This window comes from Poecilia reticulata, chromosome 8, assembly GCF_904066995.2.
Source record: "Poecilia reticulata chromosome 8, P_reticulata-male-v2, whole genome shotgun sequence".
NCBI lineage: Eukaryota > Metazoa > Chordata > Actinopteri > Cyprinodontiformes > Poeciliidae > Poecilia > Poecilia reticulata.
The window spans coordinates 10,357,784-10,633,618 of NC_088837.1; the positions used below are offsets into that span (position 1 = coordinate 10,357,784).

General features: G+C 40.1%; 26 protein-coding genes and 4 long non-coding RNA genes across 65 annotated transcripts in view; 15 read left to right on the forward strand and 15 right to left on the reverse strand.

Moving 5' to 3' along the window:
• Nucleotides 1-13,173, forward strand: part of nherf1b (NHERF family PDZ scaffold protein 1b) — a 27,828-nt gene extending 14,655 nt beyond the window's left edge. The window contains exons 2-6 of the mRNA XM_081609845.1: nt 4,167-4,337; nt 7,146-7,299; nt 9,693-9,736; nt 11,284-11,403; nt 11,511-13,173. Of these exons, the coding sequence (XP_081465971.1) occupies nt 4,167-4,337; nt 7,146-7,299; nt 9,693-9,736; nt 11,284-11,403; nt 11,511-11,648 (627 nt within the window). The 3' untranslated portion in view covers nt 11,649-13,173. The remainder of the gene's footprint in view (nt 1-4,166; nt 4,338-7,145; nt 7,300-9,692; nt 9,737-11,283; nt 11,404-11,510) is intronic.
• LOC145552503 (uncharacterized) lies at nt 9,655-21,762 on the reverse strand. The gene is made up of 2 exons (XR_014088572.1): nt 21,679-21,762; nt 9,655-9,895 (listed from the first exon to the last, which is right to left on the reverse strand). It is a non-coding gene; the product is annotated as an uncharacterized LOC145552503 (long non-coding RNA).
• Nucleotides 21,763-21,936: 174 nt separating this feature from the next.
• On the forward strand, nt 21,937-24,381 carry LOC145552502 (uncharacterized). Its single transcript, XR_014088570.1, has 3 exons — nt 21,937-22,003; nt 23,890-24,213; nt 24,296-24,381. It is a non-coding gene; the product is annotated as an uncharacterized LOC145552502 (long non-coding RNA).
• A 6,576-nt stretch (nt 24,382-30,957) lies between these two features.
• atp2a1 (ATPase sarcoplasmic/endoplasmic reticulum Ca2+ transporting 1) lies at nt 30,958-49,172 on the forward strand. 2 transcript variants are annotated; one of them, XM_081609843.1, is made up of 26 exons: nt 30,958-31,086; nt 31,191-31,328; nt 31,939-31,956; nt 32,422-32,504; nt 37,500-37,604; nt 38,772-38,910; nt 39,853-39,933; nt 40,026-40,111; nt 41,077-41,232; nt 41,360-41,501; nt 42,332-42,498; nt 42,580-42,668; nt 42,751-42,853; nt 42,961-43,092; nt 43,541-43,666; nt 43,827-44,045; nt 44,132-44,243; nt 44,339-44,562; nt 44,650-44,870; nt 45,438-45,640; nt 45,765-45,850; nt 45,963-46,096; nt 47,021-47,138; nt 47,312-47,429; nt 47,634-47,679; nt 48,858-49,172. In XM_081609843.1, exons 2-25 carry the CDS (start codon nt 31,211-31,213, stop codon nt 47,636-47,638), a joined length of 2,985 nt encoding a protein of 994 aa, XP_081465969.1. In that variant the 5' UTR covers nt 30,958-31,086; nt 31,191-31,210; the 3' UTR covers nt 47,639-47,679; nt 48,858-49,172. The 2 variants fall into 2 exon arrangements, with proteins under 2 accessions (XP_081465969.1, XP_008414849.1); XM_008416627.2 differs by lacking the exon at nt 47,634-47,679.
• Nucleotides 31,374-34,937, reverse strand: LOC103469115 (uncharacterized). Of its 2 annotated transcripts, XR_014088571.1 has the most exons (4): nt 34,662-34,937; nt 34,170-34,269; nt 31,975-32,061; nt 31,374-31,878 (listed from the first exon to the last, which is right to left on the reverse strand). It is a non-coding gene; the product is annotated as an uncharacterized LOC103469115 (long non-coding RNA). The 2 variants fall into 2 exon arrangements; XR_534303.2 differs by having other exon boundaries at nt 31,374-32,061.
• A 158-nt stretch (nt 49,173-49,330) lies between the features above and the next one.
• On the reverse strand, nt 49,331-57,181 carry rabep2 (rabaptin, RAB GTPase binding effector protein 2). The gene is made up of 12 exons (XM_008416625.3): nt 56,946-57,181; nt 54,077-54,232; nt 53,175-53,257; nt 52,728-53,105; nt 52,555-52,650; nt 52,108-52,206; nt 51,394-51,507; nt 51,192-51,270; nt 51,059-51,070; nt 50,749-50,903; nt 50,095-50,211; nt 49,331-49,981 (listed from the first exon to the last, which is right to left on the reverse strand). The coding sequence occupies exons 1-12, from the start codon at nt 56,968-56,970 to the stop codon at nt 49,877-49,879; spliced, it is 1,419 nt and encodes a 472-aa protein (XP_008414847.1). The 5' UTR covers nt 56,971-57,181; the 3' UTR covers nt 49,331-49,876.
• Nucleotides 57,182-60,526: 3,345 nt separating this feature from the next.
• Nucleotides 60,527-68,004, reverse strand: LOC103469113 (uncharacterized). 2 transcript variants are annotated; one of them, XM_081609851.1, is made up of 12 exons: nt 67,701-68,004; nt 67,172-67,283; nt 66,445-66,538; nt 66,240-66,294; nt 64,183-64,323; nt 62,929-63,089; nt 62,582-62,680; nt 62,349-62,494; nt 61,862-62,033; nt 61,661-61,773; nt 61,255-61,339; nt 60,527-61,177 (listed from the first exon to the last, which is right to left on the reverse strand). In XM_081609851.1, exons 1-12 carry the CDS (start codon nt 67,816-67,818, stop codon nt 61,118-61,120), a joined length of 1,356 nt encoding a protein of 451 aa, XP_081465977.1. In that variant the 5' UTR covers nt 67,819-68,004; the 3' UTR covers nt 60,527-61,117. The 2 variants fall into 2 exon arrangements, with proteins under 2 accessions (XP_081465977.1, XP_081465978.1); XM_081609852.1 differs by lacking the exon at nt 67,701-68,004 and adding an exon at nt 67,445-67,599.
• Nucleotides 68,005-68,671: 667 nt separating this feature from the next.
• On the reverse strand, nt 68,672-76,284 carry nudt9 (nudix (nucleoside diphosphate linked moiety X)-type motif 9). 2 transcript variants are annotated; one of them, XM_008416623.3, is made up of 8 exons: nt 75,359-76,284; nt 74,956-75,198; nt 74,130-74,219; nt 73,765-73,851; nt 72,514-72,625; nt 71,173-71,319; nt 70,772-70,856; nt 68,672-70,688 (listed from the first exon to the last, which is right to left on the reverse strand). In XM_008416623.3, the coding sequence occupies exons 1-8, from the start codon at nt 75,454-75,456 to the stop codon at nt 70,543-70,545; spliced, it is 1,008 nt and encodes a 335-aa protein (XP_008414845.1). In that variant the 5' UTR covers nt 75,457-76,284; the 3' UTR covers nt 68,672-70,542. The 2 variants fall into 2 exon arrangements, with proteins under 2 accessions (XP_008414845.1, XP_008414844.1); XM_008416622.3 differs by having other exon boundaries at nt 74,956-75,234.
• A 147-nt stretch (nt 76,285-76,431) lies between these two features.
• Nucleotides 76,432-90,015, forward strand: mapk3 (mitogen-activated protein kinase 3). The gene is made up of 9 exons (XM_008416621.3): nt 76,432-77,212; nt 78,695-78,877; nt 82,031-82,220; nt 84,168-84,284; nt 84,390-84,504; nt 84,601-84,732; nt 85,569-85,678; nt 87,021-87,138; nt 87,364-90,015. The coding sequence occupies exons 1-8, from the start codon at nt 76,623-76,625 to the stop codon at nt 87,129-87,131; spliced, it is 1,548 nt and encodes a 515-aa protein (XP_008414843.1). The 5' UTR covers nt 76,432-76,622; the 3' UTR covers nt 87,132-87,138; nt 87,364-90,015.
• Nucleotides 90,016-90,118: 103 nt separating this feature from the next.
• gdpd3a (glycerophosphodiester phosphodiesterase domain containing 3a) lies at nt 90,119-99,741 on the forward strand. Of its 5 annotated transcripts, none has more exons than XM_008416620.3 (10): nt 90,119-92,607; nt 92,837-92,879; nt 94,507-94,642; nt 96,100-96,145; nt 96,275-96,396; nt 97,173-97,262; nt 97,464-97,597; nt 97,858-97,920; nt 98,065-98,116; nt 98,409-99,741. In XM_008416620.3, the coding sequence occupies exons 1-10, from the start codon at nt 92,457-92,459 to the stop codon at nt 98,652-98,654; spliced, it is 1,083 nt and encodes a 360-aa protein (XP_008414842.2). In that variant the 5' UTR covers nt 90,119-92,456; the 3' UTR covers nt 98,655-99,741. The 5 variants fall into 5 exon arrangements, with proteins under 5 accessions (XP_008414842.2, XP_081465982.1, XP_081465981.1 ...); XM_081609855.1 differs by lacking the exon at nt 90,119-92,607 and adding an exon at nt 92,679-92,717; XM_081609853.1 differs by lacking the exon at nt 90,119-92,607 and adding an exon at nt 92,700-92,717 and having other exon boundaries at nt 92,815-92,879.
• Nucleotides 99,742-101,916: 2,175 nt separating this feature from the next.
• On the forward strand, nt 101,917-107,176 carry ypel3 (yippee-like 3). Its single transcript, XM_008416619.3, has 5 exons — nt 101,917-102,297; nt 103,735-103,853; nt 104,015-104,058; nt 104,614-104,722; nt 106,001-107,176. The coding sequence occupies exons 2-5, from the start codon at nt 103,737-103,739 to the stop codon at nt 106,088-106,090; spliced, it is 360 nt and encodes a 119-aa protein (XP_008414841.1). The 5' UTR covers nt 101,917-102,297; nt 103,735-103,736; the 3' UTR covers nt 106,091-107,176.
• Nucleotides 107,177-110,120: 2,944 nt separating this feature from the next.
• On the forward strand, nt 110,121-117,162 carry atp6v0ca (ATPase H+ transporting V0 subunit ca). The gene is made up of 3 exons (XM_008416617.3): nt 110,121-110,361; nt 113,880-114,063; nt 116,017-117,162. The coding sequence occupies exons 1-3, from the start codon at nt 110,286-110,288 to the stop codon at nt 116,219-116,221; spliced, it is 465 nt and encodes a 154-aa protein (XP_008414839.1). The 5' UTR covers nt 110,121-110,285; the 3' UTR covers nt 116,222-117,162.
• A 1,129-nt stretch (nt 117,163-118,291) lies between these two features.
• On the forward strand, nt 118,292-129,691 carry mrps34 (mitochondrial ribosomal protein S34). Of its 3 annotated transcripts, none has more exons than XM_081609857.1 (4): nt 118,292-118,454; nt 127,557-127,910; nt 128,614-128,656; nt 129,261-129,691. In XM_081609857.1, exons 2-4 carry the CDS (start codon nt 127,593-127,595, stop codon nt 129,557-129,559), a joined length of 660 nt encoding a protein of 219 aa, XP_081465983.1. In that variant the 5' UTR covers nt 118,292-118,454; nt 127,557-127,592; the 3' UTR covers nt 129,560-129,691. The 3 variants fall into 3 exon arrangements, with proteins under 3 accessions (XP_081465983.1, XP_008414837.1, XP_017161664.1); XM_008416615.3 differs by lacking the exon at nt 118,292-118,454 and adding an exon at nt 127,280-127,437; XM_017306175.2 differs by lacking the exon at nt 118,292-118,454 and adding an exon at nt 127,286-127,394.
• spsb3a (splA/ryanodine receptor domain and SOCS box containing 3a) lies at nt 120,206-125,866 on the reverse strand. Its single transcript, XM_008416616.3, has 7 exons — nt 125,636-125,866; nt 123,621-123,831; nt 123,297-123,477; nt 122,866-123,053; nt 122,673-122,775; nt 122,468-122,593; nt 120,206-121,645 (listed from the first exon to the last, which is right to left on the reverse strand). The coding sequence occupies exons 2-7, from the start codon at nt 123,744-123,746 to the stop codon at nt 121,254-121,256; spliced, it is 1,116 nt and encodes a 371-aa protein (XP_008414838.1). The 5' UTR covers nt 123,747-123,831; nt 125,636-125,866; the 3' UTR covers nt 120,206-121,253.
• A 671-nt stretch (nt 129,692-130,362) lies between the features above and the next one.
• nme3 (NME/NM23 nucleoside diphosphate kinase 3) lies at nt 130,363-134,014 on the forward strand. 4 transcript variants are annotated; one of them, XM_081609859.1, is made up of 6 exons: nt 130,409-130,506; nt 130,586-130,650; nt 132,076-132,206; nt 132,302-132,403; nt 132,477-132,589; nt 132,873-134,014. In XM_081609859.1, the coding sequence occupies exons 4-6, from the start codon at nt 132,377-132,379 to the stop codon at nt 132,985-132,987; spliced, it is 255 nt and encodes an 84-aa protein (XP_081465985.1). In that variant the 5' UTR covers nt 130,409-130,506; nt 130,586-130,650; nt 132,076-132,206; nt 132,302-132,376; the 3' UTR covers nt 132,988-134,014. The 4 variants fall into 4 exon arrangements, with proteins under 4 accessions (XP_008414820.1, XP_081465985.1, XP_008414819.1 ...); XM_008416598.3 differs by lacking the exon at nt 130,586-130,650 and having other exon boundaries at nt 130,363-130,506; XM_008416597.3 differs by lacking the exons at nt 130,409-130,506; nt 130,586-130,650 and adding an exon at nt 130,684-131,038.
• A 90-nt stretch (nt 134,015-134,104) lies between these two features.
• On the reverse strand, nt 134,105-163,827 carry mapk8ip3 (mitogen-activated protein kinase 8 interacting protein 3). 16 transcript variants are annotated; one of them, XM_008416610.3, is made up of 34 exons: nt 162,822-163,826; nt 157,201-157,321; nt 156,910-156,980; nt 156,104-156,195; nt 155,385-155,408; nt 153,374-153,425; nt 151,946-152,177; nt 151,748-151,850; nt 150,768-150,886; nt 150,152-150,163; nt 149,740-149,757; nt 148,879-148,936; nt 147,878-148,030; nt 146,800-146,848; nt 146,420-146,571; nt 146,191-146,247; nt 145,932-146,099; nt 145,388-145,514; nt 143,475-143,525; nt 142,606-142,692; nt 141,969-142,118; nt 141,689-141,854; nt 141,378-141,575; nt 140,514-140,691; nt 140,296-140,415; nt 139,936-140,016; nt 139,742-139,809; nt 139,496-139,644; nt 139,191-139,362; nt 138,981-139,094; nt 137,828-137,866; nt 137,270-137,434; nt 136,402-136,548; nt 134,105-135,800 (listed from the first exon to the last, which is right to left on the reverse strand). In XM_008416610.3, the coding sequence occupies exons 1-34, from the start codon at nt 163,119-163,121 to the stop codon at nt 135,673-135,675; spliced, it is 3,921 nt and encodes a 1,306-aa protein (XP_008414832.1). In that variant the 5' UTR covers nt 163,122-163,826; the 3' UTR covers nt 134,105-135,672. The 16 variants fall into 16 exon arrangements, with proteins under 16 accessions (XP_008414832.1, XP_008414828.1, XP_008414821.1 ...); XM_008416606.3 differs by having other exon boundaries at nt 145,388-145,547; XM_008416599.3 differs by having other exon boundaries at nt 145,388-145,547; nt 153,320-153,425.
• Nucleotides 163,828-165,577: 1,750 nt separating this feature from the next.
• jpt2 (Jupiter microtubule associated homolog 2) lies at nt 165,578-171,814 on the reverse strand. 2 transcript variants are annotated; one of them, XM_008416596.3, is made up of 5 exons: nt 171,633-171,814; nt 169,411-169,562; nt 168,785-168,900; nt 167,527-167,563; nt 165,578-166,975 (listed from the first exon to the last, which is right to left on the reverse strand). In XM_008416596.3, the coding sequence occupies exons 1-5, from the start codon at nt 171,686-171,688 to the stop codon at nt 166,716-166,718; spliced, it is 621 nt and encodes a 206-aa protein (XP_008414818.1). In that variant the 5' UTR covers nt 171,689-171,814; the 3' UTR covers nt 165,578-166,715. The 2 variants fall into 2 exon arrangements, with proteins under 2 accessions (XP_008414818.1, XP_008414817.1); XM_008416595.2 differs by having other exon boundaries at nt 168,749-168,900; nt 171,633-171,812.
• A 1,690-nt stretch (nt 171,815-173,504) lies between these two features.
• cramp1 (cramped chromatin regulator 1) lies at nt 173,505-188,803 on the forward strand. 2 transcript variants are annotated; one of them, XM_008416593.3, is made up of 20 exons: nt 173,505-173,614; nt 175,422-175,798; nt 178,078-178,277; nt 178,362-178,515; nt 178,966-179,049; nt 179,513-179,561; nt 179,657-179,742; nt 179,975-180,098; nt 181,098-181,179; nt 181,330-182,211; nt 183,247-183,430; nt 183,553-183,719; nt 183,817-183,891; nt 184,001-184,082; nt 184,264-184,374; nt 184,513-184,679; nt 185,397-185,583; nt 185,741-185,908; nt 186,219-186,364; nt 186,936-188,803. In XM_008416593.3, the coding sequence occupies exons 2-20, from the start codon at nt 175,423-175,425 to the stop codon at nt 187,047-187,049; spliced, it is 3,438 nt and encodes a 1,145-aa protein (XP_008414815.1). In that variant the 5' UTR covers nt 173,505-173,614; nt 175,422; the 3' UTR covers nt 187,050-188,803. The 2 variants fall into 2 exon arrangements, with proteins under 2 accessions (XP_008414815.1, XP_008414814.1); XM_008416592.3 differs by lacking the exon at nt 173,505-173,614 and adding an exon at nt 174,786-175,034.
• Nucleotides 188,804-189,270: 467 nt separating this feature from the next.
• On the reverse strand, nt 189,271-192,812 carry dhrs7b (dehydrogenase/reductase (SDR family) member 7B). Of its 2 annotated transcripts, none has more exons than XM_008416594.3 (7): nt 192,678-192,812; nt 191,570-191,741; nt 191,364-191,482; nt 190,955-191,165; nt 190,150-190,242; nt 189,911-190,063; nt 189,271-189,776 (listed from the first exon to the last, which is right to left on the reverse strand). In XM_008416594.3, exons 2-7 carry the CDS (start codon nt 191,709-191,711, stop codon nt 189,571-189,573), a joined length of 924 nt encoding a protein of 307 aa, XP_008414816.2. In that variant the 5' UTR covers nt 191,712-191,741; nt 192,678-192,812; the 3' UTR covers nt 189,271-189,570. The 2 variants fall into 2 exon arrangements, with proteins under 2 accessions (XP_008414816.2, XP_081465988.1); XM_081609862.1 differs by lacking the exon at nt 192,678-192,812 and adding an exon at nt 191,893-192,648.
• Nucleotides 192,813-194,397: 1,585 nt separating this feature from the next.
• Nucleotides 194,398-198,501, reverse strand: tmem11 (transmembrane protein 11). 2 transcript variants are annotated; one of them, XM_008416591.3, is made up of 2 exons: nt 198,367-198,501; nt 194,398-195,377 (listed from the first exon to the last, which is right to left on the reverse strand). In XM_008416591.3, the coding sequence occupies exon 2, from the start codon at nt 195,368-195,370 to the stop codon at nt 194,861-194,863; it is 510 nt and encodes a 169-aa protein (XP_008414813.1). In that variant the 5' UTR covers nt 195,371-195,377; nt 198,367-198,501; the 3' UTR covers nt 194,398-194,860. The 2 variants fall into 2 exon arrangements, with proteins under 2 accessions (XP_008414813.1, XP_008414812.1); XM_008416590.2 differs by lacking the exon at nt 198,367-198,501 and adding an exon at nt 197,910-198,049.
• Nucleotides 198,502-199,549: 1,048 nt separating this feature from the next.
• On the reverse strand, nt 199,550-203,087 carry natd1 (protein NATD1). Its single transcript, XM_081609863.1, has 3 exons — nt 202,811-203,087; nt 201,398-201,516; nt 199,550-200,872 (listed from the first exon to the last, which is right to left on the reverse strand). Exons 1-3 carry the CDS (start codon nt 202,995-202,997, stop codon nt 200,756-200,758), a joined length of 423 nt encoding a protein of 140 aa, XP_081465989.1. The 5' UTR covers nt 202,998-203,087; the 3' UTR covers nt 199,550-200,755.
• A 1,372-nt stretch (nt 203,088-204,459) lies between these two features.
• LOC103469148 (uncharacterized) lies at nt 204,460-215,992 on the forward strand. 2 transcript variants are annotated; one of them, XM_081609860.1, is made up of 18 exons: nt 204,460-204,552; nt 204,844-204,907; nt 205,669-205,954; nt 206,088-206,193; nt 206,305-206,389; nt 206,965-207,074; nt 207,257-207,483; nt 208,064-208,311; nt 208,480-208,590; nt 209,186-212,071; nt 213,195-213,342; nt 213,457-213,562; nt 213,807-213,963; nt 214,047-214,112; nt 214,793-214,879; nt 215,022-215,130; nt 215,242-215,324; nt 215,640-215,992. In XM_081609860.1, exons 1-18 carry the CDS (start codon nt 204,533-204,535, stop codon nt 215,694-215,696), a joined length of 4,956 nt encoding a protein of 1,651 aa, XP_081465986.1. In that variant the 5' UTR covers nt 204,460-204,532; the 3' UTR covers nt 215,697-215,992. The 2 variants fall into 2 exon arrangements, with proteins under 2 accessions (XP_081465986.1, XP_081465987.1); XM_081609861.1 differs by having other exon boundaries at nt 206,308-206,389.
• LOC145552504 (uncharacterized) lies at nt 207,371-218,114 on the reverse strand. The gene is made up of 3 exons (XR_014088574.1): nt 217,384-218,114; nt 207,792-208,001; nt 207,371-207,462 (listed from the first exon to the last, which is right to left on the reverse strand). It is a non-coding gene; the product is annotated as an uncharacterized LOC145552504 (long non-coding RNA).
• A 4,101-nt stretch (nt 218,115-222,215) lies between these two features.
• kcnj12b (potassium inwardly rectifying channel subfamily J member 12b) lies at nt 222,216-230,753 on the forward strand. 2 transcript variants are annotated; one of them, XM_008416587.3, is made up of 2 exons: nt 222,216-222,908; nt 227,015-230,753. In XM_008416587.3, the coding sequence occupies exon 2, from the start codon at nt 227,134-227,136 to the stop codon at nt 228,406-228,408; it is 1,275 nt and encodes a 424-aa protein (XP_008414809.1). In that variant the 5' UTR covers nt 222,216-222,908; nt 227,015-227,133; the 3' UTR covers nt 228,409-230,753. The 2 variants fall into 2 exon arrangements, with proteins under 2 accessions (XP_008414809.1, XP_008414810.1); XM_008416588.3 differs by having other exon boundaries at nt 227,018-230,753.
• A 6,054-nt stretch (nt 230,754-236,807) lies between these two features.
• tufm (Tu translation elongation factor, mitochondrial) lies at nt 236,808-241,474 on the reverse strand. Its single transcript, XM_008416586.2, has 10 exons — nt 241,395-241,474; nt 240,110-240,156; nt 239,886-240,024; nt 239,632-239,798; nt 239,182-239,451; nt 238,927-239,059; nt 238,718-238,822; nt 238,013-238,164; nt 237,330-237,449; nt 236,808-237,229 (listed from the first exon to the last, which is right to left on the reverse strand). The coding sequence occupies exons 1-10, from the start codon at nt 241,429-241,431 to the stop codon at nt 237,059-237,061; spliced, it is 1,341 nt and encodes a 446-aa protein (XP_008414808.1). The 5' UTR covers nt 241,432-241,474; the 3' UTR covers nt 236,808-237,058.
• Nucleotides 241,475-242,093: 619 nt separating this feature from the next.
• On the forward strand, nt 242,094-245,410 carry hspbp1 (HSPA (heat shock 70kDa) binding protein, cytoplasmic cochaperone 1). The gene is made up of 8 exons (XM_008416585.3): nt 242,094-242,248; nt 242,593-242,723; nt 243,016-243,232; nt 243,314-243,538; nt 243,654-243,809; nt 244,384-244,480; nt 244,617-244,728; nt 245,131-245,410. The coding sequence occupies exons 2-8, from the start codon at nt 242,604-242,606 to the stop codon at nt 245,209-245,211; spliced, it is 1,008 nt and encodes a 335-aa protein (XP_008414807.1). The 5' UTR covers nt 242,094-242,248; nt 242,593-242,603; the 3' UTR covers nt 245,212-245,410.
• Nucleotides 245,411-245,583: 173 nt separating this feature from the next.
• Nucleotides 245,584-247,910, reverse strand: tmem86b (transmembrane protein 86B). The gene is made up of 3 exons (XM_008416581.2): nt 247,387-247,910; nt 246,997-247,240; nt 245,584-246,871 (listed from the first exon to the last, which is right to left on the reverse strand). Exons 1-3 carry the CDS (start codon nt 247,435-247,437, stop codon nt 246,411-246,413), a joined length of 756 nt encoding a protein of 251 aa, XP_008414803.1. The 5' UTR covers nt 247,438-247,910; the 3' UTR covers nt 245,584-246,410.
• Nucleotides 247,911-247,928: 18 nt separating this feature from the next.
• On the forward strand, nt 247,929-252,605 carry aspdh (aspartate dehydrogenase domain containing). Of its 2 annotated transcripts, none has more exons than XM_008416582.2 (8): nt 247,929-248,160; nt 248,275-248,332; nt 248,415-248,559; nt 250,234-250,318; nt 250,636-250,785; nt 251,006-251,229; nt 251,316-251,455; nt 252,359-252,605. In XM_008416582.2, the coding sequence occupies exons 1-8, from the start codon at nt 248,035-248,037 to the stop codon at nt 252,394-252,396; spliced, it is 966 nt and encodes a 321-aa protein (XP_008414804.1). In that variant the 5' UTR covers nt 247,929-248,034; the 3' UTR covers nt 252,397-252,605. The 2 variants fall into 2 exon arrangements, with proteins under 2 accessions (XP_008414804.1, XP_008414805.2); XM_008416583.2 differs by having other exon boundaries at nt 248,044-248,160; nt 250,678-250,785.
• gys1 (glycogen synthase 1 (muscle)) lies at nt 252,595-263,093 on the reverse strand. The gene is made up of 16 exons (XM_008416584.3): nt 262,935-263,093; nt 261,048-261,166; nt 260,754-260,935; nt 258,914-259,105; nt 257,351-257,536; nt 257,049-257,193; nt 256,835-256,952; nt 256,277-256,397; nt 256,094-256,200; nt 255,952-256,011; nt 255,466-255,658; nt 254,598-254,724; nt 254,419-254,514; nt 254,167-254,330; nt 254,008-254,088; nt 252,595-253,760 (listed from the first exon to the last, which is right to left on the reverse strand). The coding sequence occupies exons 2-16, from the start codon at nt 261,163-261,165 to the stop codon at nt 253,521-253,523; spliced, it is 2,130 nt and encodes a 709-aa protein (XP_008414806.2). The 5' UTR covers nt 261,166; nt 262,935-263,093; the 3' UTR covers nt 252,595-253,520.
• A 1,863-nt stretch (nt 263,094-264,956) lies between these two features.
• pold1 (polymerase (DNA directed), delta 1, catalytic subunit) lies at nt 264,957-275,745 on the forward strand. The gene is made up of 27 exons (XM_008416580.3): nt 264,957-265,139; nt 266,261-266,449; nt 266,533-266,646; nt 266,775-266,915; nt 267,112-267,237; nt 267,455-267,623; nt 268,230-268,344; nt 268,479-268,608; nt 268,726-268,892; nt 269,012-269,116; nt 269,576-269,716; nt 269,813-269,923; nt 270,028-270,219; nt 270,617-270,705; nt 270,805-270,921; nt 271,561-271,674; nt 271,891-272,038; nt 272,440-272,535; nt 272,643-272,780; nt 273,753-273,928; nt 274,048-274,200; nt 274,301-274,403; nt 274,480-274,612; nt 274,958-275,071; nt 275,171-275,223; nt 275,311-275,408; nt 275,511-275,745. The coding sequence occupies exons 1-27, from the start codon at nt 264,986-264,988 to the stop codon at nt 275,596-275,598; spliced, it is 3,474 nt and encodes a 1,157-aa protein (XP_008414802.3). The 5' UTR covers nt 264,957-264,985; the 3' UTR covers nt 275,599-275,745.
• Nucleotides 275,746-275,835: the final 90 nt, after the last annotated feature.

Sequence of the window (275,835 nt, forward strand, 5' to 3'; positions counted from 1 at the left end):
CTTTGTAGAATCTTAAAATGATAAAAAGCAAAGCCTATTGTAACTGTCTGACATTGTATACAAATGTTTTCCTTTTGCAAAAGAGCAAAAATAGAAGCTAATCCTCCCTTTCAGTTTCAGGCGCTGTTATGTCAAACCAAACTGTGATGTTTCCTTGTTATCAGAGCTTGAGGGAAGCCAGAACAGATCTGGAACACGATCACATCCAGCTGTGAAGTGAATCTTAAAAACAAAGCAGGAGCTAAAGCTCAAGATTTATTTCTACAAAAGTGTCACACACCTAAGGCAGAATATTTAAAACATGTAAAAATACAGTTCAAAAGGATCCAAAACCAGAAACGGATTCTTTGACTAAGAAAAATAAAAATAAAAAAGTGGTATTTTGAGGGTTTAAAATTTGCCAATTACAATGGAAAACCTTTGATGCCAAAACTGAATTATTTTAAACACCATCTTGCATCTCTGATCTGCCTTCAAAACGGAACAAAACCCAGAATAGCTCACCCATCTCCAGTTTGTAGCAACTTTCAAACTGAAGAGTTTTAATGGGAGTGCTAGTTGGAAACGATTAAGCATGATGCATTGCACTGATCTCCGATGGGAAGAAAAAAAAAAGTCCTAAATTGTACGTGATGTGTGATTATATTAATCTCACTTAGACATTAGATATGCTAATCTGCATGAAGACAAGTGGAAAGAGAAAGACGAAGCGTTTCAGGCATGCCACTGGACTCCTCGGCGCTCGGTGGGCGCCCCCAGCTGACGTTGGGCATCCCTGCGACTTGGGACGGGACGCAGCTCAGCCTGGCAGGGACAACTGAGGACGGTCTGTGTCACGCAGGAGCGGAGGGTCGAGGAATCTCCACACGGCTCGGCAATCTGTGGAATCTGCTGAGCACATGCAACCCGGGACGGGAATTCAAGACGCTAACAAATGTGATTGTGCTTCAGCTGCTCGGTGCTTTAACGGTGCAACCACACTATGTCCAATATGGCAAAATGTTTCAGAGGAAACTAGTTTAAAAAGAAGTGTTTAATCTATCATGAAGGACTTTCTTCCCAGAACATAAATCATGCGAAAGAATATGATGAGGAAGGAAAAAGGACTGAATCCTCGACTTGTGTTACTTGCTCAGTTTGTTTGTTTGCCGCAAAGCCTACAGAGAGGCTGTGAAAATCCCTAATTTCCTTTTGTAGCATGACGCATGATAATCCAGCATCATCTCACAAGCGTGAAGCTCTTGATCTCTTGAGGAAGCTTAAAAAAATAATCCTCACCATCTTGTCCCGCTTATCGATATTTGCCGCAGTTTTACGAAAGATCAAAGTCAAATGGCGTCTTTATTAGAGATTGCGAAACGTTCCTTCCGGAAATGGGAAAAAAATAAAAATAAATGTTTATTGAAATGAACGCACGTTCAGGGACTCAAACTTTCCCTTTGGCAAGAGAGGAAGTGAAGAACAGGAACTGTTGACACATCTTTCCTCAATATGCTTCCGTCTGATGGCTCAACTTCCTAACATGAAAGAGAAATCAGCACAAAAACAAGCAGGAGCTTTGAAACCCAAACTGTACGCACACCGTCACGAGCAGACAGGGTTTCGCTGATTAGCACGTGCGGCTTGAGATGTCACTAGACTGTGAATCAAAGGAGTTTTTAACGTTGCACAAGAGATGGTGCTTTTCTGAGTTAAACATAGCTTGAAAATGGTGCAAAGTGCTCCTGCAGCATTGGGGGAATGGCAATAAGAGAGGAAACGATCCACTAATTTAGACCCACTGACGCAAAATAAAGCATAAAAAGCAGACTCCACCTTTTTGTCCCCTCTGTAATTTTACTTGCATCTTTGCAATTTAGAGCTCTCATAAGGCAATGCATGTTTGTTTGTTTTTTATGCAGCATTTAGTATATGCTAAGGTCTTTACACAAAATCCAAGGAAAGAGATTAAAATTAAGATGATTTATATGATCATTTAAAAGTCAACATTTTGGCCACTCATCACAAAGTAGCTCATTAATAAGACCCTGATATTACCAATATTTTTAGCCCCAATTTAAAGAAACTCCACATCATAGAAGTGTAATAAATCTGCTTACACGTTTTACTTCTGTATGCAAATCTTGGAAAAATCAACATTGAGTTAGGAATATATTTATTTTGTCATTAGGAAACACATTCAGGGATAAGATTCAGAATTATGCATCATTTTTGTTTAAAACCTGATTTATTTTCATCAATTCTTCCTTAGCTTGTGTCAAACAGATATTAAAGAAGAAAGCAAATGTGAAGAGATTCTCAACATGATTTTAGTAAATAGGAAAAAAAAAATGCTGACACTGATGGAATGCAATGCAATTCTATCACATTATCCATCTACCCTTCTGCAAATTATATTTGTTACGCTTGTTGTCACTGATGCAAAAACATCCAGGGTGTACAAAACTATCTTTAGCATATTAGGAAGTAGTCCTGTTGGCATGAGTAGCAGTATTAAAACAGAGTTTGTATTTCCTTTTCCTAACTCTGAATTTCTGAATGGGTTTCTTTTCAACATCTTTGTATTTCATGTTGTCAGACGGGTCTTAATTTAAAAAGTATTGATTTTACAGGTATGGCTTAGGTGAGGTTGGTGAAACTAAACCAAAAATGCTCACAGTTAATTTATGATTTAACATTGAGGGCAGCCACATTTTCACCCAGATAGTTTGGAGAGCTTTTTACCGAAATCATCATTTTTGAAACTTTTGTATTTACTCAGGTTATTCAAATATTTTGTGTGACATAAAAGCAAAAAGAGAAGAAATGGTGAAACCGCATTTTCACTGCACAGCGCAACAGTATGAAATACTGCTTTGTCGCTGCGATGTTGCGTTGGCAGAGACTACAGTGACGATCATAATGCCATGTAGTTTAATTTCAGTTCTCATTTCCGAGGCGACTTTTTTCTTAAATTAAGTCAATCTAACCTCAGAGGTTACGTTTCCAGTTTCTATCAGATGCTGGGTTCCTACAAAGGGTCACAGACGTTGCGACTCATTAATCACAAGAGTGGTGTGGCCTCTTTTTTTCCTCTGCAACGTGACTTATAAGAAATTAATTTCTCAGTTTAGCATCCTCTGGTGTAGAAACTGTGACATATATCGGTTTATATATATTCTAACTGTTCCAGTTTATTCTTATGGTTTCTCTTTCTGCCAACACAGATCTTCCTCTAAACATTTTGACTTCTGTTAAACCTGGACATGAATTTCTCACTTTAGGCACTTTCTTCTGCAAAACCCCAGCAGTTTGGTGTAGGTTGTTGGGTAAGAACAGCTGGCTTACGTAACAGCGAAGTGACAAACAATCATTGCGAGATAAATTGTTGAGCCAGGCTGCATCAGGTGTTGAAATAAGTAAAGTTAATGGTTTTATGTGCTTTTAGTCGGGCATTGATTTCTCTTGAAAGCGTTTAATTGACTAAGGGAGGGAGCGTCAGGTCAGGTGTGACCACGGTGACAAAGGTCGCCTTGACTCTAGGATTTCGCTCGTTATTTTAGACCCGTCCTCTTTGATGACAAAACCATTCAACCCTCCCGGTTCTAAACTTAGAACCCGTTTCATCCCACCAGCGGAAGGGAGGCTCTGGGATCAGGCTGGAGGTTTTTTCCTGGATGACAATACAACTCCGACTCTCCCTGCCATCCCGGAGCAGGATTGGTCGAGACGGGGATGGGAGAGGCGTTCAGAGGTCAACACCCAGCTCCCATTGTCCTCCTCGGAGCCGCTCCGGAACCGGTCCCTTTTCCTCAGAGCCCACTTCGCAAATACTCCAGAAACCTTCCCAACAGACCTCCAATCAACAGACCCCCCTTTCCTTCCTGGCGAGCACTCGGAATCACGTGGGCCGAAAAAAAGCGCCGCTGAAGTTTACCCCTGATTGTTGAAAACACGGCACACAACACTGCAGCATGCCGGAGCAGCAGACACCTGCATGTTCGCCCTCGGCTTTATATTCATGGTAAACGAGTCACAGGAGCTCTCCGTCATCTTCGTGCCCCTTGTCCTCTCTGAACCGACACCCATGGTGGAGGTATTTAGTTGTTTTTTTTCCTCCCTAAGGGGCTGACCCGCCGCTTCGCTCCTGCCGCTCAGATCACTAACATGTGTGTTTTGTCCTGCAGGAAGAGCGCGCCGAGCTGCGGCCACGTCTCTGCGTGATCCAACGGGGGTCTAACGGATATGGCTTCAACCTGCACAGCGAGCGGGCGCGGCCGGGCCAGTACATCAGAGCGGTGGATGACGACTCTCCAGCTGAGGGGGCCGGCCTGCAGCCGAAGGACAGGATAGTAGAGGTAACGTTAAAGAGCTGGAGTCCTTTGAAGATCACACAGGACGGGAAAAGAGCACAGAGACACCATTAAAGCTCAGTCTAACTGGATCGGTCCTGTTACATTCATATAGAAATGAGCTCTTAAGAGCCACCTGCCAGAAAACATTCCCACAGGCGCATCCTGATTAGCCTTGCACACTTCCGCTGTCGTCAGCTCAGGGTTTCTTGGACGAAAATAGAGAAGAATGGCGCGTTGTGTAACCAGGCCTCACCTACAGTGTGGTTTAAGACTGAAAGCCTTTTATGTTCGCTGTTCTGGGCTTTTCTGTGATCCGCCGGCTTCACGTTTCAGGTATCAAGAGCGTAAGGACATGAATTCATGTTTGTTTGTTTGAACCAGTTTCAGTCGTTCTTGACTGCAGCCAAGATGAGCTTATTTTTAAAGATTTCATTTGGAAATTTGAACGGGGTTTGCCAATATTGTAATGTGGAGCAGTGAGACGGAGGCTAATCTTCCTCAGTCACTGTTCAAAATGGGGGGGAAACATGAGAACATGCATTTAAAAAGGGCATAAACAGGTGAAATCATGTTTATAAAACCTGTATAAAGACACATGTCCTCTATGTTAGATTTGATTTTGGTCACAATAGGCAAAAGGATTTCCAAGTTCTAAATGTCAAAAATATTGTGGCTTCTATTTAAAGTCTTTCTTCAAATTCCAGAGTCAAAAATGTGTGATAGTCCAGATGAAGTTGTGACAGATTTGGCAATATATTTGAGTTAATTAGAGACGCATGTCCTGAACGTGGCTTCTTTGTTTTTATGGACATAAATAAATAAATAAGTCAGACAAGACATCAGGGAGAAAACTGTAGACTTCACCCCATGTGGCATTTTTTTTAAATTGCTCCCATTCATTTGTTGTGTGTCGCAGAGAGGAACATGTTTAGGTGTAAAATATAAACAAAAAGCAGAAGACCGTGTAAAGATGCTGATTGATGCTGGTAATTTAGTGCATTATCTACAGTAAAATAAATTCTGTATGAGCCTGGACTGAAAGGCCACTTGGCACAGTAGAATCAATTACTAAAAAGATTGTCACTCCAAAGACCAACGCCTTAATTTTCAGAGATCCGTTCTGGTAAAACTATAATGAAAGCGTTTCAGTGGCAGACGTTAAAGCACGTTTAGAGCAATCTTTGCTAAACCCTGATCTCAGCCCCATTGGAAATGTTTGTGCCGAGTTGAAAAGGAGAGCGTGGAACACAGCCTAAAAAAACGTTCCCAGTTCCACCAGTTCTGTCAGGAGGAATGGGCCTGCAGTCTTGCAAACTAGTTTGAGAGGTGTGTGGGAGGATTCACAAAATGTTTGCCGACCAAATACCGTTTATAAACTTCAAACATTTTACAAAAACAAAAAAAAAACAACAAAAAAACAAAGCAATAAAAGGTTTCTCTTTATGTTTAACAAAGACATAATTCAGGTAATCTTAAATGACCAACATGAGGGAATGTTTAGTCTGATTTAATGTCAGCCAATAAAAATGAAAATAATATTTTAGGTGTAGATATTAGGCTAATATCTAATGTACAAGTTTTAGACAACTGGAGGCATGACGGACGATGCTGGGCAAGGGGAGGTCAGAATAAAACGCACCGACGGAGAACTGCCACAACCTTTTCAAAATGAGATTAAGGTGTTTTTAGTGTTTCTTTAACCAGGACCAATAAATGCGGCTCTGTGGATGTGGTTCGCAGAAATTTGCATCTATAAGTCAATCTACGACCAAGATATCAGATACCCAACCGCAGTTTGCAAAAAATATTTACTAGTAACTAGAAATAGCATTTTCAAACTGCATCTGCAGATGTAATGAAAAAATACAGTTTCCAAAACTAAGCAAATAAACTGCTCACCATAAGAATGATATGAAATTGTGGACGCTGAGAATCCGGAGTCAGACTAATAAATAACGACTGTAATGGAAATGTTGGAGAAAAAAAACAAAACCTTCCTTTACGTCATGCATAAGAAACTTCCGGGCAAAGCAACATAGAAACCAAATTTCATAACAAATCAGATGGCAGGAAAAGGGCCGGCTTGAGCTACAAGTTACAATACTGCAACAAAAACAATGTGGCCGTAGCTGCAGTACTTTAGCTGGAGCATAGTCTGGTGCACTCCTCTTTGCAAAAAAATAAAAAATAAATAAGCAACAGTACAATTAAAGGTAATGAAAGGAAGAAGAGGGGGATGAAGCAGACTGCAGGATGTGCTTCAGTCTCGAGTTGGGTCTCCACTCCCTGAGAGGGCCCCAGACGGCTACGCCACCCACTGAGGACGGAGCGGACAGCCATTGTTGCTGCAGTTACTGGCCGAGCTGCTATTGTCCAGCTTCCTCTGTAAGGATTGGGCTTAAGTCTTGGAGGTCCACCCAGTGACCTAAACACACTCAAGCGCGCGCGCGCGCGCGCACACACACACACACACACACACACACACACACACACACACACACACACAGATGGCTTGAGACATTTCTCACATGCTTTCCCATGGAGATTTAAACAGAAAAATAATCATTTGATCTGAAAGCTGGCCCATGATGGATCGAGCCGTTCTTAAGGGACGATAGTCTCTGAAAAGACTGTAAATACATGGAAGAATGTGCACCATCTTTTTTTGTGTATGTTTGTGTGGACACAGGACTTCCTGTTTGATACTGTTGAGAAAAGAAGACAGCGATAAACCACATGCCAGCAAACATACAGGGAAAAAAATCTATGCCTGGTTAAAGTAAAAGGATTTTTTTTTATCATCTTCTTCAGGTGAACAGCGTCTCCGTGGAGGGGAAGACGCATTCAGAGGTGGTCGGCGCCATCAAAGCGGGCGGAGACGTGACCCGGCTGCTCGTGGTGGACCCCGACACCGACGCCTTCTTCAAGAGATGCAGGGTGACCCCCACCTCCGAGCACTTAACTGGTGAGAAGACTGCTTCACCACCACCACCATTACTCCCATCAGCAGCAATTGTGAGGCAGTGATTGATTGAATGACTGCAATTATCTCGTAATGTTTCTCTCCAGGTTCATCGTCAGTCACCGGCTGTATTTATAGCCACTTCACTGCCTCCCCTGTTGTTCCTTGGCTCTCTTCTGCTATATATTTTTTTATTTTCTTTACAAGCCTCGCTCTCTCTCCCTATATCTCTCTCTCTCTCTTTCTCTTTCTCTTTCTCTTTGTTGAGGATCACAGACACTAAACCACTTCCTGCCCCCACCACCTAATGTTGTTGCCCTGCAGGGAAAGTTAATCTTTTCAGCATAAATACATCAGAACAGACGGATCAGAGAGGAGCCGGCTTGTTTACTTTTGAGGGCAAAGAGATTTTCTGAAATTGAGCCTAACGGTGCAAATAAACACCAAAATACATATATGTATAAAACAAAAACTACATTTGAATAATCTCACAGAATTTTCTCAAATGTGATTATTTTAATCTGAGGATGCATCTCAGAGTGCAGGTGAAGGTCACAAACCACTTCATTTTACTTTGCCCTTTTTATCTCAAGAAGAGGTTTGTTGTGAGTTGTTGTTTTTTTCTAATAAAGCCACTAGAGGGAGCTGTAGTAAAGTTCTTTTTTCTGACAAAAGCCTCTCCCAGAAAACACAAGATTGCTCCTTAGACAGTCAACACTGTCTAAGACAGTCAACACTGTCTAAGACAGTCAACACTGTGGCCTTCAGTTTTTAATAAGGACCTTGAGAACCATTTTGCCAAAAGGTTACTTTCATAAACATGAGCGTCTCTGCACCCAGGCAGAGACGTTTAAATAGGAAAAAAAAGGCAACAGTAGAGGAACTCTGTGTCTCAACTCAAGGCTTTTATTTTGCATCCAAAACAAGTTTTCATTTTAGTCTCCTTATATCAAACGTATAAGGTTACTTGGTCCAGTGATTCCTCAGTCAATGATAAGTCAGGTAAATTGAGTCGGCAGAGAAATTGCATAGTTTGATCAGTTTGAGCCTCAGCTAAGCCTCTTGGGACTTTGAGGATTAATATTTAGAACCAGACAGGTTCCTTTTAATTTTTTCTGTGTTTGTGGGTCTACTTTTATTGGCCAAAGTCAGACAAATTGTACAAATTATGGGATATTTTACCACAGAAGCACAACATTGTGCGGACTTAGTATGGTACACAAGTTGTGTGGTTTCCTGCGGGTTTTAGATGTAGGGCACCTGAATGGAGCGAATGGTTTGTTATCAGGCCTCTGCAGAGCTAAAGTGACATCCTGAGGAGATAATCAGTCTGTCTGAATGAGGTGTGTTGAAGCAAGGACACATTGTAAACCTCGGGGACTGGAGCTGTAACCTAAAACTGAAAAAAAAGTGTCAGATTTTTTTGTATGGTCTATTTTCTTGTTCCTGACATGTTTTTATGGTTGTTTGCTGTTAAACTCGTGAACCTTCAGGCTGTCAAAGATACAATTTAGTGGTGCTGTGCAATGACAATAAAGTATAAAGTTATGTAGCATTGCCCCTCCCTCACCTATTGCTGCAAACTGCTGATCAGATGGCTGAAAAAAGACTAAATAGCCTGTTTGGGAATATTTCAGGCTCTGGAAGCTGGTGTGCCAAGCAGCCAGTAGCAGCATTGCTATCAGAGCAGATAGCCCCACTAATTACCCATGTTGTCGAACTTATTCTACTCAAAGTGCAGAACGGTAAAAAGATGTTGGCTTAAAACTAATTAAAAAAACAACAACTTCTACCTGCATCCCATCAATTTGTTGTATTTTAATCAATTTACTTCTACTTTCTATACTTCCGTGACGGATTATATTGCTCAGTCCAGAATTAGAAATAATAACCCTCTTTGCAAGGGAAAGATTTCAGCGAGGTGTTTCCCAGGTAACTGCCAGCTCTCCACACGCTGCCCACTCACTCAGCAAACCGACACACACCGCTGCACGTCTCCAAGCAGCCTTCACTGCTCAGCACTTTGTCCGGTTTCCACAAAGTCCAGTACAAAACTGCCACTCGTGCCAGGGCTACGTTGAGGCTTGTTTTAAGATTACAGGTCACAGAGGTACACAGGCCATAAGGATTAGAAGATTTAAATCTAAAATTATTCTTAAATAGACAGATTTTTTGTTTTGTCTCTTATAAGAAGTCATCTGTTCAGGCAGTACGGGAGTTAATAGGATGGAAGGTAACGCTAAAGCTTCGACTTTTCAATATGTGGTTGAAAAGAAAAGAACTCCTGCATGTTTTTTTTATTGTTTTTTTTATAAAAATTAGCTGAATTACTGAGACAGATTGAGACATTTACCTGGCTAACTGCAGTGATTTTTTTTATTTTATTTTTTCTGCAGGTCCACTTCCAGAGCCAGTCGTTAATGGAGAAACAGAAGAGAAGGTAAGATTATCCAGCAGTAACGGACTTATCTCTGAGATTTCAGAGATTTTTTTTTTTTTTATGAGCTGGTTTTGAAACAAAAACTTAGTGTGAGATTTGAACTTTGAAGTGTGGAAAGATGACCAGTCTCCCACAGAGGCGACTTCCCTCTTCTTCTTCCTGCCAACAGAAAAAGGACAAGAATAGTTTTCTGCTTCAAGATCTCCTTGAAACCAAGGATGTTCGAAAGCAAAATATAACTTTGTATATATATATATATATATATTTTATTTTTTTTTTGTTGTTTTTTTTGTTTTTTTTTTGTTTTTTTTGTTAAAGTGGCGTGCTACTTTGGAAAATTGAAACACTGATGAATTTACTTATTAATCAAAGACGTTTACAGAACAGCCTTTCCTGTTATTGTCTTAAAACTCTGGTCTTTATTGTGTGGAGATCTGCTAAAGGCTCCGCCCCACTGGTTCTCCAAAAGCTTTGGATGATTTGTGTGCTTCATAGACTGTATATGGAAAAAAACAAAAACCTCTTTTTCTAGGAACAGTTTTGTCCAGATTTAACAAGATTTATAAAACTTTTATACAGCAAAGCCGGTTTGTTTTTCTCCTGCTTTCGTTAGCGACCGGGGGTACAGCCAGACTCTGAATCCCTGTTTACCTTTCCACTAACTTTCCCAGTTGCCAAACATTTTCTTTGAAATCAGGTATTGCATATACAAACAAAACCTCATAACCTTGCACTCGTGTTTGTTGTTTCAATGTCATTTGCATCACAAGTGCCAGATATCTAGGACATCTCATCTCTGTGTAAATACACTTATAACGACATGTAAGTGATATTGTTTTAGGTGAATTCGCCCACACAGAGAATTAAGAGAAACTGCTTTGTTTTTTTTTTATGCTGACCAATTTGACTCTGGCTTTGGGCCAGATATGCAGAGTGAAACCTGAGCGGCACTTCCTGTTACTCAGGAACGTTATGTGCAACAGCGGTCACACTTCTTCCGTGCATTGTTGCGTAACGCGCGTCGATGAGCAGCAAAGGGAGGAGATGAACCTGAAGGTCAGGTGAAACGCTGGATTACTGGTGGATAAAAGTGTTTAACAAGTCCATGATCCAAACGAGCCGGAAAGGTTTTTACTGATACAGCATCAAAGTTAAGATTCATTTTCTTAATTTTTATTTTTTTTTTGTCTACCAGCTTTTCATTTTTTTTTTTAAAATGAAATTCCTACAATTTATTTTCCAAAATAAATGTGGCGATTTTATAATGCTAAAAAATACATTAATATGCTATTAAAGATTTAGAGCAAAATTTTTAGATGAGAATGTTTTGCCCTGTTTTTATTTTATTTTATTTTATTTATTTGTTGCTATGTGGCACTTTATATTATTAAAGTGAGTCGGGTCTGAAATACTTCAAATCCAACTCTGCCCCCATGTGGCGAAATCGGATACTACAACAAAGCTTGACTTCCTGCTGTCTTGCTCTTAATATTTGCATAAATTCTTTGACTTTTTGAAGGAATGCCGATAAATGTTTGTCTGATTAGGTGAATGGCAGAATACCCAAAGCGAGAGAGAGGAACTCCAAGCTCTCCGTCAGCCCTTCCCCGTCCAACGCATCGTCCAACGCCTCATTCACAACCCCGTCTGCACACACCCCACCCGAGGTACGTCGCGGGAAATAATCAACCTCCTCGTATATGATTTGGTTCTTGAAGTAGAGCCTTTTTAAATAGGTGAGTTTAAAAAAATGTTGTTTTGTTTTCTTCCTCAGGGTCTGGTCACAAATGCCATCCCAGCTCTCAACCTCACGCTGCAGCAGGTCAAAGAGCTCACCCACCAGAAACGCTCCAACAAGAGAGCCCCACCCATGGACTGGACCAAGAAAAACGAGCTCTTCAGCAACCTATAGGACGCCTGCGTTCACGCGAAGCCCAGTTTTAATTTTAGGAAATCCTTCCTAGAGATGTCAGAGAGAGGTATTTTATTATGACGATGTTCTAAAGATACATCATGGAAAGTTAATGCTGTTCTGTAAAATATAGCATTCCTCTAGGTATTATTCCTCACATTATTATAAACCGTATATAATACTGTATATTTTTTATGTGCTTCTAACCAGAAGAAATATATGTATGCCAAATGAAACAGAGATCCATACTGTGGTCAGGTTGGAGTAGACGGTTTTCTCCTTCTGTGTGTGACTGACCAAACGTGTGTGTTAGGCACATGGGGAAATGTGAAGGAGTTGCAGATTTTAACACTGAACTTTTTATTGTCAAAACAACCACATAGCGACCGCCTGACAATCAGTCAATTAATATAAAGTTTTTTTTTCCAAGTTCCCCAAAAGATGGATTCCCAAAAACAAACAAAAAATCACTGAAAGAGTTTCTTGTTTCCCCCTAGAATCTATTTTCTAACTGTGTGTCCTTTTTACGCTTAAACCCTTTTTGATATTTTAGTGATGATTAAATCACCTCTCTGACCAACTTCCACATCCCTACTGAAGAAAAGCCCAGCATGATGCTGCCACCATGTTTTTATGTGTTGCGTGTAAAATTCAAAACCTTAGAAACATGCTCTCTAACACAAGATACAGTCATTTTGTATTGACTCATCTGGAGTCGATAGAAAATTAACATTTTATTTTCACCTGCTTCTCAGGGTTTCCATAGTTTGTCCTTCTTGTCATCTTTGAGTTTATATAGCATTTTAACCTAAATCCCTATTAGATATCCTTAATTATTCAATAAGATAAACATAGCTGCTTTGTTATAAAATTGTTTTAAATGTGATCCAGTTTTTTTTTTTTGGGTGGGGACCACTGAAAACTGGAAATAACTATATTTTAATTTGCATTATTGTTTAATATATGTATGTATATATTTCTTTTCTTATATATGTTTCTAGGCTTATGACTGAAATTCCACTGATTTTTATCCAGCCATAACAAATGCGTACTTTACTGAGCGTGTGAGCCATGTTGGAAACCTTTACCGTCCCCTTGTGGCCATCGCTGTAACTGCTTGTGGCTCAAATAAATGTTATCAGAGGTTTTTATAACTTCGGGAGAAATGAAAATGTGAGGTGTGTGTGTTAAAAACTGTCATTCAGAACATCAAATGGGCTTTCTGTGCCTCAGTAGATTTCATCAGTAGTAGTAACTACTGTCAAGAAGAGCGGAGACAAAAACCGACTCTGTGGAAAGCTTTTTTTGTACTTTGTGGAAGCAATAAGGATTTTCAGATCTGTGGTGTGTCTGTCATAACAATATTGTGTTATCTGAGGATAAATAAAAGAAATATTCTCAAATCTATGTTTTGAGAATTTTCTGAACCCCATAGAGTTTTTAAACTTGCAATGTCACATTTCAACACTAAGTACAGCATATTTATGTTTCACTGTCATTTTTCCAAATAAAAACCTGAAAAGTGTGGCTGGTGTATGTTTGAATGATCAGTAGAGGAACTTTTTCATTTTGTGCATTACATTAAAGCTGTATTTTACACCACTATCACCAATATGATATTTGAAAATGCTTCAGCAGCTCCAGCTTTTGGCTTAGTTTCCTTCGTTGATTTTCCTGTTTTCAGCTCCGTCCATATTCGCATGAACTCGCAGCCCCGGAAAAAGAAAAGCCTCCCTTCGCCATGATGCTGCCGCCGCCATTTCTCAAAGTGGAGATGGCGTGTTTAGTGATGTGAGGTTTTTTGAAACACTCTTTGAGTGCGAACTCTTGCAGTGTTCGCTTTTCCAAGTTTAGAGAAATTACATTTTACCCATCATAAAACCCCAATAAAACATAAGCTTTGCGATTGTATCAAAATAAAATGTGGAAAAAAAAAAAGCAGGAGGATATGAATACTTCTGCTCTGACTGGATATTTTTCAAAAAGAAAATATTTTTCCACTCTAGAACTCATAACATGCTTGGTCTTTTTTTATTAGAATGTTTTGTTTTGTTTTTCTCCAGATGCCTCTGTCACCTCAGTGTTCAAGTCCAAATTGATGCCAACATGCTTTTACGCAATCCATTTTCCTGTACCTGGTCACTAAATGTCACATTCAACAAGCACAAATTTAAGGTTGGCCTTAATTAATGCAACTATACCACTTATTGCCATATTGTATCCTCCAGTTCTCACTATTTTCCCCCTCAGACTGCGTGGATATCTACTCATCCTCCAACATGTCTCTCCAGCTCTCTCTAATAGCATTGACATTTCTGCTCCAACACTCTCCTCCCGTCATTACCGCGGCTCTCTGTCACTCTGTGAGCCGCTCTCCGTCCCTCTCTGGGGGGGATAATGAACTTAATTGGACTTCATGACATTGTGGGACATCAGGGTACAATCTGGTAAATTGGAAATGTTGTAATAAGATAGTCCAACAATGTGGATTATAGTGATTGTTATAATTGCTTATGGGCGCGCTGGCAAAGCATCAGCACTAGAGATAATATCGTTACGAAAGGGACTGCCAGAGCTCTGCTTTTTAATTGAGTTTTCTGAAAATATTGAGGAATATTTTTCAAAAAGACAATCTTGGATCTCTTGTGGTGTGTGGACTTTCCATCTGGCTGAAAGCTGTAAGCAGCAAATGCAACATTATCAGGATTATTCCAAACTGTATCAGAGCTGCTGTGTAAATGACAGGTTTATATACAGCTCTGGAAAAAAAATAGCCCACTGCACTGAAAACCTCACAGTTATTCCACCAAATATTGATCTCTGAACTCTTCCTGAGTTAAAACATTAGTTTTGTTGTTTCTAAATGAACATGAACTTGTTTTCTTTACATTATTTGAGGTCTGAAAGCTCCACATCTTCTTCACTATTCTGACCATTTCTCATTTTTGTGCAAATAAATACAAAATCTTTGCTTTGAATTTCAGAGACATGTCAGTAGTTCGTAGAATAAAAGAACAACGTTCATTTTATGCAAACATGCACTTATAAAAAGTAAAATCAGAGAAACCAACAATTTTCAGCGGTCTCTTAAATTTCACCAAATCAATATTGAACCTTAAATGATGCATTTCAATTGTTTTCTTTGTGTGTGTGCGCGTGTGTGCGTGCGTGTGTGTGGAGGGGTGCGCGTGCGTGTGTGTGTGGGAAAGCAAAGTAAAAGACTATCTCAAATGTCAAAATGCTGTTTTCGTATCCGGTCCATTTTAATCTCCCAGTAAAACCAGCATGACTTCGACGTCCTCCTGGTTAGTAAAAGGATTCTGAATGTGTGTGATTCGGAGATGTGGTATTTTAGCGCCATCTCTCCACTGTACATCAGCAAACAAATCGGTGTTGTAAACGTGTGGCTATAGCCCGGATCTTTATATTCAGACCTCCAACTATTTCAGCTCTTATCAGTTTGTCCACAGGGTTTATAGTTTCTGCGGTGAATAAAATCCATAAGTATCGAGACGACTTGAGCGGGACGGCGCGCAGTGGCGCTGACGATTAGGACGACGAAGGGCAGGTGGGCGTCGTGCGCCGGACCTTCACAGCTTAGGTGCAAACACTGCCGGTTGCTAAGTGATTGTGCGCTCCAAGGGGGTCCATGTAAGGCATGCGGCCGGGGGTAAGACAAGGAGTCATCAGAGTTTTACCTTAAAACCTCGCACTGGGTTATAAATAGACCGGGGATGTGTGTGTGTGTGTGTGTGTCAGTGGTGAAAATTACAGACAAACTCAAAGCTACATGGAATGTGTGACATTAAGTGCATGAAGGGGGAGACGGAGGACAAGGTTTGAGGGGAGCGATATAAGCCGGCAGGTCTGACGCATGAGCCGAGCCGCGTCTGCTGCTGTAATAGGATCTTCTTCCTGTCTTCTCTGAGAAATCCTCATCCTTTTCTGCTTTGCACACGCACGCATACACACACACACACACACACACACACACACACACACACACACACACACACACACACACACACACACACACACACACACACACACACACACACACACACACACACACTCTCTCTCTCTCTCTCTCTCTTTCTCTCTCGCTAACACACACACACACCTTTTATAAAAATACCCAAGGACAATCCTCACTATTAATAGAAGTGTTGTCAACCGGCTCTGGAGGAGTGGGACCTTCTGTTCAGCTAACTATTTTTGCAGCCCCTTTCTACTTCTGACCCCTCACACTGTCAATTACATCTTACTGGGACAACCAAGTCAGCCGGCCCCGCTACTTCCAGTGAGATTTCACCATAACGGTGCCAAGCTGTTAAAACAAGAAGTCATTTCCTGTTCCTTCGCCCTGCCATGCATTGATGCAGTGGCCATTGTTCTCCGCGGCACTATCAGCGCACACAGATCGCTCTACAGCAGCCCTGATGGACTCCGTTTGGCTGATATTTCAACACTGGGCTCTTGTGGTTCCAGCTCTGGTGTGGTAATCAAACGCCACGCATACTGCGGGTGATTTATACGCCTTGAGGCCGCCATTACAGCCGTGCTGGCATCAGCTCTCTCTCCCCCCCCACGAGTCTGAACGCAGAAATAAACTTCAAGTTATCGCTGGTATCCACTTTTAATGAGAGGAACTTTTTTTTTGAGTCGGCGCGTTAACCCAGTGCATCGAGCTATTTAGGAATCACTCAGGAAGTTCGCGCCATACTGCCGCATGCAGAGGTTTGGGAGAAGGAATATTGACTCTTTTTCTTGAGCAAGAAGTTTAAAGACGGTGTCGTACTGTTTGTAGACAGGAACAGTTGCATTTCCTAGGAAAATGCTGTAAGCAGGGCTAAAAAGGAGGATTAGATTGGGAATCCTTAGAGCTACCGGGCCAATGTTTTTTTTTTTTTTTTAAGAATATAAAAAGCGTAATACCAGCACAACCTTGAAGAGGGATTTTATGAAAACTGTAAGAAAAAAGAAGAAAATAGTTAAATAAGCGCACAACGAAGTAGTTGAAGGATAAAACTACAGTTTTAGGTTTTAGTGGCATAAATGTGTTGAAGTTAAAGAGCTCATCATAACTTTTCAGAAATGTTCCTTTCATTTCAATGGGGCCCACGATGATCACAAAAAGTTTCATATTTTATAAACCATAGAATTTGTCAATACCAAAAAGCTGGTAATATCCTGAATGAGCAGAACATGGGGAAAGTTTAAAAAGCACAAAGTCTGCAGAAGAAGTCAAGTGGCAAAAAGTGTACAGAAAAAAAAAGTGGAGGAACTCAAGGGTGTGAATGCACACAGCAGTCACTCTGATAAAATAAGCATCTCCATCCAGACGTTGTTCCTGTTTAGATAAAAGTTAGAATAAGCAGTGCAGCTGGCTGCTGCAGAAAGCCTGAGTTTAAAACTCCCATTCGCCTTCACTAGTTCATAGCAATCATCTCCTAGTTGATCTTTCCATGTAAAAACAGCTGTCTTGCATTCATGGGCAGAGGCACAAAATGGTTGCTAAATGTTTGCACTTTTGTTCGGCACGTTTCTAGTTCTAAAAATTCGACCCAAGAGCAGATCTTCTTTGAGTTGAGTCACTCTGTGCTGACAGAAACCCCTTTCAGATCATAGTTTTGGTAAAAAAATAAAATAAAATAAAATAATAATAATATATTCCAAGTTGATCCAGTGATATTTCGGGCCTTTTGAGGATCCAAGAACTTGTTGGTTTATTCCTACGTCTGCATTAGTGGCTTGATGTCTAAAACGTCAAATCCCGTTCCATGTCGGAACCAGTTGCTTGATTACAAAGTGGAATAAACAACAAAAGGTTTATCTGATGAGAGTTATAGTTTGTTGATAGTTGAATAATGTACTATGCATGCACTTAGGGGAAACTGCAGTCATGTTTATGTATGTTACAGATTGTGGCAAAAAAATAAAAAAATAAATAAATAAAATAAAAGCTGGAAAAAATTGTGGTAATTTTACCACAAGAAAAAAAGAATAAGAGAAAAATGAACAGGACAAAACTAGATGACGGTTTAAAGAAGCTTAAAATGAACATTTTATTAAAGTATCCATTACCTTGTTTCATTAAAATTACTATTCGTAAATTCAGTTTGTCTTGAGTTGATGATACGCGCATTTAGAGAATAGAAATAAAATTCCCACTAATGTTTCTGTACAATATCCCACAGTCTTATCACGGTACACACCTGCGGACCTCCCGGTTCTGATGGAGGAGCTTCATCATGGGCGTAGCAGCAAGCAGTCACTCGGATCTTAAAACTTGGCGCCGCTTGTGTGTGTGTGTGTGTGTGTGTGTGTGTGTGTGTGTGTGTGTGTGTGTGCGCGTGTGTGTGTGCGAGCATCTGTGTTCACCAGGAATAGGGCTCGGGTTGGGAAAACACTTACAGCTTAACACCGTTCCTGCAAAACACCTGTCACCAACCCACACACACACACACACACACACACACACAAACACACACACACGCACAAACGCTCATCTGATGCATGCCATACACTGTCTGACTGCTTCTCTGTTTGTCTCACTCTCTCCTGAACACACGGTGACATGCTTAAAAATGTTTACACTTGTGTCTGCAAGGTCACATTGATTTATTCCCTCACATGGCTGCCATTACTGTCTTCTGATTACAGCGTGCATCCATCCTGATCATTACTCCTGTCAAACTCTGCTCAATGGTGTGTGTGTGTGTGTGTGCATGTGTTGTTGTTTTTTCCTTCAAAAAGTCACAGAAACTTAGTTTGTATTCTGTGATTTCCTTTATGAGTCTGACTGAGGACATAAAATTAAATCAAGTCAATAAAAAACAAAACAGCGGCAGCGCTCTTTTGCCTTCTTTCGGCTGCTTTCCCTCCATCTTGTTCACAAAGCCCATCCATCCATCACCCCATCATCGCCGCCGCTTCTCCAACCTCTGCCGCGCACTCTGGCTCCGCACGCTCAGCTCCGTATATGGAGGGGCCATCCAGCAGGGGAGCCACAGGGTTAAATATACTCTGAGAATGCCAGACTACTCCAGTTAAACCACCGAAGGGTGTTGCACCGAGGCCCAGAGGGCCACGCATCGTGGGCGTTTGTTCACCATCTCATTAACATATAAGCATTTTAGTCAGATTGCTGTGGCGTGAACTGAAAAGACATTTGTCTTTTTAAGAGTTTTATTGCCAAATTTTCAGATATTTAAAACGGGTGGGTGCTAAGGGAGAAATACCAGAACAGTTTAAATTAAAGTGTCATGACTTCTGCATCCATTCAGGAAGTACCCCACCTCTTGGAAAGAAAAGGCGATGGACGATAATTAAACGGTAATTAAAACAGCTTGTGATGTCATGGTGGATTCCCAGGTCGAATGGACAAGAAACAGGCCTACAGCATCACCAATTCTCTACATAACAGTGAGCATCAGATACTTTTTCACATCTTGTGTTTCATGCCAAAATCCAAAAAAGGACAGTTTCTTAACTCAAACTTTGTTTTGTCTGATGAAAGCACATATGTCTAGTTAAAGTCCCTATAGGCCGGAGATAGGAAGCTCCAGTCCTCACAGGCTGGTGACCCTCAGTATTTTCTTGAACAACTGGTTGGCCTTTGTCAAATGACTCTGGTGGAAACTCTTTTACCCCAATATGTCACTCTTTGCTGCACTGAAAATTTATATTTGGAGATATTTTAACCTCATATAGAACCTTATATAGGTCCCTTTACATACTTTTTAATTCCAGAAATATTTATCTGCTTTAAAAAGAGCCAAATTCATACACAATGGAAAGCAGAAGTCATGACTAATCAAACATTTTTGGACATTGTGACCGAGTTCTCCTGTAAACATGCCATCAAACCCCATTAAAGATGCTACGGTGTCGTGCTGACATGCATGTTTGTCTCGGGTCCTACTGGGTTTGGTTTAACGCAGAGTCCAAGCATGTCGTCGAAAGAGGAAAAGCCTCTTCGATAATTTACGATATCTCCTTGGAACGGAGAGGAAGGATGAGCCGGAGCTCTCCGCGAGATCTGGTGACATAACAAGGCAACACGAGAGCCTGGAGCGTTTCCTCAGTTTATGTTGACAGAGACACACTTCCTTCAGACTCCGTCTCCTCCTGGTTCGGCTCCAAGAGAAGATTTTCAGAGCTCGTTGTGGGAAAACCGATGAACCCTGCTGCACAACGAGGCGACTCCTGAAGGTTGATGAAACTCGTGATAGATTCATCACGTCAGCCTAGATTTTTAGGACGACACGAAGAAACGCCAACGCGGGGAAAATGGACGCTGCAGCGTCAGTTTTTGTGGTTTGTAGATCAGAACTAAGAGCTGCCAAAAGGTTTGTGTTTACACCACATCTGATGGAAGTGTGGAGCAGACAAAGGTGTTTATGGTCAAGTAAGTACACCGTGGAGAGACTACTGAAATACACTGGTGTTTATGACTTGGCTGGAAGGAGAAAAACCCAGTGCTCTCCAACAAGAACACCACCAGCTGTCTGATGTTTACTACAGATTGGGCCAAAATCCAGAAGCACAGTGGAATATTAGAGGAGCAGTCAGAAAAGCAAACTTTAAATAAAAAAATAAAAAACAGCCTTCATTAGGGTGTCATGGAGTCATTCCCACAAAGACTGTAAAAGTTCTGAATGAATGAGTGTTTACATATGTGAATGTGGAAGTATAAAGTATAAATTTTGATCATCAAATAGTTTGTCCAACACGGTGGTGGTAGTGTCATGCTTTGGGCCTGCGTGGCAACATCTGGATCTGATCGAAGATGATGAGAAAAGAAGAGCAAATAAAGTCAAAAACATGAGTTTAAGAGAGAAGCTCAGCTGACCCACGTTAACAAACTGAGCGGCGTCCAAGGGCGTAGGAACAAGTTTATCATTGGGGTGGACACAAATCGGAAACTTGAAACATCCGTAAATAGCTTGAGCAAAAATGTCAAACAATGGTGTCATCAATGTGTTACTCTAATCTGACCCCTTGTAATGAGTAATCTAACGTGTTACTATTTACAATCCAATAATCAGATTAAAAGTACGTATCCAAATTACGTATTTGTGATTATTTTTAGAAAACACATATTGTTGCTTTCTTTTTCCTTGGGGAGATACGTTTCATATGTAACACCAGTGACACAAACGTAAACGATGGAGGGAAAAGAGATGCACATTTTCTAGCTGATGGATGAATTTTTCATTGAGTGATCAAATTACTCTTTCAAAGTAACTATGCCATCCATGGCAGTAAACTAACTGCACTATATATCATATGTGTGTAAACCTGTCACAATAACAAATTTTGATTTTTGATAAACAATATTATTGTTGTTTTTAGACCATTTTTAAGTAATAAATGTTAATGGAAAAATTATAATGCAAGAACACAATCTGAAAGATCAGTAAACTTTAAATTATAACGAACATTTAACACTGCAAATATTCTTTCAAATTTATTATTTATTTATTGACTTTCAAATATCCACAATAAATAAACAAAACGACAAATAAAATGAATTTTGAAGTCTTTGTAAATAAAATGTTCCTTCAAAAAAAGGTTTAGCTGAGACCAAAGCACCAACCTGAAAGCTTTTATCATACAGTTTTTTGTTGAAAGAAAGAGAAATTAAAAGAGAAGTGATAAATCATGCCAATGGAAATTATTGAATTTGTTTTAATTTATCATGAGCTCGGTTCATTGTGCGCGTTGAAGCGGACACGTAGCGGCACGAGCTGACGCCGGCGCATGCGCAGCATGTCGCAGCGCCTCGTGCATCTCTGGATCTTTGCAACTCGGTGCGGATCACGCGCGCCGCTCTCCCAGGCGGCTCCAATGCAAACATTAACTATAAACGCCATACCGCTATCTTGGCTCAAAAACGCGAACTGTTACAACCGCGACTATAACTCAGCCTTCAGGAGAGTCAAAAGGAGATGAAAGCTTGGCGGCTGGGCTGGTACAGTTTATAATCAGTTAACTCACACATTGTGATTAATATTAGAGTTGCTACCTGTAACTATCCTGGCTCCCTGGCTGGGCTGGCAGTTTTGGCGGGTCTGAATCGCTGCCAACAAAAACTCCGCTTCATCTTCAAGACGACGAACAAAATATGTGTCCAGTTTTTGGCTTTTCCTTGCTCTCTTTTTTCCATCCATCTCACTTTGCCGCACCACTCCATTTCAAAAGAGCAGAAGAAATCCGATGTTTTTTGAACAATAACAATTTTTGTTGCTAATCTGTTGCTAAGAGATGAGTGTGTTTACTGGTAACCAAGTGAACTTCAGATTTTTACTTTTGCGAAATTTGCCAACGGTAAATGTCTTGTATCTAATCAGGTAAGCGTTATTTCGAAAGAGCTTTTGTTTTATAAACTACTTGTTATTAATTTGGTTTTAAGAGATAAGTAGGTTTGGTAACAAACTGTCACTAAGTATAAATCGAAATGTTTACTTTTGTGTTGAATGTGTGTTTAAAATATTTGCCACTAATGACAAAAAAAAACTTTTCCGCAAAATTCACCAACTGCACAATTCTTGTTAGTGTAAAATAAATGGTATTTCAAAAGAACGGAAGAAACATTATATTTTTTATCAATAATAATTTTTGTTGCTACGCTGTTAATCTGTTGCTCAGAGATGATCGCGTTTTCTGGTAACCAAGGTACATAAAGTAAACATCTGAGAGAGCAGAAGAAATCCTATGCTTTTTGAACAATAACAATTTTTGTTGCTAATCTGTTGCTAAGAGATGAGTGTGTTTACTGGTAACCAAGTGCCACGAAGTGAACTTCAGATTTTTACTTTTGCGAAATTTGCCAATGGTAAATGTCTTGTATCTAAGCTGATAAGCAGTATTTTGAAAGAGCTTATGTTTTATAAACTATTATTATTAATTTGATGTTAAGAGATAAGTAGGTTTTTTTCTGGTAACGAACTGCCACGAAGTATAAATCGAGATTTTTACTTTTGTGTTGAATTTGTGTTTTATAATATATCTATCTACCATTAATGACAAAAAGAACTACATTTTCTGAAAAATTCACCAACTACACAATTGTTAACAAGTATAAAATAAGTGGTATTTCAAAAGAGCAGAAGAAATATGTTTTTTGAACAAAAACAATATTTGTTATTAATCTGTTAAGAGATGAGTGTGTTTACTGGTAACCAAGTGCCACGAAGTGAACTTCAGATTTTTACTTTTGCAAAAGTAAAAATCAAAAAGCAGAGCACAAACATTTCTAATGTAACTATTGCCCACATTAAAAGTAGGCTTTTTCCTAAAATAAGCTTTTTAGCTATTTTGTTTATTTATTAACCATGTTTAGCACACTGAATGGAGGAAGTCAATGTAAGACAACATGCTAGTTATAGCCCACATGCCACTGGCTGCATTTAGGCTAATATTACCATTATTCGATCTCGATATTGCCTAATGTTTTGTGATACCAAGTATAGGCTACAGAACAAAGACAGAAATATTTACAGAAAGAGATGTTTAAGCAGAATCATTGCAAAGGCAGAAATGAGAAAAAAACACCATTTATCTTAAACTCCTAGAACTGGCTTTAATTCTTGAGTTAAAGGAATTCTATTAAAAAACAGAAACACCTGCTTTAAAAGCAGACTTAAAATGTTCCGTTCTGTGAGCACCCTATGTATCATCTGATATTGTTCGGACAGGTTCGGATCTGATATCACTTGCCTTGTTAAATTTCCTTTTCCCAAGTTCTCTGACGAGGCCCAGAAATTTGATAACGAGTCAGATTTCTACGTTTTAAAATGTTATCAGAAAGGTAGAAAGTTTGCAAATTATTTTTCTTACACTTTACAGTTATGCAGCACTTTGTATTGATCTGAAGTAATCATCTTTGTTGTAAAATATCTTGGAATTTGTGGCTGCAGCATTGCAAATGCTAGAAATTGTTATGGGATGTGAGCACTTCTGCACATCATGGTGCTTGTTAGAGAGCCCTAAATTTTGTATGTTTATGTTATTTCCCTCAGTTACTCAACATATACTGTTACAGAAACTGACAGTTTCAGTGTTGGGGTCACATTGTATTTGGGAAATGTTTGATAGTTGTGCACATAAGAAAAAAATAATGTAGTTTACTGCTAGGTGAAATGCTAGTTAAAATCAAACCTACTTGGAGATACTCAGACAATGTGTATATTTATTTATTTATATTTATATAAATTCCCTTCTCACCCTTCCACAGGTGGACTCTTTCATCCTCTGAGCTCGGGTCATCTACCAGAGGCCTGGGAGCTTGAGGGTTCTGCGCAGTATCTTGGCTGTTCCTAGAACCTGACATTTCCAGACTGAGATGTCTGATGCTGTTCCTGGGATTTGTTTTAGCCACTGCTCCAGTTTGGGGGTGACTGCCCCGAGGGCCCCGATGACCACAGGCACAACCTCAGGTCCCTGCGCTCCTAGGCCCTGTAGACGCAGGGTGAATCCTGGCAACCTGCGGCCTCTTTGCCGGGAGCACCAGACGCCACCTGATGTTGTAGACCTGCCGATTTCTGCCAGGATCGGTTTGGTAAGTGCCAGGTTGCTGACAAATAAAACTTTCGTCATTAGGGATTTCTTTTCCTGTTATTGATTGGATGTTTTATTAACAGAATCATGGACAAGTGGTTTGGTGACTCCAGCATTTTTAATGAACTTGTACCGCGGAACTGCGGCTATTTTAATGCTCCAAAGATGTAAGGGTCCTGGGGAAGAATAGTGACTGTTTTTAAAAGCAGTTTTACTTGTAAACAGTTGCCTCTGGCCTCGTTTAGTAGCTTTGAGATCAGCCTATTTGAACTCGATAGCTCTCACACTGTGCTGTGTGCGGCGGTCTATTGGCCACCGAAGTACAACAAAAACTTTATAAATGACTTTTCTGATTTCCTGGCTGATATCATGCCAAGGTATGACCGAGTTCTCATTGTTGGTGATTTTAATATTCATGTCTGTCGTCCTACTTCACCTATGGCTCAGTCATTTCTTAATATTATCGATACTTTTAATTTTGTGCAGTCTGTGACTGGTGCTACCCATGAGCATGGTCACAGTCTTGATCTGGTTTTATCTTATGGTTTACCAGTTTGTAATTTAGTAATTGGTGACTCATTATTTTCAGACCATATGCCTGTTTTATTTGAGATAACGCTGTCCTGTGCTAAAGCTAAAGCATGCGCTGCAGCTCGGTTCTATCGTGTTCTTAACCCTTCTGCTGCTGGTCAGTTTTCTTCTGTTTTTAATAAATTTATTGGTGTATAAAGTGCTTCATAAATAAAGTTGGTATGGGATGTTATGGTACTGTGGTCTTCATCTTCCAGGCCTTTTCCAGTTCCTCTCTGAGGCCCTGGTATTTCTCAATTTTCTCGTGCTCCTTTTTCCTGATGTTGTAATCACTTGGTTTTGCTACATCCACCGCAACGGCTTTCCTCTGTTGTTTATCCACCACCACAATGTCCGGTTGGTTCGTCATTACCATTTTGTCTGTCTGGATCTGGAAGTCCCACAGGATCTTAGCTCAGTTATTCTCCACCACCTTTGGGGGTGTTCCCCACTTTGATCTTCCAGTCCATATTCTGCAGATGTTTCTGTACACTATGCCCGCCACTTGGTTATGTCGTTCCATGTAAGCTTTCCCTGCCAGCATCTTGCACCCTGCTGTTATGTGCTGGACTGTCTCAAGGGCCTCCTTGAACAACCTACACCTTGGGTCTTCTCTGGTGTGGTAGATCTGAGCCTCTATTGCTCTGGTGTTTAGGGCCTCTTCCTGTGCAGCCAATATGAGAGCCTCTGTGCTGTCCTTGAGTCCAGCTTTTTCCAGCCATTGGTAGGATTTCCTGATATCATCCACTTCAGTTATTTGTCGATGGTTCATCCCATGAAGGGCCTGGCCTCCCATGATGATACCTCCAGCACCTGATCCTCTGTCAGCTAATTATTTATTTATGTATTTATTTTTATTTCTAAGAGACAGAAAAGACAATCAAGAAAGAAAAAAATTAAATAGAATGAAACAGACTACAGAAATAAGAGGTAAAACAAATTATTACGCCCAAGTGACATGCAAATTATATATTTTCTGTTGGCAAAGGAGCAGGATGTAATAGATGTAATATCTTATAATGTCCTGCCCCTTTCATACATCAAAACGAGACAACTTGTTTCCATTTTACATGACATTTAAAGATGTCCCATTATTTAAAATGTATTTATATCACCAATAGTATTTACAGACTTTAAAACAGTCATCTTATAGAACATATTTTGCAATAAGCTCCTTTTTAAGCTGGTTTATATTTCTACTTTTTTGAACTCATCATTTAATCCATTCTATACATCTACTCCACACACCAATAAACAAAAACTCTGCATGGTTGTTCTAATACATTGTTTTTTAAAATGTCCTTCACCTCTTAAATTATAACCACCCTCTCTGTCACAATTTCTGACCTTAAACATGAATTGTACAGTTTTAATATTTCAGTATTCTGGGACTTTGTTGCTCAGCTGGGGTTCCCCAAGGTTCAGTTATATATAATTAATATAATTAATTAATATAATTTTTTATATCTTCACACTCTGAAACTCCACCTGGCTCTCCTATGCCTGATCTTCTCATAATAAAATAATTTAGCTTATTTAAAAATTAAAAACAGTTCATTCATATTTCAATAAACTAAATGATGACCTCACCAGAGCTTCTTCACCTTTCTTCAACATCATTCTAGCACTGCTGTTCTCCTAAATATCTAAATAATATAATATAATATAATATAATATAATATAATATAATATAATATAATATAATATAATATAATATAATATAATATATAAATACACGTTAAGTGGTCAAGTATGATCAGGTGTTGCTCACTTTAAATAATAAAAAGGCTAATTTCGCTGCTTTTTCAGTCTCATTCTAAATCATTGTGACTAGACTAGCTAACTAAAATTTTGGACATGTGACTATTCCAGAATTGAAACAGCTTAACCAAAAAAATTTTGTTCTATATTTGAAAATAAACTGACAACAAGATGTCATAAACGAGCGATATTCATGGCAAACTTCCTGACAGATCGTTTACCTCATTCAAACGGAGTTTCTCTGACTCCGTCTGCTGCTGCCTTTACTCTGAGCCGTTCAGAGGGGAGGAAGCACTCTTCTAATGCGCTGTTGTGCGCCTTCAAAATAAAAGCATGCGAGTGGAAGATTTTAAAATTCGTCGCAAGTGAGGTGAAATTATTGGGGGGGACGAATGTGACTCTCTCCAATATTGGGGGGGACATGTTCCCCCCGTCCCGTTCCCCCCGCTTCCTACGCCTATGGCGGCGTCCGTCGTTTATCGACCCCAGTGACCTTTTCTGATTCTTAGAAAGGAAACCAAAGTACGCAGGAAGAAAGTCAACAAATGCTTTTCTTATTCATGAAAAGATTAGAGATGATAGCTGGGGATTAGTGCGACTGCGACAGCACGAGCATATCTGCACCTTGATGTAACCTTCGAGCGTCAGAGCAACGTCTGCAGTGTTCCTCTCCAGCATGGTGTCACATTCTCAAAGCTTCCCAAAAGAACACTGAAGTTCTGCCGTTGTGTCATAGCTGCCTGCCCACATGCCCGCCACACTATTTATACCAGAGGAGCACAACTGCTACTATAGGTACAGTTACAGTGAGGCACTTCATGCTGCAGCTGCCTGGCCTCAGCTAATTATACAGTACAATGCGCACACTGTATGCAACACACACCTTAACTGATTCTCACAGCGATATTGCTGTTGGCTCTCGTTCCGTATCGATCGCACAAATCGACCGGACCTCCCACACCAACCGAACCGTCAGCGAGCCGGTTCTCTTATCGGCTGCGTCAGGAACGAGACGGACTAATTCCTGTCAGAAATCAGTGCGGAAATAACAATTTCATGGTACGAAGGAGTGGAAAGATGACAAACAGAAGACAAACAACGAGGCTAATGTGGAGCAGAAACATTACCCATTTATTTTAATAATCATTATTTCAGGTGATTTTAGCCTAGTTTTATTCAGAAGTTTGGACTAATAACCATGTCTCTGTGTTAATTGTTATCTAATGATATTTTTGCTCCATCTTCAATTTAAGCATGATTACTAAATATTTTTGGCAGCAATCATTTCTTTATACCATGCAAATTGAAATCTGTACCATAATGATTTGGCGTTTTTGTTTTGCTTACTTGTGGTTCAGGTGAGAGCAAATAAATTACATATTATCTTAAAACATGAGTGAATGATTTTTATAGTTTGCCGGGGACATTGTTGTTGTTTTTTTCTATTTAAAGGTAAATTAAATATCTATTGTCCGTCAGTGAGGAAATTTACAATATCTATTTGTTTTTTTTTTTTTTAGACAAGATAATTTAACGATTACAGTAAAAACGACAAAAGCACAGTGGTAAAGAAACCATAAAATTCTCCATAAGCAGCAATCCTTTATCTGTAATAATACTCCTTGACCTTTTGTGATGCTGATGTGTGGATAACTTAAATTTAAATAATTTTTCTTGTAATATGTCACACTGATGATCTTAGTAAAAGACAGCCATCATTTTGACAACATTAATTCTCAAAATAAGTAAATCCCCCCTTCCCTAAAAATTCCTGAAAACTGAAAAAATCTTATCTTTTAACTCATATTTTAGTTTTTACATTGATCAGAGTGTTTAGCAGCCTCTAATTGTTAATCCGTAACTGTTGTGCGGTGGTAACCTTCAGTACAACAGTTACTGAAGGTTACACAGTAACCTTCAGTAACTGTGAGTAACATAGAGACCCCTATGTTTGTTAGCTCCTCTTTAAAATGGAGATCGCCATGACAACATGCCATTCAAGTAAACGTCAGTAAAGAAAATAACAAATCACTAAAACTTACTGATTAGGTTGATCGTTTCACCAAGGAACCTTTTACATCCTATGACTTCCTGTTTCTGTAGGGTATAAATATGATGCGACCCAGAGCCCAGTTTCCTTTAGCCAGTCTTCAAAATGGGAAAGACATGCAAACATATGAAATGTTTGTTGATTTCCATAAGCTAGGAAATGGAGCTACTCACTCTAATGTGCCCATGTCTGTAGTTGCAGAGGCAATAATTCCTTAAACACCTGAACTTAAAACACAAACAAAACTTTAAAATATTTTTAATGCAAAATTTTGAAATTAAATTAAAGATCTATAATTTTGAGACTTTGATGTTATCATTATTTCACCTTAAAAGTAAAGTGTAGTCTGTACTGATTGGCATCATAGTTGCACTTTGTGAGAAATTAAGATATTTTCTCTATTTTGGGGTATTTTGTTAAATAAAATAATTAGCTAATCAAGTAAAGACACCATGAATATTTTTTTTCTTTTTTTTCTATATATATATATATATATATATATATATATATATATATATATATATATATATATATATATATATATATATATGGGTAAGAAAGGCATACAAATTAACAAGCTCAAGCAATATTCACATCTGACCTTTGAATTAAATGTTATGAAAGTCATTATGGGGTCAAATCTTAGTTGCAGATGACAAAGGTCAATTCCTGAGTACATTTGAAGTCAGTCATGTTAACCCAATTACAACTTAATAAAGGGACTTATTGGCTCTTTTATTCTGCGTAAAGGTTCCAACCCTTTTTCATTCTTTCTTAGTAATCATTCCAAACTTTGTTTCAGGAACTGCCATCTGCCTGTATGCAAGTTCCAGTGGGTGGATGTGTGTGCGTGTGTGTGTGTGTGTGGGGGGGGGGGGTAGTGTGTGTAACGGGGCATGGCATTATCACTGCTTTGCTTTATTAGCATTAGAGCTCAGGCCTCAGGATGAGCTGCAGCAACCCGATCTCTGCAGTGGATTGAGCGAAATGTCAGTGAGCCACCTTCATTTGTGCCATCCAGCGACGGTGGACCGCCATAGAACAATGGCTCAGAAAACGAAGCAGATCCAATGTGATCATAAAACATGCAGTTATGGCCGAGGTTTCACTTTTTATGGTTTAGTGTCGTTGATCGCTTGTAGCAGAACGTTGTCTTCATTCTCAGCCAGAAAGTGAACTAACATTTCTTTTCTTGTCTCTCGTCCGGTGTGTTAGCATATCCACAGAGTTTTGATCATAAACTTCAATTCATTTTATTGGGATTTTATGTGACAGTGTCTCAAAGCATCATTTTGAAGTTGAGGAAAAGAGAAACAAGGTGCACCGTCTCCTCCAGGTTTGGACATTTAGAGACTCAAATGGTGCTGCTTTTTGCAGAAAAGCTCATATTCAGTCAGAATGGATGGAGGCTGTCTGTGAACATCAGTTCCTGACAACTAATTAGGACGAGACTTTGACTGGGCCACTCTAGTAAATGACTAACCTTTGATCTAAATCATTTCACTCAACAACTCAAGTTCCTGTTGTCCTGCTGGGGGGAGAATCTTTCTCTTGAACAGGTGTTTGGGGTGTTAGGTCAAAAAGTTAAATTTTTTTGAGTAACTACTTCCACACGCTTCCTACTGGCCTTGTGGCAAGTAGCCAACAAGACTTATCATGGCTTTCTTTTAGCAGCAGATGGCTATTTGGGACGACCTACAGCTATCCTGTCTAGCTTTTTGTTTCCCAGCTGAGCTGTGGACATCTGCACCGTAGGTGTCCCTCTCATGCAAATTTTTACTTATGTTCTCTAGCAAACCTTAGCAGAAGAGCTGTATTTTTTAATGGCTTTAAATTACACACAGAGGCTGAACAAATCACTGTCAAACCTCAGATTTTTCTTAATGTTTTCACTTCTACTTCACAAGTGTGGAAGTGATACGTCATGTGAATGTCCCAGGGCTACTCACACATTCCCAATAAGAACCATTGAAGTTTGTGATTGCAAAACAACAAATTGTAAAAAAAAAAAAAAAAAGAGAGAAAGTTTAGGGAGTATGAATGACTGTAAACCTTCTCGCCGGGCGTCCGTTCATTTGTTAGCCCGGTGTCTCTGCTGACACGTGAGCCCACATGTGCCCATCAGTGTCCCTTCCTCTCGTCTTTGTTCTAACCGTGCAACCTCTCTTCATCACATCTTATTTCCAGCCCGCCGGGTCGTGGACCCCTCTGCAGTTGTTGCCCTCGCCCACCCTGTCCACCTCCCCTCTGCCTATTCTTTGCCACTGGGCAATCCCTTCCCACCTATTGAGGACGTTCCCATCCAATGAGCAGAGAGAGCGTGTGGAAGGAGCACCAATGGGGCCAGTTTTTCATCTGTATAAAACTTTTTAAGAAAGTTTGCCAGGTTGCACTTTCTGTCAGTCCGGGAGGAGAGGAACAGCCCAGAGAGAGAGAGAGCAGCACAGGGGGGGGTCTCCGGTTGATAATCCCAGTCCCACACTCAAGAAAGTGGTGGGTGAATCAACTTTTTATCATTATTTTTATTTTTTTTTCCTTAGTCGTCTCCCAGTTGAGCCAGTCGGGTTGATGTGAGTGTTTCTGTTTTTCTCCCGAAGCCTCTCTGTTTCTGCCAAGGATGGAGAACGCGCACATCAAAGAGTCGGCCGACGTTCTGGCCTACTTTGGAGTCACAGAAGAGACGGGCCTGCCGCCCGAGCAGGTGAAGAAGAACCTGGAGAAGTATGGCTTCAACGGTGAGGGAGAGAAAGAAACAGGAGGCCGGGACAAAGAGGCAGTGAATGATGAGATTTTTTTATTTTTTTTATTTTTATCATTTATTCAATATCTTTCAAATATTTGTCATGGAGGATGATTTGTCGTGGTGGATGAGCATCACACGAGCAGAGATGGAGGGATGAAAAAACAGAGGAAGACGGAGAAGTGTTTAAGGACTGACAAATACACCAGCTGTGTGTGTGTGTGTGTGTGTGTGTATGTGTGTATGTGACAAACGCTGGGTGGTTACGTTGATGGAGCAGGCCCGTTTTGGTGTCACGTTTCTCAGCTCGATTACTGGCTGTAAACTGTTGGGAATGCCATGAAATTGTGTCAGTCAAGTTTACACCGTTTTCAGATCCGTCTCTGCAGACGCCGAGAAACTCATTCTGAATTCAAAACCAAAATTTTCCACCAAAGAACATTTTAGCTGCACGTGCGTGCACGATTAAAGGAAGTCAATTGTTGAGCTGAGCATCTGTGTATCTGTGTAGAACATCCTCTCGCTGCCATTTAATCCCTCTGAATCTGTGGAGACAATAAATGCACGGCTTTCATTCATATTTTCTGTTCTGTTCTTACCTGCAGAGCTGCCAGCAGAGGAGGGTGAGTCCACCTACACACCTCTTACTCTCTCATCCGTGTCTGGATCGCATGCTCTGTCCATCAAAGCGCATCCCTCGCCGTGAAGCCACCTGTCCCGCTCACGTCCTGTGATGACAGCTAATGTGGTCATTTTGCTTAACACCTATCTCTTGGCTTCTCGCTGCTCTTCATTGTGCCGCAGACGTGGCGCGTCCCCACACTGCTAATAATACGCCATTACCACACATTGTTGCAGGAGATGTCCCCTGCTGGGTGCACGGATCGCATATTTGCTGCGCTTAACATAAGCAAGCGCTGATAGACGGATATGACTTTTAAACAAGGCTGTGCAGCTTTACATGGCCTTCTTAAAGTGTATTCCCTCATCGGTTTTGCATGTGCAAGCACCCTAATTGGTATAGTTTAAGCACATGAACACAGTCTGTACCAGTGCATATTAAAATCAGTGTGTTTTTTGTTTATCAGGAAAGAGTATCTGGGAGTTGGTGGTGGAGCAGTTTGAGGACCTGTTGGTCAGAATCCTCCTTCTGGCTGCATGCATCTCCTTTGTGAGTTCTTACATGTTTTTTGTTGTTGTTTTTTTTGCTGACATCCCATGATGCATCTGTATCCGTTTGTTTTCATTTGGGCGGTAGCGTCACTCTTAATATCGTGTCAAACCCAAGGCTTTTTATAACGGAGGAGGAGATTTATGACAAAGTTTAAAACATACCTAAGATCTCCAAATGTTTCATGAAAAATCATTGAGCTTCATCCATTTGTTTGACTTATTTAGTTTAGCTCCTTTCTTTTTTGCCAGCAGCATACACTGTATCCCGCAGGCTTACTCTGTGCCAAGCTAGCGTTAGCTTTGGTTACATTTACACCACAGGAAAATGCATGACAGTCTAAATGTCCCAATTCTGATCTTTTCACCCGCCCAAAAAAAAAAAAAAAAAAACTGATTTGTGCCACTATCTTATGTGGTACTAAACTGGATTTGCATCCAATTGTTTCCAAAGCATTTGTGGTCAGAACAGTCATGTTGCATTTAATCTGATTTTTATGTTATTGATGTGAGATGTGTGTCATAATTCAGCACCGGCAGAATCCAGACGTAAATCAGGATGCAAACAATGTCTGAAAATTATAATTATGAACTTATTACAGATGTATGTGTGAGTTACACAGCTGCAGCAGTCAGTGCAGTTGCTTTTTCACTGTAAAAGTTATTGTAATGTGAGGAAAACTTTAATTTGTTGGATAAACCAAATAGCCAAGCAGTGCCGTGTTTAGTAGTATCCTGCAAGATGTATGTGTAATGACGATAGACTGATTGTTGGGCATGCACTAAGGGGTAAAGGGTTTTAAGGCTTGTTCATTTAATTTATTTTTTTTAATAAACATAGCACAGTCTGTAGGAATATTTTTTTTCATAATGTGCTTGACCTTATTAAAAATGGAGATGTTACTGGATTGGGGTGCAGCTCGCTGATATCAGGTGTTGAGTTCAGTGAGGAACTTACCGATTTCTTAAACATGTTTTCTAGACTCTTCAGGCTCCGATCAGGACGTCTCTATTTGGCAACTTTTGGACCAAACAACTTGTCCTGAAGGAGCCTTACTAATTTTAGGCTTTAAAAAAATTTCCTCTGTTTGCTAAAAGAGATTTTGACTTTGAAGATTTACAAAGGCTGTCACAGTATTAGGTGGAATTTTGTTGTAATTTGTATGACATGGGTCGTGGGTTTTGATCGTCCTTCCTCAAGCTTGTCTCAGTTGTTTGCTGTAACTTTGGCTCAATCCTCCTAACACAGCTGTGGTAACTGGGGGAGGTTTGTAAATCACCTTCCTTTTCAGCTCTGCCCACAAATTTCTTTTAAGGACTAAAACATTAGCATCAGTGTCTTTAAACAACATTTTAAATATTTGAACTGTATCCGTTTTTCCCCAGCTTTAACTTCTTAAGATGTTGCATACATCTATCTGCATTATGTTCCTCACTTATAATGTCATATATTTTACAAAGTGCACCAGTCTCTCCTGCATAAGAATATGCTAACAATGTAATCCTGCTTCCCCTGCACTTCACAATGGGGAAGGAGTTCTCAGGTCTACATGGTTTTCCTTATTTCCTCTAAATATGGCCACCAATAATCTTTGTAGCCAGACACTAAATTATCTGAGTAACTTTACACTCAAAGCAGCTACAATACTAATTTTACTAAACATACCAGCTTCATCCAGCTCCACAATTCTCATCTTGACATCTTGCCTGAGTTCTTTGATTTTCCCATGATGTCACTCAAGGAAGCGGCGCATCTGAGGTTTTACCTTTAAACAGATCTCCAGTTCACTCAAATGTTGTAAACAGACATTGAGCAGCAGCTTATATAACCCTTCTCTAATTGTTCAAAAGAACTGCAATCTTGATATATGAAAACTTTATACGATGAAGAAATAATTCAAAGTTAAGTATCATTATTCGGGCACTCAGTAAATCCTAACAGACCTAAAGCAAGAGCAGTGCGACTACTCGAGACAGCGACAATAAAAGGAACGTTTTCTACATAGTGTGTGTAAATATCTGATTTCCGCTGCAAAGACGCATGATTAATCTTAGTAGGTTACTCAAACAAATCTTTGAGATGGATAACACCTTATAAAACATGGTGATGAAAACTAATTATAAAACCGAGGTGCAGTTCTGAGCACTCAGCTCTCACCTGTTATCTCTGTGGTGAAGACAAACACACACTCAGGCGGCCAAATACAGCATGTACATCACCGAGATATTAAATTACTTTTGGATACACTCTCATTTACACAAGGAATCCCTCTCTCCCTCTCTGCTGCTGCTCTCTCTGCTATGGTTTTATTAAGGACAGCGCGTTGCACACATTGTCTTAATCCTCAGTCTCTGCCCTCCGGCCTCCCTTACAGCTGTCGCTGTGGCCCTAGAAGGCCTGACGGCTGTGTGTGGAACAAAAAAAAAAAAACAAAAAGAGAAAGAGCGAGAGAGAGCAAGATAAAGAGGAAGACAGAAAGTGAGTGGCAGTGTGTTCTAGTACATTTGCATGGCACAGGCTTTATTTTAAGAAAGTCTCAAGCCAGGACGAGAAACAGTATCCTTGGACAAAGGTCAAGGATGGTCGGAACGAGGGATGGCTTGCAGCAGGAGAGACGAACAGACAGAGAGGAGGGCGCAGAAGGAGGGGTGGCTGGGGATTGGGTTGCACAATGGCATTGTTTGGTACGATGACAAATGATAGCAATTGATTGAGAGTCATATACAGTTTCTAAAAAAGAGAACACTAAATACTGCAGATACATGCTCATCCTATTCATACACACAGGAATGTTATGTCACTGCAACGTGCTGACAGGCGCTGACGCGCGCTCTGGAGATCCATTGTGTGTTTGAAGAGAAGCGCCGTGAAGACAGACTGCAGGGAGGGAGCAATAAGGGGCTATTTTCAAATAAGAGAGGTGAGAAAAGATGGGAGAGGAAGGAGGTACAGCAAGTGGAAACGAGGCAAATTAGGATGCGGAGGGAAAAACTGAGCGTTATCGTCAAGGTTCGGCCCGTGCTCCGCTGGCCTGCAACTAATCTGTGTCAATGTCAACATGGAGCCTTTCCGAAACAGGCCTGCCTTTGTAAGGTGGGTGTCCCGCTCACAGAGGGACGGCCACGTGTTAAGCTATACATTACAAAATGAGTCACGTGGTTCTTGTGGCGAGACATTTCACACATTGGATGACATAAGAGACAACTATCATTTGATCCACCAAAGGTTCTTTACTGAGATAAATTACTGCCTTTGCTCAGTTAGCAAAACTACAAGTACCACTTTACAATAAGGTTGCGCTATAATCGCTTTTAAAATCTGCAGCCTCATACAGTTTACAAGCTATTATAAACAGGTATAGTCCATTAGTTAACAGCAAGACATGTCACATTGGGTTTCTTGCCCAATATTAGGCTTTCTACAACAGGTCAAAAGTGTAGTAACTTTTGACCTGTAATTTTTATAATCATCAGTTTTAGACTTTCTCTGGAAATCCTTGTATCTTCCAGATATACAAACTGATGTGTATCCAAATTATTGTGTGAAAGGCTTACTACACTTTACTTTACACTTGACATTAAAGTGTCATGTCACTTTAAAAGAATCAGTGACATTACACACACTCTGTAGCACTGATGGTTTGTTTCAACATCAAAATAAGAAAGCCGAAATAAACAACAGAACTCCAAATTGTAGGATTTAGGCTAAATGTCAGCAGTGCATGATAGTGATAGATCTTGTGTTTCGAGACGCTGCAATATTAAAATTGTATTTCTTATTCAAGTAAATTTTGACTCCAAAGGCACTACGCTTTGTTCTCTTATGTATAAATAATATGTCTTAGCTATAGGCTATATTGTGTCATTGGGTAAGCCAACAGTACTTGCTTATAAAAGGACTTGCTCTCATTTTCAATAATTTTTTGTGTCCATGTATTTGGTTGAAGAAGAAATGGTGAAAAAGAGGAAGACAAGAAACAAACTATTTAAAAGATCTATGAGAAAACTCCAGCTAGCTAATTGTTACCACTAACAACAATAAAGTTAGCATCTGCTTCTGCATCTTCCTAGCTGCGCTAAGCTAAAATCCTACTTCACAGTTTTAAATGTGTCTGTTTATTTGTATGTTAAAATCTAAACTATCATTTGTAAAAACACAAATGAAGTAGATAAAACACTACTATTAACATCAGAACCACCTTAGGATTAGAAAAGCATAAAATCAAAGGGCCTGCTCAAAACATAACTTGAACATTCAACACTGGATATAGATTATCTTAAAATAAAAGACTACAGAATAACAGGTAAAATATGACAATTTTGGGAAACTGTAAACTTTGTGACAAAAGCATGAATGGCTAATTATTAGCCGCTAACATTAGCAAGTTTAGCATCGACAGCTGTACTTACTATTGGTTTGAAGCTAAAGTGCTACTTCCCGTTTTTAATTTAGTCATCTGAATATAAAGTAGAATTTGTGAAAACAAAAAGGGTTGAATTTTTTTTGGCTTGTGTGCATTTTTTTTTCTCCATATTTTTTAGAAATTTCAAAGCACAGTAAAGTCAAAACTCAAGACTTGACGTTTGTGTTTGGAATGAGTTTAAGTCAAAGTGTGAGATTATGCTCCCATTTGAGTTTTTGACACAACTTTGAAAATGGTGGCAATGAATGAACATGAGGTTTTAATTTAACTTTAACCTTTTTCCACCAGAGTCAGCTCAATTTTGCAATACATCATTGAAGAGAACTGTATATTTTTCTACATATTGATACAGAAACAGTAGAGATCGAACTTAAAGTACATAAATTTAAGATCAATCATTCAGGTTGATTATTTTTCATCTAAAATGTCAAATACTGTATTTTAACTGTTAATATCTAATCTGTCCCTGAGATTTGTTGCTTTCAGAATAGCAGAATTTAAAATGATATGGAGTCATTTTTTTAAACCTAATATTCTAACATGCACTAACCCTTTGCATCTGCGTGACACAGGTGCTGGCTTGGTTTGAGGAAGGTGAAGAAACAGTCACTGCCTTCGTCGAGCCTTTCGTCATCCTCCTCATCCTCATTGCCAATGCCATCGTAGGGGTGTGGCAGGTCAGTCGGAGAGCGCGCACACACAAACACAAACACACACACAGTGAGATAATCACAGTCTGGAGGATGAAGGGCACGTGGCTTCCCCTGCACACTGTGTTTCACACACACCTAAATAGACTCTCAAACTTAGCAACAGTCACGCACAATAAATCACACACATTGTCGACCCGTTCCGGCCTTGTGTCCTTTACGGACATCGCACTGCTCTACCAAAGAGTTCAAGGGAAGCCAGAAAGAGAGGTGTGACGTCAGCAAGAGGTCAAGAGGCTGAAGGTCAGAACAACAGGGTGATGACCTGCAGCCCCAGCTGCTTGGAAGGTCTAAACAGATGTTGTTTTTTCCTCAGTTCATAGTAACAATACAGGTTTGAAGTGGGCATTTGGTTTAGTGGGAGTGCATTACAACCCTGCATCAGTCATTTGGAAACTATGCACAAGGGTTCACACATGGAGGGTATGGAGAGGGAAGACAGCTGGCATAAGTTGAGCTTTACACGTTGAGGCGGTTGGGGGTAGCCTTGGAAGAAAACCACAGACTGAGCCGAACATCAGCCCAGTCTGTTCAATCACAGGCTGATGCAGTGTTCACTGCTCTTCTCCGCAGTACGCTGGACGTCAAACAAAATGTGCTTCAGATTCCACTTCAGTTTAGTGTTAAACTTAAACGTATGGCTACAGGGATTTCATGTGACGCGCCAACACAGGTTAGCTCGTTATTTGGAAGCGAAATATACATTTTGCATGCTTCTTAATCGTTTTTCCAAAAAATACATATCTGGAAAGAAGTGTGCAATGCGAAATAAACTCCAGTGCAGCCCACTCTCCAGAAGACGTCTGATCACTTCCTAAAGTCCAGATATGTGTAATTCAATCTCAATATAAATGTTATTCAACATCTGCGCATCAACCCGAGTACATCATCCGCACAGTGAGATACAGAGGAACCAATTGCACCAGGTTGCACAACTTTTTTAGGTTTTATTTAAAATGAACTGTGTGAAAGTGTCTTTCCACTTTCACACAACAATACACTTATGTGTTAAACTCTCAAAGAAATACACGTCCCAATAAACTTTACACTGCATATTCGTCCGTTTTCTATATGACTGGACAAGTGGCTGACGAAGGAAGTCGCTGTTGTAATTAATGTGAATTTCTGCTTCAGGAGCGGAATGCAGAGAGCGCCATCGAGGCGCTGAAGGAGTACGAACCTGAGATGGGAAAAGTTTACAGGGCTGACAGGAAGAGTGTGCAGAGGATCAAGGCCAGGGAGATAGTTCCTGGGGATGTGGTGGAGGTTTCTGGTAAGTCCTACGTTTATTAAAAACAATGCCGTGTTGCTGTGACCCTGCTAACAGATGTCAACAGAAACAACTTCTAGTGCAGGAGCAGCTGTCGTCCAGATGAGCTGCATTTTCTTTGTCTTTTTCTGAAAGTTGATTTATTTTTTATTGTGAAGTTCAAACAAGGGTATCTGAGACTCACTCTGTTGCCAGTAGATGCTAGTTTTGTTCAGAAAAAAGTTTATAAGAAATGGTAAATCTCATCAAAAGAAAAAAAGGCCAATGTACATGTCATTCTTGTGTAGCTTGTTGTAAAAATTTTGGTTTGTTCTTAGGGCAAAAATACTCATACGCATAAAAAAATTGGACGTTGTCAGACATTTGTACAAAAAAAACATAATAAATCGCAGTGACTCTTCTTGGACTTGCATGAAATGAGTTTTTCAGTTCCAGTACAGATCAGGCCATTTGATTTGAGCAATCAGAACAAGGCTCTTTGTTAAGCTGCAAACCTCTTAAACGTTGCTGCTTAGCTTTTAGCCGGTGGTTCCATCTATAAAGAAATTACACCCTCCTTTTAAGGTAAGCACAAAGAAAAAGGGGTGGAGAAGCTCGACTATGAAAGCACTTGATATTGACCCAGTCCTCTGTCTCTCCCCGTCCACCTGTTCTTTTCCTGTCATGATCTCCCCAAGGTCTCGCTCTCCCTCTGACTCTCACAGTGGTATCGGTTTTCAACAACAACACTATTCATCCAAAGTGCTAAGACCAGTCAATCACCCCTGCCCCCCTTCATCCTGCATGCTGCTGTCAGATTGTTACCGAGCTTTGCGCTGCAAATCTCCACAGCCAATCGAGCAAATTAAAAGGAGCCCAACGTTATCTAACCGGCCCATACGTTTTAACGTAAACCAAGTGTTTTGCCTTCCTGTCTTTGCCTGTTGTCGACTGTGCGGACGATAGTTGGTGACAAAGTTCCAGCAGACATCAGGATCATCTCCATCAAGTCCACCACTCTGCGTGTGGACCAGTCCATCCTCACTGGTATGCCCATCATCAAAAATAGACGACAAAAGAAAAAAAACTTGCTTCTGATGTCTTCACTGATCGCTCTCTGACTTGTTGTTGTGCTTCAGGAGAGTCTGTGAGCGTGATAAAGCACACTGAGGCTGTTCCGGACCCCCGGGCTGTGAACCAGGACAAGAAGAACATGCTGTTCTCTGTAAGTCTCTTCTTTACCCTCCCTAGAGATGTACACAGCTTTCGCCACATTTTACAACCCCAGCTAGTGTTTTACAAATCATTCAAATCAATACCATCTTTTAGAAAACCCAACCATATTTTGCCAGTGTGACACCACTGACTGAAGATGATGCTCATACTACCCAATCTAACGAGGCGACCAGGAGGTCTCAGATTTTTCCCATTTTGAAGAATGGGCCCAAGTCATATGTGTCCCTCAAGGAAACAGGAAGTCACGATGATGGGTTCAAAGTTCACATTCTGATCAACTTTTGAAAGCAGATCATGAATTTAAAAAATGGTTTCTTTTAATTCACTTTATAGCAATTAGTTGGGTGCCAGTAGTGATGGCATACTACTTTATAAAACTAAAAATAAAAACATAAAAAAAAAAAATCATTTCTTAATATGTTTTGCCCTGTTATTTAACACGTTTTTCATTATGGTATTTTGTTACAGCAATAAAACGGGAACCTTTTAGGCTTTTTAATCATCTTCACTTCACGTCTCAACAAAGTAGTGCAGTTTGTATTTCTTTAAGATCTGATAACGTAGCTTCATATTTTCTTTTTAGTTACCCCCTCATGTTACACTCCTTGCTCTACCTAATAACTATTGAAGACGGTGGCAATTGTTTGAAACCATAGTAGTGAAAATCAATGCATTTAGTAGACAGACTTATACTGACTCTTTATCACTCCATGTTCATTTATTGTCAGTTTTCACTACTATTCCCTAATTGCTATTTGTTGAAGATATTTTCCTGCCAACTTTTCAGGGAAAGCAGCGTTACGGTAGTACAATCGTGCTGTTGTTTTTGGTTCCTCCACTGAACACCAGGTTAAAAGAAAACACCTAAAAACTTAATAAAACTCTAAATGACCTGAAATAATCTGACAACTGCTAAGATAATGCAGCTTCTAAACTTGTCTGCAACTCCTGCAGGGCACCAACATCGCTGCCGGGAAGGCCACTGGCATCGCAGTTGCCACTGGTGTCTCCACTGAGATCGGTAAGATTCGTGACCAGATGGCGGCCACCGAGCAGGAGAGGACGCCTCTGCAACAGAAACTGGATGAGTTTGGAGAGCAGCTCTCCAAGGTGGGTAAGACTGGCGAACATGATCTGATGTATCCTGCACTTGTTGCTGGCCTTTTCAATATTATTTCAAAATATTATGCTTTGACTTAAATCTCCTGCCGTGTCCTTTGCTTGCCTCTCCCTTCAGGTCATCTCCCTCATTTGTGTGGCCGTGTGGATTATCAACATTGGTCATTTCAATGACCCCGTCCATGGGGGATCCTGGATCCGTGGTGCCATCTACTATTTCAAGATTGCTGTGGCTTTGGCTGTGGCTGCCATTCCCGAAGGTAAACCCCAGAGATTAGCCTCAGTTTCACTCAGCCAGAGGGTTATTTAACTGCTGGTTGTACGGTGCCAGAATCTTGACTTAAATGAAAGAGAGAGCTGAGTTTTTTGGTGAGCCACCGGATTTGCCTGGTCTGCTTTTTTTAATGCCACCTCCAAGTAGTTCATAGTTTTAACGTGCAAATGTTTTCCCCGTTTAGTCTGCAATCCCTACAAAAAAATAATCAGGGCCTTCAGAAGTCACCCAGTTAGTAAAGATAGGTCTTCTAAAACTGCAAATAACCCAGAATACACCATCAAAGTAGGAAAACATGGTGGTAGCTCCAGTATGCTGTGGTGATGTTTGTGTTCAGCATGGATATGTCATTTGATGGGAAGGTGAATGGAGTTAAATCAAAGTCCCTCTTGGGAGAAAACTTGTTAAAGACTGGGAAAACCTGAAACTAGGGCAGCAGATCACTTTTCAACATAAAAACAACCATAAACATACATCCAGTGCTTGATGATGTTAATACATTGGATGGCCTAGTCAAAGTCGAGAAGAATCTGAGACAAGACTTCAAAAATCATTCACAAACCTAAAAGTTTAGCTATGAAGGTGGTCCTACAATGTACTGACATAGAGGAGGTGAGTGAAATGTATGTTCAAAAACCATGTTTTACTTTTCTACACCTTCACAATTCTGATCGATGTTAAAATGGCACTACAGTCAGTCATGTGGTTGAAACTGAAGAGAGATTTCTTAACATCAGTTCTTTGTCTTCATGTACCCTCTGTCAATAAACCATTTTTTAGTGTCTGATAGATTCTGTGCCCTCATTCCCATCACAGGACTGCCGGCTGTCATCACCACTTGTCTGGCGTTGGGAACGCGTCGTATGGCCAAGAAGAACGCCATCGTCAGAAGCCTTCCCTCTGTGGAGACTCTGGGCTGCACCTCGGTCATCTGCTCCGACAAGACAGGCACGCTCACAACCAACCAGATGTGTGTCACCAAGGTCGGTTCATGTCCACCAACACAGTTTTATTTTCATAATTTTTAAATGTGCAGGACGTGTTTTAAACCTTTTTCATTGCAGATGTTCGTCATCGATAAAGTTGAAGGTGACAGCGTTACCCTTGGACAGTTTGACATTTCCGGCTCAAAGTACACCCCTGAAGGAGAAGTGTAAGTGAAAGACTAAATGAGAGATTCACAATCTTGGACCACAGTTGCGCTGGAAAACAATTTGTTCCACCTTTTTCTCCAGCACGAAGAACAACGCACTTGTGAAATGCGGACAGTATGACGGACTAGTCGAGCTGGCAACCATCTGTGCCCTGTGCAATGACTCATCTCTGGACTACAACGAGGTCAGTGGAGCATTTGCAACTACGGATACATTGCACCGATGTTTACGTGCTGCAAGAAAAAGTGAAAATGCTTTGACTCTGATTCCTTCCCTCGCTCCACGGTGCAGTCCAAGGGCATTTATGAGAAAGTAGGCGAGGCCACAGAGACCGCCCTGTGCTGTTTGGTGGAGAAGATGAACGTGTTCAACACCGAAGTGCGCGGTCTGTCAAAGGTCGAGAGGGCAAACGCTTGCTGTTCGGTAAGTCCATGACAGCTCTCATTCAGGCTGCAGTAAGTTGCAACATTATCAACATTTTCCAATAAGTAAAATTAAATTTAGAGAATGCCTAACAAAGAGGTTCTTCACAGTTGCATTTTATGCACATTAAAGCCCTGGATTCTTATTTTGTCTGTTGATATTTGAAGTAACGCTTTGCGTTGTCTCTAGTGAGAACCTGCTTTGGTCATCAGTTTCAAACTCTCAATACAGCAGGGATTAGTCAGCAAAAATCCTGCCAAAAGTTAATTAATTTACAATGAAATCCTTCTCAGCACCAAGACGCAAACACACAAAAGCAGCTGCTGAGAAGCAGCGGAAACTTTTTCATGGACAGATAGCAGCTTAGCTAATTAAAACTGTCCTGATCTTTAATCTTTTAGAGGTAACCTTCATTTGTATTTCCATTTGTCTGTCCACTTCCAATCAGGTCATCAAGCAGCTGATGAGGAAGGAATTCACCCTGGAGTTCTCCAGAGACAGGAAGTCCATGTCAGTGTACTGCTCACCCGCAAAATCCGCCAAAGCTCCCGTGGGGAACAAGATGTTTGTCAAAGTGAGTGATGGCACCTCTATGCAACTGTGACACCTAAAACAAGAATTTGGATCTACAGAAATCAAAATATCTCAGTAATATATGGAGATTGCTTACAAAAGAGTTTTAAGATTATTGGCATAACGTAAACCTAAAGACTGTGTCTCTATGTCATCGTCAGGGTGCTCCAGAAGGTGTGATTGATCGCTGTGCTTATGTTCGCGTGGGCACCAACCGCGTACCGCTGACTGGTCCAGTCAAAGACCAGATCATGTCAGTCATCAAAGAGTGGGGAACCGGACGCGATACCCTCCGCTGTTTGGCGCTCGCTACCTGCGACTCGCCACTGAGAAAGGAAGAGATGAACCTGGAGGACTCAACGAAGTTTGCAGACTACGAGGTGGATCGTCTGAACAAAAAGGAACTACAGAAACATATCTGTCATGGCAGAATGCAGTGGATCATGTTTTCCTTCCTTTTCTCTAGACTGACTTGACCTTCGTTGGCTGTGTTGGCATGCTTGACCCTCCTCGCAAAGAGGTCATGAGCTCCATTGAGCTGTGCAAGGCTGCTGGCATCCGTGTCATCATGATCACTGGTCAGTCTGAGCAGCAGACCAATCTATTCGAGAAGAGACTTGAGCAAAGATTGGTAAGAGATGACGAAACTCTCATTACTACTCTTCTCTTTCAGGTGACAATAAGGGTACGGCCGTGGCAATCTGCAGACGCATTGGCATCTTCTCTGAGGAGGAGGACGTCACTGGTAAGGCCTTCACAGGCCGTGAGTTTGATGACCTCAGTCCGTACGATCAGAAGAAAGCAGTCCGAAAGGCTTGCTGCTTTGCCAGAGTGGAGCCATCCCACAAGTCCAAGATTGTTGAATTCCTGCAGGGCTTTGATGAGATTACAGCCATGGTTAGGAGAAATATGCTTCCATTCTGATAAAGCAGATCAGGTAAATCTGGCCAAACTAACTCTTCCCCCTTCCTTCTCTTCACCAAGACCGGTGACGGAGTGAACGATGCTCCCGCCTTGAAGAAGGCGGAGATTGGCATCGCCATGGGCTCTGGCACTGCCGTTGCCAAGTCTGCCTCTGAGATGGTCCTGGCCGACGACAACTTCTCTTCTATTGTGTCTGCTGTTGAGGAGGGCAGAGCCATTTACAACAACATGAAGCAGTTTATCCGCTACCTCATCTCCTCCAATGTTGGCGAGGTCGTCTGGTGAGCACGTAGTTTTGTTTTATTTTTATTTTGAATTATAGCAATATTAACTGCATCAGAGATGAGGAATCGAATGCGAGACTCTTGCGAGACGTAGTTTATTTGTACAAATTGTCTCGTCTTGACTTTTAACTCACACTCTAAAGACTGGACTGAATAAAAGTGAAAAGACTCTAAACACTAAATGTGACTGAATTAGACTTTTGCAATTCTGAATTTGTCTTAGACTTAACTCTAGAACTGACTTAAACTAATTTTCTAAAGATTTGACTCTGATTCCAATATTTTTTTTTCTTGCTGATAAACTAAATACCATTAAACATCCATTGCTGGCTTAAAAAAAAATAAAAGCACTTCCTTTTACATTATTTTAAAAGTTAAAATTTTGGGGCCATGTGTAGAGTAGTGGTAAAGTGTCCCATAGAGGCTAATAATCTCAGCCATTTGGAGCTCAATATGCAAAAATGCATCATTCTCAACTTAGACTAAACAAATAACTTGTGAAAGTCTCCGTTTTATAATATTGAGAAAATAACTAAGACAGTTGTTTAATTCTCCCTTTCTCAGTATCTTCCTGACCGCTGCCTTGGGTCTGCCAGAGGCGCTGATCCCTGTCCAGCTTCTTTGGGTCAACCTGGTGACTGATGGTCTACCAGCCACTGCTCTGGGCTTCAATCCCCCTGACTTGGACATCATGGGCAAAGCCCCCCGCTCCCCTAAAGAGCCCCTTATCTCAGGCTGGCTCTTCTTCAGATATCTTGCCATAGGAGGTAGATTGTTGAACAAAGATTGGCTTACAGCCACTAAAAAAAATTTGCTTGGTTAAACTAGTAAACAGCCCTTATCCAGACTCTCTTTATTTACTAATCCCAGTTTTGATGCCTGTTCTTCCAGGTTATGTTGGTGCAGCAACAGTGGCTGCAGCAGCTTGGTGGTTCCTGTACTGTGATGAGGGCCCAATGGTCACCTTCTACCAGCTGGTACGCAACGAAAAAAATCATTATACTGAACGAGTCCTTAAAGTACAAGCACTTCATTATGAGAACATTCAAACTTTGAAAGACTGATACTTATCTTAAATCTTCCCGCCAGTCGCACTTTATGCAATGCAGTGAGGAAAACGAGGACTTTGATGGCATCCACTGTGAAGTATTCGAGTCTGCGCCGCCAATGACGATGGCTCTGTCTGTGCTGGTCACCATCGAGATGTGCAACGCTCTGAACAGGTGTGGCGCACAATGACTTCCACAAGCTTAGCATGAAAACATACAAATAGGGTTGCACAAACTAGCAACAGCTTACTATCAACAAATCAAACATGAACATGTTCTTTAGAAATGAACACAAAATGTAGCGTTTAGTGATTACTGTTGAGTTATTCAACGCCCTTCATGACAAGCGTCGTATGATCAACTGCAAAGCCAGGCACTATTTCTAATTAGCCTTAGCCCGTACTGTGGACACTAAAATCTAAATGTCTGCTGCCATCAACTCTTGCTGCTGGTCTTCTGCAGTCAGTCAAGAGTTTTCACCGCCTACCAGTCATAACTTCACGAGTCAACGGAAGATTTACAATAGCATTCTGCTTTATAAGAGTTTCATCTCAGGCACGCCTGATGCAAATCAAGCACCTAAATAGTTGCAACAGCTGGGCTGCTGTCGACTTTTAAATCTCTCACAAAGAATTACAGATTGGGAGGTGAATTATTTTGAGTTTGATGGTTGTCATCGGATTTTAGCTTTCTTTCCATTTCAGCAGTTTTTGTGTAAATGGTTTAGTCGTTCTTTTTCTTTTAGACAATAAACTCAGTTCGCAGCAGTGCTTGCACAATCGAATTGCAACTTTATGAATAATTTAGAGTATTCAGATAAAGCTGTCGTTTTCTGTCTACTTCAAATCATTTTTCGAAAAAGGATTTTGTAATTTAGGATTGAATGTCTAAGCCGATTAAAGATTTAACCTTACGGTTTTCTTGATTTCTCCCTGGAGTTTTAAAGGAAGAGCTCACAATTCAGTTTTGATAGTGATTTTGGCATTTTTGAAGATTTCTGAAAATCGTGTATATTCATTTTTTGTCAACATTGTTCATTTGTGTTGGTCTAATAACGCATTGAGGTTTGCTCGTTTGCCTCCTCCTAAAACCACCCAGCTTGTCGGAGAACCAGTCTCTGGTGCGGATGCCTCCCTGGAGCAACCTCTGGCTGATGGGCGCCATGAGCCTCTCCATGTCCCTCCACTTCATGATCATCTACGTCGACCCCCTGCCTGTAAGTCGCCTCCTCGGCTCAGCCGTAACACTAGGAAGGCTTTTCTTTTTTTTTTTTGTGCTCTGCCACAGTAAACTGAGAAATAAGAGAAACTTGACCATCCCTCGTCATTTCGGTGTTGAATTTTCTGGGTCGACCGCTGAAGTGTTTTTTTCCACGCTGCTGATCCACAGATGATCTTCAAGCTCACTCATCTGAATGTGGAGCAGTGGTTGATGGTGCTGAAGCTTTCCTTCCCAGTCATCCTTCTCGACGAGCTTTTGAAGTTTGTGGCTCGAACGTATCTGGAAGGTGAGCAGGTTCGGCAACTGTTGCCACAGTTTTGTTTTATTCAATGTCTTATCAGGGTGCAGCTTTAACATCTCCCCTTTATTTATTAAAGTTTTAATGTCCTGCCACCTTCTTTCCTCTAATCTGTTTTCTCTGATAAGTCTAATTTTCCTCTTCCCTTCCTGGACGCTCCACTTCCTCATTCCTTTTTTTCTGACAATGCAGTCTAAACCCTGTCCCCCCCCTCTTCATCCCCCTGTAACAAAACAAGGTATTCTCCTTCTGACTCAAAGCCGAGCGTTTTCTTTGCACCGTGCGACGATCTGCCCGTGTCCCAAGTGTTGACTGGATCTCTTGTAAAGCTTTTAAAAGTCTACTAAACTTTCTAGATATCTGGTGTGTAGAGATTGAAGTGAGAGAATGTTATCCTAGTAACACTTTCTTTGTCATAAAAATACCACTGACATGCACATGTAGCAGCTCGTGCATTTTTGACCTATTTTACAGTAACTAAAACTAATCCTGCTGCTTCAAGGTGAGTTTTGTCAGAACATTTCTGGAGTATGCCGGTTCATTTATTTCCCAAAGCTTTGTTTGCTGTGTTTTAATTTTTGCAAGCACTAAAAAAAGTAAAGATGAATCTTTACTTTCATATGGATTTTCCACTTTTGCAAGACAGAGTTTAGGCTTCTGATAATAAAGCAAGAGGTTTCTTTTCCAACAGGCAGACTCACTTGAAGAGTGTGATAATGTGCCAAAGTCTGGGAACACAAACTTCTTTCACATTCACTGTTTTCAATGAGGGACCTTATAGTTTCTAATTTCATGTATTTGCTCTGTTCAGAAAGCAGACACTTTTTACTTTTTATATAATATTTAAACCAAACTTTACATTTTTATTTACAAATGAACAAAAGACTGCTATTAAATGTACCAAACAGAACCACAACAGAGACAGAAGGAAACTCTGTAACCAAATGAACGCAGGTTGAGTTTTTGGTAAGATTCTCTCCAAAGATAGGCCGAAATGCTGAATATAAAGAGATGCATGGATTATGGACAAAAGTTTATCTAGCTTTTAGATAAAGGAAATACAAATATGCATCCATTCTTTATTTTCCTCTCCACATTTATCCAGACCTGGAAAATGAAATCGACTTCCAAACGTCCCCAAACTGCGTAGGAACCCCTCGGTGTTTGTTGGATTATTTCTTGGCTCCAACACACTTAGCAACAAACTGTGTGTGTCCGTACGAAGACACACACCCCCCCTCACATCAGCAACACGTCGTCTATTTGGTGCGGCGCATCTCGTTTATGGAGCAAAGCTAATTACTAGTCTGACATCGAGTCCCGTTTTTCTGACGTCAGCGCAGTATTCAGTCAGACCCCGTAAGGAAAGCCTTTGTACTTTTGTAAGAATAGATTTTCTTTGCTTTGTTCATTCAGGAAAAGTTTAAAAGGAAGCATGGAAGAGTGAGCATCTGAAGCAGAGGGAGCTGCGGCAAAACAGAGGATGGAGAGATAAAAACAGCACAATGCTGCAAACGAATGGAAAAACTCGCCGAGTCACTTGATCTAAACGTCGAGTTGTGTGAAATCAACAGGAGGCACAAAAGGCATCTGACAATACACCGAAAAGCTGCAAAAGTATTGTTTTTTTTCTTTCTGTGTATGTTCCAAAAAAATAATATATAGTTACGCTATTTTAAAGTTATTCTGTTTATTTTATTCTTAAAGAATAAAGATGTGTACTGAGGATAACGGGATTTGTAACTCTTAATCTGTCTGCATGTACAGTCAAACTGCAAAGAGCTCTGAGCCGCAGAACTTTATTATACTTGTTTGACCTTAATGCTTGAGCGACATAATGTGACAACTTGTTTTTCATCTTCAGTGTGTAATAAAAACAAACAAACAAAAAAAGATGGTACACATTTATATCCCTCTACTAATACAACGCATTCGTTTTCTAATCTCAGTTCTCAAATTTAAAAGGTACGGGGTCTACGACTACTCGCCCAATAAGTGACAACAAGTAGATTATTAATTACATATAAAAACAAAATACATTAAAAAATCTTCTATGTTGCATTGCTTTATACATCCTTATTGCACCGAGCTGCATACAGGTCCTTCTTCACTGAGAAATATTGCTTAAATATGTAGAATCACTGCAGAGTCGAGTGTTGCGCAGACGAGTGTCAGTTTCATGAACAAAATTATGTTCAGGTTAGAGTTAGGAATGTGTTACTAGAAGTAAATATAAAAATGGTTCTCGATCAACCGTTTCATTAAGCTAGTGGAAAGCAGACGATACAGTCTGTGAGAGGTTCCTGTGTCTTAATGCGAAAAAGGAAATCAGTGTTGCATTATCTGGCCTGTCAGTTCGGCGCGTGGACCGTCTCGGTCCGGGCGATATGTTTGACGTTGTACTTTGGTTTCCTGAGCTTTTCCTCCGCCGACGCTCACGAGGCTTCGGCCGGCTGAGACTCCGCTTCGCCGACGCTCTCCCCCAGGATCTCCTTGACCTGTTCCAGGCTCTCCGCCTGCCGGATCAACTCCAGTTTCACCTGGAGAGCGGAGAGAGAGACAGAGAGACGGAGGATGAGATGTCAGCGGGGGCACATGCGAGGGCGGTTCTGATAGCTTACACCTCATCGCTGGGCGTCGTTTCGTACCGCACCTGAAGTGACTGCGAGAGCTCGACGAAGTCCCTCTGCACGGTCTGGCTGGTGTCCACCTGAGAGCGGAGACTGATCACTTGGCTTCGGAGCTCCAGACACTGTTGGTGAAGAACGGCCTGAGAGCCAAAGAAATAGAGAAACAGAGTTTTACAAAAAAAAAAAACTCACTTTCTAGGCGGACAACGACCCAAAACATACAGCCTGAGCTGTACGAATGGAAGATTTTGGATCAGTTGTCTCAAACTGCAGAGCTGGGATCCCGATTTCAACAAGTAGGTCATTAGCTGGACTCTCTAGAACTCGATTTCCTGCTGAGGAGGTAATTCAGACAATTACATTAAGTGTGTTATCTAAAAGTTGCAGGACGTGAGCCCTCAGGGATAAAGTTTGAGACCCCACATTTAAATCAAAGCACATGCATCCATCAGAATGGCCTATTTAAAGTCCCTACAGCCTACCATCGTCAGCTCCTCAACAGATTTCACTAGTGTGACTAAATAGATTAGATTAGATAAACCTTATTGTCCCTAAGGGGCAATTGCAGATAAATACATTACAAATGTAGTACACCACGACATCCATGTAGCACACAGTACTATCTCAAATAGCTGAAACCGCATCAAAATAAGAGTTTGTGATCAAGTTTTATTTACTTTATCATGAGTGAGGCCTTTGTTTGAGCTCTGCAAATGAGTGAGCGCCACCCGCAGGGCGTCCAGTTCACTGCGGCAGGAAAGCAGCTGAGCCTGCTGCTGGTCCCTCTCAGCCTGGATCTTCTCCGTCTCCGTACTCAGAGTGGACAGTTGCACTGCGGAGGAAATCACAAGCGCAGCTCTGTAACTTTACAGCCGTGAGACTTATTACTGGACAGATAGTTAACCAAAGGCGTTTGAAATGAAACATTATCCTTCAGGGGAGGTTAATTTGTGAGCAGTGTGATGATAAACCATGATGTTCACTCACCTTCCAAAACATCTGATGACAGTCGTCGTAATCAGCAGCGGCCACGAAGGGAGTGGAAGAAATTATTTCAGCAATGCGAAAGTTAGCAGGATAATCACAGATTAGGAAAAAAATAAATAAACTGTCCACAGACCGTTCTCCTCCGTCCGGCTGTCCAGCTGCTCCCTCAGATTGACGATCTCAATGCGAAGCCGCTCCTCACAGTGCGCCCCCTACAGGAATACAGTAAACTATAAAATATGTTTGAATTGATTTTTTTTAAATAAAAACCAAATTGGACAGCTCCTCTGAGTGAGGTGTTCTGTAAGAGAGTGTTTTAAAAATGGTGGATTTACATGCTGTGCGCTCGAGAGGGACGACATGGAGTCTAGTAAGCTCTCGTCAACCTCTTCTCCCTTCAGCCTGGACAACTCACAACACATTTTCCGCTGAGACAGGGACAGCTCTGCCTGCACAGGAGAAAAGAGCGAGGTCGGTTTCAGGCATTTAGAAGCGCACTTTATTTTAATTCTGCATTCCCTTAAAAAAAAAAAAAGAAAAAGAAAGAAAAGATGCCCTTTATGTCCAAGGAGAAAATAATGCTCATGATTGAGGCTTCCAATTCTAGTTAAAGGGCTATTTCACATTTTTTTAATTGATCTAAATGCATTTGATCGCCCCTATGACAATTTAAATAGCTTAAAACCCAAAATGTCAAAACCCGTGTTTAAAAACTCCAATTTGAGGTTTATGAAACGCTTACTTTATTTGCAAAAAATGCTATTTTTTAAAATAGTTTATTTTAAAATATATATCGCTAAACATATTATTTATATAGTTCCTGATGCACGCTTCTGATATGTCACATAATATGAAAGTTACACACGTGCAGAATCTGTTTTGAAAGGCGAACAGGCGTGTTTAGGTTCTGTCTGGTCCAGTAAGTGGAGGAGGATGCAGACAGCTATTATTATATGACGATAATAAATATGTAAATATATAATAATAAACATTCCTTTTTGCAACACTTTCATTAGACACATTTTTCAGATCAGTGTTGTTATACTCACCAGTCGGCTCTGCACAGCGCTCTGCGATTGGCTGAAAGATTTCTGTAAATCTTGCAGGAGAGTCTCTGACGCCTGGACCTGAGACTGGAGCAGTGAGACCTGAACACCAACAAACAACTTTTATTCAAATGTGCAGATGACTCCTGACTCCTCCAGAGTTAATCAGCTTATTCAGAAAACGCATTAATAAAAAAACATCCAATTTTCAGTTTTCTTTTTTTTTTTATAAATTCAGCAACAATATGTAAAATATGCTGTTCTTAATTGAGGCCACACTTTAGAATCACACAGAAAATTAAGCAATTTTTACTTTATTACATATCATCTCTTGTTTATGCATAAATCAGGATGCCAAAATAATACGCTTTAAAAAAACAGGAGCACAAAAAATATGATTACACATCATATCATCGACTCTTATCAGCCAATCAGAGCAGCGTGTCCCACCTGTTTGTGGGTTTGGTGGGTGTGTGTATCCAGTTCTCTCTCCAGCTCCTCCTTCTCCGCCTGCAGCCGGTTCACTTCCCCTCGCAGCTCCGACAGCTGTCAAACACAGCACAGGTTTACTAAAACCCTCTGACCTTCTGCCGCCCGATAGCCGAACGCTGCCGTGTCCGGACCTGCGCGTTCATGGCGTCCCAGTCGCTGTGCGTTACGAGGCGGTGTCCGGCTGGCGGCAGGTAGATGGCTTCGGGAACCAGCGTTCCCGTGGAAACCAGCGAATCCGTGTCGTCCTGAGCGAGGAGCTTTCTGGGCAGAGACGGCGTGTCCAGGGAGAACGAGGACAGCGACGCTGAGTCGCAGTTCTGTAGTGAGAAATAACCCTCGGCTGAGAGAGGCGAGCCTTCTCCTTCTGCCGCTGCCTCCAACTCTGCGGGTCGACTTCGCGTTTGGTCCGCCGGCGAAGCCGCTTCATCCTCTTTCGAGCTGTTGACAGCCGACGTTGGAGAGTCATTAGTGGAGACGTCGGCGTCGCCCCGGCCCTTCCTGTTGCTGGTCTAACAGACGGAAAACAATCGATAAGATTCAGTCTGAAATACTTAAAATATTAAAAGAAGCAAACTGACCGCGTTGTGTCCACCGGTTCTCCTCCAGTCCACAGGCTGGGACTGCAGCACCGCTATCCTGGCTTCATACTGAGCTGCAGTCTCTGATGATGTAGAATAAACCAAAGATATTTACTCTTAAATTAAAGATTATGAGGTCAAATCAGCTAACGTTTATCGCTAAAAATCAAGAATTGCTATTTTTATTGATCATCTACTAATATTTATTAGTAAAAAACAATTAAGCAAATGAAAAGCAGATAAAAATGTACTAACCCTGTTCTACTCTGAGAACAAATTAGAAGGTTTAGTTTAAATAAGAGATTAGTTTCAAAATATTAATTTAACTGTTGAATGAATATATTATTTAGATATGAGACATTGAAAGCCTCAATTTGACTTTCAATGTCTAACTTTAATTTAAGGTGAGAAAAACTAAACTAAAACTTAGAAATAATGTGTGGGATGCTGCGGTGGTGCAGGGGCAACGCACAACCCATGTATTGAGGCCTTAGTCCTCATGCCGGTGGTCGCAGGTTCGATTCCCACCCTGGTGACATTTGCTGCATGTGTCCCCTCTTTCCTGTCAAACTACTTTTAAATAAAGGCCACTAGAGCCAACAAAAAAAAAACTTTAAAAGAAAAAAGAAATGACATGTGGACAATGCAAACTAAAACATTTATCAAATCTAATTTCTATTCATAGGTGATAGTTGGACTGATCATCCAATCAGAAACAAGTTTGGGGTAATAAAAAAAATCTAATGTCCTATTAGGCAACTAATGAAAATAATTTTCTGTTATGCTTTTCTAAATCCCTTTTAGATCAACAGGGTCCAAAAATGTCAACAAGATATAACTTTAGCTGTGTAAACTTTTAGAGCAATGTAACCCACATAGTGCGAACACACACAGCTCCTGACCTCTGAGCGCCTCCTGCAGAGACTGTATCTCTTCATCACATTGTTTCTGCAGCTCGGCCAGTTCCTCCTGTTTGCTCAGCTCGCAGATGGTCGCCACGCCCTGCCAGTGCTCGGCCTGGGCCCGGTACTCAGCTAGCTGGGCCTGCAGGCTCACCACTGAAAACCACACACAGCGTTATCGTTTATCACACTTCCCCACAGGAAATCTGATACGCAGTAATGTCCACATGTTGACACTCCTGGGAGAATTCGGGAAATGTATGAATCTGTTACCTTGGTTGCATAATTTCACACAGAAAATGTTATTTTCTATTATTTGAATGTGGTTGCTCTCCGTCATTTCCACGGCTTATAGTTCGCACTCCTGACCACTTTACGCACAGAGTGCATGGCGGAGGTAACTACATCTGTTTAAAAACAAATACTGACAGCTGACAGTGTGGCGACTGTAATTGCAGTCCGACAGCAAAGTGCAGATTTATCTGCTTGATGATCCTAATAATAATGTTTGGCTTATTTTTGAGCGAATAAAAACAACATTGCACAACAAAATATTTCTTGTGTTTTTATTTATTTATTTTTTATACTCGGATCCAATTTGACAATTTTGGCCACAAGGCAAAGACCCCAATACTTTAGACCAAAATAAAAACATTAAAATAAAGAAATGAATGAAAGAAAAAGTCTTACTAGCCTGAAAGCAGACAAAAAAACATGTTCAAATTCTAGCATTATGGGTGTGCTGTGGTGGCGCAGGGGTTAAGCGCAGCCCATGTATGGAGGCCTTGGCTCTTGGGCCGTCGCAGGATCGATTCCCAGCCTGGTGACCTTTGCCGCATGTCTTTTCCCATCTCTCATTGCCAACTTTCCTGTCAAATAAAGGCCACTAGAGCCAACAAAACCTTTAAAAAAAAATTCTAGCATTATGTTTTAAATGCTGAATTGTTGAATTTATGCTAAGATCTAAATATAAAGTTAATACAAACCAGGATGCTATTAAATGATAATGTGCTACAAACCCCAAATTTCAGCTATCACACATGATTAAAGACAAAAACTTTACATGTAGCTCATTAAAACCAATATTTTATTTAGTGGAAATAAAGTCTCAGCAGAACTGAGACAAATCTGCACATGCTGGCAAATTATTACAACGTGTTTTGTTTTTCTCTTTAATTATCACCTACTTAATAAATTCAAAATCTTTTGATTTAATTATACACAAACTGGTATTTCAATAAGAAATTAAGAAGTCAAACTCTTATTTTGAGCCCTTAAAAATCTATATATTGAAAATAATTTGATGACAAGTGCACCACTATCATTGCAGAATGCATATTTCTTTCTAAATTAATGTCGTTTATGTCAAAACTCGATCATATAAGACTTCTTAAATAAACCTCACAGATAAAATTACTTTTAGAGTAAAATGTTACTTTTTAGACGAGAGAGTAAGATTGCTCTTTAAGGGAAACTGCACTTGGTGAAATGTCTCCATAATTTGACATGCAGATGAAGCTTGGTGTCTTTTGGAAAGCCTAATACAGGATTACAAATCTAAACAATAGAAAAAGAAAAGTGCAAGCAGGTTTAACTTCAATATTTACCCAGCTATTTTCTATAAACATTACAACTCAACTAGGATATTAAAAAAAGAGACCAAACACTAACTGCAGCCACAGTTCACTCTTTGTTGTCCTGCTGAATGACCTTCAAATCCTCTCAAAGCTGTGCTTATCCCTGTGCTGCTTTTATCACTTTTTCCTTCCACAAAATTTTCCATCACAATGCTTAAATACAGTATTCTGCCAAGAACCAGATTCTTTAGCAATGACTGTTTGTGACTTCCACTCCATGTGAAAGACTGTTTGGCAGACAGCTGTCAAGTCAGCGCTCTCCATGAGTATAGGCCATACCATAACTATTTTCTAAAAAAAAAAACAAATGTCAACTTTTAATTAGTTATAACCCAAAATGATAAATATAAAAAAATTATAGCACTTGTATAAGTAACATATTTCTGAACTGAACAACAGAAATTATATTGGATAATATTCTCATTCCCTGAGATGCACCTGTATATGTCACATCAAATATGACGAACACAATTTAAATCTATTTTTTCATTTACAATTAGAAACAAGTACTTTATCCATTTGTGACAACAGATTTCAGGTGGACAGCTTTGTAAAAAGGGAAAAATATAATCACTGTTTATCTTTTAACAAAACTACTAAAATACAAACTGCAAAAGACTTTTATTTTAAGGCATATTTTAAGACACCTAAACAAGCATTTGAGGAATTTTTCCTTTACTTCATTATACGCAACAGGTAATCTTGACTTGACTTTCAAAATAGCACAGCTTGTAAAAGAAGATGTAAAAAGAACCAAACTTTACACAGAAAGGTTTCACATTTCTAAAACTTCATTTAATGCATCAGTAACCATTCAAAAACATGCAATTATAGGCATTTTCGCTTCCACTTCTCATTATTTACTTTCGGAATCGCTTCTCTTTTTTTGTCAGGTGTGGGTAACTGGTTTAAAAACTAATATTTAACGTTACTTTGCATCATTACTAACTCTTATAGTTAGTAATAATGCAAATATTTTATAAAATTGTCTTCCAACGTATCAATTTTGTTAGCTGGATGTGTTAGCTGCTGCCTAGCCGCTGCAGTTAATTTCAGTGGTCAATCATGCTAACAGGCCGTTTATCTGTTAACGTAAGCAAGCTAAAGCTTTAACCCGACACTAGAAACAAGCCAACATTTAAAAAAAATAAAACTCAAGCTTTAAATCTAATTGCACTGTCTCGCAGCTGTTTGTGAGAGCAGATTAGAGTTAAACCTGTTGCTTTTAGTACCTGTGTCTTCCTTCTCCGAACTCATCTTCTCATCAGACAGCTCAGTAACAGGCAGGACATGGGCGAGAAATAAAAAAAAATTAAAAAACGAAGAAAAACACGAGTATTAACAGTTCCTAAAGTCCGCTTCAGTCATTTTGTAGGAGGGCGAGGGTTTGGTGTGGAAAGCATTAGTTCAGGAAACAACTTTCCCCGGTCTGAGCCTGCGGAAAACACGTCAACCTCCTTCCTGTTCACAAAGTCCTGACCCTGGATGCCATTCAAGCAGTAACAAGCCAGGAAAAGTGTTTATTTCACTGTATCTATGAGATATTAAATATGTAAGAGTTTTATTGCGGGAGTTACTTTTAAATACTCTAAATTTTACTTGGAGAAAATTTTGTAAATGTATATTTTTAGCAGTTTCTGTAGAGTAAGCAGGCAAAATATACAGTACAGTTACTAAACATTTTTCAAATTAAAAGCTTGCATTTTAAGCCACACCCAATCCCTCTTTTAAAATCATGAGTTAACTGATTAATCACTTTCCCTTGATTTTTTTTTTTTTTTTTTGCCAGCCACACCCAGGGCCTGATTAGTGCCAGATTCAAGAAGTCATATAAATAGAATCTGCCTGACAACACCAATATTATGCTTTTGCAAATAACTTTATTTGCTAAATGGCAGAATAATAGGAGCTTTTTAGGACTTAATTAGTTCCTTACTCTAGAATAGTTTGCTGAAATTCTGGCCCATTCCTCCTGTCAGAATTGCTTTGAGTCACTTTTGTAGGCTGCTTCACTGACATTTTCAACCCAGTTAACCAGTTTTCAGTGGTGCTGAGGTCAGTGTGTCATAGCCACTCCAAAACACTGACTTTGTCATTAAGCCACTTTGCAACTAATTTGGAAGTATGCTTCGGTTTATCATCCAGTTTGAAAACTCATCAAGCTGTCTTTTAAACATTTCCACATCGTATGAGTAGTTTTCCATGACGCGATTCATTTTGTGAAGCTCACCAGTCCCTCCTGCAGCAAAACACTCACCCCATTCCAACATCCATCCATCCATCCATTTTCTTTACACCTTTATCCCTTGGTGGGGTTGGGAGGGTTGCTGGTGCCTATCTCCAGCTAACGTTCCAGGCGAGAGGTGGGGTCACCCTGGACAGGTCACCAGTCTGTCACAGGGCAACACAGAGACACACAGGACAAACAACCATGCACACACACACACACACATTCACACCTAGGGGCAATTTGGAGAGGCCAATTAACCTAACAGTCATGTTTTGGACTGTGGGGGTACCCGGAGAGAGCCCACGCATGCACAGGGAGGGCTCCATGCAGGAGGACCGGGGCCAGGAATCGAGCCCAGAGCCTTCTTGCTGCAAGGCAACAGCTCTACCAACTGCGCCACTGTGCAGCCCCCCACCCCCCATTCCAACAGAAAGTTGCAAATCAAAGATATATGCTGGATTTTTAGAAATTGTGAGACTAATTTTAATGGCAACTTATTACTGCTTTAAGTTAGGTAAATTACCCCCTAAAAAGTCTAATTTAATCTAGTTCCAACTATGCTTTTACAAACAAATTTTACCTCCAGAAACTTTCATTGCCATTTGAGTCTGTCATTTTTTTTTTTACGTTTTATAAGGTGACCACATAACTACAGCCTCTGAAAACGGTAACACCATCAAGTTTTTATAGGTGCTAAAAATGGAAACCCTTCTTAAAAGAATGGAGGGAACAAGATTACCTGCTTGTTTCACACCTGAATTAGTCAATCCCAGACTTTCCAGTCCTCGTTTATCTTGAATGTCTTATATTTTTTAACTCATGATCTTAGGAATTAGCTCCAGATGCACACGTTTTTTCACCGCTTTATTACGGAACTACATGAATCAAGAATAAAACTGGAGCATGACACATTGGGACCTCAGGTGGGTTTAGGAAAACCGCAAAAATACCTCAAGGATGTTTCACTCCAAAAATGGCTTGAGTCTGCTCATGTGATTTTTTAAATAAAATTCTTTGAAGGCTTTTATAGCTTTATTCTTTACAGTACAGTCATGGCCAAAAGTTTTGAGAATGACACAAATATATTTTCACATGATCTGCTGCCCTCTGGTTTTCATGTGTGTATGTCAGATGTTTTCATCACATACAGAAATACAATTGCAATCATAATATGAGTAACAAAAGCTTTTATTGACAGAATGAGTTAATGCAGCAAGTCAATATTTGCAGTATTGACCCCTCTTCTTCAGGACCTCTGCAATTCTCCCTGGCATGCTCTCAATCAACTTCTGGACCAAATCCTGACTGATAGCAGTCCATTCTTGCACAATCAATGCTTGCATTTTCAGAATTCCTAGGTTTTTGTTTGTCCACCCGTCTCTTGATGATTGACCACAAGTTTTCAATGGGATTAAGATCTGGGGAGTTTCCAGGCCATGGACCCAAAATCTCTCTGTTTTGTTCCCTGAGCCAGTTAGTTATCACCTTTGCTTTATGGCAAGGTGCTCCATCATGCTGGAAAAGGCATTGTTCATCACCAAACTGCTCTTGGGCGGTTGGGAGAAGTTGCTCTCGGAGGACATTCTGGTACCATTCTTTATTCATGGCTGTGTTTTTAGGCAAGACTGTGAGAGAGCCAACTCCCTTGGCTGAGAAGCAACCCCACACATGGTTTCAGGATGCTTTACAGTTGGCATGAGACAAGACTGGTGGTAGCGCTCACCTCGTCTTCTCCGAACAAGCTGTTTTCCAGATGTCCCAAACAATCGGAAAGGGGATTCATCAGAGAAAATGACTTTACCCCAGTCCTCAGCAGTCCACTCTCTGTACCTTTTGCAGAATATCAGTCTGTCCCTGATGTTTTTCCTGGAGAGAAGTGGCTTCTTTGCTGCCCTCCTTGAGACCAGGCCTTGCTCCAAGAGTCTCTGCCTCACAGTGCGTGCAGATGCACTCACACCTGCCTGCTGCCGTTCCTGAGCATGCTCTGCACTGTGGTAGCCCGATCCCGCAGCTGAAACACTTTTAAGAGACGGTCCTGGCGCTTGCTGATCTTTCTTGGGCACCCTGGAGCCTTTTTGGCAACAATGGTTCACAGAAGAGAAACAATGATGCCAAGCACCAGCCTCTTTTCAAAGTGTCCAGTGGTGTCATTCTTACTTAATCATGACAGATTGATCTCCAGGCCTGTCCTCAACACCCACACCTGTGTTAATGGAGCAATCACTGAAACGATGCTAGCTGGTCCTTTTAAGGCAGGGCTGCAATGAAGTTGAAATGTGTTTTGGGGGATAAAGTTCATTTTCTAGGCAAATATTGACTTTGCAATTAATTGCTGTTAAGCTGATCACTCTTTATAACGTTCTGGAGTATATGCAAATTGCCATTATAGAAACTGAAGCAGTAGACTTTGTAAAAATTAACATTTGAATCCTTCTCTAAACTTTTGGCCATGACTGTATGTGGTCTTTAATATTTCTGGTCTCCTTTATTAAATCATTAAACAGTGTAACCCAACTTAAGTACAGAATAAATAATGATAAAAGCCCTTAAGGTGGTGCGTATGAATACACATTTTCTCCCAGATCCTTCTTGATTGAACCGTTTATTTAGTTATTTAAATCACGACAAGGTGGAGAGTAAATTAAAAAGTTGAAATGCAATCCTATGCAATTTCATGACTGCTGGCAAACAATCAGAACTGCAGAAGTTTTAATTGATTATTCTACTTACTAAACCACATATATTTTTAGGGATTATACAAATGTGTGACATCTTGATGAAAAAATATTGTATAAAATTCTGGGTAACACCCTCAAAGTTGAAAATGTTTACAAAGAGACTCAATTCAGTGCTATATGTTGTTATAAATAGCTTCAACGTCTTTATGTTACAGAGTGGTCTACACCTAAATTACCTGGAAAGAGACAGAGGCACAGGACTCAGAAAGGAAATGCTCAGAAGAAATAAGATCAGTAACAAGTTCATGTCATGTACAGGTAGAATAGTGTCACAGTTCATGTAAAAGGCTGTACCCAAGTCAAAGCACCAGATCATGGAGGGGTTTTTCGTTGAATGCCACGTATATTTGGAATAAAAAGAAAGACACATATTTGAGCTGGTGTGGAATCTTGGCAAGTTGGTCCCAAGTCATTGCGAGGAACTTTTTTTTTCTCTTTACAAGTCCATGTCATGATCACTAACACTCTGGCGCAGATATTCCTCGTAGAGATTTTTCTAGAGGGAGAAAACAAAACGTTAAAACCCAAACCCATCATTCCTCGCCATGACCAGGTCAGAGTGGATCAAGATACCTTTTTGGTCTTTACCACCTCCTGAATGTATTCGAGCTTCTCCTGAAGCTGCCGTTTCTGTTTGCCTGACAGAGTCGGCCGAGTTCTGCAGACAGTCAAGAAAAAAAGTCCCCAATAGTTCACTTCCTTCCACTTTAAATTTAAATACTTCTTTGTATTGGTTTATCACATAAAATAAAAATTTAAAAAATCTGTTGTTTGATTTGATGTTTTTTCAATTTGGCTCCTATTTGAATGTTTTTTTTATTTTACAATAACCAAACTTAGCACAAAAGGTTATACAAGCAAGAAGAAAAAAAAACATACTTGCATATTTCTTGGGGAAAAGAAGAAAGAACAAACACTCGACAGTGACCGAGTTATATTTGATCAAACTGAAGGCACAGATGGTTCTGATGCCTCCTACCTGAGGGCAAAGCGAGCAACAATGAGCAGGAGGAAGGAGAGAAAGACCAGTCCACCGCCGGAATAAAGCTGCTGTTCCCCAGACAAGGAGTCAAATATTTTCGCTACTGGAGTCTGCGCAACACAAAGAAGCCACAAGTTTTAGCCACGCTTTTAAAAAACGGCAACAAAGCGGTTGATTCTGCACCTGATGGACGCTCACCAGATACAGCGAGAGAGTCTCTCTGCCCTGTTGGCCCAGAGCCATGTCCAGTAGCTCTTTGGACAACATCCCCAGCAACAGTAAGGCCAGCAGAGCCAGTGGGATGCAGAAACCCAACAGGGACAGGAAGCAGCTCTGGCAGCGAGCGCGTCTGTTCTGCAAACTGTTCTGCCTGTGGATCAAATGATCAGGGTTACACTCTGAAAGCATCACTGATCCAGGGAGCACTTGAAATATTTCCACAAATGTTCACCGATTTCCAAACTCAAATTTCCAAGGTCTTTCCAGACATCCGAGTTAAAAACGATCTCTACATTTGTTGCATGACTATTAAGTTTATTCATGATTTCAAAAAGACAAATTCCATGCTATTGTTGAACTATCAAAAATATGATAGAAACCTGGTACTCAAAAATAAATAAAAGGTAATGAGACAAGTGGGGAAAAAAAAAGATCATAGAAATAAGTTGTGAAGTGTGTTTTTTACCTGTCACTGATGAGTTTATCCGTGATGGCCTCGCAGATGAGCTCACAGTCCTTCTCCAGGGAGTTGAGGGTGTTCTGGACTGTCTGGTTGATGGTTTTCTCGATGGCACGACAGACCTCCTCAATCTGGTTCACACAGCGACTGGGCTGGAAACAGAGGCAGAGAAGTGATGAATAAAAACAAGTAATGATTGATTTTACATGCACATGTTTAACGTCAGAAATCTGACCTACCTTGTTGGGATTGGGAATGTAAATGGTGGGCATGTCAAACCCACATTTGTTGAGTCCTGGTCTTTTGCAGAGCTCCTGAACAATCTGCATCATTACTCTCTAACATAATTACAAAAACAAGTATTAATTAGTCAATCTGGAAGTGGTTTCCACCAAATACCACTTTACAGTCATCCACACTTTCAGCCTAAACTGTTTGTTAAAAAATGGTGGACAACACATTTGTTTCTACATGTGTGGGCCACCATTTTGAAAAAGAAAAATGTGAAAAAGTGTAGTACATATGAATATTTTCCCCTCCAGACCAATGCAGAAGAGCACCTGGACAGAGCTGCAGCTGAGTTTACCTGTCTGTCTGACTCTCCACCAGCTTCATCTGCCTTGCTCAGGTAAAAGTGTAGCCGGTCGCCATGTTTTTCATTCAGGGACTCCACAATGTTGAGGGTGCGCTTGCACAGAGCCTGACCCATGGGGTCAAAGAAAACCAGCATAAGGTCACAAAGTTCCCCTGAAAGTAACAATAATAAAATACATTATTTTCCATAGAAGACAGAATCATCTAGCAAAAAAAGGGTCATAAATATATGATCAAGAGTAAATAAAACAATTACATATTAGAGTACATCATTATATTGCTTAGTCACTGAGAAACAGAAGTCGGTTCTTTGTAAGAGCTGGAGTAGAAAACTGGAGGTTCATCTTTTTCTTTGAGGCAATAAATGGTTTTGTTTACAAAAGAAGAGAGCAAAGCTTCAGAAGAACCTGTTCTACTCATATTGAGCTGAACATGTGAAGTAAATTCAGTAATTCAGTATTTCATAGTAAATAAAATGAAGGCATATCTGAAAAAGAAACGTGAAAACCCTTACATATTTTTACCTTTCATTTCTAAAGCATTAGCTGAAATGTTTGAAAAATCCTCTTTTTAATAGACCAATAATTAATGCTATCCATAACAATTCTTATAAAAATACCATAACATAATACTGTAAGTAAGTTTGACTTTTTAAAATTTAACACCATGAAGGAAGCTTACATATTTAATCCACGACTTTCTGCTTTCCATAAATATATCTCACAAACACAACTGACTCTTAAGGTTACTACTAAAAATGGGAAAGACAAGAAAAAATGGGGTTCAAGTAGGCTAAACTTTTTTAAAATCCTCATAAGTCAGGAGTAGACTATAAGAAAAAAAATTATGGTACACAAAACAAATGAAAAGTAGAAAAGAAAGAAGGATAATAGGAATGAATGAAAGCCTTTAAAAATGGAAAAGTGTTGATGTTCCTCCAGTCATTTCTCATTGCTACTATTAAAATGTTTTCTTTCACACCTGCACATTTATTTGTAATTTCACTTTTTCTGTAATATTGCTTAAATGTGTTTGCTAAGAACAATGTGCACATTTGGGAAACAGCGCTTACATTTGTTTAGAGAATAAATTGTCGATTTCTGCTGAGATTTAAACAACTGAATAGGGGAGAGAACCGCTTATGATGCAACACCAGGAAGTGGAACAATCCATCAGGCTGGAAGAAGGGCACTTGACCATGGAGATCTAAGTTCAAATGATTGGAAGCATTTTTGTGTGAACCCACCCAGCCAGAGGATCACCTCGTCCACGTCAAAGGGATATTTCATATCTCCATCCACCAAGCCTGGAGAATCCACAAACGTCACCAGGCTGAACCGCTTCTGTCGCGATGTGCAGATCTCTGTGCTCAGGTACTCTGAAACACCTTGAGGAGAATTTAAAAGGTCGGATAACCATTTGAAAAATAGCATAGTATTTATATATATATATATATATACAGTGGTGGAGAAAGTACTCAAAAAATGTACTTAAGTAAAAGTACAAATACACAGACAAAAATGTACTTAAGAAAAAATCAAAGTACCACATTAACATTTTACTTAAGTAAAAGTAAAAAAGTACTGGCTTTTAAAAATACTTAAGTATTAAAAGTAAAAGTACTTGCTGAATGCATTACCTAATCACTAATATCATTAAGTGAACCAATCGTATTTAATTTTAATACATCAGTAATGTGCTATTTTAATGAACAATGCCACAGATAAAGCATGTTTTTATTGAGTTTACTCTGTAACATAGTTTAGACTTAGATATGTGATTCTATGCATCATAATTTCAGGGATGGAAACATCTCGTCTTCTGTCCTAACATAACATGAACTTCACTTTTTTTGCCACACATTTATTTAGAAAGAAATCCAACAGGCAGAGGAGGACATGGAACCAAAGAGCCACGTAGCAGAGTTGTAGTCTAGACCACTGAACCCAAGACCAAATCAAAACCAGCACCCCGCGCTACATGACAATAAAATTAAGTGCACCTATCAAAACTGCTTCTCAAATTGATCTGAAAGATCCACTTTCCCATCAAAACACCTAGATATTAAATACTTAGAGTTGAAATAAATTTAACCAGTGACAATTCAAACTCTTCTTCATTCTGTTTTGCTTTCATCTCTGTGCCACAATACACAGAGGTCTCCTGCCATCCCTATAAAAATAACACCCTGGGCGGTTGCCCATATTGCCAATGTCAGAAATTGCACCATTAAACATAGCAATTAACAACGCTCAACTATGAACACTGTCCAAGGCCCAATAAGCAAGAAGTAACCAAGAAGGAGGAGCACCGTGACTGTTCTCATCCTCCCTCCTGCTGCAACGTCTGCCACCATGACAGGTGACGAAAACAAAGAGCAATGATCATGCTCTGCGTTCTTACGTTCTTGTTTTATTTATTCACCAATTAAATATAAAAATATTTTCATGAAATAAAATAGCTACTGAAGTGTACGCAGAGCATTACAAGAACAAAGAACGGCTCTCAGTGAGGCTTCAGCACTATAGGACTTAGTCAAGATCCGTCCAGAAGAATCGGATCGTCCATGAATGTCATATTACTTTATTGCACTTTGGTCACAGCGTTGTCCCATATATGCGACACCTCAGTCAACACCTCCACACAGTAATTCAGCGCATGAGTGACAACTTTTTTTCATGGCAGATGCAACGTGTCTCTGTACAGCTAGCTTTGCTAGCATCACGTCCACAGATCTTACCTTTCTTTAAGCTTTCCTTCCAAGTGACGCTAAAAGTTGGACGAAGTCCCACCGTCTGTGAAAGCGAAGCGCTGCTGATTTTACATGTCGCCATATCTTATGATTTATGCAGCGCTATTATATTACATACATTAGACAGACATCTTCTCCCGCTCAGAGGAAACCACTGCGCATGTCTGGAGCTCCACGTGCGAGTAAAGGTGGAGCCGATGGGTGACAACAGACACTAAGTCACATTATTGCTTGGATTTTACGGCGCCACCTTAAATCCCTGAACTTCACATTTTAACGGAAAAAAAGCGCAATGCGACTTGGATGTAACGAGTAATGCGACTCTTTTGTAGAAATGTAGTGAAGTAGAAAGTACAGATACTTACTGTAAAATGTAGTGGAGTAAAAGTAGAAAGTACCCATTATTAAATCTACTTAAGTACAGTAACGAAGTACTTGTACTTCGTTACTTCCCACCACTATATATATATATATATATATATAACATTTAAGCAACTTCTCGAGACAAGCAGCCAGCGCATTTTTTGGTGGCGATGAATCAAAAAGCTCACCTCTGAACTCTTCCAGAGGCTTGAAATGTGGATATAGATGAAGGGTTGCATTTCCCTAAAGATGGAAACAAAACCACATTTTTGTCACTGTTCCTGCATTAATCTACTAATAACGACAGGAGGGTAGAAAAAAGAATGTGCGTGTTAATGCCTTGACCAACAACATTTCTGTTCCACAGAGATAATCTGCTGATGTTGCGCTCACCGTGAGGGACTCTCTTTTGCGACCGCTTGTAACAAAGCTGAAGCCCTGCGTCTCAATAGCCACCCCAGTGCGCTGGATGTGCTCCTCCACATACCTGGGAACAGCAAATGCATGCGAGTGAAAATATGGGGCAACTTAAAATGGATCACAGGAGACGAAGCCTGTTGAACTATTCCACACTTTGTCACATTACAACAACAAACTTCAGGGTATTTAATCAAGATCTAACGTTAAAATCCTAAACCAATTTCTCCACATCACACAGATTCCTAATAAACTTTGATTGGGCCAACATAATGCATGAAAAATGTTTGATTTCGTATTTCGTTTCTTCTTGTACGCAGCGCATAACTATAGATGTCTATGACTCCTGGTGTTTTTCTTTTAAAATGTAGCACACATGTTGTAAAGTAACCCTTGACTTGTCTACTTTGTTCTTTTGACTTAACGATGATGTTTGTTCACCAGTTTTATCTTGCAAACATTTTGAATAACACACAGGTGGTGTCTATTCACTTCACTCAGGTGATTTCAGGAAGCCTTTGGTTGAGCTGGATTTCATTTAGTGGCATCAGAGTAAAAGCAGGCTAAATACAAAGGCAGGTCACACTTTTAAGATTTTTCTATATAAAACCTTCAAAATTATGTTACCCTTTGTGTTAAACATACTCAATTCTAGTAAAATACATTGACGTTTGTAGAGGTCAAAGTGGACACCCATATTTACCAGTTGATGAAAGAGCTTTTGCCTGCTGAGTGGTTGCCCATCAGCATCACCGTGATTTTTTTCCTGGGTGGAAGGAGCTTCACACCAACAGATTCAGCCACTGGAATTAACCCTGTAGAAAATACAAAACACAGGCAAAACTACTATTAGGGTTTGTTTTATAGCTGGTTCTACTATGAAAAAATAAAGTTAAAATAAAGAAGTGATAATGTCTTCCCGTCCACCTGGCTAAGATTGAACCCTAAGGGATAAAACAAAAGCTGTTACACTTGCATTAAACAACGTAGTTGTCCAACAAATTATTTTATGCAGGTTAAAAACAGAGGTGGCTAACTTGATTAGCATCAACCTCTCCAAGTGCAACGTCAGCCAAAATCACAAAATCCTTATTAGCAAGTAGCTAACACCTAGCTCCAACAGAAATACTCCAGCGCGTTACCGGGGTAACAACAAACTTTATCTCAAACACTGTAATTAAAAAAAGAGCAGCTGCATTACGAACAGGTATTAATCAAGTGATGTAACCCACCGCTGTCCGCCTCCGTGTACAGCTGATGAATATTCCGCAAGATGCGCTCATCACAGGACACTCCGCCAGCCATGGAGTCCGCGTTAGCCGCACTTCGGCCTTTGACTTTTCCCGACATAACTGCACAGTGATAAGGTCAAAGAGTTGCAAAGGACCGCTAGAGCTTTTACAAGTCCAGAACTATGAGAGAACAGCCTGCTCTACGATTTGAATCAACCCGGTCCGCTGAAAACCGGTGATGAGACGTTTCTCAGCCACGTCGTCAGCTTTGGGCGTCGTTTGTCTCAAAGATCTATGGGAAATGTAGTTTCCCTCTTAGCTGACTCACAACACCCCTTCCCACAACTGCTAACTTCAATCTCTCTACAGTATGTTAATGTGAAGTTTTTTAAACAAATAAATAAATCAAATTATGATTTAAATAACTGTTCTAATCAAAGATGTTCTAATCATTTTGTTTATTTTCCTTTTAATTGTGTCTAAATATTTTGTAAAATGAAAAAAATACAGTCCTGACAAATGTTATACAGTTTGAACTTTTTCACATTTTTCATGCCACAAACACAAACTTTAAGATATATCTTTGGCATTTATGGGTTGGACAAACCAACACGATATCTACATATCCCTAATTTTAGCTATTATGGATGAGTGGCAAGAAGCAAGTCAATGTCACAAGAATGTCAGAAGAGGTCTTATTTACAGTTTACCCACCTAGGAAGCACATAAAGAAAGGCACTTTGGCCAGATGAGACCGAACCTTTTGGCCTACAAACAAAACTATGTGTGGCAGAGAACATACACTGCGCAACATGCTGGACATGAGCATCCCTACGATGAAACATGGTGGTGACAGCATCATGCTGTGGGGCTACTGACACATGGAAGCTGGCAAGACTTGTAAAAATACTGAATAAAACATTAAAATATTTTTAAGTCTGACTACAATCATCACATTTAACACATTAATATCAAGGATCAGAGGTTTTATTTTGCACAATCTTGTATCACCAATACAAACAAAGCATTGCATTTAGAAGCACAACTTGTGACTGTCCCAGCGCTCTTGGGTGCCCTCTATTGGTTCTGAGCAGTAAGCAGCTGCTCGGTTTGTTTAGTCTCAGGGCCAGCACTGCCAATAGAGTAAACCTCCAATTATAATTGGACATTAAACATTAAAGTGTATAATGCAGCCCTGACCAGAATCAGATGAAAGATTAGTCACAGTCTCCCTTCCTTCAACAGTTAATGCTATTAGTGCTTGAGTGGTTTATAGATAAAAATCTTCTGTCTCTCTCTCTCTCTCTCAGTCTGCAAGAAGTGAAAAAGCATCTAAACAAGTGTGGGGGGGAAAAAAGCCTCCTTCTCCGGTCAAACAGCAGACTTTGTTCACTTATTTAAGCAGAGCTATGACCTGAACATCACTTGAATATTGAACAACAGTCAAATGTTTGGGATGTGGGTAAAAAAAAAAAAAAAAAAGGCGTATTGTATTTGTGCCGCCCACTAGGACTGGCTCTTATTTAATTAGTGATTTCTTGTAAGAGGCTCCAGCTGAAGCCCCATTGCTTCTGCTCCACCTGGTAGTGACTCTCACACCGAACCTCTGTTTGAAGCTGCAGCACCTAACCTAAAAAAAATTTTTTTACACGTATTAAAACATGAGACAGATAATATCTGAAAAAATTACCGACCTCCTCCCTGTTTTGCATAATTACTTCGCTCAGTCAGAAACAGCCTCTCAGAGCTAGCAGTAATCAGCTAGCCACCATGCTATCAGGAAGTTTTCATTCAGTAACTCTGGATTGTTTATTGTAATGGAACCTGTATTTGCCTTTGAATGTTAAGTTTTATACTTGAATTTTTTGGCAATGTTGAGAGGTCTTATTTGGACTTTTTGCATTATTTAGCCTCTTCAGAGCCTTCATATGTTTTCAGTCTGTTAAAGATAGTATTATCAATATCAGTACAATTTGCACAATGCCCGTTTTGTTTTTTTCTTGGAAAAAGTTATTAAAAACAAGTTTTTGTCTAAATTAAGGTGAATTCATTGTTCCTTTTTCCACATAATGTAACCGGTAGTGCTTATGATTTAAAAAATAATAATTATGTGATCGGTATCGGTGATCGGTATCGGTGATCGGAATCGGCAGGAAAAAACCTGATCGGCACATCTCTAGTCTAAACATGAAATAAGCCAGTTCCAGTAGCAGGAATGCGTTCTTTGTACAAAAACATAAAATCATTTTCAGATGCAATTATAGGTAATTTTAGAGGTAGTATTGAAGATCTTGAAGAGTTTTTAGGGTCTAAATGTTTGATAGTTATGTGAGACAGTTTGAAACCCTGCAGAAATGCACACCACACTTGTCAGATTTTTGTTTATTTAAATACTAAACCATGCTTCCTTTCCTTTGCCCTTTACAGTGACGTGGAAGAGCTCAAATGGTGACTATACCTACATAAGGCGCAAAGCAGAATTTTTGGGGGGAATTCAATAAATATGGCAACATAAAAAGTCACACTTTAAACCCTCCGTGGAGCCGTTTGATCAAATGAATCAAAAAAAGCATTCAAATCTCTGACCATGGCTTTATCATAGATGTACATAAACCTCATAGTTACAATACTTCTTTTTTCTTTTTGTTTGTTTGTTTTTCTTTTTTTTGCTTTGTCATGCCACCTGATTAAACTCACTTTGTGTTTCCTGTTATTAGTTCAGAATATCATTAAATAATTAGTGGAAACGCTCCCATTAGGGGTCGTGCGTGCTGAATGGACGAGAGCTCTTCAGGCTCTGCTTTGCCTCATCGTAACGTCAGAGCAGCCTTTTGTCTCCTGATTACCAGTGGGCCTGCCGCTCTCTGGCAACCAGCTCCAAGAAGTGGGAGTGGCTTGCGTAGAGGCCGAAGGACGAGTCCACGTCCACCCACTGGACATGTCCTGCGTCATCGCCAGCCTGCAGAGGCAGCTCGCTCACACTGTCGCCTGTCGATCACAGGAATATTTAGAGGACATGTGTGCAGCTGTAGTGAAGGTAGGGTTTCAGGAAAAACGCAAAAGAAAGTTACCCGCTTCATCGTGAAAGTTGACGGCGACCGTCTCCATCCAGGCGTTGTCGGTGTTTCTTGGATCATCAACATATCCTTTGTAGACCTGGAAGGAGATAGGTTTATCCAATATTGTTTGAGTACTTCCTCATATCCGTTTTTGGTAACTGGATCTCTCACACATATTCAGAGCCCTTGAACTTTTTCACATTTTATGTTAAACCCACAATTTCCAATGGATTGTATGTCACAGTCAAAAACAAAGCAGAATGGTTTTTAAAAAAATTTTTTTTTACAAACTGACCTAGTTCTGGACTAGCTCTTGCTATTCTGCGATCTAAACCATTCTATTGCAGGTTTTCTTCTGTTTTCTTAGCTAAAATGTGATGAAAAACCGTCACATTTACTCACAAGTTACTCACCTGAAACCCTGTAGACCCGAACAGTTTTTGGATGCGTTTGTGGATGTCTTCCCTCTCCGACTGCTTAACTGAAAGCGAGTTCAGGGCTTCCTCCGAGAACTCCCGCTGCAGCGTGAGGGAAACCTGTTCACCTGGATCCACCATCCCCTGTCAAAACCAGGATGTGCAGACCAAGATATATTTTCAGAATGAAAAAGCAAAAGGATAAAAAAAAAATGGCTTCAAAGCTTAATTTTCCTAACTTTAGCCAGAGAATAAACAAGCACGAGTCGGGGTGCCATAAAAATGTGAACGTTGGTCAGCATGATTGGTCATTTGTCACAGTTGGAGGTAAATTAGTGATGCGTGATGCCACGGCTTTTCTAATGAAGGAAACGGATCAGATGCACATCTTTTATTTATTGTTTTTTTTTTCAGAACACCGATTCTAATCCTGTGGGCTGGATTCGAAACTTTTCAAGGAAAAAGGAAACGGAGAGTGAAAGTTTTTGTCCAAGACGCTCTGTTCCTCCGCTGGCTCTCCGCGAGGATGAGTCACTTTAAAGTATGCAGATGACTCAGTCGTTATTAGCCTGCCTAACGATGAAGAAACGGGCCACGGCTTAGTGGCCCGCTTCGTTAGGTGGTGTGATGAGTCCTACTTACAGATTAAGATCTCAAAAACTAAGGATATGATCACTGATTTTCAGAAAACACATTCAGGCACAGGAAACGACTGTTATAAAGGACCAGGCTGTGGAATCTGTTGACGCCTACAAATATCTGGTCACAGTTATTGACAGCAAACTAAGGCAAACTGTGAGGCTGTATATAAGAAAGGGAACTCAGGAAACTGTCTTCATTCCACCTTGACAAAACCTTGTTGGTTCTATTTTTAATCGAGCCTTTATTGGATTGGTTCCATCTTTCCGCTCTGTGTCCTGGTTTGGTATTTTAACTCTTAAAAAGAAGAACTGCCTGAACCAAATAGAAAAACGGTCCAGTAAGTAGAAGGGATGAGATGCAGCTAAACCCGGAATCATTGTACTTCAGGCAGGTGAGGAGGTTATCCACACCCATCTTAAAAGAGATCCGTCTTATTTTGAATCATGTTCTATTTATATTTATTGTGTGTCGATGTAAAGTTTTCTGTCTGGCAAGAAAGCCGACTCACCTCACTGTAACCAAATCTGTCTAATAGCAAAGTTGATTGATTGGGGATCTTGGATACTCTAAATTCCTTTAGAGTATCCAAAAGGATACTCTAAATTCCTTTATGCAAAGACGAATTGGTTTATTTTGTGTCTTTCTCCACAGCTTCCCTGAAAATGTCATGAAAAAAGGACTAAGAAAATAGCGTACCCCTGGAATGGCCCACTCCCCACAGTCTCTCCTCTTGATGGCCACAAACTGCAGGATGGGCTTTTTGGAGGCCGAGTGATGAATCTTTGCTCCGCTGGCATCAACCTTCCATCTGCCACACAGAGTAAAGCTTCAGGTCATCAGAGAGTTAAAAGAATAAAAATCATCTATAGAGACGGTCAGAAGTTTACATGCTAAAAAATAATTCCTGACGCATGTTCCTGACGAGGAACATGCGTTTAGTAATGATTTTGAGCTTTTAAGTCGGCACTTGAATCTTTTGTTCAGGTCGGACTAATAATACAACACACGATTGAAAAATAGAAACTGGCCCCACAGATTTTCTAAATGGTTTTAGTCAAGATGTTTAATGCTTTATCCATGTTAAATGAAGTTTTAATGTGTGTTTGGCATCATTTTCTCATATAAATACCAGATATGTCCAAGTTTTAACCATCCAGTTGTTGATTTGATGTAAACCTCAAAAACATTTGGAGGTCTTCATTATCCTAGAAACTTTGTATACAATGCACCAGTGCCAGTGAGAGCAAAATGAACCCTCAGCAAAATGCTGCCATCACCATGCCTGAAAGGTAGATACAGTGTGCTTAGGTTTAAAAGCCTCACTTTGACTCATAAACATTCTTCTTATATGTGTGTTTGTCCATGTCAACAGCTGCAAATTTTCAGGTGTCCATTTTGGAGCTGAGGATTATTCCTGGCAGCTCCTGGGTTGCTCTTTAACATTATAACTAAATCGGCTTTCGACCAAAGTGGACAGTTTTTGATCGAACAGTTGGAACTGGATTCAATCTGGTCTTCCGACTGACACCAAACACACATCACAAAGGGTTTTGGGAAAGACAAAGCAGACTCACATTAAGCACTCTTAATGGGCCTGACCTCAACCGTCACAAATGCTTAAGCCAGGTCTACGTCCGGAAACCAACCAATTTAAATTATTTCCACCATTTCCGAAACAAATGGCATTTAAAGATACAACCGGCATTAGGGCAGAAGCTAGCTGAAGGTAAAAAAAAGACATGTGGGGCTCTGTGCAACTAGCTAAAAATAATAATCTTTTAGATCTAAATTAATATGGCTTTCATTTAAAAGATGGCTGGATGGAAACGTCTGATCAAGACTTGTTTCCTTTTACAGAAATGAGTTTAATTAGTTGATAGTGAGACTTCTCTGTTTTAGAAACAAAACAATAATCAAAATGCTAATTTATACCTAAATAGACGTTACCTTGTGACAACAGGGTCAGCTGCATGATTGGGTCCCCATCGTCCAAGCAAACCTTGTCCAGTCAAACCAGTGCGTCCACGAGGGTTTCTAGATCAGAAACAATCAGTATTGGAAACTGGGATTTCTTCAGTAAAGATCACAAAGTTGATTAGCTGACCTCCACTTAGGAACAAGCACCTACAGATCGTCCTCACCTAAATGTCACCGTGCATTAACATTAAAGAGTCTGGCGTTTACTTTTTTGTTGGTTTTTTTGTTTTGTTTTTTTTCAGTTTTGCACACACACTCTTGTCAATCCAAGTTCTGCACACACACTCTTTTTAATCCAATTTCAGGGAATTGTTGCAAATTACTGTTGAACTTACAATGGCTTCCCATTTTCCACTTCGTATTTTCCCTCAAAGCTCGACCTGTCCACAGCACCATCAACAGCATTGAACTTTGGAGAGAAGGAACTGCAGGACAAGCAAATGATACACAGAAATGATATGAAAATCTTGGAAAAACTATTCACACACCAAACTTTTTCACCTTTTCTCACATAACAGCTAATAATTGAAATGCATTTGGTGTTTATGTGACAGACAAAGTAGCTTGTGACTGGGAGGCAAAAAATAAACATAATTTTTTTTAAATATAAAGTAAAACTGACACTTTTATTCAGTTCAAGCAACTGTATAGTCATGCGTAAGAAATGCCAAGGTCCAGATGGAAATGCAGTTGAGAATCTGCGCTAAGAGAATCAGCATTCACAGACACAAGTGATCTAATCTGACTGAGCCTGAGCTATTTTAGAAAGAAGACAAAACATCCGTATCTGCAGATGCATCCCTGACAGAAACACGCATTTGAAACATTTGCAGCTTTAATTGCAAAAAAAAAAGATTAATTGATTAATTTATAGGGGGAACTGAATTCAAATGAATGGCCTACTTTTTACTTTCATATTTTCAAAAAAAGAAAAGTTGAAAACCATGTACAGATTTGCTTCCACTTCAAAATTATGCACTACTTTGTTCTGATCCATTGCATAATTTATCACAGTTAACATGCTGTGGACCTTGTGGCTCTTATGTGACAAACAGGGAGTACTTTTTCAAGTATAAGAAAGCAAATAAGTGAAATGTACACTGTGTAATCAAATCAAATTATCCAGATGTTAGATTTATTTAAACAGCAGGCGTTGCTCACCCAATATCGGGATCAGCCCAGACTGGCTTCTTTAAAACAACTGGAGCAGTGTGGTTGACTGGGCTGTACTCGGGCCATTTCTGATTCCAGTCCACCTTGTCGTCAGGTACAGCGAAGCGCTTGATGGTGGACTCTGGATACTGTGGACATCTGGCTTTTACATGAGGACCTGCTGGGGAGGGCATGGTCCCGATACTGCTGGTGTAATAGTCCCCACAAATAGGTTTAATATGTTTACTGGTTCTGTAAAGATGATGGGATGAGCAAAGAACCGCAGGTCTGAAGAGGGCAACAAAAAAGCCACAGATCACACAACTACTTTAAGTTCTGGTTTATTGGCTGCATGTAGATAACTACTTAGTTTCTATTTAGTTTGAAACCGACAACATAAAGCTGCTCATACCTTGCTCCAGAGGTGGAGGCGGTCAACGGGAGTCCAAACAGAGTTATCGCCAAACGAATAGCACTTGTCCAGTATCGTCTCGAAGGTGAGAAAAGCATTCCTTGAACGTTATGAGTAAATCATCTACACAACCCACCCAATGCCGTGAACAGGAAGTGCACTCCTTTGCGTGATGACGTAGGCAAGGGCCTGTAGCTGGACGCATCTTTACAAAAACACAAGTTGTTTCGCATTGTTTGTCGGGAAAACTAGAGCTCTACAATAAAAATAGTTTTTTATATCATTGAAAGTGTTTAGCATTATGACATATTTTACTATAGCCTACATAAGAAAAATGAAATGTCATCTGATATGGAATAAAATTATTCCATCAGTTATGGTTTCTGGACCAGCAAAGGAGACCCAGACCATCACTTTGCTACCACCATGTTTTATGTGGTTGGCAGTAGAAAAGGTAAAGTTATACGTGTCCCAAAGCGTCCTTTAAGAATATTAACTTTGGTTACCTACCTTACAGCACCTAATACAAAGTGATTTCTATTCAAATAACTGATTTCTGAAAAACAAAATTAAAACAGAGTCCACTTTTGTTTGTTTCTAACGTAACAAAATTACTTAAAATAAAAAATGAAATGAATTAAACGTAGTTATTTGGTGCTTTTCAACCAGTTGAATTTCTGTAGTTATTTGTTTTTCTGCGTTTCTCACCCTTATAATGCAACACTGTAAAAGGAACAATATACTAAAGGATTAAAGTAATTTGTAAGGGCTTGTTATATAATAAAAACCCTGTATAGGTTAGGTTTTTTTTAAGTCAAATGTTCCCTTTCCAATATGGCGGATGCACCGACGTATTGCTTCTACAGCTAAAGTGGCGCCTACTCGCCTACACACCTACTGCTGGCTGGTGGCTGTCCCTCTAACGCGCTTGTTCTGCTTTGCTGCTTTGTTTAGTTGTAAGACTGATCTTGCCCCGCCCAAACAATGCAGCCCTGTAAACATATCCAGCGCACCTGTACGATGCCGTAGTTTTGCACGCGCATTTACGCTTAGTGCTGAGAACTAACCGCGCTCGCGCACCAAATCCATTTACGTTGTTGGTTGTAAAGAGGAGCGCTACATCGCCCTCTCTGCTCCATTCCCTCCGTTCAGCAGAATCATCCGCCGGAGCTAAGTGACGGAAAGCTGGAAAACCCTGCTGAAGACAGCGGCATTTTTTCGGAAGGAAACACCCTCAGAGAGCGGGAGCGGTTTGTAGAGAAGAATGGCGGATTCATGCGGCGATATGCCTGTCAAGGCCGAGAACTCGGAGTGCGCTGAAATAGTTGTTGATACAACTGAGCCGTCGAAAGCGATTAGTACTGGTACTGGTCTCGGTTCTGGCTCTGGTCCTTGCCCCAGCTCTGACCCTGCCCCTGGCTCAGACATTGGCTCTGACCCCCGTCCTGGACTCGACCCCGACCCTGAAGCTGCACCTAAACCCATCCCCATGTCTGTATCCAAACTGGAGGAGGCATCGGCCCCTGGTTCTGGCGTTGTCTCCGGTTCTGACCCTTCTCTTGGCGCCGATTCTGGTTCAGCAGAACCCATGACTGTGTCCGAGTCTGAGGAGGCAGCGGCCGCTGCTCCTAGGACTGACCCTGGTCATGCTCGCAACCCCGGCCATGTCCCTGGTTCTGGTCGTGCCCCCTGCGCCGACTCTGTCCCCATGGCGATCTCTGGACCGGAGGAGGCTGCGCCCCCACCTCGGTTGCCCAAAACAGACGTGGAGCTGGTGAAGGGACAGGCATTTGACGTTGGACCCCGCTACACCAACCTGGCTTACATCGGGGAGGGAGCGTACGGGATGGTGTGGTGAGTACTGTTTGCTAGCTCCCATCGCGCGCTTCCCTTCAAGCTCTTTTAAACAGCGCATCTTTTCAAAATAGATGCACTTAAAACAGGGAGTGCAACAAAAAAAAAAAAAAAACATGCAACTTTGCAGCAGTCCTGGTTAACAGGTTAGTTGAGCTGCTGCTACAGGCGGGGCTCTAATAAGCTGTACAGGAAGCGAGATTGGGAGTGATTGCGCAGGACGCGGTTTACTTTTCTCAAATATGTTAGCAAGCTGTACTCAGTCTCAAATGTGCCACAAGCCTAATTGAACCACAGTTCTCCTCTCTGCAGGAATAAGCCGCAGCATAGTGTCGGGGGGTGGATTTGTTAGTTGTGGCGAGGCCTTTCCTGCTGTTATGTGATCTGCAGCCCTGCGTGGCCACTTTGTGAAGTCATCACTGGACCAGAAGAAGATCAGATAGGGAGTGTAATATATATATATATTTTTTAAATCGAGATAAAAACACCCATTCGTGTCGGGATGAGGCAGAGGGTAGTTTACATATTTCACATTTGTTTGACTGATGTCAGAAGTGTGATGATGCCACCATACATGCAGACAGTGTAAACATCACATTGGTTTAGAGGAGGAAGAACAATTAGTCTGCAAAATGACAGAAAAAGTTCACATTAAACCCAAAGGAGGAGTCATCTGACTGCTGCTGGCTGGTTTGGCCACTTTGTGGTTTTATTTCAGAGCTGAGCTCTAATGGCTTAATGAGTGGTGGTGGGGGATTATTCATTTATCTTATTTTATACAGAAGATTAAGGGAAAAGGAGCAGATTTTGATGTTTAAATGATTGCGTCATACATTCATTCTCCACGTATCATCAAGTATACAGATGTTTAAATCAATCAATTTCCCCTGGATTCAAAATACATTTTTTGCTTTCTTCTTTTTAATCATTGTTTATTTTGAGGCACTTTGAAAAAAAAATCTGGTAAATTTTAAGGATAGAGATGCACCAATTTTTTAGGTCCAGTTTTGAAGTACAAAACTGTGCTGCAATGTACATGCTGTTTGCTGATGCATTTATAGACAGAAAACTGAGGGAGTTCTTAGCTTTGACGCATTCAATGACTAGGAAAAAAGTAGATTTTTCTTTTTTTTTATCACCAATCAGGGGGAAATTGTCTGATTTCAATCAGGCAGCTAGATCAGTGCATCTCTATATTTGACTTAAATGTTCAGTTTCACACCTCCACTAACTGCAGAGCGGTGGTGTAATATCTATTCTCTTGCAAAGTGTCATGCAAAACCCGACTTCGATAACCCAACAAAGGAAGTAGCACCTAGATAAACCCGTGACACCAACATCATGTCGTCGTCGTCGTCCTCACACTCCACACCTTTCAGAGCTGCCCTGCGTCCTCTGCAGTCGTTTTTGCTTGTGTATGTGTGTGTGTGAGTTGTGTGTGTGCTACTACTTGTGTGTTGTCCTTCCTTTTCCTGTATCCAGTTCAGCTCAGGACAACTGGACCCAACAGCGGGTGGCCATCAAGAAAATCAGCCCATTTGAGCACCAGACGTACTGCCAGCGCACGCTGAGAGAGATCAAGATCCTGCTGCGCTTCCGCCACGAGAACATCATCGGGATCAATGACATCATCAGGGCGCCGCAGTTGGAGAACATGAGAGACGTGTATCCTGCCACGCTCGGACGCGCAAAATTCGGAGCTGAGTGTTACAGAGATTTTTTTTCTCTTAATTTTAAGATGAGCTGAGAGGAAACTTTCAGCTAAGAGCAGTGAAGCTCAGATAGCATCAAGGTTTCTATGGTTACCAAAGCAGGTGCTCGGTACTGGAGACAAAAACCTTGGAAGAGTTGCAGGGATTTATTTGTTAGTTTTGTTGTTGTTTGGCTTTGTCGTCTACTCTTGTCATGTTTAATTGTGCAGAGACTCCTGCGCTCTCGCACTTTCATTGCGGCAGGTTTTCTTTTTTTTTTTTTTAGTGTGTGGCTTTGAGAATTGGGCTCCACTTCCAGTCAAGCCGCCTGCGAGGCATCTGATGAGGTTAAACAAGACGACCGCGTTAGTAATGACTTAGACGGGATCCTACAGCGCCATAGAGCTTCAGCAGGCCCTTTTTTCCGGCTTAAAAAACTTCAATATGAAACTCTGTTGAGATTGATATTGAATATAAAGTAAGCAGAGTTGAACTGCTGGAAGGTTATTGCAGTTTCAAGTGTTTTTATTATTTGAGGTTACTGTAGCAAGGCCTACCTTTCAGGGATCACATAATTTAATTTTCTACGAAACAAAAATACCGTACGGTATCCTTCCAAAAATTGCATCCAAGTAGTTTGTTTCATTTGGGGTTTTGTAATGACTCTTTTGATTGGACATATTGTGCAAGTTTAGTATAAACTAGGGATATGGACCAAATTTTGTGGCACTGTTGTCATAATGATAAAAATAATAAACTATTCCTTGTTTTTTTTTTGTTTTTTTTAGGCAACGTTTGGCTGTGACTGCATGACACAGCATTCATAACGCATTCATAATGCTCTGAAAAACATACATTTTTGAAACGGGCTTCTTCAAGACGACTTAGAGTGATTTCTATCGCTAACCTGCATGCGGATTATTTATTGATATTTATTGATGATCTTGTGGAGACAATACTGTTAGTTTTGGGGGAATTTTATTATTAAAAAAAAAATAGTAATAATCTTGATTCACGATAATTGATAAACTATACAATAAATACTCACCCCTAGTATAAACCAATTTTTTTGTAAGAATGCCACCATCAGCCATATTTTTTAAAATTCCAACTATTTAACTTTTTTTTTTGTTATTTAGTGCCAAATAAAGTCTATTTATTTCCATCCTGTACTACCACTTTTAAAACTACTGTAAATAAAGTGTGTTTCACATTTTTAGGACAAAAATTAGATTAGCACTGATACTTATTTTTCTCAAAGTAGATTTTCTCTCCATCCCATACATTTAAATATATGGATTTGCAAAATATTAAAAAATATATTTTTTTCCTAGTCAAAAAAATAAACATTGGAATGGATTTCAACTCCAGATAATGGGGGACTTTTAATGTAACTTCAGTTGTAAATTCAAAAAGTGTTTTTTTTTTGTTTTTTTTTCCCTGAAAATATGTCAATACCAAACGAAGATGGGTTCCTCCGTCTTGCCTAAATGGAGGAACCTATGCCTCAAGATTAAGGGAATTCGTTTTACCTATGCCTCAAAACAGGCATAGGTAAAAATGTCAAATAAAATACAAAAACCGGGCAGGGTTAATCTAACACATCACCTGTGGTGGTTAAGCTGCTTCAGTTGTTTTTCCTTTGGTTCCCGTTGAGCAGTGATGTGTGGGCTCGGCCCGCCAGCGAGCTGCTGTCGCTGAGAGCTGCTCTGGCTGCTGCTTTGTTCAAAAGCTTCATTGTTTCCAGAAAAAAGAAAAAACATGGCAGGAATGTCTGAGTCTTTCAATCGTGTCATGTTTGATGCTCCCAGTCGGTTTAGTTGCTCAGTTGTTGCCACCTTGGAAAGGCGTTTGTTACCGAGCAAAAGTAACAACTGATGGGGTCTGAACAGCTGAGATCAACAGATAATGCTGTGAACACAGCTTTGTATTGATGCCAACAGTTGGAGTGGATCATTTTTCTTCTCTCTTTGCCAAAGAAAAGCTGCTCATTTGCTGTCTGTCGTTTGGTTTTTGGTTATGCCCAGTGAGGAAACACACAGCAGTATCTGTCATGCACAGCACAGAACAGTCTTTTCTGATCTTCTTTTATATATTATTTTTTATATATCTCACCCTGCTAGGTTTCTAGTCGATTACCATGAAAGAAAGCTGATTATGCTACTTGTGCTTAGATTTTGCTCCCAGGTTTGGGATCGGTATGTTATATGAAAACCCAGTGACGACCCCGTTATTGGTTCTCCAGTAGAATCTGTCAGATTTCTGTTTTAAAATCTTTGTGCGCTCCGAGAGGATTCCCACGGCCTTTCAGCAGAGAAATCAAGCCCACAGCATCACAGATCCTCCACCGGATTTAGCTTGTGGGTGTGAGGGGTGTTTGTTGCTGAAAAGTCCGCTGAAGTCCGTCAGAGTTTTGCTAGCAAAGGATGACGATAAGAAATGATCTCATTTAAAATTTTGTCCTACCTTCTTTTTTGGGTTCATTGCAGAAAGTTGCCTCCGACTACAGTGTAAGGTACAGTTAGCTAATATCTGCTGCAGTTCTTTGGTATTTTAAAAGTAACATTGCAACAACAATAATTTTGCAATATGTTGTGCAGCTCTAATTGTTACCACTTACTTTAGAAGACATTGCATGCAGCTCTGCAAGCTTTGGTTGATCAATGCAACTATGCGTGGCACTGTCTTGTTAAATATAATGCGGCTGTTGTTTAACAGGGATTTTCTAATACCATGCGTAACTTTTGTTATGTTACTTTAAATCATTTCCTCATGGCTAAAGGTCAGAACATGAGCGACCTCATCGATTGTTCTTCTGATAACCGTGCATCTGTTCTTTCTGTCTAGGTTTTGCAGTTGCTTTATTTATTTTTTTCTGTTTTATCAGAGAGTGATTGGAGGAACATAGTCATTGCAACACACGTTTCACGTCGTCTGCAGCCCAACGTTTTGCAGTTTCGGGTTGAATAAAAGAGGTGAACGTTGGTCTGACGTGAAATAAATATATATTTAAAAAAAAGAAAATATGAAGCCCCCTCATTTTGTCAGGTCAATGTAAAAAAAAAAAGGACGTGACTTTCTTTCTGTCAGTTTTGGTTCGTTTGCCTTGACCCGTGCGTGTGCCCAGCTACATCGTGCAGACGCTGATGGAGACGGACCTGTACAAGCTCTTGAAGACCCAGAAGCTGAGCAACGAGCACGTGTGCTACTTCCTCTACCAGATCCTGAGGGGCCTCAAGTACATTCACTCCGCCAACGTGCTGCACCGGGACCTCAAGCCCTCCAACCTGCTCATCAACACCACCTGCGACCTCAAGGTGAGTCTGGACATCTGGCGTTAAAAGTTTTCCTCAGAGACCAAGTAGAAGGACGTCGTACCTTCAAAGGCGCTCGTACCTCTTGAGGTGTGTCACATTTTGTCATTTTTTTAAATAGAACAACACAAATTAGTGCTTAAAGTCCTGATCTGCGGTAAGACTTTTTGCATAATTTTGTCTGCCCGTCACAATAAAATACACCGCAGCGTGTGGAGGATGCAAATACCGTGGCATTTGGTTTTGAGTTTTCATGACAATGGAGGACGCTCTAGTTCCTCCTCTGTACAATGTTGTGTTATGTCTTGGACCAATCTGGTTTTCCCCTGTTTTAATTTTACTTTTGCTTAAAATCTACACGTTCCCAGTACAGCTGCACCTGGCTTGGTGATTTTAGCTGTTGGTCAGGTGCTGCTTTTAAATACCTCCTCAGTTTCAAGAGTTTTAAAAACTTCACATTTCAATTTCTTTGTCTTTTTTTTTTTTTTCTTTTAGCAGAGTAAAATGCAAACTTGTTCCGAAAGTTTGCATCCATAATCTTGTTTACAAATAATAATGTGTTTGAAATTACAGTAGATGTGAAGGTTTCTATATATCACATTTTGTAACAAACGTCAGTCTATTCTAGTGAGACTTTGTGCCATGAGGCAACGTGAAGCAAGCCCATCCAGGAAGTTGCAATCGCAACTATTCATGCAAATTTGTTCGTCGTTCTCAAATTTTGAACGTTGCAATTTTCACCCATCACCGCAAGTTTTACGCAAGCCTAACCAGTTGCCTTCAGGTTCTCTGTAGTTTCTTCTCTTCTGACCAATCACCACACTCGGCTGAATTTTGTCCAATCTTCTCAACTCTTTTCTAAATTGGACTTTCTGTTTCATGACATCTCTTGACAGTCAAACCTGCAAGACGAGAGCACGTGTGACGCTAAACATTTGCCCTTGTTTTCTTTCTTCTTTTGCTTCTTCTTACGCGTCGGGCATAATTTCATTCGCATTAAGGATTTTTTTTTTTTTGTAGAACCATGTTATGACATGAATAAAAAAATAAAATAAAAATTGCAGCTTTGACCACAAGCCTGTGAAAAAGGTGCCTCAAAATCTGTGATTATTTCTCTTTTTGACTGCAACAATCGTAAAATAACACTTAAGTTAAAAAAACGGTTTATTTTAACTTTTGCTATCTCATTAAGAGCTGTTATGGACAATCCAAAAAAAACTGCTTCCAGCTTTGGAGCTGCAGGTTCTGTTCTTTTGCATAAAACCTATCAAAGTTTGTGCTTGTAGCTGAGAAATTGGGGGAAATTGTTAAATTAAATTAAAATGTCATTTTGCAGCTTCCTCTCAGTCTTGTTATTTTTGTTTGCTTGATCTAACCTCTCTGCGTGTGTGTGTGTGCGTGCGTGTGTGTAGTGTATAATCCACAGTGGTTTTGTGAACATTTGGCATTCAACCATCAATCCCTGGATTAGCTGATCATACGTGAGGAATGGAGCACAAAGGAAGCGTTTCAAAGCAGCGTGTTGCCAAAGTCTGACCTAATCCTAGAGCAGCTGTACAGTTGTGACTTTGCTTTCTGGCTACAATGTGCAGAAAACATTAAAAATAGATTTGCACAGCAAACAGGGGTAAGTTAGAAAGAATGAACCGTCATGTTTGCATCTTTTATTAAAAAAAGGTTTGATGTACTTGCGTTGTTCCTCTTATTAAACCTGCTGCTGCCTCCTAGTGAACTCCATTCCTTCTCGGCACATTATCCTGCTTAAATGTTGCCGGATTACGTGCACATTACACAATTTACAGGACTTCAAAAGTGGCTTTATTAATAAAACGGGAACTTAAGAAGCGGTGTGTGTCCTCTGGCTGGAGCTTGGGAATTAGTTTGAAAATAGTGTAAGAACTGATTTGTTTTTTTTGTTGGTTTTTTTTTCCCTTTTTGTTTCTTTCTCAGATTTGCGACTTCGGCCTGGCTCGGATAGCCGACCCAGTTCACGACCACACTGGTTTCCTCACAGAGTACGTGGCCACACGTTGGTACAGAGCCCCAGAAATCATGCTCAACTCAAAGGTACAAGTTGAACTCACTCACTCTCACGGTTTTGGTATTTGACTTGCAAATTAGTAAAAATTTAACTGCACGGGTGTGTTTTTTGTTTTGTTTTGTTCTTTTCAGGGCTACTCAAAGTCAATCGACATGTGGTCAGTGGGCTGCATCCTGGCTGAGATGTTGTCCAACAAACCCATCTTTCCTGGGAAACACTACTTGGACCAACTAAACCACATACTGGGTGAGACTTTTTTTTTTTATTAACTGCAATCATGATGGGGACAAAAAGCAAAAAAAATTAAAAAGGAGCCGTGCTGAACAACATCTGTGTGTGCAGGCGTACTTGGCTCACCGTCTCAAGAAGATCTGAACTGCATAATCAACCTGAAGGCGCGGAACTACCTTCAGTCCCTGCCCCCTAAGACCAGGATTCCCTGGGACAGACTCTTTCCGAAGGCAGACCCAAAAGGTAAATCAGCTTATTATGACTACTGCGAATGTTTGAAAAGACCTGGAAAATGAGGATATTCCAAAGGAAAGTTTCTAAGTTTGTTTTGCTGCCTACATTGTTTAGAAATTACTGTCATTTAAACATTTGAAAAGTAGGTCAGAGTAATTAAACCACAGCCTGATTAAAAGCAGGAAAACATAATATGAATCTGCAGACAGAGAAACTTAACATGCATGAAGATTCACTTGTGTTGCATTTTTATTACGTTTAAGTTTAAACAAGCAAACTGTAGGTGAAAATCTGACTGTTAAACAAACAAAAAAAAACTCTAAGAAACATGTTGCTAGAAACCTAATGCTGCTTGTGGGGATATTTGTCAATCAATAAAGTTGGATTGTTTTATTGGAAAACGCAAAGTTACTCCAAACGAGATGCGTTCTCTGGGATCATGCAGCAAAAGATGGATCGACCACAAACGAATGTATAAAAAACTGATTAAATGAATTAAACTACTGCAGTAATATAAAAGGCATCATTTTAACATCTTGAGGAGGAGAAGTGTGCAGCGGTCGGTTCGTTTTGTCATCCAACATGGTTTGTTATCTGTGTCCAGTTAGATTCAGGAACCAAACGCTGTGACAAGTTTCCATGTTCAGGGTTCCTACACATATAGAGACTTAATGAAGAGAAAAAAAAAACAGAGATCTGGAGTTTTATGATGTTTTAAACATTTGAGTACTGACAAACTAAACATTTTTCTTACTGAAATAATTTTTTGCACGAGTGTGTAGAAACTCTAAACATTTGCTAATGGCAGAAGACGGTTAATGACGACTCCTTGTTCTTCTCTGAAGCCTTGGACCTGTTGTGTCGCATGTTGACATTTAACCCCAACAAGCGCATCACCGTTGAAGAAGCCCTGGCTCATCCCTACCTGGAGCAGTACTACGACCCCACCGATGAGGTACAAATACGTCTTATTTGTACGATAAACCAAAGTTTATCGCAGAGCGACAGTTAGAGAAGCGACTTCGTACTGGAGTTTAAACTGTTGCGAAGCCTATTGAAGGTAGCTGCACTCTGGAACTGCGAAGGGGAAGAAAGTTGATCATATTTGTAAAAGGGCGGGTAATACCATTGATTTGCTTTGTTGTTTTTGTTTTCAGTTTGGTTTTATTGGTAGAAAAAAAAAACTGTAGTTCACCACAGATGTGAAACGGCTACTTGTTACAAAAATTTTATGAAAATAATTAAATAAATAATGATGGATCAACTGCAACACCAAGGTCCCCTACGTCCATTGTGCAAAATAGTGACAGTGGATGGAAGCAGCTGAAAGTCTTTTATTTTTTTTTTAAACATTAAGTCATTGTTTAGTCCATTTAACTAAACTAGGAGACTTGTCAATCATGTCAATCAAATTCATGTCATGTCAATCAAATTCTGTGCATTTGTTTCTCCTAAGCTTTTTTTTTTAATTATTTTAAACTTCACTTCAAGCTGATCCTGTGTACCTTGGTAAGAAAGGAAATGACAAATATAAATAGACAGTTTTTTGTCATTTCACTTAAACAACAAGGTGGAAGAGTGTTGCAGGTGAAGCAAATTATTTGGAGAGTGTGGCTGCTAATTGAGTTTAACTCAATCCACATTTCACTAAACGGAACACAATAAGTGTTTTCTAACATAAGAAAACTTGTGATAACAAGACCTGCGGCTGCAGCCGCAGCTGACCTTAATGGTCAGCCGCAGCCAGACCATTAAGGCATGCCTTAATGGTCTGGCTGTTGACCTTGCGAGAGCCATCTGCTGTCACCATGGCAACAGAACCATGTCCTCTAACTTCCTTAAAGCTAGTAGTCCAAAAATCGCTCAGACCTGTGGCTCAATGCGTTTCCAACGGAGGCTGTTTCAGATGGGTGAGGAGAAATGGACCCTTTTCTACCTTTTTGCTGTCTTGAAGCCGACTCGCACATGGAAGATCTTCGGGGAGACAGGAGTGCTCACTTCATCCCTTTTGTCTATGTTTCCCACAAGCCGCCACACGCTCCTGTTAGAAAGAGAGAAAATAATCTGCTTTCTGCACTGTTGCCCTCCAGGCGCACATTTGTTAGTGCACTTTTAATTTTACAGCGGTGTAGTTCAAAGACTCTTCTTGTGTCAGGAAAGTGGATTTTGGACTTTATCTTAAAACAAAGGACTTGGATTTAACTGTAAGCTGTTAAAGTTTCTAGTTGCCAAATTCTTAAACCAATTAGACTCTTTAGCTCCTGTTTTGACCCGTGTTGTGTGCGCTCTGGTGTTAGCCCGAAGCGGAGACGCCATTTGACTTCACAACAGAACTGGACGATCTTCCCAAGGAGACGCTGAAGGAAATGATCTACGACGAAACGGCTCGTTTCCAGACGATCAGCTGAGGCACAGGTACGTGACAGTCAGCCTCATGCTCTCAGTGGCCATTTTACATGGATTTAAAGTAAAACACGTCTGTTTTACATGGGTATTCTGCTGAAAAGTTTGTGAACTTAAAGTAGGGGGGAAAAAAACTAATTTAAAACTAACATCTTAAATTTTATGAAGACGCTTCTTAATTTATAATTTGTATAAAAGTCTTGATGTTTTGGATTATTCTTTGTTCTTTCTTTGCAGTTTTGCTGAGTTGTTCCAGCGACGCTTGGAGCCAGAAGACCCTGAACGATATGTTAAAACAAAAGAAAAGTGCATCCTGAAGAAACCGACAAATATATACATTAACCTGCTTACCTTTGCATTTCCACTGCAAGAAGGAGCTAAGTATAAAAATGGGTCGCCGTTACCGAGCAGGGTGTACTCTGTCAAATTCATGCCATTTCCGTTTTGTCCACGTTGGACTCCTCACTCACCTCAGATATAATTTTTTTCCCCTTGTTTTTAAGCCCATTTTTACTGCTCCGGCTTGTCTAGCACCTTCTGCGGTAACTCCTCTCCTCGCCAACGCGTATAAACCATCCTACTGTATTAACCAGCTCTGTAACGCTCCTGATCTATGAGAACGAGTAAAAGCTTTGAATATTTGAGGGCTTAAAGAACCGGGACGGGGATGCTAACCGGGTGTGTGCATGTACGTACAGAATATAATGGATTTTCTAGATTTTTTTTTTTTTTTTTTTTTTTTATGTGGTTGTCAGTTTTTGTTTGTAGGGTGTATTTTTGAGTCTTTTTTTAGTTGTTGTTTGTGTGCTTCTGATTTTTTTTTTTTTTTTTGTTAGGTTTTTTTTTTTGGACAATAATTGATATTTTTAGTGGCATGTTGTCAGAATTTCTTTACCGTTTCTCCTTTTTCTGTACGAAAACACAGCTGAATGCATGCATTCCTGAAATTGAGCAAAGGTGCAAAGAGACCCCGGGGGGGGACAAAATTGATGCACAACTCACCCCAAGGCCAAGCACACTGAAGACTCACATGGTTTAGCAACATGACACATACTGGATGAAATAAAGATGAGGAAAAAATGCCCACTGGCTCATTAAAATATTGCAGCTGTGATACCAAAGTCCTTTTATTGTCTATTTCCCCCCCCCCAGAAACTCATCCAGTTTCTCTCTGTTGAGTAATTCTTGTTTTGCTGTTGCTCTGCTCTCTAAGCTACGCCCAAATCATCAGCAAGGACTGACATGCATGACCATGTTCCTGTACATTCCCTTAAAATTATCAACAATGACACTCCATCATGTAAACAAGCAAAAAAAACAAAATCCTGCCTGTGTTCGCTTCAGATTATTTATTTGTTTATTTAATGAGGGTGTTTTTGTTGTTGTCTCTTTGAGTCTTGGTCCTTGTACCTCAAAAATTGAGAGAGGCAATGTCTTTTCCCATGATTCGTGCCGGGCAGCATTCTTGCACAACAGTGCGCGGTGAAATTTACTGGGCTGTTGGTGTTACAAGTGACGGTTGTGACTTTTCATGCTGTTACACGCCAAACTGATTGCTAATGGCCAAGAAAAGTTACTGCTTTTTTTTAAGTAAAGAAAAAAAAAACATACGTGCATTGCTTTGTAGGCTAATGCTACATATGAGTTGACCTCTGTTGCTGCTTAACATTTGCGTTGTTCTGCCTAACAGGGAGGGTTTATTTCTTTCTTGCTCTTGTTTCTGTAACTTCCTCCGCTCATGATGTTCCGTGTCGGTTTGGACCGCCTGCTGCTCTGTGCAGCGCTAATGGATTGTATTTTTTCATTTGTTGTTTTTGTTTGTGCTGGGAATAGTAAGAAATTATCTACTCTGGATCACTCGCGCCTGGCTTGTGATGCTAATCTTCCTGCCCTCATCTTATATTTTCACATCTCTGATTCGTGTCGCTGTTCCGTCAGAAGCCATAATCAGCTCTTTTTCTTCTTCGTTTTCCTCCAAATCTTCTCCATGCTTTACTCAAAGGGCTGCCTCCTCATCCTCCTCCTCGCCTCTCTGCTCGCTGTCCCCCATCAGTTCTTCCGGGAGCAGAACACCTGGTCCGATCCCGACCCAATCAGCACGCCTGCACTTTGTCTTTCAAGCCATGTGCCCTTCGTCTCCCCTCCATTTTTTGGAGGCTATTTAAGCTAGCCTCCCATCTTTTGTGTCGTACTTGTAGAGCTTTTAAGTTCGGATTGCAGAAATGTACGTCAGTGTAAAGACTGTTTGTGTATTTGCACTGTTAAACCAAGACTCCTCCTTTTTTTTTTTTTTTTTTGGATCATCACTTACTCCCTGTGCGTTTTTAATCCACCAGATGTGTTCTTGGTGTTGCACGTAAAGGCCTCTCTTTTATTAATATCATTTCCTCCCTCTTAACACGCCACCTGACCCAATGTCTTTTTTGGGAATAATGAAAGGGGAAGAATCCTGACACACTCCTACACACACCCTCTCTGGCTCACCTGAGGGTTGTGACCCCGCGTGTCGACATTCGCTGTATCTGCAAGGGCCTGCCTGTCTTAAAGTCTGTTTAAGGATGTTTTTAAATGGCTATTATTAAGTTTTATTGGTGGAATGCTTTTTTTTTTTTTTGCTTTTTTTTCATAAAAGGGAGTTCAGATTTTTTTGTGTGTGTGTTTTCTCTTATGGCTATTAATATTACTATAACTAGGAGTGTTTTCAGTCTTTCTGAAGCGTATACTTTTTGTCTTTTAATTCCTCCAACCAGATTGTAAAAGGATTTATTTTGTTTTACAGAGATTGTCGAGGATATGAGTTATTGAGTTACAGTCTGTATTCTGTGGTATTATTAATTGATTAACAAAAACAGAATTATATAAATGGAATTAAATAAAATTTCAACATGCTGTTTCGGGACCCTTTTTTTTTTCTTTTGTCTTTTCAACTCTGCTGGATGTTGTTCAGCAAAGGAACCAGGAGGGGGCAGTAAATATACAGAACGTAAAGTTTGCATTCTCTCCTTGCTAATCCTTTAGGGTGGATTAATGAATTTGTTATTGGATACAATTTTCCCCACATGCTTCAACTACAAGACCATGACAAAGTATTTGCCCTTTATCAGATTTATTCTGATTTAACTTTTCAGTCGCACTCAAAACAGAGTTTATAATTGGATAAGGATACTCTCTGCCAAATGCACAATTTGAATTAACTATAATTAATATTTTTTAAAAGTATGGCATATATTTTCTAGGCACATAGTACAATCGAGTTACTATGTTGCCTTCAGTTATAAAAATGCTGCATTCATTAAACATATCTTAAAAGAAATTTGACTTCATAATTGGACAACAATCGTTCTTAAGAGTTGACTGAGAAACATAAGTCATATGATCAAATAACACGTTATAAATATACCCTTTTTCAAAATTTCTATTTCAGCAGTCTCACCCAGAATTACTGTCAGACACGTGAATCAAAGCTCACTTCAATGGAGCCTGTCTGACAACATGAAGTAGGGTAAAAAATAAGCGTGGCGCATTACGGTCCAATCAACAGGACATGGTGTAGTGTCCTGGGTCACAAAAGTGTTGCGCTCGTCTTCCTTACTGCACAACCCCAGGATCTTTTATTCCAGAGTATATGTCAGAGTACATTCGTTCACCCACACTTAAGGAATAATGAGATTATTAGCTATATAAAAGAAGATTTAATGCCACATAATGCAAAATACAACCATAAATTGGAACAGAAATACAGAGTCGCTGTCCAGCGCTGGGGCGTCAGTCAGCATATCTCAGTGTTGATACAGAGAGATACAGCTCTGTATTTTGTAAACTACACTCACTGTAAGGGCCCTTATCCTTGTATAAACTTATTTGTGTGGCCTAACCGGTTACAGATATGCAAGCAGTGGGAGTGTGCCTGCATGCGAGCGAGATAAAATGACTCAAAAAGGGATAAAAAGATTTCAGATGAAGTTGTATCCAGACAGTTTCACCTCACAAGAAGATAATGAACCGTACGCTCCGAGTTACTGAACATTTACTCGGTGTACACTGTTAAAAAAATAACATGTTCATTTTCTCTTTGTTCTGTCTGGTCTGTGTACCGAGTTACTGTGCAGCAGCCAAATCTCTCCAAGCTGAAAATTAAAAGAAATACCTCAAGAGCTACAGAGCTTACCAAATGTGTCTAAATCTTCTTTTTGTCGTTTTTCTGATTAAACAAGGCCGAATGGCTTTCTTTGCCCATCTAGATTGTGGTAGAGCACATTATAAATTATTATTAAATGTTTTTAATATGTATTTAGACACGCCCGAACATATCGGATCCGTCTCAGGTTTCTCCGTAAACCCTCCCTCGGTGGTGAACTTTGAGTCGTGAGAATGCTCATTTTCCCTGGAACTTACCTTACCTGCTTTTCTGATTATTTTGCAACATGTCTCAGCAAGACTGCTCCCACTCAGACATTCCTCAAGTGTAAAAGCTACAGCCTGTGCTCGACCTCTTAAAATAAAATTAAAAAAAAGAACAACCAAATGTCAAAAACATGACCCTGCGAATGCAAGACAATGCTGGATATTCAGGTCATCCTGCTGTGAATGGCTTCATCTGTTCTGGCTGCAGCTTTTCGCAGCGCTCTGTAGCTGTTGCACCTCTGCATTGTTTGTTGCATTGAAACCGAACAATATGCCGTGTCCTGCTGACTCTGTAGCTGACATAGAGAGAGTTTTCAGCGATGCCAACATGCACAATTTGGAGCTCGTACCTCCTCCTGCCGCCTGCCCTGTAGACGAATGCGCGTCCTGCTCTCACGGAGAGGAATGTTACTAAATTTATGAGATCCTACAGTGAATATTCCAAGCAGCAATGCGGGATGAGGTCATTTTGAGGTAGATTTGATAGGATTACAGCTGCAGTGTGAAGCAGAACAAAAGAAAACCTGCAAAGGTGCTGGAAAATGTAAGGTATGACACACGACGCCCTTCCCTCCACAGGTGAACAGAGCAACTTGACAGAGGGACAAGTGTAGCCACTGTCAGAGGAGACGCCATTGAATTATGAGCTGGTGCTTTATTAACTCGCCTTTACAGCTCTGGTTCAAGCTGTCTTCATCAGAAATCAGGGCACACTTTGACACTTTGACTTTGGAGTGAAGGTGGAGCACATTTTTTTCTGACTTGTCAGTCCAGTTATTTTCTTACTCCCATTTCTCCTGAAGCAGCTGCAAATTAGCAGATAGTCTGATGATGGCGTAATTGTCAGTCGATACAAAAGAAAGCACCTTTCTAGACGTTTTAGGAGGAAAGGTGTGTGAGAACGTTTGGAGACTCATTGGATCTGCATGAGGGAAAGGATGAGCGTGTTTCTGTACTCCGTCCTCCCTCCGTTGGGACTATACACCCTGATCTCACAGTATCTGCTGAAGAACCCACACCATCTCCACCGGAAGAAGAAAACGGCTTTCTACTGCACTCAAATTTCACACCGAGGAGGTAAGAGGGGGGCTCTGGGGGGGCTGCCGGAGGGAGGGATCTGTGATCCACGCTTGTGCGATGAGGAGCTTTCCTGAAGACATATCTGAGTGGGATCAAGAAAATAAATGGTTAAAATCTTGAAATGTTTGCTGCTGAAGTACTTTTAAAGTCTGTTTCAGAAGGCTGATGGTAAGTTTGTTTTTTGTCAACTGTGCTGCTGCTCAGATTTGGTTTGGACTGTTTTCAGGATCGGGAGAGAAGATAGAAAATACGATGGAGGCGTTCACAAAGTGAGTACTACCTCAAACTGTAAGAGAAAAAATGAGCTCTGCTAAAACACTGAGGCTCACACATATGCACACACCCTCATTAGGTTAAATATCTTGTAGTATATTGTATTTGACCTTTTGTAAGCATCAGAACCAAATGTCACAAGGCATCATTTACTTTCATCACACCTCCAGGCAGAGCTGCTAGAGTTAAATTAATCAACTTTCTGTCATAGATAAGGCTTTTAAACATAGTCCAGCTGTTTTACGACTGCTGAAAGCTAGGTGATTTTTTTTGTGTCTGTTTTGGTTTCACTGCTGTCTGCACACACAGAGTGCATCACATTTATCATTTTGGAAATCAGCTATTTCTTTGCTGTGTGCAGTAAGAAATACGGGACAAAAAACAAATGACAGGATGACAAAAATGCGCAAAACCCCCCCACCAAAAGGATGTATGAGGAAGAAAAACCAAACAAAAATGCAGATCATCAGGTCTAGGCTGCATGTTTTGCATCAAAAATCACCTCAGGTAAAATCGCTTGAGGCTCCATCTCGGTCAGTCTTTCTGCTGTGATAATTTTACAGTCGACATCCAAAGCACGGGACGTGTGTCCCTGCAGGTTATTGTAACGTTCAACCTGGAATTAGTGGTGTTGGTCGGTTATCTGTCAGTTATTGAGTGATTGGTTTCGTATCTGCAGTTTCTCCTCTCTTTTCTGTGGATAGATTGAATTTGCCTATAAGTGTATCTTGAAGGAACATTTGTTGTGAATTAAAAATAAGCTGGGGCTGCACAGTGGCGCAGTTGGTAGAGCTGTTGCCTTCCAGCAAGAAGGTTCTGGGTTCGATTCCCGGCCTGGGGTCTTTCTGCATGGAGTTTGCATGTTCTCCCTGTGTATGCGTGGGTTTTCTCCGGGTACTCCGGTTTCCTCCCACAGTCCAAAAACATGACTGTCAGGTTAATTGGCCTCTCCAAATTGCCCCTAGGTGTGAGTGTGTGTGTGCATGGTTGTGTGTCCTGTGTGTCTCTGTGTTGCCCTGCGACAGACTGGCGACCTGTCCAGGGTGTACCCCGCCTCTCGCCCGAAACATTGGCTGGAGATGGGCACCAGCACCCCTCCCGACCCCACTGAGGGAAAAAGGGTGCAAGAAAATGGATGGATGGATGGATAAAAATAAGCTGATTTGACTTAGATTTTTTTAAACTCTTATTTTTGAGCATTTTTGTTTTTGTTTTTGCAAATGTAGATGCTTTTAAACAGCATCTAATGCTCAGAGCAATAGATTTGGTGCTTTACCGTCTGTCAGTAAGACAGGAACCAACCATAATTTTGCATTTGAGTAAAACGTATCAATAATTGCTGGCATAAAAAAAAATCTAAATGGCATAAAATGTATAAAAGCTACATCCACAGTAGCCTGATGTTGTGCTAATTGTACTTTGAGTTTTTAAAGTGTGATGTCAGATTTTTTTTTTAAATACATAAATTAAAGCTTTAATATGATATTCATACTGATTATGAGTGGATGTAAGGTCATGAGAATGGCCGGTATTAATCTTTAGATCAGTCCTTTCAGCATGGATTAATGCTTCACCCCAAACATCAGACATGATCCTTACAGGAGCTTTTCTCTCTGTTGTCAGTGCGATAGAAAACGGCTCACAGATGCTGGAGATGGACTGCCACCTGACAAAGGATGGACACGTGGTGGTTTCACATGACGAGAACCTGAAGAGGCAGACCGGCGTGGACAAAGACATCTCCTCGCTCAATCTGGAGGTAAGACAAGCCACCACTTGTCTTTATTGACAGCTTAAACTAAACAAGCGGTTTGTGTTTATTTAAAACAGAATATGCGAAAAATTTTAATTTCACGGTTAGTTTTCTTTTTTCAGGCTTTATGAAGGGTTTCAGCATTGTTCTCTGGACTTTGACTCCAGTTTCAACTGATTTCGTGTCTTATTGCTGTGCGAGCTGATGACTGTATGTTTGCAATGACAGTAAAAAGGATGTTTGGATGTAAATCTACCAGTGCATACAGTCAGAGCCTTATGAAAGCAAACACGATTCAGGCTACTTAAGTACATCAACTACATTATGTCTTGCTACTCTGCTGCCAAGCAACACACATTCAGTCTGAATGTGAATCATAAATGAATCAGTTACTGATGTTCTAGTGAAATAAAATGTGGGAAAAAATAATAATTTAAATAACAAAAGTAGCAACTCCAATTTTTTGGAAATTTAAACATTTATTGTTGTTATCCAACAAGTTCTTAAGACCAAACAATTGCTTATGATCATAATAAACCCATTATCATTATAATGGCCATTATCTCCATGCTTAGTAGTACTTGTAGAAAAAACACATCATGATGCTGCCTCTGTCCTGCTTACCAGCTTTTGAAGTTGTCTTAGGCTTGAAAGTGTCTCTTTAAAAAAGCAAGAAACCAGACTGCTGAGAGTCAAAAGTCTAAAAAAAAAATATCTGCAGCAGACAAATATCATCTAAAACTTCTTAACTTCTTATCATCTAAAACTTTATTCCAGGAACTGGAATAACAATTCCAGTTCCTGAGCGGATTGCTATCCTTAAGCTGATCATCAAATGTTTGTTTTGTTCTTGGTTAGTTGTTCTTTGTGATTCACCTCATTAGTACTAAGTGCTATTATGTGGGAAGCCAAGCTAAATTATCTGAGTTATCAATATAAACAGCACAATAATAAAACAACAACCCTTTGAGAAGTGTCAGGACTGAGAATCAGTAAAAACATTTAGCCAAAATCCAAGAAAAAAAAAACTTTAAACAACCTTCAAAAAGCTTTTGAAAAATACAAACCAAAAGCACATTAAATATGGCATGAAAATCTGTCTGTTGGCAACAAAATATAAAGAAATAAGGAATTATTTGAGAGTGAAATAAGAAAGAGGCTATCGGATTTTATTTCAGGTTAGTTGATTGGTGGGTTTTATAAACACGTCTCTGAGATGAAAAGTCTTTGGTGGACTGATGTTTATATTCAGCCTGTTATTTATCTTGAGAAATTAATCTGTTTGCTTAAATGCTGGAACGCTTTCAGGGAAATGTTTACATCCAGGTAAGTTGCAGGCACTAACAGATCTAGAAGGTAACTTATATAACCAATAATATCTGTAAATAAATGCATACATTTTAGCTTAATTAACATTCAGATGACTGTTTTTGGAACTAAGGTTGTTTTTTTAATTGTTTCAGGATTTGCCCCCGTATAAGGAAAGGCTGGAGGTGACATTCAACGCAGGCCAGTTCCTTCTCTCTTGTTTAGATTATTAATCATTAATGAAAATGTGTTTAGTGAAGGTATTGGTCAGAGGAGTGTGTGTGTGTTTGTTTAATTCCCACTAACTTTTCACATCGTACTACCCTTCAGGGCAAGAGAACAAAAGTGGAACAGACAGAAAGATTGCCCTACTAGAAGACGTGTTCAGGAAGTTCCCAAAGATCCCTGTCAGCATTGAGATCAAGGAGAACAACCCACAGCTGATGCAAGAGGTGCAGAAACACTCCATATTATGCGGATTAAAAAAAAAACAAGCACATCTTACCCAAATTACCCCCCAAAATTAACGACAAGCTGCAGCAATGTTGATAGTCATATTTTGATTCAAGATTTATTTATTCAGGAAACTGTCCCCCAAAAATATTCATATCCCTTGAACTTTTTCCTCACTACCTCATATTTTTAGACACTTAAGTCTGAAAAGTGTGCCATGTCGTTGTATTCAGCCACACCCTATCTGAGTCTTTATACTCGCATGCAGAAAGAGGTTAAGTGACCTCTAGGTTAAGTTACCCGAGATTTTATTTAGGAGTGGCCAAGTAAAGGGGTAAGGGTCTTTAAACAGATATTTACTTTAAAAAAATAAATAATATGAATAATTTTCCCTCTGCATCACAATTTTTTAACTTTTTCTTTACCTCTAACAGTTTATTTTCAAAGTATTTAGCTCCATTCATCCTCCCGTTATTTCTGACCCTCCTCTGTGACTCATTAAGAATAATATTCCCACAGTATCACCGTCGCATAAAATGTGTGGTTGTAACAGTTTAAATGTGAAAAAAGTTCAAGGAGTATGGCATACCACCCAAATGTACATTTAGAGAGAGGTTGGTTGGATTTTGGCTCCTATGCTGATGTTTGTGGTGGTAATTAGCTTGTTTTTTGTTTTGTTTTTTTTGTTTGTTTTTTGGAGGGGGTCCAAAATACGGTTCGGAAGTAGACTGTACTGTATGGAAGTGGTTTTCATCACGATCATGTCTGTCTGCAGGTGTCAACCCTGGTTAAACGCTACGACAGGGAGGGCATCACTTTGTGGGCTTCCGAGGATGCCAAAATCCTGAACAAGTGTCGCAGTATCGTAAGTTGACCAGCAGGGGGAGATAGAGTGCCAAACAAAAACCTTTACCGCACATTCGCCCACTGAAACGCAGATTTGCTTCTGTGTTGGTGGAAATGTACCACGTTAAATGCCTTTACAAGTTGTTAGCATGTGTTTTTCTTTCCTCTGTTGTCTCTCCTTCTCCATGTTTCAAAAATCTCTGCCTGTGTTTCTTTGCAGAACGTCTCTATGCCCTACAGTTTCTCCGAACAACGCGGTATCCTGCTTCTCCTTCTCTATTACACGGGCCTGCTGCCCTTTGTACCTGTGGGAGAGAGCGTACTGCAGTTCTACCTGCCACGCATCATTAACAGGTGTGTTTGCAGAGCCTGTTTACCCTGTAAGAGATCTAGTCCTGGTTTTAAAAAAAAAAGGCCAAGCTCTGTGCAGAAGGTGTTTACATGTGATTATGATCTCAGCACAATTCCTCTTTTTATATGAAAAATTAAAAAAAATACAAATAATTAGTCTATTTGTTTATTTCAGTCATTCATTTTAAATTGCAAATGAGTGAAATAAACAAATAAATGAACATTTCAGAGGGGTGTTTAATATCTTTCTTGTGCACTGATAGGACCTACAAACCCGAAAAACCTGAAATCCTGAAGAAAAGCTGGGTTATTTCTTTAATAGATAAGTAAGTTCGACATTTGACTATCCGACATTCTTAGTTTCTTTGCCAGGAAGAAACTAAGAAATTCTTCGAGGCCCGACTGGAAACGTGGAATCATATTTCTTGTTTTTATTCTGTTTAATCCTTCCCTCCTTTTAATATTTTCAGAACAACAATGAGGAAAAAACTTTTCAAGCACCTTGCAGACCGTGGGATACAGGTACCACCTTAAGGTTTATCTAGTACCTCTGGCTTAGTATTGGCAAGTTTTACATGACAAAACATTAACCTCTGTGATGTGGCTCGGCGCTTCCTGGGAGATTACTCTCTGTTTGCGCTTGCCCAACTATTTATAGACCAGGGGCAGGAACCTGCTTCCTTCATGTCTCCTTCATTGGACCAATAATGATCAAAACTGAATTGAAAAGTATTAAGGCACTTTCACAGTTTCCGCTGTATGAAAACACGCTTGACTGAGTGGATAATAATGGTCTCCATATTTGCAACTGTAGGTGCATTTATTTGTTTGCAATAAAAATGAGGACATCAAGGCGGCGTTTGACCTGGGAGCAACAGGAGTCATGACTGATTATCCAACTCTGCTCTCTACCTACGTCAGAACACACATGAGAGTGGACGACCCCAACAGCAGCAGTACTCAAGAACAAGTGCTCTTGGGACCGCAGAAACAACAAAGACTAGAGCAGACATTGCAAGAACAAGGGGCGAATCCATGCGTCCAAACTGAACAAGATTAGTTTGCTGCCAAACACCGAGCTGGCAGGACAAGGGTTTCATTCACGTAGAACAACCAATCACTGCCGACGGTGTGATCATGTCTGCTGTGTGCATACAGTCGGGTCGGTATGTAAAGAAACCTTTGATGAGCTTTGTCAGCAGTGAATGTTTAACTAGCCGCAGCCCGTCACCTGACAACCCATGATAAGACACTAAACAAATATGACTTTGTTTTGACTGGCTACTTTCTGACATTATTGATTGGTTTAGGTGAATTTTTTGTGTTTTTAGATAAAAAGGGGGCAATGAAATTGTACTTTAGACTGCCTCATAAAAGTGTTCATACCACAATGTGTTTGGGGGGGATTGTATTTGGTCACAATACAATCTCAACTGGATTTAAGTCTCGACTTTGACCATTCTTGAATGAAAAGTTGTCATCTGGAAAAGTATTGGTATAAAACCTACTCAAGTACTGAGTAGCTGCTCATGAGATCTGATTTTATTTGTACAAAATGATTCAATCAGACAGATGATTGCCTAACCCTGGTCTGAGCGTCTGCACAGCTTTCTTCCTGACCTGCCAGCTGTGCTGCTTGGTTTTCGTCAGGATATTTGCTCACTAATGTTCTCTAGTGTAACTGGGTCTATATTAATAGTTTTATATTTCCACAAAATGTGTTCTTTTATGTATTTGTCTGCTTCTACTTGACTGTTGCTGTGTTCCTCTGTGTACTATAAGGGGTTTGGTCCTCCAACTCCGCCTTATTTTCTTCTTCTTTTGTTCAGGGTCCTCCAGGACTATTATAAATATTAAGTTATTAATTTCCTCTCCCCTTTTGTTATTCGTTCCACTGGGGAGAGGCAAGTTTTATAATCTATTGTAATCCTTTCATTTATATTGTTCAAATGTTTATTTTTCCTTCTGTATTAATGATAAGTGTTTGGATATTTTCATTTGAGTTGCTATTACACCTTTATATCATTTGATGCATGCTAACTATTATTTTGTATAGATCAGGTTGGAGAACTGGAGCACATGCTAGGTGCTAATGCTAATATCTCCCGATTGACAGATTAAATAAACGGAGACCGCCTCCAAATCCAGACTTGATGTCTTGTGGTTTGTCTGATCACCACACAACACACACAACGCAGAAATCCACCGGTCACACTCTAGCAAACCTCTGATGCTGTCACAGAGCCACAGGGTTTATACTGAGATTGAGTTACACACAGGTGAATTATATTCACTCATTATATATCAGGTTAAAGAGAGATAAATAACAATGCACATCACACTTCTCAGACTATTGTTTACCAAAAAATGATGAGGACAGTATATTTGTTTCCTTTAACTTCACAGAATGTGAAACTGTTCAAGAGGGTTGAATACTTTTCAAGGAACCGGACATGTGCAGGCACACACACTCAGGGTGCTGTTATCATGAGGCTAAACATCTGTGTTTTGTCAATTTATGTTACCTAATGCTTGCCATGTGCAATGGATCTCACTCACGTCTCTGTTTTCCTAGGCGGCTGTGACCAAAGTCCAGCCACACTGCAACAATGACAATCAATCAGTCTGTTGATGAAACAAAGGGTGGACTTTTCTGAACCAGTTCCCTGTGCTGATTAGTGTGACAGTAGAGTTAAAATGATATAAATCTAGCTTTTTGTCACACTTATTCAAATGGGGGCAAGTTTGAACCAGAGAATATGTCTATGAAATAATGTCATTTGTAAATGTTTTGGAATCAAGTGTTGTGCTAATGCCATTCTAAATAATTTGTTTGTCATGTCACGTGTCCAGGCCTTTAATTGGTGGTCAGCTGAACAACAGAAACTGTATGAAGCGCCAAAACCTGGTGATAGAAATGTTTGACTCAATAAGGAGTTCATCAGTGAAATATAATAATTTGTTTGAGAGAATAAAGCAATGACTATGCTTGTAAAGCAAGCATATTGTAACAGATTGTCTAGAAAAAGTAATCTAGATTTTGGGAAGCGCATTTCAAATGGGCCTGAAGGGGGTCACATAAATAAAATAAATAAATAAATAAAGCAATCTGATTTCCTGACTCCTGGCAATTTTAAAATTCTTTTTAGTCAATTGTGAATTTTGTTTTTAAATGATGAAAAGTGACAAGCAAGTGACAAGACAGATAACTATGTTCTGTTAATGCCTGATGTGGCCTGATATGCCAGACTATTTGGCTAAAATGGATATTGAGATCTAGCTTCAATCCCAAAGCAGCCTTTTAATTTTTTCTTTGTTCTGTTTAATTCTGTTTAATTCAGATTCAATTTAGAAAAATCACAGAATACAATTTCCTGTACAACCAAAATCTAAAATGACTGCTATTGTTTTCAGATAGCTCAAATAAGTCATTGTTCTATATTTACCTCTGGCTTAATGTCAAAAATGCTGATAAATAGTTTATTCCTCCACCTTTCACTATGTTTTGTATGTGTGGCTGCCATAATAGATACTGAACTCAGGGCTGTTTGGTGAACTCTGACCTTCCTTGTCAGGTATCTGACTTCAGGGAACATTCTTTTTTTATTTCCAACGGGTAACTTGAAACGTTTGTCTTTCAAGCACAAAGAAATTGGAGCTTATAAAGCAGCTACCAGGTATTTAGCATAGCAGTCAATCATATTGAATGTAGGTAACGTTGCCATTTAAAAACAACCTACCATTGTGATGGTTGATATAATGTCAACCTGGTAGCACACATTACTCTACATCCTATATTTACGGACATGATTTTTTATGTTAGAACTCATCTAATTAATAGAAATATAATTGTCTATTTACATTGTTTTATTATCTTTTGAGAGGTCATTCAAATTTCCTATTCAATCCAAACCTCTTGGTTGATTGAAAAATAATGTTACATCATTTAAATCTGCCAGTGGTGTGAATATTTTTCTTATCTTAAAAGTATTAAACATGAAATACAATAGTAAAAGATATATAAATATAAACATGATTACTTTTAACTATTTTGGTACATAAAAACATGCCTTCTTTATAAAGGTTAAGAAAGTAAGTGAAGAACTGTTGAGGAGTGGAAATATCGGACTCTTGACTATCAATAGAGCCACAACATCTGAATCCTGGAAAAAAAAGTCGGACTTCCCACCACTAAAGCCAACCCAACATTTATGAAACTGGATCAAAAAGCAAGCCCATTGATAGCCATAAAAGGCTCCCGTGAAGCCGAAGCTGATTGGTTGACCCACATTCTAAACGTCATCTGGGAGCTGTGATTGGTTGACGGAGGTTTGTTTTGCACCCTTCACCCTTCCTCCATCTGCGTGCTTTCATAAACAAACTGCATTTTTGTTCCGCTGGGGAACGCATTGCCCTCTGGTTTGTCAGCCTGCCAGTATTGTCAGATCTCCGGCTCCTGTTTTTGAAAAGGCCGTGGAAGAACTTTGTTGTTGAGTCAGAACAGAAACGCGGGCTCTGCTACAACAAAAACAATCTGAGCTGGTTTTTCCTCCCCCCCAACGGTCAGCGCGTGGAGGACTATAGCACCGAGGCGAGCTAAAGGCTGGACTTCACAGTCTTAACATTTGCTCTTTCCTTCAATTATTAAACTGACAGTCACTGAAGACCGCTGTGTATACTTTTAACAGCTTCAGTTTTAGCAGGTGAGTGGAAACAGAAGAAAACATTTCGTCCATCTTCGCTGCAGTGCCGACTTTGCGCAGCTAGCATGCTAGTGCTGTCCTTTGTAACAGAGTCATGTTTTTTGGCCCGTTTAGCAGCTCGTGTAGACGATTATCAATGTGGGAAAAGCTCTGCACATTGAAATGCGGCTTAACTGGTGGCCTAATTGAGCCAAAGCTTGGTTGTGCAAATTGTTTTGAAACAGGAAGTAGTCAGGCTGAGCTGTGTCTTCGCCTACTTTGTCTTTGTGATATAAGATCATGCAACTCACTGCTAATTGTGTGCAAATGTTGTTGATCGCTTATTTTTTTCGGTAAAAGCAAATAAACTTCCCTTTTGTAAGAAAACGAGACCAAGAACATGTTAAAATTGAAAAACCGCCTGCAACATTTCCTTAAGTTGAAATGATCAGGGAGCTTGGATATCTAAATTTAGCGTCGTTATTTATATTAACTGATCGGACTTTACCATTTCTCCCCCGTTTGTTCTAAAACTACCTCTGTCAAAGTTCCTGCAACATATATATTTTTTTCTGTTTTCTATGTTATGATTTTTAGAACTAAAAGACGGAATTGAACAAAATCGGCAGAGAAAACTGAAAATTAATGTAGGCCAAGAATAGCTTGATCGATGCATTTGTAGCTCATATAATAACCAAATATTCACCGATCAGGCTTTCCTGAGGGCTGTACCGATAAAGGTTTTCCTTTCGATCTGAGGCGCAGACTCTGATTAGGACTACAACACATCGGACTAGAACTACACTGCTGGTTTTGTAAAAAAAAGAAAAAATATATTAATTTTTGAGTGTAGCAGAAAATGAAGGAATTTGAATATTATTATTGAGCCAAAGATCCTTCACATTCAGCAGATATTTATTCAAAAAGTGCATTAAAGTACATGTTGTCATTGGGTGATGTGTTCACTGTCTGAAAATGGAATTGGAATCCTAAGTTTTTGTTCTGCTGATCAAATCACAGGGAAATTCTGATATCCAGACGATTGCAGATGCACTAATTAATCACCTGGTCTTTTACTTCTCGGTTCTAAATGATGACAAACTAGTCAAATAATGAAAAATCTGGGGTGGGGAGGTTTGTTTTGTTTTTGCTGCTCTTTAGTAAATGCAACAAAGTGAAGAACTCCATCCGTTATTGATCTCTAAATGACACCTGCATGGAAAAACCTAATCGGTGTATCTCTTAGGTCAGACGTTTTCTGCAGGTCCAGAACTTTGAACCAAATATAGCTTTAATGAGCTGCATGCAGTAGTGACCAAATCTGTTTGTGTTTAAAATCTGACTCTCCTTAGTGATCTGACCTGAATTCTGTTCAACCACGTGAAATCCAAAGCAGTTTTTCCCTGGATTATCTTGTACAGTAATGCAACATGTGCTCTCTGTCTTTTTCCTGTACAGACATGGTGAAGCTGACAAAAGCCAAGACCTTCCAGGCCTACCTGGACTCTTGCCACCGCCGTTACAGCTGTGTGCACTGCCGCGCCCATCTGGCAAACCATGACGATCTTATCTCAAAGGTAAACATGCTGCCAGGCCTCTGTCGTAATGCTTATTTTGAGTGCTTTACATTATATGCGGCCTAGTTTTCCTCTTATGTATTAAAAACAGAAAAATGAAACTGATATTCTTTTTGTTTTTGATTTCATGTGGGTATTTTTTCCCCCCCTATTACTTTCAGTCATTTCAAGGCAGCCAAGGCCGAGCGTACCTCTTTAACTCAGTGTGAGTATTTTGAATGCGACCACAAGTTTCATAAGAGATTTGTTTATTTAATCATGAGTTTCTTTTCTTTTTTTTTCTTCTTTTTTTTAAATCACTTCCTCAAATGTCTCCTTTGAAACACTTGGCAATCTCTGACCTTTTTTCCAAAGCATGCAGTTTCTGAAATGTTCTTTTTCCATCTGAACACACTGCTGAGAGCAAACGTGCTTACACTAACCACGCTGTCGACAGATAACTAGGTTGGTTTTTATTCCTCTTGATTGGAGCTCAAAGTTGGGCCAGTTCACTTTGGTTATGCTTGAATTTTTTTTTAGGTTAGTGGGTCAGCAACAAACAGAAACAGAAGCAAGTCCACTAAACAACATTAGACACATTTAAACCTGAGATATTTTTAAAAACATAAGTGTCCTCGTACGCCCTTTCTTTTTATGTTCTGTAAACTTTTCCTATGAAAAGACATAACAGTAGCTGTGGGAGGAAGCTGACTGTGCAATTGAGGAAAGAAGTGTGATTATAGTAAAAACATCTGATCTGGGACATCGCTGTTGATTTCAGGGTTAATGTTGGCTGCGGTCCCGCTGAGGAGAGGCTGCTGCTTACAGGACTCCACGCAGTGGCCGACATTTACTGTGAAAACTGTCACACCACTCTGGGCTGGAAATATGTAAGTAACTCTTTATAGTATATCAAGTAGTTCTCTGCAAAGACGTTTCTCACTGTGCTCCAGGTTTGTGCAGAAAACCATCCGACCGAAAAGAAATGACAATTTAGATAAATGTCCATACTCCTTGCACATTCTTTCACCTTAAACACAAATTTATGTGTGATAATTTGACTTTATGTGACCAACACAAGGATGCATGATTTTAAACGTTATTTACATATAAAAGTTAGAAAAAAATGTGGCATGGAGACGGCAGTCATTTTTAATTGAGAGCATCTGTAAACTCCAATTTCAAGTCTTCCAATGGTTTCTCCCATGTATTTATGCCTGGACTTTTACTAGGCCATTCTATCCGGCCTGTATGACATTGGAGTCTTTCCACCTGTAATGTTGACTTCCTGTGGTCAGCAGCTGCTGCTTTCACAAATAAAAAGCCTGCTAGACTAGTTTGTTCTAACAATGCGGTTTCCCATAATGCTGCACGTCGTTAGACTTTTTATCCCCTCCTTTTTCTCACCTGTCTCTTCTAAGCCTCGTCAGTTCATAATTACTCTGAGGCTTATACACTAATTTCTTCCCATGCGTTATGCAATGGTAATGCTGTTCAGTAGAAGTGGAAACTGGGAGAGCCGGTATTTGTTTCTTGTGACAGAGTTGCTCTGTTTGCTGTAAACCTTGGACTTTAAAACGCTGCAGGTCATTTCAGACACGATAAAATCCTGGAAGACACAAACAGGTTTTTTCTTCTTTTTTTTTTTTCTTTTTTTTTATATGCAAAGTAGGAAAAAACTGAAACAACAGCATTTATAAAGATCTCTTGTTGCAGAAAACGTTTTAAAAAGAAATCAAAAGTTTTTGCAATCATTTTAGTTTGTAAAAATGTTCTGTCATGTATTTTTGAGGAATCCTTGAATCTCCCATGGCAACAGTTTGACAAAACACTTTCTCTCACAAAGCTCCGCCCTTTTACCCAAAGCTCCTCCTCAGACCTGCAGTCTGCAGCCAAGTGTTCGCCTCACAGAGCACCCCTCTGCATGCAGCCCCACCAGACTAGTGGCAGCAGCAGTTAGCAAGCACCCGGTGGAACATGTGTTGCTTTTTGAGGTCTTTTGCTTGGTTTTTGTAATCAGGCAGGTTTTGTTCAACTATTTCAACACTAGCTGAAAAATAGTTTTAACAGATTAAGTTAAGTCTACCTTGGTTGGTTTAAAAAAAAAAAAAAAAAAAAAAGAAACGTGAAGATGTTCTCTTTATTAAAACTTTCTCTTTCCTCTGCAGGAGCAAGCCTTCGAACTCAGCCAGAAGTACAAGGAGGGGAAGTACATCATAGAGCTGTCCCATATGATAAAGGACAACGGCTGGGATTGAAATGGAAAAACCGCTATGCTTCTTCATGACTTTTTAAAAAGGAAAAAAAAAAAAAAGTTGCATCCCCTCGTCGTAAAAGGGTTCAAGTGTATCGTCCTCATCTCGCCTTCGAGCCACTGCTGTGCCACACTTTTACTTCGTGCAGCTTTTGCTAAGAATAGCATGTGATGCCTTATCTTCGTCTACTCTTCATGGTTCTTCCCCCCCCCACATCACCAACACATTTAACTGAAATCGTCATCACGATTGATTGGTTATTCTGGGACTGAATAAGTGTTTGGCTTCTGCGTGTGGAGAGAGAGTGGGTGATTTGGTTACATGGGGAAACCGGGTGTGTGATGGGTTTTAAAGCCTTTTAATGCAAGAAAGATCAAAACGTTTACAGTGATCACTAAGCCGTGTTGCTGTGAAACCACAAGGCCAATCAAAGCTAAAGAGCTCGACCATTGATAATTGAATTTTTTTTCTTCTTCTTTTGAGCTAAAGGTGCAGGTTTTGATGCAATGTTTGTTTCAATGGTAGAGCTTCTTTAAGTTGAATATACAAGGAGGATATGGGAATATATAGAGCAGCAGGCGAGCTCTTTGTTTTTGTTTTCTTCTTTTTTTTTATTATTGTTATTAATTTGTATTTTTTAATTATTCTGGAGTCAGTATGGCAATCGGGATATTGAGTTAGTTATAAGGCCAACAGAAATCTTCTGCAAGAATTCTTCAATCTGTAGTGAGTCTTCTGTTCACAGGTATAACTTTATGGATGTGCGTGTCTGTTTGCAGTGAGGCATCTTGAGCTGGATGGTGTTGTGAAGCATTAGTCTGGAACTGATTTCTACTTCTAGATTTCTTTTCACTGCACACTTGGGATAGCTTTACTTCCATTCAATGCTAATGAGACCTATATCCTTTATACGTTTTGCGCATTGCCTAACACTGAGCTGTTCCTTTCGACACATTAGCTTCACTGCGTTAATGCAAATTGTGGTTAGGATAGATGTAGCATATTTATGGTGATTTTTAAAAGTGTCTGCTTTCATTAAAGTGGTTTTTATTTTAACCTGGTCTTTCATTAAAATACAGATTGGCTGTACATTTTGGGATTGAGTCGTCTTTTGTTGCTGCAAATACATTTCATATAACTTCTGGTTACACTTCTTTATGTAGTTTAATATTTAATACTCTGTCAATTACTGAGGCAGCGTCTCTTTATGTCCTGAAAATAACTAGGCACTTTATTATTTTTTTTACATGATTTAGATATATACTATTAATATTAATTCTACATGTATATTTTCATACTTGATTGATAAAATGCACAGCACTTTGCTAAAGAATTCATTAACATTTAAACATTGTGATACATTACAGCCACATACATGGATGTGTTTTGTGTGGTGAACTAGCACAAAGTTATCCAAAACTGAAGTGCAAGAGTGGAAAAAGTTGGTTGTTGCAGCTGTAATGTGGCAAAATACGGAAAAATTCCAGGGGTTTTTAAATACTTTGGAAAGGTACTGTATGTACTAATGGGCTGAAAGGAGCAGACTGAGCCAGCAGCTTCTTTCTGCCTCACACACATGCTCCTGAACAGCTGGTAGCATTTCAGCTGCTTGCTTTGAGCTGCGGCTCACTTTGACTGATTAGAGCCTCGCTATCAATTTAGCAGGACAGTCTTGAACCCTGTTGACCGTTTTCGTAGGTCTGCTGGGATATTGGCTTATATTTAAAAGTATAACTTAATAACAAATAGGGTTAACCACATAAATTTGCTGCAGAAAAAGATGATTTAATATCAGTTATCAATATTTGTGTGTATGAAGGGGTTTGTTTACCTTTGCACACTGAGAGGTACTTGGCTACAATGTAAGCCAGATGTTTGTGTAACATATATATGCTGAACTCAAAATGAAAGTGAAAATATCAGGGAGATGCAGACTGTCAGACGTGTTAAAACCACACTTAGTTTCTAAAGCAGGGGTGTGTAAAAGACGATTAAAGGTCCGTTTGCGGAGCGGTTCTGTGTCGCCACAGACTGCAGTTCAAGAATAGTACAAATTTGGCCTGCTGGTAAATTAAGAGAAGTAAATACACAAAATGAATGTTTTCTAAAAAATGTGATATATTTTAGACTAAAAAAAGGTGACTAAAATTCAATATTTAGTACAAAATATTGAATTTTGTATCAATAAAAAGAAATTGAATTTATTTGGTCCTCAAGTCCTTATGAATTAATTTTTTTGCCTCGCGTCAAAAGTTTTGAACACCAATGTCCTACAAATAGGATAAGTTCTGTCATAACATAATAGATTAATTACTTTTATGGCAATATCTTTTTTTAATCAGTCTGGTTTATAAAAATTTAATTTTTGATTTTAGAAATTTTCTTTTTTTTTTTTTAGATTTTAAAACGTGGCTGTAGTCCTTGCGGCTGTCCAGAAGATGGCGATGTTCGTCTCAGCCGTCGGGTAGACCACAGCCCCTGTTAGATGAGCATGAAGTAAATATTGGCACAATTTTAAACAAAAGATGCTTTACACACGCTAAATGCGTGTGTAAATGCGACCAATCAGCTTTATTTTGCTGATTGGTCATTTGATGTGTAACTATGTCATCCATTTTTTCAGAGTATTAAATTGGCAAATTATTTAATAACTTATCTTTAAAGCTAATACATAATAAAAGAATGGTTTTCCTTCCTTCTTGTTAAACATTTTACTTTTTAATGTCAAAAAGAAAAGTTTGCAAATGGCAAAGACCGCATTCTCGTGCTTTGAACAGAAACTGGTCACATGAAAAAGCTCTGAAACTGATTGCACATTTCTTTCCCATGTGACAAAGGGGCTACTGACTGTCATGTGTGTGCTTTGCATTGTCTGCAGCCCCTCTTTCACTTTTCATTTTTAAGAACTGTTGTGAAAGCACAACCACATGATAGCTTGGGGAATTTCAAGATAGTACAAAAGTCTATTAGACATTTTATTTTTAATCTTAAAAGTCTGGTAATTTATCATGAAGAAACAAAGGCCTCAATTCTGTTAACAGGTTCTACAGAATTATTCTGAAAATAAAATAAAACGTTATATCCAGTCTACACTTAGAGTAGAAGGAAAAAAAGTCTTACAAAAGTATTCTTGCAGCACAAATTACTTGTAAGTTAAAAAAGTTGCAGTCACTAAATCAGTAATCAAAGCCTTTAAAATGAGTTAATGAGATAAATGCCTGAAGCTGGTGTTTTAGGTTCAAAGGTGAAGCTAAACTTGTGACCAAGAACGAAAAAATGTCTGCATTTAACATTTGGTGCTCTTCTGTGCAAAAGTATTCCTGCTGGTATGACTTTTGATATGTTTTTACCTTTATTTATTTTCATATGACTTTTTTCACCATCTCAGGATCTAATGCAAATTTCACAAAACAATGTAAATTAAACCTGCTAACTTTAAGACATGACCTTACTCGAAGAAAGACCTCTTTGAAAGGAACATGAAAAGACACAAGAATACTGTAAAAAAAAATGAAATATGCAAAGTTTTGTCAAATGAGAGCATTAAATGACGAAGTGATACACCCGCTGACATCAGAAATACCCATCTTCATTGGAGTGTCACCTTGACGCAAACACCTCAGGGCTCTGTTTCTAGTCCCTGAGACTGAGAAAACCACTTATTATAGGATCTAGTAGTTGGTTTTCCATGTTAAATTATAGAGAGCGGTCGCCGTTTGATGTTGGTTTTTAGTGAACATTTGGTACTAATAATTAATACGCCAGCGTGTAGTGACGACTGGTTTCAGCTGCAGTCAGTGCACTTGCAGCAGAACATACCACTAAACAAAAATGACACACATTAATTCATTTAATAACATCAACAGCAGTGGTTATATGAGATTTACTTAAAAAATAATTCAAAATTAGAATATTCTACATACGTTTGACCGTTAAATATAAATCAATGAGTGAGTATTTCACATTTGTTAGTCGGACACACCCGCCTCGGCTCAGTTGGATCCCTCCGCCATGGCTGGTCATGTGACTTTTTCCGTTTCGCCATTTTCCTCTTCTCCACTGGAGCCATCGCTGGTCGTTCTCGCTGTTTCGCGGTGTTTAAAGCTGCCCAGAGGTGACGGAGGGACAGGGGAACCCCCGCCAAAGAAAGAGAGGATATTGTGCCGTCCAGCTTTGTCGTCCGAAGGGAAGAGTGACAATGTCTTCTGAGGAGAGCCCCGAGTACTCACCTTTCTTCGCCGTGATGGGAGCTTCTGCGGCCATGGTCTTCAGCGGTAACTAAACCAGCTTCTTCTTCTTCTCCTCCTCAAATTGACACCCTTTTGTTTCATGCTATCTTAGCCAGGTGTCGAAGGATGAAATTAGAAACGACCGCTGCCTTCACACAAACCGTGTCTCTGGTTGCTGGTTTTTGGTGGCGGCCAGGGCTCGCACACCTGTCGGGGATGATGCGAGGTAGAGGCGGGGTAAGGCTGCCGCTGGTGCTGCTGGTGCTGCTGCTGCTGCGGACAGTCGGAACAAGCTGCCTGCCTCTGCTCTGGTGGAGCCACTGACATTATATTCAGGCCGTAATCGTGTCTGCTGCTGACTGGTGACGCACACAGTCAGTGAGGTGGCAGCTTCTCTTTCTCAGCACATGACATGTAACGAACCATGATTGAATGGATTAAAACAAAAACGGATGTAAGGTTAATGGTTAATCTTGTCGATCCTTTTCTTGGGTTTGTTGTTGAAGGTGAGTCAGGAAAGGAACATGGAGGCCTAAACATCACAGCGACAATTTAAAGGGATGATCCATTCATTCATTCAGTCATCTTGCACAGCCTTCTGTGCATGCGCAGTGAACTACTTCCACTTCTTGAACACGAAGTGTTGTGTTGAGAAAATGTGAAGAAATGTAATCTAATTCAGTGGGTTTGATTCAAGCTAATGTAAAACACTTATTTCTTTCATCAATAATTAATGAAGACGTGAGGGATTACCAGTTACATTTAATACAACTCTATGAACACACGATAGCGTTTCAACTTGGTATAAATCTCTTTAATGTACCAACAGTAGACATTGGAAATCATTTAAAAGACAAAATTGTCAGTACTAATCCAAAGATCATCATCAGGTCCCATGAGTTCATTTTACACACAAAGAAGGAAGTCGCCTGTTATTGTCTTTTCCAACTTTTTTTTTGTTTTTACTAATACTGCAGATTTTCTTTTGCAGCCAAAAAAAATAGATTTTTTTTTTTTTACTTTCCAAAATCTTGTTCTCAACACATGAAATTCAGTAAACGTCCTGTACATTTCAGCCTGAATTACACTACTTCTTTTACCCATCAGACTGGTTCATGAGCAGATAGGATACTGTTTTAATTAGCTTTATGCTGTTTGAACTTCAGAGCCCTTCCTGCCTGCGTAATGTTGTTCTTGGAAAGGTTTTTCAGTATCGACGCTACAGAGGAACAAACCATCAAGTTATTGTTTTGGCACACACTCGATTACAGCGCTGGCAGTCTAATAAGTGAGACCGGTTGGTTCCCTCATCAAACCGACAAAGCGGATCACGGAGAACGCAAACACCTGCTAAATGTTTACCTGCTCACCCATCAGGCAGCTGGAGGGAGACGGTGTAGTTTTTCTCTGCACCAGTGAGGACAAAACGTCTTCAAAAAGCCTTTCTTGTGCATTTGTAAATTTCAAAACACGGCTACGTTCAACCCCTGGTGCTCTCTGTTGGTTTAAATAGAGCTGCCTTTTATGTCTGAGACAATGCTGTTGGAGGAGGATCAAAAAAACACTACAACTGTGGTAATTATGGAGGAAGGGGAAAACTTTGAGTGTTCATGAATTTAGTATGTTTAGTAGCCTGGACAAAATGTGTTTTTTCTTAAGTTGCAATAAGACACATTTCAGCGGGATACATCCAAAATCCTCCATTTGAGCTTTTAATGATTCGCTAAAGATTCAAAAACTTGCAGTCAAATTACCAGATCAGGGAGATTTACTGAATATTTATTCTATTTGGATATGACTGACATTTACATGAGGAACTGTGTTGTCTAGACTGGGTTTACATGTCGAATCAGTTCTGCTTCTTTTTCTTTTGGTGTATGTGTATATATAATATATATATATGTATGTATGTATGTATGTATGTATGTGTGTGGCTTAAAACATTATCTAACAGACTAATTGATTTGTTTAAAAAATTGTCTCATCTTCAAGCAAATCGAACTCAGTGTTGCTAAACCAAAAACATTAACTGTTGATTATGTTGCCAATGAATGAATGAGATGGATCACCAACCATGTAATCGATTAATATTTTTACTTACTTGGAAATACTTGAAAGTGAAACCCAAACCAGCAGCTGAAGCTGCTTTTGAAGGGACGACACAGCCGGTGTTGTTCACCCTTTACATGACTGATACACAAACAGCAGGAAAGCATCTATTGTCATGCATGCAGGCTAAAGTCCTCCCACTTTGAGTGTTAACTATGTTAAATACAATTTATGCGTTTGGAAAATAAACCTGTCTATGATTCTACTTGTTATAAATATAACATTCTGCTCCAAATTTGTCCAAATGCCAAAACAAGCAACAGCACGGCTTTTATTCAACTTTTATTGTGTTGCTGCAAGATTTGTGACAAATGTGGATTATAAACCTGTCGGCCTTTAAAGCATTGTCACGATAAGGTCCTTAGAAAGTTATTACAACTGTCATCCTACAGTTTTAGAATGAAGACAGCCTAAAGGGTTGGACCGGTTAGCATCATCATTTCTGTAGATGCATCACCTTGATATGGGGCAGCTCTTTTTTTTGCTGCACTTTCAATACATTAATAAGACGTTCTACTTGATATGCATCCTTCATAGGGGCTGTGCTAAGTTTTTTTTTGTTGTTGTTTCTGTGTGTGGTTTTTTTTGTTTGTTTTTTATTAGTGAGAACCAGCTGCATTTATTTTTCTATAAATCAAAATAAGCCCAGGTGCCAGAAAGTGCAGTGAATAGCGTGCATCACTTCACAAGTGAAGTTTGTTCGCTGGCTGAAACTAAACGTTAAAAATTCCAGACGTTGACACACATCCTGCTTTCATAAAAAAAAAATTGTTTCGGTTCACTTTATAAGAACCCTTCAGCCAAATGCAGTTCAGTTTGCGATCCAAACTTTTCTTGAGTATTTATTTGGTTTGCAAACTGACCTTCCTGAATTATTCTGTAATAACCAAGTTGCATGCAGTGATGCGTAGTTTTCTTGACCTGATCTCTGCTCCGCAGCCCCGAGCGGCGGGATTAGATGAATCTGTGATGTGAGCGGCACAGCGACAGATGTGCAGATGTGAGGAGCAGCGCTTTGATCTGCGATGCTTCATCCCTGAAAATACATGTTTCTGGTCAGATTTAAAGGGCCAGGCCTCAGAGGACGCTCACCTTGTGCGGATAAATTGTTGTTTAGCTTTCATGTGTACTCCGTTAAACGTCAGCATATTGGAGCAGCGTGCTGAGACTTTATTAAAACACGGAGTGACAGCGGCTCAGAGGAAAACTGCTGGAAGAGCTCACATGCATGACATCAGTTTAAGCTTGGAGAGGATCTCTTTAAATATTTAATAATTCCTTGGAGAATTGACATTTAACCGGCTTGCTTCGCTGCACTGTGGGATTTAGCCGCAACCGTTGACGGAAGTTTACCCAGGTCGCTTTTTGAAAATGAAACGTCGTCTCATCTGCGTGAAGGGAGTTTGGAGTCAAACGGTGAGTTAATGGGGACTGTTTGGTGTGTCTCGTTTCAGCGTTAGGAGCAGCATATGGGACCGCGAAGAGCGGCACGGGCATTGCCGCCATGTCTGTGATGCGGCCAGAGCTCATCATGAAGTCCATCATCCCCGTCGTCATGGCGGGTATCATCGCCATCTACGGGCTGGTGGTCGCCGTGCTGATAGCCAACAACATCTCGGAGAGAGTCAGTCTCTACAAGTAAGGAAGACATCTGCTGTGTTCACGGTTCTGGCTTATAAATGATCAGCTCATTTACCAGCGTTAATGCTTTCGGGATTGTAGCAAACGTAGTCCCCAGATAACCAGCTGTCTATCCAGCTTCTGCTAACAACGTTAGCACCTTATCTCCTCTTTGCTTTCTGAAGCTTCTGGGACAGATTGTCCTTCTCCATGTTCTGTGCTTCCATGTCTGTTTGGCTTTTCTTCTATATCTCCTTGTCCTACCTCCATTTCTGTCTCCTGCCTTTTTCCATCCTCCTGTTTTTCATTCTTCTCCATTGTTTCCCTCATATCTTCACTCCTTTCTTCTTTTCCTCCACTTCCATGTGTCCTTCTATCCATTCAACCTTCTTTTCTACCTTCCCTCTGTGTTTTTCTCCTCCTGTGTCTTCCCTAACCCCATTCAATCCTTCCCCTCCTGTCTTCTTTTCCGTTTCTTGTGTCCTGCTGTCTCCCCATAGACCTGTCTAAGGGTTTAATTACTCCAGATTTAATAATTAAAGCTGGAAAAAGACGCTGTTCATACGTCTTTCATCAGTTAATGTCGTGTCAAATGAACTTGGAAGAGCTTAACCCAAACAAATTGAGCCTGGAAAGGCAGATTGAAAAAGAGGATGTTTAAAATTATTTTTGTGTAAGTTGCCAGAAGGAATGGCTCTATAGCAGAATAAAAATCTCCGTCTCCCATCACCAGAATGGCTGAAACGGCACAGATTCAATGTGTTAGATAGGCTGTTAGGAATAATCAGTCCTGCTGTGAGTCGTGGGATTGGTGTGTTCTCAGCTTAGAGAACTGAGAACTGGTGAATGTAACAGAATAAAATAGACTAGGTGTTTAATTTCCCAAATAGACTGTATTCTTTATCAGAACCAAATATAAATTTACTTCCATTTAGATGGGAAAATCAAACCTACACATTCCTTCTAAACAAGGTAGACAAAAAAAACACCCAAGCAAGGAGTGATTTACTTGAGTCATACTTCACTTAAATATGCAAAGATTATCTGATTAAATGACAGTAGTCTAATGCATACAAAATCAATTAAAACTTCTTACAAGAGAAACATTAGTTATTTTTCTGTTCAGACCGATCTAAGGGTTTAACTAGGCTGCTCAAACTAAGCTCAAAATAAACTTAAATCTGAAAGAGTTTCTGTTTACCACAAAATATCTGCTTTGGAGGAGCGGTGTTGGTAAAAAGGAAATGCGCTGGGATTTGTTGCTGATCTACAACCTGTAGTTTTTCTAAAACTTGGACCTGCTAGTTTTAGAAACTCTAAATAGTATTACTAACGCCGTTCAAAGTATTTCTTTCTGGCCTTGCTGTGAGAGCAGTCGATATAAAACAGTTTTCTGAATGTTTATGGAGTTGACTGTTTTTAAACTGTCATCTGCATTTTATGCAGATGACAGTTTGCATCTTATGCAGTTGACGGGTGTGAAATTTTCTAGTCTAAAGCTTTAGCATGTACACTTTTTTGTTTAGTATTTGTAATTGCTCGTCTAATTAATATAGATGCACCAATCATGTTTTTCCTACTTGGTTTACTTTGGGGTCTGCTAGTTCAGATTTAATTTTTACTATAATGTTAATTTCTTTATAATGTTTGTAGCACAAATAATTAATGGAAGTTGTAGTTTTTAATCAAAATGAAGAAATTACAAGATTGTCCACATTAATGCACATCCCCAACCCTCATCTTGTTTTTTATGTTATTAGAGAAAGTACATCAAAGTGCATGTTATTGGTTGCTGCGTTTATAGACTGAAAATGAAGCAAATCGGCTTTTCTAGTTTTCAAACAGCTAATGACTGATCAACTTGGATAAAGGGAAAATAGTTCCCCACCTCTGGCCAGTTGTTTATGTATAAACTTAATTCACAGCTGTATAAACTAAGACTTTTTCTTCTTTCCTACGACCTCTGTTTAGGAGTTTCCTGCATCTCGGCGCCGGATTGAGCGTGGGCCTGAGTGGCCTGGCGGCCGGCTTCGCCATCGGCATCGTGGGCGACGCCGGCGTGAGGGGCACCGCTCAGCAGCCCCGGCTTTTCGTGGGGATGATCCTGATCCTGATTTTCGCCGAGGTGCTGGGGCTCTACGGCCTGATCGTGGCCCTCATCCTATCCACAAAATAAGTGTCTCTCTCCATCAAAACCACCATCTCATTCATTCCACATCGAAGCAGCGCGAACAAATAGGAGAGTTTCACCTTCTTCCATGACACCCCGCGGATCTGACAGGATGGGATGGCGGCAGAAACATGCTGGCTGTCGGTCTCGACAGCCTTGTCCTCTTTAGGTGTGATCTACTCCATTTTGTTTTAAGCCATCCGGTTGTGTCAGGTCTTGTGCGTACAGAACGGGCATGAACATGTACTGTTTGTTGTGAGATGATGTGTGGACAGTCTGCCTGATTATATTGTCTAATCTTAAACTGTACAGTGATCCAGAGTCCTCCCATCCTCAGTAAATGTAGTAACCAGTCTGTGCTGTGAGTGTGAGTATCAACGTTTACCCCCCCCACCCCCCCACCCATTTCTCTTTTAATTTTTGTCTTTTGTTGGTGGGTTTTAATCATCATTATCTTTTTTTTTTTTTTGAGACTGCTGAAAAGTTGTGCACACTAGTATTTTATTTTATTTTTTCCATGTTCTTTTTCGGGAACCATCTTTGAATCTCAGATTATTTTTTTGTCACTATTTATGGAAAGCTATGAAGATTTTGAAGCCGTCTAAATGGTTTATTGAAATACCCTATATACATAAAATATATAAATTATCTGTGTATAGTTAGATTTATTGCACTGTGGGTAATTGTTCTAAGTGCTTGGAATTCCTCTGGATATAGTGTGATTATTATTGGAGGATGTCCACATGTTCACATGAAGATGACTGTGTGTGTGTGTCTGTGTGAGAGATCTGAGTGCATAATGTGTGGTTTTATGTTCATGACATTCTCAGACACTAGTATTGTTTACCTGTAGTGCTGCTGTCTTGATTTTGTTTTTTTTGTTCAAAGTGAGAGCTCACTGTTCAGCCATGCCTGTCAGATTTCCAAATAAAACTCAACCTCCTCCATTCATTGTCAAAACGGCTTTTGTTGTGTTCATGAAAACTTTAGTATGAACCTTGTCAATATGTGGACGATACCTTTGAAATCTGAACAAAGAACATGTATATTTACTCTTTACCCATGGCTGTAACTGAATAACTAATATTGATCAATCTAATTTACACCCCTTGTTTTACAGCAGTGCAGTGTAAAAATATCGTAGTGTTTGATTAAAATGCAAAAATTGGCACAAAATCATAGCTGTTGAGGATTTTGACCTCTGTTGCTGGATTTGCTTAATTGACCACTACAGGACTTTAGTCAGAAACCGCGCTGGTCATCAAATGTTTTAAAGGGCTTTACTGAAGAACTGTACAACGATGCTTGTATAGTGAAGCAGTTCCTGAAAAAGCAGAAATAATAAAAACTTCCAAATCACTATTGTAAATGTAACACAAGTGAGTAAAAAGACCTAAATATCAGCATTTATTCCCTCTGTTTAAATTTAAACGATGTAGACTCAAACTAACTGGTCAAAGCTCAAGACTAACGGTCAAATGCTAGTTTTAATACAAAACCACATTAAGAGTAAAACAGACATTAATAAAACTATAGAAATATACTAGCAGCTAACCAACTCTGTCAGTAGTGATAATTAACATCCACTTATTCACTTATATCACTACTCACATCATCACTGATTGCTCTCAACAGTAAACAGAAATTGATCAGCTGACGAATGTCAAGATAGAAGAAAAGAAACCTTCAAAATAAAAGCATAGACATGAGACATTGAACAATCACTGCTGAGATGTTATTTCGGAGGAGCTGCAGTCACCCCAGGATTGTCAAAAAATGAATAAATAAATTTGAAATACATGGAAAAAGTTAGCTCCAGTTCACCTACTTATGATTTAAAAAGCTAAAAACATCTGGAACTATGACAAATGAGGCAGGAGGATAATTCAAAGTTATCTTGCTACCACACGGCCAGGAGGATGGTGAGAGGACAAGACAAGTCGCTATTAATAATAACGAAATAAAAATAAACCGTGGCAATATAACATGGGAACGACTTGGGCACAACTTCATAAATGAACAATGACGTCATAAATGAACAATAACGTCGATTTTCTGTGCCGTTTTAGCATTGTAGGATGTTTTAGCAATGGCGGCGGAAGAATTGGAAGAAGACATCCAGTCCGTGTTTGCAACGCTTCCAAAACTTTAAATTAACATACACAGCCAACTCGTTCAGCTCGGTACTTTTCTCTTCGCAGTGAAGGATGGTTGATGTTTACAGTGAAGGCAATTTCCGGTAAGCTTCATAGCGTCGAACTGGCGCATTACACATGTAGTAGCCAAGGCTATTGGGTAAAATTTTAAACTTTAACCCTCTGAAGCGTGAGTGACTGACTATACAGTCTTCCGTGAGTGGGTCTTTTTTGACCCGGATTACAATCGATGTGTTTTTATGCTTCTTTTGTCATTTTGATTCAAAATAATGTTTGTATAATACTTTTTACTGTGTTTTATTTCACACAAGAATTATTTCATGTTTGAAATATTTTCATTTTTCACTTTTTTAAACGTTTTTAGAACAATTTGTAGAACATTTTTAAAACAAAATGACAACAGCAGCAATTTTACAACAACAATGATGAAATGTCAATAATGGACAATGTTAACAACATCCATTATGTGTGTGTGGGGGTGTGTGTGTGGGCTTGGGGGGGTGGGCTGCAAAAGAGCACGTTTCTTGAAACTAGCTAGCTAACCAAGCTAGCTAACATTACTGTCTCTATTCTGTTATGCTATGTGTATCACACATTTGAGTGTGTGATTTATTTATTTATCCATCCAACCATCCATCCATCCATCTTCGGGTCTTGGGGTCAGCAGCCTAAGTAAGGAGGTTCAGAGTTCGCTCTCCCCAGCCACTTGTTCCAGCTCCTCTGGGGGAACCCATGGCGTTCTCAGACCAGCTGAGAAAAATCGTCAGTGTGTCCTGGGTCTTCCCTGGGGCCTCCTCCTGGTGGGACATGCCCGGAGCACCTCACTAGGGAGGCGTCCAAGAGGCATCCTGAGCAGATGCCGAGTCACCTCAACTGGCTCCTCTCAACATGAAGGAGCAGCAGCTCTATTCTGAGTCCCTCCTGGATATCTGACCTTCTCACCCTATCTCTAAGGGAGAGCCCAGACACCCTACAGGAAAAACTAATTTTGGCCGCTTGTATCCGTGACCCCGTTCTTTTGGACATGACCCAACGCACATGACCATAGATGAGGATAGGAACTTAGATCGACCTCGCTTTTTGGCTCAGCTCTCTCTTCACCACGACAGATTGGTACAGCGCCCGCTTCACTGCAGACGCTGCACCAATCCGCCTGTCCATCTCCTGCTCCATTTTTCCCTCATTGGTGAACAAGATCCTGAGATACTTGAACTCCTCCACTTGAGGTAGGACATCCTCCCCAACCCAGAGAAGACACTATACTTTTCTGGCTCATTTATTTATGCATTTATTTCTACAGCTATGATTTTTTATTTTATTTATTGAGATGATAAAAGAAAGAACCTTGAACACATTGATCAACAGGTTTTGTCACAGTACTCACGATTGACACACAAACACATTTGTGAGATAAAAAATAAAGATAATATTTATATGTAAGAGTTCTTGCTGTGTAAAATAATATTATTCAGGGGTGACACTTAGGTCTCGGTGTGTTTGGTTCACAAAAAAAAATTTTTCCTGACGGTAACAGTTGGTAAGAAACAAAGATTCCCATTAAATTCCATAGGAAATTTTGGACCCACTCACGGAAGAATGGGGTAGTAACATAAAACATGCTATTTCTTAAATGTATAAAAGGTAAATTAAAAAATTTTAATTGCATGATATGAGTAACATGTTTCTTGAGGAATACCTGGAATATGAAGTGATGGGAAAACTTTTCATTACAAAGATATTGCAAAAATATGACCTCACCGGGTCAAAAAGGACCCACTTACGCATCAGAGGGTTAAAGAAGTTTACACACCCAGAAAATAAAACGGAAAATATATTTGCTGAGATTACTTGATTTATTAGTGAGAAGAGCAGAGAAAACTTCACTTAGATGATGGTGAGACCACACTTTCTTAGTTTATTTACAAACCTGAATTTACCAACAGGTTCAGACGTTTTTTCTTAACTACAGCAAAAAGTTGACAAAAGTAAATAGTGGAGTAAAAATAAACAACTCAGGAAAGTGTTAGGGTTTACATTCCACAACGCTATGGTTTGAGACCTAAACCTGACCAAAGAGGAGAAAACAGGGAAATAATGATTTAAAAAAAACATCTTTGCATAAACGGAACTGTACAAAAGGCTTAATGTTAAATACATTGGCATAGAAAATCACATTTTTAAAAAGTTGTGAAACATAAATAATGTGCGTAAATGTGTTTGACGTAGACGCTAAAAGAGCTAAAAACTACAGATGGGTTTATAAATGCTGCCACGATACAAGGAGGTTAAGCCTTTAGCAGTGCTAATTACGTGTTTGTTTCAAGAAAGACAAAAACATAGTTTTGTTAGTAGAGGATAAAAAGAGGCAGAGTGCACTCATGATGTTTCCACTTCTAGAATTAAAAAGGATCTAATTTTACCGAATAATATTCACTGCTTTTCACTTTGACAACAGAATAAAATGATGAGAAGCAATGAAGTGGGTAGGTTGCTTCTGTAATGCACCAGGAACATTTAGATTAACACCACACACAAAGAAAAACAAGTTTTTTTTTCGTTTTTTTTTTTTCAAATATCCAAGATGACCACCAAAATTTGGCCTTACTTGATGTCAGTGTTGCACTGTACATTACACATCCCAGCAGTTCACTAATTCCCATATAAGAATGGCAACAACGGTGGTAGATTATACAGTATGGTCATATATTTCTACAGATGACTGAAAATGTTGGGATGCTGACACGAATAGCATGAGGAAGAAGTCACAGTAAAGGTGCACGGCTCCCTCTGCTCTGCTCTGTCAGTCCCAGAGGTTTTCCTCCCTGCCATGGTTTGCCGCTGCGAGCACCTTTTGAAGCGGAGCTGGGATCTGAGCTTTCCAGTCACGTCCAGCGGCATCTCTTCCTCTGGCAGGCCTCGGGGTCGGACGCGCAGCCCTCCGAGTCACTCTCGGAGAACGACGGTTCGGCCGGCAGGGTTGCGGGTAAATGCGGGGACCGCTCGGGCCCTTCTGTGGTCTCCTCCGTGGCCCCGCTGTTCAGACTGAGCACCCAGCCCAGCTTGTTGTGGAGGACCTGGCGCAGGCCCGGCGGCAGAGGCAACACATCCAGCGTGTCCATGCAGTCCGGGAGCAGGCGGCGGAGGCGGGCGCAGCAGAGGTACAGCAGAGAGGTCGGCGTGGAGCAAGACCTGATGACTTTCATGCTGCTCTTGGCCGCGGTGGAACACGCCATCGGATAAAACCTCTTATTGTGCAGCTCTGTGGCAGCAACACCTGAAGTAAAAAAAATAAAATAAAATTATGACTGGATTTTATTTTGGGGTACACAAGTAAAGAGTAAGGTGGGCAACAGGTGGAAATGCATAGCAAACAGTGAAATGTGCTCCAAATTCATGGATGATGCAAACTCCACAACACACTAACACAAATGCAACAGAAAAACACTGTAAAACTGCAGCAACAACAAGAAAAAATGCTGCAATCAGAGGAAATGGAATAAAAAGAGAAAATGCCACAAATAGCCAAAACAACTGCAAACCGGAGTGCTCCAGGCCACTAGGGGGAGTCTGGAGTAGGCAATACTACTTAAATTATTATCCTGATGTTTCTGATGTTGTAAAAGACTTGAAGTATAACTCAACCTTTTCTTCCTTCCTTTCTCCATCTGTCTTCTGAACGTCCGGTTTTTACTATATAGATCTAAATATTCCTATGGTTTACTGAGAGTTTGGTCCTGTGTGACTTGTTGATTGACACCCCCTAGTGGTGTGGAGAACTTCCATTTTTGTGGAGCGAGTTTGCAGTATTTTCCCCCTTAATCCATTTCCTGTGGTTTCAAAATTTTGTTTAGGGTTGCAGCATTTTTTTTGCGCCGTTTTTTTGCTGCGCATTTATACACCTGTTGGTCACCATAGAAGAAGTTAAAGAAAAATCTAGTTTTTTTTTTTTTTTAAACCCTGTAAAAGACCTTCTTCTGCATCAGAATTAAGCATTACTTTGTGTTAGTCTATTATATGAAATTCGAATAATATACATTTAGGTTTGTTGTAATGTGGTAAAACGTGGAATAGCTCTATTAACATGAACTTTACTGACCAATACACTTCCGGTTCTTGAAGAAAGTGAGTGTGCCGTGCCACGTGTCCAGATGAACTCCAATGATGGATCCTTGTCCAAAGCGGGAGGAGAACTTCAATTTGTCTCCTTTATGATGCAGCAATCCTGGAAAACACAACCCATCACACTTTTCTTAAAATGTTTCAAGCAGACATATGTTCCCTGATAACACTGTCGAGCTTACCGGTGTAGGAGAGCCCCCAGCTGTCTGCATCTTTCCCCAACAAACTGCAGAACGTGTGCCTGTACTTGTCCAAGTTGACATCAGATGTCCCAATGCCAACCATCTGTCCAGAAATAACAATTTCAACACAAATCAGCTGAAATTCCATTTTATTTTTTCCTCTCACTGCTATCGACAAATCCTGGAGGCTTACCATGTCTGTTCCGTACACCGGAGACGTCATTTTGATTTCCCAGAAATGCTGCCCGTCCGCCAGCTCCCTGGAGCCGCGGACGGCCGCCGTGCCGCAGCTGTAGTCGGAGTGGAAGCTCACTTTGCGATTGTCGCAGGTCAGCAGTGTTGCAGTCGAACGGCTGCTTGCATCCCAAACCCAGTCGAAATCTGCACCATCGGAGGTCATGTTGACAGCAAATTAAACAAGAAATCAAATATTGTTGACTGGACTTGTGCTAAATATCAAACATATATGTCTTTCTGACTCAAATTTCTAGATTTCTGCAGTTTCTAGAATGTTCTATATGTTTAGCAAAGCCATTTCAAGATTTAAAACTACTGTTGCTCTGCTTTTAATAACCGTTTGAAATGTTAGAGGTTGTTGTTAAAACTGTGCAGCTGCTTTCGTACCTTGGTCATCCTCTCCACAGTGGCAGTCTTTGACCTGGTGAAATCCTCGTAGGCGAGGGTTGTAGCTGGTTTCTGCCTGGGAGTCGCAGGCACAGTAAGACTCTCCTGTAACAGGGACAGCACTGGGGACCGGAGGAACCATCACGGCTGAGTAGTCCGCCTCGGAGTCAGAATCACTGTACTTTACAGAGAGATTTTAAAGAACAACTCTTAATGTTCAACACATCAGGGAATCAAAACACAAATCTGCAGTTTTTAAAGACCAGACATTTCCCTTTTTTGCATCACATGAACCAACACGATTTCCGGTTTTGAATGGTTTACCTCCAGCCGGTCGTAGCGCCACTGTTCAGCTTCAGAGGCCAACACGAGGGCCCGGGCGTCGGCGTCCCTTCGTATCCCACCCCAAACGTAACGCCAAGCCCGGCTGTTCCTGCTTCGTCTTGACATGGTAGCCGAGTCGAACAAGTAGAAGAGCTTCGCCACTCGATCCGGGTTTAGTCCAGATGTTTAAGGAGCAGCATTAGTCCAGCGGCTGAAGGAAAACAAACCAGCATGCGTCGTAACTTCTTCCTCCCAAGTTTTTTACACCAACATGTCCGACTCTATTTGAGGGATGTATCGACATTGAGTGCAGCTTAAACTAAAGACGCATATATTAATTGATTACTATACAGCATGGCTTTTAAGGACCAGCCTAGGCTCAGAGGGTCACAGTCAGCGACTGGTACAGTCTCCGTCCTGGCTTTTCTTTCACTGTACATGTAAAGGTAGAGGGTGAAAAAAACTCTGAAGGAACAACAAGATTCCTTAGATCACAAACCCAGATTTCTTAGATTAACATCTAAAATTCTTGATTTCACAGTATTTTCCTCTGCCTGGGTTTCTATGTTTTGGCGCAGAAGGTTCACAGAAGGTGCAGAATGTGACAGAATATTTGTTTTTTGAAATTACTACTAATCAGTTGTAATTTCACATCAGTTGATAAGTTGCACATCCTTGCAGCAAACCCTTTGCTATCCTATTTTTTTTCTAATTATATAACCTTATTTTAAAGCATCTTCCATAGTTAAGTGTCAAACTTGCAACACTGTAAGCTATTAGCATGTAATAAAATATGTTTACAAACATGATAATGAACACAAAATTTTAAATAACTGGATTTAATGGGAATAAAAATCAAAAGCCTTTAAATGTGATAATTATGCATTAACTACTATTTAAATGAAAATTCTTTCAGTAAAAATGTGCAGCTATTATATTTGAGAGCAATATGTATTTTAGTGTTTAATTAGTAGGTTCCTGTGTTGTAGTGCAGTGGGATATGATTTAGTTCCTGCTACTACTTGTCAAGTAGGCCCTAACATTTGTTTGGTTAACCTGCAAAGTGTGTCAGTTTCATATTAATTACATTGATTTTTTGATTTTTTTTTTTTACTAACTTTATATTTTGTATATTTATTAAATAATATATGTATTTAAACTAATTAAGGATATATTAAGGTAATAGTTTATATATACTAAGATTTTTTAGAAATACAATTGAGGCACTTTTGGACCTTCACATTCAAGTAAAGAAAAGGCCCCTGATCAAAAAACGCTTAATTAAAAAATCCCAACTAATTTCTAGAAACGTAAAACCCTCTATTTTATTAAACTTCTTCACAATAAAACTAATATAAACACGCATCATATTCTTAGACAATGCGGCCACAAAACGACAAACCCGGAGTAATTAAAGAGAAATGTTTACGTTTTTATTCTTTTTCTCAATTAAATGTATTTTATTTCGCATTGCGATGTATATCATTTTTGTTTTCATGAAGACCTTTTCCTTTATTCGTTGCACTTCCAGCCAAATATCTAATTTATTGTTTCTCATTCTTACATTAAAATCGGGTGTTTTGGCTTATAAAATAGCCTGGCTATTACCAAAATATCGAATCCGTGTAAAGCAACAGATCATTCGCATTCACACAGCAAAACCATATATATCATTTAACACAAATAAAAAAAGAACACCCACTATTATAACATTTAACGTTTTCTTCCCCAGCTTCACCAGCTTCTTAGCCTTGAGCTAACAGAGCAGCTAATGCAAGCCAACTGCTCGGATTGAGCTTCGTCTTAAAAATATAATAAAAAATAAAGTCGTGACTTCGAATTACTTGTTCGCTACCATTTATGCTTGTATAAATCACCAAATTGTTGTGTGTCGCGACTTATTGCACAACCAGAGCGAAGAATGTTCCTACTGATGCATAAAAAGAGCTAGCATTGCGCGGCTAGCAGCTGTTAGCACACATCCACCCAGGATGGATAAAAAGTAGAGTCGTTACCTGTTAAACTGGCCTCTAGTGACACATAAACCCGACTAATCCACGGGGTCGGTGTTCCTTTGATTCCGGGTATTACTAGACGGTTAACACACAAGAAGCGAAGAGGTGACTCGCTTCGTTTCGTTTTTCCATGACCTACTTTCTGCCAGTGTGACCGTGTAAACAAATACAGGAGGAGCTAAGGGAGGTTTGAACCTGCATACCAGCTAACGACATGTGTAATTACAGTCACTTGTAGCTTTGTCTGATAGAACACCCGAATTCAAAATCAATTGAATTAATAGCAAAAATCAAACAAAGCAGCACTGCTATTAATTAAATTGCTCCCATGTTTGCATTTTATGGAGCATAAATACTGCTAAAAAAAAAAATTGCTGACTAATTTGGCCGCTTGGTAAAATATTAATTAAACATTATCTTTCTGGCAACAAGAAGGCAACATAAAGATAAAAGAAAAGAAAAAGAATTCAAAACAAGCTAGAATTTTTTTTTTACCTCAGTCTGAAATTGTTTGCAAAAATAGTTTTTAGGCTTTGAGCCTCCCATGAACAAATAAAAATCAATTTTCTAAATATGTAGAATAGCAAACCAAACCTTATCGGAGTAGTCAGGCTGACAACATTTTGAAATACTGACTCATCTAGGCGGTAACAAAGCAACATCTAATGCCATAATCAGAGAGTTTAAAATAAATTGTAAAAATGTCAGCATTCAAATGTGGCAGTGTGTTCAGGAATTAACCGAAGGGAAGAAAAAACAAGTCTCCGACCTTAAGGCAAGGCGGCCTTAAATAGCACCCTTCGTAAACAAGGCAGTCCAAAGTTTAAAACGCCGAAAGAAAGAAGAAATAAAATATCAAGCCTAAGCCAAAAGCATGGCATAAAAGAAAAAAAAGCTAAAATACACTTATTAAAGGCAAAAAAGACGAACATGTTTCAAACATTTTTATTGACCAGACTGTTTGGTCAAAAGCAGCAGTGAACAAATATATTTTCAGTCCTGAGGGTCAGACTTCTCGTGCGCTATTTTAAGCCCCGCGCGCCACTAGCGCTTTTTCGAATTTCTTTTCCTTTTTTTAACCCCAATTTCATTTCTCTTGTCCTTTGTCTGATGGGCACCAGATCACCTCTTCGTCATCCGCTCGCAATTCCATAGAAAAACTAAAATTTTAGTGTTTATTGGGTAAAAAAATTATCAACCCCTTTTCTATTTTATTTGTGGCGCTTAAAATTTGCCAAATTGAAAATGTTCTAATGAGAAAATTTCTTAAATATAAAAGGGTTTTAGCCAACACTGTTAATTTGATTGAAGAGATTCAGCAAATGTTCTGTTTCTTTTTTCATAATCTGTCCTGAAAATGAATGAAATATATTTTTCTAATTATTATTTAAGATAATAAAGTCCAGTTAACGTTAATCTTTTGGCTGAAAGAAGAAGCAAAAAAAACAAACACTTGGATAAATCCGTAAGACATTCATACTTCGCAAATAAAAAGCTTTCTTTTTGAATAATTTAAAGTAGCCATGTTATCTGTTGTCTACTTAATTTAAAAGTATAATCTATTAAATCAAATTTGCACATAAAAAGAAATAAGACTTATTAGTATTTGTATGGGTATTAGTAGTATCTGGAACCAGAATTTCTCTGCTGCGGAACCAAATTGTAATCGCAGTTCTTTCAGGGACTATTTATGAACGGACCTTGTGTGCGGAAAATGTGTGCTTTGCTCACTGAGGTCAACTAGGAGTTAATTTCTTTGGTCAGTTTCAGGCATTGGAACTAATATATTTTATATATACCAGGTGGTTACCGTTTACTGACTCTTATCAATAATTTTAATGTGTTTGTAGCACCGAAATCTGCAACGCTCACACAATTTCCGCCCCAACCAGGTTGATGTAACAACCATTTTTGTCCTCAGGGTACACTGTGACTGGGTGTTTGTCCACTTGCAATCATGGTGAAAAAGAAGCGGCTCCGTCTCATCGCAGAAATGGCTCGGAAGATCCGGGCGTACCGGGAGCTGAAGTCTCGGCCGAAGGAGTCGCAGAAGTACGCCCTGGACTACGAGAATATGAGGCGACCTCTCACTGGGAAGATGCTGCCCGTGTTGGCCTGGCAGGACGTCCGCAGGGAGAGCCGCCTCTTCTCCCTGCTAGCGGGGATGAGGCTGTTCGGAGTCGGCCGCATGTTCACCCGTAAATCCTGGTTGGAGGAACACCCAGAACCCAGCTACTGGGAAATTACCAAGGTCAAGGTGGACTACACAGCTGAGGTGAGCTGGCAGTGGAGGACAGCACTGTACACACTGTACCAGTGAAGCTGTCTTGCTTTTATTTGTTTATACATGATTAATTTCGGTTGATCAGGCCTTTCCTCTCCTACCATCACAAACGTGAATGCTGAGCATTCTAATCTGTTTTGGGAATTTAACAGAAACATCATGCTTTTTATTAGTTGAAGCTAAAATTGAGCTTTTCTGTAACAAACACACATAAGGGATGTCTACCTTAAAATAAATGGCGAATAAGCTGTGCACATCCTACCTAAATGTGAAGACTCAAAGGAGGAAATATGCATATGGATAAAATACTTGTGCAGCTTCCAGTCGGTCATTTTCATCTTTGATTCAGAACAAACGGGAGATATACTGTTGTGAGGCATTGCAGAGCACCTTTTATTGTCCAAAAGCCTCAGCCCAATTGATTTCAATATCCAGCTGAGATTCTTTTTCACTAATAAAAATGTTATTTTCTTCTAGTGCTAAGTGTATAGCAGATTAATGACTCACCATTATGTAACAATGCTAAAAACACTACCATAAAAGTTATAAAAATGTGTCTCAATTAAGGCCAGCCTCTGCTGAATAATTCAACCTTTGCATCAATGCTGTTGAGTGTTGAGTTTGCAGGTCAATAAATGTTTGTTTTGTGAAAAAACACAAACTTAGAAATCATCTGTTCTCTTTACTTTTATAGAACATGGATCATGGCGAAGCATGGGGAATCCTCACATATAAAGGTAATCTTAATCTCTGTTGAGCTTTTTCTTATTTATAAGGATCCTGGATGCTGTATGAATATTTACTGTTGGACATAAAAAAGGTGGCTTAGTATCTAACGCTGAAAAAAATTAATCGCGTTTACATTTGGCTTTAAAAATGACTGCATCAGTTACTGAGTCTTGCAAAGGTTTTCATACCTCTTGTTACATTAGAACCACAAACTGCGTTTGATGCAAAATCTTTTTGTATCAAGATTTTGTTTCCTATTGTTCTTTAACAAACATCTGAGACCTTCACATTCTTTACACTAAAAAATAAACCACATGCCAGTCAGACACAAGGTGATGTTTGGAGAGAATTCATTGCACTGAATTGTATTTAGGAGTATCATAACAGGATGCACGTTTTCTTTTAGAAAATATATGTAAAGATGTCTTTGTAAAACATTAAAAACCTAGGATATAGTGTTCCTGCACCATGAGGGAAAAAAAACATAGTTTGTGGCTGTAAAGTGACACAATTAATCCAAATAATTCAAATTATTAGTAATGTCTTTTTGTTGTGATAAAGATGCACATATTAAAAATCATAACTACTCTATAAATAAAATGTACTTGATAGGCAAACAGGAAAAAGAGGTGAAGGCGGTGGAGAAGGTGATGTACCACGACTGGCGCCTGATTCCCAAAGACATGGAGCAGCAGTTCAAGGACTTCCAGCCCCTCCCGGAGCCTCCGCTCCGCTACGTCCCCTACCCTCCCCTGCTCCGTGCCATGATCCTGGCACAGCGTGGGAGAGCTGGAGGCAGGATGGTGACAGAGGAGCCGGCCTTGCCCTTACAGAGGAATGTGGTGTTCAACGTAGAATATTTCCGCAGACAAGAAGAAGAGAATCGGAGGAAAGAGGGGACAGCGGTGTGAACCAGAATGGTCTTTTCAAGGACTCGTTTGAGCTGCTGCCGAGTGCTGGACTCAAATAAGGTTTCTTTATAATCTCATAGAGAACCATGTATGTTTGTATGTGCTAAATATTAAAAGTGGGATCAAATCGGCTCCTTCAAGTGATGTTTGTTTTCTTTATTAAATTAATTTGCTGCTGTTTTGTACTGCTGCCCTGCAGCAAGAAGGTTCCAGGTTTGAATCCTGGACAAACCGTATGAAGACTGTCGCTGTCAGTTGCAGCACATTGCACAAAAATGACTTGTACAAAAAAATTATCTCTGTAAAAATAGAAATGCAGTGGAATCTTAAGTTTTTTTCCATGGGGATTTATGTACAGACTATGAACTATAAAAATAAACACAAACACTGTTTTAAAAAAAACCAACAAAAAAAACCCCATAATGATGGAGTTACATTTCACTTATTCTAATCTATTACAAAATCTGTTCTCTACAAACACCTTCACATCTTTTAACAGCTTTTAACTCAGAAGCTTCTACATTCATCCAAATGTGGAGGCAGCAGAGGGATGTTTTAAGTTCAAGTAATTAGTTTTATATTGAAGATGCTTAATATTTATGACTACGACTGTTGCATGTTTTGATACTGTTGCAAGTTTATCAATCAACAAAAAATATAAGGAGCCTCTATTATTGTAGTTTGGCAAGCTAGGGATCTAAAAAAAAACTAGAAATGGCTCTAATTTGTAGAAGAAAACTCAAAATGAAGGATTTTTGCTTCGTAGAGCCTAGTGTACCTATTAAATATTTATGGGTTTGCCATACAGGCTCGCGCTTTGGAGCATTCCTTAGCAACGTGACGTAGCTCTCCTCCCTACTTCATTCTCCCAGACTACAGTGTGCTCCGTCCTGCATCGACAATGATCTGCCTGTTTCTGTCTATTTTTGCCCAAGTCTTCCAGTCAGGTTGGTGTTACATGTATTTTAGTCGCTAGTTGGTGGTTTTCCGAGCCTCGCTTTGAGTTTTACCAAGTGATATTTTCAGTTTCCAGGAGATGCTGGTGGGTCAGAGTCGCCTCCTCGGTTAGCCGAAGGCAGCACTTATACCCGGTACAGTAGAGTTAAGAAGCTCTCCAACTTTAACTGGAGCGTTGCATTAGACTGCTAATGCAATGTTCAGACTGCTAAATGTGACTAAAACAACCCGAACTAATAAAATATTACTAACTAGCGTGTTGTCTCAGCCGCGGGTCTAACAGCATGCAGCTTGGCTCATGCGTTCCGCTCCTCATTGTCAGAAAAGTTGATTCATCATCCTATTATTAGCTCAGGAGTTCGCGCGCTGCTTATTGGGAAGATTTGTACTCGTGCGCAGACTGCGGGATCTGATAGGCTGCTGCAGACAGAGCGCCCACAATGAGGCCGACAAAAAGGTCACAGCGAGATCTGCAGGAACTGGAAGATCTGATTCCCAAACAGGCGCGGATTGATGAAACCGGTGAGGTCCCTAACTTCTGGTTTGGACAGCGGGGAGTGCGGGGGTGTGGCTTGAAATGATGTCGATGTGCAGATCTTTGAGCACCTGCTGCAGGTACTTTGTTTTAAATCCAGCTGCTGTGCAGAATATGCTACAGAGCTGCTAATGCGCATGCAAATATTGGAATACGAAAAGCTTGCATAAAGCTTATGGAGATGCAAGTTTAATTTCAAATTGTGAATGTCAGCATTTTTATAGGTGTCCACTAGGGGGCGATGCTAATCAATGGATGAGAACACCAAGGCTGGATCTGTCAGTGCCGACCCCAAACCTGATTATTTTAGGATTTATTTGTTAGATGCATTGTTTATTTATGCAACCAGTTGCCTTCAGAAATTCTAGAATGACTTAATATTGTCATATTTTATAGTTTCACCTTTGTATAATAGGTCATTAACATCATATTCAGCGAAGAAGGTTTTTATGTAGAAAATTGGTAAACAAAGAACATAATTAAAATTAGGTAACACAGACAATGACTGTTTAATGATAAAGATTTACTTGATAATCCAATTCAGGGTTTCCCACAGTGTATTATAAGCCTGGCGGGCCACCAGACTTTACCTGTGTCCTCTCCAGGCTTTGCAATGTTAATTTATTTGTGTTTTTTTTATTTTTATGATTGCCTTTTTTAGGACCTTATAGTTGGAGTTTAGGTATTAACTTATCTTCCAGTCTTCCAATAATGCATAGTTGTCAAGTGATATTTCCAAATTTTCTGTCAATTAAAAAAAAATTTTAACTTAAAAACATGGATGACTGCCCTAGAGCTCGGAGCACCAGGCTTAGCAAGTTTTCTGGGGGAAACCCTGCAACTGTATTTCCAACTTGAGAAACAATAAAGTATTCTATTCTAATGACATAATCTTTTAATATGCTTGCTGGAAATTCAGTGTCGAGTTTGGAATGCTGGTTTGAGTTTGATACCTTTGGCCTCAGTTGTCGTTGGCCTCAACTTGCTATGCTCAAGTTAAACAGTTCCTTGTGTGCCGTTTCAGGCTGGACGGGAGTGAACGAACGCACCTTCATCGCCGTGAAGCCGGACGGTGTGCAGCGGAAACTGGTGGGAGAAATAGTGCGTCGTTTTGAGAAGAGAGGCTTCAAACTTGTTGCTCTTAAGCTTATAAAGGTACTCACTTGTGGTTGAAATGCTGCGGAGGGTTAGCGCAGTGGATCAGAAATACAATCTGGTAAATGAATGCGTTTGTCTTGGTTGCACACCAGGCGTCTGAGGAGCTGCTAAGCGAACACTACTGGGAGCTGAGGAGCAAGCCTTTCTACAGCACCCTAATAAGCTACATGAGTTCTGGACCAGTTGTTGCAATGGTGGGTTTCCTCAACGGGTTTCTCAGCAACGTTTTGATGTGTTGTGTTTCAAAGTGTCCTGTTTTTTGCGTAGGTGTGGCAGGGTTTAGATGTTGTGAAGACCGCTCGCAAGATGCTAGGCGAGACCAATCCTGCAGACTCACTGCCGGGAACCATCCGGGGAGATTTCTGTGTGGAAGTGGGCAGGTAAGTCATTTCATCACCTTACTCTGCAAGTTATGGGTCTGATCTCAGTGTTTTATCCGTGGGAACATGCTAACAGTTATACTGGATAAAAATAAACTGCAGGATAGTAAGCCTTGAAATAACAATCTCAGAAATCCTTTAAAGTCATTGTGAGGATATATTGTTGGTTAAAAAAAAAGGTCAATTGTATTACTTTTTTTACATTGTCATGTTTTCAGAAAGTACTTGTTCATTTTGCGTCAGGATGATAATCAGAGGAGCAACTTTCACTCCTTGTTTTCAGGAATGTGATCCATGGCAGCGACTCGGTGGAGAGCGCCCAGAAGGAAATCGGTCTCTGGTTCCGTCAGGGCGAGCTCCACCGCTGGGAGAGCAGCGCCAACAACTGGATCTACTGATGTTTACAGACCTTCTGCAGCTTTAAAACATCAAACCTCAGTTAACTTCATCTTTCTAGCTTCGGTAGTTTGTAGCAAAGAAAGGTCATCTCTGCTTTCCTGCATCTTTTCCTTGGTTTACATTTTTGATGGGGTAAACTTAAAGGGGCAGTATTATGTTAAATGGACTTTTTTGAGCTTTGTATCGTGTTATGATGTTATAAAAACATACCTGGAGTGTTGCTTTGATCCTTTCATACATGCTTGAGGAATCTTTTACTCAAGCTGTGATGGGCCAGCGTTGATGACAAAGCTGTTCCTCGGAGCTGCAATTTCCAACCTTCAGAGCATTACAGAGCTTCTTGCTTAGCTCCTTCAGACTAGCCAGCTGCAATTAGCAAACACCTGGTGGAACTGCACATCTGCTGAGCTCATTATACCAGCTGCTGCTCTGTGCAATGCTGGTAAAGACGTTAAGCGTGGAGCATGGTTGTGACTTCTTGAAATGCAGAGTATCTTAAAGAGACAGAGGCCTAATTTCAAAGCATTAAATTACAAAGTCAAATTTACAACTGAAGGTAACATAGTTACTTGATTTGCTAAAAAAAAATGGCACTAGGTGCCTGGAAAATACATAACACTGCCCCTTTAACAAATCAAAGGTGCATTAAATAGATTGAAATAGTTAGGGCAAGTAATGTTTTTAAGCTATAAGGATAACTTGTTGCAATAAGAAACTGGAATTATGAAGACAATGGATTTGAAACTGACTCATTACACCATTTAAAAAAAGAAAATTGATATTTATTAAAACATAAAAATAGCCTTTTTTCAGTTGTATCGAGTTTTCCATGTCCTCAGTGGGTGTAAAGATGATCATGTGGAAGTACTTGAATATAAAGTTTCCAGCTTTTGAACAGCATTGAACTCTTATTGTTACTGCTTTTGTATTTTTATACCAGGCTCAGTTTGCAGCCTGTCATAACACTGCAATAAAAATGGAGCAAGTTCATTTATTAAACTTGAATAAAAAAAACCAAAGAAACAAGTTGAATCTTTCAGAGACATTTTTTGCTCTGTACTTGTTGCATCCTCCTTTGATGCAAACAAAAAGAAACCCAGCACACACTCAAGGCGATTGCTTTCGGCACACAAATATGTTTTAATATTTAATCCACAGATAGAGATCAATGCACGAGTTTCCATACTGAACAAAGAGGATGGGCTTCAGTGCATCTGGACATTTACAGTTATCCCTGTACATAAAATAACAGCATGCCACTGTTTACCTGCTTCACACCAAAGCATCTGATCCACAGCCAATCAAAGAGGGAAATCTTTTAGGAACCGAAATATTAAACTACCAGTCTGATTGGATGTGGAAACGGTCTGACCTTTCACCTGTCTCAGACTGCTGCGGCTGCACCACATTATTTCCAGGATTTTTCTCACTGAACACGTCTGTGCCTTGAAAAATTACTAACCAGTCCACATTTTGTCACGTTACATCCATAAACTTTAACGCAATTGAAATGAGAGGCATGTATTTGTATTTAGCACCTTTTACTCTGATAATCCGTGATATAAATCCTGATAAACACCACTTGATTAGTAGAGAGAATTCACTTGTGTGTGTTTTTAATTTTCTTTATAAAATTACAGCTGTTTTGTTGTAAACTAATGTTGCATGTCACCCTGAAAGCACCATACCCACAGTGAAACATGGTGGTGGCAGCGTCATGCTGCGAGGTGGATGCTTTTGTTTAGCACAGACAGGGAAGAATCACCTAAAGTTAGACACAAGATGGATGAGAGGCTAAATAATGAGTTACTAATGATAAAATCCTAAATGTTTGCAGTGGATTTGCATTAACTCCCCCTTTTTACTCTGAAACCTTCAAATGAATTTGTTGCTTCATCATGTAAAATTCCAATAAAATACATTTATGGTCGTAACATGACAAGATGTAGAGAGCTTCAAGGAGCAAGAATAGTTTTTCAAGGCGCTGCATGTTTTCAATCGGGACCTAACCAGCAGGCTGTAAAGCATTTTAAGGGGGAAAAGAAATGTAATTTCTCAACTTATTCAACATTTACTTTCACTGGGACCAAATGTATTTTACTTTAACTTATATCATTGCATAAGAACTGTAAAATGTACTCTTATTTTGTTGTTGTTTTTTGAAAATGCAACTTCATCTCCCATCACATTGCTGTATCTGTTGCTCCCCTTTCTTGTTTTTGTTTTTAGATTTAAGTTTCCATAGATAGCGAACTTAATGGCAAAAATTATTAGGAGCTCTGGGCCCGATGCAACCGAGACTGAATATCGGAGATAAGGTGTGCTTACAGAGTGAGTATTTGATGGTTACAGAGGAGGGAGGTAGTTACAAGGCTTATTATGATGTTTACAAGGCCCTGTGGGGGACAGACACAGGATGGCAAGCAGATAACTAGGTCAAAGGAGGTACTTACAAGGCATTAAAGTTAAAAGGTGAAGGGGTCAGGGCGGGGTGTTTAATAGTTACAAGGAAAGATGCGCAGCTTGAAGGGTTTATTCTTTTTCAGAGCCAGAAGGGAACTTTTACATGACCGGGGAATAATTACAAAGTTTTAGTGGCTTGAAGCTTCTGGGGGTGCGGGGGAGGAGAGAGGGAGATTTCTTCAGTAAGATGTTCGGGTGTACTGCTAAAGCAGATTTAGGCGTCACTCTGGCACGTAGGAGACCTGCCAGACGATGATGTGGCTTCGCTCAGCTTTGCTCAAAGCAGGTTTCATCTGCGAAGCCCCACCGCCACTGTCACCTTCCTCCGTCTCATCATCCTCCCCATCACCTGCAGGAAAAACATAAAACCATGGATCAGGACACAATTATTCCTATAATTCATGAAAATAAAACGCCTCTTTGGTCAGTTAATTAGCTCACATATGACAAGTGACATTAGTACACAGAATTGGGTAACACTTTATTTGAAGTGTAACATGAAGGAGTCTTCATAAACGTTTATGACTGTTGTCATTAAGTGTCATTGGGTAAATTATGACATTTTTAATGCAAAGTATCACTAAAAGTTGCATTGAAAGGGCATTAAAATAACCATCTTTGTATTTTGGGGTAAATACTGACACTTAATGCAAAGTTGTACTAAAACTTGCACTAAAAGTCAATTAAAAGTGTCAACGTTGCATTAAAAGTGTCATTATTTACCGAATGGCACTTCGTGGACAACAGTCATATGCATTCATGAAAACTCCTTCATGTTCATGACAGGTGTTAAACCATGTTTATGTCAGTCTTATTCGCACCCCTTCAAATAAAGTGTTACCCAAAAATGTAGCTCTGAATAAAATGTTATTAGAAAAGTGACATCGTAGCTAACACCATGTATGTGTTTTACTAAGAAAACAGCAAATTGAGTGAAAGTTTGCGCCCACCTATGCGGAAGTCGATGTATCCCTCTCCTCCGCTCAGCACCAGCACGTTCTGAACGCTCTGCGCCTCCGTCTCTGTGGGCGCTGCGGTGCTCTGACCTTCGGAAGGACTGTCCAGAACGCTGCCGTTTAAGGTGGCCAAAACATTGCCTGTGCAAAAAAAAAAAAAAAGGAACAAGTTGTTAAATTGCATATATACGATAGTCTAGATTAGAAAAAAGTGATAATCTGTATTTTAAATCGAATTAAAAAATATCAAAATTGAGTTCTCCTTTTATGGAGGGCTTAAAATATGGTAGTATTGAAGATTCTTGTGGAGTTCCTCAAGACTATCATCTGGGCCCTGACTTGGTTTCAATATGTTACTTTTGAGGTTTAACATACTTTTATGTTTTATTAATATAAAAGCTATCAATTCTGTGCAAATGACATTAAGACAGGCAAAAGAAGCATCTAGGCCAGATTTTTAAACTCGCACAATCCAATTTAACAATCTAGGAATCTAATAATTTCAAATTGAGCTCTCAGTTGTGGATGGATGCTTTAAAATGTTCAGATTTGTGACACTGTTCTGTCCCTACTCCATGTTTATGTGGTGTACCTCAAGGCTCCACTCTGGGCTCTGTTTTGTTTTCAATATGTGTGTGGAGTTATTGGACTTTAAAGTGGCACTCATGCTAGGATGAAATAAGAATAATGCTAAAGTCATCAAATTTAGGTGACCTAAATTTCCTAACAGTGTTTAAATTGATATCAAGCTTCCTTTTATACTGTGTTGACATCTCTCATATCTCATGAACAAAAAAGTCACTGGAAGGTGGGTCAAAAAGCGGTTCATTAACCTGAACGTAAAGCCATGATCTATAGTTACCTGGTACGGATACGAAGAACTTGACAGCATCTCGGTGTCCATGGAAACACAGCTGCGCTTGGGCCATGGAGCAGTAGGGGATGAAGCTGCCGGTGCTCTTCTCAGAGCTGTCATCGCCGTACACATGGATCACACCGCCGGAGGACGTAGGAGACACTTTATTGGCTGATGGAGAAAGAGAGAGAGAGCATATTGGTGAGAAGGCAAACAGGAACTAAAAATCACACATGCAAAAATAAACACTTTAAACCCCAAAATAAAATGATAAATCAAAGACCTTGCATGCAGCAAATATGTTACACAGAGAAGATATATATGACAAAAAAACCCCGAAAAACTGTCATGCAAAGCATCTAATCAGTAAAATGTGACAATAAAAATCATTGAAGAACTTTTAGTGTTTCACAGTACAGTAATAAAACACAAGACTGCTGAAAGTATACCACCAACAAAAAGCATGTAAAATACCGCAGGTCTGCAGGGAAACATGAAGGGTTGACTGGGTGAGAACAGTTAGATCACAACAGCAGGAGGAAGGGAGGGAGCGCTCCCACTTACCCCTCAACCCCAGCAGCTGTCCCCGGTGAAGAACCACCGCTTTGGGGGGAGCAAGAAGAGGAAAGAGGGGCGAGAAAGAGGAAAGCAACAGAAAAAAGTTACGACCTAGACTGGGAGAAGGTTTCCAACCACTGAGGGAGAGAGGAGAGACGGAGGAGGGAGAAGATGCTAGGAGAAGAGCGGAGGAGTGGGAGTTTTTAGATAAAAAAAATAAATAAATAAAAAAAATCCAAAGAACCAGTTTAAGGAGTGATTTTTTTTTTGTTTGTTTGTTTTTTTGTTTTTCATATTTTCTGTTTTGTAGTGCAGTTAAATCCAAACTAACTTTCTAAGCAATTACTAAATAATTTGAACTAATATCAAGGTAAAGCCATCAACTTCAAATCAATTTGAAAAAACATAATTTCTTTATTATTATAAAAAAAAGATGCCCTGCGACAGACTGGCGACCTGTCCAGGGTGAACCCCACCTCTCGCCCGGAACGTTAGCTGGAGATGGGCACCAGCAACCCTCCCGACCCCACTAAGGGACAAGAGTGTAAAGAAAATGGATGGATGGATGGATGGATGGATGGATGGATGGATGGATGGATGGATGGATGGATGGATGGATGGATGGATGGATGGATGGATGGATGGATGGATGGATGGATGGATGGATGGATGGATGGATGGATGGATGGATGGATGGATGGATAAAAAAAAAGGCTACCTAAAAGTTTTTACAATGTAAACAGTATCAGAAAACATCCTTCTCACAAGGGACTATACAGCTTTTTATTTACGGTATGTTGTGATGTACCTGTGACGCACTTCTATTGCTTAATAGAGTAATTAAAATTTGTTTAATTAAGATTTTATGTAACAGACCAACACAAAGCAGCGCACAAATGAGATTTAAAAAAGCCGTTCTAAAACTTTTTAATAAATAATAATCTTTTGTAGTATGCATCTTCCAGCTTTGCACAATCTCAGTCAGATTAGTTAGAGAGCAAATTTTTAGGTTTAGATATAAGCTGATCTAAACCTGTCGTGATTGGCTATATTTTTGGGGTCATTGTGGTGACAGAAGATGAACCTTTACTTCTTGAGTCTTTCACAGATTTAACAGGTCTTCTTCTTCCATGATTCTCCCACTTTCTGTCGCACTTACTCTCTGTCAGCGGGATGGAGATGATCACGCCGTTTCCTGTCCCCACCCAGAGGCGGTTTCCACCAATCAGCAGGGCCGTGATCCGCACAAATGAGAAGCCCAGCTTGCCAGTACCTTACACCCAGAAAAAGGTGTTAAGGCTCAACATCAAATACTCCTGCAACGATAACTAAACTGTGTAAAACCTCCGTGAACCGAGCTTGGACTCACCCAACATTTTGCTGACGTATGGCTCAATGTCCACGTCCTGAAGGTGCTGGTGCGTGTGCGCGTGGTACAGACGCAGGGTGGAGTCTAAACGGATCGAGACCCACACGCCGTCTCCGATCCAGGCCAGCTGCCGCACCTGGCTCTCCCTCCGGGGGTGGGCGTCGAACGACTTCTACGTAGCAGCAGAGAACGGGAAACGGAGGGAATCATTAGAAAAAAGCAGCAGCAGCTGATCTACCGTAAGGCAAAGACTGAAGCTAAATGTTGGATTCAGTTGTTTAACAGAGGGATGTCCTGCCACTCACCTCGATCTGCATGCTTTTGGGCTGAATGACATGAATCTTGTTCTTGTAGCCGCACCAGACCTTGTCGTGGACGACCGCCATGCAGCGGATGGAGTGATGAGGCCGGCCAAGGTCCATGAGGTGGTAGTTGGACAGGTCCCACAGGCCGTCTGGGGACAAAAACACAGTGAAGCGAAGCCGCCGCGACAGACAAAAGCGTCTGGAGGCAGTCACACCAACATGAAGCAACAGTCAAGATGCAGACACCTTCTGATCGGTGGAATATGGCGAGCGTCCCGTCGGCGAGGGCGACCAGCACACGACCTTTCACGTGCCTGAAAGGAGGCAGCAGACGGAAACTGCTGAAAGACTGGAGAGAGACGCTGAACTCAGAGCAGAGAGCTGCAACTAAATGACATGTGGCTGCGATAAAAAGGGACGTGGAGGGACGTTTGACTTACACCAGACTGAGAACCGAGTCTTTGAGTTTGATGGAGTGGAGACACTTCTTCCAGTTTCCGACGGCAGAGTGGACATAAAGCCTTGGAGGGAAGCAAGAAGGTTAAAAGAGAAAACAGCTTTTCTTTCTGCTTTCTGCTATTTCTATTTCTATTCTATTTCTGTTTGTCTCGATACACACACACATAACTTTCTGACCGTTGTTATATTTTCCTTTCATCAAAACACATCAGGAAGTGTTGAGTTTACAATTTAACTTCTAGTTTTATTTTCTTATTTCATTTCATATAAAAAATAAATAAATAAAGCGCTTTATCTGAGTTATTGAAAAATAAAACCTCCTAAGAAGTAGATCTGCTCACCAGCCATTCTGCGCCCCGAGCCACATGGTGGGGGCCACGCTGGTGTAGTTTTTGGTTTCTTCCCCTCCTTCCTCAGACTCTGTGGGCTGAGACGACTCCTCTTTGGACTGGCCCGCGCTCCTGAGTGGACAGACACCATTCGAAGCCTCAACCCGGGCGCATATTGACAACGTTTTCCGCGGATCTGTCCGTGCAACGTGCAACTTTTGACTCCCCACCTGTCGTCCGCCGGACGAGGCTGAGGATCGGTGAAGACGTGCTCGGTGAAGGGCCCCGGGCGTCCGGACCCCATCTCCGCGTGGCTGGCCGTGGATTCGGAAACCTCCGTGGCCTCCGTGGCTTCCTCGGTCGACTGGGCGGGGTGAATCTTCCCGTTCGTGGGGGGAGCGGCGGGGGCTGCAGGAAAACACCAGAGAGATGTAGACACACAGTTTTATTTCCTCTGTCAGGTACAGAGCAACACTAAAATATTCACACCACTTGTCACATTAAAACACAGCAGGGTCAGAAAAGCTGATGAGAGTTGATGCAAAGATGGATGGAGCTAAAAGTCCAGTAAGTATTTTTAGTCTAGTTTCTAGTACAAATATTTTAGTACACTTGAAATAAGATAAAACTATCTCACAAGTAACTTCTCATCATGATATGAGATTACTATTGATGAAGAGTACTAGTTCCACTGACAGATTATTTCACATATAACTACTTCGTTGACTTACAACCAGTTTCTATATCATAATGTAAGCTAGTTTTGTCTTATTTCTAGTGTACTTTACTCTAGAAGTTGTACCAAAAATTTGTGTTTCTGCAGTGCAAGAAGACGGCTTCCGTCTTCTTGCACTGAATTAGGCACTGAATTAGACACTGAATTAGATGTCTGTCACACTTTTATTTATTTATCTGTCACATTTTAAAACCCTGGAATATTTTTCTCCTTTGCAAATACGTTCTGCTTTATGTTGATCCATTGAATAAAACCCCAGTAAAGTAGAACAAAGTCTGAGGCAGAAATGTGGCAAGATGAGGAAAAGTTAAAGCAGTTTGGAAACTTTTGCAAGACGCTGTATTGGGGATGAGCCCACCTTGTCCTTTGTCCACTATGGGCGTGTCCGTACGCGAGGAACAGTTGCTACGGGCAACGCTGCAGTTCGTGGCACAGCCAACCAGCGTGATGCCAGCCAACATGCCCTCCACGCCGCCCATGTCATCTCCTCCTCCTGCTCCTCCATCACCTGGATCCAACACGATTTCTCCTGCTGGATAATCACTCTCGCTTGCAGCTGGAGAAACCAGAAATGCACATGAGCAGCAAAAAACCCCCCCAAAAAACAACAACTTACTTTCACATTTAAATATGAAACAATCAGGCATAAAAAGGTGTTTTCTATTTGACCTGGCACACTGGAGATGCAGAGCACGTGTGCGTTGCAGACGTTGAACTGGTCGACCAGAGAGCCAGGCTGGTTGGCGTCGATGATGACCACTTTGCTGGCAGAGTGGGTGCTGGTGAGGATCCACACTCGACTGTTCATGCTGTCTGTCTCCTGGAGGTCCTTAGACTGAGAGACACAGGTGGAAAGATAAAAAACAATGGCGATCAAGTAAGAAAAAAAAAAAGGGTCACTAATGGTTTATTACAGAGGAAATAAAGCCATTAAAACACAAAGGGCTACCTTCCTCTTCTCTGGTGACGTGTTCTTCTTGTCCACTCGGTCCTCCTCAGTCTGCAGGGGGTCACCGCTGCCCGGTGGTGCTTTGGGTGGCGCCACCTCCTGGCTGCTAACTCTCCATCCTGTCAGGTCGACTCCTGCTGCGCACCACAACTACAAGCACAAATGCAAATGAAGAGCGAAGCACAAAACATTGTTGAATCTGCCGCAGTTTAAAGACGCAAGCAGAAAAAGTAAGAAATAAAAGAAACGGGCCGGGATCGAATAAGTTTATACTTTTACCCCCTTTTCAAACAAGTAGTCATCTAAACCGATATTATGATATTTGAATTGTGCATGTGAATATGTTTGAAATAAATAACTAAGCTAAACTAAACCTGGATCGGATTGACTTTTATTTTAGCTGTATCTTCTCTCATTTGTGGCCAACCCTTAGCGTCGAGATGAAGTCAGCTTTTTAAACATTTTAAGAAGTGACACGAAATAAGCTCCCAGTAAATATTGAGGCTTCCACATAATCAGACACTTTTTATACAATTTTTTCATCTTTAAGGTAAGAATAAGAACAGATGAAAAACGTAAATAAAGCATTCTTTGAGCATATGTACCCACTTGGCTCATTTCAGTGAAATCCTCTCACCTTCCTGTTGGGGTCTTTCTCCACCAGGGGGCGACAGTACACCGGAACAGGCACATTCTTCATGCGGTTATCCTCCTTCTCATTGGTCTGCAGGGAAAAGTGATGAGTCGTCAGGAGACAGGCATGGAGATTATATGTTTTGGTTCGCTCGTGGCATCTCGAAATCCCCTGAGCACTGACAAAAAAATTATATATATATAAAAAAGCCCAAAAAGCACCGTTTGATGTCACGATATACCCATGCTATCCATCACCGGGTGGTGTTATCTTTGTGTCTCCACCTCTGTCTGTAATGGTGAATATATCTGTTCATTGCTACAAAGAATTAGAGTCTAAGCTATGTTTGTGACAATGTTAATCCAATGTGTGTCAATATTTTTGAAATTAGATTAAGATTGAGGGATTTGAGCAGAAATTAAATGTTTATTCTAGAAGCCAGAACAGCTAAAAATGGAGAAATAAACAAAACACCACAGTCTCATCACTATAAAGTGCATTAGTTGCTCTTTTGTTTTATTTTTAGGTAAAACACCAAGATAAAACAGAGTTGTTAAGAAGTGTGTAAAGTAGGGCAGGTTGAGACAGACAGAGGTCAAAGGTAAAAAGGCTGCAAGGGGTAAGAAAGTCTTGTAGCAAATATCCAACCACATCATGCCTACAAATAAAACGTTATTGCTAAAACTTCATGCATTTCTGGAAGTTCGTTTGATCACAAATCCTACATTTGTGATTTTTCTCTTTCTTTTTTAATTTCAAAAATGTCTTTTTCTATAAGCTTCTGGGAGGGTCAGAGATTCAGGTGGGAGGTTAAAAACAGGAGGGGGGGAAGCCATGAAGGCGCATGCTGGCTCTCTGTCGGTCTCACTTGCCTGTTGTCTCTTCAGCGGGCTGTCCTTAGCGCCGTCCGTCTGACCGCCAGTCTGCGGGAGACCAGAGTTAGAGCCACCTGCCTACCAACACACCGGCCTTTTTCCAGCCAAGAGAATCGGACTCGCTCTGCCAGCAACACTTCAAGATACACTTGAAGCCAGACATTTATATACACTCTAAGACAAACTTTTTTATTTTTCCCTGTCTGACATTAAATCAGACTAAATCTTTCAGTTAAGTTAGGATGACTTTTTTCTTCTTTTTTTCGGTGATTAATTCTGATTTCTCCAAAATTTATATATTTGCTTAGAATTTGGCAGATTTACCCTTTAAATTGCAGGACTCAGGTTCAACATTTTAGGTTTCTCACAACAGTTTGCTGGGATTTTGGCCCATTCCTCCTGACAGAATTGATGTAACTCAGTCAGAATTAGGTCAGGGGTCTGTGATGGCAACTCCTAAATGTTGACTTTGTTGTATTTAAGCCACTTTGATTCAGATGTGAGGGCATTTGGGTAATTTTTCATCTGAAAAAGCTTTAGCTTCTTGACAGATACCGTGAGGTTTTGCGCTAACATTCCCACATGATGTTCTTTCTTCGTAATGAAATGTTTTGTGAAGTGCACCAGATCTTCCTGAAATAAAACATTCCCACAGCATACTGCCCCAAATGTAACATTTACAATACGGTCAAACATTGTAATGTAAGATTTGTCCCTGAATGTATTTATGTGTCATATTCTGAATGTTTTATGTTGTTTTTGATGACTTCTTCAGCCCGACTCACTGCAGTACTTTTTCTGACCTGAAAGAGGAAACGTTTCATCCAGTTTAAATCCAGACGGTGAGCTGGAACAGCTCATTTGGTTTTGGTGCACAGTGCATGTAAATATATGACTTCGTTGCACACTTGCATGCTTGAAAACCAAAGAGAAAAAAAAGTAGAAGAGTTCTGACTTCTTATTTCCAAGGGCAGGACAATTTCCAGGCTGATTTTTTAAAAAGCTAAGCTGATGATAAAGTTACTGTCCTTTTAAGAACCTTAAAAATGAGGTTAATTTAAGATTCTCGTGTATCTAAAAATAATTCCTTCACTTTATAAAGTTTACAAAGAAGGTTTAGGTCCCAGTTTCAGTCTCTCATGTCTGCCACTTGACACTTTACAGTAACGTGCAAGAGTCTTATGTTATGTTCTGTTTTCCTTTAGGTTGTGATTAAGATTTTACTGTAATCTTTTATTGTGGTCGTCATGCTTTCTTGAGGTCATTAGCTGCTCTTTCACTTTTCTTCAGTCTAGTTTTGAGCCATCGTCAGAGGGACGTTTTTTCTTCTCTTGTTGAAGAACTTAATTTGGCGCGAGGAGAGCGTTGGGTCTTTTCTGAGAACAATTCAAAAAACACCTTTTCCTCTTAGCACAAAGGCTGAGGCCCTCTCCTGTTCACTCTACAGGTTTTCTATAAAAACCAAATCTGAAGACTGAGACGAGAAAAAAAAAAAAAAAAACTGTTTCAAGATTTTTCTCTGTGATTTGGTTCGTTCTCCTCGTTGCCCGTGTGCAGAAACTTGCAGAAACTCGCAAATAAATCTGACTGATTTATCAAGATCACCGTCCGCCTGCCTCGCTTTAATGGTATGTTGTCTTGTTTTTTTCCATTTTGGGGAAAAGCTTGTCGCCTTTTCTCATTTTTGGATTACACCCTGTTCAACATGCTGTCATGTAACCAAACAGGACTGAAGATAAGTTGGAAAAACAGCCAAACTTCAGAAGACATGAAGAACTACCGATCATGCAGGATCTGAAATTGTTACAACAAATTCTTTGGGAATTAGACACAAGGAAATGATTGGACTTTTAAACCTCGGGAGGTCTCGTAGCCACAAACGTGGGGAGACCCCTGTGTGTGCGTTTCACCTGCTTGAGGCGAGATGGCACGCTCCAGCCACAGGCCTGCATGATGCCGTCGTCACGGCGCATGTGCTCTCGCACCTGCCTGTACTGCTCACGCCGCTGCTCTCGGCGCGCCATCAGCGCCGAGTCACTGAGGAGAGACGCAACACCGTTACTGGCCAGTCTGGAAGCAATCGGGGGCGGGGGAAGAAAGAGAGGGGAGAGAAGGCGAAGCGTTAGCAGCCTGGCCAGCCAGCAGCGAGAATCAGAGAAGAAGAAGAAAAGATGGCGAGAGGAAGCAGAAGCAAAGATGCTATTTCCTGTTAGGGAGCACTAGCTAGTGGTCTTGTTGGTCCTGAAAACTTTTTTTTTGTTTGTTTTTTTTACTTATGCCAACAACATTGTTGAACATACTTCTTCAGCTGCAGCCATTAGTTGCTTCTTGTCAAAAGGAGCCAACTACAGCAGAAGCGCTCTGACCTGCAGGCTGCTAGAAGCGAGCGAGCGTCCAGGTGTGCTGCAGAGTAAAACTGCGACTAAGTTAGTTTTTTTGGCTGCGTTCGCTCACTCTTCAGGGAAGAACTCCAGCGTGCGGTTGGAGGTGGAGATCTGGCACATGGTGTGGCTGCGCCGCTGGTTGAACGCCGGCGAGGGCGACTTGTAGTGGATGTTGACGCTGGAGTACGGGCGCTTGACGGGCGGAGGGCTGGACGATGAGCTGAAGAGGCGTGCAAAGCTTTGGGACAGAGAGATTTGTAAAATGATCTTCTTTAGCAGTTTGTCGTTTTTATTTCAGTCAATATTTCAGAATAAAAGCTGAAGCTTACAACTGCCAGATGGTGGACTTCTTCTTCTCCTGGATGGGAGGACTCTCCCTGGAAGCCCTGAGAGGAGAGAGGAGAGCAAGTTCATGATTTAAATAAATAGTTCAATTGAAAAATGGCATTAGGAGATTTCATAAAGTAACAAAATATGGAAGAAACAAATCAGATTTGTTTTTCTTTTAGACAAGAGAAGAAAAATTTGAGATGCTCTCAATTTTTCGTCAATAAGTACCTGATCATCTCTGTCCATCGCACCGCCTCCTGCAGCTCCATCAGCCTCTCTTTGTACTGGTTCCGCTCCATCAGCACACGGGCCATCTCCACCCGAGTGAAGCGGCGCCGCTGGGTCATCGACATGTCCCCGTCCTGCATGGGCGACGAAAACTGGACACGTAGGAGGAGAGTGCACTTTTACAAACCGATTTTTAACTAAAGGAAGTTACACCAGCGGATTCCCGTCTTTTGTTGTACCCTACGCAACCAAATAAATGTCATTAATGCACAAGCACTTGAAGTTCTGCTTTCTTTACTTTGGGGCTGCCAATAGCAGTAGAGGTACTGAACGTCGTGTGTAGGACGGGATTTAGGAGAGCAGAGGTTGAGTTTACTCACATCATCGCCAACTTCGTCTTTGGAGTCCCGGGATGCTTCCGCTCTTAACCTGAAGTCACAAAGCAACACACAGCAACTCAGTTACATAGAATAAAAATGATTTAATTTAGTTTTTAAATTAAACTATTATGATTAAATTATCATGATTTACAAAATCATCCATTTTCAATGGACTTTTAATGGAACTTTTAGAGCAACTTTGCATTTCAAGTGTCAGTATTTACCGAATGACACTTCATAACAACCGTCATAAACATTCATAAAGACTTCTTCATGTTCATGACAGATGTTATGTCATGTTTATGACAGTGTCATGTCAGTCTTATACACACCCCTTCAAATAAAGTGTTACCAAATAAACTACTGAATTTCAAGTAAACACCAAAAATAAAACCTCCTAAGAATATATATATATATATAAACTAACCAAACTGAACAAAATATTCAGTTTGGTTATTTGGTTATTTTTTTATTATTTTTTTTTGCTTTTAAAAATATCAGTACTTTTAATCTTCTCTCAGGTTGTGAACACCGTTTTTTGAAATCTACCTTTATATAAGCTTAATTTGCCTTAAACATTTAAATCCATCTTCATCTAAAGAAACTTCCTAGATAATCGCCCAAGTTCACAAAAATCATAAAAAAGACGTATGAAACTAGTGCTAGAAATATGATTATTCTGGAAAATGCAAGGACATGTGATTTAAATGTGCAGCGGTGCTTTGACATTTCAATTAATGTTGAATTTCTGCGTCTAATTAAACATGAACTTGGAAACCGAAAGTTTTTTTTGTTTTGTTTTTGTGGGTTTGAGAAAAACAAACAGAAACTACGAGCTTCACATTTGAATATGTTCCTCTTCCCTGTTATATTTGCACCCAGCAAGAGAAACAGGTATTTAACACTATCATGTTGCTTCTGCTGAGGCAAACCTGCTACTTTGTCCTCCCTGGGTTTTGGGTTTCAGGTCAACAGGTTCTTGTTGTGTACCAACTGTGGAGCTCTCCCGTCCTGAACTTTATCGCCTCTGAAACCTTTCAAAACAAACCTAAAACAAAAACAGAAAAGTTTCTCTCACCTCTTGATTTCTTCCTCCAGCTCCTTGATTCTGGCGTCCACCTTGTTCTTGGACTGCCTCACCGCCTCCAGCTCCTCCTTCAGCACCTCCTGCTCACTCGACAGCTCGTCCACTTTGGCGATAAGGTCGTTTTTTACAATGTTCAGAGCGTTTCTGTCAAGCAGCGGAGAGACAAGAAGGGTATTAAAACAAGCTGGCATTTGCTAATGTAATAGTACCTTCCACGTGTAACGTCTCAATCAGGTCAGGCTAGCATATCACTGAATATCCTTAACATTTATTTGAATAATCCAATTCCAAAATGAAAAAAAAATATCAACAGTGAATACGGAAAGTGTTTATTTCTAATCTTCTTGTGTTTCATTTTATACCATACGTTCTCCTTCCACTCAACTTTCCATATATATCCTATATTGCCTACGAATTGACAGCTTCTTTAACGATGTCCTGTTACGACTTAGTAGTCTTAGATTTTATTGGTGCTACAAAATATTAACATTTTATGAGAACTGAATTTGGGTTACAAGTTATATTTATCAAACAAATAGAATTAAATTTGCTGAATTTAATTCAGAAAATAGATCACCCTAATAAATAATAAATATATGTAATACACAAATGTCATTGTTTGAGTTGAGTTACTGATAACTACTGAATTATTTTATGATTAAAATAACTTTTTAATCTTACGTTTGGCAAATAGTTATTTACTTGTAGTCTTTAAAATTATCAAAATGTATCTTTCCCACTTTTTTGGCGTGTTTTTAGGTCTTTCCCATTTTGAAAATTAGTGAAAACTAGTCTATTTATGCCTCAGGGGAACAGGAAGTCAGGGATTAAGAATTAAAAGCTGTAGACCCTGACAAACCTTTAAAAAAATGAAGTAGATACCGCATAAAGACATTTCAGATACATTTTTAAGTCATGCCTACACTTACACAATGTCACACATTCATCCAATCAGAAAACTGATATGAATTAATTAGCAGGATCGTTCTTACTTGGTCTCTAGAAGCTGTTTGTTCTCCGTCAGAAGATTCTCCACCTCCTTTCCCATCCCTGAAACAGACACATTTATTTCTCTATCACTCGTCACAGACAATAAACAAAACCTGAGACAATAAATGATTCTTAACTAAAACCCCTTAATTTAGTTTGAAACATTTTATTATTCTTTTAAAATATAATTATGATAATTAGAAGTACAGTATATTTGTGGGATAAGATACAATCTTATGAAACATTCATAAATATTCCAGTCTACACACCAAAATATTGGCACTTCTGTCTTGTTATTATTTTACCCGAGCAGCTTCAACGACAATGTAAAAAGATTAATTGTTTGCTTTCTAAACCACACAACTTAGTAATGTCATGCTCTAGCTAACAGCCAAACAGTAATTTCTAATATAATTTAGAAAAAAGAAAAAAACAGCAGAAGTGAAAGCAGCGAGCACAATGTGAGAAAAAGCCAAGCTACAAGCTTTTGAAGCAAAAAATCTTGACAGAAACAGAACATCATGAATGAGGGCATGTTGGAGACAAACAAAAGACAAAGCAAGGAGGTTTCTGTGCTTTAACCAGCTAGTTTTAATGGAAAAAAGAATCAAAATGACCTATTTATATGTCCTTGCCCCTGGGAATAAAACTTTAACGTTGAGATGGTAATTAGGGACATCAGTCTTTAGCAGGCAGATGCTGCTATGATAATTTAGTTGGCAAATATGAAAAACTGTAGAGGTGTAATATGCAAAGGAGGCCAAAAAAAAGTACACAAAAAGAGACAAAAAACGGAAAAACGAGATGATATGTAAATAAGTCAGGAAGGATTTAACTAGAAAATGTGAGCGTCGACATCTTACCGAAGAAATCGTCACGGACTGCAGGCAAAAGAAGAAGAAACAGCAGGAGGAAGAGAAACAATTAGAGACAAGAAAGAAAAGGAAAGAAGTCGAAGAGAAGCATTTTATTGATTTAAAGTGAAGTCGAAGGAGTTTGTTAAAAATTTGTAATCTTGTCAAATCTTGACAATAAAGAATAAAAAGGGTCTAAATATTAGAATTTAAAAATAAGTCACAATGTTAGGACTGCTGATTTTGAAAATAATTGAAAAAAAAAAAAACACATAAAAGAGGCAAATTTAGATTTTTCCAGCAGCTTGAACAGGCAGTTCATTAAAATAATTGATATTTAAAACAAAATTTGGACAGAGTAAAGCCTCCTCTTTGGAAGATTAGTTTCGCATTTGAAGAGTACACTGGAAAAGATACGCACCTGAAAACTCGCCTATGGGAGTCACCAGCAGACGCACATGAAAGGAAGAAACAAAAAAAGAAATCGGTGAAAGGTCAACACGGGTCAAATTTCTCCCTGCTGCGGAAAATTCAAACAGTTTGAATAAGTCGCAAACAAAAAATCCCAGAAACAGAAACTGAAAGAAATATAGGTTTAAACTGGACAAACATCGAAGCTGAGAGAAACAATAAGATAAATAAATAATGACTGTGAAGAAATCGAGAATGAACCAAACGCCTTATATTTAATAAACCTTCCACTGTTTCATAATAAAAAAAGGGTGGAAAACAAGCAAGTTGGTACAACAAAGAAATAATGAAAATGAATGGACTGTTGGGGTTAACAGTGGCTGTGATCCAGTGTGTGATTTTGCACTTTTTTGTGGATGGCGCTGCAGTGAAGCATTTCTGCAGCTTTCCATGCAAAGAAAACCACATTCCCAGCCTCGCAAGAAGAATATTTCTCTGCTAAATCCAAGACAGCTGCTGCAACACGGCCATGCATCTGAGCAACAACAGAGTAATATCTCATTTTGGCCTGTTATGAAACATAAAACCAGAGACAATGCGACAGAAAATGAAATTGTTGGCCGTACCCAGCAGCTCTGCGCCGGCGTCAACGTCTCCGATGATGTCCGACTTTGCGTCTTTGATCTCGTGGTACAGTGAGTCCGTGTTGATGCCAAATGCCTCATTAACAATCCCTTGAGAAGGACTGGAGGGAGAAAAGTAATCAGTAGAAAAATAATAATTTTCCTTGGCCGTGTATACACAAAAAAATCCCTCTTATCAGTAACAACCCGACTGTTTTTTTTCTGGATCTTACATCAACGACTCAAGCATTTCTTCTTTAAGAGGAAAAACCTGGGCTAAGGCTTGTTTATTATTAAAAGACAAAAACCGTCCTGATGCAAACACGTACGCAGTGACATGCAAAAGCTTTCATGTCTCTAGAATTTTTTAAGATGTATTCACTAAAAACAAAATCCCAAATGAAATAAATAAAAATCCTTTAACGTATTTTGTGTGATAAACCAACACAATGAGCTGCACAATTATGACATGAAAAATGTGCTGTGTGTTTGTACCCAACTTTGTGGAATAATACTTTGAAAGTCCCCACTTTGCAACAGTTACAGTTTTTATTTTTTGGGATATGTCTGTTATCAATTTTCTACATACTAACAATTTTTCTGTTTCTGTTTTGTAAAATAACTCAAGCTCAGTCAGCTTGGGAAGAAGAACTCTCTGTATGTACATTTTCAGTTCATCCATGCATGGTTTCTCAAATTAAATTACGTCTGGACTCTGGACTTTGACTGGGCCACTATAACACAAGAGTACGTTTTGGTTCAGGCTGTTTGCTGATCATTTTATGCTTGGATTGAACAGTGATTCATATTTATGCTATTTCATAACCTAACCCTGCTCTCAACTTTTCCACAGTTTTATCTGTCTGGTGTGTTCTTTGATGTTCATGATGCTTAATTCAAACACACCTTTCAAATTTTTATTTGCAAAAAAAAAAAAAAAAACTTAAATAAATTGATTCTTAATAGCTGCTTTGGATTTTTACCTGTTTCCACCTCCATACACCCTGGAGTCCATTCCCATCTCCAGCTCTGGGGTGGAGTCGATTATTTCCTGAAATTCGGACCATTCGTCGCTGCTTCCCATACCTGGAGAAGAGTCGCACACACCAGCCGTTACGGCGTCTCTGCTGAACTGCAAGCGACAGCAGATGAGACGGGAGCAGAAGAAGACATCCTCTCACCGATGCTCACGTTCCTGGTTTCCTGGGAAACCTGCACCTCCATGTTGCGACTGAGACGCTTGGCGCCTTTCCTGCGGTTCCCGGTGCGCATCATGTCGAAGTCGTAGTGCGGGGGGAAGCCCTCGTTGATGGGGGTGACGGTGGCTGAGGGGACGGAGGAGGTGGGCGTGTTGGACTTGCTTCCTGTGCTGCTGGGTGTGGCTGCGACCGAGTCGGACTCCGATTCGTCCTCCTGGATGAGCGGCAGCAGAGACGGTGAACATGTTACGTGAGGATCATTACAAATATTTTTGGTTTTCAACTAACAGCTAGGAACACAAACCCCAATCTGATTTTTACATTAAGTTATTTTAATAAAATGAAAGTCCTGGAGCTAGTCCAGTATCTTAAAATAAAACTTTCTTAGGTTTAGTTGTCATCTTAAATCTTCATGAAAGCTCACAAATACGTAAAGATGAAGGCTGAACGAAAATCAACAAATGATGAATTAATATTGGTTTAATTTTGCATTTAGCAGCTTATGACCTGCAAACAAATACGGCTATCAAATTCAAATTGGTGCTTCCAGAAAAAAAAAATAAATCAACTAACAAGCTGTGAATAATCCAAGAGCATATTAAAGCAATGACTCAAGAGAGTTATAATAGGCTGCTTTTCTCATTTTCTGCAGTGTCTATCTGTGCCGTAATTCTAAAATGATTGTGAACAGGAACAATAATGTTGGGAATTTGTTGTGTTATAGCTAAGAAATGTTTTCGTTGGCAACTCTCCTTACGAATAAATACAATGTTCTTTGCTATATCTCGGATAAGAGTTAAAGTGCTGGATGCCAATTAAAACACAGCATTGACCGAAGTCCACTTAGAACATTAAGGATTATCTTTAAGGGTTTTTATTTTACCTTAGTCGTTTCTTTTCTGGCCAAACCAACAAAACATTCACACATTTTTAAATTAAAAGCATAAAAAAAATGACTACATGTGTACGAAAAGTGTAGCACCACGACACATGGTGGAAGCCCCACAGTAAAACAATCACACAGTTACAAAGAAAACGGCACGAAAACGACGCAAATAAAACTTGACCCCTGCATGCTTGAGTCAATGTTCATAAACATACAAATTAGACTTTTAAAGTAGCAGATCGGATTTTATGGCTGATAAGGCTGAAAACTTTTCTTTCTCTTTGAGCGACACAAGCAGGCGTGGGAGGAGCGGTGAGAGAGCAGCAGTGATGCTGGCCCCTCCGTCCTCCACTTCCCCGGCTGTTGACAGGGAGCTGTGGACGAGGACAGGGCCGTACGTCCCCCCCACCCCTCCCCGTCTGTCCCACCTGAGAGGCGGAGCTGAAGGTGGAGCGGCCGAGCTCGCTGACCTGCCAGATGTCTTTCCCGGGCATCATCCTAGCCCCCCCGTGACCCCCACGTACCATGCCCTCGCCACCAGGGTACAGGCTCAGCGACGGCGGGCGCTCCGCTTTGCTGCGGGTGTAAGGGGAAGAGAGAGAGAGAGGGAGAGTCATGTGAGACTGTGCTGGCGCCTTGCAAAAGCAGTCCGTCTACTTCAAAGCTCGCCGTGTTGCAACCACAAACTTCCAGCTGCGTCGTTAAGGTTTCACGAGACAATTCATAAATATGAAGTGCAATCTGAAAAGTGTGGCTTGCATTTCTAGTTGCCATATGTCAAACTGGTTTTCATTTTCGTTTAGGGCCGCAACGAAATCAAGAATGTCTTTAAAGGGCCGCTTGTGCCAGGATGCATTGGTAACAAGCTGTTAATGAAATAGAGAGCTGGCTTTACTCAATTTGTACTTCTTGAGACAAAATAACACTGAGCATCTTTTCACACTGATTGATTTCTATAGAAACAAAAGCTGTTTTGATCTGACTGCTGTCTTGAAGTTGTATTTCTGTGACATCCTGAGGTCCAGAGGGAAACAAACATTGCTACAGCAGGCCGTAAGTTTGACACATTCACTTTAAAATAAACATTTTTAAGACTTGTCTCAGATTCTCGCTTCAGAAAACTAATTGTAAATTACTCAAACTTTTTCAGCTCTATTATTTTAACAAAATTTCACATCAGTAGTGATTTACCTCACAGTTATTTGGTGCTTTTGTGTTTCACTTGCATAAGTTTGTGGTTGTAATGAGGCAAAAAAAAAAGGTTCAAGGTGTAAGATTACTTTTGCAAAGCACTAGATCTAATTATCATATTCAGTCATTTCCTCCCTTGCAGGACTGGGTGTCATTTGGCATGCATTCAGATGGGAAAAAAACTCAATAATCTGCTAATGCAAACAATAAACAGCCTCTCACTGTCATCACTGTTCAAATCCGGCTCATTTAAAGGAGCAATTCAACATGTTGAGAACGGAAGTTGTTTTCCTTTTCAAGGCTTTGAAAAGGTCCAAACTAAACTAAACTAAACCATTTCTAGTGTTATGAATGCATCTTCCCTGAGTCTAACTCAGTCAATAATTCATCTTAAACAGTTGTTCACCTTAACGAGGACAAATGTAACCAACTCAATTAACTCAACAGCCAACTTTGTTGATCAAACTCAAATTGTGTCATTTAAAATAAACCATGAGCGACAGCAGACAAAGACGGCAGGCAAGAAGACAAAAACAGGACAAAAACATGAAGGATAAAGAGGAGAAGGTAGATTAGGAAAGCTGGAAAAGACTCTGAACATGATGCTTAATGCATTCCTTATCTTTAAATTTTGGTTTTAGAACACGAAGTCAGTGCATTCGCGATTTTAAGTCGTTCTCACAAGCATTAATAACGCAGCAAATGCATAAGGGAAGTTTTTTTTTTTTTTTTACAAGCGGCATGCAAAGGTCTGAGCACTCCATGTCAACATTGTATGAGTGTTACACACAAAACTAGTTTGTTACTATTCTCACGCTCACGTTCTGAGCATAAGAATAAAATGCATTTTACAAAAAGGAGCATTCATTTAACTAATAATACAGAGGGGGAAAGAAAATCATGATTCTGGTTGTTGATTGCAACAAACAGCTGAAAGCCCCATAAAGGATTTAAATCTAAAACAGGATCAAAAGATTTAAAAAGAAATCTCGATTTATTAAAAAAAAAAAGGAGAGACATAAGATGATAAGATGAAGGTTTTTGTCGCGGTTAAACAATGTCCTTTTGAAAAACCTCCATCAAATGCATATCCGTTAATAAAAAAATACCAAAATTATAAAACTTTTTAATCGAGATTCTGACTGAAACGTTTTTATTTTGCAGAGACAGACATTTTGACTTCGGGTGCTCAAACTTCCACATGACGCCGTTTAATTTCAGCAGAAAAAGGCAAAAAAGAAGGGAGGATCTTGGTTTTGACTCCAAGCAGGTCAGTTCATAGGATGCAGCCGAGGGAAGGAGCGGGGGGAGGAGAGGGCAGCTGTGGCACCAGGTTGGATTTACCTTTTCCTCCATGTGTGGCGTTGACTGTGCAAACAGCAGCACAGAGAGCAAAAGCCAGCAGGACAGACAAGACAGACAGATTAGTGAAAGACAGGACAAGGTGCCGTGATGACGCACAGAAACACACAAGTAAATCCTCAGATCACGGTTCTGTTGAATTTTTACAGTTTCCTCTCTCTACCAGTGGGGGGTTTCACTGCAGCAGCTTTTCCTCCAGTTCCTAAATAATGAACTGTGCAAACCTCAGTGGGGTTCACAGTGCAACGCCGGCCTCCATCGAGTGCTTTAGAAGATTCTCAGCATCATGATTTATTACATCAGATGCTGCTGCTGAGGAAAGTTAGGATGCAGCATCCTCTTTAAGAAGACCATCACACGGGAAAAGAGACTAATATGCAGCATTTTAACTGAAGCTGCTCCAGATGTCCTGCTCCTGGTTTTCCCCTCAGGCCCTGAGGCGGCGTTGCGCTCAGCGCTGCAAGCTGATAAATGAGTGCCAAACATTTCTATCTTCCAATGATTTCCCAAAACGCTTCTATCTATTTTTGCCTCTGATCTGCATCAGTTGTTCTCCACAACACACGATGACGAGGCACAAACAAAAAAAAAACCTGATATGTCAACGTAAAACACTTCCAACAAGACAACGCGTGAGTTGAATCGACACAACGGGTGAACGACAGAGAGACGAGCCGAAGCGCGAGACGACGTCCACTCACGTTCGTCCACAGCCGGGGCCTTCTGATTGGCTGTTGCTCCCTGCTTGCTGCAGTTTGGTCCGCTCTATGTGCTCCACGTACGTCTGGATCATCTGGGGAGCGACACACTTTACTTTCAGAACAGAAACTGAAACTTTAGGTCCGTTATGAAAAGAGACCAATGGAAAGGAATCTGCTTTATTACATATTCTACGGTGACAATTAAGGTAGGCATTTGTAGGTTAAAATGTAAAAATAAACATGTAAATACAATTGTTTATATTGTAATGGAAGTTATTTTTATGTAATCGGAAACTAAAAATAGAAACAAATAATGAAAAAAAAAAATTTGATTTACATGAAATTTAAATTATTATGTATGCCTTTATTAAATATTATGTGACCTGGATATTTGTGTCGCAGTTTAGCTGATGATCATTTAAACATGGACACTAAAAATGTTTTCAAGGCTTTGGGAACAGAGACTGGCCCACAGCATGACAGCTCCTGCACTGTACAGTGTGCAGAAGTTGCTTCTTTTTTTTTTTTTAACCCACATCCATAATTATGTCGATCTCCATAAAGTGTTTGTTACGGAAAAGCTCAATCCTCGTCTCATTTGATCAAACTCGACGTTTACGTGAGTTTTGGAGACTGAATGGTGGCAAGATGAAAACAGGTCACTGTCAAGCCTCCTGTATATTTGTTGAACAAATTTAGTGTGACTGGGGACGTAAAACCTCCTGGTCTGTAAAAAGTTTGTTCTTGAAACGCCGAGTGAAAGGACGAACGTTTCTGCTTTTGAAAAGATAAATGACGTTGTTTACCTCGGTGTGGCGCTGGTGAAGAGCGTTATACTCCTTCTTCATCTCTGCTTCACGCTCCTCAAGACGAGTGACTGCGAGAAAAAGAAGAAAAGGCGAATTTCTAGTTTCGATGACATGATAACGGCTGGTTCTTTATTACTATGTAGTGCTCAACAAAAATCTAAGACCGGACATGATTCAATCAGGATGAATCAGATTAGCAGGAGAAGCTATTTCCAGGCTCCATCTTGAGAACTCCCATCTGGTTTCAGCAGCCTGATTTGTTTCCTAAATTGCAGAGCGTCCACTCACTCTGGTCAGAGTAGTTCTTCGTCTTCAGCTCCAGCTGCTTCCCCTGAAGCTCCAAAAGCTCCACCTGTATCTGCAGCTCCTTCTTGTCTGCTTCCAGGCTGTCCTCAAATTCAATAAATTTCTAAAAAAAAAAAAAAAAAAAAACAAGGTAAAGAGATACAATGAAACAAAAAACATTAACTCAATGTTAGATTTGCTTTATTTAGGTAAATTTATATTACAAAAAAAGGGAAACAAAACAAAATAAAACGACATTTTGCTAACCAATAATTTACCATAAAGGAATAAGTTTATGCTCTTCTACCCTATTAATAGACTCATCCGTCTACATTTATCTACCATCCTTACATCTACATACATAAATAAACATACAAATCAAGAAAAAGTGAAGGGTTTTATAGTATTATAGGGATCAGACACAGCAGACTGTTGGCTGATCTGATTAACACTGAGGTCAGTTTTAAGGCATTCCTGTGTTTATTTTTTATTTTTATCATCTTTTGATTCGTCTCACCTGGAGACATTTCACAGCTTGTTTCAGCGCGAAGCGAGCCGCCCAGCTCCACACCTCCACGTCTGTGTTTTTGTTTTTCATAAAGCTGTTTACAATGCCGCCCTTTTCCCCCCAATGCTGTAAGTACACAGAGGCTTAATGCTGTAATCCTCTGACTGCAGGGAGACCAGAATTATTTTTGCAGCAGAGATACAGGACTTCACATGAAATAGCTCGGGCAAAGATTTTGTCACCTTAAAAATCTAAACTACTTCTTTGTGTGAAAAATTATATTTTAGTGATGTTTTGCAATATTTATTTATAACAACATTTGGTGAGGTTAAAAAAAATGCTAAATTTATTGTATTTAATTCAGGCAGGGTAAAAGCTACAATAGTACTGACACCAGGAAACAATTCTTTGATGTCTTACCTTTACAGAGGTACCAAAAGTTTGCACTTTAATCTGATAACTGTGAGACTATTGGTTATTTATTTTGGTATGTTTTTGCCTGCGGACATTTACCTTTCCACAGTAAATAATGTATTTTTTTTATATCTAAAAGATTATTGATTTTATCAATAAATCTTAAGGTAAATACTTCCTTAAATGCTGTGCCTTGCAAAAAGCATTCATAACCAATAAACCTTTCCACATTTTATCACATTAAGAACATGGATTTCCTTTTTTCTTTTGTGAACAAAAACATGAAAAGTGTGGCGAGCGTTGGTTTTCTGCCCCCTTCACCGTCATATCCTGAAACAGCATCCTGCACTTATAAGTAGTTCTAGTCTGTAAATAAAGTCCATCTATGTGTAACTTAATGTTACTGCAAATCCAGCTGTTTCATTTGTCAGAAAAAATCCATAAACAAACATCGTCATGACGACCAAGGCAGATAAACAAAGGTGAATTTAAAGGAGTTGAAAGCGGAACCAGGTTAGAAAACATTGCCCCAAACTTTGACATCAAAGCCAGAAATAGAAACAGCATCGCACAACCGCAAACCTAAACCGGCTGGCCAGGCAGAGAGAGATTCATCGGCGAAGCAGCAAGAGGTAGATAGTAACTCTGGAGGAACTGCAGAGATCTACAGCTCAGGTGGAAGAGTGTAACTTGAACAAGTCTGTTTTTCTTGCATGCAGACTACAGTGAGATTCAGAGCTTTACTTCCAGTGTAGAGTGTCGTCAGAGGTAGAAAACAAATGCGCACCACACTTTTTTAGTCGTAAAAAAATTTAAAAAATTCAAAACCATGTATCACTTCCTTTCTGCTTCACAATTACAAGCTAATCTGTGTTTGTCTATCAATCTATCAATACATTATTATTCTTTGTGGTTTCACATGTATAAAAAAGAGTTCAATAGGTCATGGATAACTTTACAAGGAAATGTATCACAAAATTAAAACAAAATATACTTATTTTCCCTAAAAATGTTGTGTTTTTTTTTTATTATTATTTGTAAAGCTTGGACCTAAAATTGTGTATATTCCTATAAGATAAAGGCTGAAAACATTTTTTTTATTTTGTATGTTGTACCCAAAACTGTGTACATTTTGGGTATGTGTCTTAATTTTATGAGACATCCGCTTCAAAAAACATCGTCCCATCACCTTAGACTGGAAAAAGGATGCAGTTCTATGAATAGGAATAAAATAATCACTTTGAGTAGGATAAAAATAAAATCAAATATTATTTAGTCAAACTCTTTGGTTCTGTGTACATTCTGTCCAGGATGAATAATTCATCCGGTATCCTTGTGATGATCGAGTGGAACTAATTTACTTCCCTGACAAACCGCAGCTAAGTGCATTTCGGTCACATTTTCAGCTATTTATAACGTGTGAAATCCGTGAAGTGACAACAGCAGGGATGATGCAGAGAAATCTGCATAATCGCTGTGAAATCCTGTAGACTTGTTGTCGGGTCATACCTGTTCAACCTGAGGAATGCTTTTAATTCAAACAAGATCAAAAAACAAAACTGAAACAGAAAGTATAAAGCGTGTGATGCCCAGTGGTGAAAGTTGACCGGTCCATTAGAGAAAAAAAAAAAATGGCAGCTTATTTTCAAAACAGGTAATGGGAGTCTCGATTTATGGACACGTCGAGGTTCTGTCTTTGTTTTCCATCATCCGAGGCCCCGCAAACCTCGTAACCTGATCCGCTTTTTGCTCCGGCCTCCCAACATTTACTCAAGAGAGAGTTTTAATGTGTTTTGAGATTCCCTCCATGTTTTGTCTCTTATTAGCTTTTTATGTCTCTTTACCCAAGTCCAACTGCGGATCCGTGAGCTCCAGCCTGTTTCTCTCTCTGCTTTTATCCCGTTGTCTGCTCAAATCGGGTTACAGTGCCAGCGCTCTGTGCAGCTATTGATTTCCTTGACTGCAACCGTGCGGACGTCGTCCCATCCCCCACCGCCGCTCACGGTCAGACAAAACGACCGGTTTATCCATCGCATTGTGTTCTTTGGTCAAAACCGTGAAGGAAAAAATAGTAATGCTTTATTTGGCCACTCGTAAGCTGTGGGTTTATCTTACTCAAAGCTCTCCAATATTTGTTGCTGACTTTGGATGCCACTGACCCAGTGAACCCTTTGCCAATGACTAATTTACGGTACTATGTTTCTTTTTTTTTTTTATCACACCGACTTTGTGAACAGGCGGAACCGATTCAAGGTTGCATGAGTATTTAATGTGAGAAACCCTCACTTGACCACCAGCTTGACCCTTTAGTTTCTCTAAGGAAAGGGTCAAAGGTATGAGGAGAAGTTACAAACTAAAAGAGTAAGCAGCAACATTTACCATTTCATTCATTTCATAATTTCCATTGGGTCATTTGCAATAAGAAAATAGGGGAGGGGGAAAAACACACAGTTCAGTAATGAAACACAAACTCCATTGTTCCAAGTGTATACAGAAAAAAATTAAAGATAAAAGATATGCAACAACTATCAGATTTAATTTGCAGTTACTCATGAACATTTCCAATGTATGTCGCACTTTTCTTACACTAGCAAATAACTTAATTGCCTACTCGGCTTATATTCTTTGGACCCGGAATTTTTACCCGTTAACAAACGCGTCTTGAAGAGAAAATATGGGTAGTATGTTTTCTGAGCTTTTAAATTACTGGGAGCTCTGGAGCCTCGGTTGCTTACGCCTCAGGTTGTCTTTGTTAAATTATATCGTTTGTATGTCGTTTGTGCAACTGATGTGTAAAAGTGAAGGATGAACTCCAACTCAGCTGTGTATTTCCTGGGTTTTTATTACGTTTCCCAGAATCTCTTTGTGAGTTACCATATTTACAAAAAAATACCCTTCTCTGAGTTGTTGGGACCTTTTTAAAATTCCACGTTTTTCCCGCTTACAGTTGCATTTTTACAATGTAGTGAAGAGCCCTGACATTTCTTAGTAATTTGCAAATACAATATGTTGTATTATGCAGCAGGAAGTGGTTTAATTCACCGAATTTGTACTGAAAACACTCTAAACTTCTTAAAAGAACCCTCTTAGAAGAGCCGGTGAAACGCATTAAGAGTAAAGTTGATGCTTGTATGGATACCAGTGAAACGCTGAATTACAGTTAAAGCACTTTATGATGTCATGGTATTAAAAACTGGCTAGAGGTGGAGTATGTGCTTTAACAGCTTACATGTTGCACTACTGTACTCTTTCTGTTTTTCTGTTTTGTTAGAGTGATGCTGCTCTCCAGTCATTGCTGCAAGAACCCACAGACTGATCGTTTCTTTACTTTTGCGTTTGCATATTGATAGCTGTTATTTTATATTTGCATATACTTCACAGGCCTGATGACAGCACTCTGTAAGTGAAGCATGTTACTAATATATCGCTTTTCTGATGGCGGAAAGCCCAGAGAATAACAGCAGCCTTCTTGTCAGCCTTTTCGTGGCAGTAATTAATATGAGGGGTTTGGGTTTCTGCCCAGGGTGGCATTGTTTATTGGGTGGCATCAAGCAAACCAAAGTATCATAGAACTGTTCCATAAACAGTTTTTTAAAATTATTATTATTGCCTGTGGCGATCGATTATCACTTGATGTTGTTTCTGCGTTTTTGAAGTTTGTTCTGTTTTCTACAATCCCTGCCACATAAATTTTGCATATCGTCAACTATTTAAAATAATGGCCAAAGTATTTACTTATTTTTTTTAAAAGGTGAGCTTGGCAATAAATAAATAAATCTTGTTAGGTGCAAAAAAAGCCATTATTTTATTAAAATGACAATATTTAGATTGAAACCTCCACTGCATTTATTCGTCCATTCATTTATTGATTTTATTGAAAATGGGCACAATCCTTATTTTACGTGTTAAAAGGTATAAAATAGTTTATTCAATGATACCTTAGCACTGGAACCAGCAGCAGATTGAGAAAACTTTTAATATAAAAAAAATCAACAGGTCAGACTAGGACTGATTTATTTTTACACCGTTTCTGAATGTTGGTATCTGTCTGATGTGTCTATAACATTAATATCTAGTTTTTAGTGTTCCTGAAAAGTTACAGCATTAAAAGTGTTTTTTGTTAGTTTATTCTTTCACCTTCATTGTAGGACTGAGTGTGTGTTTGATTGTGTATGTTGGTAGGAGGAGGAATTCATCCATTCATGCACAAACAACCACTGATTACAGCTGGCACAACTATTAACGTTTCTTAAATTTCGTTTTTTAGACGGTAAACAATGGGCTTTAAATCCAGAAGAATTTGAAATTATTTTAGACAATCAGACACCATCAGAAAATTTTTAAAAAAGATAAAAGTAAAAAATTAATTCTTGACTAAGAATGTAATTTATTTTTGGTTTGTTTGTTTGCAAAGTGCTGGAGGTCCCCTGCTTGCCCTGGGAGGCCCGAAGCAGAACCAGCCAAGTTCGTTTATGCCATGGACCGGCTCTGTCACTGTACAGTAATAACTACATTCTGCCTATCCTGTATAGGCTGTTTCTTGTAATGTATCTATTATTACATGTAAAAATCTCTACACACATAAAGTATATTGATGAATAATAACAGACGGATGCCCTGCAGTCTTAAAACTACCAATCCTTTCCAGAAGGGCCGTGGCTGATGAGGTGAGGATGAGGATGAAGGAGTGTGTGTCACCCACCTCCTCCGCCTGCTTACGCAGCGCTTTCTCCCGCTCGTACTGGGTGATGAGCTGCTCGTTGTCCTCCTTCAGCAGCTCCAGCTCCACTTCGTGCTCCTGGTTCTCGGTGAGCACCGCGTCCAGGTTCTCCAGGACGTTGACCACCAGCGGCATCAGCTCCTTCACCACCTCCTCGTCGTAGCTGTGGATGAGCCGCTCGAACTCCCGGTAGATGCTATTGGCCAGGCCCGACACCCGCTCCGACATCACGGTGCCGGAGCCGTAGTCGTCCTGGTACACCACCTCGTCTATCTCCATCATCTTGGCAGCTGCACTCTGTTTATCCAAACAAGACTATATAAGCCAAAAAAAAAAAAAAAAATGTTCAGGCCTGTAAGGCTGGACTGTCAGTGTTATGATCCAGTCAGCACTCAGGGTAGGAAATAGAGGGTATTTAATCAGTCTTTCCTCCAACAGGCTACAGGAAGCGCTTATTCCATGTTCTGCAGATGCGCCGGTTACGCGTGCTGCTGTGTGCGGATAACCTTGAGCTGTAAAAGGGCCATGTTGGTTAAAATACGCTGATATGCACAGAGCGTTTATCAATTGTAGTCTTTAGCAGGCTCTGCCCCCCAGCCGCGGCCCAGCCTTTGGCCCCCTCCCACGGAGTGATCCAGCCCGGGGTTCGGCCCTCTCCCAGCCCATGCCGAGGAAATGAAAAGCCTCCGACGATGATGTTGCACCTGCTTCTCAGCAGCCGCAGCCATGGACCCCTGCCATTACACTGGCGGGGGAAATAAATAAATAATAAATAGGTGAATAAATAATCCGCGTCTCCCGACTGCCGCTGGAGTCCGATCCGCCACTATAGCCGCGTTTCGCCCATGTTTTTCTCCTCTTCCGGCGGGCCGCCGGTGAAGCTGCGTCGGGCGTTGATGGTGATGTCTCCCTTTGGGAGAGGCTCTCCCTGCCGTTCTGATGGAGGAGCCAGCTGACCGAGTCAGCCCCACGTCACGCCGTCTGCAATCAGTCAAGTCGTGCACACGGACAAGAAAACAGCTGTATGATTTCAAAATAAAAGCTGCTTCAACGTGTCTGTGTGGCCCTCTGCTGGACGATTTAGAAACCTTTCTTCTGAAGACATTATTGCGTTTAAGTTCTTAATTATATTCCAAGTGTGTTCTTATTTGCTCATTAATTGTAGAATTGTGTAGTGGGGCATATTTATTTTTTCAAAATGATTTATACTTTTTGACCTTTTCCTACAATGCAACCCCCAAACCTGTTTTCTCAGGAATTTATAGATCGACACACACAAAAACATATAATTTTGAAGTGACTTGTGTTGCTCAATTTGAATGGAAAATTTTTTGCTTTCTTGTTTCGACAACTTCAGCTGTACAAACCACAGTGTGAATGATGAGTTCACTGAGTATTTAAAATTTGTGTATATAGTTTAATTGGGACAGAAAATATAAGCATTTATCACCTGCTACTCCTTTTTAAAAAAAAGATGGTTGCATTTAACTATTTTATATTAAATTCCCCCAGTTTGAGGATTGACATGACTTTTTTGTCCTATTAATACAGTTCAGTTTTTTTTCTATTTCCATGCTAACTAAAACTAGGTAACACGTCTACATTAAATTGACTAATTTTCTTGAAAAAAAATTAGCCCCATTAGTTTTATGCTGAAAGTATTACACCGGAAGTTCAGATGTTTCTGACGGGGATTACTTGACTTGTATCCGCATCAATAACTGATGCCAGAATCTTGGTCATAACGACCACACTCTTCAAAATGTTCAATAAATCACTATATAGCCGACAACAGGCACCATCTATATTTAACCACCATTTTAACATTAACACAATTTATAAAATTGATAAATCTTCCTTTATATAGATTTTCTAAGTACACAATGCAATTAAGTGCCTGTCAGGGTTTAGTTATTTAAACACAGAAAACGGGAATAGCTCGTGTAATGTGTCGCCGTTAAGGTCTTGTGACCGACAGTGACTCAGCAACCTTGTTCCTCTTCAGCTTCATTTTAGAAGCTGACGGACTGAAGCCCAGAGGAGGAAATCAGCGATCATTTCACAACCATACGAAGAGGCAAGTCGATCCAGTTTCGCTTGCAATCATTACTTTGTGTTGGCCCGTCAAAATAAAACCCAAAACAAAACGATGAGGTTTGTGGTTGTTGAATGTGGGAAAGGGACACGAATACTTTCGCTAGCCACAAGTTTTTTGTTTGTTCTGCTGAGAAAAACATGTCTTGGTAATAACTTCTAAATGTTGGCAGAACAAACTTGCCTCACAAGTGATGCAAGAATTTCCCCACCCCTCCATTTTTAAATAACCATTTTCTTCCTGTATGGAGATTTCATGTTTCCTCTGTACATGTATTGGTTTTTTTCTGGGTATAAAATAAATTCTTTTTAAAAAAACGCATGAGTTTCTTGGCTATATTAGTACTCTGATGCATCAAGAGTGAATGTATGGTTGTTTTTCTCTGCATCACACCCATGGTGCGCCGTCTAGGGTTTACGCCAGCTTTTGTTTCAGCGTCTTCACCTCATTGTCCAAGTCTATAAAATGCATCCCAACTAGTCGTTTTCTTCTGCTGTAATCAAATGTAAACATATGAATTCATCAAACGCATGTCACAGCCAAGTGCAATTGACACGTAGATGATTTTAATTCCTCTTCAGTGAAATCAAGGTCGTCAGAGATGCTTCACTGTTGTTGGAGCGCAAACAAAACAAAGCTCAAATGCAAAACAAAAGTTTTATTTCAATACACAGGACTCCTTTCTTCTGCTGCACTCATTTACTGCTCGGCACATCAAACAGAGAGGGGACAGGCTGGCATCGGAATAACTCGTCTGTGCTTAATGATGTGGATGAAAAAGGCGATCAGAGGAGCCCACCTGCACTCAGGTGGGCTGCGAGCTTGTTTAGAGTTCACACGTCTTCAGCCGTTTTAATTTAAAACATAAACAGAGGCTGACCCCCTAAGCAAAAGGAAAGGCATGTTCTCAGATAACGCAAGCAACGAGGACAGAGCAGAGAAGGGACCCGCACAGTACATTCACATAAAATCAAAATGGAATTTACTTTGAGGAAACGTTTAAAAGTCAATCTTAGGATTCATATTTGCTTGATGGTGTTTTTTTTGGCACCCGTGCAGATTGCATTTTAATGTCATTTTTGTCTACATGTTAGGCAATAGTAAATAGAAAAAAAAAGATGACAAATGCTAAGCTAATAAGGTGTCTAATTACACATTTAAACGCTAAAAACCGTAAGGATCTGACAGGTCAAAAATATTGAAAGGATGCCAAATCTCTTGAAACATTTTGCACAAAACTTTGGTATGAAAAAAACCCAAAACAAATCTATTTCTCTCTCCTGACTAAAAGGCAACATATTAGGTTTATTAATCAGTATCGGCTCCACAATATAAATCCAGGTCCATTGAGGTTAAAAATAAAAATTCTCTATTCAATTTTGAAAATTTGCTTTCATCCAATCTACAAACAACAAGAATAACCGCACAACTGAGCTTGAACACTGTTAGTCATGGTGATTGGGAAATAACTAGCTAGCTGATTGACTTGTGTGTGATTGTATCATTGCAGGATTCAGTGAGGAGGAGGAGGAGGAGGAAGGATGAAGAGTCTAAAAGACAGGACTGAGACAAAGAGTGAAAAGTGCAAAAAAAGTTGAAAAACAACTAGAAATGAGAAATCTGATGTGGACAACAGCACCAACAAAGAGATCTACAGGCAGCTTGTGTACTGTACAGATGAATTAACCGCTGGAGGTCCAGAACAGGAATGAGAGAGGATCAACAGGGAAGCAGACGATGAACAGACTGGGAGAAGCGGTGTGTGTGTGTGTGTGTGATCATCAGTAGAAAACCACGCTGGACTTTCCTCCGGGGGGATTGAGGACCCTGTTGTGAGAGCGAGGCTTGGGCCCCAGGTGAGGCTCGTGGTTCTTCAGCATCGTCTCGTCAGGAGCCGCTGCAGCAGGTTCGGGATCCGGACTGGCCGAGACGACTGGAGGCTCTTCCTTAGTTGGAGCTGGAGCTGGAGCTGGAGCAGGCGCAGGCGCAGGGGGGGCGACCTCCTCTTTCACTGCTGGCTGGCTCACTTTGGCTTCAGGTGCTTAAAGGAGAAAAAAAAAAAGTTTCTCAAATGGTGGCTAGCGACGAGGCATCACAATAAATGAAAACCGCTTCATGTTTTCACAAACGTCTCCTGCAGTTCTTATTTGAGGTATTTCCTTTACTTACTAGGGCGGAAAAAACAAATCTTTGTTTCTAAGACTTTAGCACTACTGTGTTTACAGTCTGCCTCAGAAACAGAGGGGGAGTTTCTACAATAAGTAGCAGATTAGTGGAATAAATAGTTTTGCTAGATTTAGATTCCTGAAAAGAAGAAAGAGTCTTTTCCATGTGACCTAATGCTGTACCATATTTATTCTTAATAAATGCAACACAGAGCCAATAACGGTATACATAGGATAACGAAAATGTACAAATTTGGGCTAATATGATTATAAAGCATTCACTGAATTACGAGTACTGAGTGGATTGAGAACAAATGACTCATTTATGCAAGTACCAAGCACAGACTTGTAGCCAATGTATTTCCATATGCATGTCTTTTAGCAAAAATATTGCCAGCATTTCAAAAAACCGACAACATTAACTCACCTGGTGATTCAGGCTCAGGTCCCACACTTAGATTGTCCTGCAATAAAATCAGATGCATTTATTTTCTAACAAAAGGGAAAATTTTTAACTCAGTTTCATTTTGATGGGGAAAAAATAAATAAATAAAAACTATGTTCTTTGTGTTCTATAAAACCAGGTATCATGCAACACAATTCTGTTGTATTGCATGACAAAGCAATAATAAACTACAGTTTGTAGCATCCAGAAGCAAATTAATTATGACAGAAGACTCCAGACATAAATAAAATGTTCTGCAAATGTAACAATGTTTGAGGGTACAACTGATTTAAAAAAAAAATCATTTACATCTTTCTTTTTTGTTGAAATACGTGTTATTTTTCACTAATCTGATTCCGGTGACACTGTAGCCTAAGTAGCGATTGAATAAGTGAATACAAGACACTTTCTGTGTATTGGCGCCACGACAACAATCACTTCCATTCCATGCAATGTGAAGACTTTAAATTAAACTAAAAGCTGAATTTTTTTAAATAAGTAAATCATAGGACAGGAGCAAAGCGGTGAAGAAGGGAAGAGATGGTACAATGGGTTCAATCCGAGTTTCTCTTCTTGGATCCCCAAGCAAAATGAGAACAGTTTTACACCAAATCCTGTGACTGGCCACAAATTATAAATGGTTCAGGAGCTCAGGCAACTCTACAACACAAACCTACGACGGTTGAATTACTAATCCTTTTTTATATGAGAAACTGATTTTTCCAAGTTCATTGTAAATTATTGTTATTATTCAGCCATCTGTTTCAAGTACTGAAACATTTTCTTTTGTATCAAAAAATGAAAGATTCAACATTCATTATAAATCTCCACACAACTTTTTTTTAATCATTATTATTAATCGGCTCTCAAACTCACAAGCTATTTTGTAATAACGTGGATAGTAAATTTAATTTTATTTTGTGTCTAGTCTCATTCTGAGATCAATTATTAGAGACAAATCTGACTGAAGAATTGCATTTCAGCAATCCTTAAAAAAAAACCAAACTGAAACAACATAAGTTCTGGGGCTTCAGGCGAGTTAAATGAAGCGTCATCAAGAAGAATCTGAATCTCGTCAGAGTAAAAGTTATCAGTAGCTAACAACAGCCAAATAGGAGGAATCAAAGCACAAAAAGGTGCTGTATTTATAATAGAAACTGAGGTTTTTTAATCAAAGAGACCAAAAGGTGGGCTTCTGGTCTACCTTTGGCTTGTTTGGGTGGCTTCGGCTGGGGCTTACAACAGGTGTGCTTTCTGCAGACCCAAATATGCTGCTGGAGGCTCCACCTGGAGGTACTGGTCTCTGGGGCTGAGATGGTGCTTCGGGTTCCCCGAATATCCCGCTGCTCTTCCCACCTGCACAAAGTATCAGCAAGCTGTGGTCACACTATGGTGAGATACCAACAGTGTTTGACAGAAAAAATCTGAGTTTGACCCCCCCCCCCCACCACCTTGTTAATTTACCTTTACTGTAAAGTCTCTTATTTTTGTTTTTAAATTTAATCTTAATATGAATCTGCATGCTTCAAAGTGTCTGCTATCAAGCAGCTGGAAAACCTGAAATTATCCACTGGCAGACATTAAAGGATGTTTCCATTCGTTTTTCTTCAGGCTACAACAACGTTAAACTGTAATCTGGGTGTAGAAACAAATTCGTGTCACATTGTGAGCACGATCTAATGACAGGAAAACAAAATGTAGACAAGTTTTTGACAGTTAAGACTCCGCTCAGATCTCATTTCATTTTATCAGACACTTGACAGAACCCAGAGGAGAGTTATGAGCAGACACACAGGAGCTATATTTATACTGGCTTTATCACATCAGACTCACAACTTTCACACTTTAGACTTGGACAAAGCTGACCTGGAGGGTTGGAGCGTCTTGATACGTTTTGGGGCTCCTCTGGTGAGGCAAAAACTTTAGAGGCCATCTTATTGGACCGTCTCGATGGAGTGCTATCCTCTTCGTAGCCACCAAAAAGGTTACTGGAGCCGCCACCGGGAGGCTGCAGCACCCTGCATGGAAAAAAACGAAACAATAACTTACATTATAGACTCTTATCTCAATCAGACATACAAATATTCCTTTACTAAGAAACCAGGACAGATAACCTTTTCATTCTTTGGTTAAAAGTTCATATCTCTAAACTAACAGACTGCTTGGGTATTCAGAAGACTCCAAGGTTAGAATTGAAGACTTCAGAGTTTAGAAATTTAAAAACGCATTATTCATCACTAAACATACTGGGTGAGGAAATGTTCCGACTTCTAGTATCTAGCATCTAGCACGTCAACAGGAAACACACATAGGGAATCTCGTTTACAGTCAGCAGTGCCAATCATCCAAACTGCAACAACCATGCTGACGCTGAAAACAGTTTAAAAGTCAATTCTGCGTGTTTTCTTGTCTTTCTCAACAATAATTTAATCCTGTTTAACAGCTGAACAGTTAAAGCTCTCTCTCTCTCTCACACACACACACACACACACACACACACACACACACACACACACACACACACACACACACACACACACACACACACACACACACACACATCGCTTCTGTTCCGAATCCCAATATAAATATTTAATGATCCATCTTGACAAAAAAAGGCTCCTGTACAGTTACAATAAATTAATAATGAATTATTTCAACACAACTACAAATTCAAGGGGTTTTTTTTGTCAAATAAAAAATTTGAACTGTTAAATATTCTTAATTAAAATTGAAGAAGAATAAGAGTAAGTTGCATGTCCTGTAAGTGCTTTTAGTTTAATTTTATTTGTATAAACACCACTGTCCCATAACCTGGAGTGTATTACTATATTAGTATATGACCAGTGAGATGGTAAAAATCTTTTTCTTTATAATACTATAAATACTTAATTACCAAACTAATTAACATTTCAGTTTCCCCATTAGGTAAAAACCTATTTTGAAGGCTCTCATTTACAGATATTAAAATGAACTGATCAGCTAAAATTTATATTTATGTGTTGGAGCTTTAAAAAAAAAAAAAAAATTCAGATCAGAAATGGGACACAAAATCTCATAGTTGAATCTCTGAAAAGTGGTTCTACCACTCAGCCATACCTCCAGTTTTTCCATTTCTTGTGCCAGAGTTGGCAGTGAAAACAAGAACGACTGGTGCAAAGTAAGCACAGGCTCCATGTCATGCTCCAACTGCTGTTTTAAACCGTTTTTTGTTGTCAAAATAAAGAATGTGTACTCAAGTTGTAAAAAAACAAAAAATTATTTTTTGTCTTTTAGGAAATGGAGAATGGGATCTGAAAACACAAATGCTTTCACATGCTTATACAGCTCTGAAAAAAAAAGACTAAAAGCAAACTATATTTTCAAGACGACACTGGGACTCTGGTTGAGCCTTGAAAGTAGTGAGTAGTTATTTTCAGGATGGATCTGGTTAAACAGCCACAAAATAACGTTTTTGTTTTTTTTTTAAAATAAGTATAGACATAAACAGTATGTAATCTGCCTGTATAATGTGGCAGCCAAACATACTGTAAGCGTAGCCAAATTACATGTTATTTGATTATATGTGCTGGGGGATAAAGCTGCATGCATGAAAGCATTTTTTTTTTTAGTTTGGCAATATCTCTTTAAAACAGGACACATCTACCTTGCAGTCAACTGTTTCGTGAGGTTGACCAGATAGCTGATGTTTTCGAATGATAGTAAAAGAAGAAGAAAAAAAAACACTCCCGAGTAACAAGAGCAATGTGACCACGCCGCTGTTATTGGTGAATACAAAGACGAGCAGTCTGAAGAGCATTTCCCACTTCCGCAGGGACAGACAACGCCTGGGAGGCTAGCTTGAAGGCTATCTTGACTCTTGAGTTTAACTTAAACAATAATACTTATTACTTACCAAGCTGGGTAACTGGTCATATTACATTATGTGAAATTACCCTGGTAAAAAATATATTTACAGCCTCATGTTTGAAGAAATTAGCAAGTGACGTTGCAAGAAAGCGAAAAACGTTACCCGACAACGTTTATCAACAGTCAAAATAAGCCTCTATCTTTCGGCTAAACTAGCCGTTAGTGGGCATTATAGTCACCTGGAACTTGGTTTTCCACCACTATCCAATCCTTGAAACATGTTCGTCGAAGTCATAGTGGTTTTGTTTGAACTACGTCAAGTTTAAGAAGGAAACTTCTTCAGTTCGCCACCTAGACGACCAATAACTTCGCCCCCTGTCTGCACTGCAGCCAACAAAAGTCCCGAAGAATTTAACTCCACCCAGCTGTGACGCAGAGAGTTATTATTGGTCAGCGGTCAACTGAGCAGCAATAGGGTTCGCTTCGTTCAGTCACCCTGAGAAGAAAATGTAGGCGACTGGCGGAGTCTAATTTCCTAAGACACCATTGCTAATTGTATTTTTATAAGTTTTACATATACGAAAAGTTGATTCTTCAGTAGCTTCGTTACCCTGCAGAAACGACACTTATACGTGTCTACTCTTATTGTGAGTGGCAAGTTCGCTTCGGAAACCAATGTTTTTGAGGAAATAACCTTACAAAGCTGTTTTCCATATGCACTACAACCTATGCTAAATTGCTTATATATCTTTTTTTATATTTACGTAACGGTGTCTGCCGTATTGTGAGTGGCAAGTTCCTCTTGGAAAAGCTATTTTTTTCCCCAAGGCGCTTATACTTAAACTGTCTCAGATATGTAAACAGAAAAACTGAAACTTACAGTAATTTGAGTTTGACACACAATCTTAAAACACTTTTTAAGATTAAATTTCTTTAGTGTTTTGTGCCATTATCTTTTAAACTATGTGACTTGGGTCAAATGTTTCGGTATTTTTCCACAAGCTTCTCCCATGCTGGAATTTTGGGCCATTTCTCAGCAGAACCTTGCTTATCTTTTTAGTTCTGCTCACAATTTGTTTGCTCAGACTTAGATCAGACCTTTGTGTAGATTAACCAAAACACTGATTTTGTTGACCTTAAGCCACTTCACAACTAATTTGATTGTGTGATTAAGACTGTTGTCTATGGGAAGACCCACTTATTTCCACGTATTAACTTTCTGGTTGATTTCTGGAGATGCTGCTGTAATATTTGTTGATAATGTTCTTTCCATCTAATTTTTGATGCACACCTGTTCCCTCTGCAGCCAAACACACACCATAATGCTGGTTCCCTCTGTAGAGATCAAGACTTTACCATTTTCTTCTAAAATAAGATTCACAAGTGTGTCTCTGTGACATTCAAAAGTAGCAGACTGACCTCTGAGAAACTTCTAAAGTCATAACATAATCATCTGGGCTTCAACAAATTGTTCTAAGCCACAGAAATCTTTGGCATATTAACATGATTAAATAAAAACTTGTCTACAATATAACCACCTTAGTATTTATTTTTAAGTGATATATTTCATCATTTATTCAGTTAATATTCAAAGATCTCACACTGTAACCACAGCCCAGACAATAAAACAGTTTTACTTAAAATCCTTTAAACAGAACAGGCTAAAATATGCCACTCGCAATATGGCGGTGACGTTTACGTACGATCCGAACCCTTTCGGAGAATCTACTGCTCTTTCGTCTGCGTTTTTCGGGATACGCCTATAGAAAATTCAAACATGTCCTCCAGATTCCACCCGTTGAATTTTTGGTGGTCAAAAGTCAATCTGGGAGGAACTAATTCTGGAAGAAAAAAAAAAGACAAAACAATTTACAGTTTATTCAATAAAATGTTGGGATACAACACGATTGGAATCAAAAGAGTAAAAACTGCTTTTGATCTTCAAAGTTTCTTATCGGACAATTCACGGGGCATGACAGGAAGAAAAACACAATTGGTTCTTTGTGAGTCTTCCCTCAACAACGGTTGGCGGATCTTGCTGTCAGTTAGCTTTCAAACCGCCGCCCTCCTAAACAGTGGACCAATCACGGCTTTTGTTTTGAGTTGTAGTAGGCGGGACTTCGCGCCTCCCCGGGAACTGTCATCGGCACCAGGTAGCAGACGGTTAGCAATGCTAGCCTCCCTCTCGGTTAGGAATATCATTGGGAAGCTTCAACTTCAGGTAATGCTTCAACTCAGCTGCGTATTATTATAAAGCTAACAGGGTTGGGATCTATTTTTTAAAACTGTATTTTTATAGTTAGGCGGTTTAGCAACATTTTAGTGTTTTTTCAACGACTTAGCGTTAACGTTAGCTAACCTAACAGCATTAGCAGCTATGCTAGGTAGCACCTTTTGCATGTTGAGAATTCTTTTCTAAATGTTTTTCAATGACCATAAAAAGAACAATTCATGCGATCAGCTTATTATTACAGAACCGTAATTCTTCTCTGTGTTTTTAGCATTTTATTAGAATAGCAAATCTGATGAGAGAATATAGGAAGCTCAAAGCTCATTGAATAGTTGCACGTCAGGGATGAAAAATGGTTTTTAACTTTGTGGGATAACGTTCGCTTTCTTTGTGTAAGTGTTTTGCTGACATGCGACCAGCTTTTAAGAAGGTTTTAAAGAGGTGAAACAATTGGCGCAATTATTGGCGCACAACTCTGCCTTTGTTGCAACTGTTATAAAATACAGGAAGATTTTGTATCATAAGTTCATATAAAAATAAAAATAAAAAATATATATATAAACAGTTTTTGATCCTCTGAATGACCAGAGTTATGTTTTACACCTGATCAACCATAAGGTGGGACACATGGAGGGACTTAAATATTTTGTGTCACCTTACAAAGAATGTGCTGCCTCTTCATTTTCAGATTAGGCATGTTTAATTGTTTTATATAAATATATTCATTTGCTTTTATTTATTTTACTGCAATTTGTACTGCACAACTTGGGTAATATAGCACAATTATATTGCAGGATTACAGAAGATTACACAGAATGAGAGAACTGATTTTTCTTATCATTGCACTGTCATTCAAGGGTAAAATGTCTGGACTTAATATTTCATTTGTGATCACAAAGATTGATTGGCGTCCATTTGAGAAATGTATTAAATATAAGTAGGCCCATACTAAGCAGTAAATTTAAGCATTAAATCTGAAATATGTGTGTTAAATAATTTGTACTGCTGATATAATTTCTGCAGGCGATTGTGACGTATTGTCAAGTCTTATATGCAGTCACGTTAGTGTAACTATGCACACTTCTCATTTTAAACGGGCTCGGCTGACTGACGCGTTTGGAAATTGCTCATCCACATCTGAAGATGCATATATTAAATTTGGAAGCTGTTTTCTATTTGCATTTATTATTGCAAGGGAAAAAGCTCGTTGAGTTATGTTGTTGCTGATAGAAAACAGTTGAACTGCGCAGAGTTCAGCTCAGTCGGAGCAGGAGCAAGAAGAGGGCAGGCGGCAGAGGGATCGCTTTCGGCTTTATTATGCTCAATTTGATCGGTAATTGCCAAGCAAAGCGGTCGGACTCATGGTGAAGAGAAAGAAGACGTGTTCCACCTCCGAAGAGCTCGAAAATGGGTAAAAACGGGGTTGAAATAAACACTTTATTTAGAGGTCGAATGCAGCGAGGGGCTCCTCTCGTCGTCGTTTCTGCAGGGCGCTAAACTGAAAAGCGCTCGCGTTTGAATTTAGTTGGATTTATTACGGATATTATTGCATGTTAAAGACGAATGATTCTCGGTAAAACACCCGCGCCAGTCGCCAAACGGCTTCGGTTACTAATTTCGATGTATTTCAGTTTGGTTAATTTATAAATTTGGCGTTGTTTTGACGGGACTGAAGAGGGGATTTGAAACAAACAGCGGCGGCCATGTTGAGAGACAGTGACCGTCGTCTTTAGAAGTTAATTTTGCCCAACGCTTCGCTCCTAATTGAACAATTTCCCTCTGAATGTGTCCCTGGCAGCATGACACTGGGCTCCAGGGAGGGGATCGGTGTCGATGGGAAGCCGAATCCGTCCAGAAAGCTCGAAGGCTGCGACGAGGAGGAGAGCGGAGAGCAGGCGAGCGACGAGCGCAGTACAAAGGGAGAGGAGCGAGTGGAAATTCTTAATCCATCAGCCACGGGTCCCAGCTCCGGTCCGGCCCCGGTCCTCCCCGGATCCCCGCCGAACCGGACCGGAGCGGGTTCGAACCAGCAGCCCCAGAGCTCCGCGGAATCCACCCCTCCGTGTCACGACCAGCATCATTTTCTGCGATCGAGCGTCCGACCTCCCAGCAAACGGATACGGAAGGATTCAATCGGATCCACCATCAATGGACACGGCGGGGCAAAATCGAAAGGTAACAGCGGCTGATCAGCCCAAATAAATAAGTGGGCAGAGGCTGGATTAGCAGGTGGTCTGCTCCCACTTTTAGTCGTGTCACAGTGTGTGCAGTTTGTTTATCTTTGATGTGTAAAGCTGAGAGTGTTTTTGTTGCTTTTTTAACCCCGGGCGCACTTCTGGCAGCTCCAGCTTAAGTTGCAACATCATTTTACTAAAAGGAGGAGAGACCAGAACTTACATTTCTGTCAGGTTATTCCCCGACTATTTTCAGTCACACTTACCCAGAAACTGGCAACAATGGCACCGTTAACACACATCCATGGAACTGCAGAAACCATATTGTTTTTTTCCTTCCCCCCCCTCCCATTAACAAGAAAGGAAAAGTACAGCTAAATAAATCAGAATATTTTATGTCTATAATTGAATTTTCATCTTGGAGAAACTCGTATTGCATTATGCTTGTTAGTTTAGTAAAAAATACAGTTTATCTTAAAAATAGAACATTACGTAATCTTTCTTGTGAAAATTTTTTTAGCCAACTGAAGAGTGCTTGCTCGCCACTTTTTTTTTTTTTTGCATGAATTACTGCATCAATGCAGCGTGGCATGAATTTCATCAACCCGGGGTTCAGCCAAAGAGTTGAGGAAGCCCGGGTCGCTTTAGCAGCGACCTTCAGCTCATCTGCATCGCTGGTTCTGTTGTCTCCCACTACCTTCCTCCTGGATTTAAATGAGGTGGCTGACTACTCAAGCACATGGTTTTCACCTTGTGTGTTGGTACAAATGGCAGTGTAAAAAAAGCAGGTTATTTATTTATTTTTTTAAATGATTTTAAAAGAGATAATTACATTTCCGTGGAAACATCACATCTACTTCTCGAGCCACTGATTCAGCCTGTCGCAGCAGTCCATGTTTCAGATTTGGTGTTGCCAGTTGTGTTTGTATTTCACGTTTCACGCAGGTCAACAAAGAGCGGCAGCAATAAGGTGCGTTTTCAGTGTGGATACTTTTATGGCTTGGTGAATGATTTAATCAGTCCGACCATCACTGCTGCCAGTAACACTGGTGAAATCCTGTGTAGTGATGTAGTAACCCACATTTCCCGCACTTGTGTTTTTTTGTTGGGTTTTTTTTTTCATCGTCACTGTCCCTGAGTTTTAGGATCTCCTTCACTTTGGACACTAAGAATCAATCCATCTGGGCAACTTTATTATTTGGCATGTTGAAATTGAAAGCATTATGCATGAAATATTGATTGAACAAAATGGAGTCTTTTTTTTGTTTGTTTGTTTTTTTTTAAGGACAGCCAAGTTTTGGCTACTTTCTGTAGCAAACGTAAGTGTTTCTGTTTGGATCGGATTACTAACAGCTATTTATCAGGCTTCCTTCCTCATGCTACCTAAAGGGCAGATTTTAGCACTTTGATTTGTGCCAATAAGGACTATTTTTGTCACCAGTTCAGAGTAAATATGTGCAGGAAAATCCAGCTTCTGTGCAGTTGAGATGCTGGCTCTGAGCTGCTGCCGTATAGGAAATAGTTCAGAAAAAGGCAGGTTTGCTTTGGCTCTGGTTCATATTTTTCTTTTTAAAAGCAGCTCTAAAAGTCTCGGCCCTTTAGATCAAACCAAATTAAATGTTTAGAGTGAGAAGAATTGGTTCGCTTTAACAAGATTGACTGATGGCTTTCCTCCACTTACTGCTGGTTGAGAGAAAAAAAAGCAGCCATTTTCTTATACGTATTTGTTTGACGTTTCAGCCAAAATATAACTCTTATTGATATCGTCGTTCACATCTGTTTTTGACGAGAGCTATTTTAAGCCGCTGCCTGCTTGCATTCAAACGCGTTCGCTTTAGGAAATGAAGCCCACTTTTTCTGCCTGAAATCAAGTTTGTGTAACGTCACAGTTCTGAAACCTGAACTGAGATGGTGCGTACTTTAATGACACCTGGCGTTGTGCTCGGGTAAAAATTTGGCCAGTGGAGCCCACCACGCGGTTGCTTTTGGACCAGTTTGCCACAGGCCCGGCTGAGGGGAATGATTGCTTTTCCTGCCTGCTTGCCAGAGCTCAACCACAGAGATGTGAAGCTCTGCAGGTTGGACGCTGTAATGAAAGTCTGCGGCTTAGTGGGCATTCATTTTAACATCCTCCAAATCACCTTTGTCGTGAAAATAGTCGGTTTTATGCTTTAAAAATCAGACGGGCGGCTTAGCCTAAATATCCTGGTGTTTTTAAGTTGATCTGCTCTTTTGTGTCTTAATACCAATTGAGTTTCTCTCCGTTTCTGTGCATCACAGGGGCAGAAAATGGTTCCTCTTCCCACGGGGCAGTGGGGCAATCTGTGGCCAGCTCCACAGGAGGCGTTTCCAAGACGCCTAAGGGGGGCCAGGGGCCCGCTGAGAAAGAGGAGCAAGGTGGGAACCAGAAGAGAGCCCGTCGGCAGTGGGAGTCTTGGAGCGCGGAGGACAAAAACAGCTTCTTCGAGGGGCTCTACGAGGTGAGAACTCGCACCAAGAGCGACTTTGCGAATCCCGCGTGTGATTTCCGTTTTGCACTCATCGTCGCTCTTCCTGTCCCGCAGCACGGGAAGGATTTCGAGGCAATCCAGAACAACATTGCGATGAAGTACAAAAAGAGGGGGAAGCCGGCCAACATGGTGAAGAACAAAGAGCAGGTCCGCCATTTTTACTACCGCACCTGGCACAAGATCTCCAAACACATCGACTTTGCCAACGGTGAGATTCCCTTTCTTACCTTCATCCACAAACGCTGGATCTGACAGGAAGCCGGTCAAATCTGGAGAATGTTTGTCTGATCTGTTACGGCTGCTGGAGCCATCAAGTTGGAGCTGTTTGTCACTTGAACGCAATTCAGCAGGCGAACAAGGGCGAGGTCGAGTTTCCTGGTTTCTGCTTGGGGGGGTTCTCAATGTTCATGAATGGGGGACGTGCATTTTATTTTAATGAGACCTTTTACAGCACACAAATTAAACATGAATATATTTAACATCTTCTGTATGGCATTTATTCTCTTTGGCCAGACTTCCCTTTAAGCACAAGATAAAGAGGTTTAGCAGATAAGGCTGAAGTCATGTCCTCTCTGTGTTATGGCTGGGTTATCTTTGTGTAGCATACGCAGTCCCATTCGCATCACACATGTGACACGTGTACCCTCTTTCTTTTCAGTTTACTCCCGTGTTTTGAAAAAATCGTCCCAAGAGCTGTACGGCCTCATCTGCTACGCTGAGCTGCGCAAAAAAGTCGGAGGACGTAAGTGGGAACCGTTCTCCGTGTTGCAGCGCCTTGCACAAGTATCTGCAACTCTTTGGCTGTTTCACATTGACTTCAGTCAATTTTGTTTGGGGTTTTATGTGACAGACCAACACAAAGCAGCACCTGAGTGTGAGGTGGAAGGAAAAGGAAACGATAACACCTGTATCTACCGCCGGCCCCCGTACTACTACACATATTCCTGCTGTGTAAACGTAGCCTAACTTTTCAGCTCAAGTTTTACGCTCAGGTTTTCTGAACAACCGAGAATAATTACATAAAATTATGCTCTACGTTGTTTTGGTCTGTCACATAAAATCCCAGTAAAATCAGGGGAACTGTGTTTGTTAGATTCATTAGGGCGGGACACGAGGGATGGGATTAAACCTGTCACAGGGGACAACCACACCTCTGGGACGATGACATAAACTCGCTCTCTGGTTTGTTGTTTTGCGTTTGACAGTGATGGATGAGAAGAACGTGGCAAAGCTGAACGAACTCATCCAGCAGGGGTAAGGATTCATCAAGAGAACTGACAAGTAGTTAAATGAACTTTTACTAATAAAAACAACAACAAAAAACCCAACAATTATTTCTGTTTACGTAGAGCCACCACCGTGCGCTCCAAGGGGAGAAACCTCCGAATCAAAGCCCCCATGTGTCGCGCACTGAAGAAACTCTGCGATCCAGACGGTGAGCATGCAAACACCAAACATGCTCTCCACAAAACGGTTGAACGTCATCAAATAAGAATAGTTGGAATAATCACTTCAAAATGAAAAATAAAAACTGATCTCCCACTACAATTTTTGTCCACATTACGCCAGATGGATAAAATGCTAGCGACTGTCTGGCCGCTCTCATTCTCCATGTGTATAAAACTAAAGGCTGCGTTCATTTCTGCCGCTCATTCCCGTTTCTGCAGGGGTGAGCGATGAAGAGGATCAGAAGCCGGTTCGTCTCCCTCTGAAGGTGGCGGTGGAGCTCCAACCGCGCAGTAACCACTCCTGGGCCCGTGTTCAGAGCTTGGCCTACAATCCCCGCCTCAGGTAGGAGATGTTTAAAAAAAGAAAAAACATATTATTATCCTAAAGTTTATATAAATCAATGTGTTACATCTAGAGTCACGTTGCCCTGCTACTATTTAATTCTCATTTCTGTAATTCGTGATGAGAAAAAGGGAACACGACTGGTGTCGTTTACTTAGACGTGCTGTTTAAATTTTCCAGCTGCGAAGTTCAGTGATTCATCACCTTTTTTTTTTTCTTTTTTTTTTTTTTGAAAAGGAAGCGGTTTGATTTCCTGTTTGAGTATTTTCATCTAGTTTTTCAGATGTGCCCTGTCTGCAGCTGTAGCACGCTTCTGAGGTTACAGTTGGGCTCCATTTAGACATTTGTGTACAGTAATCATAGGCATGTTTGCCCCATTGTTTAATGATTTATTAGAAAATATTTTCTACAATTATTCCAATCCATTCAGTAAATTTCAAAATTATTGGAAAAACCTATTTATTTTTGGAGCTTTGTGATTTAAGTAAGACACATTATACAGATTTTCTTTTACTTCTGTCAATTATGATGTAATATTCCAATTTTAAATGTCATTCTTTCATTAAATGTCAATTAATATTCTGCTAACTAGTAATCAAAGGCAACTCTAAACAGGTGGGTTTTTAGCCTTGATTTAAAGGAACTCAGTGTTTCAGCATCTTTGCAGTTTGTTGAAAATTTATCCAGATTTGTGGGTCGTAGAAACTGAATGCTGCTTCCTCATGTGTGGTAAAATTATTAATAACTTCTTGTTAATAATAATAATCATTATTAGTAAATGTAAATACAATTGATAGACACCGTTGTTTTATTTCCGATCAAAAAGAAACTTGTTGGTTGAATGAAAATAATGTGAAATGTAAATCTGCCAGAGGTATGAATCATTTTGGGATCGACTGCGTCATGTGTGTAAAATCTATTACATAAACGAGGCATTCTTTATCGCATCAACTTGAAAACCAGCAGCTAAATGTTTTTGTTTCGTCTTTTCCACCGCAGGATGGTGGTGGAGCTCCACAGGAAAGTCTCCTGCCTCATCGAGTATCTGAAACAGAAGTGGGCGTACCAAGACCAGCGAATTGTATCCTAGAAAACACATCGTTTGTCGCTGTTTGCCCCTCCATTTTAGAAGCCGTTCATGAAAAGCCACCTTTGCCTCATCGCGCCAAAGATCCCAGAGTGTGTTTTTAATCTGTGGTGCCGTTTGTTGTCTTTAACGACGCTTCTCCAGCTGAAGAGCCTCATGGAGAGGGCGGCTCTAGAGGGCGGCAGCAGCAGCAGCAGCCCAGACTCCCCCAACAAAGCTCAGCAGCAGGAGCTCACTTTGTTCCCTGCCGAGAGCAGCACCCTGACCACACTGCCTGGCGTGGCTCGGGTGGTCCACTCCAAGGCCTCCTGCACCGTCCACTGGTTAGAGAGCGGCAAGAGCCGGCCCAATGCCAAGGAGCTGCCGGCGGTCCAGATCCTGGGCATCCAAAGTGCTCCGCCTCCGCGGGGCGGCAGCAAATCGGGACGGGGAGGTTCCACAGCTGCCGCTGCCAACGCTTCGACGACCATCCAAGCTGACGGCCGCCGGACTGAGCCCCCCAACCCCGAACCGTCTCCGGACAGTTCCGGAAAGGTGGAGGAGAAGAAACCTCCGCCTGTTTCTGTTTCCTGTCAGCAGACAGAAGAGGGCAATGGGACGGGTTCTACAGAGACTGGCCCGGAGGTCAACGGCGGTGCAGAAACCCAATCAGAGCAGTGCAAAGAGGAGCAGCAGTCGGGCGGCTCTTCTTCAGATCTAACCCAGACTCCGTCAGCGAAACCCGCGGCGACCAGCTCGGAGGAGAGCGCGACGCAGGGCGCCGCACCGCCGGCTAAAGAACGCAGCGTGGAACAGATCAGAGAGGAGGGCTGGAGCGCCCGCGACGCCGAGAACGTCACCCTGGCTGAGCTCTATCTGATGTTCGGGAAGCCGGGGAAGCTGCAGCTGGAGTACGAGTGGCAGCCGGCCGCAGCTCCTTCCGGCAACCAGGAGAACGGGCAAGAGGCGCCCAAACCCAACAGGACACACAGGGTCCTACGCTGCCTGCTGAAGCTGGTTTCCACCGAGATCAACCCTAAACCTCTGGTAAGGACCCAAACATGCAACAACCTTTATACATTATAGTTCCTGTTTAAGGTTAAAGATAACCAGATGTTTTCTGGACAGAAGTGTGTGTGACCTTACTAACAGCAAAGAGTTGAGGTGCTCTAGATGCAGGGATAAAAGGTTGGATGTAGAAGGATTTGGATCAACCTTAAAACAAAGTGGAAGGTAACAAGTATAGAGCACAACTATGGCGATCTCAATTAATTTGATTTCTTTCATTTCATCACAAAGTATTTATTCATGCTTCACAATTTCAAGACCACCAACACAAGAGAGCACTAACTCTTAAAACTCTTAAAGTTTTAAAGGTTTAACACAAACCAGAAAAGTTTTTGTTGTTAATGACCTTATCCCTTGTCTTATCCCTTTAAAACACAGACAGACATTGTCTGTGTTTTAAAGATAAAGACAATATCTGGGTCTTTAAAACACTAATATCTGTGTTTTAAAGACACAGATAATAGTGTCTTTAAAAACACTAATATCTTCACCGCATTGTTTAAAAAATATATTCTACACACAGGATTGGAAACGTTTTCATCCACATGAATCTGCACAAATCTGCCTCTGAGTTTTGTTTTAAACATGCCAGAGCCATAGGGGGCAGTGTAGCGCAAAGCTAAAGAATGTCAGCCAGTCAGATTGCTTCAAAACAACCTCGACTTCCTGTTAGGAATTAAACATGGCTCCAAGAAATCCATTTATGTGGAAAGATATATATATGTTGAACTATTTATTAGAAAGTAAAGTTAATAAAACACAAGTAAATATGTGGATATATTGACACATTGTTTGTTGCAGGCACACGCAAACACAAATATGGAGTTTTCTCAAATCTCCGCTTTGTCAGAGTTTTTATAAAAAATCGTTTTTAGTGATATTAAATTGCATTTCCATGTGGACAATAGGCCAAAGTAAATTAAAATGGCTCAGTTTTATCTGGCTACATGTGTGGAGTAGAAACACCTGAATTGGTAATAACATTTAGTATCGATTTGCATTTTTGATCCACAGGCTCCAGAGGTGTGCTCCACCGCCACGTCTCCTCTTAAGGCTAGTCCGGATGAGCAGAACCAGACGCTAACGCCTCCAGGGAAGAGTCCAGTCGCAGGCGTCCGCAGCCCCAGCTTCGGCCGGCAGCAGGCGTCCGTCCGGGGCGCCAGGACCCAAACGCCGAACGCGGCTGCTGCTGCCTCTGGTATTTCTGACTTTCGTGGCACCGATACGACAACAATGTCTGGAGCCGACTGGAAACTTAACAGTTGTCGGAGACAGGAAGCACACTTACTCACAACGTTTCTGTTTCCTCGCCTCCCCCAGGTGGGCGCAACCTGCCTCGGTCTCTGCTGGGATCACCTGGCGACGGCGAGGGCAGCGTGTTCGCCGTTCCCACCACGCTGCCCCCCAACAGCTCGCGGCATAGCCGGATGTTCTCCCCAAACAAGGAAGCCCAGCTGGCCTTCAGGCAGCAGCTAGACTCCATCAGCGTAAGCGCGAGCAACTCATCACTTCGACATCCCGTTGCATGACGTCTTCATTCGTTCCCTACGCCCCAATACTGACCCGGGTGCTCCTCTCTTTCAGATGCAGTCAGACCTTTTCCTTTCCAGACAGAGAAAACCTCGGAACAGGCAGTTTCGGAAACCTCTCGTAGTTCAGGTATTAATGGAAAGCCCCGGTCGATATTTCTGTATACATCAGTAAAAATGAGCCTGACTGGTCACTTAAAATCTTAATTTTAATTTTGTGCATTTTTTGTGGTTCTCAGCGAACCCTTCTGCCCAGGACGACAGGAGACACTCCTCAGCACGTCTGCTCCTTCTCCATTCTCTCCAACTCCTCCGCCACAGGTACTTCAGACACGTTTTTCCTCATAGCGATCTTTATTTGTAATTATATTTCCAGTTCTTGCGTGTTGATGGGTAAAACTGCTTATTATTTTTTTTACGTCGCAGTTAAATAAATGGCTCGATTTCCTCTTTTACAACAACTTCAAGTGCTTGCTCGCTCACTTCCTGTTTCCTCCCCCAGGAACCGGATCCTTCCGGCCAATCAACACTCGCCTGGCTCCGTCCTCCCGCCCTCCCATGACCAAAACTTCACCTCCTGCGTCCAGCTCAGCAGCACCCACCCAGCTCTCCAGTACGAATTTTCACTCAGCGATTTATTTCACAGCATGACTTCCTTACCCCCTATCCCCCCAGTCTCGACACTAATTACAGTTCCCACTGATGTGCTCTTGCTAATGCTGAAATGCGGTGCACTCCGTGTTCCTGACAGACGCTCTCTCAGGCGCCATCGACCTGGCAGCGAAGTCCGCGGGCATCATCCCAGGCAGCCCCTGTCGGGACTTGGATTCCCTGGCTGTCAACGCTGCCGTCCTCACAGCAACACCCATTGTTGATGCTGCACCAGACGCCCAGCTCCTCCAGCAAAATGTCCCAGAGGTAAGCAGCCAGCACACACACACACATACACACACACACACTCAGATATTCACCAACACCTTCCAGTTGATCTCATTAAAGAACTGATGCAATAAATGTGCAAACAGGCTTAAAGGTGTTTATAGGTTAATGTCAAGTCATGATACTTTTCAGGGTTGAAATTATGCAACTGGAGAATTTTGCACATATGAAGAATGTTTAATACTTTATATCCCTGCTTGTTGTTTGCATGATGGATGTCTGCATTTCTTTTGCACCGATTAGAGCATTTCATGTTTGTTTTTATATAGAAGATCGCCTCTCTTACCTTGCATCCCATCTCACTTCCTTCTTTCCTAGATCCTGGCGTTTTTTCATTTCTCCCTTCTCTTTGTACCCTACGTCCTGACCTTTGTTTATTGCTTGTTTCCTATTTCATACAGGCTCTGGATTTAAACGAGACCTGTTGTAGAAATATTGTAGCTTTTGCTCATCCTACATATATGTGATTAGGATAATACATCCATCCCTCAGTCCATCCAACCTGAAGACTAGAAATTGCTTCTGTAGCCGTTTCTTTTTGTATTTTAGAAACAATAAATTATAAATTCGCTTTGGAGTCTTTTTACATGAAAAATGCGTCGCTGTTGAGAGCCGCCACAGAAACATCTGCTCCACGCCGTTTCCTCTTCTGTGTTTTATCACTGGGCTGAATGATGACGGTCGCTGTTTCCACAGAACGGCCTGCCGCCTCCGTCTCCTGGTGGGGCAGGCAGCGGGGACTCCCTCCTCTCCCCGCCCAGCGTCGCCTCGCTCCTCGACATCTCTCTGCCCGGCCCCCCGGAAGAGGCCCTCACCCCCGGCGAGCCCCAGACACACATCAGCGACTCCATAATCGAGCTCGCCATTAACTCGACAAACTACGGTGCGTGTCGTTCAGACTCCCACATGCCGACTCTTTTAAAAAAAATAGAAAACCATCAGAGTTCTGTGATATAATCTGAGGGATCTTTCCTGCTGTTGGTTTTTTTTTTATTTGCTTTGTTATTGATGTAATAAAAACATGTCGCGTTTTCCTGCAGGTGAGGAGGCTGCTCTCTCTCCAGCCAAGCTGGGTAACGGCGACCCCTCCAAGCTGCTGGCCTCGTCTCCCTCGGTCAGCCCGTCCAGGGGCTGGATCCCGTCGCCCAGCCACGACCCCCAGTGGTACCCCAGCGACTCCTCAGACTCCACGCTGGGCTGCCTCCTATGTGAGCCTTTTTTAACCTGCTCATATGTAAATGATTCCTTTTTAAAAAGCTTGTTGTGTTTCCACAAGATTAGAAACGTGTCGGTTAAATCCAACATGCTGCGTCACCTTTAAGTAAAATCAGAACAACAATCATAGTAGGAGTTAATTTTTAAAAAAGCTCTTTGCTTTCAGGTGTTTATACTTTAACATGTGACAGAATCTCAGCTGCGATGGCCAAAGATGAAAAGAAAAACATTTTCGTTCCTCATATTTGCTGCTCTGAATATTCACTAACCCGGCTGCTTTTCTTTTCTTTTTCCCCCCTCCAGCCAGCATGGTTTCCCCTGATAAGAGCAGGCGGACCACCCTCACCCCCTCTGGCCCCTCAAGCGGCACCGCTTTGCTCGGTCCTAGTCTCCTGGACTGCAACTCCCATGACTCCTTTCAGTCCCGTGGCCTTCCTGACGTGGCAGAGGTAAAAAAAAAAACAAACAAAAAAAAACAATCTTCCTCATCTCGTTTCCACATTTGCTCATCCTCAAGTCGTCTCCTCACATCTCGGTGTGAACAAAGGTGGTGACAACCAGCAGAACAAGTGTTGTGAACTGTTAGTGAATGTGACTCATCACTTATGATTTAACCAGCGCTTTAGGCACTTTTTACCATCCAAATATTAATCTAAAAAATAAATGAATAAATCAATGGATTACCCCTACACTCTATTGGTGTTAAGGCAAGCAGAACGGGATATGCTGTAAACATTTTGATGTTAAAAGTATGTTTTTAGATGGAGATGCACCTTTGCTACAGATGATAAAACGTAAAGAAATGCCATGTTATTGCATGTTAGGCAATAAATGTCTATTTTCTTATTTAAAAAGGAATTGAATTATTTTTACTTTTTATGTATTTCTAGGATCGTGGTTATTGTGCCAATTTAAAAAAAAAATTTAATCCCACTCATAATAATCGATTGCTAATATAATCGTAATTTGTGGAAGTAGAACTCAAAATGATTTTCGTTTTTTTTTTGGGGGGGATTGCAGATGGACACTCAGCTTGCCTGCATGATGAGCGAGAGCAGCGTGGACTACATCGCTCGCTTCAATGACCTGGCTCAGGAGCTGGCCGTCACCGAGCCCTCCATCCCTCCTCCGTGATGAACAGAGCCATCTGGAGGACGCACGGCTGTCCCTCCACCTCGGATCGCCGTGGAGACGGCCTGACCTCCCCCCCCTCAAAGCCATCCCTGCCCTGGAGTATAAGTGCAATAATAACAGAGGAACCTGAGCTTCTGGTTTCCTCTAAACTGTTCTTTAAGGTAAAAAGAAAGAGAGGAAAAGAAAAAAAAAACACCCTTTAAAATCATAAACACTTTAGATGAATCACCGTGTTTACAAAACACAGCCTCATCTTCTAGGAGAATACTATGCCATATCTGAACAAAAATATTTCCACCAGTCTGTCTCATCCGCCTCTGTACGTCTCGTGTGTTCTTCTACTCTTACGTCGACTCCCCGAAAATGTGGAAATCCATCAAAATGTGCAGGAGCCCAAGCTGAAACGTGGTTTATTTATTTCTTTCCAACATCTAGCGGTGAGTCTCAGGTTGAACACGGTGAGGTACTCGCTCTAATTAAGTTGTAGACGTGTAGCATAAACCGGCAACGGCGTCCATCGTTGTGCCCCGCATTTCGCACGTCCTTCATATCAGTTCACGTTTTCTGGCTCGGTTTGAACCCGGCTTCGTTTCTTGCAGCCGCTCACCGAATGGCAGCTTGTTAATTAGGTGATATTTTTGTAGTTTTCAGGCTTGGGATCAGCTGAGATGAGCTGCTTTGTCAGTATTTTGCAGATCACAAACAAAATGTTCAAATAGCAGTGTCGGTTGTCAGATGGTTTGCTTTTAGCGTGAAGCTGAATAGACAAATTTCAGCTGTTTAAATTTTAAATTTTTTTACATTTCACCAGCTGGCGCTTTATTTTATACGAATTGTGCAGGTTTTGAATGCTTTTTTCCCCCGATATGGACACACCTGGATTATTGAGATTATTAGCCGTGAATCTACTTCTGTGGTGCTTCCCCTCCCACCCCCATCAGCCATGTTTGTTTGGTTTACAGGTAGCTGAAAAAGCGTAAAAGCAAACAGTGAGAAGAATGTAACTGGATCAAACACTAAAGCCATAGTAGACTCTTAGCTTAATTTAAGTTTGTTTTTTTTCCCATTTTCATCATTAATTAAAACAACTCCCTGAAAGTTAATCCCCCTTTGACTGTTACTAAATTGTACTAAAACACTATAGCTGAAATCAACATGATTGGCTTCTGAACTTGTTCGTACTCTGACATCATGTCACTCTAATTAAGACAACAGGTTCCTCTTTATCCGTGCAGCGTTTTGCAACACGCATCCTGCTGTTAGCCCACACTTGGTGCATTCAGGGTTTATATTTGCGAACATCTTCTGCACGGTTGGAGTACAAACTGCAGGACAGCTTTTTAATCGTCATTCCACGAAAGTAATTTGAAGACGTCGCGTTTCTTTTGGCGCCTCAGTGGCTTTGACTTCACATTGTGGAAGCTCTGCGATGTGGAGGATATCAAAAATTAGCTTCATTTTGTGACACTAGAGGCTCTCTATATACATATGTATAAGGAATAAATGGCAGGTTTTGTATTTTAATCTGGAACGTTTTGTCTTTTTCCGTTGAAGGATTTGTACAAATGTTAATTCCAATATTCTCTGCGCCCGTGTAACATAATGTAAAAAAATGATATTTGGACTATTTATTAACATTTCTTAAAGTGTTTTTCTCTGTTTAACTTAATATTAAGGTGTCATCTTAAAAGGATAAACCTGTTTTAAGTTTTGTAAGAGCTGTTTTTATTCAGTGTATAAAGATAGATGCAACATCTGCTTGTCATTTCTTGTGCTGATGTCCCAGACATGGGATGTTTTCACTGATCTATAGATCTGCCATAAATACTAACACCTGATTTAGGTGAACTTTAAGTTGTGAAAATGTTCATTTATCTGCAAGCCTTTCAAACCACACCAATTCAAATTTGCAGTAATAAATAGTTATATGACTAACATGCTTTCCCCATATACCTGCGCACACGCCTCCAAATTGTATGCACGTGGCTGCAGGAGGCTGAAAAATGCATTATTGAGGCTAAACAGGAAATGGAGATAAACAGCGTTTTCCTTAAGGAGGAAATGTCTGGGGGAAAAAAACGGAGTATGACTGTTTAAAACGAATCCCTGAAAACTAAGTTGATGGGGTCAGAACCAAAACATGGAGGATTTTTATCCATTGTCATCAGATTATTAAGTCATTTAACAAAACTGCAAGCAGTTGATATCACATCACCTCCCGTTTCATTTGGTCTCCGATTCTTCTGTTTATGATAAATAATGATGTGGCATTTACAAATGACATTGAAACAGATTTCTGGTCATACTCTGATGTCATTTCTAGCAGGAAGCAGCTGGGCTCACCTGATCAGTTCCAGAGCATTTTAACAGTAGGTAACATTATGCAAAAAAAGCACGCCGGTTTCTGTGTGAAGAATTGCCAAAGAGCTCACTCTGTCCACTTCAAATCCGCTTGACCTCAAGCGTCCAGAGTCCCAGTTTGGCCCGACTCGCTCGTACGTAATCCCCTTCAGCTGCCGCGTCACTCGTCTTTGCGCCTCTGCTCTTTGCGAGCCCGCGACGCCATGAGTTTGAAGAAGAGCGCTGGCCACAGTGTGCGGAGGTAGACGGCCACAGTGGGCTGGGGTCCGGCCAAAACCACGTCTTTGCTCTTCAGGCGGACGGCCTTCAGAACCGCGCGAGCCACAACTTTGGGGTCCCAACCCGACGCCGTGGTTTTATCCACAACTGGATGAGTTGTAAAGTATATGTTAGTACAGAAAAACAGTTCAGATACTTTCATTAAGTCATTTGACAGCTGCTCTGCTTTTAAATCTACTCCTCCAGTTGATGAGGCAGTGATTGCTCTTTGAATGCCTCACCTCCGTACGTGGATCCATCTCCAGTCATAGCGTTGACCGACAGGTTGGTTCTGATGTACCCGGGGCTGATCACCGTTACTGGTATACCCAGGTGTCCCATCTCTGCCCGCAGGCAGTCAAAGTAGGCCTGAGTGGCGTGCTTAGATGCTGCATCTGGTCATATGATTTAAGAAAAAGACTGATATGGGTGATTATTTTACATAACATTGTCCTGAAGCAGCAAAACTAAAAATGCTTACAAGCAGATCTGTAAGGAATCGCTATCTTTCCCTGGACGCTGCTGATGACAACGATGTGGCCGCTGCACCTCTGAACCATGGAGGGCAGGAGAGCTGCAAAGACGACAATAGTGCTTCATGTTGACACAGTTTTCTTCAGCTTCTTACTCTTAAAGATTTTGCTTTCAAACTGGGTTTAGGTCACTTGTAGATGAAGGAAAAAAAAAAAAAACGTCCAAAAACACAGTTGTGTATGTTGCTGGTGAGAGTTAATGGCAGGGGCTCCTGCAGGGCAATCCTGGGAGAAAACCTTAAGACCAGATCAGAGTCTCACCATCCAACACTATGGTTTAGATCAAAGCATGTTCATGGCCTAATCAAAGTTTCAACCTAAATCCTGTTAAAAATTTGTAACAAGACTTGAAATTTGCTGCTCACAAACACTCTGAACTCTGGCTGTTTTCGCAAAGAAGAAAAAACTAAATTTCAGTATGTGGTGGTGTAAAGCTGGAGGAGAGGGGGAAAGTGATAAGTGGTTCTACAAAGTATCGAATGAGCAAAGGGTAAACATGAATATAAGCCAGACTTTTCCAAACTTTTTTTGTTCTATAGATATATTTTTAAAAAATCACAAATTGCTCTTCCGTTTCACAATTATGTCCTGCTTTGTGTTCGTCTAGCAAATAAACATCCCCAAAATAATTGGTGTGTTAAAAGTTAAAGTGGTATGAATCCTTTCGCAGAAAAAAATTGATCTTATTGCTTCCATATTCAGTCTGACATCAAAATGTATGCTGTAAAAATGAAACTCAAACTCATTACCAACCTTGAGTGAGAGAAATGGGACCAAAGTAATTGGTTTCCATAACATCTCTTTGAACAGTCATGTGGGTGTCCAGTATGTTGCCACGGTAACTGATTCCTGCATTATTAATGAGGACGTCGACGTGTCCGTGGCATTTCAGGATCTCCTCGGCAGCTTTTCCCACAGAGTCCGCTCTGGCCAGGTCGAAGACGATGGTGCTGGGAGCGAAAGTCTGCAGGATGAACAAAACAAAGATGGTAAATCAAACGGTTCCCCTCTAGATTACAGAATTTTGCCCTTCTCTCACTAAAACAACAATAGAGACTTAAAAAAAATAAAAATAAATAAAAATTACACCAGTTTGCCTTTTTGTGTGACAAGATACAACTTGATGAGAAAAACATCACGGCTCGTGGGGACGTCCGCCTACCTGGCGCTGACCGTCTGCTGAGTTTCCACCAAGCTCCTGCACCACCTCTTGCAGGCGAGCCGCATCTCTTCCACACAGCACAAGCCGAGCACCTGCAGCGTGGAAGACTCGTGCACACTCTACACCATAAAAAGTTTTCAAAAAGTTAGCTATTGTTAGGAGACTTTGTCCTGATCATCTAAAGTAACAATGAACAAACTGCTGACCTCTTCCAAGACCGGAACTGGCTCCTGTGATGACCACGACTGCACCCTGGACGGATGCTCCCCGTCTGAGGCGGAGAAGTATCTGGAACAGCAGCAACACTCCCACACTTGCTATAACCAGAGGAAGCACTCCTCCTCCCATGATGCACTTTGTGTCTGACAGTAACCCTTCCTGTTGGTAAATTAATGCATTTAATCTATTTGAACTGAAAGTGCAGTAACCAGCAAAGAAATGCTTCAAAGTCCTGAAGAGCTAATGGTAATAAATACACAATTTCATTGGTGAAAAAGAACTTCAACCCACTTCAATATAATCTGAGTACCTTATTGGGCATAAACATAAAGGGAAAACTCTGCTCTGAAGCATTACTCCATCCATCTTTAGATGTTCTGCCTCCAGCTGGGCATTTTTAGGCATCCACAAACATTCATTCCTGTGATGCAAAGCAGTAATTACAACACCCACACCCTTGAAAGTAACCATGCTTTGTGGGAGAAGATTGATTTCAACCACCATTCGCTTTTTAAGGAAACCATTCTAGAAAAAAGATAGATGCTGCTCATTAACATTCCCCCTCTGAGCCATTTAAAGGACAATCAAAATGAATCAAATACAATTCTTTGTCTCAAGGCTAAAACAAAGTGAAGATGAGGCAGTACATTTTGTGCAAAATAAGAATTCTGACCGTCTCAACTTAGTGCCTCGGAGATTGATTTGACTAATAATAATAATAATGATGATAAACCCTATTTTATATAAAGTACTTCACCGAGACACACAGTTTTGAAATATATTAACAGATGGACATGACTAAGAAAGCAATTTCAAGACATGTATCAGAAATGCTGATACATGGAAGAGCAAAAGACCTTTAGTCTATCAAAGGCAGCAGTGGTGATCATATTTTTTATTGTTAATTATGTTAACATGTTGAAAGGCTTTTCGTTATATGGTGACAGTGGCGTGCCCTACTCTGTAATGAACCCACACATGTCAATTTATCTCTACAGAGTAAAACAGTAACGCTAACTTTAGCTATAATCAAAGCTGCAAATAAGCTTGACAACAGTTGATAGCTTGTCAGCTTAGATTTAGTCAGAAACTCACCTGGATTGATTTCGAGGGCTACACAGAGCGAGGTGTGCACCAATAAAACAGATCACTTCCTGTTTGGTTGAAAACAATCCGCATGTTTCTCCACGGGCTTTATCTGTCTGCGCACAGCGGCCGCGAAGGATTGTGGGAAGCGTAGTTTCACGTCAATGACATTTATGAAGAATGTCATCGATACAAGTTAGCTTTTTGCTTTTGTTGTAGTTTAAAACAAATCGTTTGTTTATCTTATTCGTTTGTTGGTGGATTAGCTGGTTGGTTGCAGTTGCCCACAAAGACTAATTGATGTTTTGCATGGTTGGAACATGCAGTGCTCACCTGTAATATCAGATCAACCGTCTCTCCATAAATGGTTGGTGGACTACAACATTTTCCTACAGGTAGGTTTGGTTGCAAGACGTCTAAGAAATAATTAACCCGCCTTTCCTCCCCTAATTTGCAATGGTTGTTTCCCAGAATGGATAGAGGCAATGCTGCGGTAATTGGTGAGCATAACAAGATTCTCCTTTATTTACATTTTATACTTAGGGGGGGTTTAATTGCTCTGCATCTTCCGTGATTTTTCAAATTCATTAGCTGATGTATTTGACAGCAAAGGTTGATGTGTTGAATCCCCACATCTGAATATGTCAGGTATTAATGGATTGAAAACAATTGATTTGCTGCACTATAGAATGAAACCCAAATAGATCATCACTGGCAAGAGAAAAACATTTTAAACAAATTGTGTATTTTTGTGCAACAAGTTCATTCTGTACATCGACATGAATATAATCTAGTTAAGGCCGTTTCTGATCCTGTGGGATAGTTCATACAGGAACGACTTCCAAACAAGAAATGTGTGCACAAGTTTGTTTTCAGAGGTTGCTTTCCTTCATTATATTTTCATTGTGCAAAAAGTGAGCCTAATCATGATGCTGCCACCACCATGCTTGACAGCTGGTCGTTAGATTTGAAAGCCTCAACTTGAATCCTCCTAACACACTTCTCGTCTTTGTGGTCAAAAAGTCCAATATTTGTCTCATGTGACCATCAAACTGTACTCCAGAACTCATTTAGCACAGGTGCAGCTTTTGAAGGAGGGGGTTAGTTTTGGTGGCCGCCCTCTCGGTCCCTGATGACATTAAACTGCGTTGTTAGGAACATCCGACAAACAGACCCTTCTATTCCTGAAGATTTGGGGTCAGATGGTTTAGAACTGGCTTTTTCCAACAGGACAAATATAAACACATCAAAAGTGGCTCTGGAATAATAACAGAAGGAAATCGGTGCCATGATTAAAAGCTTGTGCAGTGTCTGTATAGTTTTGATCATATTTGGATTAAGGGAGCTCAAAAACAAACGTAAACGAGTGCACCAATTTCCTGTGTTTAATGAGTTAGTTCAGCCATTTATAGGAACTATACGTCACATACGACTCTAGTTTCTAGAGAAAAGTCGACACATTTATGTCTGAATTCTGTTTTATTCCATTTGGTTCCTCTGAGCTGGACTCGTCCTTTAGTTTCCTGTTTAGCTTTTCAGGTCAGCGTTCAACAGCGTCTGCATTGTGTCTCCCCTTAATGTTAATGTGATGTACAGCTATATCAGCTTCTCATGTGATCTTAATTTGATTCATTAAAACCAGTTCACTGTGGCAGGACAGTCAAGTGAATCAGCTTCCAGACATCAGAGGGAATCGATTTAAAAGGGGGGCGAAAAAAATACAGAAAAGTACGTTTGAAATATCCTAATGTTTAATGAAACTGTGGTGTAATGATCAGCGACAAAGGAGTACAGCAAAACTTCGAGGGAAAGGAAAAAAAAAAAGCCTGGTACACAAAACACATCGTCCCATTTCAAATCCAAAGCGATTCAGTCCAGAGGAACTGCAGCCATTCCCTTTTGCTCGAACCCGTTTGTTGTGTGTCGGGGGGCAAAGGTGGAGAGGAGAAGGGAGGTGGCACAAAATGACTATGTGTTGTCGTCACTTAGTAAAGGAAACACGTGGGAAAAGAACTTCTCTCTAGTTTTAACTATATCCCTCTGATCAGAGTTTACATGGAAGTGCCCGCCGCATGTGGCGCTAACGGCCGAGCCTTCCACTTGCAGGTTCTGTTGTTATGGTTGATTTTTTTTTTTTCTTCTTCGTTTGTTTTTTTTTTTAGTTTTTTTTTTTACTTCTCTTCAGAGCGCACTCATACCGCATAGAGTTCGTAGATCTTCTTGACGCAGTACGCCAAAGCAGCCAGCGCTATCGTGTTATGGAGTCTCTTTCTGTGGACGTCATCCCTGCGTACCAAAACCACGGGAGTCGACGAGGTCAGCGTGTGCAGGGGCAGCCGTGAGAGTTTTTGGCTGTCGTATTCCACCTGGTACTTGCAGCAGGGGTCGAACTGCCACGAGATGCCGTAGAGCGCAGCGCAGGCCACGCTGAGGGCGCCGGCGGGCAGCGCCACGTAGCGCGAGTACTCGATGGGTAGCGAGAGCGGCGTCAGGAGGCACACCGTGCCCGACAGCACGGCCGTCTTGTGCAGGCAGTTCCCCACCGTGATCCAACGGGCCGTCTCGTCGCCGATCCGCGTGGGCTCGATGACGATGTATTTGCACTGGGCCTCCAGCGCCTGCTCCAGCTCGTACTCAAACTGGTCCTGTGCATTCTCTCCGTTGTAGATCTCGTGCACGATGTAGCAGTTCGAGTCGGCCATCACTGCCCTGCTCAGAAACAGATCGAGGTGTTGGGGAGGGGAGTGGAGGTGAAATGTGAGTCGCCAGGATGACGCAGGAATTGTAGGAATTGTGTAAAGTTTATTTGACAGGTAGCGTTCCCTCATCAATTTTATTTATTTTTTTATTTAGGATCAGAATTCTGCCTTTACAAAAATTCCCACACATAAAATATGCACCTCTGACCAGACCCCACCTGTTGCTAAATATTACCTGCTAGTTATTGGTACGAATATTGAACACACCGATATTGTGATAATATAACGTACAGCTTCAGATTATTGTGTCACGTCTATCTGGTCGTCAACATTAACACAACTACGCTTTCTCAATCCTCAGTTAAATCCACTCTTTTCTTTCATGTTTAGAAAAAAATGCATTTTAATTATTTATGATTGGTTTTTAATAAATACACAGGGCAAAGTTTTTCAACCACCACCGCCTTGAAAGATATCTTAAAATAATACTTCTTTTTCTATGTTTTTTTTTCTCCATTTATATAAAGAAGTTAGTCATAGCTGTGGTAAAAATTTAATCTGTTTCTGACGGTTTGCATTTCATTTAATCATTTACTTACAGAACAAGCAGACCCAAGCACGTCGAAGCAGTGTATGAGACTGCAACACGCTGAGAAACTATGCTGTTCTTAGCTCACTGCAATCGAGACTTAATCCAATCACTGGAAATAATTGGTGAGTATTACTGCTTGACGAACTTGGAACAGTTAAGTCGGGTTTGATATGATTCTCAGATCCAAGTTTGGACTTCAGAGGGTAAACACGCACAGCATAAACAAACATTACTTGGTCTTAGTTTTCTGTCATCCGGTTTAGCTCATACTTGGAGTTCTGGAAAGTCAGAAGTGGCTGATGAAGCAAACGTCAATGTGCTTGCACAACTCCATGTTTCTGGGAATCTCATTAGCCCCACATATTTCTGTTTACCTTAAAAACAAAATTTATCTTAAGTAATGAAGCAGACAGCACAAATAGTAGTTTTACATGAATATATAATCATTGCAACCAAGAATTTGTTAATCACAATATTTTTGCATCCACAAGGTCTTTTTGATTCTGTAAATATCTCCAATGGCAGCAACAAGCAACTGATTGTAGATTACTGCGAAAAACAATTGCTTTATGTCCCATGCTGTCCAATTCACCAACAATTATTCTAACCAATAAAAACAAAACAATCAAAGATCAGTTACTTAATGTTTGACATCTGGGAAGAAAGCCATGTTTTTGTGATTTTGGATGACAACTTTTCACAACATTTAATGCAATTTTAAAATTCCAGCTTTTTAGGACCAACATAAATTATGTGGCTGGCTGAATTTCAAACAGAATGGTGACATTATGTAAGCCCATTAAATATTGCAACAAATGGTTCTTTCTAATAAAATGTTTCTCAACTCCGGTCCTCACTGCCCCCCTGCTCTGCATGTTTTAGATTTGCCTCCATTCCAGAACAGCTGATTCAAATGATTGCATGACATCAAGTATTGCAGAAGCCTGTTAATCACCCAGAGATGCAATTCAGGTGTGTGGCAGAAGGGAAATACCTAAAACATGCAGGACAGGGGGGCGTGAGGACCGACGTTGAGAAACACTGAGTGAAAATAGTAAAACCACCTGGAGGATTTTGACTTGATAAATTTAGCAGCTCTTGTGTCATTTAAATGTTTTTTTGGTTTGTTTTCAGGTAAAATTGTATACCTCAATTCAAAATTGAAGCTCGTGCATTATTTTGATTCATTACAGCGTTTCATAATAAATGTATTATGGAAGTAACAAATTATTTTTCTAGTAAAATGTCATAATATATTTTGATAAATATATTACAACGGATCAAGATCATAACTCATTCGAACATTTCATCAACAAACGTACTGCAGCCTCATGTGAAGTGGTGACAAATACATTTGCTCTGTTGCTTTTTGATTTACACCGAGGTCCTCCAGATCCCGCCGAGGAAATGTCAAACACTCCACATCAAACAATTAAAACTCATCTAAGTGAAGGTTATTAATCCTAGGAGACAGTCTACACGTTACCCGACGATTTTAACCAGGAACATAATGTTCCTGAGCGGCGGCTAGATAAGCACCTCAGTCGCATGCATGCTTAAAAGTTTGGAGGACTGTCCGGTTAAGTTCAGGACCGTATTACTTTCCCAGCCGCGGACTCTCGCAGCCCAGCCAGACCTCGAACTAAGCGTCCCCCCGGTACAACATACTAGTTTCCGAACAGACGCGTGCTGAAATTCAACTTCTCTCCACATTCCCAACAGTTTGCCTGAAATACTCCAAATATCACATGAGCAGCTAGTTTGTTTCTCTGCTAACCACGGTAGCTAACGACAGCTAACCATGGCTAAAAAAAATACAATTTCTCTCGTTGGCGCAAAACTTTTGAACCCCAAATAAGGTGCGTGTTCGGGAACTGGATATGGCATTAACAAAACGCTATATCCTGTACAAATAAATTGACATTAAAGCCAAAATTTGGAGTAACTGACCTCTCCCTGCTTACTGGGACACCGCGCCTCCTTCCCAGCGACGCCATGTTGGAAGATACGACTGTGATTTCAATTGACGTATAGTCGCGCTCAGCATTTTGGGTGTTGTAGTGAATTTAATTGCGGAATGTGTGGGTGTAGCCTATTTGCTGAATTACAGTTCCCATGATGCATTGAGGTTATGTGTACTTGCTGTACGTATTTTGTAACAAGTTTGAGAGGTCAGGCGAGATTCTTTATTAAACCTGTCGAAAATAATTAAGGTAAATCTACCTAATTTTAAAAAAAATAGAGTTTACTGCAATACATAGGCTAAATAAATAATTTTTGATTTTAAATCTGTAATCATGCAAACACAACATGGACATATCGTCTCTTAGAACAGACTGTAACACATCGTACATACCGCTATCTTCTTTTGGTTTGCGGCTTTATGAGTATATTTCTGGACACTCACCCATATTGTGCTGTGTGGATGTGTGCGTGTGTGAGGCTTCTGTCCGCCTGTCGGAACCCGACGCTCTGTGGATGTAACAAAGATAAAGGCTACGTTCAGGAATGTGAGATCGCTTTGAACCACATGCTGTGCAGCGGACAATAATGTGACAGCTTCAAATTCCAGCCTGCATGACGCACGCATCACATTATCAATACAAATAAAACTTCTGGGGATATTTAATAATGATATATATAGCTGCAAGGCTAAAGTGTCTTAATTTCATGCCAGTTTATTTTTGTTTTGTTTTTATTTCCGAGTTAATATTCTTATTCTCAAACTCTGTTGAACATGCAGTTGTAAATACCAAAATACTCCAGAAGTACACGCAAAAATATACATACATTACTTCCAGTTTCATGTTCGTTAGGATGACCAAAAATAAGTTCTATTTGCTGAAAGATTTTGGGTTTCCCTCCACAAGTTTCTCTAAATAGTTTGCTGCTGGAATTTTGACTAATGTTTATAGGCTGCCTTCTTCCCACATACATTTTTATGACTTTGTGATGACCACTGTATGGCATTAATGTTGTCCTTAAACCACTTCCTAACTAATCGGTAGGATATAATTTCTTCTGAAGTCTTGAAAAGTTGCTTTAGTACTTCCACATAATGCTCTTTCCTTATGACTCCATCTGTTTTGAGAAATAGACGGAATCCCTTTTGCAGATATAACAATGGTCCTTGACAAAACACTTGAATTTTAGCTTCGCTAGATTTTCAAGACCTTGAAAATCAAGACTTTTGTTCATGAGTAGATTAGATTACAATAATGCAATTGCAGTTTAATAAAATGTTAAAGTACAAACACACGAATCATCCACCCCTACATACTGACAAGAATTAGATCAGATGTTTTTATCTCTGGCAGCAACTGATGTTGTTCTTCTTGCAACCATCTGCTGGCGACAAAGAGCAGCTTCAATATTAGGTCAAATCTAACATTCATCAACTATTTTGTGTTGGTATAATCACAAAAAACCCCACTGAAATTCATTGACGTTTGTAATTGTAACATGACAAAATGTGGAAAGGCTCTAATGGCATGAATTCTTTTGTTTGGTGCAGCGAGATTTTAATCACATTTAAATTTCTATAACCTCTAGATGCACACTTTTCAACAAATCCACAAACTGACCTGTGATGAGTAGATGAGTCATTTATTCAGAACAAGTAGAGAGAAAACAATATCAAGTATAAAACAGCGTAACAAGAACATTTGGACATATCTGTTAGATCGAGCCACCTGCTCAGAACACATATCAGACATTGTTTTAACAGTACAAAACAAATATTACAAAAATACCCAAAGAAACCCACATAAAAAAGACAAAAAAAAAATAATGCCTTGGCCAGTTTACAGCCTTACGCCACCAAATGAAAGTTATACAAAAAGGGATTTTATTGCAGTTGTCAGTAGAAAGTGTTTTGGAGTGTGTCGAGTTAGCCTGAGGTATTTGTCTCCTCAACACTGACGATTGTCTACAGCAAAATCTCAAATTCTCAGGTTTTTTTTGTTGTTTTTTTTTTCCTGTGGTGAGAAGAGAAAACTAATTTTCCTGAACTGGAGAGTAAGAATTAACACACTTTAAGAAATAAAAATGCCCTGAATCTAAAGAGTGTCGCTACTGATGCTGGTTTGAGCTGAAGTAAATATAGATATCAGCGCTGAAGTGTTAACTAGTAGCAGTGTCTCTAACCTCAAGTTCATCACAGTCAGAATGGATTTGCTCAGTTTCCACTCTTGTACTGAAACCGAGTGTTTAAAAAAATAACAATAATAAAGAGAAAGGGGAATAAAGCAATTAAAAATCCTCAACATATCAACCACTAACGCATCCTCTTCTGTCAAAGAAATCATAGCCGGGTTTTAAAAATGTCTTTTCATCCAAGACTCTTCAGTAGTAGCACTACTTTAATGTACTAAGTAAAAAAAAAAAAGGAGTAATATTGGAAAATATTAAAAGTAGCACGATTTTCAAACATTATAAGCGTAACGGTGACAGTTTCTCTTCATCTGAATACTGGAAAAAGACACAAAGTCGGTCTGATCTCGTAGTTCAAAGGAGGACATTGATTTGTTGTAACCAACGTTTGCTTCAAGTCAGTGGTGGGGCGACGTCCTGGAAGGACAAGCCACCACCTTTTGGGCTGCTTTGTCTCCGCACGATTTCCTCCAGCAGTTCGCGTCCGCCCGACGCTACAGCTCTGGTTTGAGATCGCCTGCGTTCACTCGGTTTTGCGTTTAGCAGTGCTTCAGAGGTTTCTCTCCTTGCATCCTGGAAACCTCCTGCCTAAAACTTACTGCACACAGTCTCTGTGTTCAAGTCCTTTTGCTTGACCTGTTGAGTCATTGATGGATGTGTTCAAAGTACTGAGGCTGAGGGTTCTCTTTGACGTATTTCTGGATGTACCAGCAGGTCAAGTGAGCTTTCAGGTCCTCCTCCACCACAAAATCCATGGCTGCCTGAAATTAAACAACGAGTGAAATTGAAACCATGTCAGGTCAGGATAAACTTCAAGTTTATAGGCGTGAAACAAAGGACGAATACGTAGGATAGCCTATATCCCGGAACATGTCTGAAGAGGCATGGCATCATTTACTCTTTGAAATATGAGGGGAAGTGTGGTTTGAAATCAACAGATAAGTGGTTGGCCAAACACAATCAACCTTCTTCAGTAGTCATCTCAATCCCCAGACCTAAACCGACTGAAAACCTGTGGTGTGAGCATTAGATTTCAAGGTAAGGCAGAAAACTCGTAACTCTGGATGAGATATTGCAAAGAGGAATGTTCAAGGATCCCTCTTGCCGTGTGCTCCATCTAGACTCAGAAAAACTAACAGTAATGCATCACTGCCCATCCCCAACTTGTTGCTATTATTTCCTAATGCTTACAGGAAATGCAACGTGTTTGCCTGGGAAAAACGTTTGGTTTCAAATCCCAACAAAACCTCGATGAAAGTGAAAATAACAAATCTACAAATTTTAACCTTGGCCAGGTGTTTGGCAATTCCTCTCCCTCTGTAAGCATCTGGAACCTCTGTGTGTTGTAAATCCACCGTCTTCTTCCCAACGTATTCGTACAGGAGGACCGCTCGATCGTGGGATCCTGAGAACACACACATTTTTTGTGTGGTGATTGTTTTGAGGACTACAGCCAATGAATCAGATTAGACAAACTGCATGAGGTAAAAGAATTAGAGAAATATATTTTTAAGGCTAAAATACAGTGAAACAAAATGTGAGTAATTAGAGCCTGTCCTTCTGCCGCCAATCAGCCTGTTAAAAAGCAGGAACTTAACGGAGATTCTGCGCTCGGATATAAATATTATTCAGCTTAACACATGGCATCCAACCTAGTCACCCGATTATCAACGTCAAGCAAAGGGTTCCAGGTCCCTATTGATTGCACACTACATTAAGAACCTCATACAGCCTTATGTTTCGACTAGGAGCCTCAGGTCGTCGAATCTGAACTTGTTGACGGTTCCTCTGACCTTTTTTAAGACTCGTGGAGACAGATCTTTTAAAGCTGTAGCGCCTCGACTATGGAATGACTTACCTTGCACCATTCGATCTCTACATTGCATAGACACTTTCAGGAAACAACTTAAGACCCACTTTTTTAAACTTGCTTTTTAGTGTAATTCCATGTTTTATTGTTTGTATGTTGTTTTTAACTTGTTTTACTTTTTACACTTTGTGCAGCACTTTGTGACCCTGGTCTGTGAAAAGTGCTATAGAAATAAAGCTTACTTACTTACTTACTTAAAAGCAATAGAACTTTTTAGGAAGTAATTGACACGTTTATATGGTGCTAAAGCATCCCCCATTCCCAATGCTGACCTGGACAACTTCCCATATGAACCTTAAAAAATAAAAATCACAGGTGTGGTAATCAGATATGATTTTAGGCTTCTGGAGAATAGTCCTGCTGCTGCTTAACAAAATCGGGAAAATAAAGAGCATCACTCACAACAATAAATTAAACAACCTCTTAGAAACAGATCTCCCAAGCAAGTACTAAATGAAACTAAGCACCACATGCATCTGAATGCAAAGGCAATTCATAAAAACTCTGAAAAAGAAAAAAAAAACAAACAAAAAAAAACAGACATGTTATAGACAGTGCATTGATACCCGAGAGTTAAAAATCTTACAGACCCTTTGATTTTAAGAAGAAATAGGTCTGACTGAGTTATTGATTGGGTTTATTATTCAAGAAGCCACTCGAAAAGACCAGCTTTTGTGAAGCTTCGATGTCATGAGCTGAAGAAAGCAGCTGTGCCTGAAATGGCAGCTGGAGTCCTTCACGAGGGGGGGAACGACAACAATGTTAGCAGAGCAGGAAGCTAACGTAACAAAGCTAACACCTTGTGCCAGCCCCGAAACTCAGAGCCTACCGTTCAGTCTTATGACAAACTGCCGACGCTTTTTGTCGTGCTCCACCTGAATCTGAGAGCTGCTCGCCTCAAACGAGTTGGCCTGTGCCATTTTGGCAGAGTTGTCGGTCTGTTGGGCTTTCAATGCTAAAACAGAAATGGCTACATGAGACGATGATGATGAACGAGGCAGAGGAAAACACTCCATCCAACCGAATCAGCTGTGAGGTCCCGTGATGATCAGCCAATCAGGAGCGGAGATGTCACAGAAGAGGACACAGCGGTGGGATTTAGGATGATGATCCGAACTTTTTGGCTCTGCTCAGTAAGGTATTCTCTTTATTATGGAGGTTGGCAAACAACATCGAGGTGTTATTGTAATAGTACTGCATTTATGTACGAATACAAATACATTAGTACTTAAAGTATTTTCCCTCAGTATTCTCTTCTAAAATAGTCTGCACCATTATTTTTGTGACAATGCACATGTTTTTGTTTGTTTGTTTGTTCGTTTGTTTTGTTCGTTCGTTCGTTCGTTCGTTCGTTCGTTTGTTTGTTTGTTTGTTTGTTTGTTTGTTTGTTTGTTTTAATATGATGCTGGGATTCGTGAGCATGTACAGTGTGTGTTACTGCGAGGAACAAAAACAAATCAAGAAATCTTTATTTGAAATTCCTGTATATAAAATAAATATTTTATGTACACTACTGTATCACATTGTTACTTTTATCATGCGTTTTCACTTAAACGTTGAATTAATTATATTGTGCCAATTGGACCACAAACCCAACAGGTCTCAACCGAATTACCAGTATAAATAAAGACTGTACCAATCAAAATCTATCAAATTTTATTTGTATGGCACATTTTAGCAGCAAGGCATTTGTGCTTTACAACATTAAAAACAGAAACATTGAATAAACAGTAAAAAAAAAAAAAAAGAAAGAAAAAGAAAAACGTTGTTCTGGTGGTGTGTTCTTGATATTTCTTCATTTACACTTTTCTAGCTAAAGCCACAGTTTGCAGAAAGGTTACAGTAAATGTTGCAAAATTAATAAAGGAAAAAACAAACAAACACAAAAACATTGAGTCCTTTCTAAAACTTCTCCAACCCTTGATGAAGAATATATTATGAGTTGTTGAACCGTACATACATACAAACGGCAACAACACGGTAAAACATGGCGGTGTCAGCATCATGCTCTGAGGTCTTCACTTTTAAAGATGGTTAAATCATGAACAGTTCTAAACAGCAATCAGTTCTCAACCAAAATCTCCAGGTTTCTGTTTCATCGCTGCAAGATGAAGACAGCTTTTATTTTAAACCAGATCCAAAAAGGAATTTCTTCCTGTGAGGAAAGTGAAAGTTTTAAAACCCTAAATCTGCCAGAAAATATGCAAAAGAGGGTTATGGACAAGAGATTTATTAATAATCTGACATATTTGGAGAACTTTGTAAGGTAGCGAAAGGTTGGTGCATCAAGTTCTCTTAAATCACAGCATGGTAATCCTGTTGGGCTGTCGGACTAATCCTACAAAACTCTAATGGAGTGTGTCAAGTTTGCATAGGATTAAGTGTGGGTGAGTCTGTGTGTGGGTGTCTTTGGGACTGTTCAGCTGTCTGCGATTTACTCACCAGTTTCTGCCAGACAGGCTGAGCCCTTTGTTGCACTGGATAACCATATGAGCATGAAACATTTTAAATTTTTGTTTCCATGAGTTTTTCCTTCACTTTGTAGCTGAAGATGGCATCCAAAAAGCAAAGGTAGGTCAATGTGATGTAACGTGAAGTTAGTAAATATTGCATGTCATGTAAGACATTTTAAGGCAGACATTGTTCTAGATGTGTTTCATTAAACATTTGTTCAACTGGTCACAACTTTTACCAGTTCCAAGAATATTTTTGGTTACATAGAAAGAGCATTTTTTGTTTAGTTTAGTTTTTAAGTGAGAACATCTTGGAAGTATCTTCATAGATTGCGCACATATATACACACTGACATTTGTATATATGTGAAGGTTTCCATGATGATTTATCTTCTGTCTGTATCTATAGCAGATCGAATGAGGCACTGGTAACCACAAAGATCAACAAACCTGTGCAAAAAGACAAAGAAAATGTAAGTATTACCTGGCAAAAATCCAGCTGGTATTCAAGTAATTCCAGTACACTAAATAGGTTGATTAAATAAAATTTAAAAAATAATCTATCTATACAAACATAGGTCATCCAGCAATTGGGGCTACATTGTATTTGTCAATTTAATGAAACAATATCACTTATACCAGGGACAAACCGTTCAGTTTTTGGCCTTCTACCATTAACAATATTCCCTGCCGACGTGAAAGTGCTGTTTAATATGAGCACAACTACTTCAGATTTATATTGTGAGTTCTGCATGTGTTTTGTCAGATTTATGCTGCCATAAATGGCTAAAGATCAGCCTGGTGTATTTACAGTCGGCACAAATCGCTAAGTCAGGCCTCCTCAGCTTTCCTGCCATTGATTTCTCTGCCTTGTGCTCCAGCCACAGATTCATTGCCTCTGCAGTTGTTGAGGTTGCATCTACAGACACTGGAGTGCACTGCCTATATGTGGTGGCTCTCATTTGATCAAGTGTGATTAAGTTTAAAGTGTGTGTGTGTGTTTGTTTCTGTCTGTGGCCTCGGTGTGGGTCAGATGGTACTTAAGTAAATTAAGAGCTCTTGTCAGGATTAAAAGCCTCTTCCACTGGGTTTATTGGATTGCATGTGTCAAAACACCCAAGTTGGGTCGGGATGAGCATGTTGTGTGGTCTTTGATACTTCAACTAAGGAGCTAGAATTATATCAGACTTTTTTTTTTTTTTTTTTGAGAAAACTCTGTCTTTTTCTCTTAAAGGAGCTCAGAGGATGTGTTGGAGGCAAGCAGAACTCGAGCAGCGCTCCTAGGACTGCTGGCGGGAAGAGCAGCAAAGGAAGTGACTCGACAGCAACTGGGAGTAAAGCTGCTGGTAGAGGAGGCAACGGCAGCCACCAGACAACCAGACCAACATCAGAACCGGCAAAACCAGCTTTCCGCCTGCGGAGCAGCCGCAGTTTTTCCTCCCTGCAAGCCTCTTCTCTGACCGCCGCTCCGTTCATGAGAAGCAGCCGCTCACTCAGCAGGCTTGATGAACGATCCACTGGTAATTACTCCATTTACTGGTTTCTGCTAATTGCTTGAGTTTTCTTAAATATGTGAGATCCATTATGCTGGGGTTGTGATGATTTTCACCAAAATAATACTTGAGATGCTTATGAGGTTTTCTGATTCCACAGAAGATTCATATTATACCAGTGCAAGTTCACAAGTAGGAAAAGGACAAAGTACTGGGAAGAAAACGCTGGATTCTGGGAGGCAGTCTTCTTCGGTGGAGAGAATTAGGTAAAGTTTTATTTTTATTTATAAATATTTTAGATTTTGCGAGTCTTTCTTTAGTGTTTTCTCTCTGAAATGCATCTTTTTTGTGTCCTTACCATTGTTAACATTACGCAGCAGCTCCACTCATCTGCAACCATCCTCCTCCTCTGTGGTCTCGACTGCTATATGTCACCATCAGACCACCAAAGAAAAGAAGCAGGTGCAAATATATACTTTCATTTTACTGCTCATCTGTCGTTTAAAATTGCACACATGTACTCACTGGAAAGTTAAAGAAAAAGAAGGTTTACATTTTTTAGCATTACAGTGAGTCCAAATATACACAAATCAAGAAAAAAAACAGATTTAAAGAAAAGATGATGAAGGTTTGCCAGAATCCAGAACTCTGACAGAAAATCTGTGCACTGACATTAAAAGGAATGTCCTTACAATCGAATAGATTTGGAGAACCTTTGCCAGGATCAACAGAGAAATTAAGATGCAGAGTACGGACTCCTATGCTGAATGTGAAAGAAAGATCAGCTTAAACCAGGCATCAGTTTAAGGATATGGACTGAGTTATTTAAATTGTCTTTTATTCAAAGAATTTTGTTTGTTTTAGGGATGGAAAAAAGTGTTACATTACAATTTTAAAACGGTATTAAATGATTAATCATGGTCTCATTTGGTTACATGTAAAATGTTCATTTTATCTGTTGTGTACACCTTTAGAACACATTGCAGACGAGTCAGGACAAGATGCTGGAAAATTCATATCTATTTCTGTTATCACAGATCAAAGATGGGGTGTACACGCTGTGTGCAATGACCGCTGGAATGAAGCACAACTGGGTGCAAGCGGTTTTTAAAAATGTGCAGCCCAATCGTACACAAGAAGACCAAAGGTAGATTTTATGTTATTCCCTAAGGGGCCTGGTTTAAAGTTGACGCAATTTTCGAGTGCAGCATATTATTTTCATTTCAGATTTCATTAGGTTTAGGACTGCATTTTGGAATAAAATGTGATTATTGTAATTTGAGTCGACATTTAACCCTTTGTGTAAAGGGGTGCAATTCTTTCTCCCAGCTCGGTTGCAGAGAATGAAGAAGATGAGCTGGAGGACTGCAAAGAGTCACGTGAGCAAGAACCGACGTCTCAGCAGCAGCTAGAAGGGACACAAAGCCCGGCCGATTTAGACCCGTCATCCCTTCGTCCCCCTGTCTCACCCTCTTCTTCACCTGCAAATCCTCCACAGCGGGTGGAGGAGGCTGAAGAAGCCCAGTGCCGCCCTCCTGTGGAAACCAATGAGACTGGTGAGTCACGTCACCAGCCCAGATGTTTGTGATGCTCCATGAGATCTATGCAAATATTGTTTGATAATGCGTAGAATATGTATTCTTTTAGTATCAAACACATCAACATTTTTCCTCAGTAAATATATATATATATATATATATATATATATATATATATATATATATAATATTTATGAAACATGAAACATTTGATGAGATTAACAACCCAAGCAATCCTCACAGATGAAGAAATCCACACAAATGAGTTCATAAATGATGTGTAATGCGGCAGAATGGCACAGGGAGTCAGAACTGAGGGTGCTTACTGAGTCTCGGTTCTGGAAACTTCAAGACGTCTTCCTGGATGCATCGCTTAGGTGTGACTTTGATCCATTCTTCTTTACAAACCATCTTTAAGCCTTGAGACTCCTCTCCACTCTGATTTCCACTTCTTTCCGTAGGTTTCCAGCTGGATTCAAGCTGACCGATTGACTTGCAGCTGTATTTTCCCTTCTCTGAAACCAGCTTTCTAAAAGCTGAAAAGAGAGCAAATGTAAACATCAACGTGTGGTATTTTTGATTTTGTCTCTTTGGTTAGGGGCGACAGACGCATCTATATCCGTTGAGGGATTCCAGAGCGACGACTCCTCTTCAACGGTGGTGCTGTCAGATGGTGAGGATTTGCGGAAACGTGCAGATACGGAGGCGGCAGCTGAGCAACCGTCCCCACGGGGTCCTGAAACTGAGCCGCAGAGGGAAGAGCAACAAGTGTTGATAAACCCCACGTGTGCAAAGGACTGTGCAGCACTGCTGAGTCAGCAGCAAACTGGGCAACTTGTCAAAGAGGTGAGATTTTATCGACGACAAAACTGCTGCAAACTGAAAATCTTGTACCACGTTCAGTGATTCAAACAAAATATGGATTATCTTGTTTTCATAGAAGGCTAACATGTTTTTTCGTTTTGTTTTGTTTTGTTTTGTTTTGTTTAAATGTTTGCTTTTATTTCTCCACAGCTGCAACAAACACAAAGAGAGTTGTCACGAATCCAGCAGCTGAACAAGAGCTTGCAGGATGAGCTGCAACAAGAACGAGAGATTATTTCAGAGAAGCTTCTTTGTGTTCAGGTAAAATAAAGACATTCATATGTTTAACTTTGTGTCAAATTCAACTGCGTCCCTGGTAAAATTGAAGATAATTTACTTTCAATTCGAGAACATTTGCTTTGAGGCTAAAATGTGTTCTGAGTAGAATCGAAGAAATTGCACTGATACCCATAACATTTTTCTTTAAGGTAAATCCAACAATTTCTTTTCCCTCAAGTTGATCAAAATTTCTAGGAATTTGCAATTAGTAATCTAATGGTGTTTTAGGAACACAGTGTCTCAATAGCAACCCGTACATTGCTAGGAATGGCATTAAGAAAGCCTTTATGGTCCCACCATCACAAACGTAAACCTGTGGAGTTTATTAAGCTCAGCTGGGCTTTTAACCGAAGCCGTGTGCTTTGTTCTGCTGAGATTAAGACGGAACTTTTCCTAAACCCACAGTCCAGGTGGAGTCAGGGTGAAACAAAGGATGGATAAAACATCTCATCCCTACTGATTAGACGTGACGGAGGATCTGCGATGCTGTGGACTTGTGTCTTTTACAAAGAGGAGTCATAATTAAATTGTGCAAGTTGTAAGACTGAAAACTTTGTTCTTCTGATACGCTCTGCAGAATGACACCAATTCTTCTTCAGAGCAAGCCTTAACCTTCCAGCGACTGCAGAGGATAAACCACAACCTCCGCATGGAGCTTGAGGAGCTGAAGAGGAGCCAGGAAGAGGCCAAGGAGGCCGAGCTGCGGCGAAGAGTTGACCTCTTGGCCCAGCAGGCCCAGCTGCTGGTGACCGGGGACGCCACGGCGCTCGCTCAGATGCACCTTGAGCAGGACCGCCGGCGGTTTCAGGAGCAGCAGAGGGAGTGGGAGCACAGCGTGACCTCCCTGAAGGCCCAGCTGAGCGCCAGCGAAGAGAAGAGGAAGGAGACAGAGTCCCAGGTGGCCCAGCTGCAGCAGGAGCTGCAGAGCCAGCAGAGCCTCCAGCAGGAGGCCGTACAGCTGCAGAAACACCTCCAAGAGATGTCAGGCCAGCTTCGCGCTTACGAGGATGCTCAGGCCGAGAAAGAGGCCCGCCTGCAGAAGCACCTCTTACTCCTCCAGGCGAGTCAGGAGAGGGAACGAAGGAGCCTGGGCGCCAGCCTGGCTCAGGCCGAGCGACACTCCCAGGACCTGAGGGACAAACTGGAGAGGGCCGAGCAGCAGCTAGAGAGCCTCAGCAAGACTCAGACGTGGACCAGACAAATCGAAGAGGCGCAGCAGCAACTGCAGGAGGAGTTGGCCCGCACAGTGTCAGCCGTGCAGCGGCTGCAGGAGGAACGGGAGCAGCTGGACCGTCGCTGCGAGGAGCTGCAGAGCCAGCTGTCAGAGGCAGACAGGGAGGTGGGCAGGCTGCAGGATCGCCTGAACACAGAGGAAACACACTACTACAACCTGGAGCACTCATACGAGAGAGCCTGTGAGGATCTGCAGGTTGCTTTGGGGAAGGTGCAGCAAAGGGAGTCTGAAACGCACGATATCCGGGAAGGCTATGAAAGGCTGCTGGACAGCAAGGAGCAGGAGCTGAGCGAGGTCTTGCTGAAGATGGAGGTGTTGGGCAACAGCTTAGAGGAGACAGAAGTGAAACTGAGCGAAGTGATGAGAGTTTGCACCTGCTCTTTTCCCCAAGACAGTCAGAAGGGTCAAGACAGACAAGCTCTCCAGACTCCGAACTCTCAGTTGGCGAAGGTCTCTCATGGAAGCAACGGCAAGTCTCTGGAGCACGCAAGATCCCGCTCCCGCTCAGTGGACGCATCATGCCAGCACCTCACTGCCACGGGAGACGACGCGGAAAAATTCATGTCCGTAATCCAGCTGCTTGAAACCAAGCTGTTCATCACCGAGGAGAAACTGAGAGACATCACTCAGAGGCTGGAGGAGCAGCAGGGTCACATCAGCTGCCAGGACCCCCAACTCTGCTCCCAGCTGACCCAGAGCCGAGCCACGGCCCAGCACCTCAGCCTGCTGCTCCACAGCCAGGCCAAGCAGAGCCAGCGTTTCGCCCAGGAGACAGAGGCCCGCTGCAGGATGCTGGTCGGCAGGTTCCAGGTGGCTCTCAATGTCGTCCAGGCCTGCAGGGAGAGGCTCCTGGCGACTCCCGTCAACGCCTCCGACATCGAGAGGCAGCTGGCCGGGGTCGCCGGCTGCCTTCAGCAAGGGGAGAAGGATGCTGAGAGACTCCAGCAGGAGGCACGCAACATGAGTAAAGAAGAGGGGAAGATCCTTGGCGACGAGAAACTAGTTGGAGCTGAAGAAGAGATCGTTTCTAGATTGGCCAACACCCAGCCTTCGCATGGCGTGTCGGACATTGGGAAGTATTTGATCAAGGAGCTGTTTGTTGTGGAGAAAATGGTTTCCGTGTTGCAGAGTCAAAACGGGATTTGCGAGCTATCTGCAACAAGAAAGGAGGACAGGGTCGATTTGGTTCGCAGTTACAAAAACTTGATCTCCAGAATCTTGAGTCTAAAAGGTGAAGGAAGAATGGAGTCCAGAGGAACCGGATGTGACGGCGGTCAGTTACTGGAGAGCGTGATCGGAAGGTTCTGTGCAGAAGCCGAGCTCATTTACGCTGCTCTGAAACTTCAGCAACAGAGCGTGATTCAAATGAGCAGTCATGATCAACGGGAAGGCCTGGCAGACATCAGCCCCTCTGAGTTTTCTCCTTACGATGAGCAAGCTAAAGATTCAGAAGAGGCTGCAAAAGGAAGCATAAAGAAGCGATTTGAGGAGAAAAAGGCAGAGGAGGAGAGAGAAAGAGGTTTGTTGGAGCAAATCTTGTCTCGGCTGCAAAAGCGGGCAAAGTTCTTATGCCAGGTATGCCAGGAGCTTCCGGTCAACCACACCCAAGTCCAAGAAGGTATGAACCACAGTGGGGACAATGTTTCTGAAGCCGATCTGACTTTTTTCCAGGAGCAGGTCAAGTTGATGTATTTGTCCGACAGGCTTTATTTAGACATAAGACAAGAGTTTCAGCAAAGCAAAGCGCCACAGAATAGTTTGCGAGATCTCTGCACGGATCAGGAGCTCGGCAGCGCGACGGAAGAGCGGGAGGCTTTAAACGAAGCCTTCGACCAGCTTCAGGACGACAACTGCGCGCTGAGAGAGGAGCTGGAGCGGGCCGAGCAGAAGATGGCGTCGGTGGAGACCGGGAACCGGAAACTCCTGGAAGACATGCAGAAAATCGAGTGCTGTCACATGGAACAGATGCAGAAGCTGGAGGCGGAGTTTCACGAGAAGATAAAGGAACTGCAACAGATCCACGAGGAGGAGATGAAGCAGCTGCACGGCCACTACTCCAAATTGTGTGTTTCCAAAGAAAGGCAGAGCAAGCTGTGCTCAGAGGAGATTCCCATCGGCTCTCTGTCTGACCAGGCTGCGACTGAGCGTAAAGCACAGGAGGATGAAACCCAAGAAGCCGATGGAGCCACTCTGAGAGAAGCTTATCTGAAAGATCTGGAAAAGCTGCAGGTAGCAAAAATCTTTTCTCATTAGATTTCTGCTGATTTTTAAAAATAATTTCCTGCTTGGTGAATATAGAATATCTCTAAGGACATTTCAAGCAATCTCTTAGGAACTGTGCATTCATTGTGACTTTGATGGATGAGCAGAGTACAAATGGTTATTAAACTAAGTCTCAACTAGCTTTGCAAACAATGAACATTTTTACCTGTTTTATATGTGAACTTTGACTAGGTCATTATATTGTCTTCCTGTAAAGCAAACTTCCAATCCAGCATTAGGACTTTTTCAGCCTCCACCAGGTTTTCCTCTGGGTTTCTCATCCCTGTGGAAGAAAGGCTTCCCCAAAGCATGACGCCGCTACCTCTGTGTTTTACTATCATTCCGACTCATTAATCTTCAAAAGCAGAAAAGTAGGGAAATTTGAAATGTTGTTCCTGATATTGGATGATTTTGAAATAAAAAATAATAAATAATTCATTTTTATTTTAAGAGGAGAAACTGGAAAGCTTTGGCTTGCAGAGTAGCATCTGGACAACTCCCTGCTTTCCTCTGCAGCAAAGCAGAAATGAGCTGCTGTTTGGGGCCCTCAAACCTTCAGGGGCCTCTCGCATAAATGCTTGGATTTTAACACAGACTGTAGCTCTAAAATGTTAATATTTGTTTTTTGAAAATTAGAATGCTATTGAGTTTGATTTGACAAGTTCAGCATGTAGATCAATAAAAGTATTTTAAACAGTTCAGAATTTAAATGTAAGAAGGAACTGGCAAATTTACTTTGTGAAAGTACAAAGAACTGTTGACATAGAAATAAGCTGATGCTGCAAGTTTAATCTTTGAGATAAGTTTGTTCACAATTTCCTCTCAGCAAATACAGAAGTGATCTAATTGGAGATTTTAGTCGCATCTGGCACAAAAACAGAGGCATCGGCACAGATTGTCCAGCAAGGAGGAGGTGGAAGAGGGAAGATTTGAGTGTTTGTTGTTCTTCTCCTGAGGTCAGAGATGCAATAATGACCAAATTAATCATTTTTTTCTGTTTTTAATATTATTTTCTACTTTAGCAATAACAGAACTGTCCGCTTAAATCACCTTTGTTGCAGCCAAAACTAGTTTCCCCATTTTGCTACAGGCTTCGTGTGATCTTGGGTTCATTGCCATGGAGGAGATGCACAGGCAGATCATAAAGGACCTTCAGCAGGAGCATCAGAAGCAGGTAGCTGAACTTCTGAGGGAGAAAGACCAGCTCCTGCAGGAGGAAACCGCTGCTACTATGTCCGGTAGATACAGCTTTATCATTTTTTTCTGCCTGGCTCTTTTATTAATAAAAAAGAGAAGATAACCGTAAACTTCCAGCAGCAGGGATCTGAACATAACTTCCATTTTTTTTGCAGCCATTGTAGCGATGCGGCGAGCTCATAAAAAGGAGCTGGAGAGAAGCAGACTGACTCAGCAGATCAGGGAGAGCGCAGACGTCTCTGAACTCCACGTGGAGTACGAGTGAGTTACCAGAAACGCCTAAAATGTTCCCAACATATTTTTTTTTTTTTAAAAAAGAAGAAATCTAAATAGTCGATTTTCTGTTTCTCTTTATTTGTCCAGTAATGTCATTTTCTCATTACGGCTCTCTTACTTTCCACTTTTGGTTTATCAATCAAATAACTGCCACCACCTAATGCAATTTCCTCCAAAACCCACTTAGCTCTCCAACATCCTCCATGCCTCTGCTTTTTTTCTTTTGCAGGAAGGAGATCCAATTATTGCAGAGGGAGCTGGAGGTGTTGTCAGATCAGCACACGAAGAAATGCTTGGAAAACTCGCAGCTGAGCCAGGAGCTGCAGACCGAGAGGGAATCGGTGATGAAGTACCAGCAGGAAAACCGGGAGCTCAAACACAAGCAGGTGGAAACATTTTCTGTTCACTCAAGAGTTCGTAGAGTCAATATTAGTCTTACAAAAATGTTTTATTTCTATTTGCTGTTAAGAGAGAGCCAGAAGAAGTGACTCAGCTTCCAGGAAATCAAGCACAGTCTGATGTTTGCCAGATGGAAGTAGGTGTCTGTAAAGTTTTTTTGTTTTTAAAAAAAAAAGTCATATTACCATTAATGTTATATAGTATGTATCCTGAAAATATGCACTAGTTTGCAAAATCAAGCTAGTGTTTTATTGCGATTTTATGTGATTGTCCAAATCAAGGTAGCATGTGAGAATTAGGAACAGATTCATCAGGAAAAGCTGGAATCATTTAACTTGGAGTAAAATGCAGTAGTTCCTCTCTACTGTGGCCACATGCTTGCTCAGGATGAGGAACTTCTTCACAGCTAATGACACAATGTAATCAGTCACACTTTATTTTATAGATAAATTGATCTAGTCAACGTCCAGACCTAAATTCAACTGGTAATCTGTAGCAAAACTTAAAATAAGGTGTTTTCACAGATGCTTTCCATCTACTCTGATTTTGAGCTGTTCAGCAAAAACAAAACAAAACTAGTAGGGAGAGAAAAACTCCAACATACTTGTAGCTTAAATTACTACTAAATGAGGCTCTACGATGTTTCAACTCAAGGGGGATAAACAGAAATTTCCAGATTTTAATAGTAAAAAAAAAAACAAACAAACATATTAATTAAATCAACTTAGTTTTGATATCTCACATGAAATCTGTAAATAAATTTTGTGTGAAACATGACAAAGTGTTGAAAAACAGTTATGGTTTCTGTTGTAATAGATGATCCTGAGGGCAAAGGAGGCAGAGATGCAGCATCTCAAACAGGAAGCGATGTCACTCAGAGAGGACTTACAGATCGCTCAAATGGTAAAAAGAATAAATAAAATCTTATAAATTAAACATTTTATCAACATGAATTATCTCTGTTACTAACAGAAGTTGTTTTGTGAATTCGACATGAAACACACAATACATACTGTATTATTATGTTCAATTCCATGTACTATAGGACAAAGTTTATGCAGAAAATAAACTGAAGGCGCTTCATACAAACAGCTACAACGAAGTCAAGTTTGCCACTTGGTCTCCGAGCAGAAACGCTTCAGGACATCGTGTTGGTGAGTGAACTCTCGCTCTGTCGTCATTTTACAAGACTCAAAGTATAGTTTTATTTATTAAATAGCTATTGCTTCACACGGCCTTTTCTGCCACCTTGTCTTTATTTATAGACGACTCTGTGAGAAACAACCCTGCGATCAAAAAGAAAGAGAAAACTTCTTTCCTGCGTCAAATACGAGGATTCAGATCAAGGGTAAAAATCAACACAAACTTTGTAATTTACATTTGATTCATTTTTATTCCATTTATCAAATGAAAAATGGGATTCTGATACTTTTTTCACACGACTGAGTAATGTACCTATAACTGGTCAGGAATGGATCAATTTCAAGATTTGTCTAGCTGCGCCAACCTTAAGAAGGGGCTGACATAAACTTATTTATGTGCATTGAATCTCTTATTAGTATCTAAAGTAACGCACAGCTCAGCAGATTTAAACTATTGTTCCTGTTTTCCTCTGTTTATGATGATTTTCCTGCTTTTCGTTTCTTTTTTTTATGTTTTTCAGAGTTTAAAAGACGGCCTATCTACCCAAGAAAGGATGAAGTTGTTTGAGTCGTCCTGATTTACAGGAAGTCAACTGACGTCACAGGAAATCTTCATAAATCTGTTTAAAGAGACGCTTGTGCTATTGTTCCGTGGACATCATGCCGTGTGCAACTCTTTACTGTGAGGTAGTTGTGTGGTGAGGTTTGACCACTAGGGGGCGCAAGAAACGGGCTTTATTCTTCTGGCACACAGAAGCTCCGTCGGGTTTAAATTGTGCTGCATACATGTTGGGTTGCAGGTTCTTATATTTCACATGGACTTTGTAAAATAGTAGATTTAACACTGATGTTTTCATTAAAATGGTTTATTGCATTTGTTGTTTTGAGTTATTGACAAAAGTCAGATCACTAGAAATCCAGTTGCTGCAGAGTAATCATCAACTAAATAAACTAAAATTATCTAAATAAACTATAAATGATGACATTTAATAACCAATTCCTGCCATGATTAAAAAAAATCTAAATCTGGTCAATGAAGTTTCACTGTTTCTCGTTTTAAACTGGCTCAGTTGTTTTCATTTTCTAACTCTAACTTTGTTATGACAGAGTTTTAAATAACCTGCCTTCATAAAGAACATTAATACTTTCAAAATAAAACCGGTTTCTTAAACACTATATATTCTAAAACCACTTTTGGATTCCATGTCAGCCTGTTATACAAAAAGCAGATTAGTTAACTATCCATCCATCCATCCATTTTCTTGCACCCTTTTTCCCTCAGTGGGGTCGGGAGGGGTGCTGGTGCCCATCTCCAGCCAACGTTTCGGGCGAGAGGCGGGGGTACACCCTGGACAGGTCGCCAGTCTGTCGCAGGGCAGATTAGTTAACTATTGTTTCTTTAATTTCTCTTTGACATCAATAAAATATATATTTTTTATTTAATTGACTTGATTGGGGAAAAATATGAGCTGAGATTATTATTGTTTTTCAATTGTTTTTGTTAAAATAGTTTTAAAATAGATTACTTTCTAATATATATAATTATTTTTATTGTTTTAAAAAAACATGTTGCAAGTCAAATATGTGCTTGAAAATCTTTATTAAAAAAATCCACTTGACAGTGAAATTTATAACAATACAAACAAAGAACCATGATTAAATACAAAGAGAGTAGTATAACAAAGTGAAGAGTTTCAGATTAGCTGCATTAGCGACATGTGAAGAGAGAAATAAAATTAAATAAATGTTTAGCACTTAAATCAATGCTTCTGATACCAAAGAAAGTCCAGTTATGGTAAAAGGAAAAAGGCAAATGCCCCTTTTGTCTGTTCTTGGATATAATTTGGCCTCTGCCCGGGTTTAAAATTATTTACATCAAACATTAACATTAACAAAATCACAAGGCACATTTTCTATTTATTAAACAGGCATGCAGGAGAAATTAAAAAATTTTTGGAAAATCAATAACAAACCTAGAAATCCAGATTTCTGTACAAGACAGAAATCCTGTAAAAATGTTCTTGTGAAGAATGTAAATTTTTTTCAATATGGTAATATTAGGTAATTCTGTGTTTATGTTTAAATAAACACAGAATTACTAGAGACCTTCCACAGTTGCAAAAATAATCTGAAAATTTATGTTGGAACAGCTGATTTTAAGACAAAAAAATAAATAGATAAATGAAACTAAATAAAGTACATAATTTGTCTCCAGACAAATACAAAGAACAGGTCATGACTTTAATTGTCTCCATTGATACTCACAGTAACAATGCTGAAATCTTTTTTCGCTACGAGTTGCTGGGTGGTCTCACAGCAGAAATGCTCCACAGGTTCGAAATCTTCTGGATGACGTTTTGCACGCCTCACGGTGTCTCCATGACTGCTGATTATATTTAGGGATAGCTGACACTCTTCATGAAAAACAACGCAAGTTTAATACCACAGGCGGTTTAACTAAGCTTTCAATTTGGACATCAGGTTTCTCCTCTTTATTCTTTTAAAACATTCGAATATAAATGGTTTTCTCAAACACGTTTTTAGTGAATCGTGTGTCAGAGGTTGTTCAGAAGACGTACGTCTCTGTTGCTTAGAGTCATGTTGCTTCAGAGGAACATCGCACCTCATTAAAACCCAACACTCACCCTCCTTTCTCCGAGACCCCCACTGGGGAAAAACTCAAGTCATGTGAGCTGACACTCTGAGAACGTACCCACTCTTGAGGCTGTTTTTTTTTTTTTTTTTAATGGATGCTCCACACTTCTGCACCTGCAAGCAGAATGGTGATCTGTTGGGGTTTGGTGTGTAAAAGCTAAAAACGCCACAAACAGCACCACGTCTGAACTTTTCTATCAAACATTTTTACACTTTGGCAGCTTAAAAACTAAAAGCGGGATTGAGGAGCAAATATAGTCATTTGTTTTTATTAAATGGTTGAAAGATGTCCACAGGTGTAAGATGAAGGCAGATGTAAGACTATAGATATAGATTTATTCAAGTTTTTTTGTTTATTTAAAATAGCAAAACATTTTATCCTCTAAATATAAAAATTCAACAGATATCTCAAGATTTACATGCAGTGGATGGCAAAGAATTTATATATTTTTTTGCATATACCAACACAAAACATTACATTCCGCTTGACTGCGAAGCGGAATGTAAACAGAGTTTTCATGTTTTTTCACAGATAAAAATTCAGTGGCATGCAAAGTCATCCAGCCTCCATTAACCAGAGAAGCAACCCGCAGGCTTATGGTTCCTCTGGAGGAGCTGCAGAGATCCATCTTTGCCATCCAGCCATGTTGAGAAAACATCAAACAACAAAAAACCAAGCAAGAAACCGACACGGCGCATCACCCTGAACACACCATCTCCACTCTGAAACACGGCGGTGGCAGCGTCATGGTGTGGGAATGCTCATCATCGGGTGGGACAGGGTTCATAGACGTTCTCCATTAGTCTGACTGAGTTTGATTGAGCTACTGTGCAAAAACGAATGATCAACAATTTGTAGCTAAAATTGGAACAAAAGTAACAAATGGCACATTATTAAAATCTTTATATGACTATATATATATATATATAAATATATTTATATATATAATTCCACCACAATTATGTGCCATATTTTCTTCGTCAAACACACAAAACCCTGGTTGGAAAAAGTTTGTGAAATTTCGGGACATGAATGGTTTCATGTTGCTGTCACATTATTTCTTCACCAAAGTCATTTGTCTAATAAACCTTATCAACAAGTTTAGACTTCAACTAAATTACAATTATATATTTATACATTTAATCTACAGGGAAAAACATATAATAAAATTATTTGCATACAATCACGTTGCATAGATAGATTTTTATTCAATAATCTTGGTAAATAAATGAATGCAGAAACACATGCTGGATGGAATAAGAAGCCCTTCGTATCACACATGAATTTGTTTTGCTTCAGCTTGATTCTGCATTCCTACATGTGGGATGGATTGCATGTGTGTGTGCATGTGTGTGCATGTGTGTCTGTGTTTTATGAGCACCTGCAGGGTTTCTTCTAGCTCAAGCTGCCCCACCAAACCAGGTCCTCATGACTGATCAGGTATGAACACCGGTACGCAGGTGCACCTGCTCTGGCTGTAAAAATAAGTGGCCCATTTAGTCAAGCAGAGATCAATTACAGCAACCAGTGCAGAAGCTGTACTCAGATCTGCGAGTACAGCCTGTTTCCAGAACCAAACCTCTACTGCTGTGTTTACTCTGCCTTGAAAGGACCTCCCGGATGGTCATTTTCGGCTTCATGCATGACGCTGCGGATAAAACGTTCAGTGAAATGAAGTTTATTTTTGTTTGCTTGTTTATTTTATTTTGACACTGTTAAAAGAACAACAACAACAACAATAACAAAAACAGGAAATATCTCAATAAATCAGGTCCAGAGGATTGTGACCTACATGCAACACTTAGATTTATCAGTGTTTCCATGACAATGGATAAATCCCACGTTGTTCACTTAGGACAAATATAAATTTGGCACCTGGCTGGAAACAGCAGCCTCTGTCTGGAGGATGATGCTCCTGATTGATGCTTGAGGAACTCGCTGTAATACTTATCTTATTCTTGTAAACTGTGTCAGGAAAAGACATTTGGTTTTTTACAGATTTGTTATTTTTTGTATGTTTGAAGCCTTCTTGACACTTGATGCAATAGAATAAATGTGATTCAACACCATAAAGACCACATAGTTTATAATGTTGAAGATCAGAACCTTACTTCTCTTGAGAAATTTCTTTACAAACTATTTATGATTATTAAAAATAACAACTAGGCAAAGCCAGTAGTGCTGGTCACCGGCAAAAGGGCTTTTACAAAATCTGGGTGCCAGTAAATGGGCCAGCAGTGTTTTTATTTAAAAACAATTATTTGGTTTAATCAAGACTTTATCTCCCGGATACAAATGCTTATTTTTCTACATTTTCATCAAGAGATTATGCTGCTACAGTGAAAAATCTTTATGTTATAAGGATTTTTACACTTCTTTACTCTGGGTGCTGATAGACATTAAAGATGGTGATGTAGCGTAGAGTTCTCTGAAAAACATAAGGAAATCAGTAACGGCACACCTGTGATTATTTTTGCATGGTTTAGCAAGTTAAGCTATTTTCATTGGGGTCTGGGGGGAATCACACTTTAAAAGTTTATTTCACAATAACAGTGGACCAGTAGACTAGAAGATATTAAGTTAATACTTTACTAATCCAGACAGATTCTTAAAAAAATATTTTTCATTTTTATTCATCATTAAGATTACAATGTTTTTTTTTGGAAACAGATGTAGTGTTTGTTTTTTTTCTACAATATTCTTTACATATTAATTTTGAGTTGTTTGTGTTGTTTTCTTAAATTAGTTTGGGTTTTGCATCTCAAAATATATTACACCCAGGACAAAATGTACAAATTCAAACATAAAGATCTGAAGAACATATCTCTTTGAGTCTAAATTTGTTTTAATAACAACAATAAAATCTACCAACCAACAAGTGAAGTCGTCATTTGAACATCTTTTTTTTTTTCTCCCCCATCTCACATTTGACGGCGTTAAACCTCCCAGCTCTGAAATGGATAAAAATAAGCCAGACGTGTGCCGGTCATCTGAAAGGTGATCAAGTGTGACCAACCACTGGAACCGGCTGAATCTGGCCCAGTTTGTGCTGCCGCAGTGAGGAGGCCTTTAAATAACTCGCTTGGTACACAACGACGAGGCTGTGGGCTTACTCCGTCCCCATGGCACACTTTTACATCGTCATCGTCCCCATCTGGTCTCCAAACTGAACCTGTAACCCATTTACAGTTCTGACAGTAACTTTGTACAGTGGACATCTGCACAGGAAGCAACAATAGTTTTCAAGTTGTTTTAAAATGCTTATGTGTTTTTCTCAAAATTACACCATACCAACTTTATTTATAAAGCACTTTAAAACAACCATAGCTGATACAAAGTGCTGTACATTAAAACACAACATAACAATAACAACAACAAAAAATAATAAAAACTCTTACGGTTTAAAACCAACAAACATACAATTTAAAACCAGATCCTGCTGGAGTTGAAAGCCAAGTAAAATAGATGGGTTTTAAGACAAGCTTTAAAAGTGGACAGTGAAGGGACCTTATAAGCTCGAGTGTTTTTTTTAGTGTTATATTTAAAGGAGCAATATCTTGGTTGCCTTCAAACAAGCTGAACTCGGAAAGACAAAAATAAATGAAGTTCCAGTTTGTTTTTTATCCATAAAAGAACATGCCATAGTTTAGTTTTGTGCGATGGACACGTCTTCCGGGCAGAAATGTTTTCTTCTTTGGTGTCTGCTAGAGTCAAACTTTATACATAAATCCTGCAATAAACGGGAACTTTGAGACTCACCAAAGAGCATTTAGGTTCTTGGCAAAAACTACTTTGTTCTTGTCGTTTTTTGCAAGAAAAAGAACAAACTCGTGTGTTAATTTGGACATATGGAGAATACAGAAGATTGTTTTCATACTTAGAAGAGAATCAGTACCAACCTAAAAATTCCAGCAGCTCCTTCAGTGATGCTCACGATTTCTTTAAAGGCTTCCCTGAAGTGTTTTTTTTACAATAAATTTTGGAGAAACGTGCAGTTTTTGCAAGCTTTATAATGTCCCTGTCACTTATCAAGTTTATTGTCATTAATTGTAGGCTTAGATTGAAAGAGACCGGGTGCTGTGGGCAGACTTGCAACCAGGTTGCTGATATATATATATATTTTTTTTGCAGCTTCTTCTCAAATAGACTTGTCCAATGCATTTTAAAACCGTTCCATTTTAACTTGGGAGTCCATGTTTTAGAACAAAATAACCAATATATTATGGAAAAATATTGAAGTTCAGAAATCAGCTATTTGCAAGTCCAACAGGAACATTTCCAATATCCAAATGGGTCTAAATGGAAACCAAACCAGTCACTCTGGAAGTCTTTTCTCTGTATTCAAATACTGTCAAACCAGTTTCATAAGAACATTTCCAGTCATCATGTCTGGGTCGTGCTTGTCCTCGTTAAAACCTGACGGAACCAGTTGGTCCTTTCATCAGCAGTTCTCATCAGCCGACGATCAACACTTCGCCGAGGAAGAGTATTTCCACATGCCAAGTATCTACAGTGACACGGTGAGAGGGAGGGGGAGGACCGGAGATGAGCCGTGAGCAATAGTTCACTGGATGTGGGATACGGAGTGGGATATGCAGCAGAACAAGATCAGATGGCAGATATACCAAGAAAGTGAGAGACACGTGGAAGAGGAGAGACTGTCGGCCACCGCTGCTGCGAGGATAAACTGTGAAGAGTCGAATTGTTGATTGGACCGGACCAGCAGGCCATAATTTCATTTAATTAGTCCGCTGTTCTATTTTGAGAGTTAAAAAATTGTGACTTCAGAGCTTAGTTGAAGTATTTCTGTAATTTTTTTACATTTATTTTCATTTTTTGGTCTGTTTCTGGACCCCTGGACGTCAAGCCGAGCAGGACAGATTGGGATCCTCTCCAGCTCTGGTGGAGAAATAGATCGTTTTAAATCAGGCAGAAACATGAAGATATTAACTGGTTATTTGCTTTGCTTTCTCGGGATGATAGAGTGGTTTTACCCTTAACAGAAGAGAAGAAGAGAAAGGAGCCTGAGGAAAGTCATGCAACAATTTGGCTAGTGAAAAAACAAAAAACCTGGAAGCTTTGGAAAAGAAGGAAAAATAAAGATCTGCTTTTATCAAGAACACATGAACAAAAGGTGAGTTTTTCTTTTAATAACACGTCATAGTGAGGATGGATTTATCGTTGGATTATTGCTCATCTCACAGCTCAAATATATTTCCAGTAAGAACAATTCACAGCAGGAAAAGCGCTTGCCGTCTCCTTAGCATTAATATAACAGCACAGCAGGCAGAGTGTGATTTGTGAGAAAGCAGACGAGCTTTGGCACCAAGAAATTAGAAAATAATATCCCTCCGAAACTCACATTCTGCTTCCTAGCAACTAGATGATTAGGAAACAGCAATTATTGTTTAAAAGCACGCAGAAAAATCAAATCAGCTGTTATAATTCAAAGAGCAGTTTGACACTTATTTGTGCCTGTCCCACTACCATAAATTTATCCCTGCCCTACTTTTTTATTACATGCACCTGTTAAATGAAGGGTAGAAACAGGGAGTTATCCAAGATCTATGATGGTGACACTGGCAGGACAGACTACATGAGTCCACCAAGAAGCTTTATTAAGACAAATAAAAATAGATCTGTTGCAAACATAAAATATTTATTTGATGATTCTTTCATCATTAAACTGAGAAATATGAGAGAAAGCAAAAAGATGGAAGCATATTTTCCTATTTTTTGCTAGAATGATCCAGATATTTGTGTTCATTTTTTGTTATGCAAACCAGTTTCTCTTTTTCTTTTCTAACAGCTTTTAGAAATTAAATTAGCCTCTCCATTTACAACTCAAACACACAGTATTTTTAAACCTAAAGGGCGGCTTTTAGTCAACATTTGCATTTTGTTACTAAATGCCATCATTCGAATGGATACTTAGCCATTTCTCCACCAAGGTGAACCCTTAAACTTGCTACCCCCTTTTAGAATGAAATATTTATCTACATTTAGTCATCTAGACCAGTCTGTTTTACCCAATAAACTATTCTTACTACTTGATCCATATTTTTTCCAAGATACAACCACAAACTTCAATCTAATAAACAGAACGCTTTGAGGGAGCAGGTCAACGCAAAGTAGCAGTGGATTGTTAAGTGGATAAAACAGGAAACAAGATTTTTATTTATTTTCTTTTCAAATGAAAATGAAGTCCCCAAATTTGTAAATAATTTTTGTCCAATTTATTAAACTCTTGTCGTTAAGTTGCAGACGTGAAGACATTAACCCTTAAAGCTATTATTACAAAGAAACTAGTGATACACGATATATTGGCATCAACACTGGTATTGGCTGATGAAAGTCTTTTTTTAACAAATCAATGTCTGCCTAATTAGTGAAACTGGGCTGATATTAACAACCAATATTGATTTCCATCTTGTTGCCGTTTGTGTTTCAGGAGCTGCCAGCATGCCTAGGTGGGCCCCATGCGGGGGAAAGAAGGGCTGATATATGGGTCCGATATGGGTTTGTCCACGGATTCCACGGTGGCCCCACATGGGTTTGCCCATGTAGAGCCACAGCCTACGTGGGCCCTACATGGGCCCTAAATGGACAAACCCATGTGGGCCCACCATGGAACAAACCTATATGGGGCCCATCTGGTCTGCCCTCCTTTTCCCCATATGGGGCCCACCTAGGCATGCTGGCAGGGAGAGTTTGGCTATGTGGTATTTGTTCCGTCATGTGACTATAGTGATGCAGTGAAGGATTATCGGATGTTTTACTGAAGCAGAGAAGCAATGCAGACATTGTGGTCGCGTTTACACTGAGTCAAAAGTGTAGGGAAATATGCATAGTATTGGTAAACAGTATTATCAATAACAGATATTGGACATCAATATCGGCTCAAATTTTGACATTGGTGCAACCATAAAAACAACTTACAAAATACACCTAATAGTAACAGTAAAATAAGAATTTAATGGGGGAAAAAAAACTGAAAATTCTGTCAAATAAAATAAAAAAATAAATAAATACTGAGTAGTGAAAGCAGTGTTCACTTATTAGCTATTTAGTTTTACATTAAATGTAAAAGGTCTAGCGTTAATTGTTTTATTACTGGGAAACTATTTCAAAATTAGAGATACAATTGTCCAAATTATGTTAGCATCTTACTGAATTGCTGTCTCTGCAGTCTTTCAAAGTTGAACAGATTATAAATTTTTTGGATTTTACAAGGAAGCCACTTTGTTGGCTTGTTATGTAAAATTATAAATGCTGCTTTGCATAAGGACATCACAAACTTTACAACTATTTGCATAAGTTGATCTCAGACAGTTATGCAATAAAAAACAGGGAAAAATTTAAATATGTAAATATATTTACGCAGCATGTACAGAAAACAAATCTTATCTGAAAAAAGGAGTTAAGATGAGGTTGTTTTTTTTTCTCAAAACTATTTTAGAAGTTTTTCACATAGAAGCTCGATTTTACACTTGGGGTTCCAAAATAACACCCAGATGTTCGTAATACCTTTTGGATTTCCTAGTGATCAGTTATCAAATAAAAATACTGACTTTTGATCTAATTGTGAGACACATTGAGGCAGTTTTTGTCCAATGCAAAGACAACACTATGAAGGCCAAGGAACACAGCAGAGAGGTCAGGATTAAAGTTGTAGACAAGTAGAAATGGACGCTGCCACATTCATCAAATTGCACTCGTAATTTTCACTCACAAAATTCATACAAAGATGTTAGTTGCTTGACACAACGACAAATCATAGATTGCAAGAGAAAGTTGGGAGTCAAACCAACAACTTTCCGACTGCAAGACAACTTTTTGCACGGAGTCGCAGTCGGCCCAATTTAAAACAGTTTATTTTAAACTTTGGAACTCAAAGTGGATAATTCAGTTCATCGTCAACAAAAGCTTGACGATGTTCCTCCTGAAAAAGAACTGCTTCTAAATTTTGTTCAGCGTGCTTAAAATTAAAACATTTTTGTTTATGCGATGGTTCTAAAAAGTATTCACTCATTGGGATATTTTACCACTCATCAAGTCCTACCACAAGTTCTCTATTGAATCGAGGTCTGGGCTTTGACTAGGTCACGCCAGAATATCCACCTTGTTATCTTCAAACAATTTCTGTGCACCTTTAGGTGGAAACTTTAGGATGTTGTCAGAGTCGTGTTGCAGTGACGGGTTTCTTGAGCACAGACGGGGGAAGCTGCAGGGGGAAGGGCATTACTTTAGGAAAGCTTGTTAGAGGCTACAAAAGAGTTGTAATATGAAAAAGAAAAATATAAAACAGGATAGAGAAGGGAGAGGAATACTTTTAGCTCAATACAGTGTGCAGGAATGAAATAAAAGTCTGATGAAGAGATTAGAAACTCCCACTGGAAAGTAATAATCAGCCAGTGACTATAAGTTCAGTTTCTGAAACAGAAAAATTACAAGGTGTCCATACAGGAGTCTGCAAAAGTAGCATTATCTTAGATTCAAAATGGATAATCTGACAGTTTTTTTTTTTAATCTCAATTACTACTAACTCATTCAATAGTAATTAGATGCCTAAAGCTTTAAGGGTAAGTCAAGTTAATAATTTTCTAAAGCACATAGATGGTACTGCACAGTTTTAAACCATTTTTTTTAAACTAAATGTTTTTGGTGATCACTTTGAGGGTTGCCATTGAACCACTTGTGTCTGAGCTGACCTCTGTTTCAATACCCAGTTTTCTGCCCCATCTTTTTTTAGCCCCTATTACGTTCCACTTTAGCCTCGCGAGGGAATCACACAGCCTCATCGCGGTACTCCAGTACCAGTGCCTCTAATAGTCGCGCCAGCTGGAGGAAAAACAAGATACGTCACATAAAGTGGCAGGGCATTGAATTAGCTGGCTATTTCTGTACCTTGATGAGCTTTGAAATGCTTATAGTATAAACCAGAGTATTTCCGATCATGCAAGAGGAGGGACGAGAAAGTCAGACACAGATCAATGCCTTGATTGTTGTCGAAAGGACGCTTTGGAGGGCGAAGGGAAAAAGTCAAAGTTTGAAACTGAAAACACTGAAATATGTCTGCCACAGTTATTCAGTGAATGAAGACTGAACACTGAATTTGAAACATTTGGACTAAAAGGACAACTGGTTAAATGTTTTTCATCACACTCTTAGTTTTTGTCTTGTTTTTCTGCTCCATCTTTGTACTTGGTGATAACATCCTGCCTGTCCTCTCCTTCCCAGAAGTTGACGACTGATACCAAGCTGTCACCAAACAGAGCTGTGCACCTCTGTGAGAGGGCTCAGCTGTGCATGAGCCAGGCTTGTTGCGTGAAGCCCCCCTGGCTGCGTTTCACTGCGGCATGAGCGTAGGAAGGGCCCACCACCACCACCGCAGCTTTCTGTCCTGTGAAGAAGAAGGATTCAGACTCAGCACCATGCCGGCCGTGGGCAGCTTTGGCAATGGCAAGATCCACACGAGACGCAAAGGCCACAGCCGGTTTGTCAACAAGACCGGCCAGTGCAACATCCACTTCTCGAACATGGACGAGAAGTCCCAGAGGTATATGTCGGACATTTTCACCACTTGCGTGGACATCCGCTGGCGGTACATGTTCCTGCTGTTCAGCCTGGTGTTTGTGGTGTCCTGGCTGACGTTCGGCTTGGCCTTCTGGGTCATCGGCCTCCTGCACGGCGACATGGAGAAGAACAGGGGGGATTTTGTTCCCTGCGTCACGCAGGTAAACACCTTCGTGACGGCCTTTTTGTTCTCCATCGAGACCCAGACGACGATCGGTTACGGAGCTCGCTGCGTGACGGAGGAATGCCCAGCGGCTGTCTTCATGGTGGTCTTTCAATCCATCATGGGCTGCATCATCGACGCCTTCATGATTGGCGCCATCATGGCCAAGATGGCGAGGCCAAAGAAGCGTGCCGAGACTCTGCTGTTCAGCCACAACGCGGTGATCGCCATGCGGGACGGGAAGCTGTGCCTCATGTTCAGGGTTGCCAACCTGAGGAAGAGCCACATTGTGGAGGCTCATGTCCGGGCTCAGATGGTGAAGCCCCGCTACACCGAGGAGGGTGAGTACATCCCCCTGGATCAACTCGACATGAACGTTGGCTACGACAAAGGCACCGACCGCCTGTTTTTGGTCGCTCCCCTCACCGTCATCCATGAGATCGACGAAGAGAGTCCCCTGTTTGGCATCAGCAAGCAAGACCTGGAAATGTCCGACTTCGAGATTGTGATCATCCTGGAAGGACTGGTGGAGGCAACGGCCATGACGACGCAAGCGCGAACCTCCTACTTGCCATCTGAGATCCTGTGGGGCCACCGCTTCGAACCCGTCATCTTCGAGGAGAGGAGCCAGTACCGGATCGATTACGCCTACTTTCACAAAACCTTTGAGGTGCCGTCCACGCCCAGGTGCAGCGCCAAAGACATGGAGGAGAGGAAATTCCCAACGTCCGGCGCCAACTCCTTCTGCTACGAGAACGAGCTGGCCTTCATCAGCAGGGACGAGGATGGGGATGGAGATGGAGACCCCGAGACGGAAAAAGACAAAAGTTGTCCGTCGGAGCTAACCCCAGCGGACCGCAATCAGCCATCTTCTCGAAGAGAATCCGCACTTTAACCTTTGTCTGCTGACAGAAGGTCTGTCATGGCTGAAGTGGGTCGATTTGTGAATGTCGTCCTGCAGACACTGGGACACCGATGAGGACGTCTTCGTAACGGTTTGAAGACCAGTGGTACGCCATGCCTGCCACGCAAGGGATACATTCAAAACGTCACAGGATGCACAACTCTTTCTTCCTTCTGAGATGGTTCATGAGCTTTATTAGATGCAATTGGAAACTGTCCTACTGGCGAGGATCTTAAATCTGAAGTGCATGAAAATCAACATGGTTTTATACATGGTTTTATATTGAACCATGTATTTTGAGAAAAACTTAACAGCTTCAACTGGACTACATGCAGCTGCAAAATGACATGACTTTGCAGTGAAGCTGATTATTTACTAAGCCAAATTTGTAGACTATTTAAACAGATTTTCAGCTCAGCATCATACCGTAACAACTGCAAGACTCAAAGTAATGCCAGTAACTCACCTTGACAAAAGGGACAAAAACGTAAATGACAAATTAACTAGAAAAACTCCTTGCTATAAGTTAATACAGATCTTAAAATCACCTGCAGTCACAAACACACACTACCTTGAGTTTTTCCACAATGTGTCACCGAATCTCAAACTAAGTCCAGACCTATTTCTAATTAACAATAACTTCTTTCAGCCTCTCCTTTGTGTTGTTTTATCACAAAATCACAGTTAAGCACATTGAAGTTTGTGGTGTATCATGATAAAATGTGTACTTACTAAAAGAGTAACTGCTCAGAGCCAAAATGCAACAAATACCAAATTGCTAAAAATGTTTTCTTTTTGTTTGTTTTTTAAAATGTTGTTTAGCTAGTATAATGCAGTTGTAGCATCTTGTAGTTTTAAAAAAATATTAATCAGGACATGTCATCCAACCAAATGGCCGCCGGGGACCCTGAACTAGTCCAGCAAAGTGAAAGTCTGTGCCAATAACGCTGACCTCTAACATAGACGCTTCCAGGTTTCAGAAGAATTACACAAGGGGCTCTTCTGCCGAGGAATCACAGCACAGTTTGCTGCTGAAGACAATTTCCCAGTATGGGAGTCAGGAAAATATAGAATAAGTTTTTTGTTAGTTTGTTTTACCTCTCTTCATCTATGATTATAGAGGCGAGGTGGAATCTCGTTCAGCTAATGCCCAAAATGAAAAAATAAAAACTACACAAAAACAAGGAGAAATGTTAACACAAAATGATCAATTATAGGAATAAGACAAAAAAAATCAAGCATGCACATTTTTAATGAAACATCCTCAACCTTGAATATTTTCCAATAAAAAGCACGGCTCACTTTTTGGTAGAAACGTGTGCTGTCGTTAAATTGACTTGACTGAGTCATCATTTCAGAGGAGATTTTATGCTGTCTTGTTCTTTAAAAATGTGCAACATTGCATAATTTGAGCAGTTCTCATCACAATCTGTTCACACTGGAAACAAACCATGCAAAAAAAAGAAGAAAAACAAAATCTGAAACCTTTGATTTGTTGTTAATGTGAATAGACGTGGGGAAAGATCAACTATGTGTTTCATACTTGCTGTAAGACTTCTGATTTGAAATGACCTGCTGTTGTAACTCCAGATCATTTGCTAAATTACATTTGGCCCCTCCACTGAAACCTCATAATAAGTAAACCTCCATAATAGACTCCTAAAGTACTGTTAAAAGACACTTTAAACGGTTCATCTTCACTGTTTGTATTTCTTACAGTAGATAAGTAATAAAGCCTGTGGTTAGGACTCCTGATTCTCTCCTGAGATGAATGACTTTCTCCTCACCATTAGTCAAACCAAAAGCTCTATGTGGGTTAGCTTTGTGCACCTGACGCCCATTTCAGCAGATTTGTTTGTTTTTTTTTCGTTTTTTTTTTTTTTCAATATATATATGTTTCGCTGACTTGTGCTGAAAGCAGCAGAACCGGCCGTCTCTGGAAACCAAAGGGTGGTTCCTCTGCACTGAGGTCAGATCTTCCTGAAGAAACACAAAAGTTTAAATCTGTACAGCTGTCTGGAAAACATTTTGTAAATAGTTGGTTTATTTCCTTCGACACCCCCCCCCCCCCACCCCATTTTTTTCTGACTTAAAAGTGAAGAAGAAAAAAATAAAGGAAAAAAAAACATAATTTCTCCATATATTTTTGCTGAAAAGATTGAAATAATGTTCAAAGACTATTTATTCTCGATGTCTTCCACTGAATGTATCCGAATTATTCAGATTTTTGCCTTGTTTCGTTTTACTTTGTTGTGTGAAACAACGACAGCAACCTGGAAATGCACAGAGTACAAATAAAATCTCCAGATTACTGTAATAAAACACCACAAAGCCAACCTCTCTGCCTTTTCTTCCTTGCAGCCAGACACCACAGCGACAACAAGCACCTGCTCTGTGTTGAGTTTTAACATTTAGATCAGCCGGTGGGGAGGCGTGAACAAGTTACTTGGAAAAACTGGAGCGGGTTATAATTTACGGTGGTGATTTGCTGAACCCTCTCTGGCTGGTGGGAGGTCAAAGGTCTCCGCTTTCACTCTTATGTAACCCGGCAGGCACGCCTTTCCATGTACATGGAGAAGACTTGGCTGTTCTTCATTCACGCTGAGCTCAGAGAACACATCACAGACACAAAAACGCACACTCAAGATCAGGTAGCAATCTAAGTTCTTTGCACATCCAGGCTGAAATTTCTGCCTCTCTGTCCTTCTTGGCTAAATAGCTCAAGTTTGGTCTGTATTTTAAACATGTTTCTAGGGTGCATTTTTCACTGTCCAATTAGAATCTCATGAAAATGGAAGCTGATCGATAAAATGTAAAATGTGTTTATTTTTTGCTAGCCACATTTTTTTCCCTTTCGTTCTAATTTCACATTAAGTAGGAACACAAACATCCTGCAACGTTGACACAATAGCAAACTTTGACACCGCCACTCATTGATTTCGACAAGTTTTGAATCTTTTTTTTTTTTTTTTTAATGTATTGTCATTTTCAGATCCATTTTCCTGCAAAGCTTTGATGATTTTGTGCATTTTATTAAAACATTGCATGATAAGCTAGCTCTTCCAGAGTTACAAATGGCCTCTTGGCTGCATCAGTTTCGGTGGACAGGCGTGATTTGTGTGCGGTTGTCTGAAAGCAGCTGGCTGCACTGGATTTTATTTAGTGGAAGCTGAGAAAAAGGGGGTGGCATACAGATAACAGGAACATAGACAGAGGTCGTAACATGAGAAAATGTGTTGAGGTTCTGGAGGCATGAGATACATTTTCAGACGGCAACAGACTTCTTTCTGTCCTTCCAGGAAGGAAATACTAGAAACACATTCACGTCCCGGTCCTGCCTTGAAGACGTCGAGATCGGTTTTACTAATTGACCTGACACATGTGACGCCAAAGAGGCATCAAGCTGCAGATAAACATCTACCTTTGTCTTGATAGATTAAATGAGAACATTACTTGTCACTTCCGTGGAGCTGCATCCTCCGAGATGAGCCGCGTGATGGAGGAGACGTCTCCCACCCACTCGGCATGTGTCGGAGGACGAGAGGTCATGCGGGGTCGGTCTTTGAGCGCGCAGAGTGGGCTGCTGAAAGCCGCACTCAGCCCTAATTGTGGCAGCTATCTTCTGTGCTTCCCTTTAGCCGACAGAGAGAGGTGGAGGGCAGAGGAACACGACGCTCCGCTGACAGCTGCAGCTCCTGCGCCTCGACGAAGAAGTCCTGACGCTTCGGCACAACATCGTTTATTTGCTGCTAATGAGCTGCCGTCACATTAGTGATTACTGTCAGAGTTTAATGAGTCTTAATGAGTTAATGGTCTCGGAGGGGTGGTGGGGGTATGCTAACAAAATTTGTTCCTTTGAGTGATTTACTGTTCTGCACAGAGGTTTTAAACTACCTTCAAGAACTTCCTCTTTATCTTAAAATGTTCTGCAGGTCTTCAGGCGAGCTGCAGACCATTACAAGTTCGGCTGCTTCTTCACATGGCTGTATTCTGTTCCTTATCTTTGGCACTTTGGTCAGGTTCATCCCAGATGGTGAATTTGAGTCTGCCTTTTCCACTCTAAACCCAGCTTTGATGTGTGTTTGTCATCATGTTGGAACACCCTGATGGAGCGTCCAAGTTTCTGCCACCTACTTGATGATTTGCAGGAAAAATAAGGAATTTGGCGGAAACTCTCCTTCATTATTCCATTGACTTTGAAGATTTTTTGAGAGGGGAAAAAACACACAGCGTGATGCTATCATAATCATGCATGTTGTTTGAAGTCCTCGTTTTTGCCCCTACCCAACATATTTCTTATCATTGTGGTCAAACAGCTCAATTCAACCCCCCCCCCCCCCAAAAAAAAAACATAAGTGAAAACCGAAGTTGTTCCAGCCCACAGGTCCCGTCTAAGTCTAAATGAAAACATTTAAATTATCGCTTGGTTATCTCAACTGATTCATCCCAGCTGCCTTTCAAACACTTTTGGTTAGATCTCTTTATGTGGATGTGTGTTCACCTTTTTCTCTTCATGTGGATGTGTGTTCACCTTTTTCTCTTCATGTGGATGTGTGTTCACCTTTTTCTCTTCATGTGGATGTGTGTTCACCTTTTTCTCTTCATGTGGATGTGTGTTCACCTTTTTCTCTTTATGTGGATGTGTGTTCACCTTTTTCTCTTCATGTGGATGTGTGTTCACCTTTTTCTCTTTATGTGGATGTGTGTTCACCTTTTTCTCTTTATGTGGATGTGTGTTCACCTTTTTCTCTTCATGTGGATGTGTGTTCACCTTTTTCTCTTTATGTGGATGTGTGTTCACCTTTTTCTCTTTATGTGGATGTGTGTTCACCTTTTTCTCTTCATGTGGATGTGTGTTCACCTTTTTCTCTTCATGTGGATGTGTGTTCACCTTTTTCTCAGCCACATTTCAACGTTTTTAAGGTGGAGGCAATTTCATCTTTTCTATATGCGTTCTTGGCAAAAAAAAAGTTTCTTAATCTGTTGAAAGAATTGCTCCTTTCTTTAAACTCCTTTCACTGCTGCTCCAGCATCTTCTACTTTAAGCTTCAAGCCTGGATGTTTGTTTTTTTTAACATCCTGACCTTTTCTTTTCATGTGATGGCATCAGTTTGTGTCAAACAGATGAAACTTTAATAAAAATCAATTTGGATGATCTATCAGAACAATGGTCACAAAAAGACATGGGAACTAACTTGGACCTATAACTTTTATTTTATTAATCTGTATCTGTGACAGGAAATCAATCGATTGAACTGAGCTCTGCTTGTTCTACTAAGAAATAGATCCACACGTCCAACCAGAATTATGCTAGGAGCTTTTTGATGGTTGTAGATAATAGAGCCTTCATGCATACTTTTGACAATCTTCCTGCTAATCCACGAAACAATTTAAGTTGCACACCCAATTCTAGTTTTAAAAAAAAACAACCTTTGAATAAGAATGGTTCAATTAATTTATTAAAAGCACTAATTTTAACTCTAATAAACATCTGCAAGTATTTAGTACAAAACATGTTTTGGTGCTATTTTTTTAAACTGGTTTCATAAATAAAGCAACTCATTGACACTCATGTAACATAACTTATCCACTTTACGCTTGGAAATATTTTTTCTACCGACTGCAACAAGATATTGAAGCTGTTCTTGGCTCAAGGAGTCGAGATATAATCAAGACATGTCACGCTAAGGAAACCCACTCTTAGCATTTTCTTGATATTTCATTGCAGGTCCTTTTTCCAACAACCACTGGCATCAAAAGGTTTGGGTGGCATTGTGTTATTCTTCTTGTGGGCGTGAGCAGCTTGAAGGTTAAAGACGATGAACTTTAATGGAAGAAAAATCCACCCTGGGTGGGGAAAAGCTGACAAAGGAAACTGGCAATAGGGCTGATCAGAACGGGATAAAGTGTTATCTAACTGCTTCGAAATGACTTCACATGAACTCGTGTTACTTTTTGGTCCTGTTTCCAAGCATCTCTAGGACATAGAGAAAAGTTTAAGTTGCATCTGGAAATCGTTTCAACAGTTTTAATCGTTGAAGAATATAAAAAAAGAAAGTACATTTCCTTATGCTTGTTAAACACACAGCTGCGAATGTACCAAATTAAACTTGAATCATTCCCAACTCAATAGCAGTTCATTTTTAGTCTACAGTATAAAAAGCCATCAGAGGTCAGAAAAGGGGGCCCGAGCTGTCAGTTACCGGTTACCATGGTAACAAACCAACTGCCAAGTTCAGCATAGCGGAACTTAAAACGCCAATAAATTTCTGGAGAAACAACTTCCCCGACCAAACAACACAAACTCAAAGAGCGAAGAAACAAATCTTGACAAACTTCACTGCCAAAATAAAACCCCGTTAACATCTGCAGCATGAGCAGCTGTTAAAACTAACAAGTGGAAAAACTCGTTGCTTGAATCGGATTTGCTACTGCAAACTGTTGGTGAAACATAGAGAGATCTCACTGTCTGATGCCCTGAGTTATTTAGCTCCTGGAAACATGGGTCCTCCAGCTGAGCACATCACTCAGCGGTGCTCTTTGCTCCTGGCCCTTGACTGCTGCAGACGTTCGGGATTTGATTACAGCGGGAGGCTGATTGGATTACAGGAGACTCTGACTCGAATACCGACAGCAAACACGGCAACTGAAGACCGTCTGACGAGCAGCGGGAACACCGACCGCTGCTCTGACCTCTGGACACGATCAGGATGCAACCTGTATATTTCACAGAGTGTGTTAAAATTTTGAGGCACAAGGAAAAGAACATGTGTTTTTTTTATTTTGAAAAAAAAAAAGAGAGAAAAAACTGGAAAGTGTGGTGGGTGTTTGAATTTTTTTTTGGACCTACGTGCAAACAAGGTGGTGGCAGCGTCATGCTGTGAGGATGCTTTTCTTCAGAGACAAGTCAGACCAGGCTGGAAAATCAGATGGAGCTAAATACAGACGACATGTATTTTATACTGGAAAACAACACTAAACATGCACATGATGTTCTCTTTAATTAAACACGTGGTGTAATGTGTGGAAAATGTGGAGAGCCTCAAAAGGTTATGAATAAGTTTTGTTCCGATCCGGGTCATCCTAATTGTCAAAATGTATTATTACAGTCATGAATTATATGTTATAAAATCCTGCATGTTTAGGTCTCTTGGCAGCTTTAGTCTGAAAGGAAATATTATATGATGTAGTCACATTCAATAAACTTGAATATTTTTGAGAAGTTTATTGATTTCAGTAATTAATTTCACAGAGTCAAGCCTGTACTTCTGCTGCGATGACTTTCCACTAACAGTTTATGAGAACATGACATTTAAGATTAAAATATTACATGAGACCAATAAAAAAAGGATAGTTTTCAACACAAATATGTGGATTTACTGAAGTGTATGCTTAATATATGCTCTAATTCATGTACTAAATGTTTTAATATTATCGAATTAGTATTTTACTGCTTTCACTTCTGGGCCTGCTGAATGCTATAAGAATGAATAAATGTATTAAAACTATAAATATTTTCACTAATATAACATTAACGACTAATAATTTTCAAATTTATGCAAATTTGCATTTTTTTGTTGCATTCAAAGGTGTTTCTGCTTCTCACGTTTTTGTTTTTAAAATAATTTTAATTTGACTTTACAGTTAATTTATTGAAGCTTTGAGGTGTTGGTGAGTGGCATCTTTTGAAAAAAAAGAAAAAAGTATAAAACCTGCACATTTATATTTCAGATTGTGTTTGTGTTTTCAATATTTCAGAAGTGAAACAAGATTAGGAATATTCTGAAATTTTAGGCAAATCTAAAAAAGTAAATTAAAACGTGTAAAAATAACTTTCCTATGCTCTCAACTATGAAGATCCAAAACTGACATAGAAAATAAAAATTAAAAGCAAAAATCTCTATTTTGCTTTTTCTTTTCCTTAAACGTGTCTTTTTCTTTTACTTTTATTTTAATCGGAGCTATTTATAACTGAACAGTATTTTCTTCCGCTGTAAATTTGCCCCTGCATTGCAGTCTCTTCTTTCAATATTTTTTAGATCTTTTTATATTTTTAGCTTCGTGATCACCTACATTCTTCGATTTGCTTCTCACTATGCTGCTAGTACACATGAAATTCTCCGACAGAACAATAAAGGATATTTCTATTCTAAAAACTAGGATAGAAACTGTTTCAGGCACATCTGCTGCCCTCTTGTGGTACAATAATAAAACAGCATGCACAGCTGTACGCTACACAATCTCAATTTCGCCGCAAGACTTGTTAGATATGCAATATTTTTCAGGATTTAGCACAAATTAATAATAATTTCATTCCAGGTTTGAGACATTAAACTTTACAGGAACACATTCAGCTGGTGATACCAAGCACCACAAAACAAACAAGGCAGTTTTATTATTAAATACATTTTATTACACAAATGACCATTTTGACCAATACAGTCTAAGTTGCACATTATAGGTATTTTGGTTGAGAGGAACTGCTTAACACATGCTTGCGTTTTTTTCTGTGTTATCTCAGCTTTTATTTCAGTTTTCTGTGTGTCTGTTGAATAAATTTATCTGACTCGACAAACTCCCAGCCGTCCCACGAACAGATCCCTCCGTGCCCCCGCCCAGCCATCTCTGCGGATTTTCCCCTTCAACCCCAGTTGAACTGATCTTCGTCTGTCATGGTCAGGATTTCTGTGACCAGGCCGGTACCGATGGTTTTGTTTCCGTCTCTCAGAGTGAACCTCTGGCCTTTCTCCAGCACCATGGGCTGGCGAAGCGTCAGATTCAACAACATGTCCTCTCCTGGCATCACCATTTCCTTAAACAGAGCGACACAGTCATCGTCCGGCAACAACCCGACTTGCAACTTAGACTCTCGACCTGGTCGAATTGAGACAACAACCCTGGAAGATGCTCACCTTGTCTGCAGGTAGAACGATCCTACAGGCCATGTCCCAGGTGAGGGAAAACATGATGGGCATGAAGTTGGTGACGATCGGCTTGTGTCGGCCTCCCTCCTCCTTACTCAGAATATAAACCTGGAAAACATTAGACACGCTGTGAATCGTGTTAGCTAATAACCCTCGTTTCAAACTGACGCAAACTAAAAATAAAGATTCGTTAATGAAATATTTTGGAGAAGGAAGATCTTCAGTCGCATACGCTGCTTGGCGTTAATTGAATCCAAAAGTTTGACTTCTGCTGAAACCTACAAAGGCTTTACAATACAGATGTGGTTTTTGAGTAATCAGAGGGGGGACAAAAACAGCAGAACAAGCAAATTTAGCTCAGAAAACATCTTAAAAAAACTTTAAATTATATTAAATTAATAAGTAAAGTGAAGTGTTGCAGGAAAAAGTTAACGCATGTATGCGTTAGAATATGACGTTGAGTGCAAGTATAATTAAAGGAATGATCTGAGGGGAGATTTTAGGTCAAACTGTGGCGCTTTGATTTCATCATAAAACAACTTTGCCAACTTTGCGGTCTTGACCTTTTAACCTCTCCAGGGTGAGTGTGTGCACCAGGAATGAATTAGAAAGGACTTAAAAAAAAATCAGAATTATACATCATTAGTAAGTGATTATTTAAAGAGACACACCTGTGCTTTGACCTTCTGGTGAGGCATGATGGACCCTGGCTTACACATCACCATCCCTCTCCTCACGTCTTCCCTCTTTAGGCCTCGAACCAGAGCGCCCAGGTTATCGCCGGCCTCAGCCCGGTCCAGAGACTTGTGGAACATCTCGATACCTGAACCCAAGACCAGCAGACAGCTTCACTCATCATGTTGAAGAAGTTTTTGTGTAAAAGCCCACATGTTGCAGCAGGCCGGGTGCTTCGACATCGTAAAACAAGCATGCGCCCCTCGAACTGTTCTCACATTTTGTCCCATTACAAAGCACAAACGTCATTTATTTCTTTCTTTCTTTTATTGGGATTTTATGAAAGGTCAACATAAAGTACTGCATAATCTATTGAGTGGATGGAAAATGTTTGCATGATTCTCAACATTTTTTTTTAATTTTATACAAATGAAAATGACATGCGTTTATCATCAGCTTCCTCCTGAGTAGTATGTGCCAGACTCCATTCATCTGAGTGAATAGTCCTGATTAGAAATGCATGCCACACCTTTCAGATTTTAACTATAAAATACAATCGAGGTTTGTGGTTGCTACATGACAAAATGAGAAAAAAAAAAAAAAAAGAGCAAATGCTGTTGCAAGGCCACCATATTAGCTCCCTTGGATCTGCCGATACATCATACACATTTTATTTGGCGTCACAAGATGGAGTCGCTCACCTGTAACCACAGTCTTGAAAGAACGGTTGTGACCCATAAACTCACAGTCGTCTCCTTTCTTAATCAGGCCTCTCTCCAACGTCCCGGTCACGACGGTCCCTCTGCCTAAAGTTTGGATTTGTGTTAATTACATCCAGTGTGCTAAATACTACAGATACGTTTGCACTTTATGTGTAAAGACATACCCCGAGTGTATGAGAGGAGCTTACCTGGGATAGAAAAAACCCCTTCGATGGGCAGGAGGAAAGGCTTTTCCAGCTCTCTTTTGGGCAGAGGAACATAGGAATCCACAACCTCCAGCAGTTTCATCACCGCGTTTTCTCCCAGTTCAGGCTGCTTGTTCTAACACGGGGCAACAGCATCAGCAACACGAAACAACTGGGTCACGTCAGGCTGATGATTTTAGTCAAAACTGAACAAACCGATAAAACACAAGGTGCGTCCACAGACAACTCGGCGCCTACCTCCAGGGCGCAGAGAGCAGAGCCGATCACAATGGGAGTGTTCTCGCCGTCGTAGCCGAACTCCGTGAGCAACTCGCGCATCTCGATCTCCACCAGCTCCAGCATCTCCTTGTCCTCCACGGCGTCGGCCTTGTTGATGAAAACCACCACGTGCTCAACGCCGATCTGCCTGGCCAGCAGGAGGTGCTCCCGCGTCTGAGGCATCTGGCCGTCGGTGGCCGCCACCACCAGGATGCAGCCGTCCATCTGGGCTGCGCCCGTGATCATGTTCTGAAAGACGGAGAGCGGGGAGGGGGATCCAGAACTTTTTTTTTTTTTTTGGTCTCGGGCCACTTTTGCCTCGTTACGGCGGAATTAAGGGATGGAAAGATGGATGAAGAGACTCTTCCGTCAGAGCAACGTTAAATGTAAAGGTCAGGCCGCGTGTCGGGGAGAAGCAAAGCAGATTACCTTGACGTAATCGGCGTGGCCGGGGCAGTCTGTGTGGGCGTAATGTCTGTTGGCTGTCGTGTACTCCACATGAGAGGCGTTGATGGTAATTCCTCTGGCCTTTTCCTCTGGAGCATTGTCAATGTCCTCGTATTTTTTGTAATTTGTACCACCAGCATCAGCGAGCACTGACAAAAAAGGAGGTGATGATACGGAAATAAATAATAAGGGAAGACTTACTGGATGTCACGGGTTTTAATCCGAAGGGATTCTACCTTTTGTGATGGCTGCGGTGAGGGTGGTTTTGCCGTGATCGACGTGGCCGATGGTACCTATGTTCACGTGAGGCTTCTCTCTGGTGTACGTCTTCTTGGCCTCGACAGCGAAGGTCCGCCGACTCAGAGGCACAGCGCACTGCAGGGAAAAAGACAAACCAGGACTCAGACGCTAAAATCTGAACTGACCGGGCCCCAAAGTGACAATCCGTCTGGTTTCTTACGAGTTTGAAGGAGCTGTGCAGAAGGCTCGGCAAAGAAAGCTGTAGGGCTGAGGGCGGAAGATAACAAATGTGTTAAAATGTTACATTTGTTTTAGATTATTGCTGTAGTTTGTAAAGCTAGGGTTTTTTTTCCCAGCTGAAAACATGGCTTTTTGTTTTCTGTTTTCACCATTTCGTTATTTATTTATGTTATGAGAAAAATATTAAAATACATAATTTTATTTTCACAATTTTCTCCAGGCAATTTCTTTGGGGTATCTGTTGATCAACGATAATCTGAGCAAGAAGGACTTTAATTTTAATAAAAAGTTAATTTGAGCTTTTTGTTGCCTCTGTGTACCAATTTAATAATATGTGGTATAAATAACCGATGTATTTTTGTTTAAACATTTATTAGATCATGGTGTATATTTCTGTATCAGGTTTTTGTATGAATGTATGAATGTAATGAAGCCCAAACTACATGCCTAATGTTCAGGTGAAAAAAAGATGAAAATTTTGTGTGATATGTGGAAAAATAACATTTACTTTAATTTGGAAGCTATTTTATTATTATTTTTCAAAGAAATTATGCATAATCTTGTTTAGCACACCTCTGATCTTAATAGGCCACAGTAATAAAGGCTGTGGATCATTCAAATCTACAAGAGATTACATTTATGCTTTAAAACATTGTTATTAATCTGATGTGTCCACTTTAAGTCTCGAACACGACACCAGACTAATTTCCACGCAAATAAACCAGTGTGCTCATTTTCGCCACTTGTGTAATAGTTGCCTGTTTTGTTGTTGCGTATTCAATGCTGTTGCACCTCAGAATTTCTAAGCATTAAGCAAAATGACTGTATCGTCGTAACTTTTGACTGAACTACACCAACAATCTAAATGTTAGGTGATCAACTTCGCAGGATTAGAGTTTAGCTTTTCATCAAGCTTCAGGAAGCCCTGCAGCACCTAACAAACGAACAAGCCACCTGAACCAACTATGATCACTACACGACGTTATTCTTCAGATAAAGTGCATGTTTTTGTACCAAGATGTCTATTTTTAGGACTTTTTAAAGGCACTTCTTTGTCTCAGACTTTATCCGCATTATATCATATCGTTAGCTAAGCTAACCCTCACCGTGGTAACGTGACCTTGCTGTGCTATCGGAAGAGACAGCATCACCTCCTACATTTAATTGCTTACATTTATCCTCAGTAAATAGTGGTTCTGTGGCTTAAATAGCTTTAATGCAATCAAAAGAAATCACAAAACACACTAAGAAACTAATATTTTTACCAGAGAAACAGGCACGCAGCCCCACAAGCGCCGCCATCTTGGACAGTTAGACAAACCAAAGATTATGGCAATATCAAGAGGATACACTGACCCCACGCAAAGTTGTCGTGGCGAGTATACGTTACCAGTATCTTAATTTTCCTGATTTTACTATGCTTTATTTATTTAATCGTAATAATTTACTTGACTGTGTATTTATGTAGTAGTAAATCGTCGAATGATTTTAAATTCAGATGTCACTGCATTCCGAACTTTATTGAAATCAAACATATTCGTAAGGTTCACACATTACGCATTTTTTGTTTTTTTAGTAATGATTTAGCATACTTAAAATGTAATAAATAATTACACATATAATATAATATAATATAATATAATATAATATAATATAATATAATATAATATAATATAATATAATATAATATAATATTCCAGCCATGGTTAAAGGAGGAGAATTTACTTTAAGCTTCAACGTTACTCTTTGGAAGTTCCGCTGACTCACTTACCTTAAGTACGCTAATATGGCTAACCTCATTTTTGCAGCTTTTAAATATTGGGTTGTATCTTATAATTATGAATAAATAAACAATCTAAAATGAATAAAACAAGCAGATACATAACCTGTTTTGAAGTGGGCTCAGTCTTATGACCGAAAATGACCGAAGAGCACAACTCGCAAATCTTGCTTACCCATTGTGTTTTGTTTTACGGTAAAGCATGGCGGCCCACTCGTGAGCTCAACTAGCTAGAATGTTCTAGCTCTTTCACATGTCTGTGTTTATAGCAGGAGACACGCTCATCTCCTGCTATTTAGAGAAGCACAGTTTGTCGCGGTACATCAGAACTCCACAAAGGTAAGTTCATGATGCGTATTTCTACCCATTTTAAAATAGCGAAATGAGAATCCAACTTTGTTCCTAATTTGTTGATAGGATCTTTATGATCATATCATAACCTATCATACAAATTTACCTTGTTAGGTATTTTCCTTGTCAGAATTACTCCTTTACTCCTTGTAAATAACATCTCTCAGTTTAAAACTGTCCTGGTTTTCTTCTTACACACACACACACACACACACACACACACACACACACACACACACACACATATATATATATATATAGAGAGAGAGAGAGAGAGAGTAATTGTCCTGTGTCAAATGTGTCTTTTTGACATGTTTTGTTTCTTTGTGCAGGTGTGTAAGTCATGTCAGACAACAGACAAGACAGGAGGTACCCCCAGAACCTTCAAGGGGTCCTGCAGCTGGCAGTGGAGGCAGGGTCAGCTGCTGAGGGTCCAGTCCCTTCAGAGCCAATGTCAGAGGAGGTAGGCACTACAGCTTTTAATACCTTGATGAAGAATACAGTTGTATATTTTTGACTTGAAGCAATAGGGAAGGTATCATCAGTAAGGTAAAACCAAAATTATGAGTTAGGGTCGTAGCCATGACTCCTAAATGAGTCATTATGTAGCTTAACTTTTGTAACACATGCCATGTTGAGTATGAACTTGAGAATAAACAAACATCAATGAAAAGTGCAGAGTACCAGTGAAACAGACTATAGTTAATAGTTCTGATTTTTAAAAATCCATGTTGACTGAACGTCCCTCCCTTCAGAGGAAGACCTGGCTGAGAGAGGCTCTGTCAGATATCTGCAAAGGTCAGATGGATGAAGTGGAGCAGATGAAGCAGAGCCTGGCTGTCCTGCAGAGAGAAGAGCCAAACGAAAAGGAGCAAAATGGTGAAGAAGAGAGGGAAGAGGATGAGGAAGATGAGCGAGAAATGGCCTTTGAGATGCTGTCTGAGTTGTGTGAGAATCTGGACAATGCCAGAGGTTTGTGAAAGCTGGAATAGTTTGCTATCACATGGAAGCCAGTTAAATATACTTATTTCACCGTTTTCATGCTCTTTCCAGATCTGATGACACTTGGTGGCCTGGAGCTGTGTGTCTCCAGGTATCTTTGTCACGTCCAGAGCGGGCTGAGGTGGCGGGCCGCCCAGCTCCTCGCCTCCTGTGCTCAGAATATGCCCCAGGTCCAGGAATACCTGCTTAAAGCTGACGTGCTGCCAAAGCTGCTGCAGCTGACGGATTCAGACCCCAATCCCACCGTCAGGGTGAAAGCCCTGTACGCCGTTTCATGTGAGTCCCTGAGGCTTTACACCCTGATGCCACATTTATGAGCCATCTCTGGAGGTAATGGTACCCGGGAGATGCAGAGCTCTGTTTACTGATCTCTTTTCCGTCTCCTCTGTAGGTTTGGTCCGAGAGCAGGAAGCCGGACTGCAGGCGTTCGTCTCTCACGATGGTTTCTCGGTGCTGATGAGGGGTATGCAGTCTGAAAACGAGAAAGTCCGGACCAAGTCTGCTTTCCTTCTGCTCAACCTGCTGACCTCTAACCCGGAACACAAAGGTGTGAAGGAGAGACGCGCCACACTAATGCTGATGTTGTCTTTTAATCGTTTCTGTTACAGTTTTAGGAATTAATTTGTTGTAATTTCTCTGATAAATATTTAAATATATATAATAAGCACACTAATTTAAAAAAATCTATCAATATTTCTACAAATGTATCAGTAATTTAAGAAATACAGAAAAAAATTATTTAAATGTAACTTAAATCCAAAGTGATTATATTTTAAAATATGCATTGTCTACTGTATTGATTGAATTATTTAACATTTCCTGGGCTATGATACATTATGAAATCATTTAAACTGCCATTTATGGTTCTTTAAATGGACCCTAAAATAATACAGCAACATTTTTCTGATAGATTGAAATCTTCATAAAATAGCAAATGTTAGGCAAAACACTAAGTAGTTATTTTTTAAATAAGTTTTTCTCTGTCTTTTTCCATTTCATAGTTAATAGAACCAAATATTCCACATATTTTACTTCTATACTTGTGGGATTATTCACTTTATTTTCAAGTTTAACACTGATTCATCAAGTGTGTTAATGCTCTTTAACTTGGCCTCCAACAGAAACGGTTGTGTCGATGGGGATGGTGCAGCAGCTGGTTTCTGTTCTCCGCTCACCGCATTCGCCTTTCCACGAGCACGTGCTTGGTGCTCTCTGCTGGTAAGAAACACTTTGACTTAATGCTCATTGTCAGCAGTAGACGGAAGCAGTTTGCTCCCCAGCAGGAGTATGTAAATGAATAACGTTAAAGTGAATAGTAGATACTGATGTCCGACCTTGATTGCTGCTTGTCTAGTTTGGTTGAGGGCTTTCAACAAGGCCTGGAAGACTGCAGGAACCCGGCTTTGGGTTTGGAGGAATTCCTCAAGCAGCGAACCAAAGAGCTCCAAGGAAAAGAAGAAAGTCAGGTAAATAAAAACTTCTATCATGGGGAAAAGTATCCTACTTTTCCCATTTTGTCACATACCGGAAACTTCAGTATATTTTATTGTGATTTATGTGATGAATGCATAATTGTACAGTTGAAGGAAAATAGTTTTCAGATTTTGCATTTAAATCCAGACTCTGTTGTCTGGGTGACTATTAGTTATGCATACTACAAATATAGTCTTAAGAAGAAGAAAGCTCTAAGAAGTTGCCACAAATCATGTAGGGAAATAGAGCAAATGTATACAAGATGTTTCTTTGGTTTGATGAAACTAAAATCAAAGTCAGACATTATAGAATAAAAAAAAACTTCAACATTTCAAAGTCACAGATTACTTTTAAAACTTCGTCATTTAAAGTCTTCCTGTATCTTGCACCAACAGGAGGAACTTGACTTCTGTGAGCGTTTGAGAGTTTTGTGCTTCAACGGGCAGCAGACAGAAGACATTGGGATGGATCGCTGAGGCAATTTATATTTTTAAACCTTGCCTGTTTTTGCTTCTGTATGAAAAGAAAAATATAACGGAACATTCATGGGCCGAATCGTGGATGTGGAGCAACATTTTTTGTCTGTTACGACAGCTGATGTTGATGTTTTGCATGTACATGTTGGATTTTTACCGTGTAAATAGTTGTTCTGTATAAAGCTTCTCTTCAACTCTTCGCTTTCACCTCTCTATGTTTGTTCTTTTATGCAACACAAGTTGCCCATAATAAGTATTTTTATATTTTTGGTGTATGTACAAATGTGATTTTTCTGCACAAACATTTTATTAATATAAAGTTAGGAGTTAAGAATTATTTTTAATCAAACTTTTTATAAAAAATTCTCACAGTTGTGGACATTGGAAAGATTTATTGTAAATAAAATACTGCTGTTCATACACATTCAATGGGCAGTTTGTATTATGGCATCACATGTACAATCTATACATTAACATGAATTTCATGTAAAAAAAATATATTCCACTAAATCCCAGAATGCACAGTGGCTTACAAAAGTATTCAACCCTCTTGAACTGTTCCACATTTGTCAACCAGAAACCTCAATGTTTTTCACCTTAACGTACGAAAGAGAAGAAAAAATATACAGTATTTTTTTTTTTTACACAAATAAAAATAGGAACCAAAAATGACTGTTTGCCTTAGATCTAAAATGCAGTGAGCGTTGTGAAACTAACACTATACTCTCACACCGAAAGCATCATACTGTGGAGAAACTGGATATTATGTCGGGGTAAATTAAAGAATAACACAACAGCTAGAACTTCAGTGAACTTCAGAAAGCATGTCCATGTATTAGAATGGCCTAGTCAAAGTTGCAAAAGTAAATCCAGTTAAGATTTGAATTATTTTGCAATGAAGAATGGGCAAACATTTCCACTGAATCCAAACAAAATACATTGAAGTTTGTGATTTTCATTTAACGGAATACAAAGAAATTCAAGGAGTGTGAATATTTTAGTAAACCACCAGAAATGCTCCACTCTTCTATCCTCAGTCGCTTTAAACATAAATGTGAATATCAGCACTGAAATCTAAAAACCTAGTGCCCCTGTCTTGTCCCAAGCTTATTTTGCACTAAGTTGACTTAATTAACAAACTACACCATCTTTGCATGGAAGATGCTCTTCTAATGTTAGGAGCACCTCAGAGATCCGGTTTAGGACCGCTTCCACTTTGAAAAGTCATCCTTGTTCTCCGCTGCTTTTACATCACCCACAGCTATCAGCAGCTGCGCCAAATAATAAGTCACCATGACAACAATATGACCATGCTCTATTGGTGGGAAAACTTTGAAGACCTGCAGAGCCAGGGAAGCATCAGACACCATGAAGATCAAACTCCCCAATAACGTAGCTACGTGGCCCGTCCGGATGGCTAATGCAGCCATCACGGTGATTAGGACGAAGTAGATCCCTACGCCAGGAGTCAGTAGGTCAGAGTTTGGTGCCTTCTGCAGGAACGGAAAAAGGTAGATGTAGAAAGCTCCTCCCACGATTACGACGACCAGATGCAGAAAGCGGTTCAAAGACGAGGAGGAGGAGGAGGAATATGTTGCATAACGACTGGACAGGAAGGTGACGGAATAGAGCAGATGAGCCAAAGCGAAGGCACCCATTCCTGAGACAGACGGTTGATTTGTAACATTAGAAACAAAAACAATCTGCTCATGGTTAAACAAAATGTATCTTTTAACAATTGAGGGAATTGTGCTACTAATTTGGATTTAACTTGAAGACCCTTACCGTGGATGAAAAGCTCAGGCCACACCAAGCAGCAGTCCCCAACAGCAGAGAAGATCAGCCCCCCTGCCACACCCAGGACACTCTGCCCTCCGTTCCAGCTCAGGACCACCATGGCCAGCAGCAGAGTCGGGGCCGCTTTGACCCCTGCGGACACTACTGATGGGACCAGATCAGGAGCCCAAAGGTAGAAGTATAAAGCCGAGGACAAAAAGAAGGGCAAAAGGGAGAGAAGAAGGGCACAAGACTGGAAAAGACAGACAAATAACAGCAATATTTGTCACGTTTTTCTTACGCATTGCACTTTAGTCAGCTTAATTCTTTTTTTTTTTTTTTTTTTTACAAAAGTATTAAAATTCCAAAAAAAATAAAAATATCAGGGTAAAAGAATACCATGTTTCTCCTTCGGCGCTTGTCATAGGCATCAGTCTCAAGAATGTCCATTTTCACCCTGTTAGCTGAGTTTTCTCTTTTCGTTCACTAATGAATAATAATCTGCATTAAATGACACCAGCATGCAGTCCTCAGATGTTCCCTGTGTCCCTCGCCTTGAATCTGCGCCGTTCCTCTCAGTCCGCTGGACTTCCACGAACACGTACTTTAGACCGGTCCTTCCGGTCCGATTGCTCTCTGATAATCAATGTTCTCCTCGTTTAAAGTTTTCATGGACAAACAGCTGACCTTTCACCTTTCCGGCGGTAATATTTTGATGACATGAGCAAATAGGGGGCAAAGTCAAACTGCGCGTTATAGCAGAGAATCTATATGTGCAGTATGGTCAAAAAGTTTAATTGGGTAAAACTGAAGAGCGATCATTGATGTCATTTAGAAATTTGGCTTTTTGCTTCAGAATCCGTTTGAATAATGCGAAGGGTGACAGAAGTCCATGACCTCTAATGCCCCTCGCATTCTAAGAAATTCAGTAACCTTCTGTCTTCACTGCAGTTTTTATTGTCCCTGTAACCTGGATTATGGATCTGAAACTGAAATCCAAGTACTTATAGGAAGAGCACTCTTGTCTAATACTGTCCAAGGCAAACAATGATTAACTGCAGCTGCTCAGAGTCAAACTTTGTCCTTAGTTTTCCCATGATTCCTTGTTTTGAGTTGTGGCTGGACATTGCTCTTCAGAGGAGACAAAGCTGTGGAGAGGCATACAGAAATCAGGTAAAGGAGACCAGAAAACAGCAATGATGTTAGAGCTTCAGGTTAAAATGGACATGAGCATATGTAATTGTTATTACAGTTTGGATTTTTGTTCTTCTTCTGTCATCTGCACAGATTATGGCCACTAATTCTAACACTCTGAGAGTTGGAGTTGTAGGATATGGACACCTAGGTATGAAGCCCATAGTTACACTCTTTGGAGGACTTACTATTGTTTGTCTGACGGCATGTGGTTGGATGTGTATGCGTTTTAGGGCAGTTCCTGGTGAACAAACTCCTTGAAGCTGGAGCTGGTCTTGGTTTGGTTCTGGGTTTTGTCTGGAACCGGAATCCCAGCAAGCTCGTGGGTTCAGTCCCTGCTGAACTGATACTTCAAGACCTGTCGTCCTTCGCAAAGAGGTTTAAATGCACGCATGCGCACTATCACCAAGTGAAAAAAAAAAACGTTTAGAAAAACAGGGGAAAACAGCAGAGGGTTGTTTTACAAAACCAGGATAGCCAGGATTAAGCCGGGATTTTCCGGATATCCTGGCTAGCCTCGATTCGGTTTTACAAAAGCAGTGGCACACGAGTTACCATGGTGATTTATCCTATGCAGCGCCTAACAACCAGCCTAACAACCTAAGCCTAACAACCAGGCTTAGTTAATCCTGGAGCCTTATCTGGTCAGTGAGCAGTCACACCCGTGAGAAACCAGTATGTTTTCAGTGATTCCGTTTTCTTGCTTATTTGATTTGGCCTTTTTTATAGACTTGTATTAAAATACCACTAATTCATCTTGACTTAAAAGTTCAATATAAGTCACACAATATTTAAAACATGCACTTATTTACATCGGAACATACCTTGTGCCTCAATCAAAGAGGCTGCTAATAATAGGATGCATTGTTAAAACTTGTCTTTTAATTGCCATTAAGCTATCTTTGAGCTAACAGTTAGACCGGAAGTGGGTCCTTCAAGATAAAAGCATCACAACTCAAACAGGAAGTTCGCCTTAGTCAAAACAAATTAAGAACGACATTTTATCCATATACTGAAAATGTTCTTATATTTATATTAATATCAGTATTTAATCGATAAGAATTGTTTGCTGTCAGATTCACATATTGCTTCCGCTGTTCATTTACTTTTCATTTGGGTAAATGACAAGTAAATTCATGAATGCTATGATTATTACGTTTTTTTTCTGCCAACAAACATGTATATTTAGGCTAATGAAGCTATTCTTTGCTAATATTGCATCAGCGTTTCTGATGTGCTACAATCTGTCAAAAGTTGCAGTTGCAGCAGTAGAAGACACAGTGAGATATGAGGAAGAAGGTGCTGCAGCTAGATCAGATTATTGTTGTACTATTTGACCTACATGCAAAACAAAACACACAACAACTTACCACATTAATATCCACCAAGTGAAACATGATGGTGGCAGGATTATGCTGTGGGAATGCAAGTCAGAGTTAATGGGAAGATGGATGGTGCTAAAGACAAGGTAGTCCAGGAAGAAAACTTGATGTAAAGGACTGGTTTAGATGGATGCATATTCCTGTGAACTACTAAGTCAAACTTCAAACCTCATTCTGACTGAGAAACTGTAGCAGTTTCTGAAAATTTATCTCAACAGATTATTGGTTTCATTCAGATTGATGGAACTTGAAGTATTTTGCTACGAAAAATTACAAAAATATCAAATGTATGAAGTTGGATGAGACATGAAAGAGGAACCAATTTACTATCTCAAAGTTTTGTGTACCCCGCTTCTCGCCCGGGACGTTAGCTGGAGATAGGCACCAGCAACCCTCCCGACCCCACTGAGGGACAAGGCTGTGAAGAAAATGGATGCATGGAAGTTTTGTGTGAACACGCAAATCATACCTTTTAGACTTGTATTTGTTAAATGTTTTAAAACCAATTACTTAATCTATGATATGAAATCTCCCCAAAATTTATTTACGTTTGTGGTCGTAGCGTGTCAAAATGTGAACAAGTTCAAGGTGTACGAATACTTTTATACAGCACAATCTTGATTATATTAGAAATATAATCAAGACAGTTGTTTTGCTGGTGGTTTTACAGGCGGTGTGATGTGATTGTAGAGGTGTGTCATCCACAGATTGTGAGGGATTTTGGACTCAAATTTCTCTCTGAGGCTCACTTCATGGTGAGATTATTTTCATTAATAAATAAAATACAAATTTAGCTTACATATTACTTGCTGGTGTCTGGAGTTTTGTATTGCTTTTCTAATTAAAAGACTACAAAGAAACAAATCTCGGCTACAAGGATGTTTGTAAGCTGCTTATTTATACCTTGCCAACTGCATTTTTAAAACAATGTTAATAAGATGGATGATTAGCCAATTGAAAAATATAATAGGGCTCAGTTTTTGTAAGCAAGAGGGAAATGCATAATCTTTCCACTTGACTATAAACTCTGTATTAATATACAATAAACTACACAACATGTTAAACATTTTAGGTGGGCTCTCCTTCTGCCCTTTCTGATCCTGATCTGAACCAGAAACTGCGGCAGGCATCTCTACAACATGGCAGGACGCTTTATGTCCCCAGTGGTGCATTATGGGGAGGCCAGGACATCCAAAGAATGAACGATAGTGGGACATTAAAGGTATGCCTACGCCTGCAATGTTAAGATTTAATAAACTGCCAAAGAAAGCTGCTTATTTTAATGTCTTAACTGTGCTCAGTCCTGTTATGCTTAACAAAACTCAAACCATATGGAGTTAATTGTGTTTTTGTAAGACTTACATAAGAATATTAGCAGCAGTTTCTGTTTTCCCCCCATCCTAACTACAAATGTTTCTGAGAAATGTATGGAATCTCTTCAGGCTTTGTTCATAAGAATGTCCAAGCATCCGTCGTGCTTTCGACTGACAGGAGACGTCCTCAGTGACTGGACAGAAGGAGAGGGCAGGCGGGTTTTGTTACGAGGCTCAGTGGCAGATCTGTGTCCTCTCGCTCCCAACAACGTCAACACCATGGCGGCAGCAGCCGTGGCGGCAGGAAAGCTCGGCTTTACAGGTGTTCAGGGAGAGATCGTGTCAGACACAGCGTGGGTCTTTCTACCTTACAAATCAAAACCAGCACGGCTGATCGTTTCTGTCTGAACAATCGGGCTTTATGTCTTGCTCGCCTCAGGCTGAAAGACTTTCATGTGGTGGAGGTGGAGGTGACGGGGCCTGATGGGTTCTCAGTGCACACAGTGAGGAGGAATCCAGCCAAACTCGGCGCCGTGACTGGCAGCGCAACATACAACTCCTTCTGGAACAGCTTACTCAGTGAGTCCCAGGTGGTTTCACTCAGTTTTATATTTCATGTGATAGACCAAGACAAAGTAGCTCATCGTTTCGACATGGAGGGAACATGATGGATGGTTTTCAATGTCTTTACAATTAATGTCTGTTTTTATTAATCAGGCAACTTCTGAGGTCAATTTGTTGCAGTCTATGGTATTTGTAGGTATCAGAATAGAGGCAGGGGGATTCAAATGATAGCGACACTTTTCAGATTTCTAGTTGAGATACTTTTGGAAAACTATGCATCATTTTCCATCAGCCTTACAGTTATGCTCTAGTTTGTGTTCTATCACATAAGATTATGAATGCAAGAAAATGTTATAATGTTCCAAGTATGTATAAAATGATTAAATGTATTAATAATAATGAATCTATTGAAATAATCAACTAATTTAGTAATCGATTAATCATTAACTCAACAGTCTTAAAAAGAGGTAAAATGCTGAAAATAAACATTTAGGATAAAAACACCAATCTGTAAATATATTTTTTCCCAAAACTCCTTAAGTGGCTTTTTTTTCTATTCACCTGGTTGAAATTCACTACAGGAATGACATTTTATTGCACTTTAGTTTAGTTTCTCATTTTAAAACAAAATGAAATGGCTTATTTGCATCTTTTTCTGCATTTCATATTGCATACAAAAGATTTAAGTGGATAAATTAAAAAAATCTGTTGAATGTACCAATCAATTAATCGTCAGAATAATTGATACATTAATAAAAAAAATAATTGTTAGTTGCAGCCCTAGTGCCAGGGATGTGAGTACGGTAGTTTTGCAAGGAACAGAAAAAAATACATAAAACCGCTCCATGTTCTTCAGGCTTCAATTAAATTTAAAACGTTTCTTTGATAAAAACGAGTCCAACTTTTTGTTCTTCTCAGTTTGCAGAGGTCACGGTGGCAGAGTTTACTTGTGCTGAACCAGGGAGGATTACCTGCAATGTGGGAGGAAGATCCCCGACCAAAGTCCAGATAAATTAAAGAGCTCAGGATGGATACACTGCATGTATGGTGGATCTCTACATTAGTGCATCACTTGGCTTTGTAAACTTGACGACCTTTCAATGTGTTTCAATGAATTGAATGCTCGGAATAAAACAAAAGACAGAAATCATGTGTAAAATACTAACAGATATAGAGCTTTCAATTTTATTTTACTGGAGCAAACAATATAACTCATACTGAGGAGAGACAGTGACGGGACACATCTGGTAAAACCAACATCCGACATTCATCTTGATTCCCACACAGAGTTCAATTCTTCTTCCCTTCTTTCCTCTTTCACAAATAAGTACTTTGTTGAACAAGATAAACTACCTCCACACAAGTGCATATGTTGACAGGTAAATGGATGTGACATGTGGCTGATCAGTATCCCTAATTATTAGAAAACTGATACAATAAGGCAAAAAAAAAAAAGATGGAAAAAAACACATGATGCTAAGCTCAAGGAGAGGTTTTGTATTCTTATATCTACTGCTACTTATTACTGGGCATGTATGTGCTCCATCTTTTTCCAATCTGTGACATTTTGCTGTAAAAAGGCATTTGCAAAAAAAGCTGGAAAAAAAGAAGCAAGTTTTGCTTTGAATGAAGACAAATGACAAGTTTGTAAAAAGATGGAGGCTTATGCCATTTTATTTCTCCTCATTTTGATCCTAGAATCTAGAATAAAACCCCTCTGTTACTTTATTAATGCTTTATATCTAAATTATTCACAAAACAGGGTAATTTTAATTCACTAGTTCCTGTTTCTATGTTTTCGGCCTACGACTGGTTGCAGTGCTGGTGTGCTTGAGACGATACCAAAAACTGGCTGACAGTTTTAAGGTTCTGAGGTACGCATTGGTTGGGAAGACACAGACAAGTGATGCATTTTCTTTTTTCACAGAAAGCCACGACTAAAGTAATCACACACATGAACACAGCTGCACCCATTTGTCAAGTTTGTAGTGCAAGGATGACTAATGATTGTAACAGAAACAAAAAAAGGTTTCACTAGTGAGGTTCAGCATGTATTATAATGCATACGAGTGTGTGCGCCTCAGTTTTTCTCGCTCGCCTCGTCCTCGCCGCTCCCGTTGCCTCCGAGGACGGCTTTGCCTTTAACCGGTATGGTATAGGGCTGGCGGATGTTCACGCGGTCCTTTTCGGCCTCAAGCTCCTCGTCGTAACGCTCGTCCTCGTCGTTGTCTTCGGCCTCGCTGTGGTGCGGGGAGGAGTGACGGGACAGAGCCGGAGATGGAGGCACAGAGGCTGGTCGGGGGTAGCGGAAACCTGAAGCCTAAGGAATGAAGCAGAATCACTTTTAAAAACTGTGAATTAAAAAAACAAACAGGACTAAAATAATCATTCCCAGAACTTTTTCCACCCTCAGCATGACACACGTACAACTCATTTGAAAGAGGGTAACAAACTACTTTCTATTTATTTTTGGTGTCTTTTGTTTACATTATAAAATCCTGGCATTTTAACAGAGGGCTGTAAAGTGTTTTTAACAATTCTTCAGTCAAAATGTCACATAATCTTACCGAGGAGGGCTCCTGAGGGTCATATACATAGGTGTCTGGGAAGGCTTTAGCCAAGGCCATATGACGAGCAGCTATATAATACTGAAGCGGAAGAGAAGGGCAAAAATGTCACTTTAAAGTTAGCGGCTAAAAGATTACATTCAGGATTTGTGTCCATACTCTGCCGAGGTATCTCCAGTCCAGGAGGTCACTCAGGCGCTCTGTGCGATTCCTCTGGATGATCCGCTGGCGTCGGCTCTGTTTGCAGAACTGGAAAAGGAAGGAAGTGAGCTGGTTGCACGACTCGTCGACACCCTTGTAGCGCCGGTCAAGGATGTAAATACCTGTTGGATAATAATGAGAAATGTGATCTTTCTAATCAATGTGTCGATAACTTTTGAGAAACTAAAGAAAGTGAGTAAAGACACACACCGTACGCTGAAGGGTCTGCTATGTGTTCCTCCATGAAACACCCGAAGCCTGACAGATTAGTGGATATGGATGGAATACCCATCACTGTGCACTCAGCTGTCAAATGAAGGAAGTATTACAAAGTGAGTCAAGTATAACACAGTAAGCATATCCAAGATATCAGCATCCATGTGTCATACCTGGTGTATAACCCCAAGGCTCATAGTAAGAAGGGAAGACACCAAGGTGGCAGCCTCTGACAAACTCCTCGTAATCCATGGGAAGCAGAGGAGACGTGGATGAAAGGAACTCTGGGTGGAAGATGATCTGAGGAGGGAGGACAAGCTTTTCAGTACCAGAACAAGTGACTTCAAGTTTTCTCACAGCAACCTAAGAAGAAAACTAGTCCTAGTTTACAACGCAAGGCACCTAAAAAGTTACAGTGAGAGCTTGATCATAATTATCAAGCACGCACAATAATTTGTATTGTTTTCACACAAAATTTCTTGTGTGTAAAAAAACACATAAGAAAAACGCAACCATGCTTTTCTCTACCAAACATACCCAACTAGTGGGTTTAAAGTCTGCTAGGACTGATAAATGGACCGACTATTGCCATCAATACGGACCACTCAACACCTTTTTCACTACAACCACTTTCACCCCATCACACTCACCAACATGAACATGTTATTTTGAAGAGTATCAGTGAGCTTTACTGTAGTTTTAACTTTGTCCTCTTGGGGGGGGACACACCTTAGAAACAATGTCCATGGTTGTCATGGTGATCCTGCCTTTTCTGGGCAGTTGAAATGGAGAAGCTGCGATGTCTGGTGGCCAATCATGGCCCGTTTCTGATTTCTCAGATACAACGCTGAACAGACGCCTAATTTGTCCAAGAATCAAAAGATAATCTGTGTCTTCATGTGGAAGTATGATGACGCTCGCTGCCTCCAGGCAATTTAAGTTAAGCAGTGCTTTTCCATATAAATGTTTTAATGTATATCCAATAAATGAAGTATAGTGCACAACTGATAAATAGGGTGAGCCTCCTGTTTCGTCTCTTACCTTGACTCGGTCAGCAGAGCTGTTGAAAAGGCCGATGCGGCGGACGCAGTTAAGGATGGGGTCGCTGCTGTCCTCCAGCATGTTGTGGGTGCAGACTGGAGGCTGGCACTGCCTCTGAGTCGCAAAGATGGCACGCTTCATGATGGTGAAGTCTTCTTTGTCCAGCATCTTCGACACATCTGGCAGCTGACCACTGAAAAACACGTAGGAACAAAATTGTTTTTAGCTTTGGTCCGATCTGACCGGAGCACGTTCTTCCACATGTCTGCTGTGAGATCTTATGGCTTTCGTCTTGACACCGTTTTTCTAAAAGCCAGAGATTTGTGGTTGTAATGTAAAAAAAAAAATGGAATATGATAATTTCTCCAAGATCCTCTGAAGCTGGATCTAATAAAATAGATGAGTTATTTATATACTCCGTGTTTTTTTAATAAGAAGTGCGTTCTGTCGCTGAACATAGTGGTGCCTTAAACGTGGTGAACTTACACTAGGAGTGATTCATAAAGTTTCTTTCCAAAGCGCTCCTTCACAGTCTGGGCTGTATCCCTGCAAGGAGAGACAGAAATGGAAATATCTTTAGTCACATAAATGGAAGTAGGAAAGGCAGATATTAAACATTCATAATCACCATAGCTGCTTTCGCACTGCTTGGCCCTTCAGCGTCTCCACGTTAAAGTTGTTGGTCCGAGCTGGCATGATGAAGAAAGCTATAACGGTCACATCGCTGTGGTTAACCTGAGGAAGAGCAAAGAATACGGTTCAGTACTTCACACCTGAGGTTCATCACGTTCAGCAGAACCACTTCACTTACTCTCAGTAGATAGTTGAGTCTGGCTAAAGCCTCGAGGAAGATGTCGGCTCCTTTGTTGGAGAATTCATACCTTCCTGCTATGAAGAGGAACAGACACTTGTCCAGGTTGAAGTCAAGGTTCCTGATGGTAAACACAAACAGAGATTATTTTTCAATTTTTAGCATTCAAAATCTTTAACGCGGCAGTAACAGACTGAACGAATTCACTGCAAAACGAGTTTTTAGCACAAATAGCCTAGTCCATTTGAAATAAGACAAAACTAGCTTACAAGTAACTTTTCATCAACCTTATTATTTCACTTATAACAAGACATTCTCCATGTTACAAGGGAAATAATCTGCCATTGGAACTAGTACAATTTTCTCAATATTAAGGAATTAGTTACTTTAAACAAGCTCTGAGATCTTACTAAAAAGTTACTTGCAAATTAGTTTTGTTTTATTTAAAGTAGACTGAGATATTTTCACTAAAAACTAGACCAATACTTGGTAAGATTTGGTGTTTTTGCAGTGTTCAGACTGTCCACTGTCCTGCGGTGTCATGTTGTCAGGACTGACCCATAGAAGTGACCCCTGACAAACTCCTGAATACGATTCTTGCTCTGAGCATGGAGGTTTTGAAACTCATGCATAGCAGAGAACTTCTTCACATTGAGGCCATTTGGAGTGATGATGTCTGAGGACAAACACGAAGAACCATAAGCACATTTCATCCATAATCAGTGAGGTGTTAATTTTCCTTTTTCTGACAGCCGAGTCCAACTCGACATACCGGGTTTCCTCTTGAGCAGGAACTCGGCCTCGATGGCCGTAATTTGTGACACAGTGGTGAAGACGTGAGCGCAGTGTGCAGCTGCCCGCTCCAGACAGTAGCGATGGTAAATTTGCCGATCTCCGGCTTCTTTATCCACATTGAACTGATCAGAGCAGAACATCGTGTAAACCGCTTTTGCAGACTCTTAAAATCAGTAGCACTAAAACAATCAGCCTTTTATTTTCCTGTCTCTTTTATATAAAAAAATGACATTTCTTTCCTTGTTAAATGTTGGAATAGAAAATGTAACAAAGATGTACCTCTGCCAGGTTGTTGTAGAAGTCCACATTTCCGGCACACAGGTAGCGACCCAGCAGCGTAGCATGGGTGGTGAAAATAGTTGCAACAGGAAGCTGTCTTTGTCTGCACAGCACCAGGCCCAGACCTGCCAGCCACTCATGGAACTGGGCTACAATGTGTGGAGGATCCTCAGACTGAGCCGCATACTGCAATATAAGGGAACACAACTTGAATGGCATGCAAGCATCAGCAGATAGTTTATGCATATTTGTATGTGCATTTTCAGCAGAGGTGGGTAGAGAAGCCAAAAATTAGGAAAAAGTAAAGTCCAAAGTTTGTTCTTCAGTCAGTGAAGTTACTTAAAGTGCACAGAATGGCCAGAAGTTTTACTCAAATAATGATACTTCATAATATTACTCAAGAAACAGTACAATGTAGTAAAGCTGCTCCTAAAAGTAAATTTTTATTCAAGTAAATGTGTGTAATTACTACACACACACACCTTTGGTTTTCAGAGCCCATGACGTTCACACTTCTTTAGATCATTTGCTGTTAAGTTACGAGCTATAGCAGAAGTCAGTCTGTATCACCTTTACTTCCTACTTGTGTTTCCTTTTCAAATCAGATGTTCCCTCAACTATTTGGCTACAAAACAATCCAAAGCCTTAACCTCATTACCAGTGAGGTTGACAACACATGTTCTTTTCAGAAAACTTTGAATCCCTCTTTCTTTAAACATCTTTAATTCTTTGGTGAAAAGAAGCATTTTACCTCAAAGGAACTTATTCACAAAAATGCTTGAGACATTATTTAGATATTTGCACATTTCTAACTGGGATTTTTAAAAGGAAAGCTAGATTGGCTTTCCACGGATGGAGAGCAAAGGCATCTGCTGATTGTCATGTGCATAGGAGACAGTGCATTTATAGATTTTGTCATTTGAACCACATATTGAGGATTGTAAACTAACCACGACTCTTTGAAGTCATTAAAAGCATGGGGTGTTGGTTATTGCGTTAATGAATGTTAAACCCAAACATCTACCAGGTTTTCCCCTCTTCTTTTTGAAGTGAATATTCAGGTTCAGCTTCCAACAACCATAATAAATGTTACTATACCGAGCTGTAGGTCTACGCTCTGATTTTCTGCAATGATATTTCTTCTACATTTAATATGTCACTAATTTAAATCATCTCAGACTTTCAAGGTTCAAAATAAATCAAAAAGCAACATTTTTATTCTAATTATCTTTTAAGAACTTTCTATCAGATTTCATGTATGGTTACTTTGAAACTTTTATGCTATTCGTAATTTAACAAATATAAACTTGTTTGCAGTTTATAAACTACAGACTTTATCTAATAGTTTTGAAGCAATTTCACTTCTCTTCCCAGTTTTCCATTTTATTTTTGCCCCCTTTTTTTCCCCACCACACAAAATCATAAAATCACAATTCATCTTTTTCTTCATGTCTCCTCCTGGTATTTTACCTTTCACCGATTTAAGTAAATACAATAAAAAAGAAAAAAACTGACTTTCTTATCAAACTTTCACAGTACACACACTCAAAACCTGCCGCTGACCTCTCCCAAGAGCCAGGCGGTGAGGAAGCCAAACAGAACGGCATCGTTGGCCTCGCGGTCGAACCAAGGCACGCCGATGGCACAGAGGTCCCACAGCTCGCTCTTCCAGCGGTCCAGAGACCAGGCGGTGAAGGCGACATCAATCAGAACGACGTATGGACTGCCTTCAATAAGCCACCGGCCAAAGTAAATCTGCGAAAATATACAGGTTAAGTTTGAAGGTTAAAAATAATGTGCAGCAACACATTGACTGGTGAAGTACAGATCCTAGAATATCAGTCAATCCAGTTTATTTTTGTATTGCACATTTCGGCAACAAGGCAGCTTAAAGTACTTTACATCATTAAAACCCCAAAAATACAAAGTCATAAAAGATACCAGATGGTCAACAATTGAGAAAATCAGAAACAAACATTACAGTTTGGCGAGTGCCATAATCAAAATCATCAATACACATCAAAATGTTGGTTAATGTTTCATTGATTATGGTTCAAAAGCTACTCTGAACAGTTGAGTTTTTAGTCTAGTGTTAAAGGAACTCAGTGTTTCAGCTGTTTTGCAGTTTTCTGGAAGCATAGAAGCTGCATGCTACTTCTTCATGTTTGGCTCTGGTTCTGGGGATGCAGAGCAGGCCAGAAACAGAAAACCTGAGAGGTCTGGAAGTTTCCTAAAACAGCAGAGCTTTAATGTATTGTGGTGTATTTTAAAGTCTATTTTCTGAGGTACAAAGAGCCAGATTTTAGAACTGGAGTTATGTGCTCTATCTTCCTGGATTTAGTGAGAATGCAAGCAGCAGCATTCTGGATCAGCTGCAGGTTGATTTTTTTAGGCGGACCTGTGAGGACATTGTTGCAGTAATCAATGCGACTAAAGATAGATGCATGGATGAGTTTCTCTAGATCTCGCTCAGGCATTATTCCTGGAAATGGTGTTCAGGTGATAGAAGGCTAAATTTGTAACTGTCTATGTATTTTGTAACAAAGAATGAGTAAAATGATCAGCCTCTAGATGTGCAACATATCCTACAAAAAAGGGAGGAGTGATTAAAAATTTATACCTCTATATTCTTATTTTTATTTTGAGAGCCACATATTTTCTAACTTCACTGCTTTGCACTATTTTGTGTAGATACATCACCAAAATATCTGTTAATATATGGCATATAGTTTTTGGTAAAGAAAAATGCTCTGTATTAGTGAATACTTTTGTTAGGCATTATATTTTCTTTCATTCTTTCCAACTGTAAATTGTCTCTGGTTGACTATATTTTAGTTGTTATTGTTAATATTAAATCACAATGAAAAAAATTTTTGCTTTTAGCTTTACCTTAGCCTATCTGAGTAGTTATTCAGATCTATAAATGACTGAAACAACAATTAATTCATTCAGTTTAATCCGTTTTATTATGCTCTGATGCATGAGTCTAGGTGAACATTTTACAGGCTTTGTTGAATCGGCTGCACTCATTCTTTAAAAATAGCCCGGCCGCAGCTTCTAGCTTTGACACCCAATACCACAGCGAGCTTTGAGTGACACAGCAGAAAACCTTAAAACTATCCCAATCAGTCTTCTATTTCTGGAAAGCATCTGTGGGAAAGCGAGTGGGACACCGATACAGCTCCTAACCTTTGTAGGGAAATGTCACCAGCTTTCGAGTTGTCGTCAGCAACACTAGACTTTGCAGACAGGGAGTGACCCGAATTAAAGAGGGGGGTCTGATCACGTTTCATTGACCACTTTCAAAGAATATAATCAAATTTCTCATTTATTTATAGTCACTGCAAGCAAAAATGCTTATCCATGCGAGGAATGTATGTGTGTCTAGTACGTATGATAGTACCTTACAGCCACTGGCGTTCATTTTATCAATGGTCCGCTTCAGCACAGGATTGGTTGGCTCGATCAGCTCCACTTGGGTGCGCACGTTGCTCTCCACGTAGGGACCCACCAGGAAATAGTTCTCCCCCCATTCCTCCGCAGTCATACGGGCTTTGGTCTGTATGACTGTGTAAATCCCTCCAACTTAAAGCAAGCCAGACAAAATCAGTCAAGCCAGAGTCAAAGTTTTCCTACTAAATAAATAATTTAAGTCTGAATTTTAGATTTTAAGGCAGGAGAACACATGGAAACTTACCTTTGTTGGCTACCTCCCATGCAATTTCAAAAAGTACAGCATCCTCCAAATCAAACTCCTCGTCCCACTCGTCAAGTCCTGATAGGGACGTGACAGACAGGCTGCGAGCCAGTGGCATGCTGGGTAAATATAGAAACACACTCTTTACTACTATGTATACACAAAACGTGACTGTCAGGCAGTCCCACAGGTGGCATTTTGAAATCATAAGGGGGAAAAAAAAAAAACATTTGAGACACGAGACATGAAATGTTTCAACTTCATTTGTTAGACTTTATATTTACCATTTCAGTTTAGTTTGAATCAAGCTGCCCTTTGCTGGAGCACAAGCTTTAACTTCTACTATAACACATTATGTGAAAAGCTGTCAACTTCCTCTTGGCCAAGTACGACACTAGCTAACTGTGATGTAAACCCCACTTTTCTCAATCCTTTCACAGAATAAACGTCACATATTTGACTCATTTTTCTGAATCATAATTTGAACACACACTTTTTTTCTTTTCTTTGTTTTTTTTTGGTCCCTTCTTAACCAGAATTGTTAAGAAGTGACACTTCTAGAATACGTGATACCAGAAGTAACATGTTTACCTATGGTTTCTGTTTTCGACAGAAACTTATGGTAAGGCACTGAGAAGTATCCAACTATAAAAAAAAAAGAACTGGTTTGTTTACTAATATTAATTTACATCTCCTTTTAATAGCATTTATAATTAACTCAAATTTTACCACCTCTGTCTTTTTTGTACATACGAGGGAAATAAATATTGCACACTTGCATTATTTTCAATAATCTGAACATTTGATTTGCAATGCTACAATTTTAGCTTTACATTTCACAACACCAAGCTTCTCTAGAGCAAGGCATGATTCAGACAAGTGGATTCTTCCTGCTTGAGTGAATGAGTGAAATTACAACTTATTGTCCTTTACTGTGCAAGACAGGACGAGGTTGCAAAAGAGGCATAGGTGATCAAGTACAAACATGATCAAGTGGCTCTTATATTGGCACGATCTGATGTTCTCCCTATGAAATGTTGTAATTACATGCAGCTGAGACACAGAAAACTACAAACATGGGCCCATGTCCACAGGAACATGCAGCATGGTGGGGGAGGGTTTTTCCCCCAACCTCGGGAGTTGTTTTACCCACAGCTATGTATAGTCCCATTTCCATTATTTTTGTGCACATAAAAATATCATGCAGACTGTGGAAAGGATGTCCTGAACTGTATCTACATAGACACAGACTGACCTTAGGCCTAAACAGAGAAGACCACCAACAAAGCAGCTGTAGGGGACCTTTACAATCTGATGTGCAATGTCCTAGATTAACCTATACTATATGTAGAGCAACATTCCTCACTGAATTTTGAGACTTTATGAAAGGAAAATTAGATACAAGTAAAGTAGGAAAGGAATAGGCCAACTTTACTGAAGGTATTTTGAGAGTAAACACCACATGCTGAAGCTGAACTTGGAGACCCCTCAGACTCCCTATAGATAGCCACTTCTTACAGATGATTTCTGATGGATAGAGTCGTATTTGTTCAACAAGTAACCAGTTTATGGAGCATAGCTTTATGCTTGTATGGCCTCGCCGAGACGTGTGCAACTTCATGGTAAGTGTGGTAATTTTCCAGAAGGCCCGTGCGAACTTAAATTGACTGTTGTGGAAATAACTCCCTAAAATGCGCTTTAAATTCGCGAGCAGAGCTCGCAGTTTGCACAGCATGCCGATGTGCGAATGCATGAGCTCCTTTAATGAGTTGGTGAACGTGACATGAAGCACCTACAGCAAAGCTCACTGAGAGGCCGAGTCCGACAGTGTCCTCCCTCATAAGCTCGTCAACAACCGCGGAACACAAAATACAAAGGTCGACTCACCCTTCGGTTGTGTCCCAACTTCACGAAGACGAACTAAACATTGGCAGCTGTCGCGGTCACTCCGTAAACGAGGAAAACAGTGTAGGCTAGTGAGGGAAAAAGGGGGCGGCGGCTTTGGTTAAATGTCACCGACTCACATTGGTTTGCTGCAAAACGCTGGGAAGATCTAGAGAAGGAGGGCTGAATGCGGAATCCCTGCTGACGCATTATTCATGAGCTTAACGCCTATTGGTTGGGTTTTCGTCACTTTCTCCGCCTCCCCATATGACGAGAAGATGATTGGATTATTTTTTCCTTAGAGGCACGTGATTGGGTGAGAAAAATTAACGCGGTTTAGCTTTTTTTATTTATTTAAACGGTTATCGTTCTAAATTTAGGCAGAAATTTAACAGCATAGCTTAGTGCAAATAGTCAGAAATGAACTTTTTGCTTGAATGTAACCATTGTAATAGACTTATGGAATATATGTTTTTTTTTATATTAAATCATATGTATTAATTTACTCATGTTGTTTGTTGCCTTGTTTATGTTTACCTGTCCTACAATGTGCTGAATGTTAACATGGGTAAAAAGACTCCCCGCCTAAAGCTGCATGGCTGGGGGGCAGGGTAGGAATAAAACAATACAAATAATTTATCTGTCATTATGGCTTGAGCAAGGCTTTTATTTATTTATTGCATGTTCTATTATAAACTCACAAAAAACAAGCACTTCTTTAAATGTCATATGGTTCATGTATAAATCACAGTTAAGGCCGGCAATATTCTGCAAACATGTGAGCTTTTCAAAATAAAGCAGAGATAAAGGAGGCATGTAGTGGAACTACACAGGGTCAAATTTACAAACAACTGAACATTGGACAGCTTCCATTCTAAAGGGAGATTCCACTTCCTTTCTTACACCACATTATTCAGTTATACATTATTCCAGTCTTACATCACAAATGGGTGGTGTAAGAAGTCTTAGTTTGGCAGTTTCAGAAAAACCCAAAGGTGTCTAAAGAGAAAAATCCTAACAGGAATGAAGCAGTGCATTCTGGGTTATGTGATGCATGTCTGAATCTCGATTTTCTATTTCTTGTTATCTACATCTGTTGGCCCAGATCTGCTTATGTGTCAGAGCATTTCATCATCCTGCTCTGTGACCTCTGACCTCACTGTGTACCTGTGAGTCAGAAAATAACTAAAGCACCACAAACATTGAGGTATGTATAAAACAAACCCATTGTGTAAGGGTATTTATTTTTAAAATTGGCCTAGATATTTGCTCTCTACATGACAGCTGCTGGAATGCTTCTCATCTGAAATAAAAGCGGACCAGATGCAAGTTCTGTGAGCTACAGTAAAAATATCCTGGTGTAGGTTAACTACTTCTCCACAAGTCTGGTAATACTGCAAAACATAACATGCATAAGCATGCAAAATCATCAACTTTTCATAGTCTGACCAAAAGAAGCAACCTTGGCTGTGTCTTCATAAAATAACGGTTGCTTAAAATGGCTGATGTTTAGAAGTAAGTTAAGAATTGTGAAAAATATTGAAAGCAATTCAATAATTTTGATTTTCTGAAAATGTTTTAGTCCTTGTTTTATTGTTACAATCAAGATACATTTAAAAAAAAGAAAAGAAAAATATATATTAAAAAATACCTGTTCAAGACTCAGACCGAGCGATTTTAAATATGCTGATCTATTTTTTAAAATTAAAAAATTGCATTTTATTAGATTTGATTAAAATACACTAACATGGTCAGCTACATGATTTTTTTCCCCCAGGACAGACGTCATCACATGTTAATATAAAAAAGAGAGATAAGTCTGATGGTTAAAATTGAGTTATAGTACGCAGATATATATATAAAAAAACATTAGGCCAAAACTCATTCATTAATTCTAAAAATTTTAATGTTATTTTTGAACATTTTGAAAAGGATATAGGTCGGGTGTCACGTGAATTAATCAAGAAGACACTGTCCTTTTCTTCTCCAAGGTGTAGACAAGTCTAGTTTGACTTCCTATGCAATACCCATGTAGTCATGCTCTGACTTCCGCCATGTGTGTGACGTCATTGTCCGTTCCTTTAGTTTTACACCTAGTAACTACGCGGAAATTTTTCCGCGCTTTCGACTGCGAAACCCCACAAATTGAAGAAGAGTGGCGGGAGTTGTTGTCGGAAGGGGCTTGTAGAGGAAGATCAAGTTTTACAGGTATTTATAACATCATTAGAAACGCATCGGTCGTTGTTAATGGTTTTGGTAGATTTATCTGAGCATAAACCTTCATGTAGTATAGAGGCATCCTAGCGCGAGACCATATTTATGTTTATATCCGTCGTTTGCTAGCTGCCTTTAGTAGCTTGTTGTAAAGATAGAAGCTGCACTCGGATTTGAGACGAAAACCACATGTCCCACTGATTTATGATTGTGCTCCCTGTGCTAACTTAACATTGAAATGTTAAATGCTTATCCTCGAGTGCGTTTTGACTCCACTGGTTGGTAACCGTATTGATAACTTGCTATAAAGTGCCTTGTGTATTATGTGAAGCTCTTCACGTGCCTTGTGTATTATGTGCCTTGAAAGAATATTCACAACCCGCGAACTTTTTCAAAATTTCTCATGTTACAAGTACTTTATTTGGGTTGTATGTGCCAGTCCAATACAAAATAGTGCACGGTCTGAAATGCTGCCATGCATCTGCAGTTAGTCCCTTTAGGATAATGCTTTAGCTGCAATAACATTGCCCATACTTCTCGAGTATGAGCAACGAAACATACCCCAAGAGACTTTTTGGATGTCACTTGGGATATGTGCTTAACGGCTTTACTTAGGGACTGACAGTTTTGCAAAATAACTTTGACTCAGTCAGATTTGGTTGAATGTGCAGCTAAATATTCTTTGGCTTATACCATTGCTTCTTGGTATAATATTCACCTCAGCTTCTAAAAATTTAGAAGAATTATGTTAAACGGTGCTTTGTGAAATGTTTAAAGCTTGGAATGTTTTATGTCTTTAGACTTACAACTGTATCCCTATTATATTATTATTGCAACGCGCTTTGCATGTCTATTGGGTTTGATGAATGTGTATTAATTTTATTACAATTTCCCCAGCTAAGCATCTGTAGATATTAACGTCAGCAATCATCTGTCATTTTTTATTTCTCTCCAACATGTATTTGCAGCATTATTTTAATATTTTCAATAATATATATTTTCTCAGTCTGCACACAATAAAGCATCCATACAGTTTTTTTTCTGTGATAATTAAGCATGTTCTGTCTCTCTTCTGAATTTTCTGACCTTTTTATTTTGGATTAAATCGCTTGCAGTTATGGACTTCAAGCGACGCAACGGTGGCCCTCTCATGGGTGGGGCATCCCAGGCCAAGCGAGGTAAAGCGACTGGTGACTGGGAGGACAGTCCATCCCAGTTTGAGGAAGAATTGTCAATGTTTGATGATGCAGAGATGGATGTGGAAGACAGGGAGGGACAGGCCGGACACGACGTCATCCCCGTGGGTGAGTGTTGGGCTGACTTTAGCCAAAATCTCATAATTAATGTAATTTAGTATTAATGCCGGCTTAACTTCCTGTCCTGTCAGGCGACCTTTTCTCAGCAGACCTAAACCCTCGTTGGAGAAGGCCTCCTGCCCCTTCACTGGATCCATCTTCAGATACATTGGTGTTCCAGCAGATTGATCTCGACTATTACCTGGGTAGATATTAAGAAACATAAAGTACATCTGGATAATGCAAGAAAATTCTACTAAATATCTAGAAGAGACAGATTATGTTATGTACAATGATAGAAAACGATGTGTGTTGTTTTTTTCCCCTCCTGCAGGTGGCTCTATAGCTGGGATGCCTGGTCAGTCACAAGGAAAAGTTCCCATCATTAGGATGTTTGGTGTAACAGATAGTGGGAACAGTGTGTGCTGTCATGTTCATGGCTTTGCGCCTTACTTCTATGTTCCTGCACCAAATGGTGAGTGTTTGACTTTTAGCTGTGGTTTATACGATAAGGTGGATCTTCTGCAATACTTAAACTGGCAGAAAAAGCAACATTGGTTTTCTGACTTGTCAAACTTCTGTATAGTTTATCACTATTTGGTACAAAATCCTGTAACTGATGTTACAATGATAATTTTTTGCTCTTTTATTTTATTTTATTTTTTTTGGAGGGTTCACATCTAATTACCTGGATGAATTTAAAAGGGAGCTGAACTCTGTTGTTCTTAAGGACATGCGCTCCAATAAGGACAACATCTCCATCACAGTGCTTGCTGTGGACATCTGCCGTAAAGAGAGTAAGTATAACAGAAATTGAGCTTTTAAAAGACTTTACCAGCTGTCATGATTTCTGATCAGGCTGTTGGGGAAAAATATGGAATCTGTAAATGAATAAATCAATGTTGGAATAAAAGCCTGCATCAGAGTTATATTTATTATGCTTGTTGCTTTCTAGCAATGTGATTTGATAAAAAAAAAATGTTATTCCAAGCTACTCTTTTCTTTCAACTAAAGGCATATATGGTTACCACGGACAACGCAGCCTTGATTTCTTGCGGATAACGATGGCGATGCCTCGTCTCATCGCACCTGCAAAGCGGCTACTGGAGCAGGGCTTCAAGTTCGGACCTTTTCCCATCCAGAGCTACCAGGCTTATGAGGCCAACATAGATTTTGAAATTAGGTGGGTATGCTTTGTTAAAATAGAGAGAAAATAATGTTAAATGAATAGTATTTGTACTAAAAAAACTTTATTTAAAAAAAATTGTTTCTATATCACTAGAATAAATAAATAAATAATAAACTCCTTTAAAGGCTAATTTCTTCACACTTTGTATCTTCCACAATCCAAAATATCAGGACAATTGATGCTGTGTCTATAAAATTGTCCATAATTGTAAGGTGGGAGAAAATAATTGATTTATGTTTTTCTAAAATGTATTTATAAATAAATGAGTGTGACAGAAGTATTAAAGCATATCAATATTTTAGAACAGGTTTAGAGTCTGGGTTAAAACCTGTAAAGCATTGTTCACAGATGCTCACCATCTAATCTACCTGAACTGTTTCATTAAAGTAAGTAAGCAAACATGTGAGGAGTTGATACAAATTCATGCTGCACTTTTCAATTTTGTTTGTAAAATTTCCCATTCACTTCACAATTTTACATTAATACCCACATCATAATGAAATGCATTGCAGTTGACGTGGAACAAAACCAGCTCGCACTGACTTAAGAACCTGGCAGGCTTAATTTGTGCAGTCTGACAAGCCTGCTCGTGTCTCATAGGTTCATGGTGGACAGTGATGTGGTGGGATGCTGCTGGATTGAACTTCCCAAAGGCAAGTACAGAGTGCGTGAAGAGAAGAGCTCAGCGGATGCAGATTCTCAGACTCCAGGAAAGGTCGGTGTTGCTTTTGTTAGATGAGTATTTTTACCTACCTGCTCTCTTAATCCCACCTTTCTTCATTATTTTGTTTTACTTTGTCAACGTAGTAAAGCAGCTGTCCTACTCCACCTCTTGTGCTTCTCTTGCAGGTTTCTTTGTGTCAGTATGAGGTTGATGTCGGATGGACAGACTTCATAAGTCACCCTGCAGAAGGAGAGTGGCAGAAGATCGCTCCGCTAAGGGTGCTTAGCTTTGACATAGAGTGTGCAGGAAGAAAAGGTCATTTCTTGTCCTTTGCTTTTCTTCCACATTATTTGAACACGAGACAAAGGCTCAGTCAAAGACCTGTTGATGCTGATTTGCTTTAAATGTTTTTTTTTTTATGTTTTTGTCCAGGAATCTTTCCAGAACCAGAAAAAGATCCAGTTATTCAGATAGCCTCTATGGTCCAAAGGCAGGGTGAAACTGAGCCGTTCATTCGCACAGTTTTCACCCTCCAGTCCTGCGCTAGCATCGTTGGCTCTCAGATACTATGCTTTACTCAGGAGAAACAGCTCCTTCAGGTAGGGATCTGCCTCTGGAAGGCAGAATAAGAAACTCTCACAGCAGATTTGAATATATGTATACTTTACATTTGATTTTAAAATATCAACATTTTTTGTTTTATTTCTCTTCTGAGCAGAGCTGGGCGGAGTTCTTGAGGACTGTAGACCCAGACATCATAACTGGATACAATATCCAGAACTTTGACTTTCCCTATTTGCTCAACAGAGCGGCTGCTTTGAAGGTGAGATAAAACCACGTTTAAAAGACTCTTTGATTCAGTTCCAACTTCTAATAGACATTTTGTGTTCTTAAATAGAAAATTGGCAATCAAACAGAATTTGATTGCATTGCAATATAACTAGAATCACTCTTAAAATGTTCGCATACTTGAATTTGTTTCAAGGTTGTTGTTTTTTTTCAGATCTGGATAAAAATGGAAAAAGGGACTAGAATGTTTTTGTACTTCTACTTTATTCCTCTGAGCTCGGTGAATTTTCCTCTTGAAGCTGTAATTTTGATTTTAAAAATGAGGAGAAAGTCATTATCTTGTAAAATGCTCTCAGACACATTTATAGTGAATTAGTTATGTGCAAATGAACTGAATTTAATTGAATTTAAACATTGATAACATTTTGCAAAAGTACAAAAAAAAAAAACCCATATCCAATCAGTTTTCTCAATTTTTATGACATCCTTTCAGGTGAATTATTTTCCATATTTGGGTCGGATGCGAGGCATCAAATCAGTTCTGCGAGAGTCGAGCTTCCAGAGTAAGCAGATGGGGCGCAGGGAGAACAAGACCATCAACATGGAGGGTCGAGTTCAGTTTGATCTGCTGCAGGTCAGCACTCTACATGTCATATATACATTTAATATGTACAATTATTGAATCGGTAAAAAATGATTCCAGGGTTATAGATCGGTCTGTTTCTTGCAGGTTCTTCTAAGGGATTACAAATTACGTTCCTACACTCTGAACGCTGTGAGTTTCCATTTCCTACAAGAACAGAAGGAGGATGTGCAACATTCAATCATCACCGATCTGCAGGTATCCCTGGATTTGAGCTTTTCTTTCTTTCTTTCTTTATTTATTTTTATCATCACGACTGTTTTTCCTCGCTTTGTTTCACCCCCTTCTTCCTTCCACATCAGAATGGAAATGAACAAACGCGGCGCCGTTTGGCGGTCTACTGCCTGAAGGACGCCTACCTCCCGCTGCGCCTGCTGCAGAAACTGATGTGTGTGATCAACTACATGGAGATGGCCAGAGTGACAGGAGTGCCTCTCACTTACCTCCTCTCCAGAGGACAGCAGATCAAAGTTGTCTCTCAGCTGCTGCGGCAGGTAAGAAACTCACACCGGATTTACTTCATGTGTGCTTTCCCCCCCCGCTTGACAGATACTAAGGTGGACTTGCAAATGAGTCAGATTAGAGAGAGAGGCTATTTCCCTGCCACACCCTGACAGGGTTGTAGGTCATTTTGTGGTAGGAAAATAAAACAAGAAATAGTTTGAAACTGTGAGAAAGCTTTTTTTTTTTCCGCCTTTAAAAATCATTGGTCTGCAAGATTTTTCAGTCTGTCCTGAGCCACATTATTACTTTGTATTGTTTTGATGGTACTGTTAAATATTAATATCCAAAAACCTTCTGGGCTTTTCAACTTTGTTAAATGTGACTCAGAGCGAGAGATGCTGGCAGTAATGAATGCATGGATTGATTTCTGAATCCTTTTTTTTTAAGGCTATGAAACAGGATCTGGTAATGCCTGTTGTGAAAACCGAGGGGGGCGAAGACTACACGGGAGCAACGGTCATTGAGCCAGAGAAAGGGTCTGTACATCTACAGGGTCTTTAGGCTACCGTGTGTTCAAAAATCTCCTCTCTGTTAGGTACAGATATGAAATTTTCCATCATTCTTTATTTTTGCAGCTATTACAGCGTTCCTATTGCCACCCTGGACTTTTCCTCCTTGTATCCGTCCATCATGATGGCTCACAATCTGTGCTACACCACATTGCTGCAGAAAGGCTCTGCTGAGAAACTGGGGTGAGCCTTTTCATTCTGGGTTTGTACCGTCACCAACCCACAGGGGAGAAATTCAAGGAAAAATCGACTGTTTGCAAAAAGACGTTTGTGGGACCAGGTTGCTCTCACAACACTCTGCAGTGTGGACGCTCTTATTGAGGGAAGAGGATTTGAAGTAGTACTTCTCAGTATTAGTGAGGTGTGAAAGGAAGGACTAAAACTATTTAAAAACAGACTATTTTCTACAACCTTGTGACAAATCAGGCTATAAGGGTCTAAAATTTAAAGCAGATTACAGGATGGCTTCTTGCACAAAATTTCAATCACTATAAAAAAGAACAAAAAAAACACTTTTGTAAAAAGAAATGCATGTTTTATGGCAACTGTTTTGCTTTTGAAATATTTATGTAAGGACCACTTACTACAGGGCAGCTGTAAGAAAATGAATATTATTTATGTCTTATTTTCTTTTAACGAAAAATCTGATTCAGCAAATCAAAACCCTGTAAAACCCAAAGATCAGATGTATGACTTACAAAGCTCTCAACAGTGCGTCTTTTCACAGATGTTTTCAATTAAATTGGCATAAATGACTACTATTTTCAGACCAAGTCTTCTGAGATTTGTTTTTAATAGTTGTATATGTTTGTATGTCTGCAGATTGTCACCAGATGACTTCATCAAGACTCCCACAGGTGATCAGTTTGTGAAGAGCTCTATGAGAAAAGGTCTTCTTCCAGAGATCCTGGAGAACCTGCTGTCTGCCCGAAAGAGGTTTGAACTACTTTGAAGAAAAAAAAAAGCGCTGAATTAAAATGCTGAATCTGCAGCTATTTGATATTTAGCATACCTAGTCTAAGAGAGGATTCTCAATAATACGATTTAATGCAACATATGCCTGCAGTTTTTTTTCTTGTCGATGTTATATAATAGCAGATCACTTAGTTGTATATTTTAGATCTGAAGTTTATTCCACATTTGTCCCCACAGGGCCAAAACGGAACTAAAGAAGGAAACGGATCCTTTCAAGAAGCAGGTGCTGGACGGCCGACAGCTAGCCCTGAAAATCAGTGCCAACTCCGTGTACGGCTTCACCGGGGCCCAGGTGGGCAAACTGCCCTGCTTGGAGATCTCACAGGTGAGCACTTGCTGGTTCCAGTTAATCGGATGGCGATTGGCTCTAGGCGAATAGGCATGGTGCAGTTTTCCAGTTCAGTTTTGGCCTGGATCAGCTCTTTTGTTTTTTCACTCAGTTTTTGCCATATTTCCGTTGTGCACAGATGTGAAGTTAGAGCAGGAACGGTAAGATGCGGGGTTAAGATAAGAAACCACAGAACAGGTGGAGATGTTTAGATGAAACAAGATATTTACACAGTTTTTTTTCCCCCCTCATTGTCTGAAGTTACAGCACACTAAACATTTTCTCTTTCAGCTTTCCTCCTCACCAAAATTATTTCTATTTGCTAAATAATGAGAGATGTGATGCACTCATAAAGTCAGAGGTTTACCTTGTTTTACATTTGCTTTTATCTCTTTCAGAGTGTAACTGGTTTTGGAAGACAGATGATTGAGAAAACCAAGCAGCTGGTGGAGTCCAAATACACAATCTCCAACGGATACCAAGCTGACGCCAGGGTGAGACGCAGCTCTGTGTTTTTATTACTGGAAAAAAGAACTTGCTTGGTTTTTTCAGGGATTCTTTGTTGGATTATATAAATAGAATCCTTTTTGTCTCTCTTAAGGTGGTTTATGGAGACACAGACTCTGTCATGGTCAAACTCGGAGTTACAACCGTAAAAGAAGCCATGGAAATCGGGAGGGAAGCAGCTGAGTGGGTGTCGTCACATTTCACTCCACCCATCAAGCTGGAGTTTGAGAAGGTAACATTCTTTACAAGAAAAGATGAGGCTAATATGAGTGTAATCAAGTCAGCAGTGTAATTCTGATACAAATAACTCATAAGTCAGAACCAAGCATAAACTGGATAAATTTTCTGAGAATCTGTGTTTTGCATTTACAAATGTCTTAAATAATGACTTGGATGGCTTTTTTTCCATGCTTTAACAACATTATACCTGTTGCAAGGCATGCCTAACATGCTGATGGTATGTCAGCATGTCAGGCATGCTGATAGTATATCTTACCATGAGCACTATGCTGATAGTAAGATATACTATCAGCATGTAAGATGCTGATTTCTATTAGCATCTTACATGCTATATCTTAAAACTTTTAAGATATAGTATCACCATGCCATAAGATGTACAAAATATTTTCTTTACACTTTTACTTTTGTGAAGATGGTTCCTGCAAAGTAACCTAAATTCTGAGATGTAAATATTTTCCAGATCTGGATAAGAATAAAACGATGAATCCATTTAAATATAAGAATTTCTTAAAGTTGCTCCAACCAGTGATCCCCCCCCCCCCCCCTCCCCCTTTTTTTTCTCAATAGTTTCATGTAAATGATATGTTTACTAGTCAGGCAGTCATTCATATTCGCGTCTGTCTATCCATGTTTTGACCTGTCTGTCCATCAGTAATGTCTTTACTTTTTTGTAGTTTTTTTTTTGACTGAAAGACTAAATATTATATCACAATTTACTCTAAATTTATTTTAAACTTTGGTTTGTATAATTTTTTTTTTTTTATTCCACACGTTGATAGTGCTGCAAAGTTGTATTTTGGATATGTACGGAGTTTGGGGATGAAAGATGATTAGAAACCTTATGAATAATAAACTGCTTGATCTCCTGGAAATCCTTAAAGAGTGGGAAACAGTGTTCAGTTTTTCCTTTTGGTCACTTCAAATGTATTTAATAAAAACAACATCTGTGTTTTGATCTCCACAGGTGTATTACCCATACCTGCTGATCAATAAGAAGCGCTATGCAGGCCTGTACTTCTCCTCCAGTCCAGACACGCATGACAAGATGGACTGCAAAGGCATTGAGACGGTCCGCAGAGACAACTGCCCTCTAGTGGCCAATCTTATTAACACTTGTCTACAAAAGATCCTCATTGAGAGGTACCGTCAGCTTTTACTTGCTGCATAATAAATTATCTCCATGTGTTTCTGTAAGCATTAAAACTACAAGAAATGACACTTTATGTTAATTTTTGTGTGTGTTTTTTTTCTTTCTTCAGGGATCCTCAGGGTGCGGTGGATCATGCGAAAGAAGTGATCTCAGACCTGCTGTGCAATCGCATTGACATCAGTCAGCTGGTCATCACTAAGGAGCTGACGCGCACAGCCCAGGAGTACGCTGGCAAGCAGGCACACGTGGAGCTGGCCGAAAGGTCGGGTTATTTAATAACTCCTCATTTCAGTTAAGGTTTAGAGAAAAGAAAATGTTTTTGTAGGAAATGTCCTTGTTCAAGTTTTTTTTTTTTTTTACAGGATGAGGAAAAGGGATGCAGGTAGCGCCCCAAACCTGGGAGACAGAGTCCCCTACGTCATCATCAAGGCTGCAAAGGGAGCAGCCGCTTACATGAAGTCGGAGGTATGCAAACACCTGTGAGCTGCCGTTTGTTTCTCTTTAACAGACGTTTAATTCTGCTGTCATTCCTAATTCATAGGACCCAATCTACGTTCTGGAGAACAATATTCCCATCGACACGCAGTACTACCTGGAGCAGCAGCTGTCCAAGCCGCTGCTGAGGATATTCGAGCCCATCCTGGGGGAGACCAAGGCGGAGAGCGTCCTGCTAAGTACGAGAACTCACCGGTGATATCGACCTTTTCTCCGTTGCGTTTGTTACTAATGCTAGACCTGCCACGATAACAACACATTTCGCTGGTCGATAAATTGTCCCAGTATTTATTGCGATAAACGCTAATCTTGTTATGAGACCGTTTACAGATAAGGTATAATGGCGTAACAATGCAGGTTCCCCCCTCAAAGACCAATAAACTTTAATTTTCACTGGAACTGGAAGATATTTAAAAAATCCAAAATAAAACGTAAATAAAAACCAGACAGAACTGGAATCAAACATTAAATGGATTGTGGAATCTCTGTAAAGGGCTTCCTCTGCGTGTTTGTCTTATTTTTAGAGGGCGACCACACGCGCTGCAAGACTGTGTTGACCTCAAAGGTCGGAGGCCTCATGGCGTTTGCTCAGAAGAGAAGCACCTGCATCGGCTGCAAAGCCGTGCTCAAGACTGATGGTGTGATTTTGCTTCCTGTGCTTTTTTAAAATTTGATTTTAATCGGTATGTTCTTCTTGGGTCAGTTCTTCTCTTTATATTTAATCTTTGTCCTTCCAGCTGCTGTGTGTGATTTCTGCAAAAAGAAAGAGTCAGAACTTTATCAAAAAGAGGTACGCAAGTGACTGACAGAATCCGTTTTTCTCTTTTCTTTTAAAATTTTTCCCTTTTGACTTTTATTTTTTTTTATAATTGACTAGATCTTCCACCTGAATGCGTTGGAGGAGCGTTTCTCCCGTCTGTGGACTCAGTGCCAGCGCTGCCAGGGTTCGCTCCATGAAGATGTGCTCTGCACCAGGTACAGAAGAAACGCCTGATCCACATTTTTGTCTAAACTCGGAAGCTTTCAGCTTTGCAAGCTGTAAAAATGTAACGCTGTTCTCTGCTCACTGTTCTGCAGTCGTGATTGTCCGATCTTCTACATGAGGAAGAAGGTTCAGAAAGATCTGGATGACCAGAGCAAGCTTGTGTCTCGATTCGGATGGTGATTCAAAACCTCGTCCTGTTGGATTGCGAAGATAGACTCTACTTGCATGCGTTTTTTGACTGTAAAAATGCCTTTTTGACATGTTTTCATATTTTCTATAGATTTATTTGTAGTGCCTTTTTGTAAAATAAAATCAAATTTAATTTTGTCAGGTGGACTCATTTTCTGGTCAGAAACTGAACAGGTGTTTGGGTTAACCGCATGCTGAGCTGCATGTTTAACTTTCCGATATTGCGAG

Coding starts and splice junctions, on each gene's coding strand:
- atp2a1 (XM_008416627.2), top strand. CDS start 31,211: ATGGAGAACGCGCACATCAAAGAGTCGGCCGACGTTCTGGCCTACTTT. Junction 32,505..37,499: donor TGGCTGCATGCATCTCCTTT/GTGAGTTCTTAC, acceptor TGCGTGACACAG/GTGCTGGCTTGGTTTGAGGA. Junction 44,563..44,649: donor TTGATGAGATTACAGCCATG/GTTAGGAGAAAT, acceptor CTCTTCACCAAG/ACCGGTGACGGAGTGAACGA.
- rabep2 (XM_008416625.3), bottom strand. CDS start 56,970: ATGAGTTCGGAGAAGGAAGACACAG. Junction 54,233..56,945: donor TTCGGAGAAGGAAGACACAG/GTACTAAAAGCA, acceptor TGTGGTTTTCAG/TGGTGAGCCTGCAGGCCCAG. Junction 52,207..52,554: donor CCCACCAAACCCACAAACAG/GTGGGACACGCT, acceptor GTTGGTGTTCAG/GTCTCACTGCTCCAGTCTCA.
- LOC103469113 (XM_081609851.1), bottom strand. CDS start 67,818: ATGTCGGGAAAAGTCAAAGGCCGAAGTGCGGCTAACGCGGACTCCATG. Junction 67,284..67,700: donor GTACACGGAGGCGGACAGCG/GTGGGTTACATC, acceptor TATTTTCTACAG/GGTTAATTCCAGTGGCTGAA. Junction 63,090..64,182: donor CGAGGTGATCCTCTGGCTGG/GTGGGTTCACAC, acceptor TGTTACTTTCAG/GGGAACTTTGTGACCTTATG.
- nudt9 (XM_008416622.3), bottom strand. CDS start 75,456: ATGCTTTTCTCACCTTCGAGACGATACTGGACAAGTGCTATTCGTTTG. Junction 71,320..72,513: donor GGGAGTGGGCCATTCCAGGG/GTACGCTATTTT, acceptor TGGTTTTGACAG/GGGATGGTGGATCCAGGTGA. Junction 70,689..70,771: donor CAACTTTCACGATGAAGCGG/GTAACTTTCTTT, acceptor TGTGATCGACAG/GCGACAGTGTGAGCGAGCTG.
- mapk3 (XM_008416621.3), top strand. CDS start 76,623: ATGGCGGATTCATGCGGCGATATGCCTGTCAAGGCCGAGAACTCGGAG. Junction 77,213..78,694: donor GGAGCGTACGGGATGGTGTG/GTGAGTACTGTT, acceptor TCCTGTATCCAG/TTCAGCTCAGGACAACTGGA. Junction 82,221..84,167: donor ACACCACCTGCGACCTCAAG/GTGAGTCTGGAC, acceptor TTTCTTTCTCAG/ATTTGCGACTTCGGCCTGGC.
- gdpd3a (XM_008416620.3), top strand. CDS start 92,457: ATGAGGGAAAGGATGAGCGTGTTTCTGTACTCCGTCCTCCCTCCGTTG. Junction 94,643..96,099: donor TCTCCTCGCTCAATCTGGAG/GTAAGACAAGCC, acceptor TAATTGTTTCAG/GATTTGCCCCCGTATAAGGA. Junction 97,263..97,463: donor TGAACAAGTGTCGCAGTATC/GTAAGTTGACCA, acceptor GTTTCTTTGCAG/AACGTCTCTATGCCCTACAG.
- ypel3 (XM_008416619.3), top strand. CDS start 103,737: ATGGTGAAGCTGACAAAAGCCAAGACCTTCCAGGCCTACCTGGACTCT. Junction 104,059..104,613: donor GCGTACCTCTTTAACTCAGT/GTGAGTATTTTG, acceptor TGTTGATTTCAG/GGTTAATGTTGGCTGCGGTC. Junction 104,723..106,000: donor CCACTCTGGGCTGGAAATAT/GTAAGTAACTCT, acceptor TTTCCTCTGCAG/GAGCAAGCCTTCGAACTCAG.
- atp6v0ca (XM_008416617.3), top strand. CDS start 110,286: ATGTCTTCTGAGGAGAGCCCCGAGTACTCACCTTTCTTCGCCGTGATG. Junction 110,362..113,879: donor TGCGGCCATGGTCTTCAGCG/GTAACTAAACCA, acceptor GTCTCGTTTCAG/CGTTAGGAGCAGCATATGGG. Junction 114,064..116,016: donor GAGAGAGTCAGTCTCTACAA/GTAAGGAAGACA, acceptor ACCTCTGTTTAG/GAGTTTCCTGCATCTCGGCG.
- spsb3a (XM_008416616.3), bottom strand. CDS start 123,746: ATGTCAAGACGAAGCAGGAACAGCCGGGCTTGGCGTTACGTTTGGGGT. Junction 123,054..123,296: donor CTGTGGAGAGGATGACCAAG/GTACGAAAGCAG, acceptor CCGATGGTGCAG/ATTTCGACTGGGTTTGGGAT. Junction 121,646..122,467: donor CAAGAACCGGAAGTGTATTG/GTCAGTAAAGTT, acceptor TTTTTACTTCAG/GTGTTGCTGCCACAGAGCTG.
- mrps34 (XM_081609857.1), top strand. CDS start 127,593: ATGGTGAAAAAGAAGCGGCTCCGTCTCATCGCAGAAATGGCTCGGAAG. Junction 127,911..128,613: donor AGGTGGACTACACAGCTGAG/GTGAGCTGGCAG, acceptor TTACTTTTATAG/AACATGGATCATGGCGAAGC. Junction 128,657..129,260: donor GGGAATCCTCACATATAAAG/GTAATCTTAATC, acceptor TGTACTTGATAG/GCAAACAGGAAAAAGAGGTG.
- nme3 (XM_008416597.3), top strand. CDS start 130,957: ATGAGGCCGACAAAAAGGTCACAGCGAGATCTGCAGGAACTGGAAGAT. Junction 131,039..132,075: donor GGCGCGGATTGATGAAACCG/GTGAGGTCCCTA, acceptor GTGCCGTTTCAG/GCTGGACGGGAGTGAACGAA. Junction 132,207..132,301: donor TTGCTCTTAAGCTTATAAAG/GTACTCACTTGT, acceptor GTTGCACACCAG/GCGTCTGAGGAGCTGCTAAG.
- mapk8ip3 (XM_017306158.2), bottom strand. CDS start 163,121: ATGATGGAGATAGACGAGGTGGTGTACCAGGACGACTACGGCTCCGGC. Junction 146,248..146,419: donor CGATGGACAGAGATGATCAG/GTACTTATTGAC, acceptor CTCTCCTCTCAG/GGCTTCCAGGGAGAGTCCTC. Junction 139,095..139,190: donor ATACGTCAGCAAAATGTTGG/GTGAGTCCAAGC, acceptor TCTGGGTGTAAG/GTACTGGCAAGCTGGGCTTC.
- jpt2 (XM_008416595.2), bottom strand. CDS start 171,688: ATGACTTCGACGAACATGTTTCAAGGATTGGATAGTGGTGGAAAACCA. Junction 168,901..169,410: donor AAGACGCTCCAACCCTCCAG/GTCAGCTTTGTC, acceptor TACTTTGTGCAG/GTGGGAAGAGCAGCGGGATA. Junction 167,564..168,748: donor GCCACCCAAACAAGCCAAAG/GTAGACCAGAAG, acceptor ATTTTATTGCAG/GACAATCTAAGTGTGGGACC.
- cramp1 (XM_008416592.3), top strand. CDS start 174,985: ATGGTGAAGAGAAAGAAGACGTGTTCCACCTCCGAAGAGCTCGAAAAT. Junction 180,099..181,097: donor GCCTACAATCCCCGCCTCAG/GTAGGAGATGTT, acceptor TTTCCACCGCAG/GATGGTGGTGGAGCTCCACA. Junction 181,180..181,329: donor CGTACCAAGACCAGCGAATT/GTATCCTAGAAA, acceptor ACGCTTCTCCAG/CTGAAGAGCCTCATGGAGAG.
- dhrs7b (XM_081609862.1), bottom strand. Junction 191,166..191,363: donor CAGCAGACGGTCAGCGCCAG/GTAGGCGGACGT, acceptor TTCATCCTGCAG/ACTTTCGCTCCCAGCACCAT. Junction 190,064..190,149: donor GATTCCTTACAGATCTGCTT/GTAAGCATTTTT, acceptor TCATATGACCAG/ATGCAGCATCTAAGCACGCC.
- tmem11 (XM_008416590.2), bottom strand. CDS start 197,956: ATGGCGTCGCTGGGAAGGAGGCGCGGTGTCCCAGTAAGCAGGGAGAG. Junction 195,378..197,909: donor GTCCCAGTAAGCAGGGAGAG/GTCAGTTACTCC, acceptor GTTTCTGAGCAG/GGCAGTGATGGCCGACTCGA.
- natd1 (XM_081609863.1), bottom strand. CDS start 202,997: ATGGAGTGTTTTCCTCTGCCTCGTTCATCATCATCGTCTCATGTAGCC. Junction 201,517..202,810: donor GTTTGTCATAAGACTGAACG/GTAGGCTCTGAG, acceptor GTGTGTTCTCAG/GATCCCACGATCGAGCGGTC. Junction 200,873..201,397: donor TTGCCAAACACCTGGCCAAG/GTTAAAATTTGT, acceptor GTTTAATTTCAG/GCAGCCATGGATTTTGTGGT.
- LOC103469148 (XM_081609860.1), top strand. CDS start 204,533: ATGGCATCCAAAAAGCAAAG. Junction 208,312..208,479: donor CTGGGCAACTTGTCAAAGAG/GTGAGATTTTAT, acceptor ATTTCTCCACAG/CTGCAACAAACACAAAGAGA. Junction 208,591..209,185: donor AGAAGCTTCTTTGTGTTCAG/GTAAAATAAAGA, acceptor TACGCTCTGCAG/AATGACACCAATTCTTCTTC.
- kcnj12b (XM_008416587.3), top strand. CDS start 227,134: ATGAGCGTAGGAAGGGCCCACCACCACCACCGCAGCTTTCTGTCCTGT.
- tufm (XM_008416586.2), bottom strand. CDS start 241,431: ATGGCGGCGCTTGTGGGGCTGCGTGCCTGTTTCTCTG. Junction 239,799..239,885: donor CACCGCAGCCATCACAAAAG/GTAGAATCCCTT, acceptor CTTTTTTGTCAG/TGCTCGCTGATGCTGGTGGT. Junction 237,230..237,329: donor TCGTTCTACCTGCAGACAAG/GTGAGCATCTTC, acceptor GCTCTGTTTAAG/GAAATGGTGATGCCAGGAGA.
- hspbp1 (XM_008416585.3), top strand. CDS start 242,604: ATGTCAGACAACAGACAAGACAGGAGGTACCCCCAGAACCTTCAAGGG. Junction 242,724..243,015: donor CAGAGCCAATGTCAGAGGAG/GTAGGCACTACA, acceptor CCCTCCCTTCAG/AGGAAGACCTGGCTGAGAGA. Junction 243,539..243,653: donor AGCCCTGTACGCCGTTTCAT/GTGAGTCCCTGA, acceptor TCTCCTCTGTAG/GTTTGGTCCGAGAGCAGGAA.
- tmem86b (XM_008416581.2), bottom strand. CDS start 247,437: ATGGACATTCTTGAGACTGATGCCTATGACAAGCGCCGAAGGAGAAAC. Junction 247,241..247,386: donor AGCGCCGAAGGAGAAACATG/GTATTCTTTTAC, acceptor TGTCTTTTCCAG/TCTTGTGCCCTTCTTCTCTC. Junction 246,872..246,996: donor GCCTGAGCTTTTCATCCACG/GTAAGGGTCTTC, acceptor CGTCTGTCTCAG/GAATGGGTGCCTTCGCTTTG.
- aspdh (XM_008416582.2), top strand. CDS start 248,035: ATGATTAACTGCAGCTGCTCAGAGTCAAACTTTGTCCTTAGTTTTCCC. Junction 248,161..248,274: donor GAGAGGCATACAGAAATCAG/GTAAAGGAGACC, acceptor TCATCTGCACAG/ATTATGGCCACTAATTCTAA. Junction 251,230..251,315: donor GAGATCGTGTCAGACACAGC/GTGGGTCTTTCT, acceptor TGCTCGCCTCAG/GCTGAAAGACTTTCATGTGG.
- gys1 (XM_008416584.3), bottom strand. CDS start 261,165: ATGCCACTGGCTCGCAGCCTGTCTGTCACGTCCCTATCAGGACTTGAC. Junction 257,194..257,350: donor TCTACAACAACCTGGCAGAG/GTACATCTTTGT, acceptor TGCTCTGATCAG/TTCAATGTGGATAAAGAAGC. Junction 254,725..255,465: donor GCTCTGCTGACCGAGTCAAG/GTAAGAGACGAA, acceptor CTCCCTCCTCAG/ATCATCTTCCACCCAGAGTT.
- pold1 (XM_008416580.3), top strand. CDS start 264,986: ATGTGTGTGACGTCATTGTCCGTTCCTTTAGTTTTACACCTAGTAACT. Junction 266,916..267,111: donor CTATGTTCCTGCACCAAATG/GTGAGTGTTTGA, acceptor TTTTTTTTGGAG/GGTTCACATCTAATTACCTG. Junction 268,345..268,478: donor ATTCTCAGACTCCAGGAAAG/GTCGGTGTTGCT, acceptor CTTCTCTTGCAG/GTTTCTTTGTGTCAGTATGA.